At 39.2% G+C, this 248,434-nt stretch overlaps 2 protein-coding genes and 1 pseudogene across 2 annotated transcripts; all 3 read left to right on the top strand.

The window, feature by feature from the left end:
- Positions 1-16,888: 16,888 nt before the first annotated feature.
- On the top strand, positions 16,889-65,868 carry LOC121453636 (proteasome subunit alpha type-8). Its single transcript, XM_041660538.1, has 7 exons — positions 16,889-16,990; positions 25,748-25,874; positions 29,592-29,716; positions 38,859-38,981; positions 51,076-51,195; positions 51,413-51,475; positions 65,776-65,868. The coding sequence occupies exons 1-7, from the start codon at positions 16,889-16,891 to the stop codon at positions 65,866-65,868; spliced, it is 753 nt and encodes a 250-aa protein (XP_041516472.1).
- A 34,927-nt stretch (positions 65,869-100,795) lies between these two features.
- Positions 100,796-130,451, top strand: LOC121453196 (annotated as a pseudogene).
- Positions 130,452-130,564: 113 nt separating this feature from the next.
- On the top strand, positions 130,565-244,154 carry LOC121453272 (transcription initiation factor TFIID subunit 4B-like). The gene is made up of 15 exons (XM_041659880.1): positions 130,565-131,237; positions 147,189-147,334; positions 149,908-150,015; positions 155,482-155,622; positions 155,710-155,832; positions 158,316-158,405; positions 164,726-165,325; positions 171,116-171,233; positions 171,754-171,865; positions 192,155-192,324; positions 196,285-196,415; positions 201,370-201,495; positions 205,328-205,384; positions 215,110-215,214; positions 239,815-244,154. Exons 1-15 carry the CDS (start codon positions 130,895-130,897, stop codon positions 239,980-239,982), a joined length of 2,538 nt encoding a protein of 845 aa, XP_041515814.1. The 5' UTR covers positions 130,565-130,894; the 3' UTR covers positions 239,983-244,154.
- The last annotated feature ends 4,280 nt before the right edge of the window (positions 244,155-248,434 follow it).

Raw genomic sequence — 248,434 nt, 5'->3', positions numbered from 1 at the left:
GGCTGCCCTGAGTCGCCTGGGCCGCCGCCGAGAGGGAAAAAGACAGCCCGGACTCGGGAGCGACTGCCGGGTCGGCAGCAAGAACGCGGATTCGCTGGTTTAAATGGCTCCCTGCGCTCCACGTGCGCACCTTGGAGTCGCTCACGAGCTCGCAAAGTCTAGCCCAACAGTTGAAAGGACGCCGCCCCGCAGTTTACTTCGGGACAGACCCCTCCCACACTTGTGGATCACTTGATCTGACTTAGGGCCTTTGAAAGGAAGCTATGAAAAGGCACACTCTTTTCCAGTTAAATACTTAGTGCTTGTTAATTAGGCCCAAGCTGCCAGGCTTCAAGTCGGTATGAGGGGGAGAAAACCAACAGCTGCAAATTAATAAAGGAACACGCTGCTGCGGATTAATTCTGCAAACTTAGATTTACCAATCTCAAAAAGGAGGGTTAATATGCTGTGTTACTCATCAGTGATGCTCCAAAATTCGTGCCTAAATTATTAATAAAGTGAAGAACAAACGTACTTTTTAATGTTATTTCCAAAAAATTTCACAGGTCGTTTTAATTCATTCAGCCGTTCGGTGTGTCTGCCCTGCTGTTTGGAAGTACGGATGGTAGAAATGAACAGCTGGACAGGAATCTCTCAAGGATATCTTGCGGCTATAAAAAAGACAACAAAAACAATAACTATAGCAAACAAGGACAGAACTACAGATCTTGCGGCTATAAAAAAGACAACAAAAACAATAACTATAGCAAACAAGGACAGAACTACAGGGCATTCGTGTGACTTAATGTGGAAATGCCCCGCTATATTTAAAAAGCTCGAAAGCGTGAAGATTAGGCTTTCAGATGGCTCAGCTGGTAAAGGTGCTTGTGGTCAGGCCTGACATCCTGAATACAAACTGGAACCAACATGGCGGAGAGAAGTTTTATTCTGCCCCCCCCCCCCATGTGTGTTTCCTTACCCCCACCCACTCCGTGCATTTGAAACATTACACAAACAACACACACACACACACACACACACACACACACACACACACACACACACACGAGGAGTAAGATAGGCCATTCTAAGAATAAAGGATGGAGCCTTCTCCCTCCGGTCCAATGGTAACTTTCTTGGGAATTAACTCTTTTCCTTTCACTTTCCTAAGAAAAGCGCTATGGTACAAGTGGATTCATGTAATCCCACGGAACTGAAAATACTCTTCAGAGCTGAACGGTAACCAGTTATTGTCCACTGGTGATGGAGGAAGGTCATTGGCTAATAAAGGCACTGCCCTGGCCCATTTTATTGGTTAGAGGATAGGTGGGAGGAGAAAACAGGACAGAACACGGGGAGGAAGAGGAAGTGAGGTCAGAGACTCCACCGCTCTGCTCTCCGCAGCAGACGCCTCAGGGAGATGCCATACTCCCAGCTCCCAGGCAGACACACGCCATGCTCCGCACGCGATCCGACCCAGGATGGACATAGGCTAGAATCTTCCTGGTAAGACCGGTGCTACAGTTTATTAGAAATGGGTTGATCGGGATATCAGAATTAGCCAGTAAGGGCTAGAGCTAAAGGGCCAAGCAGTGATTAAATGAATACAGTTTGTGTGTTGTTATTTCGGGGCATAAGCTAAGCTAGCCATGTGGGCGGCCGGGTGTGGGGGACGCAGCCCTGCCGCCCCTTATTACTACATATGGCGCCCACGTGGACAACTGCTTCCACATAAAGCCTGAGACAGCTTGGGAAGTAATTCTAGAACAAAATGAAAGCATTGTGCCTGGTTTCTTCGTAGCAGCAATTTCTCGGTTCTACTCTGCTTGCTAGAGGCAAGCAAGCGCCTCATCTAAAAGAGGCTTCCTGACTCAGCTTTAGCTGCAAAGCCTGCAGCTCATTAAGAGGTCCTGCCACGAAACACTTAAACAGTGTTGACGAAAAGCTGAACGCATGCTTTTCGGTTTTCAGCCGTAGCAGGAAAAAAGCTGCGCCGTTTAAAAATGCCGGCTTTCTGGGCTGTCCTGCCAGGGCAAACTCTGACTATTTGAGGCAGGAGGGCCGGCTACCAAGAGAGGACTTGAGTGTTGTCTGTTGTAGCTCACTTGCTGGCAGGGACCTTGAAATGCCATACAGTTGTTGCAGTAAACATGGCTACAGCCTGTATATCCGCCATGAGGCTGGAAAGCTAAGGAATGGACTGGATCTAGCTGGCAAAGCCACGCCTTTAATCCTACTGATATTGCTTGGTAAATTAAAGACTCGTGTGGTCAGAAAAAGAGAGATATACAGTAAAGAGAGATTCAAAGACAAAGAAAATTTCTAAATGGTTTGAAGTGTGTTAAAAATATATGCAGACTAAAATTTAAAGTTTTTAAAGTAAAAAAAAAAAAAAGGAAGAGAGTTGTTGTGTGTGGTAGCACACGCCTTTAATCCCAGTGCCTAGAAGGCAGAGACAGGCAGATCTCTGTGAGTTCAAGGTGTAGTAGTGTACACCTTTAATTCCGAATGCCTGGGAGGCAGAGACAGGCGGATCTCTGAGAGTTCAAAGACAGCCTGGTCTACAGAGATATTCCAGCTCGAAGATATATGCTCAAAAAGCAAAAAGTTAACCTAGGAATGTCACAGCTTAGATTCTTAAGCGCCTAGTGATTTAAAGGCGCAAATCAAAAGTGCCCCTGGATAGTAAAAAATTGCAGATTCACAATAGGACAGATTCAGACCACTAAATGAGTCACACTGTGGATGAATGTACGTAGGCTTGGGAGAGAGAAGAAAAAGAATATAGAGAATAAAGTTAATGGTTTAAAAAAGTAAAAGTAAAGTCTTTAAAGAGACAGAGTACAGATAGTTAAAAGATTAAAAGAAATAAAGAAAAATAAGCCACATAAAAATGGAAAATTCACAGAGAGTCTGGATTATGTACATTGTGTTTTCTTTAAAATTTTTGACTGTGAAGGAGCTAAGTACAGAGAGACATTTCATTATATGGGCTGCCAAGTGGAACCAGAACGGATATCATGAGGGTATGATTTCAGAATTTGGATTTAAGGATATGATACTTTGGAAAAGAGATTCTTCTTTTGTTTTCACAGAGGATGAGACGCTGTTCATTTCTTCTATTCCGATTTGATATGATGGACCACGCCCTCCTGAAGGGTTGGTGTGAACGCCTTCAAAAAATTGCTTCGCTCAACTGCCAACTGAGATGAAGCTAACACACAGGTTATACCATGAAAGACCTAATTAACGACGCCCCCATTCAGCAGGAAGCAGTTTGGAGAGAAAAAACTGCGCCCATGTTCCCAAATATGGTTTATAAATGTTCCTTTACATTTAAAGGGGGATATGATATAGATATGAATAATTTACATTAGTATAGTTTTGCTTTATTGATAGAGATTTAAGGTCAATTTTGTTATATGTATAAGTGTTTCTGATTTTGATTAAGGTATTGTGATTGTGTAGTTCATTTAAATATGTACTGTATAATTAAGAAATATAGGTTGTTAATGGATAATCATCGATAATAGTAAAGCTTGTAGTCATGTTAGTTAGATTTTCTAGATATATAGAGATATATTTTAGTTAGACATTCTTCATGTCTTTCAAAGATTACAGAATAGGACATTTAAATGTTTTAATAACTTAGGACTTTTCATGACAATGAGACACTTTGCTCCTGGCAGCACCAATGTACTTCAAGAGGAAGATGGGCATCGAAGAGGCACCTTATGGAGTTTGATAGCCATTGGGGCAAGAAACTGCTCTTGCCTGGACTATTGCATAAACTGGACACAGAGAACCCACAGAGAGAGGACTACTGAACTTGCCTAAGCTGAGATGATCTTTTGGGGTTCCTGATTCATTTTGAAAGAGTCTGCGAGACATTCTGCAGGACACAACAGATAGTGACTGAACTGACTTTAAATTTTCCTGCTTTATGGAAATGTCTGCTGGATACCATGGGCCTAAAGGCTGAAGATGGATGCCCCAACGGTACAAAAGAACTTTGGGTGACTGTCCAGGCAGCGAGATGTCTTTGTCATTTCTAGAGTTTGAGGTTTCTTAGTTCTTGTTTACTTAGGTAATATTATATCTTTCTGGAGTCTTTGATGGAGTTAAAAATAGTTAGTTATAGTTATAGTTTTCCTTAGTTATGATAAAGATTATTGTAACTTTTACTTGATAACTGTTTTGTTATATGTAATTTTGCTATGTTAAAGCCTTTTTTTTTTTTGTTTAAACCGAAAAAGGGGAAATGATGGAGGAAGGTCATTGGCTAATAAAGGCACTGCCCTGGCCCATTTTATTGGTTAGAGGATAGGTGGGAGGAGAAAACAGGACAGAACACGGGGAGGAAGAGGAAGTGAGGTCAGAGACTCCACCGCTCTGCTCTCCGCAGCAGACGCCTCAGGGAGATGCCATACTCCCAGCTCCCAGGCAGACACACGCCATGCTCCGCACGCGATCCGACCCAGGATGGACATAGGCTAGAATCTTCCCGGTAAGACCGGTGCTACAGTTTATTAGAAATGGGTTGATCGGGATATCAGAATTAGCCAGTAAGGGCTAGAGCTAAAGGGCCAAGCAGTGATTAAATGAATACAGTTTGTGTGTTGTTATTTCGGGGCATAAGCTAAGCTAGCCATGTGGGCGGCCGGGTGTGGGGGACGCAGCCCTGCCGCCCCTTATTACTACACACTGGTAACTGTGTGTCCGATGCTTGGCATGGATGGGCACATTTGACTTACCAACAATACCTTAGTAATTAGGAACAGTATTTCAGAGGGGAAAAGTGAACCTGAAAACATCCTGTTGCCTCCTTGACAGCTAGCATGGAAATCCTACAGGCATACCAACCAACACTTGTCTGAATTTCTACATTCCAGTTTAAAAAAACAAAAACAAGTACATTTGAAAAGTCTTCACATCCCAGGGAGGACTCAGACAGATATTCTTTTTTTTTAATATTTATTATTTATTATGTACACAATAGTCTATCTGTGTGTATGCAGAAGGCCAGAAGAGAGCACCAGACCTTATTACAGATGGTTGTGAGCCACCATGTGGTTGCTGGGAATTGAACTCAGGACCTTTGGACGAGCAGGCAATGCTCTTAACCACTGAGCCATCTCTCCAGCCCTCAGACAGATATTCTAAAGCACGGCTTACCAGTAGAAGGGGGGACTCTGTAGACCATAGGTTACAAGCCTTCCAGTGTTTGGAGCAGTGGGATAAGGCCCTATGCGGAAAAGAGCCCTAGTGTTTGCTGCGATTGACTGACACTGAAGTGTTTTCTGTGTGTTTCTTTGCAGTGCATCTGTTGGAAAGCGTTGGTGAAAGGGGCCATCCAAAAATGCAAACGTGCACTATAGAGAACACTACTTCATCTCCAGATTTCCTTGGTAAAAACCTAGTCAGTTAGCTTTCCCTGGAAAAGTAGAGAATTCAGAGAAAGGGACGCTGAGGCCTGGAGGGGCCTGACCTAGACATACTGGTGTTGCACACACTCTTATCTTTACCAGTACTTCTGCGAGAAATCCTGGGGCAGCGAATGCCAGAGGAGAGGGAGTGAAGAAGAGACTAAACTTTAGCTAAGGCAGAAACCACCCACGAATCCGGGAAGTCTGCTTGAGCAATAGAAGGGCTTGGAGGGCTGGAAAAGGGTGCTCTGGAGTAGCCATCTTCCCAAAGAGAGACAGCAGGCCCGTTGGATCTGCGCATGCACTAAAGAGTTCAGGCCATGGAGCTGAGAGAAGAAGGTTTGCACACGGAGAATGTGTCAGAGAGAGGGAGCTGTCGGCGTGAATAATTAATTCCTGATTGTGCACACAAGCAGATGAAGACAGAAGTGAAACTCAAAAAGTAGAGCCAGGACTGACACCGTATAACATGAAACTTCGTGTTGGCTTCCAAATGTTTTGCTTTCTAATTTCCATGCAGATTTGTTTGTATCCTTTAAGTATGTTTCATCGGACTGACTAAATGAAGTTTTCCTAGAATATGTTCAATATTTAGTGAAACTAAAATCATGGGATTAAAATTGTTTTAGTCTCCCTAAAATAGATCCTGTACATGCAGATGTCAGAGATAACTGTGTTTGCATAGGAGAATTTCTTTAAGACTTAATGTTCTGTAATTAATAGAGCATCTGCTCTACAAAATGTGCTGATCTCCTAAGCCTCTGCACTCCCATCAGTTCTTAGGACATACCGCAAAGGCAGAAAGAACCAAAGTCAGTCCTTAGAAACTGTGCTCAGAGCAAGACCCCTCAAGGGCTAGCCTCCCAAGTATTTCTGCTCACAGTCTCTGCGGCATTTGATGAGTCAATCCGAGGGGTGGCTTCCAGAGATTTCAAATAAAAAGAACAGCATACATCTTTGTGCACAATCATTATTCTAGTCAGAACCAAACCAAACCACTTTTCTCAATTCTCAGTCAAAAAAAATATTTTCTATAATCCAGAAATTTTCATTCAAAGTAGATTCTAACAAAGTCTCCTTGGGACATCTTAACCTTTTCTTATGTTAACAAACAGTAAATTCATTAAGAATGAACTGAATCAGGTCTATAGTAAGGGTTAGTGTTTTGGAAAATATTTTTTAAGCTAGGTAATGGTGGTACTGAGAGCCATGCTGATGACCACCTGGCTCGAGGTTTCAGAAGAGAAGAATATTAGTGAGTAAGCTGGAGACATTTCACATGATATTTTGGTGAAGAATGTGGCTGCTTTCTGCCCTTCTCTTAAAAATCATCTGCCTTAGGCTAAATGAAGAACTTTTGGTAATTTCATTTATAGAGGAAATTCCAAGACAGTTTAGTATTGACTTTGCCATGTGGTTATTAGTGTTCGTTCTTTTGTAGATCTTAAAGAAAAGGAGCAAGCCAAGCAAGGAAAAATATAAAACATACAATTGAAGAGAAAAGGAGCACCAGGAGGTATAATGGGGCCAAATCCAGTGCTCAAGGAAAATCAAGAAAAGCCTGAGACTAAAGGGACTAAAGGGAGTTGTGAGCCCAGGGCAAGATTCCCTACAGGTACCATTCCAACTTGTGAAAAGGAATTCAGGAAAAACTTAAACAGAAAGCTGGTGAAAATGTATTTGAACCAGGGGACCATGTTCCAAGCCCAGCAAGCAGAAGAGCAGCAACTTCAGCCATGTAGTTCCTCTGACCTCCAAATGTACACAATGACATGAAAATATATCACCCTCCTCTCTCATACAAACACACGCATGCACACACACACACACACACACACACAATAATTAAATGAAATATAAAAAGTCTATGGTAAAACCAGTGTAATGGATGGAAAAAAATACTGTAACATTCTTATATTATAAAAAAATAGATTATTATTTGTAAATATACATACTACAATTAGTAATTCTTAAACTTTTTGGTCACTTTTGATAAGTTTCTGCCCTTTCTACTCCTTGATTCTTGTTTCTTTTGCTTTGTGTTTTGAGATTTATTAATATTTTATGAGTACGGATGTGTTTCCTGCTTGTATGTCTGTGCATTACATGCATGTCTGCTGTTCTCAGAAACTAAAACACAATACTGTATCCCTTGGAACTGGAAAAACAGACAGCTGTGATCCACCCCTTGGAACTGGAAAAACAGACAGCTGTGATCCACCCCTTGGAACTGGAAAAACAGACAGCTGTGATCCACCCCTTGGATGCTTGGAACCAAACCCAGGTCCTCTGGAAGAGCAAGCAGTGTATGCTCTTAATGGCTAAGCCATCTCCCCAGGCCCCAGTTTTGTTTTCTTGAGACAGGGTCTCCCGCACAGGTAACTCTCTGCCTTGAATGCCTGAGGCTCCTTTCTTGATCTCCTAAGTGCTAAGATTACAGACATGCACAAGCACATCCACTTCATACTTTGTACTCTTAACAGAGTATTGTGTGCTCCAAGACCCTTTGCTCACATGGGTTTTAGTTCTCAGTATGTACTCATGAACTATTGAAACTCAGAAACAGTCCATTAGATGTCAGTGAGATCCCCAGATGTCTTGTGACTCTGGAACATTCACTTTGTACTCATAAAACCAAATGAATTTTTGAAAGCAAGAAACAAAAAATAAAACCATAGTACCATAGTATTTTCATGAAATTATTTTAAGATTTGTTTCATTATTTTTCAATTGCGTGTGCATGTGTGTCTCTGTGTGAGGTTGTGTATGTCAATGCAGTTGCCTTCAGAGGCCAGAAAAGGGTGATTCCCCCAGAGATAGAGTTGCAGGCATAGTGAACCATCTGATATGGAGGCTAGGGCCCTGACTGGTTCCTCTGGAAGAAGAGTAAGCACTCATAATCATAGAACCTTCTCTATAAGTCCTACAAAAATAATTTTTTACTTCCTATGGTACAAAAATGTCCAAAATCATACTCGTGAACACCAACAAGAAAGAAAAAATTTTAAAGCTAATTGCAGCTGTTATGTCAAAAAGGAAGATAATATAGAATATTTAAAATATTCAAATAACTTCATTGAAAATTGGACTGGGTATGAAGGTCCGTTAGCACTCATAAGATCATGGGTTCAATGTCTAATGAGAGACAGAGAAATGGGAAGGGTAGAGAAAATGGGAGAAGAGGTTTTAGTAGAATGAGACAAAAGTGTGAAATTACATTAAGTATAAATAGTCTAAACACTTCAATTATAAGATACAAATTAGAAGAAAAATATACTAAGTGGCAAAGTCAGAACTCTATCTCAAAAACTCTGATCCTCTATAAAAGGAAAAAGAAAACTGGGGGAAGGGAAGTTAGTTAGTTTTTAGAAACTCAAAATTTAGAAATTCAGAATTAGGAATTCAAATTGCAAAAGCTTGTGGTCAAGACGATAGTTGAATGTAATGAAGAATAGACGGTGTGACCTTTCAATTTGTCATATTCCATCACATTTCTAAGGCTCCATGGTATTTCTGAAAATCACAGACTAATGGCCATGATGACCCTATAAATCTAGACTGCACCAATTGCTGGAGAGGCTAGAAGCAGCTTGAAATTCACATAATGAGCCCAAATCTCCAACCCCCAAAATCTCTATTTGACCTGAGAAGTAATGACCAGAAATAACTACATTCATTGGACATCTTTATTTGGCCTAAGAGTATACTCAGTGGAAAACTCTTACTAAAATCCTTTTGTGGAACACAGTAAGTGTCAATTTTATATTACATCTTCCTAAGATGAAGTCACCATTCAGGCTGATCAAAAAGTTAAAGTGGGCCGGGCGGTGGTGGTACACGCCTTTAATCCCAGCACTTGGGAGGCAGAGGCAGGCGGATCTCTGTGAGTTCAAGACCAGCCTGGTCTACAAGAGCTAGTTCCAGGACAGGTTCCAAAACCACGGAGAAACCCTGTCTCGAAAAACCAAAAAAAAAAAAAAAAAAAAAAAAAAAGTTAAAGTGACAGTGAGGAATGGGTTTATGTAAGGGCCTTGCTTCACAGCGTTCTGATGGGATGATGGGATGTATATGACACCGAAACAGAAGGAAGGACTCTGGGAGGAGGGAGGAAATCAACAAGAGAGAAGATGCGAGAGGAGGTGTAAACAAGAACAAAGGTATGAGAGTTTCACAATGAAATCCATTGCTTTACATGGTAACTAAAAATATTAAAAAAAAAAAAAGTCAGGCGAGAAAATGTCCCCTCAGGTAAAGGTACTTGCCACCAAGCCTGGCAATCTGAGTGGAATCTCCGGGACCCATGCTGTTGCAGGAGAGAACTGACTCGCACAAGTTGTCCTCTGACCGCCATATAGTCTGTATAAATAATGTTTACCTTTTCCACAATGAACACTCAACTTTCTTGTAGTAATCTTTGAAGTTTCCAGTAAGAAGATAGGGCCCTACAACAACAACTCCACCAGGTTGATATGATGTTATGATGCTAATAGCACTACTACAAGACTTGTTTTGGGTACCAGCTGCTCAAGATGGTTCCAAGTTGGTTAGCTGAAATGGCGCACTCTTTTACAATTGTTGAAGGAGGGCATTTGTTTGTCCCGACTACCCAGAACCGAAATAATCACACAGAAACTGTATTAGTTAAATCAGTGCTTGGCCCATTAGCTCTATCTTCTTATTGGCTAACTCTTACATCTTAATTTTACCCATTTTTATTAATCTGTGTATCACCACAACGTCACGGCCTACCAGCAAAGACTCGGCATGAGTGTCTCTGGATGTTCCATGTTGTCTCCGTGCCTCTTTTTCCCCACATTCTGTTTAGTTTTTCCCACCTAGCTCTGTTCCCCTATAGCTTGGCTATAGGCCCCAAGCTGTTCCTTTATTCATTAACCAATGAAAGCAGCACATAGACACAAGGACCTCCCACATCAATTAGCGTGAGCCTGCATAATTCACTCCAATCCCAACCCTATACCTTTCATCACATAGATCCAGGGGGATCAAATTCAGTTTTGTCAGACTTGAGAGCAAGCACCTTTATCTGCCGAAGTCACTCGGCTGCCTGAATCTACAATATTCTAGTTAATTAATATTGGTATCTCTCAAAATATGAAATGAAGGTTGGAGAAGTATGTCAGAGAAGAATTCTTTATCCAACAAAACTATCTTTCAAGGAGAAATTCGAAGCTGGGAGATGGTTCAGTTGCTAAGGTGCTTACCATATAAGCCTGAGACCTGGGTTTGGATCCCTAACATCCACATAAAAGCCAGGGGCATCACAGTGTACATCTTTATTCCCAGGACGAGAGGCAGAAATAGGCAGATCCCTGGAATTCACTGACCAGTCAGACTGACCAAATTTGTGCAATGTAGGTTCAGTGGAAGATCACATCTCAAGAAATAAGTTGGGGAGTGATTGAGAACACAACCAATGTCAACCTCTGGCCTCCACTGTCATCTCCCCTCGCACATATGCAAACATACTTGCATGTACAGGCACACACATACACACAGAGAGACAATGAAGGAGAAATTGAGACACTCCCTCCCAGTTCACCCATCACACACTTGCATTGAAGTTATACACCAGCACACCCTGCTCTGAAGGGAAGCCTTGATGCTAAACTGGTAGTGTGCTAGAAAGTGACTTAAATCCCCCTCCCCTAAAAAGAAAGTATTTTAGTGGTAAAGGTAAGCACATAGTAAATAAGACAGAAGCAGCATATATACATTTTTGTTATAAATCTATCACATTAAAAGAAAACTACAAAAGTCAAGTTATGATTCGAAAGCTAGTAATACATAATGACAGAATTTGAATGTCAAATAGCAGCAAAAAAGGAGAGAGGGCTGAATGTGGTGATAACTGGATCTCTGGAAGTTCCAAGCCAACCTTTTCTACATATTGAGTTCCAAGACAGCCAGAGCTACAGGGAAAGAGTAGTGCTATCAGCGTCATAACATCATATCAACCTGCATCAAAACGACAAACTGTATGAGACAATCAGATACTGTTTTGATACAACTTCTTAGAGATGGAGCTAAAGCTCAGTGGCATATCGCTTGCTGACCATATATAGGGCTATAAATTTCATCTCCAACACCATAAAATAAATGCATTAAATAAATAAATGTCTCAACATTAGTGTTTGAGTGATTGATTTTTTTAAAATCTTGTCTTCTATTTTAAAATTTTATTTATTTGTTTATTTATTTATTTAACGTGTCTGTATGTTTATGCATCCAGGAGCCAAGAAGAGCCAGAAGATAGTGTGAGATGGGACACCCTCGAAATGGAGTTCCAGGCAGTCATGAAATACCAGACAGGTGCTGGCTACTGGACTCGGTCCTCTGAGAGCAGCCCATGCTTTCCCTGCTGAGCCATTACTCCAACTCCACTTCCTCCTTTCCTGGTGTGAGCACCATGCTTTACCTGCTGAACTCCAACTCCACTTCCTCCTTTCCTGGTGTGAGCATTTAGGGCTATCGTTTCCTGTTTGCTCATTATTTTGGTTATTACACAATGGTTTCACTCCATTACATTATCTACACCTTTCATTGCCTGGGCATCTTAATCTTGTCTTTGATTGCTTGATTATAATTATCTTACGTTTTAAAGATGTGCCTCTGATAGGTCCATAACTCAGATCTACTAAATTATTATCTATGAATATCAGATCAATTAAATTAAAGTGTCCTAAGTTTCATGGTCTGTTTCTGTGCCAAATGTTCTTCTTACTCTTTGGGTGCACCATTTCTTTGGTTATTTTTGATCAAGCATAGACATTGTGTATGAAAACAAACCACAAGTATCCAAGCTGCTCTTTGCTTCTGACAGGCACCTAGTCACTCTCAGGCTTTCAAAGCTGCAGTCCTTGCTTTTCCATTTAAAACATTTTTAACACCTTAAGGTGCACTTTAGATACTGGCTCATGAAAGATGCTTTTTACATACTCATAAACTTAACATATTTCTATAAACATTTTTTCATTTTAAAAAACAATTTTACCATTTTAAATTATGCTCTTCTCTCTCTCCTCTCTCTGTCTCTCTGTCTCTGTCTCTCTTTCTCTGGTAGGTTTGAAAACTTTATTTGGATATTTTACAAAACTGTTAATTACAATTAAATTCTTTGAGTTAAGAAAAACAACAAGAATACCAATGACAATACATTTTACCAACTTTAGCTTATCTTGTACCATTTTGGTTTTTATCCCAGCAGATTTCTAAGATTTATTTAGTATGTGTTAATTGTGTGTGTGTGTGTGTGTGTGTGTGTGTGTGTGTGTGTGTATACAGAGGAAGAAGAGAGTCTTGGCTCATCAGATAATGGAAATGGAATTACAGGGAGTTGGGAGGTGCCTGATACTACTGCAAGAGTAGCAAGAGCTCTTAGTGGTAGCACCTTTTCTCTAGCTTCTAATTTTTATTCTAGATTTTAATGACCTCTCCTCTTCTTCCTATACCAACAGAAGAGTTCTTTTTTTTCCGTATCAGCTGGCCTCACAGATGCAGGAGGCAAGCCAGTCTTTCAGTTGATTCTGATGTATAACGGGGCAGCAAAGCCTTCTAGACTTGAGCCAATCTCCATGGATATTTCAAAGTTAAACAACTATAAGAAAGAAAGAAAGAAAGAAAGAAAGAAAGAAAGAAAGGTTAATGCTCGTGGAATGAATGGTGTATATTGGTGGCACAGGCTTCATTATAATTTACCTGCATGTTTCTCCTGTTCAATTTATTTGGGGGCCCGGGATGTGGTTCTGTGGTAAAGCATTAGGACCCGAGTTTGGATCCCCAATGCCCATGTAAAAACTAAATGTGGTGACCCAATCTGTAATTCCAGCGCTTCTATACTGAAATGAGACAGACGCTGTGGGCCAGCTATCCTGATGAATGCAGCAGTGAGCACTGAATGAAGATCTTATCTCAAACAAGGTGGAAGGTTTGAGAACTGGCGCTCTAGATTGCCCTTTGACCACCACATACATGCATGCCATGACGTATGCACACACACATACACACTCACACAACACACACATGCACATGTATCAACTTGAATTTTTTACTTTTGAGGTAATGGATTATTGGAAGGCATGTGGAAACAGCCCCTGTGCCACAGAAGACATAGAACAGGACATTTTTCTTTTGCCCTGATTATGTACCACAACCTTTGGAACTCAACAAAAGCCTAAATGTGTACCATAACACCTTGCCAGACTTTGAATTTCAATTTTGTCTATCCACGGCCCACTTTAGCTTCTTAACTGTGCTTTGAGAAGAGGCAATGCCTCCAGGGTGAAAGCTGAGCCTGTCTTTCCTGTCTATGTCAGAATCACTCCACCACAAAGCTCTTTGTTAGCTCTCTTGAGCGGACACAGATCTACTTTAAAATTTCTCTTTTACTTTTAGTTATGAACATTCACATGATTCTGCGCATGTGTGTGCAGAGGCCTGGAGACACTGGATTCCCTGGAGCTGCAGTTACAGGAGGCTGTGAGCCCCTGACAAAGAAGCTGAAGACTAAACTTGGGTCCTATGCAAGCTCTCTTAAGCACTGAACCATCTGTCAACCCAGCACATGGATTTTTAAAAAGTATTTTGTTCAGTATTTTTAGTGATTCTTTTTGTTTGTTTGGTTTGGTTTTTGTTTGTTTGAGATAGGGTTTCTCTGTGTTGCTTTAGTGTCTGTCCTGGAACTAGCTCTTGTAAACCAGGTTGGCTTTGAACTCACAGAGGTTTGCCTGACACCACCTCCCACCTCCTGCCTCCCCAGTGCTGGGTTTAAAGGTGTGCTGTGAGCCACCACCTCCTGGCTGTGGTTCTTAATAGGAGAGTTAGCCCAAGTCATCAAGATTGACAATGTCAGAAACCTCTAGGAATTATACTGTTTCATGATGTTACTTTTGCTAAGTGTAAACTAAGCAAAGCTGAACAAAAATTTAAATAACACACACACACACACACACACACACACACATAGAGGAGTTTAAAATGGCAATATCTTCCTCCTTGCCACATCTTTCTGATCTCTAGCCCTCATCATGCAAACACCTTTTTGTCAAGTTGACTTACATCTTTTCGCTCTTTTCTCTATTCAATTCCAAAGATGTATTTCTGAAATGTGTCCTCTAAGAAGTTCTACTGTTTACAAAATGCTTTTAAGTCAAAACTAGAGACGGGGCCAGAGAGATGGCTCAGTGTTTAAGAACACCTGTTGCTCTTATAGAAGACCTGAATTTAGTTCCCAGAGCCCACATCAGGTACCACACACTGCCTTGTAAGTCCATATCCAATGGTCTGGCATCCTATTTTTGCCTCTAGAAGCCTATATTCATGTATATACACACACTCACACAATGCACATAATTAAAATAATTTTTTCTTCAAATGTACAGAAATACAGTAATGCTAACCCCTGGCTTTTTTATTATTCTGTAACTCTGAAAGGTATAACCACCTGGTTGATACAAGGAACCTGTATTGTTCTCTTAACTTCTTGGTAGGCTATACTCGTTTTTTTAAATAAACTTTTTGGCAGAGAAAATTATAGAGGTGGAACACAGATTAGTGTATGTCAAAGGTTGCTGAAGGGGGACCAGTTAGGTGTATTTGCACAGGGGACCTTGACTATGGTGGTTGTGTAATAACCCACACCTGGCAAACCCCACAGAGAGGTGCAGGGAGTTGTGGGAATCTAGGAAAGCTCTCTGAGGTGCCGATGCCAGTTTCCTGGGTTTGATAACGTAGGCATGCAAGTATATCCATCAGACTGAACTAAGGAGAGGAGGCCCTCACTTTCCCTGCAATTTTGAGACTTCCCATGAGTCTATAATTATAGCAAATTAATAAAAGGAAAGTGAATGTTTAACAAGAATATTAAACATGTCTCACAAATGTCTTCTGGCAAATGCTGTTTTGTCAGGATACTGTAAAATCGGTGCATAGAGAAAGTGGTCAAGAATGCCACCCCACCCCACCCCAAGCAGATCTAACTTTTTAAGAGTGGTGAGCACGGACGAGAACCTTGGAGCGGGAGGGACGACTACTAACTACTTTTAGAAGCCTACTGGAATCTAGGATTTTGACCTTAGAGAAACGAGTTTCTTGTCTTTGTGACATTTCTTTTTCCTTTTTAGTTAAAGCTGATTTCACAATTTTAAGATTCTTCCCTATGGAAAATCGTATCTAATAAAAAATACATGTGATGTAATAATAGCTAAATGTACCTGCTTGTTAGTGCCCACCTGGCACCATTTTAAGTTATTACACCTATAAACAAGTTTTAATCTCACAACACATTGCTGGAGATTTTTAAGATTCCCATCTTACTGATAAGGACAAGGACTTGTTTCACAGGCAGTAATGTTGCACCAGCTTACATATAAATTTTTTTTTTTTTTTTTTGGTTTTTCGAGACACGGTTTCTCTGTAGCTTTGGTGCCTGTCCCGGAACTAGCTCTTGTAGACCAAGCTGGCCTCGAACTCCCAGAGATCCGCCTGCCTCTGCCTCCCGAGTGCTGGGATTAAAGGCATGCGCCACCACTGCCAGGCTACATATAAATTTTCTACAGCTCAGTTTCAAACATATTTAAGCCATATCTTTGAACTCTTTTTTTTAAAGATTTATTATGTATACAGTATTCTGCCTGCACATATGCCTGAAGAGGGCACCAGATCTCATTACAGAGGGTTGTGAGCCACCATGTGGTTGCTGGGAATTGAACTCAGGACCTTTGGAAGAGCAGCCAGTGCTCTTAACCACTGAGCCATCTCTCCAGCCCATCTTTGAACTCTTAAATTTTTTCTTTAATTAAACAGTATTATCTTAGTTCTTGCCTGTAGTATTATTTGGTGGAGTATTTTCTAGAGTCGATGTCTTATTTGCTCATAAACTCCATTTTGTTTACAGAGTTGGCAGAGGAGGAAGAAGCAACAACATTTGGAAAATCACTATTTCTTTGCCACCCTGGGCAACTTAGTAAGATTTTCTCAAAATTTGAAAAAGCTAGAGTTGTGTCTTGGGGGCACTTCCTGTGTGTGGCCCGTGCAATATGCTAGATTCAAAGTCTACCACCAAACCAAACATCTACCTTTTTGTTGTTGTTTTGTCTTATTTTGTTTTGTTTTATTTGGGACAAGGTTTTTCCGTGTAGCGCTGACTGTCCTGGAACTCACTCTGTAGACCAGGTTGGCCTCGAACTCACAGATCCTTTGAAGAGCACACGTGTTAAGTCCATCTTCCCTATCCTTCAGGCCAGGTTTCCTCTGCAAGTAGGACTTGGGAGGCAGCCAAGGTGTCCAGACCTGGGGGCGGGGCCAAAGGCTGGAACTCCGGACTTCCTGGAGGCCGTTGGGAGCTTGAGCAAGTTCCTGTGCATCCACTTCCGGGAGTTAGCAGAGTTAGCACGTGGTGGCGCGTGGGCTCCAGCCTCATCCTAGGCGGCTTTTGAGGTGTGGTAGAATCTTCGAAGTCCATCGTGATGGCTTCTCGGTATGACAGGGCAATCACCGTCTTCTCTCCAGACGGACACCTTTTCCAAGTGGAGTATGCTCAGGAAGCTGTGAAGAAAGGCTCCACCGCGGTAAGCTGCTCCCCGGGCTCCCGCTGCTCCCCAGCCTCCCGCTGCACCAGCCAGGGGGCCCCCAGAGCCCCGGACAGCTGGGTGTGAGGACCACTTCCTTTCCTGGAGCAGACACAGCTTCAGGCCAGCGGTCCGGGTTACACAGACACTGGTAGACAGGTCAGCCCTTTGTCTAACGACAGCTCCAGGCACTACTGCGCATGTGTGTAGCAGCTGGTAAAGACACCTAGAACATTCTGCCTCAGTGCTCATGGCCCACTTCCTCAGAGACCCACTGACCCATGGTAGAGGTAATAGTTCTTTCATGTTGGAAGCCATTGTTTGATAATGATAAAAATTAAAGCCTGGCTGTCCAGGTCTGTCACCGACTCCCATCCCAAGACAAATCGACTACTAACGCTCCATTAGTGAGAGGAACAGTTAGAAACTCTAATCAAGATGGCGCCATTAAATTGTCTCAGTGTGTGTGTATGTGTGTGTGTGTTCATTACCAGAAATCTCATGAGTGTGTACCCCGTTTTAGACTTATGGATCTACATTACCTCAAACATTTTAAATACTCAAAGCAACTGTAATACTGCTGCCAAATTTTAACAGTTCAATGATCATCATAATTTATGAAAATGTTAAAGGACAGAGGCGCCTCGGCGACCACAGATCTGTCAACCCAGACTCTCGAGTCCTAGTCTATGAATGCAAGATATGAGTTTAAAAAAAGAACGAAAGAAAACTTCTGAAATTTCAGGAGTATTTTCACTGTGTGTTTTGGAAATTGACACAGTGAACACACAGAACATTTCTCAGTCCACAATTCTCTGCTTTCTTTCATATCTAAACCAACTTGATAATGGAAAGAAGTTAATTCACTTTTATTGGTAATCTAGCAAATGTAAAGTGACAAAAATAATTACAAAGAAGATAATTTTTAAAAGTATTTTTCTGTTTAAATGGGCCTGCTGGTTAAGCTCTGTTAGAGTTTAAGGAAAGCCTGATACAGTTGAAACCCAAAGGGTACCATTTTGATAAAAACAAAAAGTTATATAGTCCCCAGCATGGTGAGTAACATATGGTTAGAAAATAATGCCTGAGTTTTAGAGCCTAAAGTAAAGGGAGTAACGGGAGAAGACGGGGGTGTGATAAGAAACCACACTGGCCCATTTAAAATGTTTTAAGGATGCTATAGAACTGATTGATAGTTCCTTTGTAATGAGCTGTAAAGGGTAAGGATATAAAAATACCTAGAGTGGGCATTTTTAAAGATACAGTGGAAGATGAGACTCTTACCTCAGGATTCTGAAATTATAATTGCATCTTTTTATGGAATTGTTATGTTTCATTGCAGGTGCTATGACCTTTTTCACAGGATAAAGCTGCGTTTGTTTATTAAACTAGGCTGTTAAATATCGTGTCTGTAAACAGTAGATACGAGGGGCTACAAGTAAGCTAGACTGATCAGTCTTGACCACTATGTAGACATGATATTACTTAGTAATATAAAAATTATATGGGCCATAATTAAAGAGCACAGGCTCTGCTTCCTGCTTGATAATCACCTAATGGCATGACATGGAGCCAGAGGGCTCCTTTCTTTTTAGTTAGGGTTCCTTTTCTATAAAGGCAAAATACGTTTGGATGACATTTTGAAAAAGTATCGCAATTTTAAGAGAACATATGAATCACAGTGTTGTCATGAAAAAGTTAAGATTTATTCTCTTTTTTTTTTTTTGTCTTATCCTTTCCTTGACCCCGAATTCTTACTGGGGCTATATTTCCCCTTATCAGATCACATCACTGTAGTCTTAGCCTTCAAAGTTTTCCTTGGTTGTCATCTACTTCTTTAATTAAGGGGTAAATTCTTGGTTTCACTGAAAACATTTCTAACACTGTACAGGGAAGAAGGAAGCACATTCACACACACACATTTGGTTTTTCTAGACAAGATTTCTCTGTGTAGCCTGGCTGTCCTGAAACTTGCTTTGTAGATCAGGCTGGCCTCGAACTCAGAAAACTGCCTGCCTCTGCCTTCCGAATGCTGGATATAAAAGTGTGTGCACACTACTGCCTGTATTTACTTTTCTTTAATGTTGATTTGTGTCTTTTATTTCTTGTGTTGGAAGTCAAACCCAGGGCCATGCATGTTACATGTGTGCTTTAGTATTGAGCAACATTCTCAGCCCTTATTGTCTTTAAGAATCTTCATACTGGGGCTGGAGAGATGGCTCAGTGGCTAAGAGCACTGTCTGAGTTCTAGTTAAATGACACCATAGATGACAGAGACTTCACAGACATCCATATACTATTCCATCTGAACACTGTAGACCGCATAGTCTCATCAGCCTGTGGAAATTTCTCTAAAATAGATTGTGTAACAGAAGGCAAAGCAAGTCCTAAGAATGCTAGGAAATTATGATCAATTTTGAATGCTATCTGACCACATGGGAAAAAGAATAAATAATAATAGAAACTTCAGTATATACAGACTTGTAGAGTTTGAACAACATACTACTCAATGACAATTGTGTCATAGAAGAAACCAAAAAGGAAAGTAAATTCTTAGAAGCAGCATACCATACATGATGTAGGAGAAACAGTGAGTGATTTTGAGAGTTTATAGCTACGCTACAAGCGTCTATATTGAAATGTTAAATCTAAAATAAATAGGTCTACAGGGGCCACGATCATCCAGGAGTTACTGGCTCCACACGGGTCTGAATGGTGATGGTTACAGATGGTGTCCTCCCCAGACTTTTGGGTCTGCAGGAGCCACAATCAACCAAGAATCTGGCTCTTCATGGGCACCATGCAATCAGGTACCATTATACCAAGTACTACCAAGTTCTTCTAGGCCAGGCACATACTATCCCTTGTGGTTGGGGCAGGCAGTACAGGTAGCTCCTGTGACCCAGCCAAGAGCCCTGGTGCTAGGTGGTTAGGCACCCCTGTGGTGAGAGGCCACATGGTGGGGAGATGGAAGAGAGAGAGAGGTGTTGGGAGATGAAGAACTGGATGACATGAATGCCCAGTTGGAGCTGGGTGATGGTGGTGCACACCCTTAATCTCAGCACTGGGGAGGGAGAAGCAAGTGGATCTCTGTGAGTTCAAGGCCAGCCTGGTCTACAAGAGCTAGTTCCAGGACAAGCTCCAAAGCTATAGAGAAACCCTATCTCAAAGAAGATAAAAAAAAAAAAAAAAGAATGTGTAATCCTGGCTGCCCTGAAACTCACTCAGTAGATTAGGTTGGCCTTGAACTCACAGAGATCTGCCTGTCTCTGTCTTCCTGGTGATAGGATTAAAGGTGTGTGCCACCATGCCCAATTTAATTATTTCACTCTATTGATTTTGAGTTTCTTCCAAGGTTCTAAGATTCATTTAGATAAAGGTACTTATTAATTTTCTAAATACTGCTTTTCTGTAGCATAATAAATGGTAAATATTACATTTCCCCTTTAATTGCTGAGAAAAAAATGTTTTATCATATGCTCAAATAAAATCATTCTTTTAAAAAAATTGGGAAACAATGCCATGCACAGTTGCTTTAAAAAAGGGATGGGAGTGTATCATATATGCTTAGGAGGAAGAGGCGGACACAGGTGGGCTTTTAAAGGGGACAGGAGTGTATCATACCTACTTAGAAGGAAGAGGCAGAGCAGGTAGGCTTTACAAAGGGATGGAAGTGTATCATACGTAGTTAGGCAGAAGAGGCAGGCAGATTTTCTTGAGTTTGAGACTAGGCTGGTCTTCATACAGAGTTCAAGACCAACTAGGACTGTGTAGTGAAACCCTTTCTCAGATCAATAATAAATGAAATCCTTTAGAATAAACCATGAAAAAAGACCTCTACAATAAAATCTTTGAAACAGAAGAAACAAAAAAGACACTTAAAGCTGGAGAAAACTCTTAAGCTTGTAAATTGGAAGAATTAATATAATGGAAATAGTGTTATCAAAATTCCAACATTCTTCACAGAAATTTTAAAAAAAGCTTTATGGGAGCATATGCAGAGACCCACACCCAAACATAAGGTGGCACTTGGGGAACACTGAGGAAGAAGGGAAGAAAGGATTGTAGAAACCAAAGGGTTGAGGACACCAGATGAACATAGCCCACATAATCAACTAAGCAGGGCTTATAGGCCTTCACAGAGACTGAAGGGACAATAATGGAGCCTTCATGCATCCTCTGTATATTTATTTTCAGCTGTTTAGCTTGTGGTTTTTGTAGGACTCCTAATAGTGGAAGTGGGGGTGTCTGTGACTCTTGCCTGCTCTTGGGATCCTTTTCGTCCTATTGGGTTGCCTAGTCCCAGTAGGTTGCTATGAGGGTTTGTGCCTAGTCTTATTGAATCTTGTTATGCCTTATTTGGCTGATATCCCTGGGAGGCCTGCTCTTTTCTGAAGGGAAGCAGAAAAGCAGTGGATCTCAGGGGAGAGAGGGGAAGTGGTTGATGGGTAAAAACTGGGAGGAGTGGATAGAGAGGAAAAGCTGCAGTCCAGATGTATTATTGTATTGTATGTATTGTAAGTCACATTGGCAGGAGCTTGAGGAAGCTGAGCACACTGCATCCACAATCAGGAGGCAGAAAACAGGTCTGTGGGGTGACACTGTAGGTAAAGGTTCTTGCTGCCAACCCTCATACTCTGAGTTTAACCCCTAGGAAGCACAGAGTGGTGGGAGAGAACTCAGTCCTGAAAGTTGTCCTCTGATCTCCACATGTATGCATTGTATGAGCTTGTCCCCACACATTAAACTAAATAAAGTTATGTAAATCAAAAATTAAAAAACAATCAGGTCAGGCAGCGGTGATGCACACCTTTGATCCCAGCATTTAGGAGGCAGAGGCAAGCAGATTTCAGTGAGTTCGAGGCCAGCCTGGTCTACAGAGTGAGTTCCAGGGCAGTCTGTAACACAGAGAAACCCTGTCTCAAGGAACAAGCAAAAAAAAGAAAAGAAAAACAAAGAAAGAAAAAAGAAAAAATCTTCAGCCTATCTTCTTCTATTTGTTTGGTCCAGGAACCCAGCCCATTAGAACAGTACCACCCACATTTATGTTGAGGGCCTTCCTACCTCACTTAATTTAATCTAGATAATCCCTCCCAAGAATGCCTATAGTTGTATCTCCTATGTGATTTTAATATCAAGATGATGATATTAACAATTACAGATACTAACTCAGCCTATTAATGTTCCACCTTTAGAATATCAAAGGCCCTGTGTTCTAATACATGGAATTTGCATTTCAATGTATGTATTGGGGCACAGCAAGCCCCTAACTCTTGGGCCTCTTAATTTGAGCTGTATGGGAAAGATTTTGTGGTATTTTATCTGCTGAACTTAGTTCTAATGTTGAGGTTTGAATCCAGGGCCTTTAGTTGTTGGACAAGTGCTATACCACTGAACTGCTCCCTCAACCCCTTACCTTGATGTAATTATATTTTAAACCTACAAATAAGAAAACAATTTTTAAAAGAATTCTTGCCCTCATTGTGTCTGTGTTGTCTTGTGTGGTGTGTATACATGAGTGTGCAGGTAGGTGTACCTGTACGTGCATATATGGAGGTCAAGGAGAATAGCAGGTATCTTAATTCTACCACTTTCCACCTTGACTTGAAAGAGGGCCTCTACTGAACCAGACACCTCCCATGTCAACTAGACTGGCTGGCAAGGTGGCTCGTTATTGGCATCCCCCTTTCTCTGTCCCCAGGAACTACAAATACTTGCAGGCATGCCTGACCTTTGTGTGAATACTGTCTTCATTCTCATATAGCAAGTTTCTTACTCAAAGGGTCCTCTCCCAGACCCAACCTTCTATCAATATTGATAGAAGCTTTCATCAATATTAGTTCTGCTAATACTGATTTGCTTCTTCTTTCATTCTCCTAAAGTTGTATATTTAGGTGATGTCGGAAATTTTTCTGTATATGTGTTGCTTTTATTGGTTGATGAATAAAACTGTTTAAGCCAATGGCTTAGCAGAGTAAAGCTGGTCAGGAAATTAAAACAGTTATAGAGAGTAGGCAGAGTCAAAAAGATGCCATGTAGCTGCCGAAGGAGAAGGATGACAGAACCTTACCTGGTAGATCACAACCTCATAGCGATAAAGATGAATAGAAATGGATCATTTTATGATATATAAGAGCTAGCCAATAAGAAACCCTAAGCTATTGGCCAAGCTGTGTTGTAATTAATATAGTTTCTATGTGATTATTTGGGTCTGAGCATTTGGGAAACGAACAAGCAGTCTCCACCAACAAATTGCCAAAGGAGAAAGACATACGGAACTTTAGGAACCTTGCTAGTAAGCTACGGCCTCGTGACAACACACAGATTGATAGAGGAAAGAGGTAGCTAGGAATATGCTAGAGTCATTGGCCAAACAATGTTGTAATTAATATACTTTCTGTGTGATTATTCAGGTCTGGGGAGCTGGGAAATTAACACACAGTCTCTGATTAGGGATGGCTCCAGCGTGGGGGCAACTACATCCACATAAAAACTGAGAGAGCTTGGGAAGGAATTCTAGACACAAAAGAACAGAGTTAAGCACAGGTTCTTAATAGCTACATTTCTTCAGATAGACTCTGTTTGCTGGCAGCAAGCAGAGACATAGCTCCTTTAAGAGAAGTCTTCCTGACTCAATGTTGACTGCAAAAAATTTTATGCCTTCTTTAAGATCCAGCTTCCTGATTCATGTTGGAAAAACAAACTCTGACTCTTTCAGGAGGTCCTGTACTTAAATGGGGTCAGCGAGCAGCATTTTAGAAATTGCTTAATGGTGACATAGACCTGTTGCATCCCTGGAGCTGGTAATGTGAGCATGTCTCGCAGAACTGGTGGTGAATGTACCTTCCTCCACAATTGTTGTCGGAGTTTTTGTCCTGCCTGGTTTCTCTCTTCCCACCAGGTCCCAAAGAATCACACAGAAGGTCTACATAAGTTATAAAACTGATTGGCCTATTAGCTCAGGCTTCTTGTTAACTCATATAACTTATATTAACCCACCATTCTAGTATATGTTAGCCACATGGCTCAGTACCTTTTTCAGCGGGGTAGGTCACATCCTGCTTTTTCAGTGTCTGGACAGGACTGTGGAAAGAGCTTCCTTCTTCCCAGAATACTCCTGTTCTCATTGCCCCACCTCTACTTCCTCTCTGGTTGTCCCACCTGTACTTCCTGCCTGGCTACTGACCAATCAGAGTTTATTTAAAACATAATTGACAGAATATAGAATTGTCCTACACCACACAATGTTGGACTGAGCAGGGCCAAAAGTCAAAGCAGCCTTAGTCCTAACCATGATGCTTAGCATTTAGAAAAAAAAAAGACACTCCTGATCAGAAAATGATTATAGATACACAATAAGACAGATTCAAAGACTAAATGTATGTAGGCTTGGGAGAGAGAAGAAAAATAATATAGACAGTTATCAAAAGAAATAGGTTAAAAAAATAAAAGTCTTTAAAGAGACAGTAAAAGTAATATAAAAGTACAGACAGTCGTAGATTAAAGACATAAAGAAAAATAAGCCATATAAAGAAGAAATATACACAGAGAGTCTGGATTATGTATCTTACTGTGTTTTTTTTGAATTTTTTAACTACAGAGAAATATTTGATTCTGGTATCTGCTAAGCTAAACCTATATATATATATAAAGTATGTTGTCTTCAAAATTTGGGTCTAAGTATATGTTGTTTTGGAAAAGAGGTTCTGCTTTTGTTTCCACTAAAGATGAGAACCTGTGGATCCCTTCCAGGCTAATGTGGTTTGATGAAACAAGATTCCCCCAAAGTTCTCCATGAACCCTAAGATACTTCGTACAATAATCAGCAGGAAGTAATCTCAAAAACTACACCCAAATTCCCAAAATTATTGTTTGTAAATGTTTGTTTTTCATTTAAAGGGGGATATGATATGGAGATGATATACTGTATAAACTGGACATCCAGGACCCACAGAAAAGTGACTATTGAACTTTCCAAAAAACAGGATGGTCCTTCAGGATTCCTACTTCATAGAAGTCTGCCAGACATTTTGCAGGGCACAGAAGAAAGTGACTGACAAACTGCCAGTATAGGCATAACAGGGAGGTAGTGTGGGAACTCCTTCAGCCAATAGCCTTTAAGATACTGGCCCACTTTGGGCATTGTTTTATGTACTATAAATGCAGATGTAAAAGTTTACATGTGCACATTGACTGCTGGATTTGGTTCCAGCACTACTCTTTCTGTGAGTTTACCCTCTAAAAAATAAACCTTGGTTATACTCCATTCTGGGTTAATGTGGAACTCTTTTGCACTGCAACATTTAGGTGTCATTTTTGTGTGTTTTGTGGAAGATTAAGACTCTTGCATAGATTTACCACTGATTTTATTTTCTTTGTATTTTCTTCTATTGGTCTTCTTTGTCTTGTGGCTGGGGACTAGGAATCTTCTCAGCCGGTACCTGTGCATCTCATTTCCTACACAGCTCCTTCTTTATTTTATTGTTTTTTTTTTTTTTTTTTTTTTTTTTGTTTTTTTTTGTTTTTCGAGACAGGGTTTCTCTGTGGCTTTGGAGCCTGTCCTGGAACTAGCTCTGTAGACCAGGCTGGTCTCGAACTCACAGAGATCCGCCTGCCTCTGCCTCCCAAGTGCTGGGATTAAAGGCGTGCGCCACCATCACCCGGCTATTTTATTGTTTTAAAGAGAAACCTGTTTGACATGTTAGAATAATTGGTCCATTTTTACTTTAAATTTACTTTTTAAAATTGGCTTTTCAGGTTGGAATTCGAGGAACTAATATAGTTGTGCTTGGGGTAGAAAAAAAATCAGTGGCCAAACTTCAAGATGAAAGAACTGTGAGAAAAATATGTGCCCTCGATGACCATGTCTGCATGGCTTTTGCAGGTATGTACAGACTTTCAGTGGTATGTATGATATATATAATGTTGTAGTGGGATAGCATGGTTTTCCTATTGCCACTGTTTTACTGTAACTACACAATATAACAATATTTGTAGTCAGACCTATTTCTGTTTAAAACAAAGTGTCACCTATATTTAAAAGGCCTCAGTTCTATAAACTGTGGTTTCTCGTGGTCTTAGGGTTTCTATTGCTGTGAAGAGACACCATGACCAAACAACTCTTGTAAAGAAAATTGAGACTAGCTTACAGTTTCAAAGGTTTAGTTTGTTGTCATCAGTGCAGGACATTGGTGGCATGCAGGACGACATGGTGCTGGAGAAGGAGCTGAGAGTTCTACTGCAACTTAATCCTCAGGAAGAGCAACCTGTGCCTCACGGGGTGTAGCTTGAGCAAAGGGGACTTCAAAGCCCACCCCCACAGTGATACACTTCCTCGAAGAACAAGGCCACATCTACTCCAATAAGGCCACCCCCTCCTAATGATGCCACTCCCTATGGGGCGTGTTCTTTTAGACCCCCACACTTACAATGGCCTTTGATAGCTAGAGCATAAATGTGAAGATGGCCTCCTTACTTATAACTTAAGAACTTATAATTCATAGAATTTATAAAATTACTGAGGAATTTTTTTCTTTTTGGGGGTCTGAAAATAATATTCCCCAACATAGAATTTTAAATGAGTCTACTTACTTGTTTTTATTTGTATTATATGTATATGTGTGTAGGTTTCTGCATGTAAGTGTAGATGCCTGCAGAGGCCAGAAGAGGGTTTCAGTTCCCTGCAGCTGGAGTTACGAGCTGCTCAACGTGTAGGTGTAGGTAACTAAATTTGATGTTGTGCAAGACCTCTTAACTGGTGAGCCCAGTTTAGGAAAGAGAGGGAGGGTTACATTTGCGTGTGCTGGGCTACAGATTGACCTCATGCAAGCTAAGTCTCAACTTCTTAAACTGTGAGTTGTGACCCAACTAAATGTGAGGTTGAAAAAAATTGACAACAGTAAAAGGTTTCAGAATATATATGTGCAATATTGAGGAGGATTAGGAGGTGTGGCTTTGCTGGAGGAAGTGTGTCACTGGGGGTGGGCACTGAGCCAGACCCAGTCTCTCTCTGTCTCTCTACCTAAGGATCAGGGCAAAGCCCTCAGCTATTGCTTCAGCACCTGCCTGCGTGCTGCTGTGCTCCCAGATAATGGACTAAACCTCTGAAACTGGAAGCAATTCCCCAACTAAAAAGAGTTGCCTTGCTCATGGTGTCTCTTCACAGCAGCAGAACACTATCCTGTCTTCGTTATAGACAGCACAGAATTTCCAATTATTTCAGAAATTACGAGACCAGCCTGGTCTACAAGAGCTAGTGCCAGGACAGGCTCCAAAGCCACAGAGAAACCCTGTCTCAAAAAAACCAAAAAAAAAAAAAAAAAAAAAAAAAAAAAAAAAGAAATTACTTTAATTTCTGTCATTTTATTAAATTAATTTAATATCTGTCATTTTGTTCTATTCATTTATGTGAAATTGCACTGTCAGTATTAATGGTTAGAAAATCAAAGTATTGATCGACTTTGAAAAAGGCTAACGCTGCTCTGTGACCTACTGTATCAATTTTTCATGTGGGTGCCAGGAGCTTAACTCAGGTCCTTATGCTTGTGATGAAGGTACTTTTCCACTGAACCGCTTCCTGTCCCATAGTATTTTGTAAGCTTTATAGTTAAAGAAAGAGTCATGACGGGTGGGGTTGGGCAAGCCTTTAGTCCCAGTGAGAGGCAGAGGCAGGCGGATCTCTGTGAGTTCAAGGCCAGCCTGGTCTACTACAAGAGGTAGTTCCAGGACTGGCTCCAAAGCTACAAAAAAACCCTGTTTCAAAAAAACAAAAATAAATAAATAAAAAATAAAATAAAATAAAAATGGAATGAAACAGCATTGTGGGGAGCCTTTTCAGATGATCTTGTTTGTGCCACATCATCCTTCTGTAGTTGTCTCAAGCTGTTGGATGCCTCAGTATTGGCTTTGGTTTGTGTTGTTGGTAGTGTTGCATGGTATGAATGAGCCACTACTGTTAACAGGTTGCCTATGTACCTTTAGGATAGGAGTTGTAAACCACATCATTCAGAAAAGAGAAAGGAAGAAGACCAGGAATGATAAAGAGATGCTAGAGCAGAAAGAGCAGCAAAGTACTCAGGGGAGTAGGAGACAACCAGCCAACCGTCCAGCTGCTGAAGCTCATGCTGAAAGCACAGTCACACATTCCTGGTGAAATGGAATAAGCGCACTGTTTGCACAGGGTTAAACCTAGCAGAAGGACTTGGTATTACTTTGACACATGTAACCTGCCAGCACCAAAGTCAAAGCTGATTTTGCTGTCTGTGTAGCGAACACTCACCTGTGGCGCTCCTCCCTATCCCCACTCTAAGTATTTTTAATGTCAGCGTTTCTCTAGCTGTGGGTGATGTTCACACTGTACAGAGGACAAATTCTTAAGTAGCTTATCTGAACTCTTTTAGTTGCATAAAACGCTAACCCATTAGGCCATTGCTAGCTAGTCCTTTCTCTTAGATGTACAGAGAATTACTTTCTCTTTCTTTAATCAAATCATACCTGACCTGTGTCAGGGTGATTTTTAAACTGGCGAATATTCAGACACTCCATTTTCTTTATGTCCTCCTGTTTCAAGGGGTGAAGATCCAAGTGGATGTAGCAACAAGGTTTGACATGATGGGGAAGGTAAATCCCGTGATGAAAAAGAACGGCTATGTGCGAAGTGCCCGTTAACAAGATGAGTGAACCTGGGGTTCAGTCTAGTTAGTGGTAAAGGAGAAATGGAAGGGGTCTGGAGAGGTGCCGCAATCAGAGCGTGGAATACTTTTGCAGAGACCTGGTTTTTCCCAGCAACCATGCCAGTCAGCTCACAGCCACTTTAGATCCAGCTCCAGAGAATCTACTGCCCTTTTCTTCCTGTTCTGGTATCTGCATTCATATCGCTGCGTGCACGCACATACACACACACACACACACACAACACACACACACAGAGTTCAAAATAAATCTTTTTTTTTTTAAAAAAAGGGCTAAAAAAAAACCAAATGGCTGTAGAACAGTCAAATACCAGTGTCGTCCTTAATTTATACAATCAAACTAATCTGTCAGTTACATGCTGCAGTCAGTCTCTGGCTTCAGCTAGAACACAATGTCTCCTTACAGACATGCTGAGAGTTGTTTGGATGAGTCTTTTGGCTATTTCAGAAGCTCAGTCAGAGTCTGCCTGTCTTAATTAACAACCTTGATTTTCAAAGTTTCCATTTTGACAAAAATTGAGAACTGCTGTATCCCAGTTCATCAAGCAGTTCATCAAGTATAATTTGAATACAATACTGGTGTGCTTCAGGTTAGAATACCTTCCTTGCTCGCATAAGAAAAACATGCAATTTACTAACAAGTCATTTGCTGTTTCCTTTACCAGTGAAGTGGAGTGTGTGAAGTCTTTTTATTTTTTTTGGAATGAAGTCTTTAAAGGAAATGAGTCGCAGCTAAGGCACATGGTGTTTCCTAGTTCCTCTATGAAGGCAGTGTTGTAGGGAAAAGATAACTTTTGATGGGGGTATATATATATATATATATATATATATATATATAGAGAGAGAGAGAGAGAGAGAGAGAGAGAGAGAGAGAGAAATGTATAGACTTTTGAGTGTTGACAATTCCGCAGGTCTGACGGCTGATGCGCGGGTGGTTATAAACAGAGCACGGGTGGAGTGCCAGAGCCATAAGCTTACTGTGGAGGACCCGGTCACCGTGGAGTACATAACGCGCTTCATAGCGACGTTGAAGCAGGTGAGCAGGTACTCTTAGCAGTTGTTCAGCTTTCTCCTTTCCACTGTCATTGGTCCTGCCATAGACATGCTGCACTAGCTCCAAACATTTATTCTACTGAGTGTGTCAAATTTCTTATTCATTCTCACAATTACTTCATTCACTTACTTGGGTAAAGTGGGTTACGTTAATCACCAGAAATCAAAATCAGTTTCAGTTCTTGGAATTATAAAAATTTTAAGAGAGTGTCAAATTTTGAAAAGTCATTTTTTTTTCTTGTAGAAGCACAATAAAAATATTATTCCTTAAAGTTTTTCAAAGAAATAATACATTATTTTACCTAAAAACCAAAATACCCTAATCAGGGTTAGATGTGCGCTCTTCTGAATCTCTACTTAGCCATGTCATTGAAAGCCAGGTGGAGTGTGCGTGCAGGCCTGAGGGTTCACCTGCTGTTTGCATACTGTGTATTGGCTGGAGACTCCTTCCTGGGTGTTCTCTCGCATCTATGTTAGAAACTGTGACATTTCCGATGATGGTTTGAAAATGGGCATCATTTCGGCGTCATGTTCTTCTCTCTGCTAGCCTAGCATGATTCTGTTCGGTCATGGCTTGTTTTTCTTTTTAAAGTTGTACTGTTAAGTTTTAGTAGGGTTTCCTAGATTGGAGATTATAATTGATTGTAAGATTGAACCAGTTTTTATCATGCAACCAGCTATGCCAGAAGAGTCACCATGGAGGTTTTCACTTCTCTTTCTTTTGTTAGTGAGTGTTGTGTAATGTAATCGCTGCTTTAATTTGTGTATTATAGCTAATGAGATTGAATTTTCCATGTTGGTTCATTCTTTTCATTTCCACTTGTGCAAATTGTCCTTCAACAGAAACATTGTTTTTTGCTGCCTAATCTTGAACAGGATGCTCACTATACAGATTTGTGCCCATTTATCTTCTCTTTAGAAACATTTTTAAATTAAATTTACTTATTCTGGGGGCAGGGGCATATGTCACAGTGTACATATGGAAGACAACCTGGAGGGGGTCTTGGTGACAGAACTCACATCAGGCTTGGCAGCAAGCACTGAACCATTTCACCAGGCCTACATTCCCTTTTCAAACTTGTTTCTGAATTTGAAGACGTATATAGTGTATATTGAGTAAATTCCTCCACGTCTATCCTACCTCCTGTCCTCCCCCATAATACCCTCTGTTCCTCTATGCAGTTTCTCTTCTGCTTTCATGTCATGAATCTATATGTCTATACAAAACATGAACCAAATATCAGAGAAAATATATCATTTTGTCTCTTTGAGGCTGGCATAACTCATTTAATATGATTGTTTCCAGTTCTGTTCATTATCCTACAAAAGACACAGTTTGGCTCATCTTTGTGGCCTGGACTTTTATGTGCATTCATACCATATTCATTCCCTATTTTCTGTAACTTTGATTGTAATCCTGGCTCTTCTGTATCTTACTGCCTTTAAGAAATGATTCTTTGCATCTCCTAGTGAGCACGAGTGTTAGAATGAACCAACCCTCCTGCTTCGCTGACTTGCACATCTCGCTGCTCTGGCAAAACAGGTACTCTGGTTCTACATGCAGACTTTTTCATGGACTCTTTGTAATCCAAATAAGAAAGTTTTGAGATGAATAATATATATCAAATCACTGTTTTGGTTTTTAAAAGCTTTGCTACTTCATTTTAGAAGAAATTCCAAAATTTTTGTATTGCTACTTTCATATTTTGATTCAGTTTTCCCAATTGTTAAAAAAGGAATTCATCATTCTAGCGGTGATGGTGCACACCTTTAATCCCAGCACTTGGAGGCAGAGGCAGACAGATCTCAATGAGTTTGAGACCAGTCTGGTCTACAAAAGTTAGTTCCAGGACAACCATAACTAAATAGAGAAACCTTGTCTTGAAAAATAAAAACAAAACAAAAAAATAAATAAAAATAAAAAGTAGAAAAAGGATACCAAAAAACAAGTATACATATAAGGTTCTTAAGTGTGGTTGTTAAGATCTCTTCTGGAGAAATCAAGGCTTTGAATAGATAGTACAAAGTTGTAAGTCTGTGACAATAAGATTGCCACTGGGGAGGACAAGGCCTCTGGGCCAGAGTTACAGCATGCTTTCCTTACATATTGAACTTTGTTTATATGACTTTTTCACAAAATGAAAAGACTAAACAAGTAAGTTAAAAGGGCTTTCTTCTAAGATAATATGTAAAGCATCATACCTCAGTGTGAGCAGAAACATAAGACGGTGCAGAAGAGTTCAACATAACCCCCACTTTAAAACAGGTTATTTATGTTCATAGTTAAGTTGTTTGCATTTAAAATTAAATTTTGCTTGCAAAACATGAAATATAATAAGCTTAAAAACTGAGACAATAGATCCCATATATAGATAAGCTCAAATGAAAGTCACTAAAAGCTGTTTCAACCCATAGAATTATACAGCACTACATCAGCCACAGGATTAAGTAAAGTTACCTATGTATTCAATCCTTAGCTTTCTGTCAGGGCTGCCTCTTCATAGAGCCGGTCTCAGTGAGAATGTTATCCTTTGGAGCACAAACCCAGGAAGATCCCTGTCATGAAAGTAATAGGAAATATAATTGGTTTCAGTGTTACATTTTCTGTGGGGGAAATGTATGCTTTTCTTCAAAAGAAACAAAAGATCCCTTTTCTTTGGAGCTGAAGGAAATGACAGTGAACAGTGAACAGAGAACATTTGATACCAGCATTATCAAGTAGGAGTAGTCCCTAACAGTAACTACAGCGTCCCTCAAGGCAAACTAGGGTGTGCTTCCAAAGCACAGCTCAATGACTCAGCATCCCTGACAGCAACACAAATGCCCAGGCCTCTGCGGGGTCAAAGAGATTGCATACTGTCTTAGTCATGGTTCTGTTGCTGTGAAGAGACACTATGGCCATGGCAACACTTAATTAAAAAGCATTCAATTGGGGGCTGTCTTACAGTTTCAGAGGCTAGTCCATTGTTATCATGGTAGGGGGCCTCACAGTACACAGGGAGACATAGTGCTGGAGAAGTAGCTGAGAGTTCTACATCCTGGTCTGCAGGAAGCAAGGAGAGAGAGAACTGAACCTGGCATGGGCTTATGAAACCTCTAGTGTCACACTTTCTCCAACAAGGCTACACCTACTCCAAAAAGGCCATACCTCCTATAGTGTCACACTTCTCAGATAGTGCCATTCCCTGATGACTAAGCATTCAAACATATTGGTTCATGAGGAACATTCATATACAGAGCTGGCAGAAGTGTTAAAGACCAGACTGTAATGATCTGTCTCTTTAAGAGACAAACCATGCCCACTTCCCCATCTGCAGAGGCAGGCTGATCTTCAGCTTCCTGCCTGAGCTCTCTCTCTTTTCCATCTTCCTCTTGGAAACGCAGCTTCTGCCTCTCTCCCCGCTTCTCCCCTTCCCCTGCTTCTGTCTCTCTTCTCTCTCTCTCTCCTCTCTCTCTGCTCTTCTCCCCTTCTCCCTTCCCCCTCCATAACCTCCTGAATAAATATCCAACCTCACTCTGCATGGTGTGCCTATCCATGTCTGTCTCTTGCCCACCTGCCACGTGTCTGCCTGCCTGGGACCAGCCACCACTTGGGGACGGGCAGCCGTCTCTGCCTGGGACTGGCTGCTCTCAGGGCCCGCTGCCTGCCGCCACATGGCCTGTTACCACCGCTCGGGGACCTACAGCATTTCTGCTGCCTACTGCCTCTGGGGATCCTGCATCATTTTTAGTTTTTCCATTACATAGACTGGGTGGGCCAAAGAATGAAATACATTTAACATGAAAGTGGAAAAGGCACTCAGAAAAGGAGGACACCCAGGAAGAGGAGGGCAGGAAATTGGAAGTGTTGTGGGGAAAGGATGACTTAGAATGAAGCTGATGGCAGATATGTATGGAAATGACCTAATGAAACAGATTAGCTTGTTTGTTAACCTAAAATTTTAATCTAAAAATGGGAAATAATAAAAGTTGAATAGGGATCTTCTAAGAAAAATAAGATGTTATGTCCAAATCCACGAAGTCCCCGAAAAGCCAACAAGGAGACTGAGTCCCATATGTAAAAGCAAAGAGCCTTTATTTTATGCAAGTTTCTCCCCATTTCCAATGTACTGGAATAAATGGAGAGCCCCGAGCTCAGATAGAGTTGGGTTTATAGTAGTAAAGGTTGATGGAGGAAGGTCATTGCTTAAATAAAGAAGCTGCCTTGGCCCTGATAGGACAGAAAATTAGGTAGGCAGAGTAAACAGAACAGAATGCTGGGAGGAAGAGGAAGTGAGCTCAGACTCAAAAGCTCTCCTCTCTGGGGCAGACTTGATGAAGCTCTGACCCAGGATGGACGTAGGCTAGAATCTTCCTGGTAAGTGCACCTTGGGGTGCTATACACATTATTAGAAACGGGCTAGTCCAGGTGCGAGAGTTAGCCGAGAAGAGGCTAGATATAATGGGCCAAGCAGTGTTTAAAAGAATACAATTTATGTGTTGTTATTTCGGGGCATAAGCTAGCCAGGCAGCCAGGAGCTGGCGGCAGGAATGCAACCTGCAGCTTCCTTCAACAAAAGGTGAGGGTGAGAGGTTTCTGAGGTTCAGGACCCCTGATTGACTGACATTTGTCTAGGGGTATCCTAATGAGTGTGCTAGCAGGTGATCCTATCTACAATGGTTGGAACATTAGGCATTTCCTTTGGATGGTCTGTTCTTGGGTGGTGCTCAGGTAATCTCAGTTTGTGGTTCTTCCTGCAACCAGATTTTGCTTCAGGATAAACTACTGAGACTCAGGCCCTCATTAAACTTGTAGATGGCTGAGTCCTACTCTGGCAGATGATAATGGTTGGAAGTAAAGAACTTCCTTTGGGTGATCTGTTCATATTTAGCTTATTATGACTGGCTCCTACGAGATCTATAAGCAAATTTGTGATTATATTTTACAGGTTGTATATATTAATTTCTTTAAAATGTCATCATGTATTAGCAATATTCAAGAAACACTAAAAATGTATACAATAAAACCAGAAAAATAGAGCCTAGAGAGATGACTCAGTGACTAAGAGCACTTACTGCTCTTCCAGAGGACCAGAGTTTGTGTCTCAGCAGCTCATAACTACATGTAACTACAGTTCCTGTACACTCTGGCCTCTGAGGGTCTCTCACTCACATGTCCATACCCAGGTGAAGACAGACACATATACCTAATTTCAAATACTGAAAATTTTTTTTTTAAAAAGAAAGAATCCAAAGAGTAGATGTAATGATCTGTTCTGTTTCTTTAAGAGATAAGCCATGCCCACTTCCCTCTCTCCCCATTCCACTGAGGCAGACCTTCCTTTCTGTTTGCAGCCTGAGTCTCTTTCTTTTTTTCTCTCCCTCTCGAAGAGGCAGCTTCTGTCTCTCCCTCCTCTCTGTCTCTCTCTCTCTCTGCTCTTCTTCTTCTCCCCTTTTTTTCTTCCCCCTCCATAACCCACTAAGTAAATATCTAGTAAATACCTCACTCTGTGTGGCATGCCTATCCGTCTATCTCTCTCCCACCACAGCCGCCATGTGGCTCTCTGCCCCGACCAGTCACCTTTGGAGACCTGTGGTGTGGTCTGTGCACCATCCCTGCCTGATCTCGGACCTGCTGCCCCCTGCCTACCACCACATGGCCCCACTGCTCGGGTACCTGCAGTGATTCTGCAGCTACTCGGAGATCTGCAGCATTTTATTTTACCTTTACAGTAGATACTTTTGATTTATTTATTTACTAGAATTTTATCTGATAAGTGACATGTGTTTTGTGGTGATTTGAATAAAATGGACTCCATAGGCTCATAAATTTAAATACATAGTCAACAGGAAGTGATATTTGAAAGAATTATAAGGGTTAGGAGGCATTGCCTTGTTGGAGTAGATGTGTCACAGAGTGTGGGCTTTGAGCTTTCAGAAGCCCATTCCAGGTCCAGTCTCTCCCTCTCTCTCCCTGACTTTCCCCACCCCCGCCCCAGTTTGTAGAGCAGAATGTAGCTCTCAGCTACTTTCCCAGCACCACTGCTGTCTGCTGCCATGATGATAATGGACTAAGTCTCTGAAACTGTAAGTAAACCCCCAATTAAATGCTGTCTTTTACAAGAGTTGTCTTGGTCATAGTGTCTCTTTACAGTAGTTGCTGTGGATTTGCTGCGGGTCCCCGGCAGCTTGCTGCAAGGTCGAGACCATGCTGCCAGTCCACAAACCAAGGTATCTGATCCCCAGCCATGTGGGGGCTGGCTGGTCCCCATAGGGTGGGCATCACAGATGCTGCGAGTCTTTGGGACTGCTGGGGACCTGAAAGCAGCCAGTCCCAGAGACCACATGACACGGAAGGTGGCTGGTCCCCAGTGGCAACAAATGGATAGGCAGCAGGTGAGAGGGACAGAGAGGCACATCATGTAGAGTAAAGTTGGACATTTATTAGGGGGTTATAGAGGAGAAGGAAAAAGGGGAGGAGGGGGAGAGAGGGGGGGGAAGAGGAGAGAGAGAAAGACAGAAAAGGAGGGGAAACAGAGGAGTGGGGAGAGAGGCAGAAGCTGCCTCTTTGAGAGAGGGACAGGAAGAGAGCCAGCTCAGGGTGGAAGCTGAAGATCAGCATGCTTCAGCAGATGGGGGAGGGAGTGGGCGTGGCTTGTCTCTTAAAGAGACAGAACAATCATTATATTCCCATCTCTTTTTTTATAATAAAAAATGTGAAAAAAATAAAAAAAATGTGGGCAGTTAGGCACCACAGGTCAAATGAGTTGGGGCAGCAGATTCTCAAGACTGCTTCTGGCTTATTTGTGGGCCTTGTCTTTGCGGGGGGGGGGGGGGGGACCTGAGAAGGCTGGGCGCTGGCCACATCCTGGCATAGCTGGTCTCTTTGCTCCTGTCCAGTGTTTGTGGTATGGAAATGTCTGGTATCTCTTATACCTGGTTAAGGTATTGGCAGAACAGAGGACAAAGTTAAATTAAGGAAAAAAGTTTTAGGACCAGGGAATTGAGGGGGATGTATCTGACCTGTTTGAGATGGATTCTTTAATTCAGCTTCCTGGAACTCATAAGAATTTTTTGGGTTTGTCAAAACAGAAGTTTTAGACACATATATTGAATAATGACTGTGACATATTTTTGTACAATGAAAAGTATTTTTAAGACTATGGAAGGCAGCATGAGAGAAAAATTTGGTCTGAAATTTGTTTGGTAAGGTTGTTCTCATTAACTGACAAAACCTCACAGCTATCAAACTGCATCAGAGATCTTTGAGAAGGATAAAATTTTACTTGAGTTGCTGATTAAAAAGTGACAGAGAACTTCTTATTTGGTTGGCACCCAGAGCTACTCCTCAGGGTCCTCCATGATCGCTGAAGGTCGCATTTGCCTTTTGCTGTTTAGTGTAGGGCCTGCCAGGCTCCAGAAGATCCTGTGGGCTAAGAAATCTGTAGGAAGACACGCCTACCTTGACCTGAGCAGCTAGGCTGTTAATTCCAGTGATTCTGTCCATATCTGGAGATATTTAGTTGAGATGAAAGGCAGTTTTTCCCCAATGGTCAGCGCTTGGCAGTTGAAGTGAATTGCAGATGGACATTGTTCTGTGCCCGTTTGTCTTCTGTCTTCTTTGGAGGAAGTAGAGTGTTGCTTCTAGGAGCCAACCTGTCTCTTTTCATTATGAAAAGTTTTTTTTAATAATTAAATATTTAAATGCCATATTCCCTAGATCTCTGAGCAGTTGAGGGCTGTTTATCAGTTATAACTACAGTATAGAATTTTCCTGGAGAGCTGGGTCTGAGCTTGACTGTACTGGCTCTTAACAGGTAAGATTTACACTCATAAAAAGATAAAAATAAGAAAAAACTGCTTGCAATAGAAAGTTAATAGCAGAATTGACAATAGTAGAGAACAACGTAATATATCTTAAATGAGGGTTGGATTAAATATAAAGTGTTTTTGTAAGTACATACCAGTTTAAAACATGAGACTTAAATTGTTTTTGTAGTCTGAAATGAGATGCAATGAACAATTATAACATTAAGCATAGGTGCATTTAAGTTACATGTATGATCACACACAGAGAGAGTGAATAGGAATTGGGCAAAGTGGATGCTCTTGGTGGGCCCTTCCAAAGGCATGCCACTGTGCAAAACACATGCAAAAGAGTCAACAAGAGTTTTAGTAAAAAAAAACATAAGTAAACCGGGGGACAAGCAGGACATGCTTCAGTAAAGATGGGAGAACTTGGTCACCTGATCTGGCTCTCAGTTAAGATAGTGATTAGGTGACCCATGGAATAAAGTTAACACTGGGGAACCAGGCAGGTAATACCTCAGTAAAGATGGCAGAACTTGGTTACCTGACCTGGCTCTCAGCAAAGATGGTGGCGAAGTCACCTGACCTCAGTCAAAATGGCAGCAGCCACATGTTGTATGGAAAAGCCACTCAGTTAAGATGGCTGTGAAGTCACTTGACCTCAGTTAATATGGTAGTGAGGTCACATGACCTCAGTCAAAATGGCAGCAGTCATATGTTCTATGAAAAAAGCCACAATTTTTGAGCTGTAGGGGTTCTAAGATCAATAAATGATGGAAAAGCCACAATTTTTGAGTTGTAGAGATTTTAAGTTTAATAATAAGAGAGACCTAGAGGCGTGATCCGCCTGTCACTGAGCAGCCATGCCACAAGCCGTGGTGGGGAGCAAAAAACTGGAACTGAAAAAGCCACACCATGCCACAAGCTACAGCGGGGAGCAAAAGGCTGGAATTGAAAAAAGCCGGGGGATGGACATGAATGGTTGCTATCCACAGCTGCAATTGTGAAAACCTGTGAAATGGCGACACCACAAGGCCTATAACAGGGACATCTCCCCCTATAGGAGGGGTGCAAATTGGCACGAACACTGCAGGACCCATGAGCTGGGCAGCCCCTGGGGAAGGGGAAAAGTGGGAAGAGAGGCAGAAGCAAAGCTGCCTCTCCGAGAGGAAGATGGAAAAGAGAGAGAGCTCAGGCAGGAAACTGAAGATCAGCCTGCCTCTGCTGAGGATGGGAGAGGGAGTGGGTGTGGTTTGTCTCTTAAAGAGACAGAACAATCATTACAGTAGAATAATAACTAAGACAGTGTTGTAGTAAAAATAAATTTTGTTTTTTAGAAATATACACAGAGCAATGGACGAAGACCTTTTGGTATTTCAGCCTTAATTGTAGGATTTGATGATGATGGAATCCCAAGATTGTATCAGACAGATCCCTCTGGAACTTACCATGCTTGGAAGGCGAGTAATGAATTCATTCATTTTTCATAGAAGTTGTCAGATGCATTAATTTATTGCAAAATTGAAATAAATGTAAATGTTTTATGACATTCAGGGGCATGACAGAATTATGTTGCATTAAAATATTGATTGTGACACAGACTATAGATTGTAGTGATTTAACTCCTCAGAAATGATAGTTTAGGAAAGTAAAAGACCTTGGTTTAAACCAGTCATGGTGGTGCATGCTGTTTGGTTGAAAATGTGACCCCAAGCTGGTATCCAGATACCCAAAGAGTCTGAAATGTTTGGGTGGAAGTTCCATCCCAAGCCCCTCCTCTAGGAGTTGCCTCAGTCCAGACTCTACTTTCAAGAACGCCTTCGAAATGATGACCCCTCTCCAGAGATGCTCAAGATTATTTCCACAGGGTATTTAAATTGTACCCCAGAAAACAAACTTGTGATTTTTTCGAGTCTTCCTTCTCCAGCTCCTCTGGGGGGGGGGGGGGGGGATATAGGGGCGGGTATGGGGTGGGGCTGGAAGGCCATAGAGGGCATTATTTAAAGGCAGAACCTAGAAAAGTTACATTAGCAGGGTGTGTGCTATCTACAATGGTTGGAATGTTAGGAATTTCCTCTGGGAGGTCTGTTCCTGGGTGGTGCCTGAGTTTGTGGTCTTTATCAAACCAGGTATTGCCTCAGGGTAAACTACTGAGACTCAGGCTTCTTTTGAGCTTGTCAGGACTGCACAAAGGGAGTGAAAAGTTTCTATACCTGATAAGCCTCTCCACCTACATAGCAATCCAAATCAGACCAAATCAGAGGGAATTAGAAAAAGCCAAGGTTAATTGGACACTACACTCCCAGATGATTTTCCAGCCCCCCAGAGAGGAAAAGGGAAAGGAAGACGGGAAAACCAGCTCTCAGAGGCTGGAAGAGGGAATCAGATCCTTTGCAACTGTCCATAGCCACCATGTGGGCTCACTTTCAGCTGCTGAGTTATCTCTCTCCAGTACCATGTCCTCTCTCCTAGGGAGTCAGATAACCATAAACTCTGATACATATTTTGTGTTTGTATATAGTAGTAAGCTTCATACAATAAGTAGATTGTTTTTCTGCATAAGTTATTCTTGTTTCCATACCCATCTACCACCTTCCTCAATTGTATACTCAGACACAAACGCTCAGAGAAACAGTCAGAGTTTCCAGCAGTGAGTTTTCATAAACTGTCTTGTGTAGAATAAGACTACAACTATAGAATGTAGTATAAGTGATTTTAACTTAATTATTAAAAATTAAGTATTCAGGCTTTAAATAATTTCACACTTGAGTTTATATCACTTTTATTCTTAAAATGTTATTGTGTCCCGGCGGGCTGGCGGAGCAGGTGCCAGAGCCTGGCAGATTCCCAGCGGCAAGCAGCAGGCCCAAGCGGTGATAGCGGGCGGCCAAGCGGGCCAGGCCAGCCTAGCTGGGGCGTGGGGGGGGGGGGCTTTTCAAAATAGAAAGCAAAACCAAAAACATGACAATACTATCACCACCACCACCAAACTCCTCAGGAAATGTAGAGGCTTATTTTTAGGCAGTCTCTTTCTGTGTAGTTCATGCTGGCTGAGACTCATGCACCACCATAGCCTACTAAGAAATTTTTAATTTACTTTAAGATAATAGTTAGCCAAGAGACTTCAGTGTAAGTGGCTTAAAAAGTTCCCTTTTGTGGTTCCGGATTCCAGCCTGTAACTAACTGTTAAAAAGCAACTACCTTGAGTGGAATACAGATACTTCACTGAGGACATTAAATATCCTTTCCTAACACTTGAATGAAGCCATAATCCAACTAAAATACAAGCATAGTTTTTCAAAACAGTGAATGTGAAAAAACACAGAAAACCTTTTTTTAAGTGTTATCTACTTGTGTATGTATGTGCATTCTTTTTATGTATATGGATGTTCTGCTTGCATGTATGTCTGCATACCATGTGCATATCTGATACAAGGAGAGGACATCACATCCTTTGGATCTGGACTACAGTTAGTTGTTGGTTGCTATATGGACACCTACTATGGAACCCATGTCCTCTGAAAGGAATATGTATATATATATATATATATATATATATATATATATATATATATATATTTTACTCTTAACTGCTTAGCCATCTCCCTGGTCCTGAATTCTACTTTAATAAATTATTTTAAGTAAAACATAATCACATCATTTTCCCTCATTCCTCTCCTCCCTTCAACATCTCCTCCCTACCCTTGCTCTCTCAAATTCATGGCCTCTTTTTCTTTATTCTTGCATATGTGTGTTTTGTGTGTATATGTGTGTATACATATATGTATATGTATACATATATAAATATGTGTGCATATACACATGTGTGTATATATACATACACACACAAACTGCTAAGTCCATTTAATGTTGCTTGTATGTATATGTTTTAGGGTTAGCCACTTTGTATTGGATAACCAACTATGGGCTCATCCCTGGGAAAGACTAATTCTACTGCTCTCAGCAGTCACTAACTGCTAGTAACTCTTCATAGAGGTGGGACCCTATGAGATTTTTACCAACCACATTGGCATGTGCACTTAATATGTTAAGGCCCCACTTTAAAAATGTTACTTAACCTCAATTATCTCACCAATCATCCTAGTTTCAAAACTAGTCACATTGAAGGGTTAGAACTTCAATTCATGAATTTAAGGGAACATAGATCAAATTCAAGTGCTATGTTTTTATATTTAAAATTGCATTTTCGGGGCTGGAGAGATGGCTCAGTGGTTAAGAGCATTGCCTGTTCTTCCAAAGGTCCTGAGTTCAAGTCCCAGCAACCACATGGTGGCTCACAACCATCTGTAATGAGGTCTGGTGCCCTCTTCTGGCCTGCAGGCATACGCACAGACAGAATATTGTATACATAATAAATAAATTAAAAAATAAAATAAAATTGCATTTTCCAAAGTGGAGATTGGGTGGCGGGCAGAGAAGCTATATGAGGAGTTTGTAAGAAAGCAGCTGTCTGAAAGCAGATTGTAATTCAAGTCTCCAGAAGTTTGAGGAAAGTTTCTGTTACTTAAGCCACCTAGTTGGTGGCGTGTTGCCATGTAGACCAAAAAGGCTAGTGCAACAAACAAATAATGGACTTATTCCTTTAAATGAATTGAATATTTTAACATTGTTTTAATGTTTACTTCTAATTATTGGGTCTTGATTTGATTTTATAGCATAGTATTTACATGCTATGCGAATTAGCTTGCTGTTATTTTGTGTAAAAGACTCAAAATATTCCTGAGTCAGAACACTTATTATACTACAAGTGATAATAGGAGCAGCATATTTGCACGAATTGCCACTGACCTCCAACCTCATGGGGTTAATGGAATGAATCTGTTCAAGCCTAGCAGCAGAGCAGAGCCCTAACAGAAATGGGGCAGAGCAAGATACAGCCCCCACAGACAACCCCGCCTCCTGTAATCCACCTTCCCCAACCAGGATCTGCCATCCACAGTCCGACCACACCCCAATAGTCTGCTCAGACTTTGAATTCATTAATGGAATAAATCCTTCACCACATCAGAGGCTCATGCTCTGGTTGTGTCTGTAAATGCCCTCCAGCTCAGTTCAGTATGTGTTCTTTAGGTTTCTATTACAGGTTTGCTAACCCAGTCAGGCTGACAAGATTAACTGTCACAGGACCCCTGGAACATAATTTCACAGGACCGCTTTCAACAATAATTTGATAAATCCCAGTAAATGTAACACACACAGACACACACGCCCTGACATGCTTGGTCGTATTTAGGAGTGTAAACTGCTGATCTCTAGCAGGAATAAGTACACTTAAGAAAGGAGGACCAATGGTAAGTGATTCAACTTTGTTTACAAGGCACACAGTTTCTGTGCTTGGGTGTGTGGTCTTGTCAACAGGACGATTTTGTTAAATGCTAAATCAGATCTGTTTAAAACCTATTCTTGAATCACATGCAGCTTCCAGTAGATTCCAAAGCTCTTGCCCTGGTCTGTGAAAGCATACTGATGTGGGTCTTCTCAGCGAGCCGCCCACACTCACTCTCTGGGCTGTCACCAGCCTGCACCTGTCTTTTGTTTCTCCACATTCTTTCTCTGCTTTGAGCTTTCTTCTCAAAGGTACTGCTGCCCTTGGTTTTGAGGATGCCCTCCTAACCAGGCTTCCTGTAAGGCAGCCCATTCCCAGTGCCCTTTTCTTGCTGATTTATTTTCTGGTTTCCACCAGCCTACTGTTTTACATAGTATTCTCTTGTTTATTATCTATCTCCCCACGTCCTAGTGGACTTTAAGCTATCCAAGGACAGGGATTGTTGTCTATGTCTTATGTTACTGAAACACTAGTGCCAGTGCCCAGAACCTTGCATTCAAGAAGGGCATTAATTATAGTTAATGAATAAACAAGGAAACTGTATAACATTATCTACTTGAATGTCAGCTAGAAGTATTCTCTTGAACTTTTGAAACCTAATCAATTCTTATTTTTAAAAGTAATTCTTTTCAAATTATTTCCTCTACTATATACAAATATACTGAAAATTTTTGTGCCCCAGTAAACCTCTCTGCCAACTCAATAATCCAAATCAAACCAAATTAGAAAAAGCCCAGGTTTAATGGATACCAATGCTCCCAGGTGGCCTTCCAGTGCCACAGAGAGGAAATACAGAAGGAAGACCGGAAAACCACATTTTTGTTCTCTGGGAAGCAGTTTAAATACCCTGTGGGGGTGTGTCTTAATTATTCAAGACTAGCTTTATGGAAAAAACTAATCATATATTTTATGATGAAAATATGATTTTCAGATTATTACATTCTCAATTTTTTACTATTTACCTGATTTTTTGAAAATAATTTCCAAAATTTTTTGAAAATAATATTTTGAAGCATTTAATTATAAAAATAGAATATGTAACTGAAGCAGTTCTGAAATATACATATCTAAATGTGTACCTAAGAAATTATACATGCTTAGAAAAATCTGTTTACTTTCATTTGTATGGCTTATAAAATCTTAAGAGTATACTCTTGTCATTATTACTCAAAATTTATATCCTAAGATTTGTTTGATTACTATTTATTTCTTTAAAATTTTCATTTTAAAGCATTAAAATAAACTGATAGTAAAGACTGATAAATAATAGTATGAATAGACATAATGAACACTAGTATAGGTAGTGGTTAGTTAATGAAAAGGTTATTCTATACCACTGTGTTAGGAAACTAGCTTTCATAGACCAAGTCCCCATCACTAATAGTACTGAAGATCTGGGGACATGTTTTGTTGTTTTTAACATTGACCATAGTGCTTAAAATCGAGAAATAGCATGTTATGTCTTTAAGATCATAATTTCTCCAAGTGTTTTTCTCTTGATGTTAAAGCATATAAGAAGCTCCATGTGTTTGCAAGAAGCATCTCTAGGGAAATTAATGTTTCATTATTGAAGTGCTTTTGGATCTTCCAAAAAGACTAAATGTTTTAAATGTGGTTAACTTCATAGTTAACCAGTCCCTTCAATTTTTTGTTGTTGTTTTTGAGACAGGCTCTCTCTGTGTATCCCTGATTGTCCTGGAACTCCCTCTGTAAGCCAGGCTGACCTCTAACTCACAGAGATCTACCTGCCTCTGCCTCTCATGTGTTGGGATTAAAAATATGCACCACCACACTGGGCTCCTTCAAGTTATTTTAATTTAGAACCACTTTTATTTTTTTCATCTTCTTTCTCTAAACTCTGATTTTCTGTGAAACCTGCTTTGGGAACTGATGCCTTAAAGACCAAACCTCAAGGCTGAAAAGATTTCTTTCTTTTAAAAAATTTTTTTTTATGTGCATTGGTATTTTACCTTATGTATGTCTGTGTGAGGATGCGGATCTTGAAGTTACAGACAGTTGTTACTTGCCACGCTTGGAATTGAACCCAGGTCCTCTGGAAGAGCAGTCAGTCCTCATAATTGCTGAGTCATTTCTCTGACCCTGAAAATATTTCTTTAAAATTTAAGGCTTTGGGGACATAGCTCAGTGGTAGAGCATTTGCCTAGCAAGCACAAGGTCCTGGGTTTGGTCCTCAGCTCCAGAAAAAAAAAGTTTAAATATTTATCTTTTCATGTGAACTAATGCTGTGTCTTCAAGTATTTATGTGCACCATGTGCATCTCTGATTATGGTGGAGGCCAGAAGATGTTGTCAGACCCCCAGAGCCTGAGTTAGGAATGGCTGTGAGCCACCATGTAGGTTTTGTGAATGAGCCCAGGTTTTCTACAAGAGCAACAAGAGCTCTCAACTGCTAAGCCACTTCTCTAGCCCATTAATAATGTGTGCGCATACATGTGCGTGTGGGATCTCATGTGTGCCAGTATTCATGTGAAGGTCAGAGCTGATTTTCTTCAGCTTGCTATGGGTTTTGGAGCTAGGAGTCAGGTCCCCAGATTTGCACTGTGAATGCTCTATAAATCCTTGCTGAGTTATCCTGTCAGACCCTGAAGGGATTCTGAAAGGTATTTAATAGAAACATCTGACTCTTTATTATTAAAAATACTAGACTTAACTTATTTTCTGTTGTATATATTTCAAAACTAGAAACTGTTGCTAATTTTATATATTTATAAAATTATATAATTTTATATATAATTATATAAAATTATATAATTTTATATATTATGAATAAAGTTTTTATTCCTATATCTTTTTAGGTTTTTATACATATTTACAATTAAATATGAACATATCGTGCTCCTCATTTCCCATCCTACCTTCCATGTCTCCTCAATTTGCCACCCTCCAGAGTTCATGTCTTTGGGGGCTTTAAATAACATAATAAGTCCAATTAATGTTACCCATATATACATGGCTATGGGACTATGCACTGCAGCAATGGCTACATGCTCAATAATTGATTCTTCCACCGCTGTTTACTGCCAGTTGTTTCGTAGTAGAGGGTGGGACCTGGAGGTCACCTACCCCATCTTTTCTGGTGTTTTGGCTGGCTTGATCTTGTATAAGTCACTATAGCTGCTGGCAGTCTTGTAATAGCCAGGTCATGCCCAGAAGATAGCATTTCACAGTACTCTTTTTCCAACCTCTGAATCTTATATTCTTCTGCCTCATCTTCCATGCTGCTCCCTGAGGCTTGGTGGTAATGGACTAATATAGATGTCCTGTTTAGGACTGAGCAGTTTGACCACTTATGCATCTCTCCATTGACTGCTGCCCACTGCACAAAAGTGCTTCTCTGCCAACGTTTGAGAGCATGAGTCGGGTCTTAGCAGTGAGTCCCATGGCAGGTGGGTCCAAACCACAGTGGGTGAATACACCATGCAGACAGGGCTTGAATGTGGAGTTTATTAAGAAAATGCTATTGAGAGGAGTGGAAGGTAGAGGGGAGGGAGGGATGAGAAAGAGAGAGTGAAGGGGAGAGAAGGAGGGGGAGAGAGAGAGAGAGAGAGAGAGAGAGAGGAGCCTTTAGAAGAACTGTAGTGAAAGAGAGGGAGCTTGGGAGTGGACTGAGCTTGTCTCTTAAAGGGACCTTTACACCTGTATACAGTCAGGCAACTGCTTGCCCTGTGCAGAGGGGTGAGGTGCTAGGTTCCCAAGGGGCAGGGCCAAGCTGTGCCTGAATACTAGCATTCCTTTTTTTTTTTTTTTTTAATTAAAAAGGTGAGGAGTTAGGTGTGGCAGGTTAAGGGAATAAGGGCATCAAGCTCTCAAGACTGCTTCCTGCTGATTTGTGGACACTGAGTTCTTGGGGACTGCTGCTAGGAGCCAACCTGTCTCTGTTACAAAAAGCCTTTTTAATTAAACTTGCAAATACCATATTCCCCAGATCTCTGAGCATTTGAGGGCTGTTTATTGAATATATATGAGTTATGACTACAGCACAGGATCTGCTTGGAGAGCTGGATCCAAGCTGAGAAGTTGTGGAAGAATGTTTTACCCAGCTTGGTTTTAACTTAACAAACTTTACTTGCAAAGGACAAAGAAGTAAAGAAAAACTTTTTGCAATAGAATTGAATTCAATAGAATTCAATAGAATTGAAGCTTAACAGTAAAAATTGGCAATAATGAAGAACAGCTTACAGGAAAGACTGGGAAGTGTAAATTTCTAGGTTAGCTTTTGTTAATCTGAAATAGATATTTATAACCTTAAATTTTTATTATTATGTAGAATATATTTTAAAGCAGAGATGAATCACATAGACAGTATGTTGTGACAGATCTAACTATGTGCTGTTTATTATTTAAGATTATATAAATTAAAATACTTGAGACTTACTGCTTCCTTAGTCTAGAAGGAGATGACAGTGACCAGAGTTTCATCTTTGCACAGTTGAATGTGTGTTGCATACACAGGTACACATGCAGAGTTAAAGCTGCCTTACATTCACACGTAAATGGAAGTCGAGCGAAAGGAAGCTGACTTTTTCATTCTGACTCACACTTTGTAACAAGCAGGCAGGGTGAAAGAAAGAGAGAGCAGACAGACGTCTGCAGGTCTTTGGAGCAAAGAAAAAAGTGAAGAATCAAAGTCGCAGATTCCTAGCAGGTGGAAGAATCACATCTGTTGCAGGTGGGGCAGGCAGGTGGGGCAGGCAGGTGGGTGGGATCCCGGTAAGCCTGAGAGCTAGCAGGCAGTGGTCCTGTCACTGGCCTGTCACATCACGTGGTTACCATAGCAAAGATGGCAGTTAGGTCATTTGACCTGCCCTTAGCCAAGATGGTGCCTGCCTACATGTTGCAAGGCACTAAGAAACCATGAGTTTTTTAGAGAAGTGCAAATTTTAAACAGACACAGTTAACAGGACAGACATACAGCACGCAGAAAAGATTAAAAACTCAGGATCACATCTGTGTGGCTACACCATTCACAGTCTTTCATACATGAATTAGACAGGAAACCTCCCCAGCAGGTGCTGTCATCCAGCAGCCAGACAGAGAGCAAAGGGGGAAACTGAAGTCGGACTGGTTTGGCCAGGGTGGGGTCCGCTGCCACCACCCCAGGCTGGATGGTGTGGCAGTGTGGGCAGGAAAGGAAAACAAAAGAGTGAAAAAAAAAGCCGAGGCTGCACTTCCAGCTACCAGATCACTGGCAGAATGTAGGGTGCAAATAAGCGGCTATGGGTTATGATTTATTGGGTGGGCGTGCAGTTTCCAAGAGTGAGATAAGAGATAAGGTCTAGAGACTGAACTCCAGTGTCCCAGAGATTCAGCATGGACCGTGGCTCAAGCTGACTTTGGTTGTCACCTACAAGGTCCAGGGGCTGTGGGGGTTGGGCCATATACCCCTACATGATCACACAGGGATGGGGACCCAAAGGGGTCTAAGCCTGAGAGATAGGTGGTTGCTCAGTACTGGTACTTTCGACTGGAGCTGGGAGGAGAGGAACCACAGTCCAGAGGCGAATCCTTACTCATGGAAGCTTGGGGAGGAGGGGCGAGGGGCCTATCATTGCTGCCAGTTTTGTCGGTGTTGGGTGTAGAATTTAAGCGATCCTGAGTTGGAAAAGCACTGGACTGGAGATTACAGGGTTCTGTAGCTCCTCAAAACAACCAGGCAGGAGGAACTGACAGAACCTGCCAAGTGTCACAGGTACCATTGTTATGATATGGTGTGAGTGGCACCTTAGCAGCGGGACCCATGGTGTGTGGCTCATTGTCACAGTGTCAGAAACCTGAACTCTGCTGACCTGGGGCCCCGGTACACTGAAAGGTTTTTTGCCCCCATGGTGGTTGGAATTAAGTTTGCTTCTGGTTTCTAGACTTTGGTGACCTGTTCCCTATTATTTACGCGCCCTTGGGACCCAACAGTATAAAGCTGTGAACCCTCTGTTGTGGTAGGATCCTAGGCTGTAGTGCTGAAAATAACGAGGGCTGTAGAATTGCTCCAGAATTTCTAGAAGGAAGCAAGGAAAGTAATAGCAACTGGACTAGAGGCCATTCTTACAGTGTTTTGGCAAAGAATCTGGCTAACTCCTTCCATTGTCAATGTTACGCCTAGATCATTGAGTCCCCCCAAAACCAACTAGGAGACCAAGTCCTCTATGTAAAAGCAAAGAGCCTTTATTCTTACACAAGTTTACAAACTGGACTCTCCGTGTGTCCAACGATTGAGTGATTCAGAGAGCCCCAAGCTCAGTCAGGGTTGGGTTTTTATAATAACATAGGTAGGGGTGAGGGATTTCTAAGTTTCAGGATCCCTGACTGGCTGATATTTGTCTCGGGGTGTCCTGGTAAAAAGCGATGGGTGTGTGCTAGCAGGTGATCCTATCTACAATGGTTGGAACATTAGGAAGTTCCTTTGGATGGTCTGTTTCTGGAGAAACTGAGTGTTCTCAGTTTGTGGTCTTTCTCGGAACCAGGGTAAACTATTGAGACTCAGACATCTATTGAGCTTGTCCTACAGTCTTGAGAATTTATCAGAAGCTAAATTAAAAGTTAAGAGGCAGCTGGGTGTGGCGCATGCCTTTAATCGCAGCACTTGGGAGGCAGAGTCAGGCAGACTTCTGTGAGTTCAAGGCCAGCCTGGTCTACAGAGTGAGTTTCAGGACAGGCCCCAAAGTTACAGAGAAAACCTGTCTTAAAAACAACCCCCCCCAAAAGGTAACAGGCTAGTTCCTTGGTGGAGAAAATATGAAAAATTGCATATTGTTGAGTCTGTGTAAAGGTTATTGTTGATAATGCTTGCAGAGGTTTGCAGTGAAGAAGAACAAACGATACAGAAAGAAACACAAATATAGTTTGAACATTAAGCTTAGTGTTGCAACTGAGGTAGATGCTGAGGGGGTGGGCTGTCATTGTTGAAGATTAGCACTCTGTAAGAGAGGCTTGCTCTCTGCTAGATAGACAAAGGGAATGGTGCCCTTAGGACCAAACCCTATCCAGCTAAACTTCTAAACTTGTGAGAAGCCCAGGGCATTTTTCTGCTCCAGGAAAGCCAGCAACAAACAAAAACGGCTGGAAATGTGATTCAAGGGAGGCAAGAGTCTCTCTCAAGTTGGCACCAGAATTAGATGGTTTGGTGCTGGCTCTAGAGATATGAAGGATACAAGACTATACAGGTTGTGGATCCTTCCTTCATGATATCAGAGCCACTGAAGCTAGGTAGCATGTGACAAGGGGAGTCAGAGATGAAAGGCTATGGAAGGCCATTAAATGATGCTGTAAAAGTGAAGGCTGGAAGGAGGCTTCAGGGGAAACCCCAAGATGGACATGTCAGAGATTTGAGACATGCTGAGGAGAGCTGCATACACGGAGGACAGAAATAGAGGGAGAAGTGCAGGCAGCAAAGATGAGGGCTGAGCCGTCTAAATCCTTTGAAACTAAAGCCCAGACACAGAGCTGCAGGATTTGGTGTTTGCCTGGCTGAGTTCCCATCTTGTTTTGATTCAGTATTTCCTCACTATACCCAATTCTTCCCTTTTGTAATGGAAATGTATATATTATGCTATTGTATGTTGGAAGTATGTAATTTGTTGTTCTTTTATTCTATAAGGGGTAAAAATTAAGACTTTTAATTATGAAGAGACTTTGGAGTTTTCAACACCATTGGGACTGTTAAAGTCTGTGGTGGACTTTATAAATGAATTTTGCCACGAGCCTATGGGGGGTAGGGAATGGAATGGGATGGTTTGGATAAATTCCCCATAGGCTTGGCTCTTTGTGAACACTTGATTCTCAGTTGATGCCACTGTTGTGGCATTTGAATCCACTGGAAAAGACCAAAGACTTAGAATCAATTTAAATTTAGATTAAATGAATTTATTCTTACTGCTAGCAGAAAAACAGCAGCCTTGGAGTCAAACAGCATGCCGTGCTGAAGCGGCTAAAGGAAGGGTTTATAAAGGTGATATTAAAGGTGTACATTACAATTTCTGTGGGCTCCTCAACTGGCCAAGACAATTGTTTCACTCCCTGAAGATGTTTCTCTTTCCCGTTGTATGGCAGTTGTAAAGTAAAAAAAAAAAAAGACCATGTCATCCCAGTCCCTTTGTGACTCTGTTATTGAACACTGAAGTAAACCCAAAAGCCCGAACATACACGGTAACAACAAACCCAATTGTATTAATAGTTTTGTTTTAATTTTTCAAGGCAAATGCAATAGGCCGGAGTGCTAAAACTGTTCGGGAATTTCTAGAAAAGAATTACACAGAAGAAGCTATTTCTAATGACAGTGAAGCTATCAAACTAGCAATAAAAGCTTTGCTAGAAGTAAGTAATCTTGGAAGGTATGTTCTGAGAATACGCTTTTGGTTTCCTTATCCTGTTTTGTTCATTAAACACACAATTTTCAGAGATAGGTTGTTGTCATTTATATATAGTGTCGAAGAATCAAACCAGTACCACACACACACCAGGCACACACACTACTACAGAGCTCTACCCGAGCCAGCTAAAGAAGTTCTTATGTGTCCTTGTTCTACACTAGGTTGTCCAGTCTGGTGGAAAGAACATTGAACTGGCTATAATCAGAAGAGATCAACCTTTGAAGGTAAATTATTGACCAAAGTAGAAAGTATTACTAGCATAGCTTGATAGAAGTTCAGATGCTGTTGGAACCCGTGAATTGCAAACATGGTTCATCCATTGGCAGCGCAATGGTTTCTTCTGGGCCGAGTGGCTCATTTCTTGCTTACTGCAAGCCACTGCTTACATCCTGTCTTTGTGAAGACTAGGAGGGAATGAGAGCTCTGTAAAGATCTGCCCATTTAGTATCCCTGCCTGTAGGTAGGAACCCTTACAGTCTGTCCTCCCAGAGACCTCCTCTCTGTAAGAGAACGCCACTCTTTCTGATTGCTGCTGTTTTCATCTTGTTCTGAGGGTCTGACCCTAGGCTTTATGCATGGTAAGTGCTGTGCCACTGAGCTACACACCTCAGTCCTGTGTGCTGGCTTGAGCCTCTTTCACATTTTAATTTTACTCTCTAGTATCATAACCTTTTCATGTTTCCTTTTTTTTTTTTTTGGTTTTTCGAGACAGGGTTTCTCTGTGGCTTTGGAGCCTGTCCTGGAACTAGCTCTGTAGACCAGGCTGGTCTCAAACTCACAGAGATCCGCCTGCCTCTGCCTCCCAAGTGCTGGGATTAAAGGCATGCGCCACCATCACCCGGCCCCCTTTTCATGTTTCTTGTGACATTGCTTGTATGTCTGCTTCAACCACTGTGAGTTACCTCAGAACATCCTGTCAGACATTATGCTGGAAGACTCAGTGGCTAGAGAGTACTTGTTTCATGGTTTCCTGTTGTCCCTGAGGTTAGCAGTCTAGTTTGCCAATAGTTGTCTATGTAGAATGTACAAAACCTCTCAAAGCATGGAAAACTACTAAAATACACTTAGAAGACTTATTTTATATATTCTTTCCTTTGGGTTTAAGGAAAGTATTTTCACAAGAAATTTGTGCCAAAGTCAGTACTGTGTAGAACAATGATGGTGTGTGTTTTACCACTTTTCCAACAGACGGGACAGCAACAAAGTGTCAATAAATAAGGGGAATGGGGACAGGACTTTGGAGTCTGCTCTCAGCATAGCCCTACAGAAAAAGAGGGTAAACACAGGCTATGGAGATGGCTAATAGGCTCAATTTTCATGTTTTCTGACAAGACTTTAGGGACAGAAACACCAAACCAGAGGGACCCTGAAGCCACAAAAAGCAGGATTATATCTTTAGCAATGTTACCTGCATACCTTCTATGATAGATATACATACACAAGTTATTCATATATTCTTGATGTGTGACAGAAGGTACATCCTGGAAGAAAAGTTACAGTACAATTCCATATAATGTTTCAGGATAGGCTGCATAGCAAGCAGAGCCCTTTGAACTTCATAGACCCGCTTTAAAAGTTTGAGGTGTACTGACCTGAGTCTACATTCCAGCATATCAATTTCTTTCACAGAATGACCTTGAGCAAATTGTCCCCATCATTAGTTTTCAGTTTCCTTATCCACAAAGCAAGGCTTGTAATTCCTCTATCCAAACATTGTTGGATAGCCTAGCATGCCTGCCATACTAGCACGAGTAGAGATCACAAGTTCCAGGCAAGCCATGACTATATGGCAAGATCTTCTTCCTCAAAGGAGCATGGGGCAGGCGTAATTTAGTCCTGGCACTCAGAAGGCATTATTGTCCATTTTCATGATCTGAGTTGATGAGGATGACTGGCCAGGTCTCTTCCTCTTTGTACGGTAGCCTTTAACCAACCAGCTGGACCTCTTTCCACCCACGTACTAAATTACCCAGGTTTCCAGAGGACCTAGCTGCTCTTTTCCAGTCTCTCCATTGAGGAGGTAGCTACTGGGAGACCCAATATGGACGTTCAGCAGAAACACCTGGGTTAAAGCCCCAGAATCTGACAGTCCTCCATGTCCTAAGCGCAGGACAGGTAATCCTTCTCTCTTAAAGCCAAAAGTGGGGAGGGCAGCTGACAGAAATGGACAGGAGAGGCACTTCCTCAGGCCAAAAAGAGTCACCACAATAGGGACCTGGGACGTGAGAATGCTAAACACAGTTGGGGGAACTGGCTTGCTCATGCATGAGTGAAGGCGTAAGTCACAAACAATGCCACACCAATTCGGGGTTATGATTATTAGGGTGGTATTTATTTAAAGGGGAAAAAACTTACAGATCACTGTCCCAGGCAACAGCCCTCTTCGCAACCAGGAAAGGAGTCTAGTCGCAGGCGGAGCAGGAAGTGAAGAGAGAGAGGAGAGGGAAGTGGCCGCTTTTTTAAAGGGAGAGAAACCACGCCCCAGTGGGCTGGTACCTCAGCGGTGATAGGCTGGAGGAGTGGGAGGACCTCCCGCAACACCTCCCCCTTTTGTTTAAATAAGAGAGTTCTAAACCTACTATGAAATTATATACAATAAGTACAAATATCCTATTCTAACTAGCTTAGGTCTTGTATAATAAATAACTTGGCCAAGTCATGAGAGAAAGTAACTACATTTATATAGTCTTCAACCCCATCGAAGATCTGAGAAGGGAAATAATGTTACCTGGGTAATTAGGAAGTTCAGTAAAACAACTTCCAAAACATGCAACAAATTACAGAGACAACTAGCTACCTGGGCAATCACCCAAAGTCACATTAGCAGCGTTGAAGCAACCAACTTTGGCTAAGGCCTAACATAACTGACATACCATTTTCTAAGGCAAGCAACTTTTCAAAACTATCTTACCCTGTCTTGGCAGGATATGACAGTCCTGTTTTATCCATTGATGCATGCTCTGTATCTTTGTCAGTTGTTGAGGTATGGGCATTTCTTTACCCAAACGCCAGTTCTGCCAAAAAGAAAGGCTCCAGGTGGAGTGTCTTTGGTGCTCAACATTCTCTCGGGAATAGAGTGGTGTTGCCAGGAGCAATTGTGTCTCACTACCACAAAACTCTGAGTTAGATTAAAGGCCATTTTCTACAGCTCTTTGAAGAAGTTGAAGATTATCTATCTATACTGAGTATAATCTCTATATATCTAAAGAACCTGATTAGTCTATTATAAATGACAAACTTAGATGACTATTAGTCTATATAATTCTCAATATCTATCTAACTTAAAGACTAAGACAATAAACGACTGTGAAACAAATGAGGACAATGACCTCCAAATATAAACAATGTACAAATATACATTGCAGTAGGCAAATATATATCAATACACAATCATTATATAAGTATCTTAATCAGAGGTAGAAATGTACACTGCAATATGGTAAATATATACAATATATATATATCAATACAATATATGTCAATACATAAAAAAATGTTTTAAACAGAGGTAGAAACATGCATGCGTACAATAGTCAATATAATTTAACTTTGTATCAATATACAAGAATCTATAGCAATGTATTTGTCTAAAAACAGTAACTCACAATTACAAATCTATTATCCCATCATCCCTCTTTTTTTTTTTTTTCAAAATGATCCCTGAGCTTATAAAATTCCTCCCCCAACCCTCAATCGTATACTAATTATAATCAACCCCTAAATGATGTCCCTAAACCCAAGGGCAAGTTTTACTGGGAAAGGGGACGTCGTCCTCTAGAATTACTTCCAGCTGTCATGGGGGCGACGTTCTTTCTGGGGGATCCTGTGAAAGTGAAATGATGGTTAAATTTCAAGATCAATGTCTTTTAAAATTGCCAATAGTCTCTGAGTATTTTGTGCAGGTCTGGCCAAAATGTTGTATAAGATGTGCACCATTTCAGCTTTCCAAGTTGGAACTGTCTTGTGCAGCTGGTACCAAAAGCAGGTCTTGTAGTAGCGCTATCAGTATCATGACGTCATATCAACCAGGTGGAGTTGTTGTTATGGGGCCCCATCTTCTTCCTGGAAACTTCAAATGTCACTTCAGGAAAAACTCATTGTTCATTATGAAAAACTTAAACATTAATCATATAGACATATATAGACATATATATATATATTCAATGAAAGACATGATAAATATATTCAATGAAAAGTATGATAGATATGAAGAAAAGCAAAGATGTTTTCTAAACTCATATTTCTTTCTGTCCCTTCTGTCCCATATCATGGCTCTTGACATGAGACAGAAACTCCAGAAACTCTGGGTTTTTCTCTTACTAACAGGCTTGGAATTGGAGAGGGACTGAGCCAGAGTCCAACTTCAAAACCAGCTTTATAAATTTAGAAATATGGTTTAATATTACTTACACAATCCATTCAGTTGTCTTGATATTTCCTATTGGGCAGGTATTTTTCCATCTGTCAGTATCCAAACATCCAGGGTCCCTTGAATTTCTCAAAGATGAGTGTTTTCCTGTGGAGATAAGAACAGAACCCTGCCCCCATTCTATGTTTTTCTTACCACCTGTATGAATATCATCATTGTGGATGAGTTGTCATTTCTCCTTTCCAAGAGGTTTCTCCTCTTCAAATCGAAACTTTATTAATTTTGATGGTATCCACAATTTTTCTTCTCCTGCGGAAACAAGAGCAAAACCCCTTCCCCAACGTAGCACATCTCCTGGCTTCCACTGAGAGGTCAGCACATCTTTGAAATAAATCGGTTGATTTAGTTCAGCAGACTTTTCCATTATCCAATGTCTTTCTGCTGCTGTCGTTCCTTTCTCATTAGCGTTAAGAAAATTCAAGGTTAATAAAGCATTATGTAATCTATTTCTGGGGGTATTTTCAGTCCCTTTCTGTTTGTTCAGCATATCCTTTATAGTACGATTTGATCTTTCTATAACTGCCTGACCTGTAGGATTATTTGGTATACCTGTAATGTGTTTTATATTATAATAATCAAAAAAGCGTTTCATTTTCTTAGATACATATGCTGGACCATTATCTGTCTTTATTTGCGCAGGTATACCCATGATGGCCATAACTTCCAATAAATGTGTGATTACTGAATCAGCCTTTTCTGAGCTCAGGGCTGTAGCCCATTGAAAACCTGAATACGTGTCTATGGTGTGGTGTACATATTTTAATTTACCAAATTCCATAAAGTGGAACACATCCATCTGCCAGATTTCATTTCTCTTAGTACCCTTTGGGTTACTCCCTGCAGGCAACGGTGTTTGATTATAGAAAGAACAAGTAGGGCATCTCTTTATAATGTCCTTAGCTTGTTGCCAAGTAATGGAAAATTCTTTCTTTAGGCCTTTACTATTGACATGATGCTTCTTATGAAATTCCGAGGCCTGCAACACACTTCCAATCAATAATTGATCAATCTCAGCATTGCCTTGGGCTAGAGGACCAGGCAGACCTGTATGGGACCGGATGTGTGTTATGTACATCGGACAAAGCCTGTTCCTGATTATGTCTTGTACCTGGATAAACAATGAAGTCAACTCTGTGTCATCTGGTATAAATTCAGCGGTTTCAATATGCAAGATAACTCTTTCTGCATATTGTGAATCTGTAACTATATTAAGAGGTTCTTTAAAATCCCTTAGCACCATAAGAATGGCATATAATTCTGCCTTCTGGACAGAATTATAAGGGCTTTGTTCCACCTTACTCAATTCATCTGACTTGTAACCTGCTTTCCCTGATTTATTTGCATCAGTATAGAACGTACGGGCTCCAGTTATTGGAGCATCACGTACAATTCTAGGAAGAATCCAAGAAGTTCTTTTTATGAGATTAAGTCTATCACTTTTGGGATAGTTGCTATTAATTTCTCCCAAAAAGTTAGCACAAGCTCTTTGCCACGGTTCATTGTCTTCCCATAACTTTTTTATTTCTTCAGTAGTAAAAGGCACTATAATTTCTGCTGGGTCTATACCTGCTAGTTGACGAAGTCTCAGCTTACCTTTTATAATTAATTCAGAGACCTTTTCCACATAAGTTTTTAATTTTTTACTTGGTTTATTAGGTATAAATATCCACTCTAAAATAATATCTTCCCTCTGCATTAGAATCCCTGTAGGAGAAATTCTGGAAGGCAATATGACTAGGATGCAGCTAAGATTTGGGTTCACCCTATCCACGTGTGCCTCCTGTAATTTTTCCTCAATCATTGTCAGTTCCTTTTCTGCTTCAGCTGTCAGTTCTCTTGGACTATTCAAATCTTTATCACCATCTAAGGTTTTGTTTAAATGAACTATTAGATCAGGTGTTATCCCAACAGCTGGTCATAGACTGGAAATGTCTCCTAACAATCTTTGGAAGTCATTAAGAGTCTTTAACCGGTCTCTCCTAATTTGTGCCTTTTGCGTTTTAATTTTCTCTAACCCTATTCTGTAACCTAGGTAATTAATAGAATTTCCTCTTTGAATCTTTTCAGGGGCAATTTGTAATCCCCACCTAGGCAAGACTTTCTTTACTTCTTCAAACATCCTTTCTAAAGTATCTTTATTTGAATCAGATAACAAGATGTCATCCATGTAATGATAAATGATGGACTTGGGGAATTGTTTACGAATTATTTCCAATGGCTTACTTACAAAATATTGGCACAGTGTAGGACTATTGAGCATACCCTGTGGGAGGACAGTCCATTGATATCTCCTATTAGGCTGAGAATTATTGTAAGTAGGCACTGTGAAGGCAAATTTTTCTCTATCCTTTTCTTGTAATGGTATAGTGAAAAAACAATCTTTCAAATCAATAACTATAAGAGGCCATCCTTTTGGTAACAGAGAAGGCAAAGGAATTCCAGATTGTAGTGGGCCCATAGGTTGAATTACTTTGTTGACAGCTCTTAGATCTGTCACCATTCTCCATTTACCAGATTTCTTTTTTACAACAAACACAGGAGAATTCCAAGGGCTGGTTGATTCTTCAATATGGTGAGCATCTAGTTGCTCTTGCACCAGCTGTTCCAATGCCTGTAGTTTATCTTCAGCTAGAGGCCATTGTTTGGTCCATATTGGCTTCTCAGTTAGCCATTTTAAAGGTAGGGCTGTTGGTACCTCTAAAGGTTTGGTATTTGCTGTATGTTCTTGTACAGCCTGAATGGCTGGTGACCTTTTTCCATAATACCTCATCATATCCTTCCCAGAATTATGAGTTCCTGGAAATACAGGAATGTTAATCTGGGTATTCCATTGCTGTAGCAGGTCACGGCCCCATAAATTTATGGCAATATTGGCTATATATGGCCTTAGTCTTCCTATTTGCCCTTCGGGCCCTATGCATTCAACCCATCTTGTGCTTTGTTTTACACGAGATAGGGTTCCAATTCCTAGGAACTGAACATCTACCTCTTGAAGAGGCCAATTCGGATGCCAAGATTCTGGGGTAATGATACTTACATCCGCACCTGTGTCTAATAAGCCTTCAATAAAAGTGCCATTTATACAGACTCTTAGCTTTGGTCTTTGATCATTAATAGAAGTCTGCCAAAATATACGTTTACTCTGTCCTATTGGGTTTTTTGACTCATCCTCCACACGTAATTCTTCATTTAGACCAGTATTACTTTTTACAGCAGAAATTGGAGCTTTTAATTTTCTTGGTGAGGCACGTTCTCCACTGTGACTGGGAATGACTGGGCCACTGTTGGCTTGGGGGCCTGCGAGAGGCCCCCCAAGGAGTTTCCCGATGATATCGGATTGCCCCGTCTGTCTGTTGTTGACCTACATTCGTTGGACCAATGCCTGCCTTTACCGCATCTCCTACATATACCCGAAGGCCGAGGTCTCCTATTTTTGTCATTCCCAGAAGAGATATTATTCCTAGAAATTCTTTGCCTGCAATTCCTTTGCAAATGTCCTAATTTACCACAATTAAAACACCTGGCAGTTTGATGTCTCCTCATTGCTTTGGAAATCGCTTCTCCTACCCAAGATTCATCATTATAGCTAAACGTCTCAACATTCATCGTATGCTGAATCCATTCATCCATAGGTGCTGATCTAGACTTTAAAGGCCCAATTATCTTTTTGCATTCTATGTTTGCATTCTCAAAAGCTAGAGATTCAAGAAGTATTCGTCTAGCTTCTGGGTCTGTTACCCCTATGTCCAGAGCCTTAATTAATCTTTGCAAAAAGTCAATAAAGGGTTCTCTCTGTCCCTGCCTAATTCTGGTATATGATTCAACCCTTTTTGCTGGATCTTGTATCCTATTCCAAGCATTTAAAGCTGCTTGGTGACATAGACACAGTACTTCATCGTCATAAAGAGCTTGGACCTGTGGATCAGCATATTCTCCTGCACCAAGAATTTGATCTTGGGAAACCTCAATACCTTTTGCTCTTCCTTGCTGTTCCATATGTTTGGATTCTTCTCTGAAATAAATTCCGAACATCAAGGAAGGTCCATTATCTAAAACTGCAGACACTAACTGATGGAAATCATGGGGAGTAGCTCTAGCATTAGAAGCCCAAGTCCTTATCATTTCCTTTACATATGCATTGTGCAAGCCAAAATTAACAACAGCTTGCTTAATTTCTTTCAGATCATTCATTGCTATTGGCGTCCATCTAGCTTCTCTGACTCCCTTTGAGCCTTTAGAAGTTGATGCTTTTTCAGAATTAAGTATAGGGTATGTCGCTAGAACCCTGGGTAAGCCAGTTCTAATAGCTGGTGGAGGCCTTGTATCCTGTCCTTGTGCCTCCTTACTCTGTTCACCAGCTGCAATAATTTCCCCAATCTTTTCAAATCTTTTTATCATTGTCTCTCTTAAATCCTGAATCTCCTGACCTGTATATATTTCCAGTGATTTCACTGAGGTATCAATTTTTTGGTCCCCATTCTGCACCTGTGATTCCAAAGCTTTAATTTTTTCCTTCAAAGATAACATGTCCTCCTTAAACTTTTCTTGTATATCATGTAGATTCCCATCTTGGAGGTACATTCTGTCTGTTACCTTATCAAAACTTTGTGATAAAGTCTGAACGTCAAATTCAACAGCCTGAACCCTTTCAGGTAACTTTCTAATACCCTTGGATATGGAATCAATTTTGTCTGTCATAGTATCCACTTGTTCAGATAACCTCTGATTTTCAATAATTTTAATCCTGTCAATTAGTTGTTCATTATTAGTTCGTAAAGATTCTATCATTCTTAGGAGTGCCATATTCTTCCTTAATGATAGAATATGGAAAAGAAAACTGAAGGCTAGTAACAAGCAAATTAAGGTATCCCCATAATCATATAAACCTTGTATGATGTAATTCATTGTATTAGTAAATATAAATTTACTAATCCATTGTATTAGTGAAAACAAAGCAGTAAAATTTGCGTTAGAAACAAAAACTGCAATATTACCTATTATCCAGCAGGTGGCGCTGTTGCAGAGTCACGGTGAAAACATGGTCCTGTTTCAGTGCCTTAGTAGATGTTAAAAACTGGAAAATGCAAGTTTCTCAACAAAATAAATCTAATTAAATCAATTCCTGAGACGGAACAAGTCACCCTGAGGGGTTGCAGCTTTCAGCAACCACGTGCTCTGGTTCGTGCCACTTAAGAGCTGTACTTGCAAGGGAGATTTAAAAATGACTCAGAAAAGAGCAAACCACGCGGCCAGAGACTATGCGGGCCTGTGGAGTTTAAATCCACGTGGGGAGTCCAAGGCCGCTGGCGGCTGTGGAAGGGGAGGGCTCCCGCCAAGCCGAACTAGAGCCCGCCAAGCCCGCGGCCGCCAAGCTGAACTTGCACCCGCCAAGCCCGCAGCCGCCAAGCCGAACTTGGGGCTGCCAAGCCGAACTCGCGGCTGCGAGTGGGGAAAGGAGAGGTTCTAAAACCAAATGTTGGGCGCCAAAATGAAGGCGTAAGTCACAAACAATGCCACACCAATTCGGGGTTATGATTATTAGGGTGGTATTTATTTAAAGGGGAAAAAACTTACAGATCACTGTCCCAGGCAACAGCCCTCTTCGCAACCAGGAAAGGAGTCTAGTCGCAGGCGGAGCAGGAAGTGAAGAGAGAGAGGAGAGGGAAGTGGCCGCTTTTTTAAAGGGAGAGAAACCACGCCCCAGTGGGCTGGTACCTCAGCGGTGATAGGCTGGAGGAGTGGGAGGACCTCCCGCAACACATGAGCTCAGCCACATCAGGTGGGATGTCACTGGATTGACAGAAACGCAACGGATAGGAACACAAGAACTTGTAGTAAACGGATGCAGGATTATAAACTCAGGACGAGAGGGAAAACATGCAGCAGGTCTAGCTTTAGTGCTGTCCAGTTTGACTCAAAAATGCATGCTCGGGTAGAGACCTGTGAATGAGTGAATTATATCAGCCAGATTTCAAACATGGATCACATGACACATCCAGTAACTATCATGCAGGTATATGCACCAACCGTGGAAGCAGAAGAGGATTCGTCAACAGTTTCTACACAGATCTACAGAATGAGGGCAACAGGATACATAAGAATGACATACTAATCATTATGGGTGACTTCAATACAAGAGTAGGATCCAGAAAAAGAATGGACTATAGGGTCATGGGAACATACGGATTCAGACAAAGGAATGACAGCGGAGAACAACTGCTTGACCTCTGCTATGAAAATGATTTCTACACATCCAACACAAAATTCAAGCAGGCCAAACCATGCTGAACATGGGAATCCCTTGACAAATGCACATACAGTCAAGTTGACTACATTCTGGGCAGCGGGAAACTTACCTAGCAGCAAAACAGCTGATCATTTCCTCGTGCTGACTTAGGGTCAGATCACCCACTTACTATGGCCAACATTCAACTGAAACTTAGTAGTGGCACACCAGGCAAGAAGAATCAGAAGACTATAAACAACCAATGAACTCAACTGTACAGAGTATAAGAGAACCGCTGAAGAAAAGGTGAGGGAAGTTATTAAAAACCCTTTACAAATATAGAAAGTGAATGGGAGAAAATCAAAAGAGCTATACAGGAAGCTTCAAAGGAGATGCTTGGTTATGTAAAAAGGGCAACACCAGTAGAATGACTTACTGCAGAGACGATCAACCTGGCAGAAGAAAGAAGGAAGCTAAAGAGCAAACGAAGAGGCAATCTACAGGCAGCACAACATCACAACTATCTGTGCAGGGAGGTGAAAGAAGAACAAAGGATGGAGAGCTGTATGTACAGGGTGTATGCAAAGAGGTCGAAGAGGCTAGACTCCGTGATAAAACATATCTTGTCTGTGAAACTATTACATAGACAGCTGCCAGATATGCTCCTCAGATTCGGGTGATTAAAGATGAGCAAGGTCATTTATTAACAGAACAGGGGAAGTAAAGCAAAGGTGGAGACAATACTTTGACACCCTATGCAATGACCCTAATGCTGTCAATGTAGACTACAACGAGAAACACTTCGGCTGCCACTCGAACACCAGAGATGGTGAGGAAATATTAAATATTGACAGGAGCTAGATAAAGGAAGCTATTAAGAGAGCAAAATGCAGAAAACCCCCAGAAGTGGATAATATCATGGTGGAGGAGCTGGAGGCAGCTCTAATAGGTTCAGGGGCTGAGATGCTTCTCAGACTCTTCAGAGAGCTATGGAAACACGAAGTAATTCCCACAGAATGGAAGCACTCAGCCATAATTCCATCCACAAGAAGAAAAACAAGCTGGACCGCTCAAATTACAGGGGCAATAGTTTGTTGTGCCATAGCAGCAAGATTGCCATTTTCCTGCAAAGAATCAAGGGCAGAACAGGAAGTCCTAGCAGACACCCAGTGCGAATTTTGAGCTAACAGGAGCACAATAGGTAGATCTTCACTTTGAGGCAACTGGCAGAAAAATACAAAGAATTTGGAAAAGACTTATATGTCTGTTACATTGATATCAGGAAGGCATTAGATAGCATTTGGAGGAAAGGACGTTGGGAAAAAATGAGATTCTACAGGTACCCAGAAAAAAATCATAAGAATACTAGAAAATGCCTATCAAGATACCTTTGCACCATTCAAAGTCTGTGGAGAACTAAGTGAAGAGTTTAAGACAGTCGTGGGAAGGTTGTAGGGATGCGTCCTCTCATCACTGATCTTTAATACTTTCCTGGAATTAACAATAGCAACAGCCCTGGAGGATGAGGAGACAGGCATGCAGTTGGTGGTGTGCGAATCAATAACTTGCTTTTCGCCAATGATAAAACACTACTTGCTGAAAGTCCAAAGGAGCAGCAGACCATGGTAAATAGAGTGGTGGAAGTCAGTGAAAACCTTGGTATGAAAGCAAACATCGACAAGACTGAGATTCAACACATGGAAAGGGCGCACAAAGATTTTAACATTGTAATAAAAAATCAGAACCTCAAGCAAACAGTCAACTTTGTCTATCTGGGAGGAAAACTCAGTTCAAAGGAGGAAACTATTTCAGACATCAAGAGGCAGACAGTGATAGTGAGGGCTGCATTCCAGTCATTAGGAAAGGTTTGGTCAGCAAGAGACATAACAACAACAAAATTACAAGTATATGAGACACTTGCCTTGAGCTGCCTTCTTTACAACTCTGAAACCTGGACCAAATGAAACGCTCCTCAGAACAGCGGCTGCATGTGTCTGAGATGGCATGTCTCAGGAGGATTCTAGATGTCCCATGAAGAGATAGGCTGTGCAATGATGACATTAAGAAACATCTCCATCTATAGAAGGAAGTAAACTACAGGATGCGGCAACAGCAGTTGAGATACTTCGGTCATATTATGAGAATGACGGCAGAAACCCAAAGATAGCACTGCTTGGAGAAGTGCATGGGATAAGGCAAAGAAGAAGGTCCAAAAAACACTGGATAGACAACATAAAGGAAGACTGTGGAACATTGGGTATGACAATAACACAGGCATCTAGGACTGCCCAGGACAGGAACAACTGGAGAACCGCCATAAATGGGCTGCCCACACTTAGGCATTGCTGGGCCATAAATGATGATGATGACTCAGAAGGCAGAGGCAAGCAGAGCTCTGTGAGTTTAAGGCCAGCCTGGTCTACACAGTGAGGTCCAGGCCAGTTAGAATGACATAGTGAAACCCTGACTCAAACACAACAACAACAAAAACACTATTAGTAAATGAAATAGAGTAAATTAATAGTGTGCTACTCAATAGATTCTTAGTGAATGGTACTTGTTTCATTGAGTTTCATCATAAACTAAGGAAAGATATAATATATCTACATATGTGTTCTCATACACAGGCAGAAAATACCAGCGTTTGGTTCTTGGCCCATTGAGCCAGTCTTTTGTAATGTCTAGATAAAGCAGCAAGACCAAGCAAAAATGTAAATCAAAAAGACAGTTAATGGGGAATAAAAGGAATAATAGTAAACAAAATGAAAAAATGTATTTACCAAAAAGAAAAGAAACACAGAGAATTTCTTAGCAGCAACGTCAATAGTTTTTAAAGGTGGAATTCAGAAAATAAGTTTTAGCAAAGCAAAACTGAAAGAAACCTTGGTGCTGGCATAAAGATTAACGATAACACACACATAGCTGTGGACATGTTGGAAGAATGGTAACGCCAACACTGGAGGTGAGGTGAGAGGTTGTTCACCATCTGCAAATCTGAGAGCAGAACAGTTCTAAGTAAAACAGGTCACAGACTCTCCTCCTCCACCCCAGGGAGGCAGATGGTTATCCCTTTGACTCCTTTATGAAGAACCAGATATACGAGAGTCAGCTCTTCTGGCCCGGTTCATGCTGTGTTCCTAGAACATACTGTTTACCCCTGACGACTATAAAATTACTTTTAGCCAGTGTTAGTTGGGGAGGCTTTAACTTTATCATAGACTCGGTGGCTTAAACAACACATTTTTCTCAGCTCTGAAATTCCAAGATCAAGTGGCAGCACAGTCAGCTTCTAGTAAAGACTGTCCCCTCCTCTCTTCACAGATGTGTACACACACACTCACACTACCTGGCTGTCTTTCCTTACCCACCCAATAATCTGGGCTTGAAGTCTTCCCTATCTCCTCCTACACACCCTAGAACAGTAAGTAGAGACAAGGACAGGAAATGACAGCAAGCCATAAAACTCAAGGACCCTACATTTCAAAGGTTCCATTGTTTCTAAAACAGCTACACAAGCTTGACACCAAATACCCAAAATGCATGAGCCTGTGGGGGACCTTTCACTCTCCAATCATAACAGTAGCTAGACCATGTAAGAGCAGCACACAGGAAGATGGAGTTACTCAGAAATAAGTCTTGCAGCTAAATGCTGCAGAGTGACAGTACAGGATGTCTAGCGAAGTCTCTTGTCCTCATCCTGCCGTGCAGTGATACCAGAGTCACAGCCCTGATTTGACCTCATTAGTACAAATGCATTGTTTGGTGTTTGAGACATTTTGTTGCATTCCTGAAGGTATACAGTACAATGCTACAGATTAAAAACACTCAAGTATTGGTATAATTGAAAAATATTTGTTTTCTTTTTTCAGATGTTTAGTGCCAAAGAAATTGAATTGCAGGTGACTGAAATAGAAAAAGAAAAGGAGGAAGCAGAGAAGAAAAAATCAAAGAAGTCAACCTAGTTGTTGGGTTGAGCTCGGGATTTGTTTGGATTAGAATTTCTTCCTGAGGTTTTAGAAGAAATGTCAGTTGGAACCATATGTTTTCATATGTCTATTTTCAAGAGTGTTAGGTTTGAAGTTGTCTTCAAACATAGGTTAATGTGAAGATTTTCCTTAAAACTCCTCATTTTCACACAAGCCTGAGACTATACTGTGACACTAGACCAATATGTTGCTTTTCTTCATACAAGCAAATTCCTGAAAAGAAGATGATTTTAAAAGTTGGTAATTTTTTGAAGTTTGTGTCTTCCTCATTGTTAGTTAAGGAACTAATCATTTCAAAATAAACCGAGTGCAGTGCTGAGCTCCATTCCTTGGTGAACGGTAAGAACATCAATGTTCTGTGAAGTGTCAGCCATGGGACAAAAATCCCTGTGTGCTGACTCAGGAGGCTGAGGCAGGGGGATTGCAAATTAGACTGTGTGATAGTTGCTAAGAATATAGTGGCAAAAATAAACTCAGTTTGTCGGTTTTTCTTTTTTAAGACAGGGTCTCATTTAGCCCAGGCTGGCCTCAAACACCTCATGTTGATATGGGTTGCCCTTCTGCTCACTGTGAGTGTGTTTTATTATCACTGGTTAATAAAGAAGATGATCTAGTCAATTGCCAGGTAGAATAGAGCCAGGAAGGAAATCTAAGCAAAGATAAAGGGAAAAAGAAGGTAGAGTCTGGGAGATGCCAGCAGCTGCTAGAGAAGCAAGATGTGAGGTAACACTATGGCCACATGGGAATATACAGATTATTAGAAAAGGATTAATTTATACATAAGGGCTAGCCAGGAAGAAACCTGAGCCACTGGCTAAGCAATTATAATTAATATTAAGCTTTAGAGTGGTTATTCAGGAACTGGCAGGCAGAAGAGAAACTTCTATCTACAAATGGTGCCAAAATGGGACATGTACATCCGCATAAAGCCTGAGAAAGCTTAAAAACATGGATGCTAGAGGCTGGAGAGATGGCTCAGCAGTTAAGAATGCTGACTGCTCTTCCAGAGACACTGAGTTCACAATTCCCACTAACCATGTGGTGGCTCACAACCATCTGTAATGAGATCCCGTGCCCTCTTCTGTCCTGCAGGCATACATGCAGACAGAACACTGTATACAAATAAATAAAAAAAAATTATTATAGACATACAAAACAGACTCAGAAACGACTTCTTTATAGTCATATTTTTCAGATAGGCTCTGGTTGCTGGCAGCAAACAGAAATAAAGCTTCTTTAAGAGACAACTTCCTGGTTTGTGCTGTCAGCAAGAGGGCTCTTTTGGGAGGCCATGCTTTGGAGCACTTGAATGAGGGTTGTGGGCAGTGTGCTGCAAGTTACATGGTGTCAGCAAGGACCCAGTGTTTCCCAGAGGTGGGAGTAAACACAGCTCCCACAGTAAACATACCTCCACCATGAAGCAACACTGAGCAGAGTGGAACCAACAGCCAAAGCAGCCTCTCTGGTCCTAGCCACATCCACTTTACAGTTTAAAGCTGTCATCAAAAATGGATTACAGATATGCAATAAAGACAGATTCAGACAAAAATAAACCTCTAAATGGGTCACCATGTGTTTAAAAAATATGCAGAGACTCAAGAAAGAAAGAAAATGAGCATAGGCAGTTTAGTTATAGAATAGGCAGTTACAGAAAGAAATAGTTAAAAAAAATAAAGTAGCTAAATGGTGGTGGTGTATGCCTTTATTCCCAGCACCCAGAAGGCAGATCTCTAAGTTCAAGGTCAGCTTGTTCTACAAGAGCAAGTCCTGGATAGGCTTCAAAGCTATAGAGTAACCCTGTCTTGAAAAACCATAATAATAATAAAAAAAAGCCCCCTCAAAACCCATAATAAATAAATAAAGTTTTTAAAGAGACAGTAAAAGTAATATAAAAGAAGTAATTCAGGCAAAGATGAAAAATACACAGTCAGGATTATGTACACTATTGTGTTTTCTTTGAATTTTTTGACTGTCATTGAACTAACTGTTGCAAGACATTTGATTGTGGGAGCTGCTAAGCTAAACCAGCATAAAAAAATCTTGACTTCAAAATTTGGGTCTAAGGATATGTTACCTTGGAAAAGAGGTTCTTCTTTTGTTTCCACAAATGATAAAAAGCTGTGGACTCCTTCCAGGCTAAGTGGTTTGATCAAGTAAGACCTCTGAGAGGTCTCCATGGGAACGATGACCCAGGTGATTCAATATCTAGAACAGCTTCAAGGAAACTGACTGAGACTGTGTAACCTCACAGACTACTACAGCCAAGATTTAACCATAACTCTAAATTTTCTCAGGATCTTTCTAAGATTATCAGTGTCCCCAATCAGCAGGAAGTAGTATATGGAAGAAAGCTATGCACAAATTCCCAAAATATCACTTATTAATGTTTGTTTTCATTTAAAGGGGGTTAGTTATAAATGATTAATGGTTATTGTCAATCTCTTTCTAAAGAAAAAAGGGGGATACAATATAGAAATTATGAAAAATTAGATTACTTTAATCTACTTTAATCCAAAAAGCAACTGTTAATTTCAAAATGCGTTACATTGGTGTGGATTTTGGTTTACTGATGCAAATTTTAGGGCAATTTTGTTATTCTATATGTATATTTCTACTCTTGTTTAAGATATTTTTATGCTGCTTATTTAAAAATGTAATATATAGTTATGTACAAATTAATATTCATCTATAATAGTCAAACTTAAAGTCATGTTAGGTTTTCTAGATATTCAGAGATACATTTCAAATGAATAGATAATCTTCAAACACTCCAAATACCTACAGAATATGTCATTTAAACTGTTTTAAGAACTTAGACTTTTCTTGACAGTGAGACACATCTGTTCCTGGCAGCACCAATTATTTCAAGAGGAAGATGGGCATCAAAGAAGTTCCTTATGGAGTTTGTTTTCACTGATGGCAAGGCTAGCCATTTGGGCAAGAAACTGCTCTTGCCTGGACTGTTTGATGATATGCTGTATAAACTGGACATTCAGGACCCACAAGAAAATGACTACTGAACTTGCCAAACAAGGTGGGACAGGCCTTCAGGGTTCCTGTTTCACAGAAGAAACTGCCAGACATTCTGCAGGACACAGAGGAGTGTTACTGACAAACTGCCAATTTAGGTGGGACAGTCTTTCAAATTTCTTGCTTCATTGAAAAGTCTATCAGATACTATGGGCCTATAGGCTGAAGATGGATGCCCCAACATTGCAGAGGAACTTTGGGTGACTGTCCAGGCAGTCAGATGTCTTTGTCATTTCTAGAGTTTTGGAAGTTGCTTACAATGCACTACTCAATTACTCAGGTAATATTATATCCTTCTGGGATCTCTGATGGAGTTAAATACTAGATAGCTATAGTTTTCCTTAGTTACGATAAAAGATAAACATGAAACTTTAGACTCACAAAGATAGAATAGATAATAGAATATTTTCTTTAATTTTGCCAAATTCAAATAAACTAAATATTGTAACTGTAATTCTTGCTTAATAACCAATTTGTTATATGTAATTTTACTATGTTAAAGTTAAAACCTTCCTTTTTAATTAGACAGAAAAGGGGGGATGATATGAGATGCCCTTCTGTTCACTGTGTATATGTTTTATTACCATTGGTTAATAAAGATGATTTGGCCAATAGCCAAGCAGAATAGAACCAGGCAGGAAATCCAAGCAAAGATAAAATGAAAAAGAAGGAGGAGTCTGGGAGATGCCAGCAGTTGCCAGAGAAGCAAGATGTGAGGTAATGCTATAGCTATTTGGCAATACATAGATTATTGGAAGCGGGTTAATTTATATGTAAGGACTAGCCAGTAAAAATCCTAAGCCATTGGTCAAGCAATTATAATTAATATTAAGTCTCAGAGTGGTTATTTGGAAACTGGTGGATGGGAGAGAAACCTCCAGCCAGAGGATGACCTTGAACTCCTGATCCTCCCAAGTGATTACAGGCATGATATTGCCTTACCCAGGAGACTTAGTTTTTGTCCTTATTACTATATAGTAGGAAGGTGAGCATTAAACCATAATGCTTTTTATTTGGGATTAGAGTTGTGAAACTTTTGGTGTCTTATAATTTAGAGGATCTATATAGGAGCTTTAAGGCTGGGTTCTGATGGCTTGCCTGTGGTAGGACTTAATAAATGCTTGTAAAGTTGTTAACTTTTGGATTGACTTCTTTAAAGAGCTGGGCATTAGGAGGAAAAGGTGGACTAAGCATTCTATCGAATTACTTGTTAAGAACTCTCTTTGGCACATCATGGGAATATATACATACATACACACATACATATGTATATACATACAAACATATATACACCCAAATGCATATATGCACACACACAAACAAAGTGGAGTCTTCAGTCAAAGCAGGCACACTTCCAGGAGTGGGAAGCATTATATAAAAGTATGTGGCCCAAAGAAAGCTGAAGGTTCAGCGATTTGGAATGACCTTATTCTGTTCCTCCCATTGGATACATGCTGAGCAAACAGGGAAACTGGCAAGGTCTGATCCTTGTCCAGAAGAGGTCATAAGCCAAATAGTTGAACTCCTTCTAACAAATTTATGAAAGCTAAAAGTCTTCTTTCCTTTAAAACCAGTGAATTGAAAAAGGCTGCGTTGCTAATGGTTTTGGAATTTTTTAAAAACCTTCCATAATAAATATAGCATAGCCCAACCCCCCAGCACCCCTCCCCAACCCTGCCCTGCTGTATACTAGGACCAGTGCTCAAGAACAGTTTTAAGCTCCTACACTAAGGCTACCCACCCAGAGCAGTGAGTGCCTGCCTACCGGGCAGGCCTCAGGGTCCCCTGTAAGGGAACCCCGGGCACCTTCAGCTCGTGCGCCAGGCTTCCAGTGCTCTTCTGGATACCGCCACCCCCTCTTGCTCCGTTCATCCTTTTGTCCCCGGATCATTGGGCTACCGGACGGCCCTGTTTAGTTGTTGAGGAATCCCATCTGGACGGGTGAGTGTGTGCTATCCAGGGACGGATTGTTCCGGAAGAGAGCACAAACCCTCCTCCCCCAGCTCCTTCTGCAGGACTGTCTTTCTTACACACGACCCCCCCCCCCAAGTCTTCGTTTTCTGCAAGGTCCTTTGCTCAGGAACAGTTTTCTGCTCCTACACTAAGGCTACCCACCCAGAGCGGTGAGAGCCTACCTAAGGGGCAGACCTCAAGGACCCCCAGTAAGGGAGCACGTGCACGTTCAGCCTGTGCGGCAGGGTGTCCTGTGTTCTACTCGTCCCCACCCTGCCCCCCAAGCTCCCCCTTTTGTCCGCGGGTCATTGGACTACCAGGCGTCCATGTTTTGGTGCTGAGGAGTTCATCTGGACGGGAACGGTTCCTGCTTCTACACTGAAGAGATACACCCAGAGAGTCAATCACAGCAAAGACTGGACCAAGACACCAGGCCTCTCCTGGCTCCATTTGAAGGAAGAGATGGGAAGGCGCCAATGCAAGAATTCCTCCAACAACCTGAAAGGCAACATGACACCTCCAGAATCCAGGGATCCCGAAATAAGAAGAATTGTACACCCTACTCCAGAAGACTTAGAAGAAATCGACTCAAAAGTGAACTATATGAAAATAATAGAGGACCTTAAACAGGAGGTGAAAAACTGCCATAAAAAATTAGAGATTACAAACAAAAAGGTAGAGGAAATGAATAAATCGCTCAACGACATGCAAGAAAACCAAGAGAAACAAGAAAAAGCAATCAAACAGGTTAGGGAAGTGGTTCAAGACTTGAAGAATGAAATGGAAGCAATGAAGAAAACACAAACCGAGAGAAGGATGGAGATGGAAAATCTGGGTAAACGAACAGGAACTACAGAGACAAGTACTGACAACAGATTACAAGAGATAGAAGAAAGAATGTCAGACACTGAAGATACCATAGAGAAAATAAACACACTGATCAAAGAAAACAGCAAAACCAACAAATTCTCATCACAAAACATTCAGGAAATCTGGGACACAATAAAAAGACCAAACCTAAGAATAATTGGGATAGAAGAAGGAGAAGAAGTACAGCTCAATGGTCCAGAAAATATATTTAATAAAATTATAGAAGAAAACTTTCCCAGCCTAAAGAAAGATATTCCTTTAAAGGTTCAAGAAGCATACAGAGACGCGCAGAGGCGGATCGGCGCGGCGGCCAGACGCGCAGAGGCGGAGCGGCGCGGCGGCCAGACATGGCGGAGCAGCGCGGCGGCCAGAGGCGGCGGAGCAACACCACATACAGGAAGAGGCTTTCGGGGACCAGCGCAGCGGCAGACCCAAGCGGCGGGGACAGGCGTGCAATAAGGAGAGCAGTTCGCCCTACTACAATTGAATCAAAGAGGTAGGCTTTTGGTTGGCCAGGTCACTGGCACAAGGGGAGACTGGTCCTGTCCTGAAGATCCTTCGGAGGGGTGAGAGGGTTCTTGGCCTGCAGCAGGAACCACGAAAGAGAGTGAGGGCATTTGGTAAGCAGAGCCCTTGGCCAGCAGGGAAACCTGATCCGGTTTTTAAAGGACCCATTGGATAGGATCAATAGGAGGAAATGGGCAGGCGCCAAGGCAAGAATTCACCCAATAATCCGAAAAACAACATGAAAACATCAGAACCCAATGATCTTACAACAGAAGTATTTGAACAACCTAACACAGAAGAAGGGGAAAAAATCGACTTTATGAAGATAATAGAGTCCCTTAAACAACATGTAAAAAATGCCCTTATAGAAATGGATGAGAAGTATAACAAAAAGTTTGAAGAAATGAGTAAATATGTACATGATACCCTGGGAAACCAAGAAAAAACCATCAAGCAGGTAATGGAAACAGTTCAAGAATTGAAAACTGAAATGAAGGCAAAGAAGAAAATACAAACTGAGGACCAGCTGGATATGGAAAATCTAGGCCAACGAGCAGAGTCTACAGAAACAAGCATAATCAATAGAATACAAGAGCTAGAAGAAAGACTCTCAGATGCTGAGGACACCATAGAGAAAATAAACGAACAGATCAAAGAAAACAGCAAAGCCAACAAATTCTCAACACAAAACATTCAGGAACTATGGGACACAATAAAAAAACCAAACCTAAGAATAATAGGAATAGAAGAAGGAGAAGAGTCACAGCTCAAAGGCCCAGAAAATATTTTCAACAAAATTATGGAAGAAAACTTTCCCAACTTAAAGAAAGATATTCATTTAAATATTCAAGAAACATACAGAACACCAAACAGACTGGATCAAAGAAAAACATCTCCTCGCCATATAATAATCAAAACACAAAATATACAGGTTAAAGAAAGAATATTAAGAGCTGCAAAAGAAAAGGGGCAAGTAACTTATAAAGGTAAACCGATCAGACTTACACCTGACTTCTCGATGGAAACTATGAAAGCCAGAAGGTCCTGGATAGAGGTTCTGCAGAAGCTAAGAGACCATGGATGCAAACCCAAACTACTATACCCAGCCAAGCTATCGTTCACTATCAACGGAGAAAACAAGACATTCCAGGATAAGAACAACTTTAAACAATACGTAGCCACAAATCCAGCCCTATAGAAAGTAATAGAAGGAAAATCGCAACCCAAGGATTCCAACACTGCCAACACTGCCTACAATAACCCAGGCATCTAATGACCCTTCACGAGCACATCTCAAAGAAGGGAGACACACAATCTCTACTACCAAAAGCAATAAGAATAACCGGAGTAAACAACCACTGGTCATTAATATCACTTAATATTAATGGGCTCAATTCACCTATAAAAAGGCACAGGCTAAAAGATTGGATACGAAAACAGGATCCAACATTCTGCTGTTTGCAAGAAACACATCTCAACCACAAAGACAGGCACCTACTCAGAGTAAAGGGTTGGGAAAAGGTGTTTCAAGCAAATGGTCCTAAGAAAAAAGCAGGTGTGGCCATACTAATTTCTAACAAAACTGACTTCAAACTAAAATCAATCAGAAGAGACCGAGACGGTCACTTTATACTCATAACAGGAACAATTCATCAGGAGGACATCTCAATCCTGAATATATACGCCCCCAATATAAAAGCACCTACTTATGTAAAAGAAATATTACTAGAACTCAAGGCAGACATCAAACCACACACACTAGTAGTAGGAGACTTCAACACGCCTCTCTCTCCAAGGGACAGGTCAATCAGACAGAAACCTAATAGAGAATTAAGAGAATTATTGGAGGTAATGAAGCAAATGGACTTAACAGACATCTATAGAACATTCCACCCAAATAGGAAAGAATATACCTTCTTCTCTGCAGCTCATGGAACCTTCTCAAAAATTGACCACATACTTGGTAACAAAGGAAACCTCCACAGATACAAAAAAATATCAGTGTCCACCTGTGTCTTATCAGATCATCACGGATTAAAGTTAGAAGGCAACAACCACGCTGCCCCCAAAAAACCGACAAACTCATGGAAACTGAACAGTCAACTACTGAACCACACCTGGGTCAAGGAAGAAATCAAGAAAGAAATTAAAGTCTTCCTTGAATTTAATAAAAATAAAGGGACAACATACTCAAACCTATGGGACACAATGAAAGCAGTGCTAAGAGGAAAGTTCATAGCACTAAGTGCCCACTTAAAGAAAACGGAGAATGCATACATTGGGGACTTAAAAACACACCTGAAAGCTCTAGAAAAAAAAGAAGCAGACGCGCCCAGGAGAAGTAGAAGACTGGAAATAATAAAACTGAGGGCTGAAATCAACAAAATAGAAACACAGAAAACAGTCCAAAGAATCAATGAAACAAAAAGCTGGTTCTTGGAGAAAATCAACAAGATCGACAAACCCCTATCCAAACTAATTAAACGACAGAGAGAGAACACGCAAATAAATAAGATCAGAAATGAAAAGGGGGACATAACCACAGACACAGAGGAAATTCAGAGAATCATTAGATCTTACTACAAAAGCCTGTATGCCACAAAACTGGAAAATACAAAAGAAATGGACATTTTTTTAAATAAGTATCATATACCAAAGCTAAACCAAGACCAGGTGAATGATCTAAATAGACCGGTTTCTCGCGAAGAATTAAAAATGGTTATCAAAAATCTCCCTTCGAAAAAAAGCCCAGGACCAGATGGTTTCAATGCAGAATTCTACCAGAACTTCCAAGAAGAATTAATACCTATACTCCTTAAGGTATTTCACAATATAGAATCAGAAGAGTCATTGCCAAATTCCTTTTATGAAGCTACAGTTACCCTGATACCAAAACCACAAAAAGACCCAACCAAGAAAGAGAATTACAGACCGATCTCACTCATGAACATCGACGCAAAAATCTTCAATAAAATACTGGCAAACCGAATCCAAGAACACATAAGAAAAATTATCCATTATGATCAAGTAGGCTTCATCCCAGAGATGCAGGGCTGGTTCAACATACGCAAATCTATCAATGTAATCCACCATATAAATAAACTGAAAGAAAAAAAACATATGATCATTTCACTAGATGCTGAAAAAGCATTCGACAAAATTCAACACCCCTTTATGATAAAGGTCTTGGAGAGAATAGGGATACAAGGGTCCTACCTAAATATAATAAAAGCTATTTACAGCAAGCCAACAGCTAACATTAAATTAAACGGAGAAAAACTCAAAGCCATCCCACTAAAATCAGGAACACGACAAGGATGTCCACTCTCTACATACCTCTTCAATATAGTGCTTGAAATTCTAGCAATAGCAATAAGACAACATAAGGAGATCAAGGGGATTCGTATTGGAAAGGAAGAAGTTAAGCTTTCATTATTTGCAGATGATATGATAGTGTACATAAGCGACCCCAAAAATTCTACCAAAGAACTCCTACAGCTGATAAACACCTATAGTAATGTGGCAGGATACAAGATCAACTCCAAAAAATCAGTTGCGTTCCTATACACTAAGGATAAGGAAGCAGAGAGGGAAATCAGAGAAGCATCACCTTTCACGATAGCCACAAATAGCATAAAATACCTTGGGGTAACCCTGACCAAGGAAGTGAAAGATCTACTTGACAAGAACTATAAGTCTTTGAAGAAAGAAATTGAAGAAGACACCAGAAAATGGAAAGACCTCCCTTGCTCTTGGATTGGGAGGATCAACATAGTAAAAATGGCAATTCTACCAAAAGCAATCTATAGATTCAATGCAATCCCCATCAAAATCCCATCAAAATTCTTCACAGATCTGGAGAAGACAATAATTAACTTTATATGGAAAAACAAAAAACCCAGGATAGCCAAAACAATCTTATACAATAAAGGATTGTCTGGAGGCATTACCATCCCTGACTTCAAACTCTATTACAGAGCTACAGTATTGAAAACAGCTTGGTATTGGCATAAAAACAGAGAAGTCGACCAATGGAATCGAATAGAAGACCCTGACATTAACCCACAAACCTATGAACACCTGATCTTCGATAAAGGAGCCAAAAGTATACAATGGAAAAAAGAGAGCATCTTCAACAAATGGTGCTGGCAAAACTGGATGTCAATCTGTAGAAGAATGAAAATAGATCCATATCTATCACCATGCACAAAACTCAAATCCAAATGGATTAAAGACCTCAATATCAGTCTGAACACACTGAACCTGATAGAAGAGAAAGTGGGAAGTACTCTACAGCAAATGGGCACAGGAGACCACTTTCTATGTATAACCCCAGCAGCACAGACACTAAGGGCATCATTGAATAAATGGGACTTCCTGAGGCTGAGAAGCTTCTGTAAAGCAAAGGACACTGTCACTAAGACAAAAAGACAACCCACTGACTGGGAGAAGATCTTCACCAACCCTGCAACTGACAAAGGTTTGATCTCCAAAATATATAAAGAACTCAAGAAACTAGACCGTAAAAGGCTAATCAACCCAATTATAAAATGGGGCACTGAGCTGAACAGAGAATTCTCAACAGAAGAAGTTCAAATGGCCAAAAGATACTTAAGGTCATGCTCAACTTCCTTAGCGATCAGGGAAATGCAAATCAAGACAACTTTAAGATACCACCTTACACCTGTCAGAATGGCTAAAATAAAAAACACCAATGATAGCCTTTGCTGGAGAGGTTGTGGAGAAAGGGGTACAATCACCCATTGCTGGTGGGAATGCAAACTTGTGCAACCACTCTGGAAAGCAGTGTTTCGGTTTCTCAGGAAATTCGGGATCAACCTACCCCTGGATCCAGCAATACCACTCTTGGGAATATACCCAAGAGAGGCCCTATCATACAACAAAAGTATATGCTCAACTATGTTCATGGCAGCATTGTTTGTAATAGCCAGAACCTGGAAACAACCTAGATGCCCTTCAACGGAAGAATGGATGAAGAAAGTATGGAATATATACATATTAGAGTATTACTCAGCAGTAAAAAACAAGGACTTCTTGAATTTTGCATACAAATGGATGGAAATAGAAAACACTATCCTGAGTGAGGTAAGCCAGACCCAAAAAGAGGAACATGGGATGTACTCACTCATATTTGGTTTCTAGCCATAAATAAAGGACATTGAGCTTATAATTCATGTTCCTAGAGAAGCTAAATAAGGCGAATCCAAAGACAAACACATAGGCATCCTCAGGAATATTAACCTTCATCAGGCGATGAAAGGAGACAGAGACAGAGACCCACACGGGAGCACCGGACAGAAATCTCAAGGTCCAAATCAGGAGCAGAAGGAGACGGAGCACGAGCAAGGAACTCAGGACCACAAGGGGTGCACCCACACACTAAGACAATGGGGATGTTCTATTGGGATCTCACCAAGGCCAGCTGGCCTAGGTCTGAAAAAGCATGGGATAAATCCGGACTAGCTGAACATAGCGGACAATGAGGAATACTGAGAATTCAAGAACAATTGCAGTGGGTTTTTGATCCTACTGCACGTACTGGCTTTGTGGGAGCCTAGGCAGTTTGAATGCTCACCTTACGAGACCTGGATAGAGGTGGGCAGTCCTTGGGCTTCCCACAGGTCAGGGAACCCTGATTGCTCTTCGAGCAGATGAGGGAGGGGGACTTGATCGGGGGGAGGGGGAGGGAAATGGGAAGCGGTTGTGGGGACGAGGCAGAAATCCTTAATAAATAAATAAATTTAATAAAAAAAAAGAAGCATACAGAACACCGAATAGACTGGACAAAAAAAAAAAAAAACAAAAACAAAAAAAAAACCAAAAAAAAAAAAAACCATCTCCTTGCCATATAATAATCAAAACACAAAACATACAGAATAAAGAAAGAATATTAAGAGCTGCAAAGGAAAAGGGTCAAGTTACTTATAAGGGTAAACCTATCAGACTTACACCTGACTTCTCTATGGAAACCATGAAAGCCAGAAGGTCCTGTATAGATGTACTGCAAAAACTAAGAGACCATGGATGCAAGCCCAGACTACTATACCCAGCCAAGCTTTCGTTCACTATAAATGGAGAAAACAAAATCTTCCAGGATAAAAACAAATTTAAACAATACATAGCCACAAATCCAGCCTTACAGAAAGTAATAGAAGGAAAATCACAAACCAAGGAGTCCAACAATGACCACAATAACTCAAACATCTAGAGACCCTTCACCAGCACAATTCAAAGAAGGGAAACACACAAACTCTACTACTAAAAAAGTGACCGGAGTTAACAACCACTGGTCATTAATATCACTTAATGTCAATGGACTCAACTCACCTATAAAAAGGCACAGGCTAAAAAATTGGATAAGAAAACAGGATCCAACATTCTGCTGTCTACAAGAAACACACCTCAACCACAAAGACAGGCACCTACTCAGAGTAAAGGGCTGGGAAAAGGCTTATCAAGCAAATGGACCCAAGAAACAAGCAGGTGTGGCCATACTAATTTCTAACAAAGTTGACTTCAAACTTAAATCAATCAGAAAAGATAGAGAGGGACGTTTTATAATTAACAGGAACAATTCATCAGGATGAAGTCTCAATCCTGAATATCTATGCCCCTAATATGAAAGCACCCACGTACGTAAAAGAAACATTACTAAAACTCAAGGCTGCCATCAAAGGGCACACACTAATAGTAGGAGACTTTAACACTCCTCTCTCACCAATGGACAGGTCAATCAGACAGAAACCTAACAGAGAAATAAGAGAATTAATGGAGGTAATGAAGCAAATGGACTTAACAGACATCTATAGAACATTCCACCCAAATAGGAAAGAATATACCTTCTTCTCTGTAGCTCATGGAACTTTCTCGAAAATTGACCACATACTCGGTAACAAAGCAAACTTCCACAGTTACAAAAAAATATTCGTAACCTCCGGCATCTTATCAGACCACCATGGATTAAAGTTAGAATTCAACAACGATGCTACCCCCAGAAAGCCTACAAACTCATGGAAACTGAACAGTCAACTTCTGAATCACACCTGGATCAAGGAAGAAATAAAGAAAGAAATCAAAGTCTTCCTTGAATTCAATGAAAATAAAGAAACAACCTATTCAAACTTATGGGACACTATGAAAGCAGTCCTGAGAGGAAAGTTCATAGCACTAAGTGCCCACTTAAAGAAAACAGAGAAAGCACACATTGGAGACTTAACAGCCCACCTGAAAGCTCTAGAAAAAAAAGAAGCAGACTTGCCTAGGAGGAGTAGAAGACTGGAAATAATCAAACTGAGGGTGGAAATCAACAAAATAGAAACACAGAAAACAATCCAAAGAATCAATGAAACAAAAAGCTGGTTCCTAGAGAAAATCAACAAAATTGATAAACCCCTATCCAAACTAATCAAACGGCAGAGAGAGAATATGCAAATTAATAAGATCAGAAATGAAAACGGGGACACAACCACAGACACAGAGGAAATTCAAAGAATCATTAGATCTTACTACAAAAGCCTGTATGCCACAAAACTAGAAAATGTAAAAGAAATGGACAGGTTTTTAGATAAATACCATATACCAACGTTAAACCAGGACCAGGTGAACAATCTAAATAGACCTGTTAGTCGCGAAGAATTAGAAGCTGTCATCAAAAACCTCTCTACCAAAAAAAGCCCAAGACCAGATGGTTTCAATGCGGAATTCTACCAGAACTTCCAAAAAGAGCTAATACCTATACTTCTTAATGTGTTTCACAATATAGAAACAGAAGAGTCATTGCCAAATTCCTTTTATGAAGCTACAGTCACTCTGATACCAAAACCACACAAAGACTCAACCAAGAAAGAGAATTACAGGCCAATCTCACTCATGAACATCGACGCAAAAATACTCAACAAAATACTGGCAAACCGTATCCAAGAACACATTAGAAAAATTATCCATTATGATCAAGTAGGCTTCATCCCAGAGATGCAGGGCTGGTTCAACATACGAAAATCTATCAATGTAATCCATCATATAAATAAACTGAAAGAAAAAAAAACATATGATCATTTCATTAGATGCTGAAAAAGCTTTTGACAAAATTCAACATCCCTTTATGATAAAAGTCTTGGAGAGATTAGGGATACAAGGGTAATATCTAAATATAATAAAAGCTATTTACAGCAAGCTGACAGCTAACATCAAACTAAACGGAGAGAAACTCAAAGCCATCCCACTAAACTCAGGAACACGGCAAGGCTGCCCACTCTCTCCATACCTCTTCAATATAGTGCTTGAAGTTTTAGCAATAGCAATAAGACAACATAAGGGGATCAAGGGGATTCGAATTGGGAAGGAAGAGGTTAAACTTTCATTATTTGCAGATGATATGATAGTGTACATAAGCGACCCCAAAAACTCCACCAAAGAACTCCTAAAGCTGAGAAACACCTATAGTAATGTGGCAGGATACAAGATCAACTCCAAAAAATCAGTCGCCCTCCTATACACAAAGGATATGGAAGCAGAGAGGGAAATCAGAGAAGCATCACCTTTCACGATAGCCACAAATAGCATAAAACATCTTGGGGTAACTCTAACCAAGGAAGTGAAAGATCTATTTGACAAGAACTTTAAGGCATTGAAGAAAGAAATTGAAGAGGATACCAGAAAGTGGAAAGATCTCCCTTGCTCTTGGATTGGAAGGATCAACATAGTAAAAATGGTAATTCTACCAAAGGCAATTTATAGATTCAATGCAATCCCCATCAAGGTCCCATCAAAATTCTTCACAGATCTTGAGAGGACAATAATCAACTTTATATGGAAAAACAAAAAACCCAGGATAGCCAAAACAGTCTTATATAATAAAGGAACTTCTGGAGGCATTACCATCCCTGACTTCAAACTCTACTACAGAGCTACAGTATTGAAAACAGCTTGGTATTGGTATAAAAACAGAGAAGTCGACCAATGGAATCGTATAGAAGACCCAGATTCTAACCCACAAACCTGTGAACACCTCATTTTCGATAAAGGAACTAAAAGTATACAATGGAAGAAAGAAAGCATCTTCAACAAATGGTGCTGGCACAACTGGATATCAACCTGTAGAAGAATGAAAATTGACCCATATCTATCACCATGCACAAAACTCAAGTCCAAATGGATCAAAGACCTCAATATCAGTCCGAGCACACTGAACCTGATAGAAGAGAAATTGGGAGGTACCCTACAACAGATGGGCACAGGCTATCGCTTCCTATGTATAACCCCAGCAGCACAGACATTAAGGGAAACATTGAATAAATGGGACCTACTAAAACTGAGAAGCTTCTGTAAAGCAAAGGACACTGTCACTAAGACAAAAAGGCAACCCACTGACTGGGAGAAGATCTTCACCAACCCTGCAACAGACAAAGGTCTGATCTCCAAAATATATAAAGAACTCAATAAACTAGACTTTAAAACGCTAATTAACCCAATTAAAAAATGGGGCACTGATTTGAACAGAGAATTCTCAACAGAAGAAGTTCAAATGGCCAAAAGACACTTAAGGTCATGCTCAACCTCCTTAGCGATCATTGAAATGCAAATCAAAACAACTTTGAGATATCATCTTACACCTGTCAGATTGGCTAAAATCAAAAACACCAATGATAGCCTCTGCTGGAGAGGTTGTGGAGGAAGGGGTACCCTCATCCATTGCTGGTGGGAATGCAAACTTGTGCAACCACTTTGGAAATCAGTGTGGCGGTTTCTCAGGAAATTCGGGATCAACCTATCCCTGAACCCAGCAATACCACTCTTGGGAATATACCCAAGTGATGCCCGATCATATGACAAGGGCATTTGTTCAACTATGTTCATAGCAGCATTATTTGTAATAGCCGGAGCCTGGAAACAACCTAAATGTCCTTCAATGGAAGAATGGATGAAGAAAGTGTGGAATATATACACATTAGAGTACTACTCAGCAGTAAAAAACAATGACTTCTCAAATTTTGCATGCAATTGGATGGAAATAGAAAATACTATCTTGAGACGCACAGAGACGCACAGAGGCGCCAGACGCGGCGCAGCTGCGGCGGCGCCAGACGCGGTGCAGCAGCGGCCAGACCCAAGCAGCTGGGACAGGCGTGCAATAAGGAGAGCAGATCGCCCTACTACAATTGAATTAAAGAGGTAGGCCTTTGGTTGGCCAGGTCACTGGCACAAGGGGAGCCTGGTCCTGTCCTGAAGATCCTTCGGAGGGGTGAGAGGGTTCTTGGCCTGCAGCAGGAACCACGAAAGAGAGTGAGGGCATTTTGTAAGCGGAGCCCTTGGCCAGCAGGGAAACCTGATCCGGTTTCTAAAGGATCCATTGGATAGGATCAATAGGAGGAGATGGGCAGGCGCCAAGGCAAGAACTCACCCAATAATCCGAAAAACAACATGAAAACATCAGAACCCAATGATCTTACAACAGAAGTATTTGAACAACCTAACACAGAAGAAGGGGAAAAAATCAACTTTATGAAGATAATAGAGTCCCTTAAACAACATGTAAAAAATGCCCTTATAGAAATGGATGAGTATAACAAAAAGTTTGAAGAAATGAGTAAATACGTACATGATACCCTGGGAAACCAAGAAAAAACCATCAAACAGGTAATGGAAACAGTTCAAGAATTGAAAACTGAAATGAAGGCAAAGAAGAAAATACAAACTGAGGACCAGCTGGACATAGAAAATCTAGGCCAACGAGCAGAGTCTACAGAAACAAGCATAATCAATAGAATACAAGAGCTAGAAGAAAGACTCTCAGATGCTGAGGACACCATAGAGAAAATAAACGAACAGATCAAAGAAAACAGCAAAGCCAACAAATTCTCAACACAAAACATTCAGGAACTATGGGACACAATAAAAAAACCAAACCTAAGAATAATAGGAATAGAAGAAGGAGAAGAGTCACAGCTCAAAGGCTCAGAAAATATTTTCAACAAAATTATGGAAGAAAACTTTCCCAACTTAAAGAAAGATATTCATTTAAATATTCAAGAAGCATACAGAACACCAAACAGACTGGATCAAAGAAAAACATCTCCTCGCCATATAATAATCAAAACACAAAATATACAGGTTAAAGAAAGAATATTAAGAGCTGCAAAAGAAAAAGGGCAAGTAACTTATAAAGGTAAACCGATCAGACTTACACCTGACTTCTCAATGGAAACTATGAAAGCCAGAAGGTCCTGGATAGAGGTTCTGCAGAAGCTAAGAGACCATGGATGCAAACCCAAAATACTATACCCAGCCAAGCTATCATTCACTATCAACGGAGAAAACAAGACATTCCAGGATAAGAACAACTTTAAACAATACGTAGCCACAAATCCAGCCCTACAGAAAGTAATAGAAGGAAAATCGCAACCCAAGGAATCCAACACTGTCAACACTGCCTACAATAACCCAGGCATCTAATGACCCTTCACGAGCACATCTCAAAGAAAGGAGACACACAATCTCTACTACCAAAAGCAATAAGAATAACCGGAGTAAACAACCACTGGTCATTAATATCACTTAATATTAATGGGCTCAATTCACCTATAAAAAGGCACAGGCTAAAAGATTGGATACGAAAACAGGATCCAACATTCTGCTGTTTGCAAGAAACACATCTCAACCACAAAGACAGGCACCTACTTAGAGTAAAGGGTTGGGAAAAGGTGTTTCAAGCAAATGGTCCTAAGAAAAAAGCAGGTGTGGCCATACTAATTTCTAACAAAACTGACTTCAAACTAAAATCAATCAGAAGAGACCGAGACGGTCACTTTATACTCATAACAGGAACAATTCATCAGGAGGACATCTCAATCCTGAATATATACGCCCCCAATATAAAAGCACCTACTTATGTAAAAGAAATATTACTAGAACTCAAGGCAGACATCAAACCACACACACTAGTAGTAGGAGACTTCAACACACCTCTCTCTCCAAGGGACAGGTCAATCAGACAGAAACCTAATAGAGAATTAAGAGAATTATTGGAGGTAATGAAGCAAATGGACTTAACAGACATCTATAGAACATTCCACCCAAATAGGAAAGAATATACCTTCTTCTCTGCAGCTCATGGAACCTTCTCAAAAATTGACCACATACTTGGTAACAAAGGAAACCTCCACAGATACAAAAAAATATCAGTGTCCACCTGTGTCTTATCAGATCATCACGGATTAAAGTTAGAAGGCAACAACCACGCTGCCCCCAAAAAACCGACAAACTCATGGAAACTGAACAGTCAACTACTGAACCACACCTGGGTCAAGGAAGAAATCAAGAAAGAAATTAAAGTCTTCCTTGAATTTAATGAAAATAAAGGGACAACATACTCAAACCTATGGGACACAATGAAAGCAGTGCTAAGAGGAAAGTTCATAGCACTAAGTGCCCACTTAAAGAAAACGGAGAATGCATACATTGGGGACTTAAAAACACACCTGAAAGCTCTAGAAAAAAAAGAAGCAGACGCGCCCAGGAGAAGTAGAAGACTGGAAATAATAAAACTGAGGGCTGAAATCAACAAAATAGAAACACAGAAAACAGTCCAAAGAATCAATGAAACAAAAAGCTGGTTCTTGGAGAAAATCAACAAGATCGACAAACCCCTATCCAAACTAATTAAACGACAGAGAGAGAACACGCAAATAAATAAGATCAGAAATGAAAAGGGGGACATAACCACAGACACAGAGGAAATTCAGAGAATCATTAGATCTTACTACAAAAGCCTGTATGCCACAAAACTGGAAAATACAAAAGAAATGGACATTTTTTTAAATAAGTATCATATACCAAAGCTAAACCAAGACCAGGTGAATGATCTAAATAGACCGGTTTCTCGCGAAGAATTAAAAATGGTTATCAAAAATCTCCCTTCGAAAAAAAGCCCAGGACCAGATGGTTTCAATGCAGAATTCTACCAGAACTTCCAAGAAGAATTAATACCTATACTCCTTAAGGTATTTCACAATATAGAATCAGAAGAGTCATTGCCAAATTCCTTTTATGAAGCTACAGTTACCCTGATACCAAAACCACAAAAAGACCCAACCAAGAAAGAGAATTACAGACCGATCTCACTCATGAACATCGACGCAAAAATCTTCAATAAAATACTGGCAAACCGAATCCAAGAACACATAAGAAAAATTATCCATTATGATCAAGTAGGCTTCATCCCAGAGATGCAGGGCTGGTTCAACATACGCAAATCTATCAATGTAATCCACCATATAAATAAACTGAAAGAAAAAAAACATATGATCATTTCACTAGATGCGGAAAAAGCATTCGACAAAATTCAACACCCCTTTATGATAAAGGTCTTGGAGAGAATAGGGATACAAGGGTCCTACCTAAATATAATAAAAGCTATTTACAGCAAGCCAACAGCTAACATTAAATTAAACGGAGAAAAACTCAAAGCCATCCCACTAAAATCAGGAACACGACAAGGATGTCCACTCTCGCCATACCTCTTCAATATAGTGCTTGAAATTCTAGCAATAGCAATAAGACAACATAAGGAGATCAAGGGGATTCGTATTGGAAAGGAAGAAGTTAAGCTTTCATTATTTGCAGATGATATGATAGTGTACATAAGCGACCCCAAAAATTCTACCAAAGAACTCCTACAGCTGATAAACAGCTTTAGTAACGTGGCAGGATACAAGATCAACTCCAAAAAATCAGTTGCCTTCCTATACACCAAGGATAAGGAAGCAGAGAGGGAAATCAGAGAAGCATCACCTTTCACGATAGCCACAAATAGCGTAAAATACCATGGGGTAACCCTGACCAAGGAAGTGAAAGATCTACTTGACAAGAACTATAAGTCTTTGAAGAAAGAAATTGAAGAAGACACCAGAAAATGGAAAGACCTCCCTTGCTCTTGGATTGGGAGGACCAACATAGTAAAAATGGCAATTCTACCAAAAGCAATCTATAGATTCAATGCAATCCCCATCAAAATCCCATCAAAATTCTTCACAGATCTGGAGAAGACAATAATCAACTTTATATGGAAAAACAAAAAACCCAGGATAGCCAAAACAATCTTATACAATAAAGGTTTGTCTGGAGGCATTACCATCCCTGACTTCAAACTCTATTACAGAGCTACAGTATTGAAAACAGCTTGGTATTGGCATAAAAACAGAGAAGTCGACCAATGGAATCGAATAGAAGACCCTGACATTAACCCACAAACCTATGAACACCTGATCTTCGATAAAGGAGCCAAAAGTATACAATGGAAAAAAGAGAGCATCTTCAACAAATGGTGCTGGCAAAACTGGATGTCAATCTGTAGAAGAATGAAAATAGATCCATATCTATCACCATGCACAAAACTCAAATCCAAATGGATTAAAGACCTCAATATCAGTCCGAACACACTGAACCTGATAGAAGAGAAAGTGGGAAGTACTCTACAGCACATGGGCACAGGAGACCACTTCCTATGTATAACCCCAGCAGCACAGACACTAAGGGCATCATTGAATAAATGGGACTTCCTGAGGCTGAGAAGCTTCTGTAAAGCAAAGGACACTGTCACTAAGACAAAAAGACAACCCACTGACTGGGAGAAGATCTTCACCAACCCTGCAACTGACAAAGGTTTGATCTCCAAAATATATAAAGAACTCAAGAAACTAGACCGTAAAAGGCTAATCAACCCAATTATAAAATGGGGCACTGATCTGAACAGAGAATTCTCAACAGAAGAACTTCAAATGGCCAAAAGACACTTAAGGTCATGCTCAACTTCCTTAGCGATCAGGGAAATGCAAATCAAGACAACTTTAAGATACCACCTTACACCTGTCAGAATGGCTAAAATAAAAAACACCAATGATAGCCTTTGCTGGAGAGGTTGTGGAGAAAGGGGTACAATCACCCATTGCTGGTGGGAATGCAAACTTGTGCAACCTCTCTGGAAAGCAGTGTTTCGGTTTCTCAGGAAATTCAGGATCAACCTACCCCTGGATCCAGCAATACCACTCTTGGGAATATACCCAAGAGAGGCCCTATCATACAACAAAAGTATATGCTCAACTATGTTCATGGCAGCATTGTTTGTAATAGCCAGAACCTGGAAACAACCTAGATGCCCTTCAACGGAAGAATGGATGAAGAAAGTATGGAATATATACATATTAGAGTATTACTCAGCAGTAAAAAACAAGGACTTCTTGAATTTTGCATACAAATGGATGGAAATAGAAAACACTATCCTGAGTGAGGTAAGCCAGACCCAAAAAGAGGAACATGGGATGTACTCACTCATATTTGGTTTCTAGCCATAAATAAAGGACATTGAGCCTATAATTCATGTTCCCAGAGAAGCTAAATAAGGTGAATCCAAAGACAAACACATAGGCATCCTCAGGAATATTAACCTTCATCAGGCGATGAAAGGAGACAGAGACAGAGACCCACACGGGAGCACCGGACAGAAATCTCAAGGTCCAAATCAGGAGCAGAAGGAGACGGAGCACGAGCAAGGAACTCAGGACCACGAGGGGTGCACCCACACACTAAGACAATGGGGATGTTCTATTGGGATCTCACCAAGGCCAGCTGGCCTAGGTCCTAAAAAGCATGGGATAAATCCGGACTAGCTGAACATAGTGGACAATGAGGAATACTGAGAATTCAAGAACAATTGCAGTGGGTTTTTGATCCTACTGCACGTACTGGCTTTGTGGGAGCCTAGGCAGTTTGAATGCTCACCTTACGAGACCTGGATAGAGGTGGGCAGTCCTTGGGCTTCCCACAGGTCAGGGAACCCTGATTGCTCTTCGAGCAGATGAGGGGGGGGGGGGACTTGATCGGGGGAGGGGGAGGGAAATGGGAAGCGGTTGTGGGGACGAGGCAGAAATCCTTAATAAATAAATAAATTAAAAAAAAAGAGTTAAAAAAAAAAAAAAGAAAATACTATCTTGAGTGAGGTAACCCAGACCCAAAAAGATGACCATGGGATGTACTCACTCATAATTGGTTTCTAGCCATAAATAAAGGTCAGTGAGTCTATGATTTGATATCCTAAAGAAGCTAAATAAGAAGGTGAACCCAAAGAAAAACATATAGCTATCCTCCTGGGTAGGGGAAGTAGATAAGATTGCCAGGCAAAAAATCGGGATCTTAAGGGTGGGGTGGGACGGGGGTAAGGGGAGATGGGGAGAGAAAAGTGAAAAGGGTAGGATGGGAAGAACTTGGGGCAACGGGATGATTGGGATAAAGGAAAGTTGGATAGGGGAGCAGGGAATCACATAGCTTAATTAAGGGAGCCATCTTAGGGTTGGGAAGAGTCTTGGACCTAGATGGGCTTCCAGGTGCCCAAGGCGAGGTCCCCAGTTATTTCCTGGGGCAGCTGAAGATAGTGAACCTGAAATGATCCTATCCTATAGCCATACTGATGAATATTTTGCATATCACCATAGAACCTTCATCTGGCGATGGATGGAGATAGAGACAGAGACCCACACTGGAGCACTGAACTGAGCTCCCAATGTCCCAATGAGGAACAGAAGGAGGGAGAAGATGAGCAAGGAAGTCAGGACCAAGAGGGGTGCACCCACCCACGGAGACAGTGGGGCTGATCTATTGGGAGCTCACGAAGGCCAGCTGGACTGTGACTGAAAAAGCAGGGGATAAAACCGGACTCTCTGAATATGGCGGACAATGAGGGCTGCTGAGAAGCCAAGGACAATGGCACGGGGTTTTGATCCTACTTCATGTTCTGGCTTTGTGGGAGCCTAACCAGTTTGGATGTTCACCTTCCTAGACCAGGACGGAGGGGGGAGGACTTTGGCCTTTCCACAGGGCAGGGAACCCTGACTGCTCTTCAGACTTGAGAGGGAGGAGGAGTGGAGTGGGGGGAGGGGGAGAGGAGTAGGGGGATGGTGAGAGGAGTGGGGGGAGGGGGGAGGAGTGGGAGGCTGGGAGGAGGCGGAAATTTTTTCTTCTCAATAAAAAGAAAAAGAAAACTCAATTATGCACACAATTTGCTAAAGAAAGGGAGAGGCAGAAAGAGAAGATCCAATCAACATTTAGCCTTTTGAAATAGCCACAGTTATATGTATTTGTATATATTATTGGTAAACTTTCTGGATAAGTTGACAATGGTACAAAATTCTTGTGGTTTCTGACTGGCTGTGTTTTGAAATCAGTAGTTACCATGAGCATTTATAAAGGAACACGGCTTGAGCACTTGGAAGAGGAATTCTTATGTACTCAGATGGTTCAAGAGCACTCAGGATATGGATCTCCAGCATGCATTTTGTGTGTTGGGTTCAGGGGTTCTTCTGTCATTGTCAACTCCTTGAGAAAGTCAATAGCATTTGAAAAGAAATACCACAAAAAAAGTTAAATTACACAGCATTTTAAAGAGAAAGATACAGCAAACAGAATGTTTATGTGTCCAATTATTTATTCAGCTCTGAGAGCAATGTCTTATTTAGAAGAAATGAGAGATCAACTTTGAGGGTAGTTAAGCATATTTTTTTGACAGATAAAATGACCAGTTGTGGGATACAGTGCCACACATCATCTTCTTGCCTTGAGAGCTTTCCAAAAGATAAGAGACAGAAGCAAATTTCCTATGTGACTTTCAAGTAAGAAATAAATAAAAATATATTTGTACATCATTAAAAAAAATAAATAAATATAGCATACAATACCAGATCTTTTAAAAAGGGAACTGAAATATTTTATGTCTTTATGAAAAAAGATGCAGCTAAAACAGCAAAAATGTAAGTAAGAAATTACAATTTATTCCTAAGGTAGCAATCCTTTACAAGAAGAAGGCTGGTGTGCCACAGATCTGTAGATCAGCAGGAAGACTCTCAGAAATGTACGAGTGAAAACAGCACTGTGTTTGAATAACTGGTTCTCAGCTAGTGACACAGTTTTGGAAGGTTATGGAACTCTCAAGGACAGAGCCTTGTGGAGTAAGGTCGCCCCTTTTAGAATGGAAATGTTTATTCTATGCCATTGTTTATTGGAACTCTGTAACTTGAGTTTTATTGTACAGCATGTTACAGTTAAGAGCATGAATCTTAACAAGAGAATCTGTACTTAACCCTTGAACAGCGTTGGGAATGTGTCTTAGCTAAGATTTCCACTGATGTGATGTAACACCGTGACTACAAAAAAGCACAGTTTTGAGCTGTTTTTGTATGTCAACCTGACGCAAGCTACAGTCGTCAGAGGAAGGAGCCTCAGTGGTGGAAATGCTTTCCTGGGATCCAACTGTAAGGCATTTTCTCTGTTAGTGATCTGTGGCAAAGGACCCAGCCCATTGTGAGTAATGACATCCCTGGGCTAGTGGTCCTGAGTTCTATAAGAAAACAGGCGGAACAACCCATGGGAAACAAGCCAGTAAGCAGCCCCCCTCCGTGGCCCCTGCATCAGCTCCTGCCTTCAGGTTCCTGCCCTGCTTGAGGTCCTATCCTGATTTTCTTCAGTGATGAACAGTGATATAGAATAGAAGAATAAGCCAAATAAACCCTTTCTTTCCTCCCCAACTTGCTTTTTTGTCATGGTGTTTCATCACAGCAATAGAAACCCTAACTAAGAAATCATGTATAAGACAGTACTTCCATTCCCCCTACCCCCAGCTAATGTGTTTGTAAAATACATTTTTGTAATGCTTGCTCACTACACTAGCCATAATAATTCCAAGTTCCATGTCATTTTATTTACTGGTATAGGGCCTGTGCCTTGTACATAAGGAGGTACATAGTAAAACCTCAGTGAAAACCTCAAACCCATTCATTTAGATTAAAACTTGAAAATTCAAAAGTAAATGTCTGTTCTTTCCAGTCTTTTTGATTAAAAAGTAATGTATCTCAGTGTGGAGATGCACATTCCAGTACTCCAGAGGTGGGTGGGTCTCTCAGAATTCAAGGTCAGCTTGGTTTACAAAGTCAGCGTCGGGACAACTGTGGCTACAGAGTGAGACACTCTTAAAATGAACAACAACAAAATCGATAGGTAAAATCACTGGGGGAAATGTGTTTCCTCACTGTGACTGAAGATCTTATTGATTAATGATGAGGAAAACAACGGTAAACTTTTTACAAGCTCTCCAAATGATAGGTACGATGATTAAGTTTAATTGCCATCTTAACTGGCCTAAGACATCCCTAGTAAAGCACTTCCCCCATCGTAGAGGGAGGGTGTTTCCAAAGACTATTGGGATTGTCTCTCAGTGTGGGTGGCACCGCCCTCTAGACTGGCAATCTGAATGGAACCACAGCTGGGAAAGGCAGAAGCCTGTCGTCACTTGCAGGTCCCCTGTGTCTGGGCAAGGGCTTCTGTTGCTGCTGTCTTTGCCTCTGGAATCATACCCCATATTCAGCCTCAGTTGTAGACGAACACCAACAATTCAGGGAGCTTCCTAATTGGACTAGAACTGTATCATTGGTTCCCCGTTTAGATTTATTTATTTTACGCGTATGAGTGTTTTCCTCTCATGGTTGTATATACACTACATTTATGCCTGGTGCCAGTGGAGGTCGTAAGAAGGCATAAGATCCTCTAGAATTATGGGTGTTGGGAATCCAACTCAGGCCGTTTACAGGAACAATAAGTGCTGATCCTTATCTCCAGGTCCCAGTCTCCCTCCCCCCCCCCCCCCCGCCCCAGCTTTTTGAGGGTTCCATCTTCTATTGAGCAGCTTTGTTTGACTGACTCTCCAACATGCAGATGGACACTGGCCATTCAGCTTTCAATCACATAAAGTTATTTTGTTCCTCTAGAAAATCCTAAGTAATATGTTTATTTGGTGAATTATAGTTCTTGTCTTTGAGCTGTATATAAACATGAGGGTGATTGTGCATGGAAGATTTCCCATACTGCACTAGCATTTCAGGGACAATTCAAGGCCACCTAATTCAGACGTGGTTCTTGAATTTTGATGACTGTGCTGTTTCACTGTTCCAGTTTGAATTGAGATATTTTGTTTCTAAGAAAGATTCACTTGGATGGTGTCCAATAAGAATACAGGAAATAAAGGATGTTCTCTCGTGGGGGAGTCCAGAACTGGCAACAACAGCAGCATTTTATATCTTAGCAATCAGCAGACCCAGACATGAGAATGCGAGCCTATAAAGATTGATTTTCATTATATGTGTAGGTGTTTTGCCTGCGTGTATGTCTCTGCACCATATTTGCAGTGCTCCTGGGGTCCACAAGAGGGTGTCAGAACTCCTGGAACTGGAGTTACAGATGCCTGAACAATTGTGACAGCTGACCAGTGAACCTGGGTCCTCTGGATCAACCTGGGCCCACGGTCCTAACTGCTGAGCCACCTCTCCAGCCTAGCCTTTCGGATCTTAACAGTGGTGTTCTTTGTAACAATAATAGGAAGGGTCATTCATCTGTTTTATCTTTACTATCTGACTTTCTCAGTTTCATTTTCTTTCATTTACTGCTTTTGCCAAAACACGGTTGTATTAAAAAAAATGGTGAATCAGTAAAAAAAAGATATGATTTCTCAATTATCTGTGTAATAAATGAGAAGAACACATCACAGTAGGAAGATAAGTTTGAAGAGAAGTATTTGTATAATTATTTGAATTCTCATTTGGGTTTTTTGTTGTTTTTGGTTTTGGTTTTTTCGAGACAGGGTGTCTTTGTACAACTATGGTGCCTGTCCTAGAACTTGCTCTGTAGACAAGGCTGGCCTCAAACTCACAGATATCATCTGCTTCTGCTTCCCGGGTGCTGGGATTAAAGGTATGCACCACCACCACCAGGCTGGGTTAAGTATTTTTCAATGAACCACCATTTTGAATTCAAAAGACCCACTGAAAGACAAACAATTACTTTGTCTTTCTTGAATATTTGGCAAACATTTTTTTTGGAAGCGACAATGGTGAATTGTCTCTTCAAGGAAAACAGCTGACCTTGTTTATTAGCAGGGCTAAGAATTCCAAGGAAGTGTGGGTCTAGTGCTGCTGGCCGGCCATCCCAGCAGCTACCCAGGAGGCCAAGGTAGGAAGGAGTCCCAAGCTTAAGGCCTACATAAACTGTAAGTGGATACAAGCCCAGTCTAATAAACTCTGCAAGACCTTGTCTCAAGAAGTAAAGGGGGATGAGGATGTAGCTCAGATGGTAGGGTACTTGATCTGTGTGCATGAGGTCCTGGGTTTAGTCCCCAGCATTACATGACAACAAATGGCATGGTGGCACATATCTATATTAGCACATGTGAGATGGAGGCAAGAAGATAGATATTCAAGGTCATCCTTAGCTACACACCTAGTTTGAGATCAGTCCAAGCTACCTTCAGCCTTGTCTTAAATATAATATATGGGCTGGAGAGATGACTTAGCAGTTAAGAGCAGTGGTCATTTTTCCAAAAAGCATAGGTTGGATTGACAGTACCCACATGGTAGCTCACAACCATTTGTAATTTCAGCTTCAGAGGATCCAACACCCTCTTCTGGCTTACATGGTACCAGGCATTCATGTGGTGCAGAGACATACATGCAGGCAAAAACACCTATATTTATAAAATAATTTGTATATGATACATATTATATGAATGTATATGCTAAGTTTGATATGTTACACATAATTTATAAGATTACATATTCTGTATATATGTAAGATTTCAAGCAAAATTTGGAATTTTGTAAAACCACACACAGAGTGAGATTGGCAGCTTATGCAGGAAGGCTAATCTTCTGAATTCTAGTCAATGACTCCTTTTCACTGCAAGGCTCCAATTAGTTATTCTACATAGCAAACTGGAGCAAAAGGAATTACAGTGTGCTGAGACACTGTTTGCTGAGACTGCTAGAATCTATAAGGTCAAGGTAGAGATCACACAAATTCAATTTTCCAGAGTCTAGCTTTGCCTTGCCTCATGATATTTGAGCCTGCAATCACCACTGATGTTTTAACAATAGACAGTGTTTGAAGCCCATGTTTGTATCAGTTCTTTTGTAAACTTAGAGCCTTGAGAAACAGGATTTTGGTAAGTGAGGGTTGATGTCTGGGACCATGCATATTATTAGGAGTTTTCTGCTGCTCCGACTAGCAATCCTTAATGAACTCATTAATCATCTAGATGAAATTGTGCGAGTCATTCTTTAGGCTATTGTATTATTTCAGTTTAAAGGCTACTATTACTGTTTACTTTCATATCTCCTCAAGAAAGACACGTAACTCCCAATGTTCCAACAGGGTATTAGCACATCCGAAGATGAGGTAGAGTGGATCGTCTGTAGAAATCCTCAGATGGCATCCCCCTCTGTGTGGTGTGGATCAGTATGCCTCCTAGATGAATTTTGTCAGCAGAGTGAATATTAGATGAACCCTAACCCCAAGGGCTACAACCCCAGAAAGCCGTCTGTGTGTGACTAAGACTGCAGGAGAACTAGTTGTGTGACCAGTTGTGTGGCCCCAACTGAAGACAGTGAGACATCCAAAGCTGGACTAGACAGGATGGTTCAAAGAGAGCACCTGGAAGAGCTCTGAGTATAGTCAGCTTCCACTTGACCTAATGGCAAGTCTCTTCTCCAAATTCTACTTCCCCAACCTTCTCAACCCAGTCCTCCACGCAAAAATGTCAGGTCTTGAGTGGACAGATGTCATTTGTGTCCTGTCACCAAGTACAGGGTTAATACATAGACATTCATTGAGGTTCTATGTGTGTCTTGTCAATCTTTCCTGTTTTCTTGTTTATATTGAGAGTTCTACTCTTCAGAGTTGTTTTAAAGTCTTGCTATTTTGGACAGCTCCGCCCATAAACAAAGTACAGTCTCTATCTGCAGCTCTCAGTAGAATGTAAAGTTTCATCTCATATGAAACAAGGAAAACATGTATAAGAAAAAGATTTCTGTAGAAATCCAAGGGGTAGTAATGCCAGCCTAAAATGTGGAAGTTTGCTGTGGGTGGACTAGTGATTGTTGTTTGTTTCATTTTGTCATAAATGTGGTTTGGACTAAAATATTGATAAATTCATTTTTATTTTGGTGTTGAGTTGTCTTTTGAATATATATATATATATATATATATATCTTGTAGAAATTTTGAAATACTTATTTTTAATTATGTGTCTGTATATATCCCTGTATGATCATGCTCACATGAGTTCAGGTGTCTGGAGGCCAGAGGCATCAGATCCCTAGGTCCTGGAGTTACAGATGGTTGTAAACCACCAGACAGGGTGCTGGGTCCTCTAGAAGAGAAGTGAGCCATCTTAAACACTGAGCCTTCTCTCCAGCCCTAGATTTTTCTTACATGAAGAAACAAAACAATGTTAACAGCATGTCAGAAGTTGTGTGGTAGGGTATGAGTCATGAAGGTATCCTGTGACATCAATTGGTAGGAAAGTCATTGCTCTTTTGGTAGGTTCATGAAAGATGCTTGTAGTTGTTGGATTTTCTTTTACTCCAGTCCCACAATGGAACATCAAAATGTAGTTTATTGTATTTTACTCTTTGATTTTTTTTTCCTTTTCGTTTTTCTGTATATATTACTTTCAGTCTTATCCTCCATGGCTGGAATTGGGGGAGGTGGCTGACCCCTGACACGTTCTCTTGCTCCTTCCTCCTCTTCCCAGATTTCTCCTCCTATTTATTCTCTCAGCCATGCCTGCCTAACCTTTTTTGTGCTTCACTATTGGCTATTTATCTCTTTATTAGATCATCAGGTGTTTTAGATAAGCAAAGAATCACAGCTTCACAGAGTTAAACAAATGCAGCATAAACAAACTAACACATCTTAACATAATGTTCTACAACAAATGCTAAAGATGGAACTGCAGTTCACTAGTGGAGGGGAATGATAAAAAGGGCATGTCACATATATGGTGCTCCTTGCACCTGCAGACGCAGATGCTCATGTGGGGTGGAAGCATATCTCCCTATACACTCTCCCCCCACACCAATTGCTTTTCTGACAAGATAGTCAAGATTCCCTGTAAGTGAATGTATAGACTACATTGCTAGCTCTTAAATCATATAGTCTGATGAACACTGGGGCACAATGTACCTAATTCAGGGCAGTTTCCAAAAAAATATGACAATAGGCAACTAAAAATAGTTACAGAGATAAGACAATACAAATGAAAATGACAGACTTATTTGGAGGTAGACAACTACTTCTTAACTTCGGGAGATACTGTTTAAGTCTCTCCTCTCAGTAGGACATTCCTAGGGGTGAGTGTGTTCCTGGGACACACCCTGCACACCACACCTTGAAGTCACAGAGGTCAACCTACCTCTGCCTCCCAATTGTTGGAATTAAAGGTGTGTACCACCTCACCCAACTACTCTTTTTTTTCTTTTTTAAGAACTTTAGCCTTTTTCTTTTCTCTCCCAAGCCGGCATATATTTTTAATACGCAGTAAAACATTTAGAGATTTTTTTGAATTTCTCTTTACTATATCTCTCTCTTTTTCTGACTACATGAGTCTTTAAGGATAGGATGAAAGCCGTGGCTTTGACGACTGGATCCAGCCCATTCCTTAGCTTTCCAGCCTCATGGCAAAGGTACCGGCTGTAGCCATTTTTATTGTCACAACTCTATGGCATTTCAAGGTCCCTGCCAGCAAGCAAGCTGCAGCATTCTGCTCACAGACCACACTCAGTCGGACTGCCTGCCTGAAAGGGTCAGAGTTTACCATGGCAGGATAGCCCAGAAAGCCGGAATTTTAAAATGGCTCAGTTTTTTTCCTGCTACGGCTGAAAACTGAAAAGCATGCATTCAGCTTTTCATCAACACCATTTAAGTGTTTCGTGGCAGGACCTCTTAAAAGAGCTGCAGGGTTTTGCAGCTAAAACTGAGTCAGGAAGCCACTCTTAGATGAGAGTGCTTGCTTGCCTCTAGCAAGCAGAGCAGCCCCAAGAAATTGCTGCTACCAAGAAGCCATGCTTTACTCTATTCTTTTCCAAGCTTTCTCAGGCTTTCTGTGGATTCAGTTATCCACATCTGGGCACCATTTGTTGTGATGGGGCCAGAAGGCCTGCTTTTTGTCCTGCCCAGTTCCTGCATGGTTAGCTTTACACCCGAAATAAAAACACAGAGATTGTATTCATTTAAACACTGACTGGCCCGTTAGCTCTAGCCTCTTACTGGCTAATTCTCACACCTTAGTTAACCCATTTCTAATAATCTGTGTAGCACCATGAAGTGGTGGCTGAAAGATCCTGACCTACATCCGTCTCGGGTTGGAGAATCATGGCATCTGCCTGACTCTGCTTTCTTCCTCCCAGAATTCTGTCCTGTCTCCCCCTTCCAGATATGTTCTGACTTATCAGGCCAAGCAGTTTTCTTTATTAATTAACCAAATGAAAACAACAGATAGATAGAAGACACTCCTACATCATGTGGTATTGACAATGAAAAGGCTGAATGGATTTATTCATATTCCTTGTGGTTGAAGTCATTGTTTTGATTGGTGTTTATATAAAAATATGTATCTGGCTGGGCATGGTTGCACACACCTTTAATCCCAGCACTTGGGAGGAAAACCCAGGTGGATCTCTGAGTTTGAGGCCAGCCTGATCCACAAAGTAAGTTCCAGAACAGTTGGAACTATATAAACAACATTGTCTCAAAAACAACAATAATAAAAATATGCATCCATCCTTGTGGAACTGGGGCTCGATGCTTTACTTTCAGCAGAAGATAAGCACAGAAAACCTCCTTCAGAGCTCAGGGAACATTAAGGTGGGCACAAAAAGAATGTAATAGCCAGAGGAATGGGTAGATAGTTTAAAAGTAGATTCAATAATATACTCTTTTTATCCTAGCATTCCTATGTCCCTTTTTTCTTTTTAGAAAGAGATTCACTCCCATCTCTTGGGAATGTGGGAATTGTGATCTTGAAATTGCTTCTTGTTGTCTGTGGGAAATGACATCTTTAGGGGTGCCTGAGAAAATTGGGATAATGGTAAGTTCTGGGACTTAGCTGTCTCATCTGTTGTTCAGTCCCTGTGTGATGGGAAAGTGCAGGGCACATCTGAGGTCCTGACTTTAATAATCTGCGAGGATGGACCATCTCAGATAGCTACTTTGTAATTGTCTAGTATGCAGACTTTTGGGAAAATGCAATGGAAACATTCTGTGAGACTGGATCACCTAGACTACTTGTCTGTCTTCCTTTTGTTCTGAAAACATTCAAATTTTAAAGGTAACATATGTATCTGCATAAATACAAATATTAAACGTGAGGTGTGCACAAATCAGATAAAGATGATTCTCTGCTCTGTGTTTGAGCAGATAAAAGACATCTCTAAACTTCATAAGTTCATATGGACTACATAACCAAACTGTAATGTAAATTTCCATCCATGCTGTATGAAAAGATAACATAAATCATGAGGACTCTGTAACCAATAAGATTTATCATCTCATGTAGTCTCAGAGCTGTCCCCATGCAGTGGGATCAGCATGTACATCACCTGTCTTATAGGGTTTTTTTTCCTTCATGTTTGTAGGCAAATTTTCAGGAGATCTCCCCCAGTCAAGTCTGATATTTATCAATGTTGAAGGAATCCATAGTTTATTTCCTGTGGAAACAAAGACATAACCCCTCCCTTTCAATACATTTTTGAACTCCACTATGAAGTTAAGATATACTTAAAATGTGTGGGCTGGTTTAACTAACAGTTTTTCTACACTCCAATGTCTCTCAGTAGCTGCTGTTTTTGTTCATTTGTATTTAAAGAAGTTAAAGTTAATAAAGCACCATGTAGGGTCCAAACACCCTGTATTACGTTGTCTCCCATCCTTATGTGACTTACTTGTTTCATATTACTTTACTCTCTCTTTAAAGACTTCACTTTATTATTTTCAAATTGTTTATTTCTCTATCTATACCCATTTCTTTTCTTTTTTCAGCACCTAAGCACATTTTCAAGCATACTGTACCTGTTCAAAGGTTTTTTCAGTCTGGGCTTGGCTTTTTGCTTGCCTGCATCCATTCTGTTGTGAGCCAAGTTTTAACGTGCCAGGCAGGAAGTTCCAGAGAGGATACAGTTTCTAGGAAGTTGTGTCTGACTCTTTGTCAGGAATTTTTCTCAGATTTCTCAGGCTTTATGCTTGGATATACAGGCCTGATATTAGGCACCAAATGTAAGCAGCCTTTCTTTGGACGACCAACTTCTGAATAATGATGCAAGGACTTTTTATTAATTGTGAAAGCTTGTTCTTAGCTTAGGCTTGTTCCCAACTAGCTCTTAAAACTTAAATTAACCTGTTTGTATTCATCAATGTTCTGCCATGTGGCTCATTATCTATCCTTAGCACCAAAAGTCCAACTTCTTCCACATCTGGCTGATAAATTTCCCACCTCAGATTCTTTCCCAGAGCTCCTATCTCTGCCCAGAAATCCCGCCTATTCTCTTCTGCCTAGCTATTGACTGTTCAGCTCTTTATGAAACCTGTCAGAAAGTGCCTTAGACAGGTGAAGTTAAACAGAGACACATCTTCACAGTGTACAAAAGATGATCCCAACACAGAACCACTGTGGAGAGAACTGGTTCCTGTACACATGCACTGTTGTATTTATGCAGTTTAATGATGCTGTCACTCCACATTCCAGATATCTCTCTTGTCAAAGTCACCGATCGTCTTCACAGGGTGTTGCTATACAGGCTCTCTCCATTTTACCTTCCCATTTTACCAATCAGCTGCAGTTGACACAGTCATATTTTTCATTTGGAAGTTTTATCTGGAATTTTTTTGTTGGATTCTGGGAATCTACACTGTTGATATTTCCTGTACCAATGTTGATTCCTCATTTACCGCTGAATCTGTTCTCTAACACTGGAGTGTCTGCGACTCTAACCTTTTTGTTCCATTCATTCTCATTGTTTTTCAAATGCTACTTACATGCCGGAAAATGCATGTACCCAATGCACTTCATTCTGCCACACTCACTTTTACTGTGTTTCATAGACATGGATTTTACAAATGGCAGGGGTTTGTAACAACTCCCCCCAGCAAATCTCTCAGGGCATTGTTTTTCCCATTGCATATTTCTCCTTCCTATCTCTGTCACATTTTGGTAATTCCTACATTTCAGACTTCTTCAACGTTGCTATCTCTGTTATAGTGACTAATGGTCTCTAGTGTTAACTGTTGTAGTATTCTAGTGCCCCGTGGACAGCATTCATAGAAGATATTAATCTTCATCAGTGACTCTGTGTTCAGCTAGTGAGGTGGCTCAGTGAGTTAAAGTACCTTCCTCCAAACCTGGCAACCATGGTTGGATCCCCAGAACCGACATAGTGGAAGGAGAGAATCAGCTCCTTAAGGTTGTCTTCTGTCCACCACGTGTGTGCTATGGCACACCTATGCCTCCACATGTATACACAATAAATAAATGTGAAATGCATTATAAAATAATGTGTATATATTTGTGGCCATTTTACTCTACCAAATGGCTATTTCTCCATATCTCCCCCTCTTCAGCTTTTCCTATTTTACTGAATAACAACATATTAAAATTAGGTCAATGTCTCACAGGAAATTTTCTGCTCCCAAGCATAGGTCCTTGGGCTTCTTGCCTCAGAAGTGCCACAGCAGGCATCATGAGAAAGTGAAGAGCTTCACCAAAGATGACCCTTCCAAGCCTGTTTACCTCACGACCTTTCTAGGTTAAAATGCTGGCATGACCTACATTGTCCGGGAGATTGACAGACCAGGATCCAAGGTGAACAAGAAAGAAATCATGGAGGCTGTAACTATTGTAGAAACACCACCTATGATGGTTGTGGGCATAGTGGGATATGTCAAAAACCCCATGGGATCTCTGTACCTTCAAGACAGCATTTGCTGAGCACGTCAGTGATGAGTGTAAAAGGCGCATTTCTACAAGAACTGGCACAAATCTAATAAGGCCTTCACCAATAAGAAATGGCAGAATGACACGGGCAAGAAACAGCTGGAGAAAGACTTCAATATCATGAAGATGTACTACCAAGTCATCCACAAAATTGCCCACACTCAGATGGGTCTGGTTCCTCTGCGCCAGAAGAAGACACACTTGATAAAGATCCAGGTGAATGGGGGTACTGTGGCTGAGAAGCTAGACTGGGCCTGGGAGAGGCTTGAGCAGCAGGTTCCTGTGAACCAAGTGTTTGGGCAGAATGAGATGATTGATGTCATCGGGGTGACAAACCGCAAAGGTTACAAAGGGGTGACCAGTCATTGGCATACAAAGAAACTGCCCCATTAAGACCCATTGAGGGTTGCCTGTATTGGTGTTTGGCACCCTTCCAGAGTGCTCTTCTCTATGGCTCGGGCTGGGCAGAAAGGCTACCGTCATCAGACAACACATCAACAAGAAGATTTACAAGACTGATCAAAGCTACCTTATCAAGAATGGCAAGCTGATCAAAAACAATGTATCTACTGACTATGACCTTTCTGACAAAAGCACCAACCCACTGGGTGGCTATGTCCATTATGATGAGGTAGCCAATGACTCAATCATGCTCAAAATCTTGGTGGAAACCAAGAAGCGAGTGCTCACTCTCCACAAGTCCTTGCTGGTGCAGACCAAATAACAGGCTCTGGAGAAGATTCACCTGAAATTTATTGACACCACCTCCAAGTTTGGCCATGGTCATTTCCAAACCATGGAGGAGAAAGCATTCATGGGACCACTGAAGAAGGACTGTTTTGCCAAAGAGGAAGGTGCTTTATGCCAAAATTTGCTTAACTAGTGTGGTCTCAATAAAAACGTTTCCAGTGGAAGAAATAGAAAGAAAGAAAGAAAGAAAGAGAGAGAGGAAGGGAGGGAGGGAGGGAGGGTGGAAGGAAGGAAACAGAGAACATCGTGGAGAATGTTTCCACAATGTGTGTGTATGTGTGTGTATTTATGTGTCAATATATTATCATCTGAACATCACCAGACTGTCACATTATCAGCTTAAAAGATATCTTTGTTTTCTAAATGGAGTTTTATTCTATATAATTGTATGAATGTTTTATGCCTAATATGCTGATGGCAGAAGTTGCAAAGTAATCCCACACTATTTCAGAATTGCATATAACAAAGGGTTATTTATTTAGGGGAGACTTACCGATCACTGTCCTAGATCACAATCCTCTGCATGAACGGGAACAGGAACAGAATATAGCAGCTGGAAGTGAAAGCCAGAAGCAAGAGAGTCGGTGTAGGCTTTACAGCTGCATTTATAGTATAAGAGACCATGCCCAAGTGGGCTGGTATCTTAAAGGCTATTGACTGAAGGAGCAGAAGGAGCTCCCACAGTACATTCCCCTTTTGTTTAAATAGGAGAGTTCCAAAACCAATACAAAACTATGTACACTAGGAACAGATATCAAGTATAATATTAGAATTACAACTAGTATAAACAATATTAAGCAAGGAACATATACTAAATGTTTTAATAAACATTCTATTGTAAGGAGTCTATGTCTTATATTGGAAATGGCTTGGCTAGATCATAGAAGGATGGAAACTATGACTATCTAATCTTCAACCCCATCAAAAACCTGAGAAGAGAGATAATATTACTTGAGTAGGCAGGAAGTACAATCAAGCAGCTTCTGAAATGTGCAGTAGATGACAGATACAATTGGCTGCCTGAGCAATCACCCAAAGTTTTGTTTGCAATATTGAAGCAACCAACTTTGGCTAAGGCCTAGAGTAACTGATAGACCATTTTAAGAGGCAGGAAGTTTTTCAAAACCGTCTTACCCTGTCTTGGCAAGATTTGATAGTCTTTTCTCTTGTATACTGCTTGTCCAGTCTAGACATCATGCACTTTGTCTAGACATGGGCAGTTTCTTGCCCAAAGGCCAGTTGTGCCAAGAAGAAGACAAACTCCAAGTGAAGTGTCTTTGGTGCGCAACACTCTCTTGGGAATAAATCAGTGCTGCCAGGAGCAATCGTGTCTCACATCAACAGAATCCTAAGTTATTTAAATGCCATATTCTACAGATCTTTGAAGTGGTTGAAGGTTACCTGTCTATGCAGTATACAATCTCTGTGTATCTAAAGAACCTAATTAGTCTGACTAAACATATAACAAACATGAATGACTATTGACCTACATAACTTAAAGATTAAGACTTCATGTAAGATTATTAAACAATCTTTAAACAATTGTGCCGTAAAGGAGGACAATGACATCAAAATGTAAACAATGTATAAATATCTTAATCATGGGTAGAAATATATAATGAAATGTGATAAATATATCCTAAAATTGTATCAATATACAAAATGTCTTAAATGGAGATAGAAACATGAATAAATACAATATGACAAATATTGTATTTAGGCATGTAAATATGCATAGTTTTACAAATATTGTAAACAAAAATAACAAATATAATTTGAACTTGTATCAATATACAAGAAACTATAACAGTGTAAATTGTCCATAAATAATAGCTCACAAGCATTTACTCTATTACTCACTATTATTTACTATTATTTGTGTGAATAAGTTCACACCAAATTACCTATTCTATTGAATCTTCCCTTTTTTTGAGATCTCTAAACCTACATAATTTCTACCCCAACCCCCAACTCCATGCAAGTAATAACCCCTAAATGTTGTCTCTAATGGTGACAACAAACTGTGTTAGGGGAAGGGATGATGCTTTCTAGAATTACTTCCTGCTGTCATGGGGGCAATGTTTATTTTATGGAATCCTATAAAAGTAAAGTGATGGTTAAGTTTCAAGATTGCTGTTCTGTATAATTACAAATGGTCTCTGAGTAGTTGATGGGGTCTTTTTGTTTGTTTGTTTTGAAGTTGTTATTCGGAGAATAAGTTCTTATCTGGCCAGAACATTGTAAGAAGGTGCGCCATTTCTGAAGCTGGTACCCCAAAACCAGTCTCATAGTACTACTATCAGCATCATGAAGTCATATCAACCAGATGGAGTTATTGTTGTGTGGCCCCATCTTCTTCCTGGAAGCTTCAAAGATTACTGCAGGAAAATCTACTGTTTATTGTGGAAAGCTTAAGCATCATTCATATAAACATTTATTCAATGAAAGATACAATATAAACAAAATGGGCATGGAGAAAAGTAAAATATTTCCTTAAAATCTATATTCATACTGTCACATATCAGATGGCTCCTAACATGAGACAGAAATTCTGAATTTTGCTTTTAACAACATCCTTTAAAGGATAGCCATTGTCCAATTCCAAAGTCAGCTCTTATTTTTAAGTAGAGATGTATACATGTCCAAATAATTAAATTTACTATGCAGATAATACAGCATCATAAGGCAGATTTCTCTTTGTTTGTTGATTCTTTCTGGATATGTATGTTTTTATCTTTAGGCATCTATATGTCCAATGTTTCTCCACTCTTTGAAGATGATTATTTTCCTGCAAAGACAAGAACAGAACCTTGCCCCAACCCTTATGAGGTTTTCTTACCACCTGTAGGGTTGTCACCTCTGTGGATGAGCCATAATTTCTCTTTATGAAGAGGTTTCTCTTGTTCAAACTGAATCTTTATCAATTTTGATGGTATCCATAGCTTTTCTTCTCCTGTAGAAACAAGAGTTAAAACCCTTCCCCAATGTAGCACATCTCCTGGTTTCCATTCTGAGGTCAACACATCCTTGAAATATATTGGCTGATTTAATTCAGAAGTTTTTTCTATTATCTAATGTCTCTCTGATGCTGTTGTTCTTTTCTCATTAGCATTAAGAAAATTCAAGGTTAATAAAGCATTATGCAATCTATTTCTGGAGGCATTTCCATTCCTTTCTGTTTGTTTAGCTTATCCTTTATAGTTGATTTGATCCTTCTATAACTGCCTGACCTGTAAGATTGTTGGGTATACCTCTAATATGCTTTATATTATAATAAGCAAGAAATGTTTCATTTTCTTTGAAACATATACTGGACCATTATCTGTCTTTATTTGTTCTGGTAAATCCATGATGGCAATAACTTCTAATAAATTCATGATTACTGAATCAACCTTTTCTGAGCTCAAGGCAGTTGCCTATTGAAAACCTGAATAAATATCAATGGTGTCATTTACATATTTTAATTTTCCAAATTCTATAAAATGGAACACATCCATCTGCTAGATTTAATTCATTTGAGTACTCTTTGGGTTACTCCCTGCTGCTAATGGTGTTTGGTTACAGAAAGAGTAAGTGGGACATTTCTTTATAATCTCTTTAGCTTGTTGCCATGTAATAGGAAACTCTTTCTTTAAACCTTTGTTGTTGACATAATGTTTCTTATGAAATTCTGAGGCCTTCAGTACACTTCCAACCAATAACCAATCAATTTCTGCATTACTTTGTGCTAAAGGACCTGGTAGACCAGTATGGGATTGGATGTGTGTTATGTATATGGTACAAAGCCTATTCTTGATTATATCTTGATCCTGTATGAATAATGAAGTCAATTCTGTTTCATCTGGTAAAAATTCAGCAGTTTCAATATGTAAGACATCTCTTTCTGCATATTGTGAATCAGTAAACTTATTGAGAAGTTCTTTAAAATCTCTTCATACCATGAGAATAGCATATAATCCTGCCTTTTGGACAGAATTATAAGGTCTTTGCTCCACCTTACTTAAATTTTCTGATTTGTAACCTGCCTTTCTGATTTATTTGCATATGTATAAAATGTATGGGATCCAGTTATTGATACATCACAGACAATTCAGGGAAGAATCCAAATAGTTCTCTTTATAAGATTAATTCTATCAATTTTCGGGATAATTGCTATTAATTTCTCCCCCAAAATCAGCACAAGCTCTTTGCCAAGTTTCATTGTCTTCCAATAATTTTTAATTTTATCAGCAGTAAAAGGAACTATAATCTCTGCTGGATCTATACCTGCTAGTTGATGAAGTCTCAATTTTCCTTTTATAATTAATCAAAATCTTTCTCCACATACGTTTTAAAATTTTACTTGTTTTTTAGTGGTAAAAAGATCCATTGTAAGATAATCTTCCCTCTGCATTAAAATTTCTGTAGGGGACCCAGGCGGTGGTGGCGCACGCCTTTAATCCCAGTGCTCGGAAGGCAGAGACAGGTGGATCTCTGTGAATTTGAGGCCAGCCTGGTCTACGAGAGTTAGTTCCAGGACAGGAACCAAAAGCTACAGAGAAACCCTGTCTCAAAAAATAAAAAAAAAATAATTTCTGTAGGGGAAATTCTGGAAGACAATATGACTAGACTACAGTTAAGATTTGGATTCACTCTATCTACATGTGCCTCCTGTAATTTCTCTTCAACAGCCACCAATTCTGTTCCCACTTCAGCTGTTAATTCTCTGGGACTATTTAAGTCTTTGTTACCATCTAAGGTTTTGTTTAAATAAACTTTTAGGTCAGGTGTTATCCCAACAGCCAGTTGTAGGCTGGAAATACCTCGTAACAATCTTTGGAAGTTGTTAAGAGTCCACAAGTGGTCTCTCCTAATTTGTGCTTTTTGTCTTGTAATTTTCTGTAAACCTATTTTGTAACCTAGGTAATTGACAGACTCTCCTCTTTGTATTTTTTTCAGTAGTAATTTGTAATGCCCATTTAGGCAAAGCTTTTTTTTTTACTTCTTTAAACATACTTTCTAAAGTATCTTTATTTGAGTCAGATAACAAAATGCTGTCCATGTAATGGTAAATTATATAGACTTAGAAAATTGCTTGCATATTCTTTCCAATGACTGATTTACAAAGTATTGACACAGTGTGAGACTACTGATCATTCCCTGTGAAAGGATTGTCCACTGGTATCTCTTAGTAGGCTGAGAATTATTGTAAGTAGGCACTGTGAAAGCAAATTTTTTTCGATCCTTTTCTTATAAAGGTATAATGAATAAACAATCCTTTAAATCAATAATTATTAGAGACCATCCTTTTGATAATAGAGAAGGCAGAGGAATTTCAGACCATAGAGGGCCCATAGGTTGGATAACTTTGTTAGCAGATCTTAGATTTGTCACCATTCTCCATTTTCCAGATTTCTTTTTAAGAACAAATACAGAAGAATTCTAAGGGCTGGTTGATTCTGCAATATGGTGAGCATCTAATTGCTTCTATACCAGCTGTTCCAAAGCCTGCAGTCTGTTTTCCATTAAAGTCCATTCTTTAATCCATATGGGTTTCTCCATTAACCATTTTAAAGGCAAGGCAGTTAGTACCTCTGGAGGTTTGCTAGTTGATTTGTGTTCTTGTACAGTCTGAATGACTGGTGACCATTGTTTATAATATTTTATAATATCTTTCCCAGAAACATGGGTTTTGGATACTGCATGAATGTTAATCTGGGTATTCCATTGCTGCAATAGATCATGGCCCCATAAATTCACTGCAATATTAGCTACATATGGCCTTAGCTTTCCTTTCTGTCCTTCTGGCCCTATTCATTCAACCCACCTTGTACTTGGTTTTACTTGAGATAGGGTTCCAATTCCTAAGAAACGAATATCTGCCTCTTGAAGAAGCCAATCTGGATGCCAAGATTTTGAAGTAATAATAATCACAGTTGCACCTGTATCTAGTAATCCCTCAATTACAGTGTCATTTTTATATATGAATGGAAAACAGGAACTGAGTCTGGCTCTTGCAGCCAGAAGCAAGAGCCGGAAGCAAAAGAGAAAGAGAGCGAATAGGCTTTACAGCTGCATTTTAGTATAAGAGACCATACCCAAGTAGTCTATTGGTTGAAGGAGCAGAAGGAGCTCCCACAGAAATATACCATTATTTTCCTATGTCAATTAATGTACCTTATAAGTGTAAATCTTTTTCTTTGAGATAGGTCTTACTATGTAGTGTGGGCTGGCCTGGAACTCACTATGTAAGACAGGCTATCCTGGAGCTAACAGAAATCCACCTGCCTCCACCTCCTAGAAGTGGGGGCTTAAAGGCTTGCATCACCACATCTGGCATAAGTGTAAATCTCAATGGCCAATTAATTTTCTACATTTTGCATGGATTTTTGATAATGCTTGGATCCTTTGTCCCTATTTATTCTTTGTTTTTTTCAAGACAGAGTTTTTCTGTGTAGCCCTGGCTGTCCTTGAATGCATTCTATAGACCAGGCTGGCCTCAATCTCAGGGGTTTGCTGCCTCTGCATCCTGAGTGTTGGAATTAAAGGCATGTGCCACCGTGATCAGCTGTTCCTGATTATTCTTTAAGAAGTATTATTTGAGTCTGGATAGACGCCCAAGAAGGCAAGAGTACATACTGATCTTCTAGAAGTCCTGCGTTCTTTTCCCTTGCCCACATGGGACAGTTCACAATGGCCTGTGACATGAGCCCCAGGGAATTCAATGTCCTCTTCTGTCCTTTGCAGGCACATACAAACACATGACACATACACATAGATTCAGTACACACCAGTAAAAATAAACAAAAAGAGATTACCTGTTATATAATTCAATATATTGAACAAGTTTAAATGATCAGGACTATTAAACCTTTAATGAAGGCATAATAATGGAGGCAATATCTTTGCATGGGGCTCTCACCTATAATTCTAGCACTTGGGAAATTAAGGAAAAATTATTTTGAATTTGAGGACAGTCAGGGTTACATAGTAAAACCCCCATCTCATAAATAATAATAAAGGATATTAGTTATGAAGTTAAACATGTTTTGAAATGTTTAATCAACATTCCTCTCTAAGGGAAATGGCAGCATATTGTGTGAAATAGTGCTCTGTTGTATAAGGTGTTTAAATTCATTGATGGGAAAACACCATGGACTAGGTGCAAATTATTACCCATGAAGATATACCTTGCTGTGGGAACTCTTTCAGCCAATAGACTTTAAGATACTGGCCCAATTTGGACATGGTCTCATGTACTATAAATGCAGGTGTAAAGCATGCATGAGTCTCTTGGCTGCTCAATTCAGTTCCAGTTCCCAGCACACACAGAGGACTGTGGACCACTACTCTTTCTGTGAGTTTATTCCCAGATAAATAAATCTTTGTTATACTCTATTCCAGACTATTGTGGAACTCTTGTACACCAGCAAATTGGCAACAACATGGTCTGATTCCATGCCACTGCAGGGCCCTGCCCAGGCCCTTATTGCCTTGTCCCACCCTATTCAGCTTAACTACACCTCCACAGATGAACTACCTCTCTGTGCAGCTTCACAATGCTTGGCTTTGCTGGCCCATCATGGCGATTTGGCAACTCCCCACTGGCTCATGGCCCATGTGGCGTGTTCAGGCCTGCTACTACTGCCAATGCGTTCTGCTGCAACTCCTCCATAGCTTCTCTGGCTTCTGCCAGGCCTGCTTTGATAAGGCCAAGTTCTTACTCTGGGAGCAAGGGCTCTAATCCTGCACCTGGAGCACAGATTTACATTTCCAGTTCAGATCCACAAATTCTTGGCTTGAGCTTGGGCCAGTAACCTCATGGCTAGTATCTACCTGCTAGCTCTGGGTTCCTTGATATTCTGCCCATCTCAAACCTCCATAGGCAGATGTGCTGTTCTTAACTCATTAACCAAAATTGTTAGTATTTCTAAGTCTCAGATAATTCAAGTATGGATCTAGGACTTGTCTTATATTCGCAACTGGGACACCTGCTGGCCAATCAAAATTATTATGCCAACAACAATTTTCTGAAAATTATAATGGAAGTAAGTTGATTAATAAATAAAGAAATAAATTTGAGTGGCACTTTGTTTATGAGCTACCCAACCAGCACGGAGATCTGATCTGGGCACCAGGAGATCCATCTCTGGGGTGAGTGAGTTTCTGACCCGTGGCAGCAGCCCGGGACACAAAACTACTTCCTGCAGGGCCTATACTCCTGCATACTGCCTCTCTCTTCCTATCTCACCCAGTGTGCATCAAGAACCCTCCCCACTTCTGCATCCCTGCCATCTTTGGGCACATAACTGCACCCAGCCCAGCCTGTCTGGGTGCTGGGATCAATCCGGAGGGCAGTCGGGTGGGCGGGAATTCCTTTGTTTCAATAGCCTGCCTGCAGCAAGCAAGGTAGGTGCTTTGTTTATGAGCTACCCAACCAGCACTGAAATCTGATCTCGGCACCAGGAGAGCCATCACTGGAGCACCTAAAGAGCCATCACGTGAAAGTGCCATCACTGGGAAGGTACATCAGTGGGCAAGGAGACTTGATCCTGTAAAAGAAGATCCTTAGGGGAGCATTCAGAGGAAGAGATGGGCAGGCGCCAATGTAAGAATTCACCCAACAATCTGAAAAACAACATGAAACCACCAGAACCCAGCGACCTCACAACAGGAGGACATGAACAAATTAATCAAGAAGAAGTAGAAAAAATGGACTTTATGAAAGTGATTGACGTCCTTAAACAGCATGTAAAAAATGCCCTTATAAATATGGATGAGAAGTATAACAGAAAGTTTGAAGAATTGAATAAAGCAGTGAATGATACCCTCAGAAACCAATGAAAAACAATCAAACTGATAATGGAAACATTTCAAGACTTGAAAACTGAATTGGAGACAAGGGTGAAAACACAAACAGAGGACTGGCTGGACATGGAAAATCTAGGTAAATGCATAGAGACTACAGAAACAAGCATCACAAGCAGAAAACAAGTGATAGAAGAAAGAATCTCAGATTCTGAAGATAACAGAGAAAATAAATGCACTGATCAAAGATAACAGCAAGTTCAACAAACTCTCATCACAAAACATTCAGGAAATATGGGACACAATAAAAAGACCAAACCTAAGAATAATAGGAGTAGAAGAAGGAGAAGTGCAGCTCAATGGTCCAGAAAATATATTTAATAAAATTATAGAAGAAAACTTTCCCAACCTAAAGAAAGATGTACCTATAAAGGTTCAAGAAGCATACAGAACACCGAATAGGCTGGATCCAAAAAAAAAATCCCCTCACCATATAATAATCAAAACACAAATCATACAGAATAAAGAAAGAATATTAAGAGCTGCAAAGGAAAAGGGCCAAGTTACTTATAAAGGTAAGCCTATCAGACTTACACCTGACTTCTCTATGGAAACCATGGAAGCCAGAAGTTCCTGGATAGATGTACTGCAGAAACTAAGAGACCATGGATGCAAGCCCAGACTACTATACGCAGCCTAGCTTTCGTTAACTATAAATGGAGAAAATAAAATTTTCCAGGATAAAAACAAATTTAAACAATACGTAGCCACAAATCCAGCCTTACAGAAAGTAATAGAAGGAAAATCACAAACCAAGGAGTCCAACAATGACCACAATAACTCAGACATCTAGAGACCCTTCACCAGAATTCTTCCAGAACTTCCAAGAAGAACTAATACCTATACTCCTTAATGTATTTCACAATATAGAAACAGAAGAGGCATTGCCAAATTCCTTTTATGAAGCTACAGTTACCCTGATACCAAAACCGCACAAAGACTCAACCAAGAAAGAAAATTATAGACCAATCTCACTCATGAACGTCGATGCAAAAATCCTCAACAAAATTCTGGCAAACCGTATCCAAGAACACATTAGAAAAATTATCCATTATGATCAAGTAGGCTTCATCCCAGGGATGCAGGGCTGGTTCAACATACGAAAATCTATCAGTGTAATCCATTATATAAATAAACTGAAAGAAAAAAAACCATATGATCATTTCATTAGATGCTGAAAAAGCATTTGACAAAATTCAACATCTCTTTATGATAAAAGTATTGGAGAGATTAGGGATACAAGGGTCATATCTAAATATAATAAAAGCTATTTACAGCAAGCTGACAGCTAACATCAAACTAAACGGAGAGAAACTCAAAGCCATCCCACTAAACTCAGGAACACGGCAAGGCTGTCCACTCTCTCCATACCTCTTCAATATAGTGCTGGAAGTTCTAGCAATAGCAATAAGACAACATAAGGGGATCAAGGGGATTCGAATTGGAAAGAAAGAAGTGAAACTTTCGTTATTTGCAGATGATATGATAGTGTACATAAGCGACCCCCAAAACTCCACCAAAGAAATTTTACAGCTGATAAACACCTTTAGTAATGTGGCAGGATACAAGATCAACTCCAAAAAATCAGTCGCCCTCTTACATACAAAGGATATGGAAGCAGAGAGGGAAATCGGAGAAGCATCAAATTTCACAATAGCCACAAACAGCATAAAACATCTTGGGGTAACTCTAACCAAGGAAGTGAAAGATCTATTTGACAAGAACTTTAAGGCATTGAAGAAAGAAATTGAAGAGGATACCATAAAATGGAAGGATCTCCCTTGCTCTTGGATTGGGAGGATCAACATAGTAAAAATGGCAATTCTACCAAAGGCAATTTATAGATTCAATGCAATCCCCATCAAGGTCTCATCAAAATTCTTCACAGATCTTGAGAGGACCATAATCAACTTTATATGGAAAAACAAAAAGCCCAGGATAACAAAAACAATCTTATACAATAAAGGAACTTCTGGAGGCATTACCATCCCTGACTTCAAACTCTATTACAGAGCTACAGTAATGAAAACAATGTGGTATTGGCATAAAAACAGAGAAGTCGACCAATGGAATTGTATAGAAGACCTGGATTTTAACCCACAAACCTATGAACATCTCATTTTTGATAAAGGCACTAAAAGTATACAATGGATGAAAGAAAGTATCTTCACCAAATGGTGCTGGCACAACTGGATGTCAACCTGTAGAAGAATGAAAATAGATCCATATCTATCACCATGCACAAAACTCAAGGCCAAATGGATCAAAGACCTCAATATCAATCTGAACACACTGAACCTGATAGAAGAGAAAGTGGGAAGTACATTACAACACATGGGCACAGGAGATCGCTTCCTATGTATAACCCCAGCAGCACAGACATTAAGGGCAACATTGAATAAATGGGACCTCCTGAAACTGAGAAGCTTCTGTAAAGCAAAGGACACTGTCACTGAGACAAAAAGGCAACCTACTGACTGGGAGAAGATCATCACCAACCCTGCAACAGACAAAGGTCTGATCTCCAAAATATATAAAGAACTCAAGAAACTAGACTTTAAAATGCTAATTAACCCAATTAAAAAATGGGGCACAGAACTGAACAGAGAATTCTCAGCAGAGGAAGTTCAAATGGCCAAAAGACACTTAAGATCATGCTCTACCTCCTTAGCAATCAGGGAAATGCAAATCAAAACAACTTTGAGATATCATCTTACACCTGTCAGAATGGTTAAAATCAAAAACACCAATGATAGCCATTGCTGGAGAGGTTGTGGAGGAAGGGGTACCCTCATCCATTGCTGGTGGGAATGCAAACTTGTGCAACCACTTTGGAAATCAGTGTGGCAGTTTCTCAGGAAATTCTGGATCAACCTACCCCTGAACCCAGCAATACCACTCTTGGGAATATACCCAAGAGATACCCTATCATATGACAAAAGTATTTGTTCAACTATGTTCATAGCAGCATTATTTGTTGTATCCAGAACCTGGAAACAACCTAGATGTCCTTCAATAGAAGAATGGATGAAGAAAGTGTGGAATATATACACATTAGAGTACTACTCAGCGGTAAAAAACAATGACTTCTTGGATTTTGCATGCAAATGGATGGAAATAGAAAACTCTATCCTGAGTGAGGTATCCCAGACCCCAAAAGAGGAACAAGGGATGTACTCACTCACAATTGGTTTCTAGCCATAAATAAGGGTCACGGACTCTATAATTTGATATCCTAAAGAAGCTAAGTAAGAAGGTGAACCCAAAGAAAAACATATAGTTGTTTTCCTGGGTATGGGAAGTAGACAAGATTGCCGGGCCAAAAATTGGGAACTTGGTGGTGGGGTGGAACGGGGATAAGGGGAGATGGGGAGAGAAAAGGGAGAAGGGGAGGATGGGGGGAACTTGGGGAAATGGGATGATTGGGAGAAAGGAAGGTTGGATAGAGGAGCAGGGAATCACATAGCTTAATTAAGGGAGCCATCTTAGGGCTGGCAAGAGACTTGAACCTAGAGGGGCTCCCAGGTGCCCAGGGCGATGTCCCCAGTTAGCTCCTTGGGCAGCTGATGATAGTGAACCTGAAATGACCCTATCCTATAGCCATACTGATGAATATCTTACATATCACCATAGAATATTCATCTGGCAATGGATGGAGATAGAGACAGAGACCTACACTGGAGCATTGGACTAAGCTCCCAATGTCCCAATGAGGAGCAGAAGGAGGGAGAACATGAGCAAGGAAGTCAGGACCACTAGGGTGCAGCCACCCACTGAGACAGTGGGGCTGATCTATTGGGAGCTCACCAAGGCCAGCTGGACTGTGATTGAAAAAGCATGGGATAAAAACCGGACTCTCTGAACATGGCGAACAATGAGGGCTGATGAGAAGCCAAAGATAATGCCACTGGGTTTTGATCCTACTTCATGTTCTGGCTTTGTGGGAGCCTAGCAAGTATGGATGTTCACCTTCCTAGACCTGGATGGAGCGGGGAGGACCTTGGACTTTCCACAGTGCAGGGAACCCTGACTGCTCTTCGGACTGGAGAGGGAGGGGGAAAGGAGTGGGGGGAGGAGGAGAAGAGTGGGGGGAGGGGGAGGGAAATGGGAGGCTGGGAGGAGGCGGGAATTTCTTTTTTTTTTCTTTCAATAAAAAAAAGAGAAAAAGAGTTCTTCAGTAAAAAAAAAAAAAGAAAGATATTTGAAAATAAATTGTAAACCAACCCCAAGATAATATCAAAATCCAGGAATTTAACAACATTTTTGTTTCTACTAAGGATGGAATTCTGCAAGAACTACATGAGCTAACTTGTACATATATTTTTTGTGATCATGGTGGCAATTAGCTTTGCTTTTCATATTGTATCCTTAAAGAAATGGTTTGATATCAGAGTCAAGAATGAGAAAATTTTAGAAAGGATACAGTCTTTAGCTGAAAGGATTCATACAATTGAATATGCTAACCTTAGTTTGACAAGCAAAATTCATGTCAATGGGTTACAAAACTTTACAAAAGGGTACTGAGAGATTACCTGAAAGGAATCATACTTTTGAAATTGACAATCAAAGTCTGTTAAAAATTTATGATAAGCTAAAAGGTAGACCATCCCTCCAGGAAGCAATCTACACACCAATCAAATAATGTCTAAGGATGACAAGATATTATTATTATTATTATTATTATTATTATTATTATTATTATTATGTTTTTTGAGACAGGGTTTCTCTGTGGTTTTGGAGTCTGTCCTGGAACTAGCTCTTGTAGACCAGGCTGGTCTCGAACTCACAGAGATCCGCCTGCCTCTGCCTCCCAAGTGCTGGGATTAAAGTCGTGCGCCACCACCGCCTGGCTATGAGAAGATATTATTAATGGAAATTTAAAACCTTGGAATCATGTGCAGAATCAGAACAAGAAATTAATTGATTTGATAATATAAGTAGAAATATTTACAGGTCAATAGATTCAGGCTTTACAAATGAGTGATAAAAAGAGTTGAATAAATTGAAGAACTTGTCAGAATTGATAAACAAGAAGAGGAGGTACAGGCAAAGGATTTAACTTTGCCAGTACCTCTCAGAGTCAGACATGACTTACCAAGAGTTGTAGCTACTTATTCTGTTATTACTTCTGGAAATCCAGCAAATATTTAAAACTAATACAAAGAATATAAATAGAAACCTATACATATGAATGATTAAAAGAAATTAAGCAGGCAGTAATATCTTATGACATGCAGTCACCATTTGATAGGGAGATGGTAACAACATGGACTTTAAGCAATAGGGTTCCTTCCTCCACATGAATGGCTTCAATTAATCTCAGCAGTGCTAGAAGTTGGGATGCAGTTATAGTAGAAGTGCTATTGTAGTGAGGAGGTGTAACATGAGGGGGCCTGCCTGTTGGGGTTTCTGTCCCGCCCAGTACCCCACAGCTAGCAAGTCCCAAAGAAAATCACACATAGGTCTACATAAGTGATAAACTGATTGGCCCATTAGCTCAGGTTACTTATTAGCACTTATCACTTATATTAACCCATTATTCTAATCTATGTTAGCCATGTGGCTCAGTACCTTTCACAGTGGAGCACATTACATGTTGCTTCTTTGAAGTCTAGGCAGGAGTGGGGGAAGAGCTTCCTTCTTCCCAGAATCCTCCTGTTCTCCCTGCCCTGCCTCTACTTCCTGTCTTGTTTTCCCACCTATGCTTCCTGCCTGGCCAATCAGCGTTTATTTAAAATATGATTGACAGAATAGAGACAATTGTCCTGCACCATTTCCCAACAAGAGGGGCCTGCTTGCTGGGGTTTCTGTCCCACCCAGTACCCACAGTTGGCAAGCCCCAAAGAAAATCACACAGATATCTCCATAAGTTATAAAACTGATTGGCCCATTAGCTCAGTTTTCTTATTACCCTCTATCTCTTGTCTGGTTGACCCACAAATACTTCCTGCTTGGCCAATCAGCATTTATTTAAAACATGATTGACAGAGTACAGATAATCCTCCCGCACCACTTCCCCCTCTTTTTTTTTTTAACAAAGGAAAATACCCATAGTCCATCTTTTGGGAATGTGGGCATAGTATTCCATGCTACTTCTTGCTGGTTGAGGGCGCTAATAATCTTATGGGGACCTAAAGAAAATTTAGAGTTATAATCAAGTACTGACTGGAGTATCCAGTGAGTCTTGATCATTTCAGGCAGCAGTCTTGAATCTGTTCTGGATGTAGAACCCTTGACAGCCAAGCCATCTGTTCCTACAAGAGATTTCTCTGTGGTCTTCCTTGATCGAACCAGATTTTTCTTAACTCAGAATGAATCCACAGCCTCTCAGTTTCTGTGGAAGCAAAAGCAAAATCTCTTCTCTAAAGTAACATACCTTCTGACTTCAATTTTGAAGTCAAGGTACTTTCAAAGTACCTATCTTGGATTAGTTCAGCAGCATTTATAAACAAATATCTGTTAGCAGCTGTTGCTCCTTCCTCAGCTTTTAAACAATTCAAAGAGAGCGTAATAGCATACAGTATCAAGATTCTCTGTGTATTTTCCATCTTTATGTGGCTTTACTTTAACCTCTATTTCTTTTATTTTTACTTTTACTGTTTGAGACAGGTTCTCTGCATATCTTTGGCTGTCCTGGAATTCCCTCTGTAGACCATGTTGTCCTTGAACTCACAGAGATCCTCCAGTCTCTGCCTCCCAGTGCTGGGATTTAAAGATGTGTGCTACCACACCTTGAAGTCACAGAGATCTGGCTGCCTCTGCCTCCCAGGCATTGGGATTAAAGGTGTGTACCACCACACTCTACTCGTCTCTTTCTTTCTTTTTTATTTTTAAGAACTTTAACCTTTAGCTTACATATATTTTTTATCACACTGTAAACCACTTAGAAGTTTTCTTTGACTTTGAATCTTTCTTTTACTGTATATCTCTCTTTTTGTGACCACATGCTTCTTTAATTTACCAAGCAATATTGGTAGTACTAAAGCCATGGCTTTGATGGCTGTATCCAGCCCATTCCTTTGTTTTCCAGCCTCATGGCAGAGGTACTGCCTGTAGCCATGTTTATCACCACAACACCACAACTCTCTGGCGTTTCAAGGTCCTTGCCAGCAAGCAAGCTGCAGCATTCTGCTCACAGACCACACACAGTCTGACTGCCTGCCTGAAAGAGTCAGAGTTTACCCTGGCAGGAAGGCCCAGAAAACTAGCATTTTAAAATGGTGCAGCTTTTTTCCTGCTACGGCTGAAAACCGAAAAGCATACATTTAGCTTTACATAAACACTGTTTAAGTGTTCATGCAGGACCTCTTAAAAGAGCTGCAAGGTTTTGCAGCTAAAACTGAGTCAGGAAGCCTCTCTTAGATGAGAGTGCTTACTTGCCTCTAGCAAGCAGAGCAGCCCCAAGAAATTGCTGCTACCAAGAAGCCATGCTTTACTCTATTCTTTTCTGCCCAGAATTACTTCCCAAAGCTTGATGTGGATGCAGTTGCCCCACATTGGGTGCCAGATAAAGGCATAAGTCATAAACAATCCCACACTGGTTTGGAATTATTATTAATAGAACAGTTATTTATTTAAAGGGGAAAACTTACAGATCACTGTCCCAGACAACAGTCCTCTGCGCAATCAGGAAAGGAACCTAGTCACCAGAAGAGGAGCTGGAAGCAAGAGAGCAAGAGGAGGGCAGTTGCTACTTTGTTAAAGAGAGAGAGAGACCCACACCCCAATGGGCTGGTGTCTCAGTGGCTATTGGCTGAAGGAGCTGAAGAAGCTCCCGCAACAAGGAGGCTAAAGCCTTAGAACAGCAAGCTAGAGTAAAAGTATTTAAAGCTTCCCAAGATCAAAGTCTTAGTGAGAGTCATACTGATCCATAGACTCAAGCTATTTACAAATAACAATCTTGTCCCTATACTATTTAGCAGCCTCGAATGTTGGGACAGGATTAAAGAATCAGGGAAAAAAACTGAATCATATACTAAGTTCATACAAGTCCCCAAAGAACCCTTTAGTGACTTTTTACATAGGTAGAATAAACCTGTACATATATGGGGTAGCTAGATAAATACTTATTGAAACTCTGGAGTTTGAAAATGACAACGTAGAATGCAAAAAGGACTTGATCCTTTAAATGTCAGATCAGGATCAATGCATGAATGGATCCTGCACACAGTCATTGTTGAGTCATTCGAATGTAATACTGAGGCTTGAATAGAAAAGCAATTTCCAAAGGTATGAGGAGACATCAAAATGTCAAATGTTTTAATTGTGGTTGAATAGGATATCTGAGAAAAGACTGTAGATAAGACATTCCCAGAAAGAATGTTTCCTCTGTGGATGACAAAAATAGAAGGTTTGAACCTTCTGGATTATATAGAAAATATGGCAAAGGTCAATACTGAACCAATGAATATAGATTAACAAGGGACAAACAAAGCAACAAGTTACCATTGGGAAACATCTTGGGGGCCTCTCACAGGACCTCAAGTCAAACATGGTCCAGTCATTCCCAGTCACTGTGGAGACACATCTCCCCAGAAAAATTTTAATAAATCTAGTGCCTGTTGTAAAATACCATACTGCTGTGAATGATAGAATAAACATGAGTATGAGTCAAAAATTTATGTTAACTAAATTCATGTAAAAAATGTTAACTAAGGAAACAATATGGGTTAAACAATGGCCTTTAACGGAAGACAATTGCAGCCTTTAGAACAGGTGGTACAGGAGCAATTGGATGCTCACTATATTGAAGAATCAACTAGTCCTTGGAATTCTTCTGTATTTATTGTTAAAAAGAAATCTGGAAAATGGAGAATGGTGACAGATCTAAGAGCTGTCAATAAGGTGATTCAACCAATGGGTCCTTTACAATCTGGAATTTCTTGTCTTCCCTATTGCATAAAGAATGTGTTTCTATAGTTAATGATTTGAAAGATTATTTCTTCATTATACTTCTACACAAAAAGGACAGAGAAAATTTTGCCGTCATAATGCCTACTTATAATAAGTTTCTGCCTACTAGGAGCTATCAATGGACCATTCTCCCACAGGGAATGCACAATAGCCTTAACATGTGACAATATTTTCTAAGTCAGCCATTGGAAATAATATGTAAGCAATCCCATAAATCTATAGTTTACCATTACATAGATGACATTTGCTATCTGATTCAAATGTAGATACTTTAGAATGTTTGAAGAAATATAGTTTTGCCTAATTGGGGAATACAAATTACTCCTGAGAAAATATAAAGAGGAGATTCTGCTGATCTTCTAGGTTTTAAAATAGGTTTACAGAACATTAGAACAGAAAAGGCACATATTAGGAGAGATCAATTAAGGACTCTAAACAGATATGTACTCCTTTTTTTATTGGATTATGTATTCTTTTGGTGACCAATTTCTTGAGTTCTCTGTGTATTTTGGAGATCAGACCTCTGTCTGATGTGGGGTTAGTGAAGATCTTTTCCCATTCTGTAGGCTGTTGTTTTGTCTTGTTGACCATGTCCTTTGCTTTACAGAAGCTTTTCAGTTTCAGGAGGTCCCAGTTATTAATTGTTTCTCTCAGTGTCTGTGCTGCTGGGGTAATATTTAGGATGTGGTCTCCAGTACCAATGCATTCCCACTTTCTCTTCTATAAGGTTCAGTGTGTCTGGCTTTATGTTGATGTCTTTGATCCACTTTGACTTGAGTTTTGTGCATGGTGATAAATATGGGTCTATTTTTATTCTTCTACATGTTGAAATCCAGTTATGCCAGCACCACTTGTTAAATATGCTTTCTTTTTTCCATTTGATATTTTTGCTTCTTTATCAAAAATCAGGTGTCCAAAGATGTGTGGATCAATATCTGGGTCTTCTATTTGTTTCCATCCAGTTTTTTCAAATTGGATAATTTGGTTTTTTGATGACCAATTTCTTGAGTTCTTTGTAAATTTTGGAGATCAGATCTCTGTCTGATGTGCAGTTGGTGAATATCTTTTCCCATTTTATAGGCTGTTGTTTTGTCTTGTTGACCATGTCCTTTGCTTTACAAAAGCTTTTCAGTTTCAAGAGGTCCCATTTATTAATTTTTCTCTCAGTGTCTGTTATACTGGAGTTATATTTGATGGGGTTAAAGACTAAATAGTCTTGTTACTTTCCTCTCATTACTTAGCCAAGCTATATCTAATATAAGACATATTTTTTTAGGATAGGATAACTATTGAAACATTATCATATGTTTCTTGCTTGATGTTGTTCATGCTGGTTATAACTCTAATTTTTATACTTTATATTTGTTCTTTTTGTGCATAGTTTTGTATTAGACTTAGAACTCTCTCATTTAGACAAAATGGGAAGTGCTGTGGGAACTCCAATCAATAGCCTTTTGAATACTGGCACACTTTGGCCAAGTTGTCATGTACCATGGCCAAGTTGTCATATATGTAGACAAAATGAGCATAAGGGCCTTGGGCTGCTGGATTCAGTTCTGGTTCACAGTACATGCAGAGGACTGTGGATCAGACCTCTTTCTGTGAGATTATCCCAAATATTTAAACCTGTGTTATACTTCATTCTGGGCTAGTGTGGAAATTTTTCATACTGCACCAGTGCCTTTTACTAGTGACCTCTAGGCTTCTGTAGGGTCCCAAGTATATGTTCTGGTCTAATTCCACCACCTTCTTCTTTACTTTAGCCACCATCTAGGCTTCTTCATGGACCTTCCATACATTTGTCCACCCCCAGAACCTTTTTTTGCACTGCCTCTACCATTCTACTGCATATCCAGACTTCTCACATTCTTCTATAGGGCCTGGCCTGGTGAGTGGCTAATCGTGATCTTTTCATATATGCCTTTTTCATAATTTAAAAGATTTTGCCTGGGTCCCACAACCAGTACACAGGTCTAGTTTTAGCTTCCAGCCTTCACTGCAGAGGATGTCTGGGTTGGGCCAGTGTCCTCACTACCTATATGCCATACTACAGGATTCTCTTACATTAGATTCAACCTTTCCAATCAGACTTAACACCCCACATTTCCATCTTAGAACAGGAAGAAAATCCTGTATACCAGTTCAGTCTGCTCTGCCCAGATGACACCATTCTACTCAAGACAGTCCCAACGTGTCCCCACATTTTCTCTTTTCACCTACACTGCTCTATCCATAGCAAACTTAAAACTAACAAAGGAAGTCCACATGCTTAGATAATTCCATGGTAATACCACCAAAATGAAAGAGAAAGCCAGTATATTCTCCCCCAAACATATCAGTCATATAGAAATATTTGGTTATGAGAATTACCTAGATGTACTTCAGGACAAAGAAATTAAAAAGAACAGTCATTTCTACAGAGAATTCAGGGAGTTCAAAGAAGACAGAAAGAAACAGCACAGTAACAGCAAGAAGCCAGAGTGATGCTCAAGAAAACTCAAACTTCAGGTTGATTAAAATGATGATGACAGTCCAATAAAGAAACAGAAGCATTGCAGTGGACTCAAGTAGAAAAAAAGGTGGAGTTGGAACACCAATAGCCTAACTAGAAAACTCAAAGGAAAGCCTGACAAGTAAAATCAACCAATCAGAAGACAGAATATCAGGTTTCAAAGAGAAATAGAGAGTCTAGACCAAATAAGCGATAATCAGGAAATAATTTTAAATACATAGGAAAGGAAGACACAGGAAATTAAAAACAAAACAAAAGCCAAACCTTTGAATTATAGGCACAGATAAGAAAGAAGAATCACAAATCAATGGCATGGGCCAGATCTTCAATAAAATTATAAAAGAAAACTTTCTCAGCCTAATGAAAGACACACCTGTAGACAAAAGTTCCTGTCCTTCCTGTTCCTGCAGCCATTCAGTCTCAAATAAACACACACAGGCTTATATTAATTATAAACTGTTTGGTCTATTGCTCAGGCTTATTACTAACTAGCTCTTACAACTTAAATTAACCCATAATTATTATCTATATTTAGCCATGTAGCTTGGTACCTTTTCTCAGTAAGGCATTCTCATCTTCCTTCCTCTGCATCTGTTTGGTAATTTACTCTCTGCTTTTTCTCTTCCCAGGTTTTCCTAGACTGGTTGTGCTGCTTATACTTCCTGTCTGACTACTGGTCAATCAGTATTTTATTAAACCAATATTAGTGACAAATCTTTACAATGTACAAAGCATTATCCCACAGCATTTCCCGATATTTTTCTTTTCAAAACAAGAACCCTGAATCTAATCTCCTTTGTTTATTTTTTTACTGAACATTATCCATAATTACCTTTAACCAACACTTTAAACAAACATCCATAATGTAGTTTCCTAGGCTACTTTCTATTCATTAAAGGTTTCTGATAATCTTTGGGAAACCCTGAGAAAATTTAGGATTATGGTCAAACCCTGACTATAATATTCTGCAAGGCTGGATTACTTCAAGCAGTCACCTTGAAAGTGTTCTGGATATAGAAATCAGAGTAAACAGCAACAGAGGAGCTCTGAGACATTGGCTTATCTGGGCCATCTGCTCCTATCTGAGATTTTTTCGGGAGTCTTCCTCTATCAAACCTAATTTTTCTTAACCCAGAATAAATCCACAGCCTTTCATTTCCTGTGAAAATAAAAGCATAACCTCTTTCCCAAAGTAACATCTTTTGACTTAAAATTTGAGGTCAAGGTATTTTTTAAATATATAGGTTGGTTTAATCCAGTGGCATTTATAATCAAATGTCTTTTAGCAACTGTTGCTTCTTCCTCATCAGTCAAATAATTCAAAAACAACACAATAACATACAGTGTCCAGACTCTCTGTGTATTTTCCATCTTTATGTTTGTTTTTTTTTCTTTGTTTGTTTATTACTCTGGTTTTTTTTTCTTTTTGGTTTTTCAAGACAAGGTTTCTCTGTGCAACAGTGTAGCTGCCCTGGAACTAGCTTTATAGACAGGTAGGTCTAGAACTCACAGAAATCAGGCTGCCTCTGTCTCCCAAGTGCTGGGATTAAAGGCATGCACCACCACTGCCTTGCTTCTATTTCTTTTTTAAAGATTTCCTCCATCCTTTTTCTTTTCTCTCCTAAGCATATATATATATATATATATATATGTCTGTTTGTATGTATATATACACATATATAAATAAAACACACACACACACACACATATATATATATATATATATATACTTTAAATTTTTTAGAGGATTTTTCATCTGAATCTGTCATCATTGTATATCTCTATCTTTTTATAACAACATGAATCTTTAATCTGCTATGTGGAATGACTAGGATTAAAGTGGCGGGTTTACCAGCTGGCTCCACCCCACTCTTGACTTCCTGAGTTTCTATCTTTATGGGTGGGGTACTGGTGAGACTCATGTTTATTGCTAAAACTCTGTGAAGTTTTTAGGTCCATGCTACTAACAAGAAGCATGCTGTGGGCTGCTCATAAACACCATTTAAGTGTTTGGTAACAGGGCTTCTTAAAATAGCTGCATGGTTTCTACCACTAATGCTGAGTCTGAAAGCCTCTCTTAAAGGAGCCTTACTTCTGCTTGCCTCTAGCAAACAGAGCCAACCTGAGAAAATGCTGCTACCAAGAAGCTGTTCTTTTGTGTCTAGAATTCCTTCCCAGGCTCTCTCAGATTTTATTTGGATGTACTTGCCTCATGTAGGGCGCCAATTGTTGCATAAGTTCTAATTGGTCCTAATAAGAAAAACCTGGAGCCAGGTATGGGGCAAATGCTAAAAGATCTGAGAGAAAAATGAACAAGCCACAGCCAACTCTTACCTTGCTAATGCCTCAGCTGTAAAGGGCCAAAATATATAGATATGGTAGGATATAAGGATCATTGAATCTACTCTAAAAATAAAAAAGGGTAATATAGAAATAGGAGAAAAAGACAGATTATTGAATCTACTTTTAAACCAGAAAAAGCCACTGCTAGTTTTAAATATTTTACATTGATACAGATTTTTGCATATTGATACAAGTTTAAGTTTATTTTTGTTAGAATATACTATACATACATATCTTACCTTGTTCAAGGTATTGTACCTATACAGCTCATTTAACAATGTAATGCAAATTTCTAGTCCTTGAAAGTTATTACCAAGTAATTATGATATAAAGAAATGCAAGTTAGTAGTTAGTCATTACAATCTAACATACTAGGTATGTTATTAAGGTCAAACAGATATATTTTAAATAGAAAGTCTTCAAACACTTCAGAGATCTACAGAATATGGCATTTAAGATGTTTTAATAACACAGGTCCTTTTCTTTCTTTCTTTTTTCAATGACAAGGAGACATGTGTGCTCCTGGCAGCACCAACATAATTTAGAGAAGACGATAAACATCGAAGAAACTTCACATGGAGTTTACTTTCTTTGTTGCAAGAGGTAGCCACTGGGCAAGAAAGTGCTCTTGTCTCAACTGCTGACAGTATGCTGTCCAAATTGGACAAGTAGGACACAAAATAAAGGACTATTGAATTTTGCCAACACAAGGGAGGAATATCCTACTTCACAGAAAAGTCTGTCAGGTAAGCTAGGCCTGTAGACTGAAGAGGAACCTTGGGTGACTGTCCAGGCAGCCAGATGTTTCTGTCTTATCTCACATTTTTTTGCATGTCACTTGTTTGCACTTCCTGCTTACTCAGTTAATATTATCTCCTTCTTTGGTCTCTGAGGTAATTGACATGATAGTTATAGTTACTTTTTTTTTTTTGTTACCAGATTCTGAAAACAAATTCACTGAAGAGGTGTAAAGTATATAAAGTTGGAAGATATAAAAAGATAATTTGGGGTTGGCAATGCACGTTAGAACAGAAAGTGGACAAGGAAAAGCCTCATTAGGCCTCAAGTCTACACAACGAATTTCAGGCAACTGAGTAAAACTGAGAACTGGAGGAGTGTCCCTCCCCAGGGACAAGCACACCAATTGGTTGTCTAGTGCAAAAGAGCAATGAAGACAGCCTACAAGTAACACTATATGGACTCCACATGTTATTTTTTGGAATATATGTGTATATACAAATGCGTATATGCGTGCAATAACAACTGATGAAAAAAGGGAATATGAATTTGAAGGACAGCAGAGAGGGGTTCATGGGAGAGTCTGGAGGGAGTAAATGGAAATAGGGACTGTAGTTGCCTTAGTTAGGGTCATTGCTACTTCAATGAAACACCATGACCATAAAGCATGTTGAGGAGGAAAGTGTTTATTTGACTTAAACTTCCATATCACTGTTCATCACCAAAGGAATTCAGGCCAGGGGCTCTAGCAGGGCAGGAACCCGGGGGCAGAAACTGATGGAGAAGCCATGGAATGTGCTACTTACTAGATTCCTTTCCTTGGTTTGCTCAGCTTGCTTTTTTATATAACCCAGGACTTACAGCCTAGGGATGGAACCACCCAGAATGGGCTGGACCCTCCCCCACCAATCATAGGGGGAGGCATTCTCTCTCTCTCTCTCTCTCTCTCTCTCTCTCTCTCTCTCTGTTTTTCTCTTTCTCTCTCTCTAAATTTATTTAGTTGTATTTTATGTACATTGGTGTTTTGCCTGCATGTATGTCTGTGTGCGGGTCTTAGATCAACTAGAGCAGGAGTTACAGACAGTTGTTCGCTGCCATGTGGGTGTTGGGATTTGAACCCACATCTTCTGGACTAGCAGCCAGTGCTCTTAACTGCTGAACTGTCCCTCCAGCCCTATAGGCATTTTCTCATTTGACATTCCTTCCTTTTGGATAACTCCAGTCTGTGTCAAGCTTACAAAAAAACCAGCCAGCACAGTAATTAAAATACAATATCAAAAAAGTGCATGGTTGACAAAATATTCAGGGCCAGTGTTTTGTGGGCATGACTTTTCCCTAGCCCAGAATGAGACAGAGGCTTTCATCAAAGTGGGGGTGGGAATTCAGAAAAAGAAAAGAAAAAGGTCAGGTGTGGTGGCTGTCCTGGACCAGAAAAATAAAGGCTAACCCATCTACCCAGTTTTTGATAAACTAAACTAAACTTTAAATAGCTTACACTACTTTTGCTTTGCTTGAATGTTGCTTGTCTCTATTCAGTCCATCCTCTTAGCAAGTAATCATTAAATACCTTGTATGCCCAAGGCACTAGGGTAGAGACAGTGTTTTGTTTTGTTTGTATAAATCTCTCTTTTAACAGCAGGGATTTTTAGGAGCCCATGAGTCTAAAGCATCCTAGGCAAACACTCTTTTCTACTACTGTGCTTCTGCCTTTAACTACCCTGTTAAGTCCCTTACAATGGAGTAATCATAAAAATAAAAGGAAGTGCATTCCAGTGAGTGGCACCCAGGAGCTGCTTAGTACTGTCAAGGTCCATTTCCTGAACTTCATTTGGGGAGTCAGCATCAGTGTAAGAGAGCAGGAAAATTGTAGAATGCTTCGGGTGCGGGATGAGGAGAGCTGTAAATGAATTGGGTCACCATATGAGTTCAGTTTGTTTTGAGACATGGACTGCCAAAGCTGGCCACCCTCCTGCCTCCATTTCCTGGGTTTATAAACTTTCATTATTACATCCAGCACGAACAGAGGTTTTCCCTGGAGTGGACATGTGAGACAGACAGTGGAAAAAGTGGAGACTTCTAGATCACAAGTGAGGATGGAGAAGAAAAAGTTCTGAATGACAGATTACTTGCTATCTTTGACATTTTGGATGCTGCAACAAAAATACTACCCTAAGCCAGTATGATGGTTTAGCCAGTAAAGGTGTCTGTGACCAAACCTGATGACTTGAGTTCAATGCCCAGAACCCATCTGGTAGAAGGAAGCAGTTGACTCCTGAAAGTTGTCTCCTGACTTGCACACATACTGTGATAATTCCATTCCTCTGTATCTAAGTAATTGCCATGACAACCTATCCAGCAGATATCTAAAGTCTGAGACATACAAGAGAAACACAGAGTTGGTCATCTGGTAAGGAATGGCTTCTGAGGTGGTCATCTTTTTATCTTGACCTTACCATGCACATTAGGAGAGGCACAGGAATTCTTTTAGAACTCGCTGCAAAGTATTTATTAATGAGTTTGTTCAATTTCGGCAGACAAAACAGGGTTTCAAACTACAGCCCTTTCATTCCTGGCTGCTCAGCCCCAAAATAACCACACAGAAACTGTATTAATTAAACCACTGCTTAGCCAATTAGCTCTAGCTTCTTATTGGCCAACTCTTATACCTTAATTTAACCCATTTCGATTAACCACGTTGCTGTGGCTTACCGGGCAAAATTCTGTCCTGTGTATGCCTCTGGCATGGGCTACGTGGCTTCTCTCTGACTCTGCCTTCTTTCTCACAGCATTCAGTTTAGTCCTGTCCCCTCCCACTCGTGTAGCTCTGTTCTGCCCTGCAGATTCTTTATTAACCAATGGTATTCACAGCATACAGAGGGGAATCCCACATCACAGCCCAGGCTGGCCTCAAACTTGATACAATCTTCTGACCTCAAGTTCCCATGAGTGCTTTGTTTGATTATTGTTATTGTTTTATTATTTTGAGGCATCACACCAGCTCCCTAATAACCCTTTATACAAAAAGTCTAGATTTTTTGCCTGGGGGCTCCTGAAATAAGACCCCTCCCCAAGGAGGGTCAAGAAAGCCTGACAAACGGTAATCCCTCCCCAGGGAAGGTCAAGACCACTCCCACAGGCTACTTAAACTGCCCCCCAGAGAATGAATATATGGTCCCTGGGTATCATGTGGTCTCCTCTTTCCTCTCTTCCCTCTCCATGCTTTCCTGAATTCACCTGGGAGCGTAGCATTAAACATGGGTGTCTTTTAATTTGGTTTAATTTGGTCTGATTGGAACTATTTGCGTTGGCGGAGAGACTTGTCTTATGAAATACCTAACAGGTCTCATTACATAGCCCTGGCTGACTTGGAACTTACTGTGTAGACCATGTTGGCCTTGAACTCACAGAGATCCATTGCTTGTCTCTGCCTTTCCAGTGTTGGGTTAAAGGTGTACACTGTGAAGCTTGGCTGATTCTTTTATTCTTTTATTTTTAATTACATGTATGTGTCTGTGTGTGGGTACGTGAGTGCAGATGTCCACAGAGAACTGGGGTGTCACACATCGCTGGAGCTGGAGTAACAGGTGGTCGAGAGCCATCTGATGTGGGTGCTGGGAATTGAATTCGGTTCCTCTGAAAGAGCAGTAGGTGTGCTTACCACAGAGCCATCTCTCCAGCACTGATTATTTTAATGTTTAATATTTAATTTTTTTTTAAAGAGAGTGTCTTGCTATGTAGGCCTGACTGGCCTGGAACCTGCTGTGTAGTCAAGACTGCTGAGACAGAGCATGGCTTTGAACTCTGGATCTTTCTGCCTGAATCTTCTCAGGGCTGGGATTCTAGGCTTTCATCCCCACACCTTACTGCAACAAGTACTATTTGCATATCTGTAGGTTATGAAGTGCTGTGTCACGCGCGCTTAAATCATGTTACCAGAAATACTCACATACTTGCTAATTTGTAGGGGGTGGGTTATCTTTTAATAAGAGCTTCATGATTTAATCATGTCCCAGAGGCCCTATTTCATAATACCATTACAATTTCCACATATTTATTTGCGGGAAACCCTCTCTGAGGTAAGCACCTGTATATATGCCAAATTTCCCTCAGTACAGTTAGTGTAAATCACTACAAAACGATCCCGTGACAGGTAGGCGGTAACGGCATCTTCCCCTGCTACGTTCTGGAGAATGTCTCTAAAGGACTGTGAGCAGCTTCACTAAGGCACTTAGGATCTTAGAGCTGGAATTTGTAGACGAAGAACCCGAAGTCCTGTCCCAATTTCCCAGAATTTGTCACATAAACAATTTAAATAAGTTAGGAAATGGTCAGCACTCAGGAAAGTGACACAGAAGGCGCAGCACACTTTCAAGGCCAGAATGCTCACGTTTGGCAACATCCTCGAAGACAGTGGGAGAGTCTAACAGACAATTTCAGGTGGAGAGGAACTGGCGAGGCAGAGGAAAGCGGCTAACCAGGCTAAACAGGGAGGCCCCATCTAAAAATACAAAACAAAAACCAAACCAAAAACTCAAAATATTCAAAAAAGGAGCAAATACACTAACAGAGACATATAAGCTGGTGAGGAGGAATAAAAATTCTTTTCCAGTTTGTTTTAGGTATTTCAAGTCTAAAGTAATATCTCACAAATATATTTTAAATTTGGTTTTTCAAGACAGGGTTTCTTTGAAGCTTTGAAGACTGTCCTGAAATTAGCTCTTGTAGACCAGGCTGGCCTGGAACTCAGATATCCTCCTGCCTCTGCCTCCCGAGTGCTGGGATTAAAGGCGTGTGTCATCACCGCCCGGCAATATATTTTTAAAGACGATAAAATTATACACGGTTCTGATTTTTACAAGGTCAACAGGAGTGAAAAAAATTTTGGAAGGCTTTTCAGTGCTGCCGAATAAACAGGAACCAGACAAACCCAAAGCGGGATTGAGTTCCTGAATTCTGCCTTCCGCAGAATCAGTTCTCTGCACTCATCTCCTAAAGCGTCGCTCCTGGGGACGGCGGGCGCAGGCGCCCCGAGGCGACTGCCCGGGCAGCCCGCGGGGACGCCGGGTCGCAGCTCGGCCGCCGCAGCTCGCCCCGCACGTGACAACTTCCCGGACCCTGCGCCTCAGCGCTCGCAGTGGGGGAAGAGTCCGAGCCACTCCCGAGCCGGCCCTCGTGACGTCACGAGCGCGAGTCCTCTCGCCGGCCAATCAGAAGGCCGGATAGCAGGGAAGCCCCGGCCGGAGGGGGCCGCCAGGGCGCGTGCGCACGGGCTCCGCGTGGCTATATAAACATGGCTGGCAGCGCGGCGCCGCGGCCAGTGCGGAGCGCGTGTGGGGCGCTGGTGGACGCCGCGGGTCTGTAGGGCTTTGAAATTTTTGGCGGGGAAGCGCTGAGTAAAAGCTCCCCGGGTGGGAACTGAAGTGACGGCCCGAGGGAGCTGCCCGTCCGGGCGCTTCTGCGGCGGGACCGGGGCTGAGGCGCGCACGTGTGGGCGCCGCTGGCGGAGGGAGTGCCCGGTGGGGTCGCCGCCGGCCGGGCCAGGAGAGCGCTTGTGCCCCGCGATGCTGCGGCGCCCGGACTGCGCCCGACTGTGTTGCCGCCTGCCCCGGTTCGCCTCGCCTCAGCTCCGGAAAGGGCAGCGCCGCTGCCGCTGAGTCCCCGAGGGCATGCCAGCGGGCCTTACGGAGCCGCCGGGCGCCGCTGCTCCGGTGGTCGCGAGCGCCTCGGGGACCGTGAGCATGGCCCCCGCCGCCGCGCTGCCCGTGCGGGTGGAGAGCACCCCGGGGGCCCTGGGTCCTGTGACTAAGGCTCCTCCTGGCAGTGTCTGCGTGGAGTCCGTGGCGCCCCAGCCCCTGCCATCCCCAGTGGGGACGCTAGTGACCAAAGTGGTTCCTGTCACGGCTCTTCCTAAACTCGGCAGCCCCAGGCTGCCAGCTCCTCAGATAGTCACCGTGAAAACTCCGGGCACCACGACGATCCAGCTGCCTGCTAATTTGCAGCTGCCTCCAGGTATGTTTATCACCTCTGCTCGCCGGAGGTGACTCGGGGACCGGGCAGCCCCCCTGTATCTCCGAGGAACTTCCTAAGGTTGATGTTGCGTGTGGGCGGTGCTTTGGGCTTAGCATTCACGCAACCTCTAGGTTCATCTCTGCGTTTGGTATTGAGGAAAACAATCTTTTCACCCTGTGGACACAGACTGGCAGACGCACGTTCTAGACTGCCCTGGAGGTGTTGCCAGGCACCCCAATGGGGACGTAGGGACTAGCTGGAGTTAATTTTCTTGTGGAGAAAGGTCCAGTAAAAAGATGACTTTTTAAAAGAAAAGATTTTGAAACTTAAGACGAAGGGGTTTCTTAATTTAAGCAAGTTAGAATAAGTTTACTGCAAAAGTGATCCCCCCGCCCTCCCGCCCCCCCCCCCCCCCCCCTGCCGCCGCTTTGAGACAGGATCTCTCTTATTCCGGGCTGGCTTTGAGCCTTCCCAGTGTAGCGAGGATGACCTTGAACTCCTGTTGTCTCCTTCCAAGAGGTGGGATTACTTGTGCGTGCCACAGCATCTGACGGAATGCTGCTTTCTACTTCTTCTTAGTGTGCAAAAGAGTCCTTCTAGTAGGGAACAAGTGCCCGGGTTGACAAATCAGAAACCTGCAACTGTTGTATTTGATACGATGTGAGAGTGTTAATGAGTCTTTGGCTGCTTTTTCTCCACTGGAGACTTGAGTTGGGCTGTTTTGCTTTGTGATATTTTACATATTGTAAATATCTGACTGTGTTGTCATGTGTTCCTTGATTGAAAAATATCTTGAATTCGTCTTCCATTAATTTTGCTAAGCAGAAAGTGGAAATGGAATATATTGGTAGTTAGCAATAAAAAACTGTCAAGAGAACTACAGTTAAGCCTAGCGGTGGTGGCACACCTTTAATCCCAGCACTCCGGCGGCACAGAGGCACGTGTATCTCTGAGTTCGAGGACAGCCGGGAGTACAGAGCGAGTTCTAGGACTACCAGGGCTACACAGAGAAATCCTGTCTCAACACCCCCCCCCCCCCCCAGAAAGAGAACGTTGGTTTGGATGGTAAAGAAGTGGAAACAAACATTAATAGAAAAAATTTCTTTAGTATCCACTAGCAAAAGGAGAGGCTCCTTTTTTTTTTTTTTTTTTTGTGGGGAGAGGGAGTGTGTATAATAGTTTTATGTCAACTTCACACAAACTGAAATCATCCGAGAGGAGGAAGCCTCAACCACGAAAATGCCTTCTTTCAGAAGATAGGGCTGTAAGCAGGCCTGTAGGGCACACTCTTAATTAGTGATTGCTGGGAGAGTGATTGTGGGTGGTACCATCTCAGGCATGGTGGCCTGGGGTTCAGTAAGAATGCAGATTGAGCAAGCCACGGGGAGCAAGCTAATAATAATAAGCCTCTCCGGAACCTCCGTGGCCTCTGCATCAGCTCCTGCCTCCAGGTTCCTGCCCTGCTTGAGTTCCTGTCCTCAGTGATTTTGATGAAAAACTTTATATGAAACTGAGTGAAGTGAAGCCTTTCCTCTCTAGGGTGCTTTGGTCCTGGTGTTTCACGGTAGCAATGGTATTCCTAATTAAGACTGGGAGTGAATACTGTGTTTGTTTATGGACATCCTGAGCACATTATGTTCCGCACATTTCACACACTCTGAGTACAAGTGGAGTACACAGGGTACCTCCACAACAGTAATCATTGGATACAGTGTTTGCCAGTTGTAAATTGTTACCCTGCCTACAGTCTTACAAGGTGGTGGGGAATGTATTTGAATGAAATTACCTGCTGGTTTGTTACAATATACATTCTTGCCTAGTCATTGATTTTTTTTTTTTTTTTCAGAAACGGTCAAAAATAGAAAATTGTCAAGAGGGAAAGCTTGTTGCTTAGTTGTAGCAAGTTATTAACTGAGGGCTTGCCATGGCAGTCACCACATCTATTCATTCATTCATTCATTCATTCATTTCTAAACAGGGTTTCTCTGTAGCTTTGGAGCCTGTCCTGGAACTCACTCCAGGCTGGCCTTGAACTCACAGAGATCCACCTGTCTCTGCCTCCCAAGTGCTGGGATTAAAGGTGTGCACCACCACCACCTGGCATCATGGTAGTCACTTTTAATACATTATTTATATTTTTATTCTCTCATAGTGGGAAAAGAGGTCTGTAAGGGTAGATAATTCCCCAATGCCAGGCAAGTAACTCACTGAAGCCAATGGGACTTTGAGTCCATGTCTATTTAGCTATACCCTGTATGCCTGGCTGTGTTTGCCATATGAGTGTGTAAAGTATATTTCGTGGAGCGTCAGTGCTGAAAGGTAACACAGATTTGTTGTAAAACTTCTCTTTACTTTTTTTTAAAACTTGTGTATACAGTGTTCTGCCTGCATGTATGCTTGCACACTAGAAGTGGGCACCAGATCTCATTACAGATGAATTCTGGGAACTGAATTCAGGACCTCTGGAAGAGCAGCCAGTGCTCCTAACATCTGAGCCATTTCTCCAGCCCCCAAACTTTTATTTTCTAAATCAAGAAACTCAAACTGAAATGTCCTTGAGTTTCATTATAGCAAAATAAGATCACAGCCCAAGTCTTATAGGAGTTGCTTGGGGGAATTTCTACTGGTGTGTAGCAGAAGAGCCAATAGATGAAATGACAGTGATTTATTGTGGTTTATAAATTCTATACAATTCAGATGTGCTGATAATTAACATTTACTCAAGAATGTTTATGTCAGTTCTTAATTTACCAAGATACATGCCTTTGAGTACTTATTTTGGATTTTCCCTTGAGTAGAACTTGTTTTTAAAAATACTTAAACATATGAATATTTGTTCAGGTCAGAGGGTGCACAACCCTGCAATTTGAGCACTTGTGAGTTCAAAGACCATGTTCAGGCCTGTAACCCAGTGACGAGGCTGAGGCAGGAGGATTGCCTCAGGTTTGAGGCCACCCTGGCCTAGTGTGAGACCCTGTGTCAAAGCTAGGAACTAGGTAAATGACTTGACTGCTAAATGCACTAGCTTAAAATATAGTGTTATTTTATTTATCTTTTAATAAACAAAGCTTGTCTGAAGCTCAGAGGGTAAAACTAAGCCACTAGAGGCCAGGCAGTGGTACCACACACCTTTAATCCCAGTACTAGGGAGTCACATGTCTTTAATCCCAGCACTAAAGGGGAATTTAAGTCTGTAGTCGCCCAGCATTGGTAAAGGTGAGACTTCTATAGCGGCATGACTGTTTTGCTTTTCTGATCTTCACCTTGAACCCCAATATCTGTCTCTGGATTTTTATTACTCGTGCTACAAACAAAGCCTGAATTTGTTCCCTTAACACAGTGGTTCTCAACCCTCCTAATGCTGAGACCCTGTAATATAATTCTCATGTTGTGGCCTACAACCATTAAATTGTTTCATTGCTACTTCATAACTAATTTTGCTTCTGTTATGAATCATACCACTATGCACGATATCTGATATGTAACCCCTGTGAAAGGGTTGTTCCATTCCCATAGGGTCATAGTAGTTTGAGAACCACTGCCTTAATAGAACCCATGCAAAAAGCTGGATGCAATGGTATACATCTTTAATCCCTGCTATCCTAAAGTGAGATCAGAGACATTGCCTCAAAACAAGGAGGAAAGGGAGAAATGACTTCTCGAAAGTTATCCTCTGCCTTTTATGTACATGTTCCTCTCTACACGAAATAAATAAATCTTAAACAGAAATGTGTTTAAACATGTACAACTACAGGTTCTTTAAGGAATAGGGTCTAAAAATAAAAGATAAGGGGGTATTTATGGGGAAATAAAAGGTTTCTGTCTAGCCGGGCTGTGGTGGTGCACGCCTTTAATCCCAGCACTCGGGAGGCAGAGGCAGGCGGATCTCTGTGAGTTCAAGACCAGCCTGGTCTACAAGAGCTAGTTCCAGGACAGGCTCCAAAACCACAGAGAAACCCTGTCTCGAAAAAGCAAAACAAAACAAAACAAAACAAAAGGTTTCTGTCTTCAATCTTCTTTAGTGAACATGTAGGACTTTTAGGTCCAATTGTGGTCATTTCTTGAGTCAGTTTAAAGTGTAGTGCCATGGTTCATTTTTCTTTGTATATCTGTAGTTATCCTTCCAGAGAAGGTTACAGCAGTCATGTTTGCCCTAGTATGTGTTCCCAGTCTTCCTACTATGGTGGTACTATTGCACAACAAAGTATTACTGCTTGCTTTTGCTCTAGTTCTGGCCATCCTAAACCTTTCTGCAGCCATAATGCACTCTGTAGTCCTGGCTGACTTTAGTGTCCTTAGTTTTAGGAGTACATGCATTCTGGAATTACAGGTGTAAACTACTAATCTTAGCTACCCGAGTTGTGCGTGTGTATAGATGAATATAAAAAATTTTAAAGTGTTGGGTTGTGCTGGGGATTGAATACAGGACCTTGTGTGTGCTAAGCAAGTGGTCTACTTCTGAGCATCCCCAGCCTCCATAATTTTTAAATACCAGCTTCTAGACTGGGCGTGATGCTGCGTTCCTTTAATCCGAGCACTCAGGAGCCAGAGTTAGGCAATTCTCTTAGTTTGAGACCATCTTAGTCTACATAGTGTATTCCAGGATAGCTGTGCCATGTAGAGAGACATTGTATTAAAAAAAAAAACAAATAGTAATAGTAATAATACCAGCCTCATTGAAATATAATTTTTGTAATTATATTTCAAAATTGGAACCTATTGCTGGGCACTAGTGGTGTATGTTTTTAATACTAGCACTCAGCAGGCAGAGGCAGGTGGAATTATGTGAGTTCGAGGCCAACCTGGTCTACAGAGTGAGTTCTAGGACAGCTAGAGCTACAGAGCTACCCTGTCTCAAAGCAAAAACAACAAAACAAACAAAGGAACCTATTTTCAGTGAAGGTTGAAAATTTTGATTTAGCCACCTAAGAAGTGCTGTCTTTTTGAAAGAAAATATATGTATGCCTTCTCTATTCTGTGATACCATTTTTTTTTTTTTAAGTTTCTGGAGACAGGGGTTCTCTGTGTAATCACCATGGTTGTCCAGGAACTTTGCAGACCAGGCTGACTTTGTACTCATGGAGAAATGCCTGCCTCTGCCTCCTGAGAGCTGGGATTAAGGCTTGTGCCACCACAACCCGGTCTGTGATACCATTTTTATGTCTGCTTTTCATTTACCATTATACGTTAACAATTTTTGTTCTAAACTCAAAAGTTTAATATTTATATTTCTTGTCTCCTCTGGAGACAAGGTGTTAGTATGTAACCCAGAATAATTTTGAACTCATGATCCTCTTACCTCTGCTTTCAGAAGTATTAGGATTATAGGTGTGTTCCTTCATGTCCAGCAAAAGTTTAAATTTATTTATTTAACTTTTGTAGGGGTGTTTACATGGGAGTTAGAAGGCAGCTTATAGGAATCAGTTGTCTTCTACCATGTGAATTCCAGGTCTTTAATTCATGTTCTCAGGCATTGTAGCAAGCTCATTTACCTACTAAGCTGTCTCAATAGCCAAAAAGCTTAATTTTTTAATGGCAACATAATTTATTATTTAATAATTCCCTTATTTCCGGTTTAGGTTTTTATTTTAATTTTTTTGTTTTTTTTTCTAAACAGGGTTTTTCTAACAGCCCTGGCTGCCCTGGAACTCGCTCTGTAGACCAGGCTGGCCTCAAACTCACAAGAGATCCTCCTGCCTCTGCCTCACAAGTGCTAGGATTAAAGGCCTATACCACTATACCTGGCTAGTTGCTTATTATTTTTTCATGTACTGAAGAAGATGTTTTTGTATTTAGCTTATGTTATGCATTATGATTTTTTTGTGGGGTTAGTAACATGGCCAATAGCATCTTTTGTTTTGTACTGATAATTGCAGTGTAAGTTGGGATAAGAGCTCAATATATTCGTAGGAATATAGCAATAAGTAAGGTAAACATTTCTTTCTTGGAAATCCAGTTGATTTTCTGAGTTTTGATAGATTACTTTGGGCTTAATTTTCTCTAACATTTACTTTTTGAAAAATAATGCATCCATAAAACTAGCTACAGATATGGAAAGTAATAGTCTCTTGGAGTCTTACATGTCTGATTTTAAAGATGAAATTTAATAAAGAGAAATAAAACCTTCTTTGGCAAATAAATCTGTTTTGACCAGTGAAGAGTAGTTAAAACTTAGTGATTTACTTCCTTTTTTTTAGAAAATTTAGGAAATGAGAAAAGGAAATCATCACATGAAAAATTAGAGGAATTTGGCCCATGGTTCCTAGAGAAGAATACAACTTAGACATACACATATTTGCAGGATTAAGTGTGAAAATGTAACTGAGCTAATAGTTATATGGTTTTGAAAGTAACCCTTGAGTCTTATGGATGCTCAAGGAGACACATTTTTTTGGAAGGACTTTGTACTCCTAGACTGCTTTTGAAAGAGTTATGGTTGTTTATCTCATTTTTCCTAACTCTGGGTTATTTGAGAAAAGACTAGAAGGTCACAGTCAGGTCTTTGTAGCAGTTGAGTTAGAAGTTTTCTAGATCTTGATTTTTAGAGATCTACTATTCTTTCAGAGCACTGTTCACAAATGCCAAGGATATGGAAAAATCAAAGAGCTTCCACCAAGATCGGACTTTGCTGTTTGAGACAGAAGAGTAAAAAGATAGACCATTAGATTATGTGAGGGAGAGACTGGTACTAGTTTACTTTAAAATCATGTTATTTATAAAATCTTGTTACGCGATCTATGATTTCTTTTTCTTTAGAAAATAGAACATCTTTTATTTGACAATTTCTTACATTGTAAACAGTGTGTCTTCATCATATCCACTCCAGTTCCTCTTCCATTCCCCAGCCAGGTATCCACAAAATGCCCACCTCTCTGTTAATATCCTCATTTTTTTTTTTTAAAGCAATCACAATTGAGTTAATGCTAACTGTTGGAATGTGGACTGATCTTGTTGACTTGATCCTGAGTAGTTCTAGTGCAGGTGCACTCATTCCCAACTTCTGACCTAGCATTCTATTCAGTCCCTCTTCCTTGGTGTTCTCTGAGCCTTGGCAGAGGCTGAGGTTGATACAGATGCTGCATTTAGGGCTGAGCACTCAGTAGTCGCTTATTCTCAGCCCTTAAATCAGCTATGAGTGTGCATTAACTCCTGAGCACTGCAGAGAGAAGCTGATCTGGCCAAGACTGAAGGCAGCACTAATCTGTGTGTGTAAACAAATATTTAGAAGGCAGTTTGACAATTTGTCAGTTTAGCAAGACAGCAGTATTTGACACCTTACCTTAGAGCACCATGGACTCCAAAGCTGTGGGTTTTGACCAGGTTTACAATTCCAGCCATGAATTCCTTCCTGTAGAACTCTCCTTAAATCCAATCCCAAGGTAGTTGGTTACCTTCAGCTGTCATATCACTATTGCAGTGGTGGCCCATCATGTCTCAATGTCTCTACTACCATTGGTACTTCTCCCACATGGCCTGCTATAGTACCTCATGAAAGTTAGTCAGGGAAGATGTTTTGGGTCAGTGCTAGTGTGGTTTCTTTATGTCCTGTAACAAAAGCGTGTCTGCAGCAATAGGTCTTGCCGTCTGGTTCTTGTGAACTACCAAGAATAGTGGCATTTAACTCTGTTGTCTTAAGGGCCTCTGGGGCCTCTCTAAATAATAACTTCTTAGGGAGTTATCTCATACTGTTGTTGGATTTTCTTTTACTCTAGCCCCACGTTGGAATGCCAAAATGTTGTTTTGTACTCTTTTTGCTCTTTTGGCTTTTTTGGGGGGCCCACCACCCAGCCCCCAAATAAATCTCTCATGGAGACAGAGGCTTATTATTACCTTTAAATGCCTGGCCTTAGCTTGGTTTATTTCTTACCAGCTTTTCTAATCTTAAATTGTCCTGTCTACCTCTTACCTCTGGGCTTTTCCTTTTAATATTGCTTTCACTCTTACTCTGTGAGTGGCTAGCCTCTGTTGTTCTCCTCCTTTCTTTGTTCTGTTGCTCCTTTCTTCCCAGAGTGCTCCTTCTGTTTATACTCTCTGCCTGCCAGCTCCTTTTTATGCCTTGCTATTGGCTATTCAGCTCTTTATTAGATCATCAGGTGTTTTAGACAGGCAAAGATTCACAGCTTCACAGAGTTAAACAAATGCAGCATAAACAAAAGCAACACATTGTTACATTGTTAAACAACAGTTCCAGAGCATAAACAAATGTAACATACCTTAAAATAATATTCTACATCATACCTGGCATTTTAATAACTCATGTCTTCTGGGGGAAGCATTTTCCACTAATGCAGGATAATTGTGTTCAAACTTTCTTTTGCAATTATATTTTAAAATTATTTATATTAGTTGGTTTTTAATTTTGGTAAATAATTTATTAATTAATTATTATTATTATGTTCTTTCTTTTTTTTAAAATTTTAAGTTTCTCAAGACAGAGTTTCTCTATAACAGCCTTGGCTGTCTTGGAACTTGCTCTGTAGACTAGGCTGACCTTGAACTCCAGAGATCCACCTGCCTCTGCCTTTGGGATTAAAGGTATGTACCACTGTCACTGAGTGGATTTTTTTAAATTAATTTATTTATTAAGGATTTCTGCCTCCTCCCCGCCACCGCCTCCCATTTCCCTCCTTCTCCCCCATCAAGTCCCTCTCCCTCATCAGCTCGAAGAACAATCAGGGTTCCCTGACCTGTGGGAAGTCCAAGGACCACCCACCTCCATCCAGGTCTAGTAAGGTGAGCATCCAAACTGCCTAGGCTCCCACAAAGCCAGTACGTGCAGTAGGATCAAAAACCCATTGCCATTGTTCTTGAGTTCTCAGTAGTCCTCATTGTCCGCTATGTTCAGCAAGTCCGGTTTTATCCCATGCTTTTTCAGACCCAGGCCAGCTGGCCTTGGTGAATTCCCCATAGAACATCCCCATTGCCCACTGAGTGGATTTTTAATGTTTTTTTGAGGCAGGGTTTCTCTGTATCATTGATTTTTCCTGGAATTCTTTGTAGACAAGGGTGGTCTTGAACTCAATGATCTGTCTGCCTCTGCTTCTGTGGTCCTGAGGCCAAAGGTGTATGCCACCACATCTGGTCTAAATTAGTGAATTTTCCTAAGGGTTTTTCATGCTACCTTAATTTAGATTAATCCAACCTATACCCACTCCTCTTCCTTGTCCCCTGTTTCTTATTGCATAAACCTTTAACCTTCAGTATTTTCCTTTGCTACTTGCATATGATATGTGTTCTACTATCCATTTACTCTTTTTTTCCCATCCATCCATCCATCCATCATCCTGGCTGCAGTTTTACAACCCTCTTCTCCTCCCAGTCTTTCCCCCAACCCTCCCTTCTATTCTTACCTCTCAATCCACTCCTCACCTTCTGTTTAGAAAAGGACAGCTCTTCCATGAGTATCAACAAAACGTGGCATATCAAGTTGTAGTAAGACTAAGCACCTCACTTTGTATTAAGACTGGGTAAGGTGACCCAGTAAGGGGAGTAGGGTCTTAAAAGTCAGGAAATGGGTCAGAGACAGTCCCTGCTCCACTATGAGTCTCACAAGAGGACTAAACTACACAACTGTAACATGTGCAGAGGGCCTAGTCAGTCCCATGCAGGCTCCCTGGTTGTCAATTCAGTCTTTGTGAGCCCAGGTTAGTCGGTTTTGTGGGCTCTTGTTTTCTTGTGTTTTTGACGCTCTAGCTCCTGCATTACTTCCCCTTCTTCTGCTTGACCTAATGTTTCACTGTGGGCCTGTATCTGTTTCCATTAGTTGCAGATGAAGTCTGTCTGACAATTGGTCTAGGCACCAATCTATGAGTGTAGCAGAATATCATTAGACATCATCATATTTGACATTTTTTTCTCCAGTCTAGTTTGTTTCTAGCCTAGGCTTGAGCCATCCAGCCTGTGGCTTCTGGTGCTCCAGGCAATTTCAGGGGTGGGCTTACTCTCCTGGCATGGGTTTTAGGCTATTGGTCACTCCCTCAATCTCTAGGCATCCCTTACCCCAGCACATCCCATAAGCAGGACAGACTGTAGGTCAAAGGTTATGTGGCTGAGTTGGTTTCCCAATCTCTCTACTAGGAAGTCTTGCCTGGGTCACATTGAGATGACCAGTTCAGGCTATGTTATCTGCTATTGCTAGAAGTCTTAGCAGGTGTCACCCTTGTAGATTTGTGGGAGTTTCCCTTGTATCAGGTTTCATTCTGACCCTGAAAAGCCCTCCTTTCCAGCCATCTCTTTCTGTACTCTCCCCCTCCCATCAATCCCCAACCCAGACCCCTCAGGTTCCCATGTCCATCCACACCCAGTCCATCCAAGAGGTCTCTTCTATTTCTCCTTTTCAGGGAGATCTAGGCATTCCCCCTCCCCCCAAATGAATCCTCTTGTTAGTCTTTCTGGGTCAGTGCACTGTAGCATGGTTAACCTTTATTTTACAGCTCAAATCTACTTATGAGTGAGTACATACTGTGTTGTTCTTTCTGGATCTGAGCTACCTCCCTCGGGATAGATCCATCCTCTAGTTCGATCCATTTGCCTTCAAATTTCATAATGTTGTTGTTAACAGCTGAGTAATTCCATTGTGTAAATGTACTATATTTTCTTTATCCATTCTTCGATGGAGGGGCATCTAGGTTGTTTCCAGGTTCTTGCTATTTTAAATCAAGCTGCTGTGAACATAGTTGAGCAGGTATCTTTGTGCTATGATTGAGCATCCTTTGGGTATATGCCCAAGGGAGGTATAGCTGGGTCTTGTGGTAGATTGATTCCCAGTTTTCTGAGAAACCGCCATGCCGACTTCCAAAGGGGCTGTACAAGTTTGCGCTCCCATCAGCAATGGAAGAGAGTTCTCTGTACTCCACATCCTCTCCAACATAAGCTGTCATCAGTGTTTTCGATCTTAGCCATTTTGACAGTTGGAAGATGGAATCTCAATAGCTAAGGATGTTGAACATTGTATTAAGTGTTTCTCAGCCATTTGAGATTTTTCAATTGAGAATTCTTGGTTTATGTTCTTGGATCTTTTTTTTTTTTTATGTCTAGTTTCTTGAGTTCTTTATATATCTTGGAAATCATCCCTTTGTCAGATATAGGGTTGGTGAAGATCTTTTCCCGTTCTGTAGGCTGCCATTTTTTGTCCTATTGGTGGTGTCCTTTGCCTTACAGAAACTTCAATTTCATGAGGTCCTGTTTATTAATTGTTGATCTTAGAGTCTGTGCTAATGGTTTTATGTTCAAGTAGTTGTCTCCTGTGCCAATGTGTTCAATTCTATTTCCTGTTTCTTCTATCAGGTTCATGTATCTGGATTCATGTTGAGGTCTTTTGACTTGAGCTTTGTGTGGGGCAGTAGGTATGGATCTATTTGCGTTCATCTACATGTGACATCCAGTTATGCCAGCACCACTTGTTGAAGATGCTTTCTTTTACCCATTTTATAACTCTTTGGCTTCTTTTTCAAAAATCAGGTGTCCATAGGTTTGTGGATTTACGTCTGGGTCTCAATTCGATTCCATTGGTTACCTGACTCTTCTTATGCCAATACCACACTATCTCTTCACTCTTTAAGCCCTCTTCTTCTCCTCACATGGGCCTTTCTGGCTCCCTGAGCCAGAAAGACATTCCACATTTCAATAGACAAATCTAAAACTTCAAAATTAGGATCCACATAATAGAGAGGTTATGCAGTATTTTGGGGGGGTGGGTAGAGTCTGGGATACTTTGCTTAGTATCATGTTTTTCTAGCTCCATCCCTTTTCCTGCAAATTTCCTAGGTCCATTTGCTAAGAATACCTCTTTCTATCTGACCCTAAGATAGTATCTGTCTTTTATGGGTGGGTCTGATTTCTTGGAAGTAGCAATAGATGATTTTTGTTTTTTGATACAATCTATGAGACTGTGTCTTTTAATTGAGAAAATAAGACTTTTAATAAAGAGGCAGGTGAATTTCTGTAGTTTGAGGCCAGCCTGGTCTACAAAGCTAGTTCCAGTTCTACCAGGATTATGCAGTGAGACCTTGTCTCAAAAAGCCAAACCAAGTCAAAACAAGCTAGGTGTGGTGGAACATATATTTAATGCCAGCATGATCTCTGTATCAAGTTCCCAGGACTGTCAGAGCTACATAGTCAAACCCTGTCTCAAAACTAAACAAAAAACATCTGTAGACATGAGGCAGTGTTGGCACACATCTTTAATTCAAGCACTCTTGGCAGAGGCAGGTGGATTCTATGAGTTTGAGGCCGGCCTGGTCTGTAGAGGGAATTCTAGGACAGCTGAATCTACACTGAAAAACCCTGTCCTTTATGTGTGTGTGTGTTTTTAAAAGTAATTCTTAGTATAAATTTATCTGATTTATTGTTTATTGGTTTGCAGTTGTTTAGGGTTCTACTCTATGATTAGCCCAGAAACAAACAGAATGCTTGTTGAGTAGCCACTGTGCTTGGCTGTGAGATTATATAGTGGGGAGAATAATAAGGCCCCACTGTGAGGGTACAGCTGGGTGCCGAGGCTAAGTTGGAAGTACCCTTGATCATTCTACATGTTAGGAATTTCTGAGTCTTCTTTTTACTAGGATTATAGGGTTTTTGTTTACAATTCTGGTTGAGATTAAAGGCCTATGTCTCCCACACTCTGCAAGTCTGGCAGTTTTGATAATCTTTTCAAAGAGCCAACTTTTAGGTTCATTATTTTTTCTCAGTTTTTTTTGTTCTAGATTACATTTATTTTGTTTTTTTTTCCTTTTCCTTTCTTTTCTTTCTTTTTTTTTTTTTTTTTCCCAAGACAGGGTTTCTCTGTGTAGCCTTGGCTATCCTGGAACTCACTCTGTAGACTAGACTGGCCTTGAACTCACAGAGATCCTCTTGCATCTGCCTCCTGAGTGCTGGGATTAAAGACATGTGCCGCCACTGACTAGCTCTTTATCATTTCTTAAATGTAATTGTTTTAGTTTTTCTTTTTCTTTGCTTCCGTCAGAAGGTGAGGGATGTTAATGGTTTGAGATCTTTTTAAGATAAACGTTTGTAGCTATAAATTTTCTTAGAAATACTTCATTGACTACACCGCATAAATCTTGCTATTTCATATTTTCATTATCATTTACCTCTGTATTTTTTCCAATTTCCTTTATGATTTTCTTAAATTGATCCATTGGTTTCTTGGGAATGTATTGTTTAGTATCTGTATCTTTGTAAATATACTAACTCGTTCTGTTATTTCTACTTTCATCCAATTGCAGTTGGACACAGTACATTTTATAATTTCAGTACTTTTAAATTATCATCGCTTGTTCAGTGTCTTATTTTCGTTAGTCTGTGTACGTTTTCCTGTGTATTGATATGTACATATGAGACCAAGTGTTCTCAGAGAATTAATCCCCTGGAACTAGTGTTTCAGAAGTCTCCTGATGTGATCGGTGTTCCATCCTGCTGATGAAAACAGCAGCAAGCATTCTTAACCTCTTCCTCATCCCTCCAGTACTCTCTGTCCCCATGTAGTACTGATTGACTTGGAATTTATATAAACTAGGCCGACCTTGATCTTGCAGTGATCTCCCTTCATCTTCCTGAGTGCTAGGATTATGGATGTATACCTTCACACCCAGTTTAAATGGTTCATGTTTAAATTTTTTCTCTGTACACATCTTAGTATGGGGCAAAATATCTCTGAATGTGTGTTGAGTTTATTTATACTGCTTTTGTCTTTCTTGTTGGTCTTCTGTGAGTTTTTGGTGGTACTGGTAGGCATTGTCTTCAGAGCCTTGTGTGTAAAATAGGTATATCTCCTTCCCTGAGCTGTCTAGTTTTTATGTTTAGTGAAAATGGCAATTTTACAAGTGTTCTACTATTTTTCTTGTCATTTACAATTTTTCTTTATGTATTTTAGGCTTTGTAGTTTTGTTACCTGTGATAGAATCTGATTGTTATTTCTCTATTCTTGGCCTCTTATTCAGGGGACAAGATAAAGGATGTGCACACAGGGTGCACAGTAACAAACTTTATTCTAAAGCAAAGCCACAGTGTTTAATCAGAAAGAGACACTATCCTTAGTCACACAGCTGGTCACATGATTGAGATTACTAAGGACCTAAATAATTGTTTGGGCTTCCTATTGAGAAGAAGGATCTGGTTACTAAGGGATTTCGTTTTGTTTTGATCGACAAGCATGGAATATATAAGTCTTTGCTCACTGTGCATATCCCTTTCATTAATAAATGTTTTAGTTAGAATTTCTGTTGCTGCCATGAAGCACCATGACCAAAAAAAGGAAGCTGGGGAGGAAAGTGTTTATTTGGCTTATTCTTTTAATCACAGTTCATCATTTTTTTATTCTTCTTCCCTGAGACAGGGTTTCTCTGTAGCTTTGGAGCCTGCCCTGGAACTAGCTCTTGTAGACCAGGCTGGCATCTAACTCCCGAGTGCTGGGATTAAAGGTGTGCGCCACCACTGCCCGGCCATTTTTTGCTCGACTCTGTTTTATGGCGACTTTGCCTTCTTCTGGCTGCTGTTGTGTGATTTTTTTCCCCCACCTTTCTTTCTTGAGAGTAGGTCTTCATGGTTAGCTTAGACTGGCCTCAAACTCACTGTATACGTCAGGATGCTCTTGAATTCTCAGCCTCCCACACATTGAACCTTTACCATGCCCAGTTTCAAACTTTCTGTTTCTAAATCTAAGTCTTAGGAAAATTCAAAAACATGAATTTGGTGTTTGCTTTATTTAGTCCTATATTTTGATATAGTTGACATTTAGCTTTGATATTTTTGTTTTCTATTTCCTTGTTTCATCCTTTTGTTTATATTAAGAGGATTTTTTTTAGTATACCATAATTTCTTTAATAATTTTTCATCATTTTTTTGGGGGTGGGACCAATTCCTTCAACGAGGTATTTAGGGTGGTAACAAGACTGGCATGTTTCCCTTGGAGTGACATCTTATAGGAGTAGGCTGTTGTGTGGACATTTCCCACGGTGTTCTCCCAGCAGGGATATACCTTATAAAAGCATGGTCCTTGGGCTTCAACTGTTCTTCTTGTGCCAACTGAGGGATACCTCTGGTGAGTGGGAATTCTGGGAAGGAAAAAAAAAAAGTAAACTTGCCTTCCTATGGATGATTCCTTACCAGATCCTTAATCCTCCCTGAGAATTAACTCTGAAGGAACAATGGCATGTCTTCACCAAGGGTAATACCATTCTTCACTATAACAGTGTCATACTTGGAATGTTTGGATTTTGGAGCATATTGGCTTTCATTGTCTCAGGTTAAAAATGTTTTGGGAAAGTCTAGGCAAATATTCTAAAAATTCTGTAATACCTCAAGTCAGAGGAATTTTGGATACTTAATCTGTATGACATTTTTTTCTGGGGATTTTCTGTTCTGTTTGGTCAGTTTATGTAATACTGTGCTGTTCCCATACCATCTTTTAAAAATGTTTTATGTGTATGATTGTTTTGCTTGCATGTATGTTTGGACCACTTGTGTACAGTGTCCTCAGAGGCTTGGAGAGGGCATTGGTCCTCTGGAACTGAACTTAAAGAGAGGATTGTAGGTTTCCATATGGGTTCTGCAAGATGATCAAGTACTGCTGAGGCCCCCACCTATCTTAATATACTTTTATAATATCAGTATCATCAAGGAAAAGTATTTTGCCTACTTTATATTCTCAGATTAAAAATATTTTTGTACAGCTAATTTTTATTTTTTAATAAGACAGGCTCTTACTATGTACCCTCACCTGACCCTGAGCCTGTATTCCTTTGGGCTTAGCTTCCTAGTCCTAGAATTATAGGTATGTGCTGCATGCTCAGCTTAGCTTTGAATGAAAACATTTTGCTAATTATTGAATATGGACTTCATTATATTTCGGCATTTATTCTGAGCATTTCGTAGTGTTGGAATTGGAGACAAAAGTATGTGATGCTTGTGTTTTCAGTTTTAGAGTTACAGTTGTTTTTCTTTTAATTATAGGGACAGTTTTGATCAAAAGTAACAATGGTCAGTTGATGCTGGTATCTCCTCAGCAAGCTGTAACAGGAGCCAAGACCACAAGTAACATAACTCCAAGGCCAGCAGTACCAGCAAATACTCAAACAGTCAAGATCTGTACCGTGCCGGTAATCTACCTTAATTTTCTTTGTTTCTAGCTACTATCTTCCTATAAATGTGGACCTGTTTTCCAGTAAAAATTTGAGATAATTTAAGTGCCAATTTAGTTGATATTTGGTAATTGCTAAAATAATGAAAATTATACCTTTATACTCAGCGATTTTATTGTCCTCAATGGAATTTTTCAAAGGGGCAGTATGCATCTGTTGAAAGAAAACAATCATTCTGAGTCAGGGTTTTAGAATGTGTGTGTATGTGGTTGTGTGCCTGCATGTGTTTTCATGAGTCTGATGGCCAGACTGATAGCCATTGGATATCGTCCTCAGTTGCTCTTAAGTGTATTTTTTGAGACAGGTTTCTCATTGAACTTGGAGCTCACAGATGGACTAGATTCTAGGCTAATCAGCAAACTCCCAGAATACTCCTGTCTTTGCTTTCCCAGCAATCCCCCTACCTGTTGGTTTTGGTGGTGTTGTTTTGTGTGTGTTGTGTGTGTATGTTTACTTTTTGTATAGTGTTGAGGTCTGATTTTAGATCTTCATGCTTATGAAAAAGGCACTTTACTGATTGAGCCATCTATCTATCTCTGTTTCACTTTTAATTTGTGTTTAGTAAGACTCCTATTTAAAATATTCATTTCATCCATATATTATAGAAATTACTGGGCTGGAGAGATGGCTCTTCCAAAGGTCCTGAGTTCAATTCCCAGCAACTATGTGGTGGCTCACAACCATCTGTAATGGGGTCTGGTGCCCTCTTCTGGCCAGCAGGCATACACACAGACGGAATATTGTATACATAATAAATAAATATAAAAAAAAGAAATTACTTCCAAGTAATATGAGTCTGCTTTAGTATTTCATTAGTTTTGTCTTGTTTGAAGTGACTTTTTTAAAATAAAGATGTTGATCTTTTTTTGTATCTGAAATTACTTTGTGTCAGTGAATTTAAAAATATTCTTATGAACGTCCGTCTTAGTTAAGGTTTCTATTGTGTGGAAGAAACACCATGACCATGACAACTCCTGTAAAGAAAAACATTTAATTGGGGCTGACTTACATATCAAAGGTTTAGACCATTATCATCATGGCAGGATATGGCAGCGGGCAGGCAGACATGTTGCTGGAGAAGGAACTGAGAGTTCTATATCTGGATCTGCAGGCAGCAAGGAGAGAGAGACACACTGGCCAGGTTTGAGCATCTTGAGACCTCAAAGCCTGCCCCAAGTGATATACCTCCTCCAGCCATGCCACATCTCCTTCAACAAGGCCATAATAGTGCCACTCTCTATGGGTGTTAGGGGGGCCATTTTCATTCAAACCATGTTTATTTATGGTGTTCAACATGTTTATTTATGGTGTTAGGGAGATAGTTTGTTTGGTAAAGTACTTGTAGCCCAAGCGTGAGGATTTGAGTTTGATATCTAACACTCACTAAACAAACAAATGCCAGGTGCTATATCGTATGCACCTGTGATCATAGCAGAAAAGTCAAGAGGATTCCAGGACTTGCTGTCTGGCCAGTAGAGCCTAATTCAAGAGCTCTCAGTGTAGTAAGATACTCCCTCAAAAATAAAGGTAGAGAATAATTGAGGTAGATATCCTATGCAAAGGTTGACTGCTTTCCTGCCTATCCTCCTCCCTCTTTTCCTTCTTTTAAAAGCTTTATTATTACATTTATTTGTGTGTGTGTGTGTCTGTGTGTGTGTGTGATATGCATGCTGTGGCTGTACTTGTACAGGTCAGAGGCCAGAAGTCACTCCTCTCCTACCAGGATGGAACTCAGGTCATCAGACTGGCAGCAAGCTCCTTTACCTTTATGCCATCTTGCTGGTCCTACTTGCAGTCTTGATACTAATTCCTCAATTAGTTATTTTCTCTGCCAATAGTGCATTTTCTTTCTAATTTATTTTAACTATGGGCTAACTGATTTTTGTTTATAATTAAATATTAAATTGTATTTGTATAACAAATCAAGTTTAAGATTTTATTTTTTATTTTGTTACTGTATGTATGTATGAGTGTGGGTGCATACATGCTACAGTGCTTGTGTGGAGCTCAGAGGACAACCTTTAGGAGTTAGATTTGTCTTCATCATGGGTTCTGGGAATCATATGCAGATTATAACAAGAGCTTTTTATCCCCTGAACAGTATTCTTGGCCCAAGTTTAAAATTTTAGTTGGAAAATTAGATCTAAATTGGAAAATTAACATAAAAGAAAAAGTTATTTTGTGAATCAGTTGCCTTCTTTAGGAAATGTGAGCTGGCCAAATGACCGGTTAAGTCATAGTATAGAATGGTCATAAAATACGGTATATAGCAAATATTTTTGCTAAAGTCTTTTCATTTTCTTCCCAATACTGATTGATTTAAAATAATTTATATTGACTGGGTGTGGTAGCATATGCCTTGAGGCAGAGACAGGTAGAGCTCTGTGAGTTCCAGGCCAGCCTGGTTGGTGTATTGAGATCTAGGCTAGCCAAGACTACATAGTGAGACCCTTTCTCGATAAAACAAAATAAAAAATAAAACCAAAATGACTAGTATCAATAACTTTGCTATCTTGTCCTTTTTTCCCAAGAATTCTAGCTCACAATTAATGAAGAAAGTAGCAGTGGCTCCTGTTAATAATTTGACACAGATAGGAACTCCTGTGGCATCCACTGCCTCCAGTGCTTCCTCAGGACAAGTAAGTGGTGTGTGTGTGAGATATTGAAGTGTCTAACTATGTGACGTTGAAGACATATAATATATGATGCTGTTTATCAGGCTGAACCATTGGAGATGTAGCAATAAGAAAAAGTGGTATTTTATTAGACATCCATTTCATAAATGCATTCAAGTAATATAAATACATCTAACAACCACATATTACAGATTCCAGAAGGAGATGCTAAAGTAGAATATGATGGATAAGTTAATTTTTAGAAATCCTATTTGTGAATAGAGGGAGAGTAAGTTTAGTCTAAGTTCATGATTGCTAAAGTCCCAGCCAACCTAATTGAGATTGTTAGAGCACATGTACCTTGTCGGCATTGGATCACTGCTGGGCTTTACTGGACTTTCCTGGGGGAAATTACACAAGGTCTCTTCTTTGCAGCAGAGACCACATTACTGGAACTCATAACTGAAAGTCATCCAATAGAATTCTAGCAGCCAAGACAGTACAAATCTCTCCTTGCAATGGTTCATTGACATTTATATCTTATTTCACTTGTCTATATACTTCTTGTACATGTTACAGACAACTGTCCTGGGATGCTAGAGAACTTCTTTCCTTTGGAAATACAGAGGTTAAAAGAATAGGTTTTGTAGCCTTATTCCTACAGCCTACACTAAATCATACCAGTTCTCCGTTCATTTTATATCACCCTCATTCTTGGCCTACTACTGTGCTGATCTTGGGACTGCCTATTAGTAGAATCAGATTTTCCTCTTAGGAATCTCTGTGGATCCCTATATGGATATGTTTCTGCCCTATCTTGGAATTTTTGTTTTTCTTCACTTGTAACAGAATAGCACAGATTGAGTAATTTATAAGGAATAGAAAGTTGTTTGACTCATGATTCTGGAGATGGGAAGTCAAAGATCACAGTGTCAGTATCTGGGGAGAGCTTTATCCTGTGGCAGAGATATCCTCTTTCAAGAAAGCATGGAGTCTTAGGAAGAGGAGAGGTAACATAGAGGAGGGGAGTGATGGGAGCTGAACTTACCTTTTTAGGAGTTTCTCCTAGGAATGAATCTCCATTCCTGTAATAACAGCCTTAATCCATTTACAATTTAAAAATACTCATGCCTTGATCACTTCTTAAAGGTTTCGTTTCTTGAAACCAGTATAATGACAATTATATTTTAACATGAGTTTTGAAAGGGATATTTAAACCATAGGATCCTCTATTATGTGATAACAACTCTACATCTTTTCAGATGATGGGAGTTAATTATCCCTCTCAAGGTTCAGACTCAACTTTCCATCTGGTCCCTGAAATACATAGGCACTGGAAGTACCAGGTGACAGCTGTAGTGTCTGGTCTCCTAAGGAAAATGTGTCCCTGTGAGCAGAAATGGAAAGTACAGAGTCTCCCAGTGGTTATTAGGACTGAGTAAGGGTCTATTCATACATCTGCTCCTAAGTTCCTTGATCCATGTATTTGTCCTACCACGAGGGCAAAGTACCATATAGAATGCTTTGACTTACGGATTATCCTAAGTCTTGGAAGATAGAATCCCATCCTTAATAAGTGTATCGACCCAGTTTATCTGTGCTTGCTATGCTTGTAGCTTCTGAGTAATGCTGTATGTGAGCCACTAGTGGGTTCCATGGTCTGGGGAACAGTGTTATGTTCCTTCTGTCGTGAAGGAGATGCATCGTCGTGGTGCTTACCTAGATAGACTACTGTACTGATGATGAGTCCTTCTGTTGGTGTTGTAAAATTTATTTAATCATTCTTTTTATATACCTTATTTTCTACTAATTGGCGTCATAAGCACAAGTCTGATTTAAAATAGTGCTTTAAAAATTATTGGCTAGCCATTTTTGATCACTTAGTGTTCTTTACATTTTCTAGGTATTAAATATCTTGCCATCCATTAATCACTTCATTTTACCCTTGTTAATTGGAGTATTATATCCATCTATATATGTGATAATAAGTTAGAGAGGCTAAGAAACTGACCTGATTTCTATGTGGAAGAATGTCTATTTTAGCCTCAATGTCTTAACTTTGGAAACTATTCTTGAACTAGAGTACTTATTGATTAGGCCCAACTGTATATTCTCTCTAGAAAGTGTATTTTTTTAATAGGTGTCAGTATTTGTTTAAAATGACTTGGGAAATATGTCTTATTGTTGTTTATGAAACAGAACCTATTTTGAGGTCTTTTGTTCAGTGTTTGTTTAATGAAGATATAATTAGGCCTATTGTTAAGAACATAAATGTCTAAATGATCCAATTTAGAATTAGTATTTTATTTTTTCATTTTGGTTTTTCAAGATTTTTTTTTTTGTATAATTGCTTTGCCTGTCTTGGAACTTGCTTGATAGACTTGGCTGTCCTCAAACTCATAGAAATCTGCCTTCCTCTGTATCCTGAGTGCTGGAATTAAAGGCATGTGTCACCACTGCCCTGCTAGATTTAGTATTTCTAATTGAATATGAACAAGCCTAATGTAATTGCTCTTTCAGACAGGTACAGAAAATGACCTTCTTGAAATATAGCACAATAACTAGCACAATCTAGTAAACATTCATAAGTGATTTTCACACAGATCCATTTCATATATAATCCAGCCATTTTCTCTGCTGTCTCCAAAATATATTTAATTAATGCAATTCAGTCTTGCTAATATTGGAAATACCATTGACTGCTGTAGAATATTTAATTCTAAGACAGAGTTATGATTGAGTTTAAGAAAGTCTCTTCAATACCGAAGTGGAAAAAACAGGGTAAAGTATCTCCCCATGCCCTTTAAAGATCAGAGTAGACATTAATACATATTTGGTAAGGTACAGCAAGAATTATGAAAGACAGCTTTGTGTTGGAGTATATAATTTTTCATCATTGCAACAAATAATTGAGGTAAATCAACTGGAAAAGTTTTATTTTGTCTCACAGTTTTGTAGATTTTATCTGTCACCTATAGGTCCTGTAGTGGCACAGGATCGTGAGTATGTATGATGCAGGGCATAGTGTAGTGACTCTTTCTTTGTACCAGATTCCCAAATAATGACATGGATACTTATTAATTATGAAAGCTTGACCTTAGCTTAGGCTTGTTTCCAACTAGCTCTTACAACTTAACCCATATTTTTAAATATACATTCTGCCATGTGACTTTTCCTCTCCACGTGGCTCTTTACCTTTACTCAGTGTGCACATCCGACTTGCTCCAAGTCTGCTGGCAAAATCCACATCTCTTCTTCCCAGAGTGCTTTCTCTCCCTGAAGTCCTACCTATTCTTTCTTGCCTCGCTTTTTAAAAAAACCAGTCAGAAGGTGCCTTAGACAGAGACATCTTTACAAGTGTACAAGAAGATTGTCCCACAACAGGGTAGTTCACTTTATTACAGGAAGTCAAGGACAGGAAGAAGTGATTGCCAATAGCCCCTTCAAGGGCGCATCTCTAATAACTGGGCAGTAGGTTCCATTTTCTCATGTTCTGTCACCACTCAATAGTATCATGGGGCTGGGCCACAAGCTTTAGAGTATGGGCCTTTAGAAGTCATTTAAGAATCAAACCAGAAATTGGTGGAAAAAGAAAATATTGACAAGGAAGTAAGATTCTGTGAATCCTTCCCCTGTTCACGGATGACACCATTGCGTGAGCTGACAGTTCACTGGATACTGTTTGTTTCATACACAGCAGACACTACTGCTCTGAAGAACCACTCCCACCAGGCCTTGAAGGCATCATAATTACTAGTTAAAATTACAAGCCACACTTTTCTAAATGCAGCCTTATAGATTATATGCCTAATTAGTAATTTTGTAGTCCAGGTTTAACTTAACTTAGTGTGTAGCTGAGGTTGACATTAAACTACCGGTTCTCTATTTTCACCAAGTGATAGGATTTTAGATATGCTGTGAACCACTCTTACCCCTGAAGAGTCTTCCTTATTGTTACAAACATAAAAGTTTAAGAGTCTTCAGAAGGATTCAGAAGCCATGTCACAGGATTTGTCTCTGGAAAATGTGGAAGAGTTCAAACTGGGGAAGGAATTCACTTGGAATACTGTATTTAAGATTTCTGTTTAATGAAATTGGACTTTTTGGAAAAATCATCCTTTAAAAAAGTTACTTTAGGTGCATGAATACTTTACCTCCATATATGTATATGTCCTGTGTGTATTCATGTTGTGGAGGGCAGAAGAAGAGGGTTGGATCTCTATGTAACTAGAATAGAATTAGAGATAGTTCTGATCCACCTTGAACTCAGGTTCTCCAGAAGAACACCCACAAGTGGTCTTAATCACTGATCCGTCTCTCCAACACCTTAATTTTACCCAGAATTTCATCACTGGTTTTAGTCATCATTAATCAGTATTTTAAATTTACTTCCCATTTTACTAGAACATTCTGTCTGTATGTACCAGTTTAACTGAAAGGAACTAGGGTGTCCATTTACCTCTATCTTGACTTTTACAGAAAGAACTTTTCTTGAGAAGAATGCAAGAATTCTCTGTGCATGTTGTTCCTTCTACTATGCTTTTTTTGTTATGTAATTTTTAGTACATTTGTTGCTGTGTCTCTGGTTTTCTAATTTTGTTCTTAGCTTATAATTTTTTGTTAAACTTTCCGTCCTGTAGGTGGTGCTAGAGTCACACCACCTCGTGATAACTGTAGAAATTAATAAAATTCCTTTCAATGTGGAAATAAGACATCCCTCTCTTGTAATGCTATTATGCTTATTTTGATGGTCCACATGAGATCAGCATAGGTGAGCATATGAAAATTAGTTAATAACTCTGTTTTATACTTAAGAAGAAGCAGGAAAGTACATAAAAGTATGAAGATTTGCTATTACAAATATATTTCTCGAGAAGTGCAAATGTGTATATGTGTTGTCTTGTGTGATCATCACCTGTGTATGTATGGTGTTGAATAAAGTTTTGCTCAACTGCTCTCTACCTTATTTTAAACAGTGTTTCTCACTGAACCTGGAACTTGTCATTTGGCCTATTGTGGCTGTCCAGTGAGGATACTCCTCCCTGAGATTTACCCTTCTCCACCACACAAACACTTGGAGTTCTGGAGTGCACCACCATGCCTGGCTTCTGTGTGGGCGCTGATGTTTGCATTCAGTCGTCTTCCCAGATCCATTAATAATATATTTTTATTAACATCTTAAAGACTTTCGCGTGGCATTGTTTTTCACAGGCCACCCGAGGGACAGTAAATTTCTATTTTTGTTCTTGCAGGCGGGTGTCAAGATTAGGAGCTCAAAGTGACTTGCTGGTGACTAGCAGTGTAGTAGAGGACAGTGAGGAGTAGAATGGTGCTGAGAGTGAGGTGCGCCCTGCTCTAGTCCATGTTCTGACGGACTACCGTCTGAAAGCAGAGATGTCAGATTCATTTGTAGTCCTTTCAGGGTAAAGTGAAGTTCCCACTAAGGGATCATAGCAATACTTATTTAACTTTATGTTGACTTAATTTCAGTCTGTGACTGTACCTCCTGTCAAGCCAGTGAATACTGTAACTATCCTGAAGCCATCAAGTGTGGGAGTATTATCTACCCCCTCAAATGACTCCAGTCTCAAAGCAGAGACCCCAGTAGCTGCTCAGATTAGTCTTTCTCCGGTAAGCTTTCAGTTGTATCTGTATATAGGTTTTTTTCTATGTTCTATTTTCTGTGTGCTCTCATTTGTGATTATTTTTCTATTATAGGCAGTGCTAGAAAATGTGAAAAAATGTAAAAACTTCCTTTCAATGCTAATAAAACTCGCTTGTAGTGGATCTCAGTCTCCAGAAATGGGGCAGAATGTGAAGAAGCTGGTGGAACAACTCTTGGTAAGCTAGTATTATATAATTTTTGCAAGCATTATGGGATTTCATAGAACATGTTTCAAATGGGAAATGAGAATGTTTTAATGAGATTTGTTTTAAATATACTTGCTAAAACTTTTTACTTCATTAAAGCTTTGTAATTACTATAGCTAGACAGTCTATGTACAAAAGAGTAAATCTTTATTTAATTTTACCATATATCTAAGATGAACTGAATTTTGAATATATGTGATTTTTTCTTTTTTTTTTTTTTTTTTTTTTTTGGTTTTTCGAGACAGGGTTTCTCTGTGGCTTTGGAGCCTGTCCTGGAACTAGCTCTTGTAGACCAGGCTGGCCTCGAACTCACAGAGATCCACCTGCCTCTGCCTCCCGAGTGCTGGGATTAAAGGCGTGCGCCACCACCGCCCGGCTATATGTGATTTTTATACCAATCTTTTGTATGTATATTTTGTGAACAGATAGCAAGTTATAAATTCACCAGATACCATTTCTAGTTATAGATTTATTTATCTCAGACCAACAGACTGCAGTTCTCAAAATTTTGGTATAGGATACATTAATATTCTTAAAAATAAATAACCCCTCAAGGTATTTTTGTTTGGCCCTTGGAATTAAAACTATTTATTCAACTAAGAATAACAAAGCCATTGTACATTAACATATGTAATATTTAAAGAAAAACTACAGTTTCCAAAATAATAAAACTGAGTGGAAAATGACATTGATTTGCATTTTGTAAATTAATGCTCCACTTAATAGAAAGCATCTGTGTTGTATGAAGCAACGGGCTGCTTCCCTGCCGCCCCAGCTCCTGGCCGCCTGGCTAGCTTATGCCCCAAAATAATTACACAGAAACTGTATTATTTTAAACACTGCCTGGCCCATTAGTTATAACCTCTTATTGGCTAGCTCTTATATATTGATCTAACCCATTTCTAATATTCTGTGTAGCACCACGAGCTGGCTTACCAGGAAAGATCTTAACCTGCGTCTGTCTGGAGTGGGAGAATCATGGTGACTCACTGACTTGGCTTCTTTCTCCCAGCATTCTGTTCTGTCTACTCCGCCTATCTAAGCTGCTGTCCTATCAAAAGGGCCAAGGCAGTTTCTTTATTAACCAATAGACATATGACCCTCCTCCATCACATCTGGATATTCTTCCCTTATTTTATGAGTTGTTAGAGAATTTGTTGTCAAAGTTAGGAAATTACTATTTTCTTGTAGAAAAGTAGTTGGAGTATTAAGCATTATTTTAGTAGCCTTCTGTAGATCCATGTGGATATTGTGTAGTCTACTAGTTCATTATTATACTGTGAATTAATATCTTTACTGATGTATAATTTTTATATAGCATGCATTGTTTAAAACAAAATGCTGATTTTTAAAATTATGCAGTTCTTTTAAAAGTTTCCATATAGTTATGTATTAAGGTAATTGATTTTTAATTTCATATAACCTTAACATATATACATCTGTATATAGCTATAAATGTCTACCTAACTACTTATATTATATCGTGTGTGTCTGACTGGTGTGTATAAGTGTATGCTTGCTGTACACAGAGGCCAGAGGAAGGTATCAGGTACCCTTGTTTATCATCCTCTTTTTTATTCGAGTCAGGGTCTCTCATTGAACCTGAAGTTTTTGGTTTTTTTGCAAGACTGGCAGTTAGGATGCCCTAGAAATCCTTTCACTGCCCAGATAACATTGGGTTACAAGTGCACTGGAGATTATATCTGATTGTTGTGTTGATATTGGAATCCAAAAGCAGGTCTTTTTACACAGAAAGCTCTTAACCACAAGCCACCTCTCTGTCACATAAGCATTCTTTGTTTTGTTTTTGTTTTTTTGGGACAGGGTTTCTCTGTGTAACATTCCTGGCTGTCTTGGAAGTCGGTTTGAAGACCAGGCTGGCCTTGAACTCATAGAGATCTGTCTGCCTCTGCCTTCCAAGTACTGGGATTAAGGATGTATGCCAATACCACCAGGGCTTTAAATTTTAGGAAGCTATCAAGTTTAGAGAAAGAGTTATTTCCAGAATTGTGATTCTTTGCATTTTGGAATCATCTTCTTCATGAAAAGAATACTGTCTGTCTTGACTGTTTTCTCTGATTGGGTATATCTATTTCTTATTCATTTACTTCTCTGGTAACATGATATAACAAGCCCTTGTAAATGTGGAATTTACCACTTATGAAAAACTTGTCTATAATCATGAATCAAGTACGTTGCTTCTTTGTATTTTTAAAGTTCATTTAGTTTTTAAGAGACCGGCTCACTGCTGTTATACTGGCCTTCAGTTCCTAGGCTAAAGTGATTCTCTTGTCAACATCCTGAATAGCTTTCCTCACAGGCATTCACCATTGCTCTTAGTTTTTTAAAATATTTGTAGATTGGGGAGGCTGTGGTCAGAATGTAAAATAAATAGTAAATTAAATAAAAAAGCATTTGTAGATTGAAACATATCTTTTTTCCATTTTTTTTAGGATGCAGAAATTGAAGCAGAAGAATTTACTAGGAAACTATATATTGAACTCAAGTCTGCACCTCAGCCACACCTTGTACCTTTTCTTAAGGTAGGGATGTATTTCTCTGGAAAAATTGTTTGGGTTAAATTACTTTAATTAAATCTTTCGGAAGATACTTAATGATGAGAGGGACTTTAGTACATTTCGAAAGCACAAGACAACATTCATAGTATTGATTTGAGCAGTTTAGAAAAACAGGCATAACAGTAGCTTTAAAAATTCACTTGCTTTTAGTTACGGTGGGGGCGCTTATATCATATGTACGAAGGTCAGAGGACAATTTGAAAGAGTAGGCTTTCTTCTTTCCCATGGAGTTTCATAGTAGAAAACTCTGCTTGCCAGGTTTGGTGGCAAACACATTTCACCCACTGAGCTATCCCACTGGTTCTCCCCGACCCCACAGAATAACATCTTTCTCATGAATGTAACTTGATGACTTGATATTGTATAATGTTTGTATTGGAGTATTTTCAAAGATTTTTGTTTTTAGTTTGTGTGTGTGTGTGTGTATTGAAACCAGAGGTTGAGGTTGAGCATCTCCCTAAATTATTGTCTACCTTATATATTGAGACAGAGTCTCTCATAAAACACAGTTTATGGATTTGGCTAGTTCTATTAGCCAGTTTGCTTCAGGAATGCCTTGTCTCTTTCTTCCAAGTGCTGGGTTTCATGGGTGCTGGGGATTCAAACTCAGATTCTTAAGTGCTTTTTTTTGTTTGTTTGTGTTTTTGGAGACAGGGTTTTTCTATAGCCTGTCCTGGACCTTGCTCCGTAGACCAGGCTGCCTTAAACTAACAGTGATCCACCTCTCTCTGCCTCCCCAGTGCTGGGATTAAAGGCCTGTGACACCAGCACCTGCTCTCTTAAGTGCTTTAAATTCTGAGTCTTCTCCCTATTCTCCTTAGTTTTTTTGAGACAGGGTTTTAGGTCTTCCAGGCTAGCTCCTACTTAACATGTAACTGAGGAGTACCTCGAGTTTCTGATAATTCTGCCTCTACCTTCTAAGGGCTGGAGTTGTAAGCCAAGGGTCCTGACTCAAGGGGGGCAGGGAAAGAGAGAGAGAGAGAGAGAGAGAGAGAGAGAGAGAGAATGAATAAGAATGAGATCTTGGTAATCCATGTTAAAATAATAAAGCAAACATGGTTTATTATAGCCAAATTTAATGTGATTATAATTTAGCTAATTTACTAGTGCCAAATTAAGTGTGATTATAATTTCAATAATTTATAATGTTGACTTTCCTCTTCTGAGTTATTGAAGTAAATAAAATTTCGATGAAGAATTGTATCTTTGATAACAAAATCTTATTTTGGCAGAGTAAAATAAAATTCATTTAGATTTCAGAAGCTAAAGAGGAATTAAATTAAAATTATAAAGTCATTAAATTCTTTAGTGAATTAAAAGTTTGAAGTAATAGAATGAGGAGTTGTCTTTTGAGACTGTTAGGGTAATGATCCAGGAGAGATGAAAGACAGTTCACAGGGAAGACTTGTTCTGCTTTGTAAAGAATGAGTGGGAAGAAGGTGGGAACACCCCAATTTCATAAGGATATTTAAACAATGGGAACTGTTCCTGAGTAAATGTCCAAATTGATTAGGTGGCTACAAATTATAGGAAGTACCAAAGAAACTGAGAAAGTGTCAGTTAGAGACTTGGTTCTAGGGTAAGAAAAGTTGAAAGATTAGCACGGTATCTAGTCTTATATTTAAATAAAATGAAATATTTGGTCCATCTAGAGCCATAGCTAGGATCAGGCATATTTGTCTAGAATGTAAAGTTCTGTTTGTAAAATCACCCATGGATGTTATCTGGGTGCCCTCACCTACTACTTACAGAGGCAGTAGAGTCGTTACCTCCAAAGCCCCTTTATTTCTAATGTTTTTTAGTTGTAGGTGCCATTCATAGCAGTGGTGTTTTCTTTTGTCCATTAATGCTTTGGCCCTGTTCATGTACTGTGGGGGAGAAGGAGGAAAATTGGTGACTTTACTTACCATCTGCTGTGTAACAGATGATGTCAGTCAGCTTTCAGTTGTCATAATGTTGAAGTGATAAACCTTGTAAGAGAAAGGCATATTTTGGCTCATATATTTTTAGTCTCTGATTTGTGATTGTCTATGGTGTTAGCCATGTGACAACACCTCATGACAACAGCATGTGATAGAATCAAACTGTTCATCACATGGCCTGGAAATAAAAGTGAATGATTAAGAGACCAGAGTCCTACAGCCCTGTTAAGTGGCATGCTGCAGTGGCCTTAAGATGAGGTCTCACATTGGGACCTATCTCTTAAAAGTTTCTGCTAGTACCTTTCCATGGTGCCAGGCTGGGGACCAGTCCTGTAACACAGAACCTCTGAGAGACTCCGAAGAACTGTCCAAACTATAGCAGATGACATAATGTGCATTGTTTGCATTTGATTGTCATATGACCTTTGAGAGTAGACACCAGGTAGTAATTTCTGTTTTAGAACAAAAACCATTTAAATTGCCATTCTCCCCCCGGATTTATTTATTTTTATTTTATGAGTGTTTTGTCTGCATGTAGCTGCACAATGTGTGTGTGTCTTGTATATCAAGAGGTCAGAAGGTGTTAGATCCCCTGTAACTGGAGTTATGGATGGTTGAGTTGCCATGTGGGTGCTGACAATCAAACCTGGGATGTCTACAAGAACAGAAAATGCTTCTAACCACTGAGCAATTGATATAACCCTTTCTATTTTTGCAAAGGTTTATTTTCTTTTTATTTATGTGTATGTGTGTATTTGAGTATATGGGGTGTGTGTGTGTGTTACCTTCAGAGGTCAGAAGAAGACTTCACATATCCTGGAGCTGGAGTTACAGGTGATTGTTAGATTCCCAGTTGTTGCTGAGAACTGGGATCCTCTGGAAAAGTGGCAAGAATTCTTAACTTTTGAGTCATCTGTTCAACTTTTTCTTTTTCAAAAATGTTTTTATTAGCATAGAATAGTTATATGTAGTAATGGGTTTTATTGTGATAATTTTAAAACACATAAGCATTTTGGCTATATCTAGCCACCATTATCTTCTCTTGTCAGTTCTCAAGACCTGTGCTTTCCCTCCTCACCACAGAATGTTGAAGGACAAATTTTGTGCAGATCATTTTCTTAAAATAGTTTTTGTGCTTTGAGAATTTCATAAATGCATACTATATATTTTGGTCATATTTACCATGTCCCTTTCATTCATAGTTTGATACTATGTTTATTTAGTAGTCCCTATTTCCTATTCCTCCCAAATTTATGTTCATTTTTTCTTCTTTTATAAAACCCAGCAAGTTCAATTTGTTCCAACCATATGCTCATGGGTATAGGACATTGTGTGTTTTGAGGCCTACGTACTGGGGCTACACTCCTAAGAAAAACTGACTTTTCCTCCCCTAGAAACCATCAGTTGTCAATAATTCCCTGGTTAGGTGTGGGGTCTTGTGGACTCTTCCCCATTTTATGACTTTGTCAGGTCTTTTGTGGGTAGCCAGAGCTGCTATGCACTTATAAGTGAAGTCCTGTCATGTCTAGAAGACTCTATTTCAGTGTAGACCTCTTGACCTGATCCTTATTCTTTCTGCTCATTCTCTGAGATTTTATATAGATGTTTCATTTGTGATTGAGTACTTCACATATTTGAGCAGTTTTGAGTTTCTGTACTTACTGCCCCCCAGTGCATAAAGAAACTTTTCTGATGAGATCTGAGCACTGTCCTAATCTGTAGTTTAGAGATAAAAATCTAGAGAGCAGTTTGATACTATGTTCATTTAGCAAAATAATAGTAGTAGGATCACCCCTGGAGAATATGAGCTCTCACAAGTATTGGTTCCTGGCCAGGTTTACAGTAAGTACCAGGCATGTGTTATCCCCATAATATCCTTGTCTGTGTTGTACCCATGAGTTTTATTTTTGCCAAGCTACTGAAACTCACAGGGTTCTCTAGCTAAGACTGTTGATGACTTACCCCCAGCAGAACACATAGTACCTTCCAGTACTGTGAAAGCTAGCCAGTAGTGAGGTACCTTCCTGGTCAGTACCAGCTTGGTTTCTCCATGTTCTATGGCCAAAGTGTGTCTTCCACAGAATGATCTTACCAAATGGAAATAGCCTGTATTGCTTTAGGGGTGTCTGTAACAACCTTTACTAAGCAGTTGAAAGGATGTATCCCACACTTAACTACTGGGTTTTTATTACCCCTTCTTCACTCTACCCTCCCTTCCTTTCTACTTTCCCATTTTCCCCTCTTTTATGCAGATCTTGTGAAGGCAATCACACCTGGAATCTGTGTTCCACATGGACTCCCCTTCCTCTGGTGCTATAACATTATTACCCCACTTCTGTGATAATCCCTGAGACTTGAAGGGGTTGCTGAAACATCTGTTATAACTGGCCATTCAGCGGCTCCTTATCCTTAGCACTATGACCAATTATTAGTCTTTATAGACTACTTACTGCTGCAAAAAGAAGCTTCACTGATTCAAAGTTAACAGCAGCACTAATATAGGGACACAAACATTATTTCGGAAGCAATTTTGTTGATGTATAGTACTCATTTAACAAAAGAACAGCAATAACATTACTAGGGCTTATAATCTCAGCCAGAGGATTTTGAACAGGTTTGCAGTAGCAAGATCTCAGATCTATCTAGTCAGAAAGCAGTTGATCTCCTCAAAGCAGTGGTGGGGTTGCCACTGTTGCACTAGTGACTGTATCCTGCCTGGCTTGGTGCATGCAGAATCTACAGCTGAATAAAACTTTTGATAACTTCCCTGGAGCAGCCTAAATGGCACACCTGAGGACTATGGAGGTATACCAGTACAGAGGAGCCTCCAGCCCAGTTTCAACTTGCTTTTTTTGTTTTGTGACCCTCGCATATGTCCACTTCAGCAAGGTTAGGTCTAGCCGGGCCGTGGTGGCAAGCGCCTTTAATCCCAGCACTCCGAAGGCCAGGCAGATTTCTGTAAGTTTGAGACCAGCGTGGTCTACAAGAGTTAGTTCCGGGAGAGGCTCCAAAGCTACAGAGAAACCCCTTCTCGAAAAACCAAAAAAAACAAAAAAACAGTCTAGTGAGCAATCAACAGCAGTGGCAATTGCCTATATTGTTTGGGGGCCTTGGGACTCTGATCAACACCTTGAAGCAGTAGTCCCCTGCCGGCAATGAGAAGATCATTTAATGGCTTTTGCAAACAGCTACCTACCACACAGGGTACCTCCATTCTAACTCATACTGTTCTGATAGCTTACCAAGCATTGGATTTTTATCCCCTGCACCCATAATTGGTTTTAGTTTGACTCTCTTCCCCTTTCTGGCTTCTCTCTTTGTTCTCCTCCTCACTTAAACCTTTCTACCCCTAGAATTACCTCCTTTTGTATCATATATTCCCCTCCCCCCATAGAATGTTTTTCTTTTTGTAGTATTGGTAATTGAATCTAAGGTGTTGAACTCTAGTATCCTAGCTAAAGTCACTAGCTTTTGTTTTCCTTCCTTCCCTTCCCTCCCACCCGCCCACTCTTCCTCCTTCCCTCCGGTTTTGTTTTGTTTGTTTAAGACTGGTTTCTTTGCTTAGTCCTGGCGGTCTCTCACTCCGTTGACCAGGCTGACCTTGAACTCAGATATCTTTCTGCCTCTAACTTCAGAGCGCTGGGATTAAAGGTGTGTGCCACTACGCCCAGATGTGTCTGCTTTTTAAGGACCTATGAATCTTCTTTTTAAAAAATAACAACAACAACAAAAAAAGAAACAAAAAACCACTTGATATCTCCTGGCATCACTGAGAGTGCTTGGGGATTAAATGCTACATAGAAAGGATAGATTTGGCACTTCAGCTTAATATTTGTCATGATTAGAAATAATTAATTATCTCTTTAACTCATTATTTTAGCATTTGTTTCCAGTTAGGTTTTTCTGGGAACTTCCTTTTAAATTTCTAGTTGAAACGTATTAAATTCTCTTTCACTCTGTTAGTTTTACTTTGATGTAAAGGCTTTGCATTGGATGTAAACCAATGTACATCCAATGTTAAAAGCTATTTAACGAAATGACCTAGGTCCTCTGGGCTATAAATAATCTTACAGATAATAAATCAATAGTTTACTGATGAACTTAGATGAGTAGAGAGATGAGTTTTATCAAGTTGATCATTGACATATCCAAAAGAAATGTAATATTTTCACATTTAAAGTAATATTTTCTCACTGAGAAAGCAGTTTGGCCTCTAAATCCATGTACTGATAGGAAAACAAAAATACCAGTTTTCTTATATGAAATACTTGATATACTTAACCATATGTTGTTAAATACAATTTTTGGTTTACTTTAAGCTTATTTTGTTAACTTTTATCTTCTTTCCTTTACTGTGTCTAGAAGAGTGTGGTTGCCTTAAGACAACTTCTCCCTAACTCCCAGAGCTTCATTGAGAACTGTGTTCAGGAACTCTCTGGTGAGGTGGTTGTTCCCTCCTGTACCACGACAGCAACAACTTCTGTGGTGACAAGTACTGTTTCCCCCGTCCTTGGCTCTGGAGCAGCAGTGCCCAGAACTCTGTCTGTTCAGACTCTGAATCCGCTTTCTGGTCCAAGAGGAGCAAACACTGGGGTTGTGACACTACATCCTGTGGCCCCAGCTGCTGTAACAGGGGGTACAACACCTACGACTGTGTTGCTGCAGACTTCAAAACCACTTACAACGTCGGTACCAAATCCAGGGACAGCAGTCTCCTCCCTTCAGCCTGAGAAGCCAGTTGTGTCTGGGGCAGCAGTTACACTGGCCCTTCCAGCAGTAACTTTTGGAGAAACTTCGGCTGCACCTCTTTGTCTTCCTTCTGTAAAGCCTGCCATCACCTCTGCTGGGACCAAACCTGAAAAACCTGTCATTGGCCCTCCAGTCCAGATGAAACTTGCACAGCCAGGCCCCCTCCTTCCACAGTCAGCTGGCATTCCACAGGCGGTCAAAGTCAAGCAACTAGTGAGTAACAGTTCATTTCTTCCTCAGCTACCTGATTGGCAAGACTTCGTATACTTTCCAAATGTGACTAGTTAAGGGTTTTTTTTTTTTTTTTTTTTTTGCCTTGCTTGGTCAATTTTCCTCTTTATAACTACATAGAGAAGCTCACTCATAGTGTTTACTGAACATCTGAGAGTATCTGGAAGTGTGACTGTGTACTTTAAAATTTTATGTATATTTGTCCCTTCTCTTTTCACTCCCTTCCTCCCGCCTTTCTTCCCTTCTTCTTTTACAGTGATAGTGTGCTAAAATGCCTTAAGCATTCTACACAAACATTCTCCCATTGTCTATATCGCTGACCTTTTTTGTTTGTTTGTTTGTTTAACTTATTTCCAAGTTGATTTTAAATTTGCAATCTAGGAAATACATGATTGTGCCCACATGTGTGACTGTGTATCTCCTAATGAAAAGGATGGTTTTTAAATTTACATAGCCAAACCTATTGTCACACATGGGACATTGATATAAAATTTATTAGTTGTCCCAATATTAATCACTTTAAAAAATTGTTTTTAACATTTATTTCCTTTGTTTCGTGTGTGTGTGTGTTTTGCTAGCTTGCTGCATGCGTGAGACTCACAGATCCTCTTCCCTTTGATTCCGAAGTGTTGGGATTACATTGTAATGATTTAAGTGCTTAGGATAAATATTTGATAGAAGTCTCTTTGTTTTTTATTATTGCTTCAATATTACATTAGGTCTAAATATTTTTGGGAGCTATTACATAGGTGGTTATTATGATGACATTATTTTAGTACTGAAGATTGAAGCTAGGGCCTTGTTCATTCTGGGCAAATGTTCTATCATTGAGCTGTAACTTTAGTCTTTTGTAGTGTTCGTTCCCTCCCTCCCTCCCTTCCTCCCTCTCTCTCTCTCCTCCTCTCCTCCCCCTCCCCCGTGTGTGTGTGTGTGTGTGTGTGTGTGTGTGTGTGTGTGTATCTACAGGTGTATAGAAACCAGAGATTGAAATTAGATTTTTTTCTGGATTTCTGTCCACTTTATATTTATTTCTGCATATGAGTGTCTGAGTGAATATATTACACCTGTCAGAACTGGGAGCTGTAATTACAAACAGTTGTGAGCCTCTGGAGAGCTGTCTCTCCATTCTCTTCACAGTCGAATCCTCCTGTTTCTGCCTTCAGTATTGGATTTATAGGCTTGCTCCACTATCCCAGCTTTGTGGGTACTGGGAGCACAATTCATTAAACTCATCCTTCCACCACCCTTTTTCTTTTTCTTTTAAAACAGGGTCTTAGCTGGACAGTTGTGGCCTTCAATCCCAGCACTTGGGAGGCAGAGTCAGATGGATCTCAGTGAATTCCAGGACACCAAGACTGTTAGACCAAGAAACCTGGTCTCGAAAAACAAAACAAAAAGTCTCTAGCAGGGCATGGCACATTCCTTTAATTTCAGCACTTGGGGAACAGTGGCAGGTGGATCTCTGTGAGTTTGAGACCAGCCTGGTCTACAAAGCAAGTTCCAGGACAGCAGAGAAACCCTGTCACAAATACAGAAACCTAAAACCAACCTAGGGTCGCTTTGCCCACGCTAACCTTGAACTTGCAACCCACCTGCTGACCTCATATTACCAAGTAACTAGTATCATAGGCTTGTGTTGTTAGGTGTGATTCTTATTTTGCCTTTAATATTTAAAAAAATGCTAAGGAATTTAAAGTTGAAAGTAATTTAAAAATATCATTAGGTCTATTATAAACCATAATCCTATGTTTAGGTGAGGAAGAAAATGCTTAGGAAATAGAGGTAAAAAGAAGCGAGCAAACATTTCTTTATAGTTAACCACACAAAGTTATTTAAAAATGAAAATCTCCACATTGGATCATATCTGTGGTCAAGCTCTATTCACTATAAAGAAGATGCATATTATAAAGAATATGCTCTTGAATGCCCTGATTAATGTCAGGATACTTTCTTTAATAATTTTTTGGTGAACTGTAACTTTGTTAATTAATTCAGGATGTGTTTTTTCAGGCACTACTTTAAAGTGAATACAATTCTAGCATCATTAAAACCACACAGACACAATTTAACAAAGTATGAGACAAAGTTTATTCTTTACGATGTCTTACTTGCATTCATTAAAAATCTGAGAAAGGCTAAATCAGTCTTTTATTAGTTATCTTACATCAAGAGGAAAATAGAGCCTAATTACCTAATGGGTTCTGGAACAATGGTTTGAGAAGACTTGACTTTGAAAGAGTAAGATTTCTCGCAAGTCCAATCAGAAGTTTGTAAATTGCACCATGGAACACAAAAGCAGAGTAGTTGAAGAAGACTGTATACTTGTATTCCTAATACTATTCCGGGTTCTAGGTTGGACATGTGCTCTGAACTCTTGGTTGGCTCTTTGGTCACTGCTACATTTGCAAAAGTACTAGTTTATGTTCTGGACCCTGGCACTCCGTTCAGCCCTTTTCTCCATCATGCTTTATTGCTACTGCTTTCCAGCACAGCCCTGCTTCCTTTCTCCCCTAATCTGCAGAGGCTGGCTGTCAGACCTGCTAACTATTTTCCAGTCTGACTTTAAGGAAGACATCATCTGTTTATAGTAGGCCCTTTCTGAGATGAGCCTTATGCCAATATCACTATTCTTTAATAAAATTAATATAAGTAGCATCTTTGACATCAGAAGATATATTTTTGGTCTCCTGATATGTAAATGTAGCCATTGGTGAGACATCCAATACTGCTAACCAAAGCTTTATCTCCTTCAGCTTCTCTTTGCCAGAATAGCCAAATCTTACTACTCTTTGTTTCACAGTCAGCCAACCAATAACTATATCTATATTCATACTATGATAATTCTTTTAATATTGATCATGAGCTTAAGATTTTCTTACTATTTACCTTTCATTAGAATAATTCTGGAGAGTTTTATATCTTTAGGCTTTTGCATAAGATCTCCACACAAGTTGTAAGAATTCTTCCAAACTACCATTACATGGTTTCAATTCATATTTTATGAAATACATTTTACCCACCACCACTTTAAAGAGTGGTGCATGCTCTCTTTTCTTCACATGTTACCCCTTTTTTCTTGTTAACTGTTGTATGTTATATTCAGGGTTTAATGTTATACAGGGGTTATATGAACTAAAATTTCTCAGTTTCTTTTGGTTGTAAGCTTTTATTTTGTACACAAATATTTGAAATGTGAGCCTTCTTGGTAGTCTGGGAATTTTTGTAAGAATTCAGTTCTTGTAAAGGCTGATTTTACTGGCTCTCCATCATTTTTCCTATAGTAGTTACACACTCAAAGTAAATACTAACCTTTTATTTTATCATTAGCTGTTTTGTATAGAAACAACCATGTGAGTTTTGATCTGGTTTATTTCCTTTGGCTGGTAAGGATTTGAAGTGCAGGAACACTCTCCAGTGAAGCAGGTAGCAGTAGAGAAAACTCACCATAAGCAAGAACAAACAGAATCAGCAGTTTAAGAAAGGCTTTTGTTGGGCTGGAGAGATGGCTCAGTGGTTAAGAGCATTGCCTGCTCTTCCAAAGGTCCTGAGTTCAATTCCCAGCAACCACATGGTGGCTCACAACCATCTGTAATGAGATCTGGTGCCCTCTTCTGGCCTGAAGGCATACATGTAGACAGACTATTATATACATAGTAAATAAATAAATATTTTTTTAAAAAAAGAAAGAAAGGCTTTTGTTGAGGGTGAAGAAACACATATACCACAAACACACAGACAAAACAACCCAAAACTCCTAGGCATCATTTCTTGATGGCTCAGCTCAGGGCCCTAAGGTTCTCTGGTCAGTAGAGCTTCAGCAAAGTACATCAGCAGGCCAAGTAGGACAATGAAGAGGGTGATGACACTCCTGGGGGTAGTACCAGTCCTAACACTCCTGCGGCAGTACCAGTAGTGAGTCATAACACCTTGCACTGCATCTGGATGGTGCTCTGAACCACATAGGATCCAGGCCACAATGATGCTGTTGCTGCTGAAGGCTGTCACCTTCATCATGGGCAGGGCACAGGACACCAGGGCATTGATTGGCACAGCCAGGCAGGGTCAGGACTATCCTCAGGATTGCAGACCAGCACAGGCCATGGTAAGGCTGAGGGGGCTGTAAAAGAGACAGCAAAGATTGCTAGGTCAAAAGAGAGATTCTTTTCTGATTGTCAGTCTGAATGCATAAAAATGTATTACTTCATTAAGCCCAAACCCTAGTAATTCAGAATATGCATGATCTCAGATCTCAGTTCATATCTTGATTGAAATATATATTATTTTTTTAAAAGAGTTCTTTTCTAGCCTGACTTTGTGGTTCAGGTCTGTAATCCTAGTTACTCAGGAGGGTGAGGTAGAAGCATCACACATTTAAAGCCCACCTAAGCTACTTAGTTTTAAGACTCTCTCAAACATATAACACAACTTTTATCAAATAATGATGGCAAATGAATTATTCCAACTTACATCTCCATTGCTAAGAGACCTCTTCTAACAAACAGTGATAGCAATTGAATTATTTCTATGTCTATAATCTATGGAATGCTGTGTGTTTCTTGTTACTTTTTTTTTACTTTTTTGAGACAGGTCATATTATGTATCCCTGGCTAGCCTGGAACTTGCTGTGTAGACTAGGAACTCATACAGATCCCCCTGCCTCCTGAGTACTGAGATTAAAGATACGTACTTGCAGTGCTTTGCTTGCTACGTTTTTTTTTTAGTTGTACACACTTGATTTGTACATTTTTATTACAGATAATTATAGTATAGAATAAATTGTTTTTATAAATTTTTACTTAGAATCATTTCTCTTGGGCAGACCATCACACTTTATATAAATATAAGAACTTCTAATTATATCACTATCAGTAGCTGGCCCAAATACATGATGACTTTTTCTTCTTTGAAGTGAAAATATGACATTCTGCTTTTCTGTCTTTTCTCTGAAGCTGAAAATAATAATCTTGTTAGTACTTTAGTTTCTCTTTATCCCCAATCATTACTGTATTTCTGTAACTATTATTTGAGAGAACTGTGCTTTCTGAAAGGTTTAGGATGATACTTTTTAAAAAATAGTACATAAACATTCTTGTCTTTTATAGATATACTTTGGAATATTATGGATAAAAAAGATATTTCTTAAGCCAGGTGGTGGTAGCGCACGCCTTTAATCTCAGCACTTGGGAAGCAGAGGCAAGTGGATCTCTGTGAGTTTGAAGCCAGCCTGGTCTACAGCACAAGCTCCAGGATAGCCAAAACTGCACAGAGAAAACATGTCTGGAAAATACGAACAAACAAACAAAAATTTCTTTATTTGCTTTAAAATTGGGAAGTGGGTAACATGTGATTATGTAAGAATTAATCATTATTTAATCTGGCTAGTGGTGTAATGGTTTCATTTTTGTTCTCTATATTTTGCATGTGTTTGAAATTTTCCATGGTAAATTAAGAAAAGTATTATCTATATGATTTATTTCTTAAATTTGAATTCTGCTGTAGAAAATGATTTTAATATATGTGATAATGTTTTTCAGTTTTGAACGAGATAATTTTGCTTCATACAAATTAAACTGGGTATGGTGATAGACACCCAAATCCCAGGTAGCATTCAGGAAACTGAGGCAGGAGGATCCCCATGTCTCAGAGGCCATCCTGAAGATGAATTTTAAGTAGGCTTTCTTATTGTGTTAGATAGAGAAAAACTGTGGAAACTCTTGTTCATGGCTAAAGCGTGCTTTTTTGAGTGGCTATAATGAACTCTTACTGTTTCAGGTAGTTCAACAGCCTTCAGGAGGCAATGCAGATCAAGTGACCGCTATTTCCCATTCATCACCATTGACCGCTCAGAAATGTGGACCGAAGATGCTAGCGAATACTATAGTGCCTACTAGTAAGTTTCCTCCATGTAGTGCTGGCATTCCAGGTTCATCACAGTGAATCTGGAATATGACAGGACTTGCGCCTGTTGTATCAAGGGAAGACTGAAAGATAGTTATTACATTTACAGAGGTACTCTTTAGGGGTATATATTGTTTTAAAACAAACAACTGCTTATGGTGTTGTATTATTACATTAACCATTCTAGTAGTAAATGTGTATTAATAATATCACAATGAATATCAACATTTTTCTGTCACTTTTTGTGTATGATGTTTTTATAATGATTCTAACTCTAAAGACAATTTGAGACTACATGAAAACATAATCTAGAGGTCTTTATAAGATGATTTCTTATTCAGGGGTTTCATTCACTGTCCTTTTATAATTTAAACATAATTCTGTGGTAGCTTAAGATAATCTTTGATTATTTTATATGTATTAAAAGCTGTCCTGAATTTTCCTAATGTGACATGATTGCTATTTTTTTTTTTTGTTTTAATTCTGTTTTCTTTCTTGTTTTGTTTTTACAGCTTCCATCATAAAACAAATTACTCTGCCTGGAAATAAACTTCTCTCGCTTCAAGCTCATACATCTTCTATTCATAACAATAAAATAAAAGAGAATGGAGCAACACGCTTCAGGTAAAGAAAATCAGTAGTTAAAACTTGATCTGATGTGTAGAAATAAAGTTTTAGGGGAAAAAGATGTTAAAGAATAATTATAAATAAACAGGTACGAATGTTGTTTATAAATACTGAAAGAAATAGCCCTGGTTTGATTCCTAGCACCCACATGGCAATTCATAACCTTCTGTGAGTCCAATTTCAGTGAATCCAGTGGCCTCTTCTGGCCTCCCTGGCACCAGGCATTTTTTATAGTGTACAGACATAAATGCAAGCAGTATAACCACGTACTTTATAAATAATTTAAAAACTGACTATAATTTACAAATATCAGACACAAATCTTGTGTGCTTTTTTTCAGTGTATTGGAAAAGCCTGCATAGTAGTAGTCTAGACCCAGGCACTAAGCATGTCCGCTATCACCTTCCTGTCCTCTTCAGGCCATTTAGCTCCGTCCCATGCTTCTGTCAGGTCCTATTCTTAGGCTTGCCACTGCACTACAGATCATTTTTGTTTATTCTTGAACTTTATACATTAGAATATTATTACTATTCTTTTATTTCCAATTTTATTTCTGTAGTGTCAGGTAATGACAATTAGGAATGTTATGAAAATATTAAGTGTAAAATTCTGGAAATAATCCATATGTTTAAATATGTCATTTTCAATGGCATGACAAACACGTTGTCATCACGTTCAGCAGGTGAATCATTCCTTGTTCAATGTGTCCAGAATTAACATGCTGCCCACTGCTTGGTCAGTTGGTGGCCACCACAATTATCAAATGAGTCAGTGCATGTGTTCAGATAGTTTAGGTTTGACTGTCACAATGCCTGTGTCACTCACTTTGCTTCATCTCCTTATGTAGGCATTTTATTTTCTATTCATGTCATCATACAAAGGGTGAGTCCTGGTTATTTTGAGGACTGAGAAGAACCTCATTATACTCTTGTTAAAGTATATTGTTTTAATTCTAATTAGCCTTACTGCACCTAATTTACAGATTAAACTTTATTGTAAATGTCTATTTATAGAAAAAAACCCCACCATATACGTAGGTCTTGGTTCTAGGACTTCTTGTTCAATTCCAAAGTCCTTAGATGCTCATCTTTTCAGGAGCTAGATGTTTTTTGACATTTTGTCTTTTTTGCTGTAGTTGTTTCTCTTTTTTCTTGTGGTACTTTGAGTTTATAATTTAATCTTCAGAATGGGTGCTTGTCAAATATCTCTTTCCAAATTATTTTCTGACATGGGGTATATTAGCCATTCTCTGATAGTGTACTTTGTCCCTATGGCAATTGCTACCTCTACTTTCTCTTTTCTGGGGCCCTTCCTGTTTACCACAAGGCTTGAGGCAGGTGCCCGTGGCATGTTGGACAAATACTAGGCATTGTAGATCAGTGGCTTTATCCTGAGCTTTCTTTCCATTTTTCATTTAGAAATAATTTGTAGTTTGGATATTCAGGCTACACAGAGACTGTAGCTATTGTTCAGTATTGTTTTGGGAGGAAATCTTGAAAGACAACGGGATATTTATGGAATAGTGTTTTCCAGTTCAGTAAGTATTGACAAAAGGATAAACCCATGTGCCAGGTACCATAATCAAGATAAAACGAATATTTTCAATATCCCACAAGGTTTTTTTGTGCTTGTTTTTTTTTTTCATCAGCCAGTCCTCACATTACTTTCTGGACCCAAGACTACCACTGATCTGATTCTTAACATTGGAAGTTAGATTGATGGTTAAGGTGCTCCCTATTTCTAGCCTCCAAAGTTGGAGTTCATTAAACTTCAGTTTTTCTTGTTCTAAACATTTAAAACTGCCAAATTCCCTCAAATACTGACCATTGAAGTTTTGCTTTATTTTTCTCATGTTTGTATTCTGCTTCCTGTTTAGTAGTGCAAGTATTTGAGATGGCTCTCAGACGATTACAATAAAGTAGTCATAATTGAGTATAATAAAGTATTCTTTATTTAGGGGTAAACTCACAGATCAACAGTCTTATACAGAAGTGGAGAGCAAAGAACAGGAACCAAATCCAGAAACAAAGAGGCTGCCACATGTTTCTACATCTGTTTATATAGTACATATGGCCTATGCCAGTATCTTAAAGGCTATTGGCTGAAGGAGTTCCCACAGTACCTTACAGTTTTGTCTAAATAAGAGCATTCTACGCCTAATACAAAACTATATACAATATGAACAAATGTTAACTATAAAAATTAGAATTACAACCAGCATAAACAATATTAAGCAAGAAACATGTTAAATGTTTCACTACTTGTCCTATCCTAAGGAATCTAAGTCTTTTATTAGAAATGGCTTGTCTAAGTGATGAGAGGAAAGTAGCTACTATCTAGTCTTCAACCCATGGAAGACCTGAGAAGGGAAGTAATATTACTTAAATAAATAGGAAGTGCAAACAGGCAACTTCCAAAATGTGTGATAAGTGACAGAGACAACCTGGGCAATCACCCAAAGTCTCATTTGCAACATTGGGCCAATCAACTTTGGCTTAGAGTTACTAACAGACCATTTTCAGAAGTAGGAAAATTTTCAAGACCATCTTATCCTGTGTTGGCAAGGATTGGCAGGCAATCTTTTTTTTCTTGTATCATGCTTGTCTGAAGTAATAAGGGCGGCGGGGCTGCGTCCCCAGCACCCCGGCCGCCTGCTCGGCTAGCTTATGCCCCAAAATAACAACACACAAACTGTATTCTTTTAAGCACTGCTTGGCCCTTTAGCTCTAGCACTTACAGGCTAATTCTCACATCCCGATCAACCCATCTCTAATAATCTGTGAGAACCGGTCTTACCGGGAAGATTCTAGCCTAGTCCATCCTGGGTCGGAGCTTCATGCTGGGAGCGGGGCATGGCGTCTCTCTCAGGCGTCTGCTCCGGATAGGAGAGCTGTGTAGTCTCTGAGCTCACTTCCTCTTCCTCCCAGCGTTCTGTTCTGTTTACTCCTCCCACCTATCCTCTAACCAATAAAATGGGCCAGGGCAGTGCCTTTATTAGCCAATGACCTTCCTCCATCACTTGTCTAGTCTGGACATTGTGCATTTTGTCAGTGGTCAAGACAGGGACAATTCTTTGCCCAAAGTTCATATTTTGACAAGAAGAAAAGAAGCTCCAAGTGGACCTTGATCATCATTCTCTCGGGAATAGATTGGTGTTGCCAGGAGCGATCATGTCTCACTTCAACAGAACCCTAAGTTATTTAAATACCATATTCTACAGCTCTTTGAAGTGGTTGAAGATTACTTATCTATGTGAAATACAGTCTCTATATATCTAAAGAACCTGATTAGTCTAACAATGACAAACATGGATGACGATTGACCTATAATCCTTAATACCTATATAGCTTAAAGATTAAGGCTTCATATTAGAATATTAGACAATTTTTAAACAAATGTGCAGCAAATGAGATCAGTGACCTCAAAATGTAAACAATGTAAGTATCTTGATCAGAGGTAGAAATGTATAGTGCAATATGATAAATAAATATATTTTTAAATTGTATCAGTAAACTTGCATGCATACAATATGGCAAAATAACTATGCATAGTTGTACAAATATTGTAAACAGAAATAGGAACATATTCAATATAACAAATATAATTTGAATTTGTATCAATATACAAGAATCTTTACCAATGTAAATTGTCTATAAATAATAGCTCACATTGATCGACTATTACTCTATTGTTAGTGTGAGTAAGCTCACACTGATCGACTTATTATCTTTTCCAATCCCCTCTCCCCTTTTAAAAGAGATCCCTGAGCCTATATAATTTCCACCCCAACCCCTAACTGTATACTAGTTATATTCAACCCCTAATTGATGTTTGTAACCCCGAGGACAAACTTTGTTGGGAGAGGGGATGTTGTTTTCTAGAATTCCAGCTTTCATGCGAGTGATGTTCTTTCTGTAGGATTCTATAAAAATTAAAACGATGGTTCAGTTTCAAGATTATTGTCTATTATAATTGCAAATAGTCTCTGAGTAGTTGGTAGAGTTTTCTGAAGTTCTTATTAGAAGTTCTGACCAGAATGTTGTAAGAAGGTGTATAATTTCAGCTAACCAAGTTGGAATCATCTTGTGCAACTGTTACCCAAAACTGATTTTAAAGTAGTGCTATCACCATTATGATATCATATTAACCAGGTGGAATTGTTGTGGTGTCCCATCTTCTTTCTGGAAAGTTCAAAGATTACTACAGGAAATTCATTGTTTACTGTGGAAAACGTAAACATTATTCATATAGACATATGTTCAACAAAGGATATGATTGAGACAAAAATATTTATGGGGAAAAGTAAAATTTTTCCTAAATTCTTTCTTCTTTCTGTCCCATACCATATGGCTCCTGATATGAGATAGAAACTCTGAATTTTCTTTTAACAACATGCTTGGGTTTAGAAAAGGATAGCCATTGTCCAACTCTAAAGCCAGCTTTGATTTTTAAGTGTGTGTGTATAGATAGACAGACTGACAGACAGACAGACTGACAGACAAGACAGACTGATAGATGTTAAATAAATTTTACCCTGCAGATGATATGTCTGCCTAAGTCAGATTTCTCTTTGCTTGGTGATCCTTTCTGGATAGTTACCTTTTCTTATTTAGGTTTCCAGATATCCAAGGTCTCTCAGTTTTTTAAAGATGGGTATTTTCCTGCAAAGACAATTACAGAACCCTACCCCAAACCTTAAGAGGTTTCCTTACCACCTGTATGATTGTCACCTCTGTGGATGAGCTGTTATTTCTTTTTCTCAAGAGGTTTGTTTTTTCCAAACTGAATATTGATTAATTTTGATGGTATCCACGGCTTTTCTTCTCCTGTGGAAACCAAAGCAAAACCCCTTCCCCAACGTAACACATCTACTGGTCAACACATCTTTGAAATACACTAGCAGTGATTTAATTCAGAAGTTTTTTTTTTTATTATCCAATGTCTCTGCTGATGTTGTTTCTTTCTCATTAGCATTAAGACAATTTAAGGTTAATAAAGCATTATACAATCTATTTCTGGGGGTATTTTCCATCCTTTTCTGTTTGTTTAACATATCCTTTATAGTTTTATTTGATCTTTCTAAAACTGCCTAGCCTATAGGATTGTTCGGTATACCTATAATATGCTTTATATTATAAGAAGCAAAGAAAAACCTGTTTTCTTTTTTTAGAGACATATGTTGGACCATCGTCTGTCTTTTGTGCAGGTATACCCATGAAGGCCTTAACTTCTGATAAATATGTGATTACAGAATCATCCTTTTCTGAGCTCAAAGCAGTTGCCCATTGAAAATTTGAATAGGTATCAATGGTGTGGAATGCATATTTTATTTTGCCAAATTTCTAGTGGAATTATCCATCTGCTAGATTTAATTCATTTGAGTACCCTTTGGGTTACTCCCTGCAGGTAGCAGTATTTGGTTATGATATAGAAAGAGCAAGTAGAACATCTCCTTATAATCCCCTTATAGCTGTTACCGTGTAATAGAAAACTCTTTCTTTAAACCTTTGCTATTGACATGATGTTTTAATGAAATTCTGAGACCGTCAGCACATTTCCAATCAATAATTGATTAATTTCTGTATTATCTTGTGCTAGAGGACCTGCCAGACCCTTATGGTATCGAATGTATGTTATGTATATGGAACAATTCTTATTCACAATTATATCCTTAACCTGAATATATACTGAAGTCAATTCTGTCTCATCTGGTATAAATTCAGTAGTTTTAATATGCAAAACGACCCTGCATATTGTGGATCAGTAACTATATTCAGAGGTTCTTTAAAATCCCTTAGTACCATGAAAATAGTACATAATTCTTACTTTTGGACACAATTATATGGGCTTTGTTCCACCTTACTTAAATCTTCTGATTTATAACCTGCCTTTCCTGATTTATTTGCATCTGTATAGAGCATATGGGCTTCAGCTATTGGTGTGTCACATACAATGCGGGGAAGGATCCAAGTAGCTCTCTTGATTTGGTTAATTCCATCGCTTTTGTAATAATTGCTGTTAATCTCTCCTAAACAATTAGCACAAACTCTTTGCCAGGGTTCATTGTCTCCTCATAATTTTTTTATTCATCACTAGTAAGATACTATCTGCTGGATCTATCCTTGCTATTTGACAAAGTCTCCATTTTCCTTTTATAATTCATTCGGAGACCTTTACACATAAGATTTTAACTTTTTATTCAGTTTATGTGGTATGGTTTATTGTCCATTCTAAGATAATATTTTCCTTCTGCATTAAAATTTTTGTAGGGGAAATTCTGGAGGGCAGTATGACTAGAATGCAGTTAAGCTTTGGATCAGCCAAATCCACATGTTCCTTCTGTTAATTCTTTTTCAGCTTCAGCTGTTAATTCCTTGTGACTATTTAAGTCTTTGTCACCATCTAACGTTTTGTTTAAATGAATTATTAGATCAGGTGTTATCCTAAAAGCGGATTGTAGATTGAACATGTCTCCTAACAATCTTTGAAAGTCATTATAGTCCACAATCGGTCTCTCCTAATTTGTGCTTTCTGTGTTTTAATTTTCTTTTTTTTTTGTAACCTAGATATTGATAGACTCTCCTCTTTGTATTTTTTCATGAGCAATTTGTAATCCCATTTAGACAAAACTTTGTCTACTTCAAACATTCTTTCTAAAGTATCTACATTTGATTCAGATAGCAAAATGTCATTCATATAATGCTAAATTATAGACTGAGGAAATTGTTCATGTATTATTTCCAATGACTGACTTATAAAATATTGGCACAGGGTGGGGCTATTGAGCGTTCCCTTTGGCAGAACGGTCCATTGATATCTCCTAGTCGGATGAGAATTATTATAAGTAGGCACTGTGAAGGCAAAATTTTCCCTGTCCTTTTCTTGTAAAGGTATAGTAAAGAAACAATCTTTAACTATAAGAGCCCACCAGTTAGGTAATAGGGAAGCCAAAAGAATTACAGATTGTAGAGGGACCATAGGTTGACTCACCTTATTTACATCTCTCAATTTTGTCACCATTCTCCATTTCCCAGATTTGTTTTTTGACAACAAATGCAGGAAAATTCCAAGGGCTAATTAATTCTTCACTATGGTGAGCATCTAGTTACTCCTGTACCAGATGTTTTAAAGCCTGTAGATTCTCTTCTGTTAAACACCATTGCTTGGTTCATATTGGTTTCTCAGTCAACCATTTTAAAGGTAGGGTCATTAGTACCTCTGAAGGTTTGTTAGTTGTTTTGTGTTCTTGTACAGCCTGGATTAACTGGTTACCATTTTTTATAGTACCTTATAATATCCTTCCCAGAAACATGAGAAGGACTGTAGGAATCTTAATTTGGGTATTCCATTGCTGCAGCAATTCATGACCCCATAAATTCACTGTGATATTAGCCACATATGGCCACAGCCTTCCTCTCTGTCCTTCTGTCACATGCATTCAACCTATCTCATGCTTTGTTTCACTTGAGATAGGGTTCCAATTCCTAGGAATTGAACATCTGCCTCTTCAAGAGGCCAGTTCGGATGCCAAGATTCTGGAGAAATGATAGTTACATCCGCACTCATGTCCAGTAATACTTTAATTGTAATACTTTTTAGTCTCTCTGTCAGCTTTGGTCTTTGTTGATCTATAGAAGTCTGCCAAAATATAAGTTTCCTATTATCTACTGGAATTTTTTATTCATTCTCTGTTTATTCCATCATCCAGAATAGCATGGTTTTTTACAGCAGGCCCTGGATTTTTAAATTTTCCTGATGAGGCAAGTCTTCCACAGTGACTGGGAATGACTGGACCACTTTTGACCTGGGGGCCTGCAAGAGCCCCCCCCCCCCCACCAAGGAGTTTTCCGATGATAACAGATTGCCTTGTCTTCTGTTGATCTACGCTCATTGGTTCAATGTCAATCTTTGCCATATCTTCGACATAATTTAGAAGGTTGAGACTTTGTAATTTTGTTATTCCCAGAGGAGACATTATTTCTAGGAATACCTTGTCTACAATTCCTTCTCAGTGTCCTGTTACCATAATTAAAAAAACATTTGGCATTTTGGTGTCTCTTCATACCTTTGGAAATTGCTTTTCCTGCACAAGCTTCATTGCTATAGTCAAATGTCTCAATGTTCATTGTATGCAGGATCCATTCATTCATTGGTGCTGATCTAACCTTTAAAGGCCCAAGTATCTTTTTGTATTCTATGTTGACAGTTTCAAAAGCCAGAAATTCAATAAGTACTTTTCTATCTTTTGAGTCTGTTACTTCTATTTGTACAGCCTTAGTTAATCTTTGTAAAACATCACTGATGTGTTCTCTTTGGCCTTGTTTAACCCTTATATTTGATTCAGTTTTTTTTCTCCTGATTCTTGAATCCTGTCGTAAGCATTTAAGTATACTGTATAGCATAGGGACAAGGTGTGTTGATCATAAAGAGCTTGATCCTGTGGATCAGCATAAAAGCCCTCACCAAGAATTTGATCTTGGTAAGCCTAAAATCCTTTGACTGTTCCCTGTTGTTCTAATATTTTAACCTCCTCTTGCTAGTATCACTTCCATTGTAATTATGGCTCATCTTCAAGGACTGCTGAGACTAAGTGAATTCTGTCAAGTGGAGTAGCCATATTGTTTGAAGCCCATGTCTTTACCATCTCCCTAACACATGGTGAATGCAAGCCATACTGCTTGTTTAATTTCTTTTACATCATTCATACATAAAGGTTTCCATTCATATTCTTTCAATCCTTCTGGGTATTTAGTACTTGATGGTTTATCAGAGGTGATTATTGGTAAGTAGCTAAAACTGTTGGTAAGTCTTTTCCGACTCTGACATGTACTGGCATTGCTAAATCCTTTCCTTGTACCTTCTCTCCCTGCTCATTAGTTCTGATAATTTCCTTAATCGATTCAAATCTTTTTACCACTATCTTTTGTAAAGTCTGAATCTCTTGACCTGTGACTATTTCTAATGATTTAATCCACTCAAATAACTTCTGGTCCTCATTCTATAATATGATCCCAAGGTATGAATTTTTTTCATTAATGATAACTTCTCATTCTTGATTATTATTTGGATGGCATGCAGATTGCCTTTCTGGAGAGATACTCTATCTGCTAACTTATAGTCTTTAACAAGTTTTGATTGTCAATTTTAATAGTATTAATTATTTCAGATAATTTTTCAGCACTCTTTTGTAAAGTTTCATAACCCATTGACATGGATTGAATTTTGTCAAATTGCTGGTATCCTTTTCAACGACATTAATTTTTTTTCAGCCAACTTTAGATTTTCAGTGGTATAAATCCTGTCAGCTAGCTGTTCATTATTAGTCTGTAATGACTGTATCATTTCTAAAAGTGCCTCATTCTTGACTCTGGTATCAAACCATTTTTAAGGGTATGATATGAAGTAAGCTAAGCCCCAGTATCACATAAATGGATGTATCAGAAAAACCTCATAAACTTCACAGAATACCATCTATAATATAAGCAAAGTTTATTGAATTCCTGGGTGGTGATATTGTCTGCAATTATATAATTTTTAAATTTATTGATTTATTCATTGATCAAATGAACTTACCTCCCTTATGAGTCTTCAGTAAATTGTTGTAGGTGTAATAATATTTATTGACCAGCAGTGTCACTGTTTTGGTTGCTTGCAACCGGCAGTGGCAAGGCAGGTTTTGGTACCTAAATTTCCTGGAATTTAATTACTAAGAAATTTAGATAATTAAGAGCAGTGCTTTTATATATGGAAAAGGGTTGAGCTGATCAAAAGAATATCAAGGAACTCAGAGCTTCCAGGCAGTCAATGATCTACAAGCACAGACCAGAGAAGTCTGTGCTTCCAGGTGGTGTGCAAGTTGCCACACAGGAAAGTATGCATGGGGGAAAGCCACCAGTGTGGGGGAAGGAAAGCATTCAGGGTTCGTAAATTGTTAAATTGCCTAGTTGCTGTGCGGCATGCCTGCCAAAAGTGTTGCTCTGCTGCAGCGTGATTTTGGCAAACAACTACTTAGTTGAAATCAAGCCAGGCAGTTGAAGGTGATGGTGGTGGGGACCTTGTGGGTCGGTCCTATTAGGCATGGTGTTGGAATCCTTGTGGGGTGATAGATGTAGATGATTACAATAAAGCAGTCCCACACTGGCTCAGAATGGAGCATAATAAAGGGATTTTTACTTAGGGCTAGATTCACAGATCAATAGTCTTCTGCGTGAGTGGGAGACAGGAACTGAATTCAGCAGCCACGTGATGTCTTGACTTTGGAGTCCTTTGTGTACTCAGGAGTCACTTTTGTACATTTGATAAACCTGTATGGATTTTCATAGTGTCTGAACTCGATTGCATTCTCAGAAGCATTCTCACCTTCTATTTACATCTTTGCCAGCATTTTTTATTTACTTATTTATTACTTTTATTTTTACTGGGTGACATGAAATCTAATGTAGTTTTAACTTAATTTATTTAGTTCATTTTTCATCTTTTGAGAATTGTCTTCATTTCATAAGCTACTTTAAATAATGGGTTATTTGATTTCTTTTTCTTTATTCTTTGAATGTTCTAGGTATTAATACTCCAGCAAAGATTATTTTTTCCTTTCTGTAGATTGTGTCCTTATTTGTTAACTCTTTCCTTTTCTGTGCAGGAATTTTAATTTCATGAGACCCCATTGTTTAGCTGTTTATATTATTTTCTGAACATTTCCCTACATTTTCCTCTAATGGTTTCAGAGTTTTAAGTCTAAGTCTTTGATCCATTTCAAGTTCATTTTTTTTAGACAGTGAGAGGTATGGATTCATTTTCATTATTCTATTTGTGGATATATCTGTTTTCCTAGCCTCATTACTGGAAGAGGCTACATTGTGTTTTATTTTTGATGTCTTTATTTTTTTTTAAATCAGGTGTCTTACTTTTGCTCTAAGATATAATTTAAAAATACTTTTTAGTAATTTGGATCATATATAATCTTACACATCTTATAGGAGGTTTAAGAAATGTGTGCTTTTTTGGAAACATTATTACTGCTACTTTATCCAAATGAAGCTAAAAAACAGACCCTTAAAAAATAGTAGTATATGACATTAGGCCCTGTCTTATCTAAACTAGATTGGAGTTAGTAATACAGAGTGATATCTTGCATTTTTGTTAATCAGAGATATCTGGCTAACCTAAATTTATATTGTAGATTTGTGACTTTTTCACTATAAAATCCTATTTTATATTTAGCTTCTTGGTGTATCTGCAGTGATTATTAGAGGTTATATAGTGTTTAAGACCCTAGAGGGCACCAGAGATTCAGGTTTCTTCTAAAACAAGGTACTAATGCTATTTCATAGTTTGTATTACTGCTAAATTTGCTATTTCATTTTTTCTGTATTGCAAGGGTAATCAAGTTCTCTAATATATTTTAAATATGTTTAAACATATGCATATGCATCTTGTTTTGTGTATTGTGCATACAAATCCATCAATAATATGTATTGTTTATGTGCTGCTGATACAATGTTTAATCATTTCTGGTTAGTGAGTTTTTAAAAAGAGAGGGGAAAAAATGTTTGTTGGACAAACCAGACTCTCATCTTGGAACTAGTAACTAGGCGGAGAAAACATATTCATGTTAGCTAAGCCCACTTTGGATTGGGCATGGTATTAAAATCCAACTAAAATATGGAAGCTAGATGCTTGACGTTCCACAAGGTACTACACATAGTGACTTGGAGATGAGACCCTGAAGTCTTTCAAAGCTGTTAAACACTATTCTGTATAGGGAATCATTCACGATTGCCATGTCTTTGATTTTGAGTGAGTGAATTTGTTGTGCCTTTGGCAATTAAAAGAACAAATGGTAAGTAGTGCCCATCATCAAATCAAATATTTACAACTTCAGCAGAAATGAATGGGGAAGCCCTGGTAATACAGTCATGTTGGAGTAACCAATTGAAAGTCCCAGGTAGAACAGAGCGGACTCTCCTTGGATGATCTTCCAGTTTCTCATTCCATTGCAGGGATTTTTATAACATATGATAACAAATTGTAACCACCAATAAAAATAGTTTAACCTTCTAGCTGTTCTCAAGAGTGCAATGCTTTCAGTGCCTTAGCTGTTGTTATGTTTCTTTCTTTGGTCATAGATGGAGGGAGTCAGCCTGCCCCAGCTAAGGGTCTTGATGGCACTGGTGATAACCCTGCTTTAGTCTGTGATTAGAGGTTCTGTCTTTGCTTTCAGGAAGGAAACTGATGAAAAACCTTAGAGGTGAGCACACTGTGAGCGAAGTTTAAAACTGTGGACTGGAGTTAGCTTTATTGCTCATGCCTATCCTTTGGTCATGGCTATCCTTCAAATTTTTAGCAGAACTAATCTAATTAAAATGATAAAAATGTAAGAAAAGGCTAATGGATAGTTTTGAAACTGCCTTAATATTTGCTCATATAATGTAGATCAACAATTTCAGGGTTACCTAAGGAACTTGCTGAATTATCTGGAGACTAGAAATGACTGGAATCTGTTTTAAGAAACCTTTTAGGTATGTCTAATACTCAGCACAGTTTAATAAGTACCTAATTCTCTCAAAATGTCTGGAGAAAATAATTTCGAAACATATTCTTTCAGGATGTTGCAAGGTGTTGGTGTTATATTACTATGCCTTTTCACTGTGTAACCTGTTGGTGCCTCAAACGGTGGGGTGAAACATCTGGTACACCATTTCACTTAAATGCACAAATGACAGACACACTACAGTTATGCTGACTGAAGATTTAGCATTTTAATGAAAACAAATAAAATAATTTTTTCCCAATAAGGTTTAAGATTTTAAGTGAAATTAAAATTTTGGGAAAAGTGTGTCTACCATCATAAAATTGACAGCTTATCAGCATTTGCATATTCTAACATAGTTGTTGGAGATAGTAATATGAGTTAAGTTTTGTATAGTAATCTAAATTTGGAGTATCTAAATAACTGAATGAATAGCTGTTTTCCAGTTTACAAATACATGATATTACCGAAGGATGTGAGAGTCAGAGACTCAAAGTGAGTTCTAGGGAGGTTTATGAAAGAGAGGATGGCAAGATTCTACTCTATTGTATTCATTATTGTTAAAATTTACATTGGTTACATTTGAAGTTACCTTCTTTGTAACATGTTACTTCTTTGTAACATGATAAGCTTATTATTTTACTATGCAAAAATTATATTCATGCTTAGTTTCTAATACAGTTTTAACATCTAATATGGCTTTCATTTAAGAACACTTGATAGATATGGTTTCATTGTCATTTTTGAGATGGGAAGAGTCATACTAAGCACAGTCATCTTACAATTGTAGGACAGAGTCTAAAACCTTGGAGTCTCTAGCTCTAGAACCAGTACTTGTAAACGAAGACTGCATTTTCATTTCCAGTCCACCCAGACCCAAATAATCACACAGAAACTATATTAATTACATTGTTTGACCAATGGCTTAGGTCTATTCTTACTTAGCTCTTACATTTTAAGTTTACCCATTTCCTTTTTTTTCCTACTTTTTTGTTGTTTTTATTGAGCTATACAGTTTTCTTTGCTCCCCTTCCTTCCTCCCCCTCCCTTCCCCTTCTACCTTCTCCTGTGACCTCCAAACTACAAATTTGCAGGCAGATGGTTGGATCTAGATATAACCATATTGAGTGAGGTAACCCAGACCCAGAAATTAACCCATTTCTATTAATGTGTGTATTGCCGCAAAGCTGTTACTTCCTTCGGAGGCTCTATGGAGGAGGCTCTTGACTCCCCTGCTGTCGCCCTCTAGCTCTGTTTGAATTTCCCATCTGGCTGTACTCTGCTACGCCATTGGGTGAAGCAGCTTTATTCATCAACCAATAAAAAACAACACTGACAGAAGACCATCCCACATCAAGTACTCTTTAGTTTTATTGCTTAGTGCATTTCCATGTTTGGCTTATATCATGTAGATAGGCTTAATAAGAAATAAAACAGGGCTGATGTTGAGGTGTCTCAGTTAAGTGTTTGCTGTGCAAGCTTGATGGCCTGAATTTGATCACAGGAGCGTAAAGATGGAAGGGAGAAATGATTCCACAGAGGTGTCCCTCCCATATTTCTCTCAGTCTCTGTCCCCCCCCCCCCCAATTTTAGAAATTAATCTTAAAAAAAAATCTCAACATCAGCCGGGCATTGGTGGCGCACGCCTTTAATCCCAGCACTCAGAGGCAGAGGCAGGCGGATCTCTGTGAGTTCGAGGACAGCTTGGTCTACAAGAGCTAGTTCCAGGACAGGCTCCAAAACTACAGAGAAACCCTGTCTCGAAAAACAAACAAACAAACGAATAAAATAAAAATCTCAACATCTTTTAACTAAAAATTCTTCAGATTTTTGGTTTTCATTATACTCTATAGAAGTCATGAGTGCTGTATATGGTTGTTTTTGATTGTGTGACCTTATTTTAAATATACTTTTTAGCGGTTTCTAAAAGCATTAGTTGGCTGGAAAGATGGCTTTGCAGTTAAGAGTACTTGTTCCTTCAGAGGACTTGGTTCAGTTCCCAGCGTTGGGTCAGGGCCACAACTCCAATTCCATAAGGCCCAACACTCTCTTCTGGCCTCTACAGGCACCAGGCACTTATGTGGTGGTCGTGTGTGTGTGTGTGTGTGTGTGTGTGTGTGTGTATAGGCAAAAATACTCGTACACATAATAAATAAATTTAAAAAACATTAAATTCTGAGAAATACCTTAGTATGTGATGCTACATTTTAGTTAATAGAAAACTGAAGAAAATTTCCCATGTGGAAATTAACTTAAATATAAATAGAGAAATTAAGAAGTTTTTATAAGTGTTTATAAACATGTTATAGTTGAGCTGAGTCACTACTGGGGGGAAGTACTTGGAAGGCAGACTTCACAGGGAAGATGCTGAGTGGCTGAGACTAGGTGTTTACCATACCTAGCTTACTTTGTTGGTAGTTAAAAAGATTTTTGACTAAAATTTAAAGCATTTTGCATACTATTTTGCACTAAACTCAAAAGGTTATATAGAAAGAAAAGTAAGACTTGCTCATTCTTTTGCTCCACTGTCTGGGATGCTAACCCAGAGCCTGTTACCATTTTCCTGTGTCTTTATATATTTTTTGCCATGGTGTACTTTGCCTAACTGTATAACAGTTAAAGTATTCTGAACTGTTCACAGGAGGCTAAGGTAACCTATGATGCTTGGTGTAGAAGGAGCTGTGGGCCGCTTCCTGCCACCCGGCTCCCGGCCACCAGCTAGCTTTACCCACAATAATTACACAGAAACTGTATTCTTTTAAACACTGCTGGGCCCATTAGTTTCAGCCTCTTACTGGCTAACTCTTGGTTAACCCATTTCTAGTAATCTGTGTAGCACCACAAGGTGGAGGCTTACCGGGAAAGATTCTAGCCTACATCCGTCTCAGGTCGAAGAATCATGGCATTTGCCTCACTTCCCTTTTTCCCAGCATTCTGTTTTGTCTATTTCACCCACCTGTGTTCTGACCTATCAGGCCAAGCAGTTTCTTTATTAACTAACCAATGAAAGCAACATATAGAAAGAAGACCCACCTACGTCAGCTTGGTATATTAAATGTTTGTTCAATTTAGGAAGCTTATAGTTTACAAAGGACTTGTTGGGAATGCCACCTCCATCATAAGTTGAAAAGCATGTGGACTCCCTATTTGATATAAATTCCCTCTTCAGTCCTCAGTCTAAGGGTAGGTACTAGTATTCTACCCTTTTATCGAAAGTAAAGGTTCATAGACATTAAACTTTATTTTACTTAGTAATTGGCAGAGTCAGTATAACAAGGTAGGCATAGTGATTCAGAATTCCTTTGTTTATTTTTTTGTTTTGTATTTACTCATCTCTGCTGCTTATTATATTGTCTTAGGCAATCATCACATTGTTATAAGGCACACAAAATTTCTTTAAATATCTATGTGCAAGTTATATACTGTTTTTTTAAAAATATGGTCAGTAAGGGTGGTTTTGTTGTAAACTGAGGCAATTACATTGAACATTAGATTAGTTACTATAGTAAGATCTATTGTAATGGGCAAAAATATGTTCTCAGAAGTTTAAAAGTTGTACCGATTTGAGAAGTAATTGAAATATTTAAAGAGAAATTGGGCAGATGTTTTAAAAATACGTAATTGAAGTTGACCTAGCATATAGATCAGGTTTTAGCTGAAAATAAGAGAGCAAGGCAAGTTGAAGATTAGACAAAAATTGAGACTTTCATAGAGGCTAGGATCAGGAGGAGCTGTTAATAATAGAGAAAGGGGAGAACCAGGCTCCTTCTGTAGACATGAGCAGGAAAGGGATGTAACTCTATCTCCTTCAGAAGACTTAATCTAATGCTATTGTAGAGTTTAGCAGTAGAAACATATAAAGAAATAAACATTGAAAAAGTATTTAATTTTATCGAAAACAAATAGAGGAGTTTCAGAAGACAGACTACATGACAAGTGGATGGTACCTAATTTGTATAATGTGCTACAGTACCCAGACTTTTGAAGGCTTTTCTATGAAACTACTAAATTTCTCAATATTTTTTTTAAAACTAATAGATATATGGCATAATACCTTCATTAGAAGGCCTTGCATTACACTTGAAGACTTGGGCTCAGTGGCTTTCACTTTTCACCTTTAAAAGGAAATATAACCAAAACAGAATCACAAACATTGCTATGCATAATAGCCTTGAAATTGTCTAGTCTTTCTTGACAGTGCCGCTGCCTGTGTTGCCTTTGCTTTCTTACTGTCTGCCTCCTTTTCCTGAGAAACTTTTAAAAGGCCTGAGTACTCTTTCTTTGCCCCTTTTCTTTTTCGGTAGAGGCCCTCCCTGCTCCTGTGCAGTGCTTACTGCTAGCTGTGCCAGAAGGAATTATGGTTAGGTTGGGACAAGGTGGGTAAAAAGTAATTGTTGGGTAGTTAGTTTTTTATTTGTCAGGAAGAGCTTCTCTTTGAATTAGATCCTAGTACTGGTTTTTGAACTTGTAGTATAGAGGCCTGGAAATGATCTCTAAAGACTGAATTCTTTCTAGTAGCTGTGGAGAAACTCTAACAGAAAAGCAAGATGCTGTATATACATGGGTCTGCAAACAAATCTCATTTATAAGCATTCATTCTTAATTGGTTCTCTGTAATAAACCTTTAAATAAAGATTCATTTATTTTAATTTTATGTATTTGAGTGTTTTGCCTGCAGTTAAGTAAGTGTAACACATGCATACTGTGTTCACTAAGGTGTCAAAATCCCTGGAACTTGGGCCAGAGACCGTTGTAAGCTGCCATGTAAGTGCTGGTAACCAAACGTAGGTCCTTTTCAAGAGCAGCAAATTCTCTTAACCACAGAACCATCTTTCCAGCTGCATAAACTTTTAATTTATTTATAATTTTTATTTTTTGAAACATCATTTTCCTCCTTTTCTTTTTCCAGCCCTTCCTACATACCCCTCCCCACTCAAAATAATGGCCACCTTTTCTTTGTTATTATTCATGCATGCACACATTTTTAAATATATGAATACATTCTGTTTAGTCTGTTACCTGTATGGACTAGGATCTCAGTGTTTATTCCAACTGTCCCCAGTCCAATCATGAAAGCTGTTCTATTTCCCCTTCCCAGGGAGGTCCATGCATTCTGTTGGAGCCCTCCTTGTTATTTAGCCTTTCTGGGTCTATGGATTATAACATGATTATCCTTTACTTTATAGCTAATTAATGTCCACTTATATGAGTTTGTCTTTCTGGGTCAGGGTTATCTCGCTCAGGATGATTTTTTTTCTAGTTCTGTCCATTTAATGGCATATTTAAGATGTCATTTTTTTTTTTTTTTTTTTTTTTTTGGTTTTTCGAGACAGGGTTTCTCTGTAGCTTTGGTGCCTGTCCTGGAACTAGCTCTTGTAGACCAGGCTGGCCTCGAACTCACAGAGATCCGCCTGCCTCTGCCTCCCGAGTGCTGGGATTAAAGGCGTGCGCCACCACCGCCCGGCAAGATGTCATTTTTTTTAATAGCTAAATAAAACTCCATTGTGTAAATGTATCTTGGTTGTTTCCAGTTTCTGGCTATTATGAATAAAGCTTCTGTAAATATAGTTCAGCAAATGTCTTTGTGGTAGGACTGGGTGTCCTTTGGGTTTATGCCTAGGAGTGTTATATGTATCTTACATCATTCAGAACGGTCTAAGATTAAAAACACAAGCTGACAACTGGTGATGGCTAGGATGAGGAGTAAGGAAAACACTCCTCCATTGCCGGTGGAAGTATTGCTACTTTAGAAATCAGTATGATGGTTCCTTAGAAAATTGGCACTTGAGCTATAATGTTATATTTATTGATACTGTGTTATGTTTCAATACATGTATACATTGTATAATGTTCAAATCAGAGTAATTAATACAGTCTTAATCAATTGCCATTGCTTTTTGGTGAAAATATTCAAGATCCTTGTGTTTTATTTTGTTTTGTTTTGCAACATACAGTCATTTTTTTATAGTCACTTTACTGTATAGTAGAACATCAAAACTCATTACTCCCTCTTTTAGTACCCAGGGATGCTAGGTCATTTTGAAGTATTTTACTTAGGCCTTTTAAAAATAATTTCTTTAAAAAATCTTAGACTCTGATCCTTGTTTTGGTAATTATTTTTGACATATTATGCTTTGTGTTTAAATATTTAAATCTGGACGTTTCATTTGGTTTATATCAGTTGGAAGTTGATTTTTAGAGCCATTGAGAACTTTGTGATATTAATAGATGGACTCTATTTTCTTTATTATGAATGTTTCAGTAGTAATTTTGAGATACTAATTTTTTTCTTTTTCTGCTATTATAGACACACCTTTACACGTTGAGCAGTTAGTAGCCTGCATGATGTTAAAGCCATTGTTCTTTCTTTAACTTTAAACTGTGTGTCTGGCATCGTTTTTTTCACTTGGCTCACTTCTGTATGTTTTTATGGGCATTTTTATTTTCTTGTCTTTAATGTGCTGCTTTTTAAAGGTGTACACCAAGGATCTTCATTTCTTGAGTGTTTATTATTATTCTTTACATAAATGCATCATTACTAAGGGATATGTAATTTAAATCTATTTGACATAGACTCATGATGTACCATTTGCTCATCTTTTTATGGAACACTTGTTAATATAATAATCACTTTTGTATATTTAGTATGTGAATCATGATCAGTCTAGTTAGACTGTTATCACATGTGGTGGATAGGATCCTCAGAGGGAATTGTATTATATTTCTCTTAACTACATATCCTCTCATTAGTACTATAGACAAATAACAGCCCTATAAGATTAATTTTACTGGTGTAAAACAAGGAACCCAAACCTATTTCAAGTTTGTTTTTGTGTGTATGTATGTGCATGTGTGCAATTTTATTTATACTTTGACTATAGGTCCTTTGTAGCCAATTGCTTGAGAGTGTTTTAATGCATTCATTTGGTACAGAGGACATATGCAAAAATGTGAATCATAAAAACAAAATTAATTTAGAAATTTGATTTCAGAATAGCTAGGCTTATAAATAGTTTCTTAAGGGAGGCAGGCGGATCTCTGTGAGTTCGAGACCAGCCTGGTCTACAGAGCTAGTTCCAGGACAGGCTCCAAAGCCACAGAGAAACCCTGTCTCGAAAAACCAAAAGAAAAAAGAAAAAAAAATTAAGGGACTTTATGTGATGTGACTTTATGATCTGGTGTTTCTGCTGCCATTAGGTGGAATAGTGGACACAGGGGAAATCTTGAGGGGCTTTTAACAATCCTGGATGAAAGCAAAGAGTCAGTTTTCATTTCCTTGTCTTTCATTGTAGAGGATTTGTGGATGACTGGGGTAAGTCCAAATCCCTCTTGGTGTGTCTCAACTACCAAAAGAAAAGATAAACTCTGGAACACACAGCAGGTTCTGATTTCTCTTCTGGGAAGCTTGCTCTTCTAATTTTAAAATCTTAAGAAGAAAGATAGTCTTCTTCAGTTCACTTCATTGAGTAGACTCTATAAAATATTATTTATAAGAAAGATCTGTTTCTGTTTTCCATGCGAAGACTGACCTTGAACTGGCTGTGTAGCCAAGGATGACCTTTAACTGCTGTTTCTCCTGCCTCTGCTTCCCAAGTACTGGGATTACAGTGGGCACTGCCATATTTGCCTAAGACCTATGTTTCTTTACACTCTGAAATCGTGTATATACATGCACATGCATAGGTGTGTGTGTACACATGCACACATGCACAAACATACATACACACTATCCAAACTGTAACCTTTTGTCCCTTTAGAGGTGAAGATGACATCAATGATGTGACTTGCATGGCAGAGGTCAACCTTGATGAAGAAAATGCCTGCATCTTAGCAACACATTCTGAATTTGTTGGCACACTCATTCAGTCATGCAAAGAAGAACCATTTCTTTTCACTGGAGCTCTACAAAAGAGAATTTTAGACATTGGTGAGTATGGAATTATGATTATTGATCTGATATGTACGTTTGTTGAAGAGAAATGTTATTTGAAGATATGGTCAAACTCTTCTAGATAAGGCTCTAGAAATATTCTGAGATTTCCTGAGTATTATAGAATGAAGCATTTTAGTTTAAAAATAATTTCTTCAACCTTTTCTTTTGGGGATAGATGATAGAAGTTAATAATTTTTTCATTTTTTGTTTTTGAGTAGTAGAACTACACATTTTGCATGAATATTTTCTATGTGCTGTTTTTAAAATCTTATTACTTGTTGATCCTTAGTAATGTGTGTAGATAAATAAGTCTTATTTTAAATGCTGTATTTATAAATTATAGGAATACATAATAAGAAACAATCCCCTTTTCCTTGTATCAATCCGAAATTTAATTCCACTCTTACCATAGAAGAAAACTGAGCTAGAATATTAAGATTTTTCTCTAGGTACAGGGTGGTCTTTAGTTGACTGCAGTGAATTTAAGAAAATGGAAGAGAATATACTCTTATTATTTGGAGCCAAATTTCAATAGCATGTGAAAGACTATAATATATAATATTTAATGTAATGAGAAACAGATTATAGATTTTATATGAATTACACCATAGTTGGTCTGCTTCATAATAAATGAATGTTTTAGCTGTGTTATATTGGACACTTTTATTTTGTAATTTAAATAAGGCCATTTTATTTTTTGTGAGCAACTATAATTAACAATAGTTTTTCCTGGTACAGTTTTTGTCGGTTAGACACAAGCTAGGTTATCTGGGAAGAGGAGCCTCTATTGAGAAAATGCTGTCATCAGTTGACTATAATGCCTTGTTATCCAGAGCATTGGCTCAGTTCTCTTGACCTTCCAAATATATTATTCAGTTTGATTTAAATCTTCATTAAATGTTACATTTTAAATTAAATATTATTTTTGATTCTGTGTATATGAGTATATTCTCTAATGTGGGGGTGCCTACAGTGGTCAGAGGTGTAGAGTACTTCTGGAGCTTGAGTTACTAGTGACTGTGAACTTCACAATGTGCATGTTAGGAACGCTGTCTGAATCCTATGCAAGTGCAGTATGTGTTCCTAACTACCGAGCTGCCTTTTGATCCCTAGATGATCATTTTCTTAAGGTTTGAAGACAGCAACTCTTTCCCACATGGGACCAGGTGATTTTTTTCACTTTGTGTTTTGTGATCTTTGTCACAGATGTTCAACTTTCTTGTTCAGGTGGAAAGCAAACAGGAGCAACATGAACAGATGAGCAGGACTGTATCTTGTTGGGGTTCTGGCTTCCTTTACAAAATACCATAGCCTTGAAGGTTTCAATGATACCTATTTATTGTCACAGTTCTGGAGTGGGAACATCAGATCTGGATGCTCATCAGGATTCCTTGCCAGGGACTCCTTGGTGGTCTTTGGACAGCTCTCTTTATGTTGTGCCCTCATGTGATCTACCCTTACCTTATTCCTTTTGATTAACTATACCTAAGGGCTACACATTAATTGTCATAACTAAGTCACAAACAGAAAGAATTTCTGCATCTGTTTTGGGAGAGAAACAAACCTTTAATCCAATTGATTGGATTCCTATAAAACTTTGTGCTTAGAAAGAGATGAGTTTTGACTTGTTGGCTGTAGTTTGCAGCCCTATTTGCATTAGGAGAATTGAAGAAACTATTTGTGTTTTCAGTTCTTAATGATGAAACAAACAATATAATACAAAATGTAAACCGTAAAAATTCTCTGAATCTAAGCTTAAAGGAAACAGCCAAGGGGTGAATGAATGTTCATTTATTTTTGGAGATGTTTTCCATTTATAATAAAATTCTTTGCTACACAATAGTTACCAACTGAGGGCATTCCTAAAGATAGAAATTACACATTTTGTGAAGGTTAGATTAAATGTCAGTATTCTTCATTTTTCTCTAATTATCTTAATTGCAGACATTCAATAAAGTCAATAGTAAATACACAAGCACTAACTCTCCTTAATCAATTGTTGGCTTTTTTTAAAAGTATTAAAAGTGGGAATTAATCTATAGTTTTTAACTTGTGCATTAAGATTTGTTGCTTAATGAAGATAAGTTTGAACATTTGCTGTTGCATATACTCAGGAATTATTTATTAACGCTTTTTTATTTCTAATGCTTCAAAAATATTATAGATTTTAAAAAATAAATACCAATTATTATATTTTATCTGTTTTGCTAAGAATCAAGTCCATAGCCTTCTATAGATAGTATAGATTTTTAAATAAATTGCTTCAGCTTTATAAGTATATCATTGTTTTCAAATTCCTCTTCCCCAAGAACTAATTTTATATGCTCATTTTCTTTAATCTTTAAATAACTTGATTTCCCATGTCATTTATTCTTGAAATAACTTCACTTCCTATGTCTACCCTATGTTTTGTTGTGATGCCTATTTATTTTTTAAGTTTGTATATGTGTGTGTGTCTGTGAGTATCTGCATGTAAGTGCTGTTGCACAGGGAGGCTGCTGGAGTTACAGGTTGTGAGTCACCATCAAGTATGTAAGGAATTGAATTCAAGTCCTGGAAGAGCAGCGTGCAGGCTCTTAGTTACAAGCCATCTCTGCCACCCATGTTCAATTACAATTTTAACCATTTGATTGCTTTGAAAGTTTACTCTTTCTTGTATACAGGGCCCAACTAATTATTCATGTTGAGTGTTTAAAGGTAGTTGGGAATTTGTAGTGGGTTTTTCTTTTCCCTTTGTTTCAGTTTGTATTGGAAATGAGCTCAATTTTGCCAAAGTAATGAATTAGATTTTGAAGACTTAGTTTAAAATAAGTTGGATAATTTTAAATCTTCTCCCTAGTTAGTTTACTTAGACTTTGTTTTAAATTAAAATTTATTTTGTAGTAATGCCAAAGTATATTTGAGTTGTAATTAAATTATGTTTTTGCTGTAGTTCAGCCTTTGATGAAAATATGAGTATGTATTATATGAATTAGCATATAAAAATCAAACAATATTTTTAAATTACTGTGAAGATATATATAAATGTGTTTTAAAACAACATCAGAGGGCTGGGGAAATGGCTCAGTAGATAAAACACTTGCCCTGCAAGTGTAAAGACTGCATCGCTAGCATTACACACACACACAGCAAAATCACCACCACAACAGCAACAAAAAGAACACACAGGAGCCTTTAAAAACATATCTGACTTAGATTCCTTACTGCCTGTCTCTTTAGGTTTGCAGATCTATTGTTTTGTCTGAGAAACACTGTTTGGATACTGTTAGGACTGTTTGTAAGAGAGGTGCTGTTCTTGCTTGTCATTCAGATTCTTTTCCTAATACTTTTTTCCTCATTACAACCTGGATAAAACAAGTTGTTCTTAAAAGAAACAAGTTTTGAAATTGATGGTGAAATAATGGCTTTTGAGCATATTTCAACTTGTAATTTAATAGGTTAATTTTTGAAAACATGAGTAGTGCAAAATGTAATAGGTAACAGACAAAAAAGATACTTTTATAGATCAGGAATTAACAGATATATAATTTAAGTTCACTGAAATGAATGTCATGAATTGTTAACAGTGTCAAACACGGTAAAATGTGACTTTCCATTTTTTTAATTACTAAAATTAACAGAATATAACACTAATTTCTGCAGTTACCATTTTCCTCCCTGAACACTAAACTTGATTTGTGTTCTTATTAACTTTGTCCTATAAATGACCTTGCAGGGAGAATGATTCTAGAGGCTAAGGGAAACAATGTCTATATTTTCTGAGGCTCCAGGCTAGGTTTTATTAATGTAATGTCTAAGATCTTTGAAGTTGTGACTTTACCAGGAAAATCATAATCTCCAAACCTTTATTCATAATGGGTATGACTTCCAGGGGGAACTGAATACCTGCTGTGCTAATTATTTCAATTATAAGCCACTACTAAAACATGTAATGGATTTTCCCTGCCTCTACAGGTAAAAAGCATGACATTACGGAACTTAACTCTGATGCTGTGAACTTGATCTCCCATGCAACACAGGAGAGATTACGAGGCCTTCTAGAGAAACTAACTACAATTGCTCAGCATCGAATGACTGTTTACAAGGTAAAGGGAATCATCAAGGAAGTGTAGATTCTCACCTCCCGAGCAATGTTGAAGGTGGATTCATGGACAAAGGTCCAGTCTTGATGTATTTTTAGAAGGAAGATTGAGACTTATATTTCCTGTTAGTAGTTTCCTTAATTGCCGTACTTGGATATGCTTATATAGTAAATCAAATTAAAATAGGATTTGAAGTAGTGTCTAAAAGAGGTTTTGTGTTGCATATTGGAATACGCACCTGTTTTGTCCGAGGCTCCTCCTCAGGACTGTGTTAGGGAGGAGGCTGTGCTAGGGTAGAATATTGGTGGTGGGTGTTCTCTTTGGTGGTCTGGACTCTGCTGACAGATATATGGCTATTAGTTACATGGTGACGATGAGTGCTCATACTGTGCCACTCATTACTGTTCTTGACTGCTGCTATGAACGACTAAATGCAAGGATCGCCTGTCTGATTTCTAGTGTTGTTACAAAATGACCTGCTCTAGCCAAGATGAAGGTACTTAGTGTGTTTGAATTGTAGTTTTTATTGCTTCGTGGCTTTTAGGGTAAGATCAGTTGTGAATTGTAGTTTCAGAGCCAGGGAAATAACTAAATGATTATGGATTTTAAGAAAAGATAATGGCATGAAAGAAACAACTCTTTTCTTTATTAAAAAATGTGGGAAAGCTAGATTTCCAACATGTTGGTAAATAGGTAACTTCATGAGGTTTTAAGTTTGCGTTTAAGTTTAAGTTTTCATTGCCAGCCATACAGATGAAAAGAAATCCTGAATATCTGCTGCTGTTTCCCTAGTAAGCTAGCTGGAGGTACCATCTTACATACATTCTGCTTCATGTAGAGCTTTGGAAGATGTATAGGTATTAAGGTCCTTACTTTCAAATTTTTTGTGAGAATTTATCAGACTGTCTTAAAAATATGGAATCAGCATCATAAAAAGCTGTGGAAAACAGTGTCAGTATTTCATTTTATGTGAGTCTAGGAATTTGTCTATTTTTGTAGGTTATCTATTATTTATGTCAGTTCAGTTGGGGGTAGTAATTGCCAATTGGTAGTAATTTTGTTTCTGATTCTTACTTGTGTCTTCCTTTTTTCCTTTGTTATTTTAGTTAATGGCTTCTTTATTTTATTAATCATTACAAAGAACCAGATACTTTTTGTTTCTCTGTTGATGGCTGAGCAAGCCTCTGATCTATGAGTAAAACAGAATATCATTAGAAATCATTTTATCATTACTTTTTTTTTAAAGGCCAGTAGCATTTGGTTTTACCCTAGGTCTCTGGGCTATCTATTCTCTGGTTCTTGGTCACCCAAGCAGTGTTTGAATATGGGTTTCATCTCGTGGAGGGGTCCTTAAGTCAAATCATTACAACAAATTTAAAAGTTGTACAGACTTTAAAAGAACCCACCACTCAGTCTAACTTTTTTTTTAAGTCAAAAACTCTTAACTGTAGGATCCTATAAGTTAAAGAAAAATTATATACTTTCTTACTTTAAGAGGAAAGAACCATAGCACAGTTACAACCAAAGCGAAGCCCTAGTCCATCACAATCAAAGCAAAGTCCATCAGTATAAATAGCTCAGTACGTGACACTCATGGTCTTCTGGGCTCCAAAGGCTTTCCTGTCACCAGCTCTGCCATTTATAGCATACCCAGTTTGTCCTGAAGTTTCAATCCAGCTTTTTCACACAGCTGCAGCTGTCTTTTGTTGTCATTGGTCCTGGCGTCTCCGGTTGACTGGGGTGTCCATGGGCAGCACCTTCATCGTTGGCCTCCTGGGCTCTCTTCAGGGACTCTGCCCTTACCGCATGGTATCAATAGTCTCTCCCCATTATGCCTTCAATCCTGGGTCTCCACTGCAACTGAGACTCTGCCTTTGAAGATAATGGCTGATGGCTTCTCCTGGCATCTTGTTAGGGACTCCAGCCCTTGTATACAGACCTTTTTACTCTATGACCTTTTCATGCCTGAATCTTACACATTGTCAGGTTTGGCTGTCAGCATGAGATACAGCCTTGGCCTACTCTGCACCACAGCTTCTAACCCCAAGGAAATTTTCCCGATAGATTTCATTTCAGTGTGCCATTCAAAACTTTGTTGTATAATCTTCAGGTAGAATCTTTCTATTGTATCAGTTACCGTGTTACTAGGATTTGGTATCCATAGAAAATGTGTAGTATTTACCCTATTTGAAAGACCTTGATCACTTAACTTAAAGATAAACACCTTCTTAATTTACTGCTATACCATTGGCTCTCAAGTTTCTTAATGCTGTGACTTTAATGCAGTTTATTATTTTGTGGTGACCCCCAACATAAAATTACTTTTGTTGGTACTCATAACTATAATTTTTATATTGTTAGGAATCGTAATGTAACTATCTGGTATGCAACCTCTGTGAAAGAGTTGTTCGACACCCCCAAGGGATCATGACTACAGATTGAGAACCACTGTGCTAATTGATTTATCCTGCACCCTTTTCCCTACATTCATTCTTTAGCACAACTAGTATCGCTGTCTCAATATTATATGGAGAGATAGCCACCTAATTGCATTTGAACATACTTTAAAACTTACCACTATTTTATGAACTTTAATTGTAAAAATAGTATGTGTATCAAAGATTTGGCCTGGTCCTTCTGTCTCTTGAGATTTATTTTTATCTATACAATAAAAGAAATACTCCACAAACTATTAAAAAAAATGAGCCACCATTATTAAAAGCAAAATTCTACCATCTTTCCTACTCTAGATATTAGTTTTGAAATTCTTTTACTTGATTAGGTATAATGTTCTAATAGGTCATTAACTGAAATTTAAATAAAAATGTAGAAGTAATCTAGTATGTAGTCTAGTGATTTTTTTTTTATTCTGCTTGGTGATTTTTTTTAATTTGTTTTTTCTTTTTCTTTCTTTCTTTTTTAAGACAAGATTTCTCAGTGTAGCCCTAGTTATTCTGGACTTACTCTGTAGACCAGGCTGGCCTTGAACACAGAGGTACGCTTCCACAGTGCTGGGATTAAAGATGTGTATCACCACCACCCAGCTCTGCTGAAGCTGTAATCTGTGCTGTGGCCACGGAGCAGTTTCACTCTACCTGAAAGGTACTGTGATGGTTCCTTTAGGTGGGGTCACCTGATGGTGCTAATATCACTTGAGTCTGGATAGCTAGTGGCTTTCATACTTTTGGACATGAAGACTTTAGTTAGTTGGTTCACAGAGACAGGAAGGAACATGATAAAATTGGGGTTACCTATTACGTAACAAAGGTGGAAGGGATTTAGTAGGTTAGGGAAAGATAGCTATTTACTGTAGCTAGAAGAAAAAGGAGAAATTATACCGCAGGCAGTTGTATCTGAATTGGTAAAGGAAACAGAATGAGAATGTGATATGGTTAAATTTTAGAATGCCAGTGCTTTTTAATTTAGTGTTTATTGTCCCTTTTAAATTAAATTTCTGTCTGTAAAACTGTCTCTGGAGTTTCTGAACACAGAAATGGTTAAGATGAAGTATTTAGGAAACCGCTGTTATTGAGCTTAACCTCTATACTTGGCCTATAATGTATTCCACATTTTATCTTGTATTATTTAACTTTAAAGACCATTTGGGAATTCTTGTATTAAACTTTAAGTAAAATAAGTAGCACTAATACATCCTTCTTCCTTAAACCATGTAATATTCTTTTGATCTAGTTAAATGCTAACAATAAAAATTTAATTTAAAAAGAATCTTGGGCATATGAAATCTCTTAGTCTAAGCTAATTGAAGCAGTCACGAGCACGAGGATAAAGTGGAGACAGAGATGGAAGTAGTGTGGTGCTGTGTTCCCAGACAGGCGCTTACTGTGAGCTCAGGGTTGAGTTGTTTTTGGCAATAAGAGTCTCCTCAAGTGTTGACTGCTGAGATTAGTAGATGGCAGGGTAAGTGTTGATTGTATAAACCTTTCTGCTTCGCCCACAACAACCCTCATCTGGGTATTTGTATTATAGATGGTGCTAGGTGACCATAGGTGAAGAAACTAGAAAATACTTAGATGTGAAGGCACTGTTATTGTACTTTTGCATACCCAGATAAGTGAGATAGTTTTAATTGTGTCATTTTTATGGAATACTGAAGTTAAGAAAGTAGAGTTTTTTTGTTACAGTTTTCATTTGTAAATTATATGCTTTCCCACTACTTGGGAAGCTAAGGCAGGATGACTTCAAGTTCCAGGAGATCGTGGTCTGTATAGTGACAGCCTGCTAATAAATAAATAAATAAATAAATAAATAAATAAATAAATGATAAATAAGCAAATTATATACAAGACCATCGTTTTGGGGAAGGCGGGGGGAGATACAGGGTTTCTTTGGCTGTCCTGGAAGCCTCAACTGAAGTAATCTGCCTGCCTCTGCCTCCATAGTGCTGGGATTAAATCATGTGCCACCACCTCCTGACTTGTGATTTTAATGTTCCCATTTTATGTTCTATTAGGATAGAAGGGTTTTATTTTATTTAAATTAATATTCTAGTTAAGATTAAGCCAATCTATTTCTTTTTCTTAGCTGTCTTTTTCAGTGAGGTTTCTTGCTTTTCATCTTAAATTTAATTGCTCATGTTTATGTCAATAGATAGGAATTAATTTGACTAAGGGAGATTGAAATATAAATAATGTTATATTCTACTGGATTCTTTTTTCTATTGATAGGATCTGTTTGACTTAATTACTTTTCCTGTCTCTTGAGTAGTAGACTAAGGAAATCGTTCTGAAATGTAAATGCTAAAATAATCATCTCTCAAATTATGGCTGATTAAAGTTTCTGGCTTTTATTTGTTTGTTTGCTTGTTTAACAAAATTTAAAAAATACTCTTTTCTGAAAAAATGTAGTTCACTTTGTATATCCGGTACTCTTTTGTATTGTTTATCAAAATGTCTAAGGCAAATGTATTGCCCAAAATCATAAGACTGTTTTTTTCTAGGGAAGTGAAAATTACATCTTGTCTACTGATACCCGATCACAACTCAAATTTCTTGAACAGCTAGACCAATTGGAGAAACAGAGAAAGGATCTAGAAGAAAGAGAGATGTTACTAAGAGCAGCCAAGGTAATTTAATTTCTCATGTTCCTGAAAGATTTATTTTTTCCTAGTTACAGACTATTATGGTCCCCCTTTCTTTTCTTTTTTTCTTTTTTTTTTTTTTTGAGACAGTCATTATGTAGACATGGGTGTCTTGGAACTTTTCCCCTATGCTAGGTTAGCCTTGAACTCATAGAGACCAGAATTCCTCTTCCTAAATGCAGACATTAAAGACATGCACCATTACACCCAGCCCACCAACTACTGTTTGTAACCCTTTTAGTCTCCTGTGATGAAACAGGATCTGTGTACTAATACTAGTGTAGCCCATACATCCTTTGAACTCACTATACTATTGCCTTTTCTGAAGTGCTGTGACTTACAAGGATCAATCATGATACGTGGCTCTAATTGCTTCTTTGATCTATTTTAAAACAATTTTATACTTACATTATAGTATCAAATCTATACATTTGCCCTTTTCTAAGATCCTGTCATTTTCTGGCATTTGTTCATCTCTACTCATTCCCCCACCCTTTGTATGTACCTGATACACACAAACTTTAGTTTGTCAGTATGTCCACCTTCCCTTTAACCTTAGTTGAGAGAATGTAACACTGTTGTGCATAGCATAAACCCCTGTTCATATTTCATTAGCCATCTCACTTGTTTCTTTTTTTCATGTTCCATTTTTCTTTTCAGAAATAAGCATTTCATTTAGTAGTAGTTCACACTTTTCACATTTCTTCTGACAGTCTCAATTGTCTTAGGTACTTCTTTTCCTTCTTACAAGATCTTACTTTCAACTTATTTTCTGTTATGACCTTCACCTGCATTCATTTGGTATTTTCTTAAGACTTTATGTAAGCCATGTACTTCTGACAGATGTACACAGAGGTGATGATACATTTTTCTGAGCTAACCTCAAAAGGCAACCTGATAATCTGGGTGTGTAGTTGTCTACCAATTCTTCCCATTTTAAATTGACCATCTTTCCTTGAAAGTTTTTAGTTTCACATGGATTATTTTCATGTTCATAAATTGTACCAACATCTTTTCCTTATCTAATTTTCATGCATCAGCCTTAACAAGTTCCTGAATCGGCCACTTCTGTGGGGATTGCCTGGCACTAATTATTCCCATTAGCTTACCTTCACATATTAACCCTCTGTTAGATGAAAGGCTTTCTTCTCCTCCCTTTTCATGAATAACGAGCCTGTGGGTTCATTCATTCATTCATCGTTCATTCATTTGTATTTTCTGCCTGCCTCTCTACCTTCAAATAACTGCAGATTTTTTTTCTCCAGGAGTCAGAAAATTTGCTTTTGTTATTATCCTTAGCATGTTTAGCTCATGTCTTCAGTCAGTGCATGTATCAATGCCATTCATATATCACCAGCTTGACTGACTCTTATCTGCTGTTTCCAACATGCTGTTTTATTGGCCTTACCATTATGACCACCGGTCTGTGTCTTCCTGAGACATCCCAAACTTCCACAAGGATGTGAGCATCATAGCATTGTCACTGCCCTACTGTCTCAGCCCCAAAGTGACTTCTTTGCTGAGAAGGGCAGGTAGATGGGACAGGAAGATATTCTTCTTGAGCTTAAACTCACTGTTGTAACAAGGTAGTTTGTTGGTTCTTTATTTCTAGTAACTGCATTAAATAAGGTTATAAAACTATTAAATACTATTCTAGTTATTATTTATGTAAGATATCTGGTTCTTAGTCTCTTTGGGTTTTCTTCCTTTTTGAGGTAGAGTGCTAAATATTGGGATGCCCTGGGTTTTAGTCCTATGCCTTCTATGTCTTTGTGTTCTCCTGAGATTATACTTCCAGCTTGGTCTATATTCTGAAACTTTTGGCATGTAAGTTGACTGGTTGTTTGCTGTCACTTTTCTGGCGAATAGGACTCTGAAATTGTTTATGTCCAAACAGACTTCTGATTTTTCTCTCCTTTAATATGACTTTTTCTAACTCAATCAGTAACAACCTAATTTACCATAGGTTCATGGAAAAAAACCTAAATGTCACCTTTGCTTCTTCTCCATGCCCATGCCCAGTTTACTCACACTAGTCTACAGTGTCCATCCTCTCTTCAGTACATTGTCACCACCCTAGTCCAAGACATTTTATATATTCTATCTGATCTCTCTTTCCTTCCATATCCATTCATAAGAATGGTTTTCCTAATAAAACACAGGGTCTTCAAGGTGTGGTAGTGCATGTCTTTAATGCTAGTACTTGGGAGTTAGAGGCAGGTGGATCTCTTTGAGTTGAAGGCCATCCTTGTCTACACAGTGAGCTCCAGGACAGCTAGGACTACAGGACAAACTGGGTCTCAAAATAAAACATAGCTTTTACTGATTTTTTTTTTGTTGTTGTTGGTTGGACTTATCCAAACTTATTACAGGACTTCAAAAAAAGCCTTACATTATCTAGTACCTGACTTCTCTTTGACACTCCTTTACTCATTCCATTCATTGTGCTCACGGGTCTGTTCCAAGCTTGTGTCCAACTTAGGACATTTCACCTTTGATTTGGCACCTAAAACTGACAGTTGATTCTTTTTATTTTGCTGTGTACTTTTCATTAGATCTTCCCTTATAGAAAGTTAGAATTCCTCTCAGTTGCTTAGGCCAGAATCTAGATATTTTTTCCTCTTTAGTTTGTATCCTGTATCTAGTCTACCACAAATTTGGTTGGCTTTACTTGCAAAATGGGATTTGAGTTTATTTGTCATGGTCATCATTGCTACTGCTGTTCTAGACTGCATTTTGTCTTCTCAGCCACCCTCTATTCATAGCAGTTGTTTGACAAGAGTTTCTTAATTATGTGGGCACTGTGCCTTCAGTCATAGATCTTTGTAGTAACCACTCTGTATGCTGCTGGAGCCCCTTTCTAAGGGGTTGCTCCAATGTATTCTCATTCTTGTGCTATGTAATAATAGTATTCCTATTACAATAGTCTTCCTTTAACAATCAGTGGCTGGTTGTTAAAACTACAATTAAACCCTTCTACCTCTTGAAATGGCTACAGGGCAACACATTAACCTCCTTTCTCTTCATGTTTTCTAGTGCTTCAGACACATGGTCATCCTGTCTTTACTCAGGCTTGCTGTCATTGTAAGGCTTTGGTATTTACTGTATTTTCTATTTGAATTCTCTTTCATAATGCCTTAATGTGACTAGCTATTTCTTGTTATTCAGACTTCTATTCATATGTTATTCATCAGAGATAGATGTCTAACCCACTACCGTACTAGAGAAGTACCTACCACATTCTTCGTGCTCATTTTTATTATGTTTTGTTTTTTATAGTATATAGCATTAGTTCATTAAGTGTTATAGAGGATCTAAAACTAATAAAAATAGTAGAATGTATTTAATACTTTCGCTTTCAGAAATTACTCTTTTTAAGATATTTCATTCTAGGCTAGTTGAGGTCTTGATTTTAATAGCTGTTGAAATAACATATGCTTTGTCAAAATGGCTTCACCTAAAGATGAGCCAGTATTGTTTATTTTCATTCATTTGAGCACACACTTCTTTTCCTTTTCTTCTGTTCAGGCCAGTTTTCATTTTTGCTGTGTTCCAGCAAGAACAATGTCATGCCTTGACTGGACCTGACTGACATTGTTAGCATCATTTTCAGTCTGTGTTTCCTCCAGGCTAGAACTGCAGCAGCCGGCCCAGATGAGGAGGAGGAGGGGCCAGGGCTGGAGTTCAGCTAGACTGGATTGAGGCATTGCCCCTGGAGCTAGGGTTTTCAATCACAGGAGAAATCATTTATTAAATATTTAACAGTAATGCTAGTATTTAGATGATTTCTATTAATTTTTTTTTTCTCCTTTGACAGAGCCGTTCCAATAAAGAAGATCCAGAACAGCTGAGATTAAAGCAGAAGGCCAAAGAGGTAGGACTTTCAAGTTACAGTTCTGGTCTTTGTGTTTGAGGGAAGGTTGGCAGCCTCTCTCTTGGCAATTAGGTCAGGGTTTATTTTGCTGTTGCATACCATTTGCAAAAGCCTTGGGGAAGGACAGGAACTGCTGAAGGCAAGGGCAGTACTTCAAATGAGGTCAGTGAGCTATGTGCTCTCCTTTTAAAATTTATTTTCAAGGCTTAGGCCTGTCTGGAAATGACTCTTTGTAAACTCCAATCATATACTTGGAGGAATACAGCGTGGGATTAAAGGAAAGAAAGAAAGAAACTTTGAGATTTAGCATCTGGGACTGTACAATAGGCTACATTTTTCCAGGGTAATTGTTCGTTTTGTAAATCTGATACTGCTTATAATTCTTTGGCTGGGAGGCGGTACTGGGATTTAGTTTTAAATGGAAAATGCCTCTGGCTTTTAATTTTCTGGGCCCAGCAGTTTTCTGTTCTGGAATGGAGCCCTTGTTTCACACAGTTCATGTTTAGCTGCGGGGGTTTTAGTTTATAGCTTAGACTGGTTAAGCTTTTACTCCCAGAGGCCTCTGCATAGCAACTGTAGAAATCAACAAATAAGTTCATTTATGTCTGCAGCCTCCTCTCAGTAGCTGACTTTTTACATTTCCCAATATCCATTTCCTGACTTCTCTAGCCTCAGAGAAAAAAGCTCCACTAATTGGAGCTTATTTTAATTGAGCCTTAATATTGGATCTCACTGGAGTTACCCCCAGAGCTACTGAGAACAGAATGAAATGAAAGTACCTAAGGTTGAAGGGCTGCGTGCATGTGACTGTGTGTGTGTGTGTGTGTGTGTGTGTGTGTGTGTGTGTGTGTGAGAGAGAGAGAGAGAGAGAGAGAGAGAGAGAGAGAGAGAGAATGAATTTTCACTTGACCTACAGATTCTTTTCCCTCCTGAATAAATCATCAGGCCTGTTCACATTCCTGGTTAAGGATCTGACAGCAGACGATAATAAAGACAATTGAGGTGTGATATGGAGCTGAAGAAATCGGTTTCTATAGTTACTTGACTGATTTCATGCAATTTTTAAGCATCTTTGTGCTAAATAAGAGTGATTCCCTGAGCAACTTTTTCCTTAACTGTGCCTCTTGAACTATGAAATCTTTTGTCCTCAGCATTGCTGTACTTGGCATCCAGGTGCCAGCAGCAGGAGGTTATTTATTAATGTTCTAAAGCCCTTATTGTTTGGATTAATGTGGGAGCTGAGACAAAACACATGGAAATCTAGTAAGATTCTTAGAATCAACGTATTTTATTTTCTTTAACATAAAGAAAATACTCTGGGTAGAAGGGCTTAAAAATCAGGACAAGAAAGGAAGAACATTAAAATGTTAGAAAAACTCATTTTAAACAAAATGTTCCTTATTCTAATTTCCTTCCTCTGGGTTTTATCTAACACTGTTAACCTGAGAACTGTCTCGATTTTTTTTAAGGACACCTAGATTAATGATAGGGACTTGCAGCTGTGCCACTTGTCATTGCGCTGAATCCTGGGTATCTGTTCTTTTAATTAAGAACTGATTGGATACTTATACCTTTTTTTTTAATTGATTCTTGTTTTGGAAACTGTCTCTCAGAAAGTTAGTTATCTTGCCATGTGTGTTGTTGCTTACTTAGATTCTTTTTTTTTCAGCTTTGAAAGAGGTGGTTTTATTTGTTTAATACATTTTGTTTATTCCATGAAGTCAAAGATAGTCAGCAGTCTTCATACAATACTGTGGGGTAGGATGTGGTTTCTTTTACCAAAAATGATTGATAGCAAACCTGCTTTTTATCTGTTCTTTGCACATCTATTTAGTATTTCTTTTTAATAAAGAAAGGGTAAAAGAAAATATAATTTCCTTCCAAACCATTTTTTTGAAGTCTGTTAGTTGTTTTTTATTTTTATTTTTTACTGTAAGTCCCCTAGGATCAAAAAGAAATGAAATTTATTGTCCTGGGTCCAAGAAGAGAGGCAGAGACATTCTGTGTTATTGGCTGCAAAGTTGTCGTTAGATTGAAAGTTAAATAATGTCATTTTTGTGTTCCTTCTGTCCTGTGGAGATGTAACTTTGCTGTACTAAGTAGCTCCCTTTCAGAGCCACACATGGGGTACTGTATTTTGATTATAAAAATATTATTTCTCTCTTTCTGTGGAGTTGAAATATTCTCAACTATAGTAATTTACAAATTTAAGAGCTTGTAGAAGTTGCAATACTGTGGTTGTTTTTGTTGTTGTTTTTGGTATAAACTAGGAAGTTTTCCTGGTTTAATTGGGAAGGTTGGCACTCTTTTGTAGTGGTTGCTCTAGTAGCACAGCTTTGTTTCTTTTTACAAACCGGTCACAGGACAAGTGGACTAATGACAACATTATAAATGCCCAAGTCCAAAAGAACTGCTTAGAGAAGTTGTAGGCTTTGTTTATGCTTGGAGATATTTCAGCAGGGGTCTTTATCATGATTCAAATCATGCCTGAATCTGGAGTTTGAATTGTTAATGAATACAGTTTTGATATTGATAGTTCTCGTGGGATTTTTCATTTTTTTAAAAAAAAATAGTTTTAGAAATTTTATTTTTTCATGCTCAGTTTATATGGGCAATTTGTTAAATAGGCAGGTTTTTATGTGGGTGTCTCTTCAAATGTTGCAGTTCTCATCTGGTTGCCTTTGGGTTTGCCTCCAGCCTTGTCTCAGTTCATTGCAGTGACTCCTGCTGCACACGGATGCCACTGACCCGACAGACAGCTCATCCATTTGAAATCCTTACTGCTGTCTGGAAATGTCTGGGGCCATTCCTGTAGTTCAGACATTTGATTTTAAACTCAAAGGGTATCCTCTCTTGTTTTCAGTGTTTTTTTTTTTTGTTGTTGTTGTTGTTTTTGTTTTTTCTTTCTTTAAAAACAACTTCATTTTTGGCTTCAAACTCAGTTTTCATAGCTGCAGTTTAGGGGTAAATAGATACTTTTGAAAAATTGTGTATGGTGATAGTCTTCCATTTTACTCTCTATTTGTGAAGCTTTAAAATACATTGCTAGTTGCCAGATTCTAATTCTAAATAAGCAGGCTTAGTACAAATGCAGACTTATCTGAAATGTGTGTTGTAGAATAACATCTATCTTGCCCTCAGTTTTCCCTTAGTACATCATTGTTGTGATGTTTTGCTCTTTTGACTTTTGGATGCCCACTACCTAGCTCCCAGATAAATCACACACATAGACTTACTCTTAGTTTTGAATGCCCTACCTTAGCTTGACTAGTTTCTAGCCAGCTTTTCTTAACTTAAATTATCCCATCTACCTTTTGCCTCTGGACTTTTTCCTTTTCTTTCTTCTGTATATCTTACTTTCAACTTTTACTCTGTGGCTGACTGGGTGTCAGGGTGGTTGGTCCCTATCCCTGTGGTCCTCCTCTCCTTTCTCTCTTGTGCTCCTCCTCTTCCTTGTTTCTCATTCTATTTACACTCTCTGCCTGCCAACCCTGCCTATCCTTGCTCCTGTCTCGCTCTTAGCCGTTCAGCCCTTTATTAAGACCATCAGGTGTTTCAGACAGGCAAAGAATTAACAGCTTCACAGGGTTAAACAAATGCAGCATAAACAAAAAGCAACACACCTTAAAATAATATTCTAACACATCACCCCAAATTCTGCAGTGCAAGCCTTCTGACTTTGAAGCTCAAGCATCCTGATTTCTTAAGAGTTTTAAAAAATGTGTTTTTATATCCTTATATCCATTTGAATTTCTTTTTTCTCGTTTGAGAAATATGAGTTTAGTAGATCTCTGCAGAGTGAAGCAAAGAGCTCATTCATTTTCTTTTTGACACTTCAATGCATTCTCACTTTCATTTTTGTATGAGACAATAAAGGGGAATAAAAGAACTACAATAATGTATATGTTGGCACATTGACTTTGCATAGTAACCTGGGGGGGATTAAAATGCATAGCAGATTAGAAATATACTCTGAAATAAGGCTTTTTTCTAAATAGATTATGAACTGAAAACTCAGGGTGCATCTCTCGGTGACCATTATTGTGTAATTAATAGAGTTCCGCATATAAGGCCTCATTTCTGAATAGAAAGTATAATATGAGAAAGGCAGCGCAGAATCTGTTAGTTGGTCTTTTGCTGTTGTTACTTTTTTGTTGTTTGTTTGTTTGTTTTGAGGCAGCATCTCATTAGTTAGCCCTGGCTGCCTTTGTACACTCTGTATAGAGGAGGTTGGCCTGGAATTCATAGAGATCCTCTTGCATTTGCCTCCCAAATTCTGGGATTAAAGGTGTGTGCCACTATACCTGGAGGACATTGTTTTGTTTTGTTCTGTTTATTTGAGACAGAGTCTCCTTATGTCGCTCTGAAACTTTCTATGTAGACCAGAGTGGCCTCAAACCCACAGAGATCCAAGGCCTCTACCTCCTGAGTGCTGGGATTAAAGGTATGTAATACCACACCCAGTTTTTATATGAGATAGATCAGCCTGGAATTTCTGTTAATCCTGCCTCAGTCTCCCAAGTGATGAAATTATAAGAACCTCCATGCCCAGAACTGACACATTTTGTAGTGGAAATTTAAAAGATGTGAAATAATGAAACATGATAGGTACTTAAAGGTAACTGTAAATGTAGTATTTTGTGTTTAATGCTATTTTTGCATGTGCCAAGGACTTGTGGAATGTTGATCAAGGCAATCAAATCTTTTATTGAAAGTATATTATATATATGTTCTATTGTAGAAATCAAAATAACATATGATGAAGACATTCTTAAAATGACAAGTTATAAAAAAACTCGTGTATGCCATCGCAGTGAAAGATGATTCAAAGCACTGACAGTCTCAGAATGTGACTTTCAAACTCTAATGTATATGAATGTTATCTGGAGTGTTTGAAATACAAGTTGCTGGTCCCTGGGTAAAGAAGTTTTAGAGTAGGTGTAGGGTAGGGCCTGGAAATGTGCATTTCCAGAGGTTCCTGCTGTCGCTGCTGCTCAGGAGATTGCCCACAGAATCATTGATCTAGGAAGAGAAAGAAGGATGTTTTAAATTTTGTTATTTTTCTATTCCCTTTTGAAGGTATAACATTGTGATCTGGGAATTGGAAATTTAGGATCTTGAACTGGCGATATTGGATTATCATCCAGTGATCCTTCTGTAAGTTTCTTTGGGGACCAGGAAAGCCATCACAAAATTTTTCAAGTGATCTTTTTGCAGAAGGCCTTTACTGAGAGTAGATGCACAAATTCTTAGTTTTGAGATGTTGGATCTATGTATATTAGACATAGTGGTCTCTTGTTGGAAGAGGTATGCACATTTCATAAAAGAAATAGCTGTGGGCTAGAAGTCAGGAGTTGTGAGTTCCATATGGATCTAATGCTCAGGTGTGTTGCTTCACTTTGAACTTACTTTTGTTCTTTTCTACTTAAATGTAGCATAGCAAGTGTATTGTTTATAACTGGCAGTCATAACTTAGGTAAAGATGGAACTGTAAAGGCTTAGAACCATGAACCAAAGGAACAGTTCGGGTAACGTTATTCCATCAGTCTTAGCATTAGGCTCAGACTAACCCTGAATATTTTATTTAATTCCTCCCCTCCCCCCAGAAAACACAAAGAAAAGTAAAGGGGAGGCAGGAATACATAGATGAAGAACTATGGGGGAGAATGGGACAGATGAATGGATTGCTATTTAGGATAAACTAAGATAACTATAGTACATTTTTATCCTGAACAGTTCATAAGTATTATGTTTAAGTGAGGGTGACCATATCTGTTGTAGTCTGACTTCTTTTTGCTTTAACCAAATACCTTAGCAAAACAATGTAGGAAAGGAAGAATGTTTTGGTCTTTGAACTTAGGTTCCAGTATATAGAAAATCTGTTGGTTCTAGACCCTTAGCAAGAAGAACATCATAATGACAGTATATTTGTGGTAGAGGCTGCTTAGCCATGCAAAACTGAAATCAGAGAAGGGAGAAGTTCAGGATAAGCTTAGCCTCAAAACACAAGCTAACTTATTAGAGTTAGGTTCCACTTTCATAGCGTTTCCAAATCCTTCCGACCTAGTGCCAAAAGCTGAGGCCTATCTTGTCAATGCCTTAGCCTCTTGAGGAAAATTTCATATTTGAACTGTACCAATGTGTATTTAATTAATGTTTTATTCACTGTTTTTAAAAGCATATTCTTTTTTAATCATTTATGTGCATTGGTGTTTTGCCTGCATGTATGTCTGTGTGAGGTAGTTAGATCTTGGAATTACAGATAGTTGTGAGTTGTCATATGGGTGCTGGGAATTGAACATGATTCTTCAAGTGTTTTATAGTTATTACATAAATGCAATTAGTACTTATAACCCAAGTGCAGATCATTTTACTATGTAAATTCTATCTATATAAGATTTGATACCACTTTTATACCATTTCTTTAAAAAATCTAAGAAGTAATATCTCCAGTTTATTTCTCAAGAAAGCATAAACTAATATTCAAAACCAGAAGGATATTTCAGAACAAGACATCCAGTATCTCCCATGGAGACATCAACAGAATAATAATAGTCAAGTCTAACAACATATAGAAAAGAAAGTAGACCAGCACAACATAGTATCAACCCAAGAGATGTAAAGTAGCTTTAATATTTGAAAATTAATATATAGTTGTCTTAGTTAGGGTTTTTATTGCTGTTATAAAAACACCAAGACAAAAGTAGGTCACAGTCTGTCATGAAGGGAGTTGAGACTAGAATTGAAGTAGGTGTTGTGGAAGATCACTGCTTACTTACTGGCTTCCTCTGTTAGCTTTCTTAGAGCATCCATGATCACCAGCCCAGGTGGCACCACCCACAGTGAGTTAGGCCTTCCCACATCAATTATCAATTAAGAAAATGCACCAAAAGTTTTCCCACAGTCCATTCCAATGGGGCATTTTCTGAATTAAGGCTCCCTTTTTTCACAATAACTAAAGCTTCTGTCAAACTGACATAAAACTAGCAAACATACTTAACTCCTTGTCAGCTTGACACACAAGTCGACACTGTTAAACCATAACCTTTTCTGACTTGTTGTCCTCAAGATGTCATATTAATACCACAATATAAAGTATATTCCAAGGTTTGAAAGTTTCAATGTTTTTAAAAATTCAAACACTTTTAAAGTTCTCTTTAAAATACCCAAAATCTCTTTCAAAGTTCAAAGCTTCTCCAAAGTATCCAAAGACTTCCCAAATGTCCAGAGGCTCTCTAAAATATTGAACATCTTTCCAACACATACAGTGTTCTCTGAATATCCAAGTCTCTAAAATCCCCAAATCTCTCTAAAAGTTCAGAGTCTCTCAACTGTGGGTGCCTATAAAATAACAACAAAAATAGTTACATACCTTCTTATTCCAAGAAGGAAGAACCAGGACACAGTCACAGTCAAATTAAAGCAAAACTAAACTCTAACCAGGCTAATTACTCACTGTCAAATGTCTGGTGTTCATACCTCTCTGATTCTGCCGTTAATAAGCATGTGCAGCTTCTCTGGGCTCAGAGCAGCTCCACTCCACAGCTGCTGTTGTCCTTGCTCATTGCCCCATGTTACCGGCATCTCTAAAATGCTGGGGAGTCTGTAGCTGGGCTTTACCTTCCGTGGTAGCCTCTTCAGAAACTCTAGCCCTGCCACATAGTACCAAGCCTTATAAGCCTTAGCTACTTTCCATGACTCCTTCATGGCTTTAAATCCAATACCGTCCAAGTAACATTCTTTCTCTCTCCCCCCATCCCTCCTCTCCTACTTTCTTCCTATCACCTCCCTCCCCCGGTGTGTGTGTGTGTGTGTGTGTGTGTGTGTGTGTGTGTGTGTGTGTTTTCTGAGACAGGGTCTCTCAATGTAGTTCTGGCTTTCCTGGAACTCACTGTAGATTAGCAACTTGTGTGTCAGGTTGGCCTCGAAATCACAGAGATCTATCTGCTCCTCTCTCTCCAGGGCTGGGCTTAAAGGCGTGGGCGGCTACTACACCTGGACCATCTTAGTGATGGCAGTTTGGCTGCCAGCAGGAGATCCAGCCTCAGCCCCCAGTATATATGAGTAAACACTCCCAGATTTAATCTTCAATAGTGTTAGTCTTTGTTAATCACTACTCATTTCTAAAGCAAAGATTTCACTTCAATGATGCTGGTCTCTTGTTAATCATGGCTCATTCTTCAGTGCCATGACCAGAACTAGATTATTTCACAATGGCACATAAATGTTCCCAGCAAAGTCTTCACTTTCCCCTGAAACTTCACAAGCCAGGCCTCCATCGTCTGCAGCACTCTCTGCATTCTTATCTTCCAAACTGCTACAGCAACATCCTATTTTCTAGAATAGTATGTGTAAAGGATTTTTACATAGTCAGGTTGAAAACCTTTCTTTCGGTGGGTGGGAGGGAGTCCTCATTTCATACGACTCTCTTTAAGATACCCTATCTCTTTATAGGGAAGGCCTTTAAAGTACATTTTTATTTGATTTGTGCTGTAGATTAACTAAAATCTTTTTTGTTTTTGATACATAGAAAAAGTTCTGGATTGTGCCAGCTTCAGACTCTTGACCATAGTTTTTTTTTTTTCAAAGATTTTACAACTTCTGAAAACCCTTACCAAACAATATATTTTTAAGAAAGCCTACTGCTTAAAAAAGATTTCGGTCCTGTGATTTTTGGAGCAAATAGAATATCATTCTTAGTTTATGTACTTGGATTAATTGTTGTCTAAATATATTTATGCTGCTATATCAAAAGCCCCTTAGTGAGTAGCTTATATTCCATAGGATTTTACTTTGCACAGCTCTGAAAACTAGGAGATCTAAGATGAAGGTTCATGTGCTGTCATCCTTATTTTATAATGTGTTTGAACTTTGGTTATTCCCCCGCCCCCGCCAGGAATATTTCCAGTGTAAGTTTTTCTCAGTGAACTGTCTTGATCCTGTTGGAGTGTGACTATCATTCAGTTTCAACAACATTTTTGCCTTATATAGCAGTAAGATTTTCTTGAGAATTGAACATTTTTCCTCTTCTAGTAAAACTGAGGGGCTTATGCAGTGGTGTTTTATTTTTACTTTGTCTTTATCAAAATACATAACTATTTTTATGCATAATCACTTTGATGAAATCCTTCTTCATAAGACATAATTTGTGATTACCTTCTGTACTGTTGCCTGAAGACTGAAAAATTGTACCTTGTAGTTTTGGCCATTCTGGACTAAACTACATCACTCAAGGTTTTTACCATGAAGGCAAATACAGAGTAAATCCATGAGTCTTATTAGTAAATGTTTGTAGTGAGAACATTTATCTCTGAGTACTGGTTCTACCTCTTTTGGGGGTGATTTCTATGAAATTGCCCTAATCTCTTCGACCCTCACTGTCTAATTTTTTTTTTGTTTGAACAGTCAGTGAATACCCTTTCAATGTGTTTGTGAAAGTTAAGAGAGTAGTTTGTAAATGATACAACATACTAGAATGAGCTCTGTAATGTACAAGCACTGTTTGATTTCCTCTTCCCTGAACTTTGTCTCTTCTTTGTAAAGATTGGGACTACGAGTTAGTGGAGTCAAGACATCAGGAATGTGCCCTTGGCTGCAAGGGAGTCAGTATTCATTTTATTATATAATTTTATTTGGGAATAAATGCAGAAACTACTTTAATGATATTTTCTTTTTCCCTGAGCATCTGTGTAAACAAGGACTTTCTTTTCTCCCCCATCTTCTAGTTGCAGCAGTTGGAGCTCGCCCAGATCCAATACAGAGATGCTAATCTCACAGCTCTTGCAGCTATTGGACCACGGAAGAAGAGATCACTAGAATCAGGAAATGAGGTACTGATAATTGTGCTTGTAATTTTTTTTAATGTCCAGAAAGTAAGCCAAAAAGAAAACAAAAGATGCGGTGCGTTCAGAGAGTCTAGCCTGCTCTACATGCTGCCAACAAATCCTTCTTTGACAGTTTTATAAAGTAGATTTGCCAGTTCTTTTCAACTCGATTCTTACATACTCTGTTTTTCTTTTTAGTCACTATCTCCAGGTATGCTGAATATCACCATTTCCATTTTTAAAAGCTCTGTATTCTAACATTTGCAAACATTTATTTTTAGTCTGCGTGCGTGCGTGCGTGCGTGTGTGTGTGTGTGTGTGCGTACACCTGTGAAAATAGATGACTACAGTGGACAGAGTGTGTTAGATCCTCTGGAGCTTGAATTACATGTGGTTTTGAGCCATCTGAGATGGGTGCCAGAAACTGAACTTGGTTCTTGTGCAAGAGCAGTATATACTCCAGGCTCCTTCTAATATTTTTATATAATCCCCCACTACTAAGACTGCATCTGCCCGTGCACCTGGGCACAAAATGTGTTTATATGGCTTAATGATTCTTTTATTCTTTCCTAAATACCATTTTTAGAATTTTAATTATTTTGTGCACATTTGTTGTGTGAGTGGATTATACACACTCTTGCCAAAATGCACATATGGAGATCAGAAAACAGCCGGCAAGCCTCAGTTCCCATTTTCTGTTTTCTCAAGGCATGGTCTTTTCTTGTTTTTGTTGCTGTATTGCTCACTTCAGGTTATCTGGCCTGCAAGATTCCAGGTGATAATCCCATCTCCACCTTTCATTTCTCTTTAGGAATGCTGGAATTACAAACATGTACCATTATATCCTAAAATCTTTTAACATAGTTATATGACAATACTGCATTTAAATGAATCATAATTTATTCAACCACTTTCCAATAAATACTCAGGTCATTTTCAGGCCTTTGCTTTCAGTGTTTCTTAGGATTTTCTTTTACTTAAATTGTTGTGTAAGTGAAGTTCTGGAAATACTTGGTTGGGTTAAAAAATATCCATATCTGGAAAAAAATTTTTTTACTAGAAATACTCAGGCATACACAAAGGTAGAGAGCAGTGTAATGAACTCCTGTCTACCTTACCTCTTTCTGCTCTGTCAACTATCACTTTGCCTACTGTGTTTTATTTATGCCCGTATCAACTCTATCAGGCTAGGAAGGTTTTTACCCTTCGGGCTGTTGTAAAGTTAATTCAATAGTCAGTAATAATATTTCTTCATTTTTTTGGTCATTCCTAAAAGTGTGAATAGGAAATGACTAGACTGAGTTCTCATCACTTGTCACTTCTCAATTTTTCTTTTTCCCACTGAATTATTCTTTACAATTAAAGAAATAGAAACCTTTTCTCTCATTTTCTGTTTTTCTGTCTTTATTCATCTAAAGTATACTTGTTTGTTTGCTTTGCTTTTACATTTGTTTTTGTTTTTTTTTAATATTTATTTATTTAATTATTATGTATACATATTCTGTCTGTGTGTATCTCTGCAGGCCAGAAGAGGGCACCAGACCTCATTACAGATGGTTATGAGCCACCATGTGGTTGCTGGGAATTGAACTCAGGACCTTTGGAAGGGCAGGCAATGCTCTTAACCACTGAGCCATCTCTCCAGCCCTTGCTTTTACATTTGAAAACTTTAATTTTCTTTTAAAAGTTCCAATGTGAAAGTCAGTTTATATGATTTGTCTGTGTTGAATTTTTCTGGGGAGACGCAAGTATCTGTCTACTCCATTTGGGTACTAACCACAGACCAAAATCCAGCTTGTTGAGACTAATGAGCTTAAAGGGCTTGCTTACACGCTGAGGTGAGGAGACTTACAGACGCCCTGAAACAGCTACATCATCTCAAAATTTCACCCCTCATATGGCACCCTTCGCCTGGAAGCTGTATCCTGAAGCCATCTTTCTTTCGTCCTTACACTGCTTTATGATCTAATATCTTTTAAGTTCTACTCTACTAAACACCTCTAGTCCTATGAGGTGATCTTATTAGACTCTACTGTATTTTAAATTAAAAATACAAAGATACACCACGATTATAAAGTCCACCAGAATTTTATTTTGCATCTGTTATATGTTAAATATAATAATAAAGAAATAATGATAAAACAACAGCGGTCAGTCCAGGGAAAGAGAAAGCTAATACATGATTTCTTTCAGGAATGAGGATTATTTGGAGAAAGGGCCTCCAGGCTGTGATGGGGCCTCATGGTGGGAAGCAAAGCATTAAACATTAAACGGCACAATATATGAGAAAGGCCAAAACATGATGAGGGTCTTAAATGAAAACAGAAGCTCCATTTGAAAGCCTGGCAAGAAGCTTCATAAAGAACAAGAGAAAATAGGAGGGAAGAGAGGGGAAAGTATTAGACTTTTTAATGTAAGTTTTGTAGGGTCTGGCGGGAAATTTCACGTCACATGATTTGGTTCAACATAGAGTATGTGAACAGGATCATGGAAGAGCCAGGGCCTGGTTAGTAACATAAATCGGGGGCTGCTGTTAGGATACAGGACAAAGAGTTTTCTTAATTCTGTGTTAGGAAGAGCCTTCAAGGGAAGAATGGCCTGTTCTCTGTAGTCTGGCTACTTGAAAGTGACCACTGTCTTAAAGGGGCAAGCACACAATTCTTTATATATAAAAAGTAAACTGATCCTGTTTGAAGAAAAATTGAAAGTTACTTATAAATCAGTGTTGAAGTAATATAAAAGTAGTAAAATGCATTGTATGTTGGACAAGTTTCCTTTAGTGTTATTAGTTCCTGATCTCTTGAGATAGCTGAATTAACATTGATTTGGCAAGTTAGTATTGAATACTTGCTATTTTAAAATCTTTAATGAGTTAAATGTAGCCCAGATTAGCCTTTAACCTGTGTAAGTGTAGCTTCTGATCTTCCTGCCTTCACCTGCTGAGTGCTCTAGGCATATTTATACTACCACTCTCAGCTTCTGTTGTGACTTAACAAAATTCATTTTGTTGTCTTTGGAGCCTACTTTTAAATTTAATGATCTAATCTATACATTACCAAATCATTAAATGCTTCTTTATACATTTCATTGTATAATTTACCCCTCTCTGTGTTGTTAAGTATGTTTAGTTTGTAGTATAATATGTGATTCTTTTTGTAATTACATTTTTGGATATGGTTTTGATTTTTATCCTTTTAAATATTAAAAATAGAATTGATAGTAAAAATGAATATTCATTATTAATTTTTTCAAAACAAGGAGATGGCTTAATAGGTAACTGTGCCTGCAGTCATACCTGATAAGCTGAGTTTGATTCCCTGGACCCACATGATGGAAGGAGAGAACCTATTCCTGCAATTTGTCCTCTGACCTCCACAGGAACATCAGAACATGCTCCCCCTTCCCAGTGAATGAGTGAACAAATAAATACAATTTTAAAAATTGAGTGGCTTGGGCTGACAGATTGAATGAAAAGGGAAAGATATGTTAGGTATAGCGATGAGAACATAACAAGGTTTCCATTTTCTTGGAAGGAAATCATCTAAAAGCTAGTTTTCTTTTTTGAAGCAGAGCTGGATTTAGGTTCTTACATTTTCTGTCTTTAATTCAGAACTGTGACTTGGACACAGACAAATGGTGAAAGTATTATGTTACTTTTTAGCAGTTGACCATTAGAGGCTTATGATCTGAAGATTGATGTGATGAGTGGTCTGTGAGCCTTTAGGAACCGCTTCTGCTCTTGAATGTTTCCTTGTTAGCACTCTGTTGCTACATTAAGTGTTCTAGGTAAGGTTCTCCTGGGGGGCACGTGGTGTTTGTATGTAACGTTTAAGACTTTAACATTGCAATTTTTTCTTTGAAAGTATGTTCATTAAGGTTAGCTTAGGTAAGCTTTTCCTGAGAAAGTTGCTTACTTAAAATTGCATAGCTTTAAATTTATTTCTATGAGCTTTCAGGATCCCAGAAGCAGTTGTTGAAATGTTGTATCTGTCTTTTTATGTGCGTGCTTTTTCTGTAATTTAGACTAACACTACTCATGTTGTAGCATTCTCACTTAATTCACTATATTGTTGTATTTCTTGATGCTCTGTTTTAGACTCTCATACAGCTACTTGGCTCACACTTAGGGATTTTAAAAAGCACAAATTGCTTGTTATATAGGATTATCTGTATTAAGTATTAGCTTTTAGAGGACTTTCCAAAATGATAGGTAAGTGCTAATTAACAACAAATAGCATTAATTGTCAGAGGATTGTAGGCGGCTTTCCTTAATTGAAATGACAGTTGAGTTCCCTTTGTTTCTTGCCCAAATTAGATGTTCAGGTTTTTCAATTAATGTTTTCAGCTTATTTTTTGTTTGGACTTTGCAGTACCTCCAAATTTTTAATTTGAGGGGGTTGTTGATACTTATTTATGAACAGTAAAGGCACCATTTCCCTCTTTTTATTTATTCTTTGTGTCTTTCACATCATGCATGCCTATCCCATTCATTTCTTTATCTTTTTGTATTCATCCTCTGGCCTTGCAACCTCCCCCACAAAATAAAATAAAATAAAACTTAAGACTAAAAAGGAAAAGAAAAAGAGAGAAGGGAAAAATTAATCATCACGGAAGCTATAGTGACACAGTGAGTCATTCGTAAACCCTTATGGATAAAAGGGTTTTTAATCTGTATTTTATTCTAGCCAGAAGATTTTCTCTGTCCAGTCCGGTCCCACTGGACTGGTTTCTTCCCATCTGCTGGCCCCTGCAGCCACTTATAAATAATCACTCATAGGCTTAATATTGATTATAATTGATTATAATTGCTTGACCGATGGCTCAGACTTCTTTGTTTTGTTTGTTTATTTATTATATATACAGTGTTCTGCCTGCATAAATGCCTACAGGCCAGATGAGGGTACCAGATCTTATTACAGATAGTTGTAAGCCACCATATGGTGGCTGGGGGCTCCGACTTCTTATTGGCTAGTCCTTACATATAAATTAACCCATTTCTAATCTATGTATTGCCACGTGCCCTTGACTTACCATTAATGCTCTGGCATCTTACTCCTCTGGCAGCTACTGGCATCTTTCCTACTCGGCCTGCTTTCTCCCTCACGCTCTCTGCTTGGATTTCCCACCTAGCTGTATTCTGCCCTGCCATAGACCAAAGCGGCCTATTTATTAACAAATGGTAATAAAAAAAGCATTCATAGCATACAGAGGGGCATCCCACATCACATTACTTGCAAGTGTTCATTGCAAAGAGTCATTGCAAAGCCTTGGTTTCTGTGACATTATCAATACTGGAACTCCTCTTGGTTATCCTGTTGTCTGTCATGTTGCCTTGTGTCATAGAGATCCTGCAGCACCAGTGCCATCATGTGTTCAAACAGATCACAGATGGGGTGGATATTGGGGTAGACCAACACATAACCCTGTTGCTGGGCCTGGGTAGTTGCAGGGTTGGTTAGCCCCCTAGCTCTCTCTTGTCCTCACCACTAGTGTGGACTCTCCTACATAGCCCTGGTGAGTTTACCCCTTGCTGTCATGAGCAAGGGGTGGGACCAGTTCTCCTGCTTTCATGTCCTCAGGGTCTGTTTGTCCCACACCTACACCTTCAGGGTCAACTCTACAGTGCTGCCCAGTTGTGCAGTAGTTGGAAATGATGAGGTGCAGGGACTGCTCTCCCAACCTTATGACCTCAGGACAAGCTTTCCCACCAGCCTCAGAAGTTAATGGAGTGGGGGAGGCATCTCTCCACAACCCATGATGGCACATGATAGATGGGCAATAGGGATAGCTCTACAATGCTCACAACTTTAGGGCTGGATCTCCCTTACCTCGACCAATGAGGTTGACTCTTGCCCTCACAAGGTGCAGGGCCTGCTCTCCTGAGTGATGTGGCTGGTGGCAGGCAGGGCCAGCTCTCCCACTTCCCTCAGGCATTGATGGATTGGGGTGGGGGCAGATTCACAATTTTAAAGTGTACAACTCAGTAATTGTCAGTATTTGCACCACACAGTTAAGGTAATCATCACTCTAACTTTTGAGCATATTTGTCACAGCTAACAATAGCCATGATCTGTTCAGCTATTAGCAGCTAATTAGCAGCTTTGGGGCTTTTACTTAAAATTTTGTCCATTTGAACTGGCTATAGTGGCACACATGTAAGTAGAATTGTGTGATGGTTATCCTTTCGTGTTCAGCTTCTTTTACTTATTGTGCTTTTATGGTCTGTACATGTAATATATTAGCTGTTGTATCTGTTTTGTTTGGATAATCCATTTTGTGAATGCACAGACAGCACTTTGTTCTTACATCAGCTTTTATACATTTGTTTGCACTTTTGAGACTAAGAAAGTTGTTCTGAACGTTCATATACAAGTTCATGTGTACTTGGTTTTTCTTTCTCTTGGTATATCTCTAGTAGACTTTCAGAATCAAATGGAACTTGATATTTGGTATTTTGAGGAGCTGACAAAATGTGTTTTCTGGTGATTGTACATGTTATTTACAATGCAGGATAGTCCTTGGCACTACTTACTATCATCTGTATTTAAAAACCATAACTATCCTAGTGAGTGTGAAGTGTATCTCACTTGTGAGTTTGTTTTGCATTTCCCTCATGACTAAAGCTGATAAGTATGTCTTTCATATGCTTACTGAACATTCATCTATTTGTGTTAATTTTTGATTGTTTATGCTTTGAGGATCATAGCCAAGAAACTAATCTAATGCAATTCTACAAAGACTTATATCTATGTTTAACTTCTTAAAGGTTAACATATTCTAGCCCTTATATTTACCCTGTCTTTGATTTGTTTGACTTATTGTAAGTCACATCAAATTTATTCTGAGCTAGGGAGATGGTTCAGCTGGTGTGTTATGCCTGATGAGCTGAGTTCAATACCTGGGACCCAATACCTTGGTGAAAGAAGAAAACTCATTCCCCCTGAGTTGTCCTCTAGCATCCATCCAAGTGCCATGGTGTGTTTATACGCACACGTATAAACAGAATGAATCAATCAGTCAATAATTTTAAAAAGTCATTTCTCTTTCTTTTATTAAAAGTAAGGTTTTTCATATAGTATACTCTAATCATAGTTTTTCTTCTTCCAAATCCTCCCAGTTCCTTCCCACCTCACCTCCCATCCAGTCCACACCCTTTTTGTCTTTCCTCAGAATTTGAACAGGCATCTAAAGAATGATATAGTAAAATAAGATAAAAACAAACAAGTTGAAATAGGACAAAACAAACAGAAGAAAAAGCCAGAGAAACAGAGATATACACATTCACACACACCTAGGAATCCCAAAAAACACAATACTAGAAACCATAATATATGCAGAGGACCTGTAAGGTTTATATGTTAAAAAAAAAAAAAAAAAGGGCCCTGGCACAGCATCACCCAACAAGAACCTCTAAAAATACCCATTGAGTTCATTTGTGTTTGCCATCTCCTGCTGGGTATTGGGTCTGCTCCTAAGAGTGGATGCACCAGTGAGACTTCTCAGAAAAATATTTCACTATCAAGCTTCTGGATTAAGGATTGGGATATGTGTTCACTTACCCTCTCAGTGCTAGGACCTCTTCTGGTACAGACCCTAGCATGCTGCCACAGTCTCTATGAATTCATATATGCGTCTGTCCTGCTGTGTTTAGAAGGCCTTGTTTCCTTTGTGTCCTCCATCCCACTGAGTCTTAACACTGTTCCCACCTCCTCTTCTCAGGGTTTCCTGATCCCTGAGGGGAGGGATTTGATAGAGACACTCCATCTAGGACTGAATGTTCAAGGTCTCTCACTTTGCACATTGGCTGTGATTCTCTATTTGTTCCCATCTGCTTCAGGAAGAAATTTCTCTGACGTAGCTGAGCAGGAATTGATCTGTTTCCCTGGCCGTTGGCATCTAGTTTTCTGGCATCAGTATTATAAAGTCCGTTTTTTTCCCATTGAAGGTTCTCAACAACCTTGCTACTTTTGGCCTGTCGGTTTTACGCCATTCATCTTTATGCTGTATTTGATTACTTCATTACTGTAACTTTTATAGTAAACCTTGAAATTGAGAAATGTCAATCTATTATCTTTTCTTTTTTTACTCTGAAGTGTTTGGACTACGATGAATCTCTTAAATTTTCATATATTTTAGAATCAGATTGGCATTTTCATCCAAAAATGTGATATTTTGATAAGAATTAAATTAACATTGCCATCTTAACACTGTTAAAGATGCTAGTCAGGGAACGTGGTGTGTGTTACTTTTCTCACTGCTGTGACAAGGATACCCAAAAGAAACAGAGGGGGAAAATAGATTTTTGCTCACATTTTCAGAGGATTAGAGTCCTTTACAATGGGTAGGCACTGCAGAGGACTTAGTCCATGTGCCATAATAAATGGCTGCTTTTTAAATGATGCCTACCAGGAAGCAGAAACTGGGGTTAAAATTAGGGCAGACTACAACTTAAGGCTGGCCCCTCAGCAACCTAATTTTCCAGCTTGGTCCCATTTCACCTAAAGATTCCTAGAATTTCCGGAAGGTGTACTACCCAACTAGGAACCATAGAGAAGGTAATTTATGCTTGGTTTAGTTTAGAATATGTTATTCAAGGAGATTTTAATTGTTCACCATGTACTGCTATCTGGGAATACCATGTATTTGAGCCATTGTATATTTGAGCCAGTATTACACATGCATGGGTCCTTCAGAAAGTCTTATAGATATATTATTTCACTCAGTAATTTGGTTTCCAGTGGAATTTCTTTTTTATTTGTTTTCTCTAATTTCTGTATTTAGAAATGTCAATAAAACTAGTATTCCTCATTTGCTTGAGTCAGTCTTAGACATAGCAAATAAAAGTATGTATTTTCTTCCCCTTCGAGATTAAGCAGGTAATGCTGGCTAAATCAATTTTAGAATTAGAATGATGAGATAGATTAAATCTACTAATTGAATTCTTTTTTTTAAATGCTGCTTGCATGTGCTTTTGGTTAGAGTACTAGCCTAGAGTATTCTTAACTATGAGCACTACCTTCTCCTGTGGTGTGTTTGGAAATGTGTGGAATGTCATTTTGACACTACAACTCTGAATATTATTTTGTCACTGTAATACTGTTCCTGCCTTCAAGCATGTTATTAGAATTTGATATCTGGGTTCCACTAAGCATTGAGCAGTGTGTGGGGTCAAGTTGACCCACTTAAAGCTACCCAAAATTCTGTTGTTAAATAACAGAAATAGGTAGGTAAATTTCTCAATACTTGGAGGAGTTAGCCATATTCTAGGTTGGATTTTGTTTGTTTTTTTAAAGAGAAGTTTCGTTTAGCTTAGGCTGGCCTCCAACTTGCTATAATATTACAGGATGTTCTTGAATTTTGGGTTCTCCTGCCTCTTGAGTGCTGAGATTACAGATGCACACCACCACCCCCAGTTCATGCAGTGCTAGGGATCAAACCCAGAGTTTTGTGTATGCTAGGCAAACTTTCTGTCAACTGAGCTATAGTCCCAGCCCACACTCTAGGATTTTTATAGCATCTTCCACATACCTTAGTTTATAAATTTTCTGCGCAGGTATTGGAGTAAGCATGTTTTTTGTTTGTTTTTGTATCTGTGAATGTAAAATTCTACCATTACCAACTTCTCAGACTTTTATATTATAGGGCATCATACTGTACAGTTGAGTCACCATGTTCTGTTGGGCACATCTTGACAGAATACTTTTGAAATCTGACTATTAAGGTAAAAGGTAACTGAATTTATATATATATATATATATATATATATATATATATTTTTTTTTTTTTTTTTTTTTTTTTTTCTGATTTTCGAGACAGGGTTTCTTCGTAGCTTTTTTTGGTTCCTGTCCTGGAACTAGCCCTTCTAGACCAGGCTGGCCTCGAACTCACAGAGATCCGCTTGCCTCTGCCTCCCAAGTGCTGGGATTAAAGGCGTGCGCCACCACCGCCTGGCCTGAACTTAGTTTATTTATTAGATTTGAGACATAATTTATATACAGTAAAGTGTACTGGGTTTTATTATAGTTATTTCTTAAAATCAAGATATTAAGGTGTTTTTATGTCCTTCCCGAAAGTTTAACCATGCATTCTTTTTGCAAAACTCAACCCACTTTGCAATCACTGTTTTTATTTTTTTCAGATTTATTTTTTATCTAATTGTATGTATGTATGTATGCATGCATGCATATGTTTGTGTGTACATTCACATGTGAGTGCAGGTGCCCTCTAAGGCCAGAAGAAGGAATCATCTGGAGCTGAAATTACAAGCAGTTTTAAGCCACCTTGAGTGAGTACTGGGAACTGAACTCAGATTCTCTGCAAAAGTAGTCTTAACTATTGACTGCTGAGCTTCCAATACCTTAATGTCTATTGCCATAACTTGGTTTTGCCTATTTTAGAATTTTGTATAATTGAAAATCCTGGGTTAATGTGCTTTCTTTTTATGTCTGAGTAGTTTCATTTAGCATAATATTTTTGAGATTTATTTATACTGACCATTGTAGTAGTACATTACTGTCAGTGCTGAGAAGCTATATAGGATATGAAGACTATAATTTGCTTATATGTTGACTAGTTGGTTGGTTTATAGATTTTGCATAGTGCAGATAAAGTGGCTATGGACATCTTTATAAAAGCAATTTTGTGGATATATTTTTATTTCTCTTATGTAAAGGATTAGAGTGTAAAAAAAGTTGTATGGTTAACTTTCCAATGAGTTCTTACTGATTTCCAGCTTACTACACTAACTACTTTATACTCCTTTGAAGAATACTTTGATTTTGTTGTCCTGGAAGTAGTGAGGGCAATTATTATTGTCATCACTGTTTAGTTCTATCCTATGTCTCTGGGCTCTCCTGCCTCTGGGTCCTGATTTTCAGGGATGAGCTCCCTTCTCGGGTATGATTCTCCAGCTGGGCCCATCGTTAGTTGATCAATCTCACAATTTCTGCACCATCTTTACCCCAGCACATCTTGTAGGCAGGACAAATTGTAGGTTGAAGGGTTTGTGGTTGGGTCCCAATCCCTTCCCTAGAAGTCTTGCCTGGTTACAGAAGATGGCCAGTTCAGGCTCCATATCCCCCATTGCTAGGAGTCTTAGCTACGGTCACTCTCATAGATTCTTGGGAGTTTCCATTGCACTAGGTTTCTAGCTCATTCCAGACATGCCGTCCAATTCCCTTTATCTCTCCCTACATCCTCCCCACCTTCACCTGACCCTTCCTATCATACCTATTCCCTATCCAGGCCCTTCCCCCACCCATTGGCAACGTCCCATTCTCTTTTCCCTTCACAGTGAGATTCTTGGAAAACACCTCTCCCTCCCACCTCCTAGCCCTCTTTGTTACTTAGCTTTCTGAATCTGTGGATTGTAGCATGTTTCTCCTTTTCTTAATGGGTCTGCATTACCTCCCTCAAGATGATCTTTTCTAGTTCTATTCATTTGCCTGCAAATTTCAAGATGCCATTGCTTTTAACAGCTGAGTAATACTCCATTGTGTAAATGTACATTTTCTTTATCCATTCTTCCATTGAGGGACATCTAGATATCTGGCTATTTTGAGTGACGCTGCTATGAACATAGTTATGCAAGAATTCTTGTGGTATGGTGGAGCATCCTTTGAACATATACTAAAGAATGGTATAGCTGGGTCTTGTGGTAGATTGATCCTCAGTTTTCTGAGAAACGGCCACACTGACTTCCAAAGTGACTGTACAAGTTTGCACTCCCACCGGCAGTAGAGACACGTTCCCCTTGCTCCATATCCTCTTCATGATGAACCAACACTTGAGTTTTTGATCCTAGCCATTGTGAAAGGTATAAGATGGAATCTCAGAGTTGTTTTGATTTACATTTACATGATTCTTGGCCATTTGAGATTATTCTGCTGAGTAATCTTTGTTTATGTCTGTATCCCATTTTTTTAATTGGGTTATTTGAGTTTTTGGTATCTAGTTTCTTTAGTTCTTTATATATTTTAGAGATCAGCCCTCTGTCGATTTTGGGCTTGGTGAAGATCATTTCCCATTCTATAGGTTTCTATAGCAGGAGCACGACACTAAGATCGACAATTAAGAAATGGGACCGCATAAAACTGAAAAGCTTCTGTAATTCAGAGGACACTGTCAAAAGCTAAAGTAGCAGCCCATAGAATGGAAGAAGATTTTCACAAAACACACATATAACAGAGGGCTAATACCCAAAATATATAAAGAACTCAAGGAATTAGCCATTTGATATTCTTAGGTGTTTTATTACTTGGCCAGCTGCTGAAATGTCTTCTCACTATTTTGAGAATGTTGGAGGGGGAAAACTTTTAAAAAAAAGACCATTGTTTTGAATAAATTCTACCTGATAGTAGCTTGGTGAGAGTGAATAGATAAAAAACTTTTTAGAGGACTGGATAATACTTTACAAATATACCAATCAAGAAATTTACATTTTCCTCCCAGATTTATTTGGCTTAAAGCTAAGACTGGCAACACTGTTTTGATTCAGAAGGGCCAATGATTGTTATTAGCTCAATCTTACTGTTCATTCATACCAGTTACATTATTGTGTGATATTGGATTCTGCACAGGAATCAACCTACACATACTGATCAGATCCTTTCTCCATGACCGTAAAAATCTTCATATGTCACAGACATCCTCTAAAGTACAGTGAATGATGGGTTAGAGATAATTGCACAGCAGGCATGAAGTTTTAGAAGAACACCAAGAAAGTACACGGGGGTGCATCTAGTCTAGAACTGGGACTAGCTGGTGCTTGTAGGCATTGGGGGACATACCTGACTTGAAGCCGTAAACATTTCAGTGTTGGGACTTGAGAATACAGTTGCTGGACTATAGAATGTCCTTTCATGAAGAAAGCATACTGTTTGCCATTAACAAAAAAAGGAGAAATTACTTCTTCTATGATCAGTAGCTTGTGATAGCAATAAAGAAATGAGAGACAAGACTGACTTTATTGTGGTTGTAAATGACTATTTATATCCTGTCTTTGTGTGTTTGATTTTGGTCCTGAAGATTTTTAGTCATTAGAGCATTTTAAGCAGGTAAACCATATTGCTAGATTATTGTTTTAGAACAGTCATTCACACTGCAGGGTAAGCAGTAGTAACACAATAGATAGACTTTAAAATTATTAGTTTTTCAAATAGTAGGTAATAAAAGAAAAAGTATTGAAAGAAGTAAGTAGGATTGGTAAGAGTGGCAGGTAGATCATAGTAGAAGGAAAGGCTGATGGTCTCGTCCAGGTTTCTGGATTGGGGCATTTTTGTACATACATTTGTAGTCCTTGGAATAAAATGGAGAGGAAGAAGGGAGAGAATAACGGTTCAATGTATGTTGAATGTAGGATATGTGTAGTACATTTACTGGAAGCTTTTTTAGAAAATTGAACAGTGGGGCCTGAGGTAAAGATATAAGGGTCAGTATATTTCCTTTGTAGCTGACATAATTTCAGAACTGCAATTAGAGTTCATACCCTGTGATTCAGTGTCACTGAAGTCGCTTTACTTCTTTTGAAAAACACTTAGGAATGACAAAATTTTTGGCAGAGACTGACATGTCAGACTGCTTGTGCCATATGTAAGGATATTGAGTGTGAGTCAGAGACCTATAACTTCAAAACTTCTGCTTGTTGACCAGCAGAGGGCAGTCAGTCGTAAAAGTTCAGTTTGTTCCGCTGTGTTTTCTTTAAGGCTTAGAAAACAGTCTTGTTTTTTGATTTGAGTCAGGGTATTGTGTAGCCCAGGCTAGTCTTTCGCTCACTGTGTCAAAGTGATTGACCTTGAGCTCTTGATCTCCCTGCCTCCACCATCCAAGTGCTGAATTCTCAGATAGGAGCCATCGTCCTTGCTTTGTGTGGTGCTAAGGGTTGAGCCAGCACTCTATCAACTGACTTGTGTCTCCAGCCAATAGCTTAGATTTTTGAGTATAGATTCTATGCATTATTGCCTTGGGTCAGGCAGAAACTTCATTTATTTACTTGAGGTTGTGATATATGCCTGTGCAGTTGTGTTCACCTGTGCGTGTGTGCATGTGTAGACCAGAAGAAGATGGATGTCTGTTACTCTCCACTTTCTTACCTCAAGACATGGTCTCTTACTGAACTTGGAGCTTGCAACCCTGGCAATTCTCCTATTTTGATGCCTCCCTATACTGCTGGTGTTACAAGTGTATATACCTGATCATACCCAACTTTTTTTAATGTGGCTTCTGGATATCTGAACTCAGGTTCTCACAGCTGTGCAGCAAGTGCTCTTGTCTACTGAGCCAGCCCCAGTATGCCTATTTATCCTTGCTTCTGGGTCCTAGAGAATATTGAATTTTTATCCTGGAACCAGGTATCATCCTGATTCCTAAATCCCATGGCTAATTTTGTTTCATCCTTCAAGTTTAAAAAACTTAGATCCACTATAAGATTAAAATGTTAGAATGGCTTGGCACTGGGCTTTAGTATATAAATTGGACAGAGCACCTGAGAAATGTGGTGAACCATTGTTTCCAGTTCCTCTCTATTCAAAATGCCCCGGTTTTTGTGCTTGGTTAACTGTTCAATGTTAAATTGGTTAAATGTTCAGAGAACATTTCTGTTTTCTTAGTCTTACAATTCAGGAAACAGTGTGGAGTCAGCTAGAGACAGTGTTTGATAAGGTTACAGCAGCTTTTCTGTGGTTTTATTGAGAAGTATAGGAAGGATGTCTGTAGAAGTATACATTGTCCAGCAGCTAGCTCCATTTAGAAGTGGCCGTTAGTCTACATTTTAACTTTAAGCACTGAAAGTTCCCTGAAATTAAAACAGTTCACCAAGAAACAAGAGAAGCCTAACAGTATTTATAATTTCTCTAAAGTTATAAGGTTAGCCATTTAGGGAGGACTTGATGTTAGGGTTCAGGTGGTAAAATTAATTAGGAGGAAATTTCTGGAATAAAGTTATATTCTTCCCTGTTTGCAAACAGTCCGTGACTCCCAGTGACTGATAAAGGCCAACACTTAGAGATCGCATACTGTGTCCCAGATGTTCTCATTTAATCTTCATATGGATCTTTTAGGACCCTCTATCATAAAGATACTTGTTGTTAACATATCCTTGTTTGCAGTTTAAGAAACTAAAGCACAGAGAAGTTAAGTAGTCTGTTTGAGGTTGTTCATGAAGTTGACAACTAGTGTTTTTTCTGTTCAGTATCTTGTGACACGATACTTGAACTGGATCAGGCTGTGGGTCGCATGGAACCAGGTTACTTTGGGTGGTTACAGGTTTTTAATGGAATATTTTTTATTAATTCTTCTAGAATTTTATGAATTCTTATACTACATTTTGATCAGATTCATGCTGACTCTTCCCCCTAATTTTTTTAGACTCACTCCCCAACTCCCTGCCTCCTCCCAACTTGATGTCCTTTTTTAATATCCAGTCAAGTCCAGTTTGTGTTGCCCATCCCACTAATGTATGCGGGGCCATCCACTAGAGCATGGTTGATTGCCAGAGCCACACCCTTAAGAAACACTGACTCCCCTCCCTCAGAAGTCATCAGCTCTCAGTAGCTTCTCGGCATGTGGAAAGCCGCTCATAAGCCATGCCCTACTTGATGCTAGCATCTGGACTAGCTGTTTTGGACTGGATCTCACACAGCTGTTCTGCTGACTGACATAGTAGCTGTGGGTCTGTGAGTGCAGTGGTCCTGTCATGTCCAGAAGACACTGTTTTCATCAAGGTCTCCCGATCCCGACTCTCAGAATCTTCTGCCCCTCTTCTGCACAGGTGCTGACATTTGGATAAAGGTCCACGTGAAGTGAGGGACCTGTGGCAAAACTTTTGAAGCCACTTGGGTCACACAGCTCTTGTTTTGGCTTCTTACTTGGTGTAGTGTTAATATAATTTAAGGAAAAGTTGAAAGGTTTTTAAAGATTTTATTTTATCTTACTTGCTCTATTATGTAGATGAGAATAAAATGTGAATGACTGTTTTTTTAGGTACTGCTAAGTGACTTATAGCTAAAGCTGTTAGCTACTGGTACTGGTACTTTCTCCTTACAAAAATAAGAGTTCTTGCTGTTTTTTTTTTCTAGATAGAAATAAGAAACTTTGTTCAATGAAACAATCTAACAAATTGTGAAACTAGTTGAATTGGTCTGTAGTTCTAGAGGGTGCTGACAGTAGGCTTGGCTAGGCATTTGGTGAGTTGATTGTTTCTCCATTCTACTCTTTCATTCTAGTAAGAATCCATATAAAAGAATATCCTTATGTGACAAGTGGATTAGTAATCCCTCTGGTTCAGAAATAAACAATGTGTTCTTTATAAAAGCCTGTTTTTTCTTGTATATGCTTCCTGAACTACATTAGTGATTTAAAGTCTTGACACTGTAGAACTGAATGAATGAGCTAGTGGCATGGAGGGAAAAGAAAAGTGGTGGGAAGAGGCAGGTTTGGTGTTGATGGATGTAAGCTGTCATCTGATGACCAAGAATTGCCTGCTTATTGTGACCACAGAGGATTTGTTAGATTGTTAGTTTCTAACCAGTCAGAATTGTTAACTATCCCAATTATAAAAATGGTAGGAATTTATTTTGCATACAGATTCAAGAATTCAGCTTGCTAAATTGGTCATGATTTTGGTGAAGAGAATGCTATCACCTTTGGGAAGTTGTAAATTATGAAAGCCGTTTGTGATGGATTGTAGAATGTCCCTTGGGGTTTGTATGATTTATAACATTGCCTCAGGCCTTCTACTGCCTCCTGTTGGAATGACCTCCTCTTCAACCCTGGACTGCCAGCTATAATGCAGCTCTTTCCCTTGCATCCTTTAGGCTTGTGACATGACAGACGTGAACTGTGACCCCTTTGTTTCTTATCTGGATGATTGGGTCTCTATATTCTTTACATCTTCTTTTTGTTCCCTTATTACACTTTCCTTTTAATTTTCTTCAGAGATGAGATGGGGTTTTTGCTCGTAGTTTTTATTTTCTGTCAGTGCAGCATTGGTGCAGTAAGAACAAAAATCAAATCATAAGCTGACTAAATTTTTATGTAGGGAACATACCCACCTAATCAGTGCTCACAATAGAAGGGAAGCATCATGGGAACTCTAGGAAACCACTGTACTCATCTAATTGTTTCTTCGTTCCCCAAGAACTCACTACCTAATTCCTGGAACCTTGCTTCTATGGAGACTTGGCAAAAATAGAACCACACAGTTCTTTTGTGTCCTGGGTTCTCTCAGTTGTTATAGTTTACTTCACTCTATGTGACTTTTGCTAAAAATGACTTTTCTGTCTTTTCATAAAGACAGAATTTCTTTTTTTTTCTTTTTTTTTTTCTTTTTTTTTTTTTTTTTTTTTTTTTTTGGTTTTTCGAGACAGGGTTTCTCTGTGGTTTTGGAGCCTGTCCTGGAACTAGCTCTTGTAGACCAGGCTGGTCTCGAACTCACAGAGATCCGCCTGCCTCTGCCTCCCGAGTACTGGGATTAAAGGCGTGCACCACCACCACCCAGCTAAAGACAGAATTTCTGAACCATTTTAAAATTTATGTAACATGACAAACTTGGTTGCAGGAAGATGCTTGGTGTGAACACTTAAATATGTATAGATTTAGAATTGTCAATAATATATCATTTATGGATCAAGAAAACACTGCCTTGAGCTGGAAATGTAGCTAGGTAGGTCAAATGTGGTGATATTTGGCCTGTGCTTTAACAAATAACACTTGCCTGAAGATGAGGATGTGGAGCTAGCACACTAGTTAGTCATCGAGGCCAGGCAGTGGTGGCACACAACTTTAATTCCAGTACTTGAGAGGCAGAGACAGACGGATCTCTTTGAGTTTAAGATTGCTCAGGGCTACACCAGATTGAATCAATCTAAAAAGGAAAGAGAGCCAAGTGGTGGTGGCGGCTGCTAACACCTTTAATCCCAGCATTAGGGATGCAGAGACTGGAAGTGATGTGGCTAGGCCGAGAGAGGAATATAAGGCAGGAGGAGACAGGAGCTCTGAATTTAGTCCGAAGTTTCATAGTGACAGCATTAATGCTGAGGACTTGTAGAGACAGAATACCCCGTTCAGTCTGAGGATCTCATAGACGTAAGAACAACCAATGGCTGACTGCTCTGCTTCTCTGGTCTTTTAGCTTTTAACCCCCTAATATCTGATTCCAGGTTTTTATTACTAAGACCAGTTAATAATTCATGTAACAGTAAAGTCCTTGTACAGCTTGCTGAAGCCCTGGGTTTGATCCTCACAACCATGTAAACCAGGCATGGTGTCACATGTCTGTGATCCGAACACGTGAGAGGGACAGACAAGGGAGCCAAAAGTTCATTGTTTATCCTTGGCTGCAAAGTAATTTGGAAAATAACCTGAACTAGGTGAGATCTATCCTCCCTCCCTCCCTACTTTTCTTCTTTCCATCCCTTCTTTTGTCCCTGTCTCCCTTCCTTCTTTCAGTACGTTTTTTCCCCCCAAGACAGGGTTTCTCTATGTATAGCCTTGATCTTTCCGAAACTTATTCTTTATGCCAGGCTGGTCTTGAATGTGGAGATCCACCTACCTCTTCCTCTCAAGGACTGGGACTAAAGGTGTGCACTAACATGCCTGGTATCAGTACTTCTTTAGAATGCACTAACGTTTTTAAATAAATCTAACTCTTATAAACAAGATTATCACTGTCTAGGCAAACAGCCTCCAGGCAGCACAGGACTCAAAGGGAAATCCATGGTGTCACTGCATACTAGACTTTTCTGTCCAAGGGGGTTAGGGAAAAAAAAAATACCACTCACATACTTTCTTGATGGTTTTCTGCAGAAACCTCTATAGAATAAAGGAAAGCCTTTATTCTTCTTTTGCATTCTCTATTCTTTATTTTCCCAGTGAATTTCTACTCTTCATTGTTGATGCATTCTTTCTAACCTATCTTTATTCTTGATGTTTTCCTTCTAGTTCCTACATTCTTGATGTTTTCCTTCTAACTCTCTCATTGGTATTTTCCTTCTAGCCCATTTTAACTTAATTTATTTAATTCTTAAATATTCTTCTTTCCCTTACAGTTTATATACCCTAGCAGAATCTTTTAGGAACTATAAAATTTAGAATGAGGTTTCATTCTGTTTTTCAAGTGAATGAATACAAGTAAAAAAAACAACATCTTTTTCATATTTATTACGTGATAAAACACTTTACATATTACAGGTGAGAAACAAATTTCCCTAAGAACCCACGTACTCTAGCACCTTATTATAGATTAACCATGTAGGCAAGGAAGCTATTCTTCTCAGTCATGTCTTTTACTAGCAAGTTGTATTTTGCTGTTATACAGAAAGGGTCAATTGCTTTATTACTTATCTTGAAAGGGAATCTTAAAGGAATCACAAACCAAAACTTTTATATATGAAAAAGAATCAGCCAGCGCTACTTTAATTCTTCAGAGTACATACTTGTATCTCAAAAAACCCAGAGATAGATATTGGGGTTCAAGCTGAAGGGAAGAAGAGCAAAAACATTCAAGCCATTGAAGAAGTCTTACCTCTACCAAGACTGGGCAACTGCATACTAAGTCCTAAGCCTCTGTCTTTCTCCCTCTTATATTCCCCTCTAGTGCTAGAATTAAAGACGTATGACTCCCTAGTACTGAGATTAAATGTGTGCTTCACCACCACCTGGATCTGTTTCTGCATTGATCTTGTGTAGTGCAGGGTGGGCTTGAACTCACAAAGATCCATTTGCTTCTGTCTTCTAAATCCTGTGCCACCACTGCCTGACCTCTAGTGGCTTAGTTTTGCCCTCTGGTTTTCAGGAAAGCTTTATTTGTTAAAACATAAATAAATATCACTATATTTTCCTTTTGTCTAACATAAAAAATGCTATAACTAATAAAAACTATATACATTAAGTAAAATAACTATATACAGGCAATAAGTACATCAACAATGTCTTCTCCATTTGTATTTGACAAATTCAGAGAAATTACTCTATTATCTATCTGATCTTGGTAAATCCAAAGAATTGTACCTAATTTATTTTCTACCACAACTTGTATTACCATATAAAACTATATTTTGATATTTCTCAACCTTGTATACTTTATATTGCTTTAGTGAATTTCTTTCCTGAGTCATGTAAACAAGGAAATAACTATAACTATCTAGTCTTCAGCTACCTCAGAGACCCTAGAAGGAAATAATATTAACTAAGTAAGCAGGAAGTGCAAACAAGCAACTTCCAAAGAATGTAAGAAATGACAGAAACAGCTGACTGCCTGGACAGTCACCCATAGTTCTCTGCAACATTTGGAGTGTCCACCTTTGACCTACACATCTAGAATAACTGACAGACTTTTCTATGAAGCAGGGTTTTAGAAGGACTGTCCTATCTTGTCTGGACGAGGTTGGACAGTCATTTTCTTTTTTTCACTGGCTCAGGTTTCAGAGTTTGGGTGGGTTTCTTTGGCTGTCAGTAATAATTGGCAGTAGTAAGATGTCATCTATTGCACACCTGAGTAGCAAGACTTGCAGAGAAGAAAGACACCAGATAACTCACTCTGGACTCCCATGCTTATTTGATCATAGCTCAGTACTTGGAATGGACAGATCATGTTCTGTACCTGTCAGAGCTCTGAACTGTAGGTGGTGTAGAGAACAATCCTTTTTCTTTATGGACTGTCCTATGAACAAGATTAACGTAATGGGAGAAAAGATGTGGTTAAGATGGTATAGCCCTCAAAAATTGAATGTGTTAGAAGAAAATGTGTTTGGCTAGATAAAGCCTCCCCAAAGTCATGCCATGAATGTGCATTAAATTACGTTGACTGATTTGATTGTGGTATTTTGTTGACTTTACACACCATGCCCTGCACTGTCAAACAAACCAAAATTGTGATGGGAATAATTAATATCCAGTATTATTAAAACAGAATGAGAAGATTTGATTCCCATGTTACCTAAGTACCTTTGTGTAAGTTTGAGAGGATGAAGCAGAGTTGCCAATCCGATCAAAATGTTTTTCTTTTTACTTTGACATTTTACAAAATTAATTTATTGTTATGTATGCATGCATTTATGATGCATGTGCGATGTGGGAGAATTGTCTGTATTCTGTCAATCATGTTATAAATAAACGCTGATTGGCCAGGCAGGAAATATAGGTGGGAAAAGCAGACAGGAAGTAGAAATGATGTAATGAGAACAGGAGAATTCTGGGAAGGAGGAAGTTGATTCCTCCTATTCCTGCCCAGAAGCAGCAGGATGTGATCTGCCTCACTGAGAAAAGGTACTGAGCCACATGGCAAACATAGATCAGAAAAATGGGTTAGTCAAGATGTGAGAGTTAGCCAGTGAGAGTCTAGAGCTAATGGGCCAATCAGCTTTATAACTTATCGAGATCTATGTGTGATTTTTCTTTGGAGCTAAACAGTTGTGGGGTACCAGGCGGGACAGAAACCCAAACAAGCAGGCCTGGCCCCTTCATGTTACACATGTGTGTTGGTTTTCACAAGAAAACTTTCTGGAGTCAGTTTTCTTCTGCCTTTACATGGATTTCAGGGATCAAACACGGGTCTCCAGGCTTATGCTGAATGTACCTTTACCACTGAGCCATCTCGCCAGCCCTGAAGATACTTTTCAAAACAGAATATAGTTCTAAAATAAAATGAAAGGCAAAAGATTTATATGATCTGGAGAGTCTCAACGAATAATTGTCTAGATTAACTTGACCTGTCTGTGCAAGATTATTTTGATAATGTTATTGAAGATTAGATCTCAATGTGGGCATCGTCATTCCCTACTATAGGGATCCTGAACTTTGCAAGAGTATAATGCTTAGTGCGAGCTGAGTGAAAGCATGGACATATCTGTGACTCTCTTCTGTCTGCAGATATACTATGCCCGTTTTTCTAAAGGCCCTGCTGCTGTGGCTTCTTTGCTATGATGGACCGTAACCTGGAATTCTGACTAAAATACCCTCCCCAACACACGTAAAGTGAAATCAAGAGTTTTACTTTTATACAATTATCCTTTAAAGTAATTCTTTGTTTGGGTCAAGCAAGATTATTCAGTGGGTAAAAGTGCTTACTGTGCAAGTTCAATAACTGTAGTTTGATCCCTGGAATCCATGGTAGAAGGAGAGAACCTACTCCTCAAAGTTGTCCTTTGACATCTGTACACTGCATGTGGTATGTGTCCACCAGCACTCATATATAATATACACACATGCACAATAATAATAATTTAAATTTCTCTTAAATTTATTTTTATTTTATTTATTCTTCTATTTATTTTGGTTTATTGAGGCAGGGTTTCTCTGTGTAGCTCTGGCTATCATGGAACTTGCTCTGTAGAACAGGCTGGCCTCAAACTCAGATCCACGTGTGTGTATACGTGTGTGTGTGTGTGTGTGTGTGTGTGTGTGTGTGTGTATTTTTATATGTCATATAAAACGTATATTATATTGTGTATAATATATATTATATGTCTTTCTGAATATAGCCTGTTGAATTCATATATTACTTGTATATATTTTTTTCAAGGCTGAACGTTTGGCACTGGACAACTAATTGCTGTGCCCTTTCCTCAGTTGCTTATAGTTCTTTATATTGGGTTGAGGCCTCATGGGCTTTCCCTATTCAGTTTGGCATGTCCATTGGTGTCTTGCTCCTTCACATTTGTGTGGTCATGTTGGTGAGACTTTATATGTGTAGCTTCTGATATTAATAGAAGACTCAAACTCACAGCAAACTTAATCCCTCTTCTGAAATGATCTCTGAGCCTTGGGTGGAGCTGCAGTTGTATTGTGGATGTAGGTCAGAACAGGACTTTGCAACTCTGCATTTTTATTGGTTGTAGTTTTCTTTAATGGTCTCTGGCTGTTACAAAGAGAGGCTTCCTTGGTCAGGGTTAAAGACTACTCTTATCTCTTGGTATAAGGACAAATGCGTAATGGATTATGGTTAGGAAATATGTTAGTTTAGTAAAATTATGATTGTCGATTTTCCTCCAGTAACCAGGATTTCACTAGTACTGAATAGTTAGCTAGCTCTCCAGTACCAGGCATGGTGTGCCTCTTGTTGAGTGGGTCTTAAGTCTAATTAGAGATATGCATACCATGGCAGTACTGCACCCAAAGGATAATCATGCCATTCTGGTTGCCTATGTGGTTCATAAATGTCATAGCTGGGTAAAACTGTTGATTGTCTTCATTTATTTATTTATTTATTTATTTATTTATTTATTTATTTATTATTTATTGGTGACATTGAGATGGCTCAGTGGATAGAGTACTTGCCACAAATGCTTGACAACCTGAGTTTAATTCCTAGAACCCATATAAATATAGGAGATAACCAGCTCTACAGAGTTGTTCTCTGGTCTCCACATCCACGCCATAGCATGCATATGCCTCCCCCCAGCCCCACATCATAATTCACAAAATAATAATAATAATAATAAATAAATAATTTAACGTAATAGTGCATAGATGTCAGTGTTCAGGAAATGGTCTTAATGCAGGAATACTGGGTTTCAGTTTATTCTTGGATGAACTTGAAACTTATATTGGTTGTTGTATTCATAGTCAGTAAAATCAGTTAAGAAAATATTACGCTGGGTATGGTAGTACATTGCTTTTAATGCCAGCACTTCAGAGCAAGAGGCAAGTAGATCTCTTGAGTTTGAGGCTGGCTTAACTACACAGTGAGTTCCAGGCCAACCGGAGCTAAATAGAGAGACCCTTTTCCAAAAGAAAATACTATAGATACTCATGCTGTTTGTTCACGATTTGACAAGTTCTGGAGGGGCTAAAAATAATAGTCATTGTGCTTAGAGAGCTTTTGGTCTGGCAGGTTAGTGATGGTATGGAAACATCCTCTTGCAGAGAAACATGTAGCTAAGGTTCTTTGTAAAAGAGTGGGAAGTGTATGCTTGGAGGCAACCAGAATGGTGAGTGCTTACCTGGCACCACCAATAATACAACATAACACAATGACTAACTTCATATCAAATTAAAAATTGAGACCTATTACTCTTTTGCTGTGAGATTCAGAACATATGACTAAGGCTAAAGTCATTTTCCTGTCTTGTCTGAGAAATAGAAACTGCCCTCACTCATTTTGCTGCAATGTTGTATGAAAGAAAGGAAACAAATAAATAGCTACTGGAGAGCTATTAAGAATTTTTTGGTACTGTGGCATGATGAAATTTGAACCACAATGGGCTTTTCTTATGTTTATTTTTACTATTGATGCACAAAAAACTGCTGTCCTTTGAGGCAATGGATTTTTATGTATATGTAATTCTTCATCAGCCCCAGGATCAAAATAAATTTATCCATCACTTTGAAGTTTTTTTGTAAAATCTTTTGAGTGGGATGGGCAGGAGAGTAGAGCAAGGAGCACCTAGAAAAGAAGAAATCATTTTATTCAAAGAAATCAAACCATTTCCTGCCAGGCCAGGAGAGAGAAGTAAATGATGTCATGACCTCAATGGGTTTAACCTTCCATAATACCTTCCCAATGGACAGTGGGCTCCTATGTGCCACAAGAAACAGGTTTTCCTTTATGAGAATTTTTATTTTAAACTAATTTTATCTTTCCCCCCTCCCCTTTCCCCTATACCTGTTTAGGGCTTCAAAGATAACCCTTCTGCTTCTGGGACGTCCAGCCTAATAGCCACCAAACCATTGCTTCGACCAAGAATCACAAGAATCTGCCTCAGGGACTTGATATTCTGTATGGAACAGGAAAGAGAGATGAAGTATTCTCGGGCCCTATACCTTGCCCTTCTGAAGTGATCACTCCATCCATCCATCCATCCATCCATCCATCCTTCCATCCTTCTGTCCATCCATCCAGACGCTCACTGTTTACTGCCAAAGAAGATCTAGAGAGCACTGTTGCACTGTCCTGAAATCTCTGGAAAACAGTCACCAGTTTGGAAGACCACTGTTTACACCGACAAGCTCGCGCTTTCTTTTTTCTTTTTTTAAACTACATTTTGTCCGTATGTCCTGTGGGTTTTTGCAGATGAGAATTCAGATGCTTTCTGAAAGTCAGTACTTTAGAGTATACTTTATATATAAGTATATAAAGTATACTTTATATAGAAGTATCACCTACCCACCTGAATTCAATTACAGCAGCTAGGGACTCCCTCTTATCGTCTCCGTTTTCTGTTTGTTTTGTGTTTTCACACCATAGCAATAAGGTACCCCTCTCTGATACAGACTGCATCTAGATGTAGGAGAAAGGAAGCATCAGAATATATCCTATACTGAACCTGTCTCCTAGTATTAGATTTCATGTCTGCAATTAGAAGTTAGGTAGCTAACTGTGACAGGTACCTTCTGAAGTCAACATGTGGCAAGCCACAGCATAGGGTCACTCTTGACTTGGATTAGCTGAGCTAGAATTACAAACACAGCTGATGGGACCATTTGTGCCTGAGGTTGCTTCTCTCTGGCTCCCCACACTGTACTGTTTATGATACCTAGTGAGGCATCCTTGTCAGCTAAGTTTCAAAGCTGAGTTGCTACTGATATACCTCACTGAAAAATGGAAAAACTAGAAAATACTAGAAGGAATATGAGGCCTTGCATTCAAATTGACAAGGGAAAAATGAAAATGGCAATATGAAACAGATAGGCATACCATGTGCCCAAGGAGGGTGACTGCACTTGGAATGACAAAGCTGGTTCTTGTTTTGGTGATGGCCAAAAAAACAGAAAAGAAAAGAAAGAGAGAGAGGAAATCATAGGTCAATCAAAGAAGAAAACCTGGCAAACATTTAGTTACAGTATTTCAAAAGATGCCTTTTTTTTTTTTTGTATTATCTTATTTCCCAAGATGGAGTTCTTTCTCTCTTTTGTATGTTTTAAGCATCTAGTGCTTTTCAAAACCTCTAACTGCTGGCAAGAACATTCTAGGACACCCTTCGGTTGTCTTAGAGGTGCTTTCAGTGTTTCACCCTTGGGCTTGTGGCTCTGTGAGCAACACATTATGTACCACTCTGCACGGAGGAATCCGATACTCAAGACACCTCCCCTCTTTTTTAAATCTACCTATGTAAATTATAGCTGACAAAAAAATAATAGTGGAATTGAAATCACATACCAAAAGAATGTCACACCGTCCTCCCAGAAGATAATTAAAGGAAAATACTAGGGGAGAGATCCAGGGGGAACACCTCTAGTTTATCACTATACATTCTGTTCTTCCCGCAGTATCTGTTATGGCCATATTCTATATTGTTATAAGAGTTTAATTGGCCACAGTTTTTGTTTTAGCATGTTATGTAAAATGTCATAAATTATGTATATGTTAAAAAAGTAACTTAACAAGAAATCTATATCCAAAGTTGTTTTGTATATTTAAATGCTTAGCTTTATTTTTTGTAAAGTACAATGTGCTTCCACATTTGTGTAATCTTAGTGATCAGATGTTTAAAATTATTTAAAATACACCATTAAAGCCATTATTTTATGATTAAAAAACCAACAAAACACAAAACTTTGCTCAGTCACTGACTTTGCAGCAGTTTTCATTGGTAGCCAATCCCTGGAGGGTTCTGATATGCCTGGCAGTGAGTCTCTTATTTATTTTGGACTATGGACATTTGGTTGTGGAATCTCACTTAGATCTAAGTTGCTGTATCACTTCCTTTACAATAATTATAAATTTACCTGCTGTTTGACTCACAAAGAAGGCTAAACATAGTTATTATAAAAGCTTTTCTTGGCCCGTTGAGTTTCTCTTACCAAGATAATCTTTTTCAAAAATTTTAATAGAAAGCCTTTTTGTGGTCTACACATGTGTGGTGTATGTATGGGTGTCTTCCACTTTCACCCCTCTATCTTACGTTAGATAACAAAGGTCTCACTGAGTCTGGAGCTCACTGTTTGGTCAGGAGTGTCTTCCTGACTCTGCCTGTGAGCCCTGGGATTTCAGGAGCTACCAACATGGCTTTTCACACAGGTGCTGAACCTACACATGGGACCGTATGCTCACACAGCGGGAGCATACTAACATGGCCTTTCACACTGGTGCTGGGGACCCACACTTGGGACAGTATGCTCACACAGCAGGAGCGTACCAGCATGGCTTTTCACGTGGGTGCTGAGGACCACACTTGGGACCTTATGTTCAGTCTGCAGGCCCTCTAGCCTCTGAGCCAGTTCCTGACTTCTTTAATGTCAGTTCTGAAACCTGTGTTGTGGGATGTATATTACACAGGGGAGAACAAACATGTGCATACAAATTATTACTCCACACATTTGGCTTTGGGGTAGGTGCATTTTCTTTAACACAATATTAAGGAGCATTGATATATTTTTTTTAATGTGAATGCTATGGATCCAACTCAGGTTGTCACATTTGCACAGCAGTACTCTTACCCACTCAGTCGCTTCCCTAGCCTCAATAGTCTTTTTCTTTTTCGAAAGAAACATTAAAAATATTTTTTATATTTTGTGTGTGTTTTCATGTGGAGGTCCGAGAACAACTAGCAGGAGTTGGTCTTTTTTATGTGAGACTGGAGATCACTTCAGGTCATCAGGCTTGGCAGCAAGTGTCCTTAACCTGCTGAGACTGGAGATCACTTCAGGTCATCAGGCTTGGCAGCAGTTTACTGACCCAGCAAGCACATTTAAAACATAGAAAACTCTTTAAACTTACACATGACATATTTTGTTTCATTAGGATTTTTTTGAGAGAAATTTATTTAGAATTAAGATTTTATACTAGTGATGATATGGTTCAAGCAGAAAACACAGCAATGCTAAGGCATAATTTTTAGGAACGTTAACAGGACCAAGGTACTTGCTGATTTGAACTTTATTACTATGTCTGTTGTAGAATCAGTTAAGTGTGTCTACAAATTGCCCTCAAAAGTTTCAGTTAATATTCTGCAGAGGGGGAAAATTACATTGTGTCACGTGTGACTATAACCTAGTAGAGAGTTTTGCATTGTACCATTCTTGTGATATTCTGTCTCATTTTTCAGTGTCACATATAGGCTTCAGGGAAAGCCTGTGAGGGATTATCTTGATGAACTTTATTGCCTAATCTACAGCACACACAGCTTGTCTCATAGGTTCAAGCTGACTCTGCTCTAGCAAGTTTTTGGTGGTCATCCCATGGTACTGACATCTCCAAAATCCTGGGGTCTCTACAAATGGCCTGTATCTTTGTCGGTAGCCTTTCATGGCCTGTCCTCAAGGACTTTAACTCTTTCACATAGTGCCAGGCCTCCATTTCTCTCCATGAGCCCTCTACCTGGGTCTATAGCAACTAAGTTGTATCTGTATCTTGGCCAATGGACTTTCCTTAGGGTTTGTATCCCTACCACACGGCACCAAGACTCAGCGGCTCTCCATGAACATTTCATGCCTTTAAAACCAGTACCAGTGAGTGACCCTTACACTATCAACATCAGCTAACAGCACATGATACATTCCTGGATGGCTCTGGAACCAGCTTCTGTGTGCTGATCCAGAGGAAAGATTTCACGTCAGTGATGTCAGTCTCTTCTTAATCACTGCTGATTTCTCAACTTCAGTTGACTAGTATAAACTGTCAGAGCAAAACAAAAGATTTAACATTAGTGGCTCTGGTCTCTTGTAAAACACAGCCAATTCTGTCGGCTAGTTCTGTGTGAACTTGACACAAGATAGAGTCTTCTTTAGTAGAAGGAACCCCAATTCAGAAAATGCCCTTTCCTGGTTTGTCTGTGGGTAAGCCCATGGTGCACTTTCTTGATAGGTGTTTGATGGACAATTCAGCTCTGTGGGTGATGCCACCACTGGGCTAGTAGCCCTGAGTGCTGTAAGAAAACATGCTGAGCAAATCAGTAAATACCACTCCTGTGGCCTCTGCCTCTGCTCCAGCTCCTGTCTCTAGTTCCTGTCCTGTTGCTCTTACTTCCCTCAGTAATGTACTATGTGATGTGGAACTGTAAATTGAAATAAACTATTTCCTCTTCAAGTTACTTTTGCTCATGATATTTTATATGTTTTATCACAGCCATAGAAAGCCTGCGACACTCACCTTGGGCAAATTATTTTATTTTACTTTTGTTTCCTGTTTGGGGAAAAAAAGTATGTGGCCTATGCGGTGACTTTGAGAATTTAGTAAATGATTGTGTTTTTGTGTAAACTACTCAGACCAGCATATCACACATACTAGGAAACAATGCAGGAGTAATACTTGTTTGGAGATTTACGTCCTGCCTAACTGCTGTACTTGGCTAAAAGCATAAACCTTAGTGTATTATTTAAATCTAATTAAAGCTTTACAAATTCCTGGGTGTACCATTGAAACTGGTACAGAAAGTCACAAAAAGACTAATTAATACAGAAAGCTATTTAACAGGCTTTCTCTCTCTGCTCGTGCTCCCCCCCCCCCCCATGTGGTTGTGTGTTTGGTGCTGAGGACTGAACCTTTGTCATGCAAAGGTTCTACCACTGAGCTTCATTCCTGTATTAGTTACTTGTTCCTGCAACAAAATACCCAACCAGAGATCAACTTGGGGAGGAGAGTTTATTCTGGCCCCTGGTGTAAAAGATGAGCAATCCATCAAGGCTGGGAAGGTCTAGCAGCAGGAATGTGAAATATGCTGTCTTCAGTCAGAAAACAGGTGAATGCTGGTGTTCAGCTCACTTTTTTTTACATCATTTTAATTATTTGGATAGGATGTGCCATACATTTTCCACCTCCCCTTCCACCACCACCACCCTGCCCTCCACACTCCCAATTTACTCAGGAAATCTTGTCTTTTTCTCCTTCCTAGGCAGATCAATGTATCTCTGTCTTTGTTACTTTGGTTCTCTAGGGTTGTGACTGGTCTTTCTGGGTCTGAACTCCCTCACTCAGGATGGCTTTTTCTAGTCCTGTCCATTTGCCTGCAAATTTCAAGATGTTGTTTTTTACTGCTATGTATTCCATTGTGTAGATGTACCACATTTTCCTTCTTTGGTTGAGGGGCATCTAGGTTATTTCCAAGTTCTAGCTATTATGAATATTGCTGGTATGAACATGGTTGATCAAATGTTCATGTGGTATGATTGAACATCCTTTGGGTATATGTCCAAGAGCAGAATTGCTGGGTCTCAAGGTAGAATGATTCTCAATTTTCTGAGAAATCACCATACTGATATCCAAAGTGGCTATACAAGACTACTTCTACCAGCAATGGAGGAGTGTTTCCCTTACTCTGCATCCTCTCTAACATAGGCTGTCATCAGAGTTTTTGATCTTGTTCGCTCTGACTGTTATCTGGTATCTCAGAGTTGTTTTGATTTGCATTTCCCTGATCACTAAGGATGTTGAGTTTCCTTAAGTGTCTTTCAGTCATTTGATATTTTTCTGTTGAGAGTTCTCTGTTTAGCTCTCCACCTCATTTTTTTAAATTGGATTATTTGGTCTTTTGATGTCTAATTTCTTGAGTTCTTTGCATAATTTGGAGATCAGCCCTCTGTCAGATGTGGGGTTGGTGGAGATCTTTTCCCATTCAGTAGGCTGTGTTTTGTCTTGTTGACTGTATCCTTTGCTGTACAGTAACTTCTGGGTTTCAGGAGGTCCCATTTATTAGTTTTTGCTCTCAGTGTCTGTCCTATTGGAGTTATTTTTAGGAAGTGGTCTTCTGTGCCAATGTGTTCAAAGCTACTTTCCACTTTTTCTCCTATGAGGTTCAGATTGGTTGGTTTTATGTTGAGGTCTTGGATCCATTTGGGCTTGAGTTTTGTGCATGGGGATAGATATGGAATTATTTGCTTTTTTCTACATGTGGATATCCAGTTATACCAGCACCATTTGTTGAAGATGCTTTCTTTTTGCTACTCTATAATTTTAGCTTCTTTGTTAAAATTCAGGTGTTCATAGATGTGTGGATTGATATTAGTGTCTCTGATTTGATTCCATTTGTCCACTTGTCTGTTTTTGTGCTGATACCAAGCTGTTTTCATTACTATAATTGTAGAATAGAGCTTCAAGTCAGGCGTGGTGCTGCCTCCAGAAGTTCTTTATTGTACAGGACTCTTGGTCATCCTGGGTTTCTTGATTTTTCCATATGGAGTTGGGTTTTGTCCTTTCGAAATCTTTGAAGAATTTTGTTGGGGTTTTTGTTGAATCTGCAGATTACTTTTGGTAAGATTGCCATTTCTACTATGTTAATCCTACCTATCTAAGAACATGGGAAACGTTTTCATTTTCCATTTTCTGATGTCTTCTTCAATTTCTTTCTTCAAAGATTTAAAGTTCTTGTCATACAGGTCTTTCACTTGTTTGGTTAGAGTTACCTCCAAGATATTTTGTGTTATTTGTGGCTATTGTGAAGGGTGATATTTCTGTGATTTCTTTCTCAGCCCTTTTATCATCTTTTTATAGGAAGTCTGCTGATTTTTTGAGGATTCTTGCATACTGCTAAATTACTGAAGATTTTTTTATCAGTTGTAGGAGTTCCCTTGTAGAATTTTTGGGATCACTTAAAGATACTATATCATCAGCAAATAGTGAAAGTTTGACTTATTTTCCAATTTGTATCCCCTTAATTTTCTTTTGTTGTCTTATTGCTCTAGCTAGAACTTCGAGTACTATATTGAATAGATATGGAGAGAGTGGAAAACTGTCTTGTTCCTGATTTCAGTGGAATCACTGAGTTTCTCTCCATTTAGTTTGATATTAGCTGTTGGTTTGCTGTATACTGCCTTTATATGTTCCTTATGTTTCTGTTCTTTCCAAGCCCCCTTTTTTTTAATCATGAAGGATATTTGTAGTAATAGGAGCAGCAGGGCTGTGTCCCCAGCACCCCGGTCGCCTGCTAGCTTATGCCCAAAATAACAACACACAAACTATATTCATTTAAACACTGCTTGACCCATTTCTATCTAGCCTCTTCTAGGCTAATTCTCACATCCTGATCAACCCATCTCTAATAATCTGAGTAGCATCAGTCTTACTGGGAAGATTCTAGCCTACATCCATGCTGGGTCGGAGTTCATTGTATCTGCCTCAGAGAGCAGAGCTCTCGCATCTGCCCAGGAGAGGGGAACATGGCATCTCTCTGAGCTCACTTCCTCTTCCTCCCAGCATTCTGTTCTGTTTACTCCTCCCACCTATGTTTTAACCTGTGAGGCCAAGCAGTTTCTTTATTACTTAACCGATGACCTTCCTCCATCATTTCCCCTTTTTCTGTTTAAACAAAAAGGAAAGGCTTTAACTTTAACATAGCAAAATTACATATAACAAAACAGTTATCAAGTAAAAATTACAATATTTATATCTATTTTATCTTTATCATAACTAAGGAAAACAACAATAACTATCTATCTATTCTTCAACACCGTCAGAGATTCCAGAAGAATATATTACCTAAGTAAACAAAAAGTAAGCAACTTTCAAACTCTAGAAATGACAGAGACATCTCGCTGCCTGGACAGTCACCCAAAGTTCCTCCGTAACGTTGGGACATCCATCTTCGGCCTACAAGCCCATGGTATCCCGAGACATTTCCATGAAGCAGGACAATTCAAAGTCAGTTCAGTCAATATCTGTTGTGTCCTGAAGAATGTCTTGCAGACTCTTTCATGAATCAGGAACCCCAAAAGATCATCTCACCTTTAGGCAAGTCCAGTAGTCCTCTCTCTGTGGGTTCTCTGTGTCCAGTTTATGCAATAGTCCAGGCAAGAGAAGTTTCTTGCCCAAATGGCTATCAAACTCCATAAGGATCCTCTTCGATGCCCATCTTCTTCTTGAAGTAGATTGGTGCTGCCAGGAGCAGAGTGTCTCATTGTCATGAAAAGTCCTAAGTTATTAAAACATTAAATGCCATATTCTGCAGTCTTTGAAAAATATGAAGAATGTCTATCTAACTGAAATGTATCTCTATATATCGAGAAAATCTAACTAACATGACTACAAGCTTGACTATTACTGATGATTATCCATTAACCTATATTTCTTAATTATACATTACATTTTTAAATGAACTACACAATCACAATACCTTAATAAAGATCAGAAATACATATACATATAACAAAATTGACCTTAAATCTCTATCAATAAAGCAAAATCTATACTAATACAAATTATTCATATCTATATCATATCCCCCTTTAAATGTTAAAGAATGTTTATAAACCATATTTGGGAACATGGGCACAGTTTTTTCTCTCCAAACTGCTTCCTGCTGAATGGGACCGTCGTTAATTAGGTCTTTCATGGTATAACCTGTGTGCTAGTTTCATCTCA

This window comes from Microtus oregoni, unplaced genomic scaffold, assembly GCF_018167655.1.
Source record: "Microtus oregoni isolate MIOR12 unplaced genomic scaffold, Mior012 000011F_ref0000422, whole genome shotgun sequence".
Lineage (NCBI taxonomy): Eukaryota > Metazoa > Chordata > Mammalia > Rodentia > Cricetidae > Microtus > Microtus oregoni.
This window is presented reverse-complemented; position numbering and strand designations above follow the sequence as displayed.

What these genes read in the sequence shown, in the direction of transcription:
- LOC121453636 (XM_041660538.1), top strand. Translation starts at nt 16,889, where the DNA reads ATGGCTTCTCGGTATGACAGGGCAATCACCGTCTTCTCTCCAGACGGA. An exon ending in TCATAGCGACGTTGAAGCAG is followed by an intron (nt 29,717 to 38,858) that starts GTGAGCAGGTAC and finishes TTTGTTTTTTAG; the next exon opens with AAATATACACAGAGCAATGG. An exon ending in GAACTTACCATGCTTGGAAG is followed by an intron (nt 38,982 to 51,075) that starts GCGAGTAATGAA and finishes TAATTTTTCAAG; the next exon opens with GCAAATGCAATAGGCCGGAG.
- LOC121453272 (XM_041659880.1), top strand. Translation starts at nt 130,895, where the DNA reads ATGCCAGCGGGCCTTACGGAGCCGCCGGGCGCCGCTGCTCCGGTGGTC. An exon ending in TCAAGATCTGTACCGTGCCG is followed by an intron (nt 147,335 to 149,907) that starts GTAATCTACCTT and finishes TTTTTTCCCAAG; the next exon opens with AATTCTAGCTCACAATTAAT. An exon ending in AATGGAGCAACACGCTTCAG is followed by an intron (nt 171,866 to 192,154) that starts GTAAAGAAAATC and finishes TTGTCCCTTTAG; the next exon opens with AGGTGAAGATGACATCAATG.